Source organism: Chelon labrosus (assembly GCF_963514085.1).
Source record: "Chelon labrosus genome assembly, chromosome: 3".
In the NCBI taxonomy this organism is placed as follows: domain Eukaryota; kingdom Metazoa; phylum Chordata; class Actinopteri; order Mugiliformes; family Mugilidae; genus Chelon; species Chelon labrosus.
In genome coordinates, this window is record NC_140339.1 from 1,229,038 (window position 1) to 1,432,876 (window position 203,839).

The 203,839-nt window shown below is 41.7% G+C and overlaps 13 protein-coding genes across 30 annotated transcripts; 7 read left to right on the top strand and 6 right to left on the bottom strand.

Annotated features, from left to right (window-relative positions):
- Positions 1-6,560: 6,560 nt before the first annotated feature.
- On the top strand, positions 6,561-20,035 carry dis3l (DIS3 like exosome 3'-5' exoribonuclease). Its single transcript, XM_084541290.1, has 18 exons — positions 6,561-6,779; positions 7,562-7,712; positions 10,863-10,991; positions 11,079-11,214; positions 11,371-11,538; positions 12,397-12,475; positions 12,559-12,738; positions 13,363-13,532; positions 13,824-13,985; positions 14,794-15,044; positions 15,117-15,209; positions 15,283-15,571; positions 15,656-15,891; positions 16,402-16,556; positions 16,691-16,869; positions 16,950-17,095; positions 18,155-18,326; positions 19,106-20,035. Exons 1-18 carry the CDS (start codon positions 6,650-6,652, stop codon positions 19,412-19,414), a joined length of 3,135 nt encoding a protein of 1,044 aa, XP_084397416.1. The 5' UTR covers positions 6,561-6,649; the 3' UTR covers positions 19,415-20,035.
- A 37-nt stretch (positions 20,036-20,072) lies between these two features.
- tipin (timeless interacting protein) lies at positions 20,073-23,749 on the bottom strand. The gene is made up of 8 exons (XM_084541291.1): positions 23,717-23,749; positions 22,453-22,562; positions 22,272-22,362; positions 21,997-22,072; positions 21,787-21,909; positions 21,646-21,709; positions 21,344-21,571; positions 20,073-20,809 (listed from the first exon to the last, which is right to left on the bottom strand). Exons 2-8 carry the CDS (start codon positions 22,550-22,552, stop codon positions 20,304-20,306), a joined length of 1,188 nt encoding a protein of 395 aa, XP_084397417.1. The 5' UTR covers positions 22,553-22,562; positions 23,717-23,749; the 3' UTR covers positions 20,073-20,303.
- Positions 23,750-24,362: 613 nt separating this feature from the next.
- lctla (lactase-like a) lies at positions 24,363-31,840 on the bottom strand. The gene is made up of 13 exons (XM_084540734.1): positions 31,405-31,840; positions 30,596-30,756; positions 29,876-29,963; positions 29,325-29,434; positions 29,109-29,237; positions 28,932-29,027; positions 27,768-27,822; positions 27,512-27,673; positions 27,133-27,407; positions 26,546-26,672; positions 25,932-26,131; positions 25,779-25,844; positions 24,363-24,694 (listed from the first exon to the last, which is right to left on the bottom strand). Exons 1-13 carry the CDS (start codon positions 31,538-31,540, stop codon positions 24,527-24,529), a joined length of 1,773 nt encoding a protein of 590 aa, XP_084396860.1. The 5' UTR covers positions 31,541-31,840; the 3' UTR covers positions 24,363-24,526.
- A 1,835-nt stretch (positions 31,841-33,675) lies between these two features.
- On the top strand, positions 33,676-37,105 carry crybgx (crystallin beta gamma X; the record flags this gene model as incomplete). The annotated part of the gene is made up of 6 exons (XM_084541830.1): positions 33,676-33,740; positions 34,033-34,081; positions 34,778-34,899; positions 35,313-35,448; positions 35,739-35,878; positions 36,973-37,105. 6 exons carry the CDS (start codon positions 33,676-33,678, stop codon positions 37,103-37,105), a joined length of 645 nt encoding a protein of 214 aa, XP_084397956.1.
- Positions 37,106-37,550: 445 nt separating this feature from the next.
- On the bottom strand, positions 37,551-59,384 carry LOC311485574 (NLR family CARD domain-containing protein 3-like). 8 transcript variants are annotated; one of them, XM_084541085.1, is made up of 13 exons: positions 58,359-58,407; positions 58,096-58,214; positions 55,936-55,984; positions 55,403-55,650; positions 55,163-55,224; positions 46,205-46,299; positions 46,010-46,117; positions 44,707-44,785; positions 44,335-44,563; positions 42,345-44,130; positions 40,817-40,990; positions 39,660-39,833; positions 37,551-38,852 (listed from the first exon to the last, which is right to left on the bottom strand). In XM_084541085.1, exons 4-13 carry the CDS (start codon positions 55,554-55,556, stop codon positions 38,834-38,836), a joined length of 2,880 nt encoding a protein of 959 aa, XP_084397211.1. In that variant the 5' UTR covers positions 55,557-55,650; positions 55,936-55,984; positions 58,096-58,214; positions 58,359-58,407; the 3' UTR covers positions 37,551-38,833. The 8 variants fall into 8 exon arrangements, with proteins under 8 accessions (XP_084397211.1, XP_084397212.1, XP_084397215.1 ...); XM_084541086.1 differs by lacking the exon at positions 58,096-58,214 and having other exon boundaries at positions 58,359-58,426; XM_084541089.1 differs by lacking the exons at positions 46,010-46,117; positions 58,359-58,407 and having other exon boundaries at positions 58,096-58,345.
- A 9,384-nt stretch (positions 59,385-68,768) lies between these two features.
- On the bottom strand, positions 68,769-85,147 carry LOC311485572 (protein NLRC3-like). Of its 10 annotated transcripts, none has more exons than XM_084541077.1 (10): positions 84,123-84,183; positions 82,862-82,910; positions 82,297-82,391; positions 82,099-82,209; positions 76,818-76,896; positions 76,446-76,674; positions 74,414-76,241; positions 72,868-73,041; positions 71,715-71,888; positions 68,769-70,905 (listed from the first exon to the last, which is right to left on the bottom strand). In XM_084541077.1, exons 3-10 carry the CDS (start codon positions 82,386-82,388, stop codon positions 70,884-70,886), a joined length of 2,709 nt encoding a protein of 902 aa, XP_084397203.1. In that variant the 5' UTR covers positions 82,389-82,391; positions 82,862-82,910; positions 84,123-84,183; the 3' UTR covers positions 68,769-70,883. The 10 variants fall into 10 exon arrangements, 9 of the variants coding, with proteins under 9 accessions (XP_084397203.1, XP_084397206.1, XP_084397205.1 ...); XM_084541080.1 differs by having other exon boundaries at positions 82,297-82,394; positions 84,123-84,156; XM_084541079.1 differs by having other exon boundaries at positions 82,297-82,403; positions 84,123-84,155.
- Positions 85,148-87,091: 1,944 nt separating this feature from the next.
- Positions 87,092-108,288, bottom strand: cars1 (cysteinyl-tRNA synthetase 1). Of its 2 annotated transcripts, XM_084541012.1 has the most exons (23): positions 108,174-108,242; positions 106,608-106,835; positions 103,093-103,184; positions 101,809-101,897; positions 101,622-101,718; positions 95,147-95,245; positions 94,166-94,315; positions 93,457-93,597; positions 92,560-92,648; positions 92,352-92,473; positions 92,159-92,271; positions 91,705-91,833; positions 91,474-91,603; positions 91,172-91,275; positions 90,990-91,087; positions 90,506-90,695; positions 90,334-90,402; positions 90,163-90,244; positions 90,004-90,084; positions 89,434-89,501; positions 89,262-89,321; positions 89,094-89,177; positions 87,092-88,029 (listed from the first exon to the last, which is right to left on the bottom strand). In XM_084541012.1, the coding sequence occupies exons 1-23, from the start codon at positions 108,193-108,195 to the stop codon at positions 87,901-87,903; spliced, it is 2,466 nt and encodes an 821-aa protein (XP_084397138.1). In that variant the 5' UTR covers positions 108,196-108,242; the 3' UTR covers positions 87,092-87,900. The 2 variants fall into 2 exon arrangements, with proteins under 2 accessions (XP_084397138.1, XP_084397139.1); XM_084541013.1 differs by lacking the exon at positions 106,608-106,835 and having other exon boundaries at positions 108,174-108,288.
- Positions 108,289-108,335: 47 nt separating this feature from the next.
- pex16 (peroxisomal biogenesis factor 16) lies at positions 108,336-115,904 on the top strand. Its single transcript, XM_084541015.1, has 11 exons — positions 108,336-108,594; positions 108,732-108,767; positions 109,380-109,456; positions 109,961-110,094; positions 110,306-110,406; positions 110,586-110,666; positions 110,848-110,997; positions 112,117-112,189; positions 113,563-113,682; positions 113,935-113,999; positions 115,395-115,904. The coding sequence occupies exons 1-11, from the start codon at positions 108,462-108,464 to the stop codon at positions 115,451-115,453; spliced, it is 1,029 nt and encodes a 342-aa protein (XP_084397141.1). The 5' UTR covers positions 108,336-108,461; the 3' UTR covers positions 115,454-115,904.
- Positions 115,825-128,033, bottom strand: arfgap2 (ADP-ribosylation factor GTPase activating protein 2). Its single transcript, XM_084541014.1, has 16 exons — positions 127,950-128,033; positions 125,021-125,139; positions 124,746-124,818; positions 123,963-124,094; positions 122,495-122,575; positions 120,944-121,049; positions 120,741-120,797; positions 119,688-119,740; positions 119,195-119,331; positions 118,972-119,103; positions 118,112-118,240; positions 117,869-118,021; positions 117,598-117,724; positions 117,432-117,519; positions 117,035-117,159; positions 115,825-116,939 (listed from the first exon to the last, which is right to left on the bottom strand). Exons 1-16 carry the CDS (start codon positions 128,019-128,021, stop codon positions 116,919-116,921), a joined length of 1,605 nt encoding a protein of 534 aa, XP_084397140.1. The 5' UTR covers positions 128,022-128,033; the 3' UTR covers positions 115,825-116,918.
- Positions 128,034-130,284: 2,251 nt separating this feature from the next.
- Positions 130,285-142,784, top strand: LOC311485382 (uncharacterized protein; the record flags this gene model as incomplete). Its single annotated transcript, XM_084540746.1, has 13 exons — positions 130,285-130,413; positions 130,792-130,994; positions 133,263-133,400; positions 134,663-134,780; positions 136,091-136,277; positions 136,632-136,773; positions 136,862-137,017; positions 137,349-137,404; positions 137,802-137,977; positions 138,077-138,477; positions 138,848-138,944; positions 139,045-139,273; positions 140,199-142,784. The coding sequence occupies 13 exons, from the start codon at positions 130,285-130,287 to the stop codon at positions 140,429-140,431; spliced, it is 2,265 nt and encodes a 754-aa protein (XP_084396872.1). The 3' UTR covers positions 140,432-142,784.
- Positions 142,785-158,290: 15,506 nt separating this feature from the next.
- Positions 158,291-162,507, top strand: LOC311486107 (uncharacterized protein; the record flags this gene model as incomplete). The annotated part of the gene is made up of 5 exons (XM_084541870.1): positions 158,291-158,425; positions 158,629-158,819; positions 161,245-162,045; positions 162,138-162,282; positions 162,366-162,507. 4 exons carry the CDS (start codon positions 158,291-158,293, stop codon positions 162,172-162,174), a joined length of 1,164 nt encoding a protein of 387 aa, XP_084397996.1. The 3' UTR covers positions 162,175-162,282; positions 162,366-162,507.
- A 30-nt stretch (positions 162,508-162,537) lies between these two features.
- On the top strand, positions 162,538-165,411 carry LOC311485862 (CUB and zona pellucida-like domain-containing protein 1). The gene is made up of 4 exons (XM_084541525.1): positions 162,538-162,970; positions 163,063-163,159; positions 163,282-163,461; positions 163,821-165,411. The coding sequence occupies exons 1-4, from the start codon at positions 162,846-162,848 to the stop codon at positions 163,836-163,838; spliced, it is 420 nt and encodes a 139-aa protein (XP_084397651.1). The 5' UTR covers positions 162,538-162,845; the 3' UTR covers positions 163,839-165,411.
- Positions 165,412-191,757: 26,346 nt separating this feature from the next.
- On the top strand, positions 191,758-195,775 carry LOC311486070 (CUB and zona pellucida-like domain-containing protein 1). Its single transcript, XM_084541828.1, has 9 exons — positions 191,758-192,022; positions 192,114-192,258; positions 192,391-192,534; positions 192,637-192,695; positions 192,779-192,966; positions 194,477-194,871; positions 194,964-195,060; positions 195,180-195,360; positions 195,496-195,775. The coding sequence occupies exons 5-9, from the start codon at positions 192,934-192,936 to the stop codon at positions 195,630-195,632; spliced, it is 843 nt and encodes a 280-aa protein (XP_084397954.1). The 5' UTR covers positions 191,758-192,022; positions 192,114-192,258; positions 192,391-192,534; positions 192,637-192,695; positions 192,779-192,933; the 3' UTR covers positions 195,633-195,775.
- Positions 195,776-203,839: the final 8,064 nt, after the last annotated feature.

The following is a 203,839-nucleotide window of genomic DNA, read 5'->3' on the forward strand; positions in this document are numbered from 1 at the left end:
GAGCGCTCGGGAACTAAGACGAAGAGGCTGCTGAGAGCCTCTCTGCTGCGACCGGTGTTTTCTGATGAGTACTCTCCACAAACAAATGCAGCAGTAGAATGAAATCCTTCCATCATCATCATCATCATCATCATCATCATCTGGTTCCACTCGTCTCCACTGAGCAGTCAAGGTCGCTATTTATTACGAGGAACATAACGATTCAGACTGTCCGTCTCTCACACAAACTCAGCTGGCAGTTTGGGGGTTTTTATATTTATTTTATAGCACATGAAGCCAGGAACAACAAATCAGTCAAGCACCACCACAATCCTGAAGCATTGTCTTGGACTGTGTTAGTGGCAGCCGGTCCAGAAGCTGGTTCAGCCCGTCAGGCTCTGAGTTTCATCTCATTATCGTCCATCAGCAGAACCGCTAAAAAAAAAAACAACAACTCACTTATAACTGCAGGAGAAACTCCACCTTTGTTTCTGTTAACGCCGAGTCATAAACATACACAACGACAACTACAGCAGAGGCAATGTGTTAAGATTTATACAACAGTAGGAGACCTCCATGAGGGGCCCCCAGCTACCTAGCCTCACAGCTGATAGTAGCTCCTCCTAGCTTTTTCACAACAGTAACAGCGCTTCATCTTCTTGGGATGCAATAAAAATATCAATAGACTGATCAACCCAACAGTCAAAAGACACTTTTACAGTCTCAAACTAGTTCAACACTGCATCATCCCAGCATCAGAACCTCATCCCTCCATCAAACATGGGGGTGCTAATGTCCTGGTTTGGGCCTGTTCTGCTGCATCTGGACCAGGACGGCTTGTCATCACTGATGGACCAATGAATTCTGAATTCTACCAGTGAACTCTAAAAGAAAATGTCAGGACATCTGTCCATGAGCTGAATGTGAAGAGAAACTGGGTCATGCAGCAAGACGACGAGAACCAAGAACACAAGTGGTTCTACAAAAGAACGGTTAAAGAAGAACAAGATGAATGTTTAGGAACGGCCAAGTCAAAGTCCTGACCTTAATCCAATAGAAATGTTGTGGAAGGACCTGAAGCAAGCAGTTGATGTGAGGAAACCCACCAACATCTCAGAACTGAAGTGGTTCTGTTCTGAGGAATGGGCTAAAATTCCTCCAAGCTGCTGTAGACCACTGATCAGCAGTTACCAGAAACCGGGAAGGCTTCAGTGACTTTAGCACCTCACTGATATGTAATATTGGCTCGTTTTCCTAAATGAACAAACACACACGTATAATTTTTCTGTGTGTGAAGCTCTGCTGATGTTTTGAGTCTTTTTTATGAAGAAATTCACACAAAGAATAAAAATCTTTGATTAAATCACATTTTGTTTCAGTGTGAACGAACCAAACCCTCTGCAGCTGTCTGACCCAGTTTCTCGCCTCAAACATATTCAGATTATTGATTGACATTTTCTAGGACGACTGATTGACTCTGATTAGTTTGACACTAAACCAAACCGGGTAATTAAAAACTAAAACTACCTGCTCAGGACGTGTAAATCATGAAGACAAACACTATCTTCTGACTGAACAAAAAGACGGATTTTAAAAATGTTTTATGACGATTTATCACACTGTAAAATCATTATTTAGAAATAAAACCCGTCACTATACAATCTAATCACATGAGCAGCTGGAACCAGACCCATAGTTTCGTCCTTCCTGCATCAAACCAACACATTTTGTGGAGTCTGTGTCAACCTGCCAGGTCATGAGGAACCTCAGCGACCCGTCCCATCCTCCGTCTGTTTTGTGTATAATGTGTTACTCATGCATCCGCCCCCGGGGCAGAGAGAATTCATGATGTTCTGTAATGGTCAGCTCCATCGGCCTCCCTCCCGTCCACTCCAGGCAGAACCACTTAAAAGTCTTTCATGTTGCTTTCCTTCCCTTTTCTTCCAGCTCGCTCTCCCTTTGTTGCAGGATGAATAAGACGCCGAGAGCCGAGGGGCTGCTGGCCTTAATGGTCTCTACACCCCCCCCCCCCCCACCACTCTTTTTATTTTACTTTTTTTTTTATACCTCCACCTCATGAGCTATTTGAATTTCATGGCTGATGTTGTTTGTGTCGTTGCCTCATCCTGAGAACGAGGCTCCAGAACGTCCTGCTTCAAACATAAAGACTTTCTGATTTGAGCTGATGACGGTTGTAGAGTTTAGAATCAGAATATACGACGCACCTTTAAAAACAAGCAACACAACAATCAGCCACATCATTATGACCACTGACAGGAGACGTGGATAACATTTAAACCATCTTGTGACAGTTCAGTGTTCTGCTGGGAAACTTCTGGACCTGGCATTCATTGGTGTGGATGTTACTTAGACATGTAGCACCCACCTAGACCAGACCAGGCACCCCCACCCCACCTAGACCAGACCAGGCACCCCCACCCCATAGCAATGACACTCCTTGATGGCAGCAGCCATCCCCAGCAGGATGCAGCCTGACACAGACACACACACAAAAACACTTCAGGAACAACTAAAAAAAAACATGAAGAACAGCACAAGGTGTTGACCTGGCCTCCAAATTCACTAGATCCCAAACTGATCAAGTATCTGTGGGATGATCCACAGAGGCCCCTCCCCTCAAAGACCCCCTACTAACAACAGGACACCCTCAGAAGACCCATGTCCATCCTCTGATGAGTCACAATATTAGGTTTCCAGAAACGTTTAGTTGTTATTGTTGCACAGGTCACAGCAGCGTTCACTCTCTTTTACACATCACTGATATGTAATATTGGCATTTTTCCCCAAATAAATAAATGCACAAGTATAATATTTCTATTTTATGTGTTTGATTGAGTTCTTTTTGTCTATTTTATGTGAATATCTTCTGACTATGAGTCATTTTTACGCAGAAATGTAAAAAATTTAAAATCACTACTACGTCTCCTCCAACATCTTCATCCTCAGAACAACAGAGAACCTGTGAGCTGCTGTTAAGAAGAATAAAAATAAAAAAGATCCTCCAGTCATAACCCAGGAACACCCTAAATACAGTTATTTTTTTATCTCAGAAATATTAAATAGTTAAACTAAATCTTTTCGTCAGATTCTGTAAAAACATTTCCTTTCATAATAAACCACACGCTGCCGACCGACCGACCGAGGAGCGCCGCCACCGAGGTGAAGCTCATCGCGGCTATACTTCACATTCTTTCTGTGTGAAATTGAACATTTTATTTTATTTATTTATTTTATTGTTTGGACCCAGAATCATTTATCTTTTTAGAATATTGTCGGCCGCCGTGCTCCGGGCTGCTCGCTGAAAATGAAAAGCCTTTTTTTTTTTTGTGGAGTTGGAAACACGACTGGAAATGAAAAAGTCTTCTTTAATGTGTCGGGGCCGGGGCTGACGAACAAACACAGCTTCTCACGACTCTGATGCACGAGCGTCGTTGAAGTTCAGGGACAAATATGTTTCTATGTGTCCAGCGTCTGTCCTCCTCCAGCTGATCAGCCGGAGGCAGCAGGAGACACATTCAACACTGGACTCAAATGATCTCCACTGTTAAAACACTCAATCACAGAAATCTACAAATAATCAGATTAAATGAATCCGTATGCTGCCAATCAGTCAAACATTTACCACCAGACTCTGTTAATCTGTTGTCACTGCGTTCTGCTCTAAGACTAAAATGACTCCAACTCTAAATGTTCTCTGCAGATTATTTGTTTTTAAATCAATTCGGTTTTAACTGGAACAGAACGAGGGGATGTTTACACGTCACACTCTTCTTCACATCGATCCGTCGCTTCGACTCAAACCCCAGAGAAGCTGCAGCCTCGTTTACTTCCTGCTTCTGAGATAAAATGCACCTTTAGCTTTATTTATTTTGCTCTGTGTCGTTGTTTTAGTTTCATACGCTGCCTCACGTCCCCCCCACTGACTGCATCTGTCTGAACTACAGGTTTAAGCCTAGTTTTTATTAATATATATATTTTGTTCTTTAAACGTTTTCTATTTATCTTATTACAGTGTCGTAGGGAGACAAAGCAGTGCAGTGTTTTCACTGATCTGATGATGATAAACATCCTGAGTTACTTCCAGAGCCAGATCTGCTCCTGGCAACTTTTACTCTGATTCCTCAGCTCAGCTGTTGACCCTCCACCAGCTTCACCTTAAAAAACTAAAACACTTTAATTAGAGTAAGAGCTCGGGAGTCGTCAAAAGCTGCATTACTATTATTGCAAAGGCACATTTGTGACAAACGCCTCGCTGACATATTGCTCGGCAGTAAATGGAGCTGGTTGAGGAGAGCAGGGACTGAGAAGCACCTCCCAGCTCCCGCTCTCCTTTACTTTATTGGGTTTTTATTAATCTACTGCCTTTGAGTTTCACCTGCTCAATGCAAACATCCCACTGATTTAAACTGCTGAGTATAATTCACAATCACACTCGTTCCAGCAGACCTGCTCAGCAGCAGCTGTGTCTGCATGTGCGTTCAGATCAAGACCGCCATCTAGTGCTGAGTTAGTCTGCTGCTGCTGCTGCTGCTGCTGCTGCTGCTGCTGCTGCCTGCGGGGGAATCAATGGGAATACTACAAACAGCAATGATCAGCCTGACCCCGTCTAATTAACATCATCATCATCATCATCAGTGAGGAAGCAGCAGCAGCAGCGTCCAGCTCAACTGTGACACCTGCACAGTTAAATGACTACCATTAAAGAAATAAATCACAGCGACTGGACATTAAGTTACAGGGAAAACTGGAATCTGTTATGAAAATAACTTTTTAGCCTCATGGTTAATTCATGATTCCTGCCTCGTGGAGCTAATTTGAGGGGATTTATTTAATTATTTATTCTTAGAGTTTAACTAATTCCAAACACTGCTTATTCAGCTCAACACAGCATCCAGTTTTAATGCAGCGCAGCATTTAATGCATTTAACGCATTTAATGCATGCGGGTCATTAAAGGAGCAGATCGATCAGTCTTTTCAAAAAAGAAAATTCTAATTAAACATAAAACTGCAATCGTTATTTATGCAGTTAAATAAAACACATACTTCGTGTTTCAGGAGACTTTTCGACCACAGATGTTTGACACGCGTGTAAATGAAGTGAATAAAACAGTGGTTATCAGAGCTCACCTGCAGCAGAACGCGTCCTAAATAAAGTTCCCTGGTGCAGGTGAATGCGGAGTCGCAGCAGGAGCCATGAGAGATGAGTTTTCTACCTGATGTCGAGTCAGAAAACGCGAGCAAAGTCCGTGAGCGTCCGTGTCGGTGCCGCCTCAACTTCAGCCTCAACGCTGCTGCTGCTGCTGCTCTGCCGCAGCTCGGCTCCGTCCGCGGCGCAGCCAAAGAGCAGCGGAGGGAGGGAGGCGGCGAGAGGACGCACCCCCACACCTCACCTCGTCGCCCGCTCCACGCAAAACACACACACACACACACAAAAACACGTTATAGTCTGAAACTAAACACAGACATTCTGAGTATCATCTTTATATTAATATACAAATATAAAATGTTAGTATTGATATCTGGGATTAAACGTAAATACTCGAAAATACTCGTTTAGCTTATGAGGTTAGCACAGCTAGCATGCTAGCGAAAAACCAAAAAAGCTAGCATAACTCAACGGAAATGTTAAAAAAAACAAACAAAAAAACACTTTTTAGTCTTTAACTAAAGTCAGATATTCAGAAATTCACATTTATGCCAATCTACAAGTATAAAATGTTACCCTTGATATTTGCTATTTACGAAAATACTCATTTAGTTTATGAGGTTAGCACAGCTAGCATGCTAGCAATAAGCCGTTAGAGCTACACTTGTTTTCGGCTACCAGTTTAATTAAAAGTCATTATTATTAAAAACATTATTTGAACCGGAAGCTTCTGGAACAGCATGATATTAATGTTAAACTGTATTCCTTTCTACCTGGTATCAGGTGTTAACACGGTTAGCTTGTAATGCTAATAATTAATTTACTAAAATATTTAAATGTTCGACATTTTGCTGAAATACAAGTGTTCAGATTTATTTAAAAGTTTGGTTTCAATTCAGTCAGACTTTTTTTTAAAAAGAAGAAGCTATATTTAAAACACTTACCCTTTTCCTCATATTGTCTGTTGAGTCAAGAAGCTGTAACCATCTCAGTTTTGAAACACCTGAGCATCTTGGGAAACTATTTTTAATTAATAATAATAATAATAATAATAATAATAACAATAATAATAATAATAATAATAATAATAATAGTCCAGATAGTTTTAAGATTATTTGAGAGATAACTTTCTGTGTTTTTTGGAATTTATTGTTTTATTAAATAATAATAATAATAAACAGTGCTATGGATTTATATATGAGTTAGATAAACTTCTACCCATATCTGGACTATAACTTAAAAAAACGAAAGAAGAAATGTATTAAATAAAATAAAAAACCTAATCGCGGCTACATTCGTTTCGCGTTGTAATTCTTTCTGTTCCGATTGCACTTGAACGCAGCAGGGGGGTGGGGGAGAGACGGGTTTAAACGTCATGACGTCATCGTGCTTTTCCCTTTCCTACGTACGTACATCCCGGAACTTGATCTGTTTACAACAAGTGTCCGTTCCCGCGTCCCAGTGGCTGGAGGAAGCAGGCGGATTATGATCGAATCCCGAAGATGATTAAGACGGAGAGGATTCTGCACCTGAGGAGCAGCCGGGGCCGGAAGGTCCGGGTGGTCCGGGAACATTACGTGAGGGAGCGGGTCCCCTGCTACAGCTCCCTGTGTCAGGCGGACTGTGACAACGGTAAAGTCGGACGGTCCCAAACACACCGCAGACATTTGTTTACTGTTACACCTGACAGGTAGTGTTTATGTGTTTACCGGGATAAAGGATGAAGATCAAACCTCACCAGCTCACTAGTTCATTCATTTAACTAGTTAACTACATCCGGGTTGTTTTAAGATTGGTTCTAAGTTACTGGTTAGATACCCCAGTTAGAGCTTCTGGTGTTCAGCTTTAGTTTCTAATAACTAAGAGAAATGTTGATTCAGCTGTTTTCATTCTGTAGAACTGACACGTGTTCCTATTATTTTGACACTGTAGTCAGTGGGCTAGGTTAGGGCTTTCTGACAATATTTCAACTGAACATTATTTACATTAGAATGACTTCACTAGTGTACCTAATGAACTGGACAGGGAGTGTATACATGCAGTATTCAACACTGATTGAATTCAACCAATTCATCCTGCACTAGGGGGCGTGTATTTAAGTGGGCGGAGTCAACTCAGGCCAATAATAAACTTGGAATACACTCATAAAAACAATTTAGTTGTAGATCTGTCACCAGCATGTTATTGATACAAGACAAACAGGAGCAGTTCTAATCACACTAAAGTGTTTCTGTTATTTAGTCTAGCCCACTGACTACAGTGTCAAAATATTAGGAACACACGTCAGTTCAATAGTTCTACAAAATGAAAACAGTCAAATCAACATCTCTCTCAGTTATTAGAAACTAAAGCTGAACACCAGAACCTTCATGAAGTTTAAAACGTTTTAAACTAATAGTTAACTTTCTGGACAGGCAACAAAGTGCTGCCTGGAGATCTGACACACTACGTGATGCCTGATGCGAAGGTGGTGGTCGACTACCTGGAGATCCTGGAGTTCAGAGAGCTGCAGGGCGTCGTGTTCACTCAGACCGCCTGTCAGGCTTTACACAGCAAGGGACGCAGGTACAACAACAGACTGAACATCCTCACAACATAGTCATTAATATAGTTTGATTTGTTACTGTCAAACAACTGACTGACTGACTCAAGGTCCAGTCAGAGTCCATGTGTTCAGAAGTGTCTCCATCAATGTAATGAGACTCAGGTGTGGTTCAGTTCCTGGTTTAGTTTCAATAAATCAGGGATTTGTCTCAGTCTGATCTTCACAACACATGTTTGTGGACAAAGGAGCTTTCTGAGGAGCTCAGAGAAAGAGTTGTTGTTGCTCATCAGGCTGGAAAAGGTTCCAGAACCATCTCTAAAGAGTTTGGAACCCACAAATAATCCACAGTCAGACAGATTGAAGACGACTGTTCCCCTCCACAGGAGTGGTCCACCAACAAAGATCACTCCATAATAGTCTGAGAGGTCCCAGAGGAACCCAGGGGAACTTCTAAGCAGCTAAAGGCCTCTCTCTCATTGGCTGATGTTAATGTTGATGAATCCACTGAACAACCATGGTGTGATGGACAAAGACACTGCTCTCCAAGAAGAACATTTCTAAACATCATGTGGACAAAACAGAAGACTATTGGGACAATGTTTAGTGGACAGATGAGACCAAAGTAGAATAGTTTGGTTTAAATGAGATGAAACAACACTGCATCATTCCAGCATCAGAACCTCATCCCTCCATCAAACATGGGGGTGCTAATGTCCTGGTTTGGACCTGTTCTGCTGCATCTGGACCAGGACGGCTTGTCCTCATTGATGGACCAATGAATTCTACCAGTGAACTCTAAAAGAAAATGTCAGGACATCTGTCCATGAGCTGAATGTGAAGAGAAACTGGGTCATGCAGCAAGACAACGAGAACCAAGAACACAAGTGGTTCTACAAAAGAACGGTTAAAGAAGAACAAGATGAATGTTTAGGAACGGCCAAGTCAAAGTCCTGACCTTAATCCAATAGAAATGTTGTGGAAGGACCTGAAGCAAGCAGTTGATGTGAGGAACTGGAACATGTCTTTGTCTGCTTTAAGGACTTGTGTTCAGATCCTTTTAATGTTTTAAATCATTTTTATTCAGAAATGTAGAAAATTCTGAAGGACACAAGATCTCTAAAGCGGCGCTGTATAAATACTGTTTATTAATTCATTCATTTTTCTCTTTACCGTAGATATTTAGAGAGAGGCCAAGTACAAAAACTGTTCACCTCTTGTCCTTTAATTACAACCTTCAGTTATACAACGAAAATCCTTCAAGGCGATGCTGCAGATCCTGCAGTTTAGATCTTTTTATTCCTGAAGTCCTGTGACGACGACCTACCTGCCACATGGTGGCAGGGGTCAGGCTCATTATATCAAAGCTGTGCTGACGAAGCTAAACGAGACCACGCCGCCGTGCAGGAGTTCTTCTGAAGAACCCGGTGAACCCTGTAAATAAGGAGTCCCACATGACCCCTGGTTTAGGTCCAATCTGTTTCTGATTTCTGCCCACGCAGACATTTTAAAACGTTGCATCATTAATGTGATGAGGCTTCACTTTTGATAATGTTGGGTACACGTGGCCGGTGGAGCTGCTGATGCCACACTGAGTCAGTAATCACTGTTTCCTTTCACCTCAAAACACCGAGTGGAACGAGGACACAACAGGTGTGTCATGACCTTAAAGGTTCATGACAGGTACACTGCGTTCCTCCAAAGGGGATAAAATCCAGTACATTTATTTTTTTATTTCTGTAAATATTAAACAGGTAAGTCATTAAGTGACTGTTGGTCGACTGTACAGGTGCTGCTAAGGAGTTACCCCTCTCTGCTTGGGATGTTGGGTTGGTCTGTTTGGGACGTCCTGATACCACAACCGGCAAATAATCGGCTCGGAGTTGGGCTTCATCCGAGTCTGATCTTTGTAGTTATTTAACCACGTAGAAGAAGATGGAAGATGGAAGAAGAAGGGGGATTGAAGAAGAAGAAGTATGGAACCCTGAATTGATTCAGTAGAAGAAGATGACCAAGACGTTTCCAGAACAAAGAGAAGAAGAAGATGAAGACTACTTCTTCTTCTTCTTCTATTTTAGTGGCAGTTGGCTCGTGTCTAAGCTGTAAAAGAAGACGTTTCCTGTGTAAACGAAGGTCGTCCTCTATTAGTCAGTAACTAGTGTAATGTGGATGTGTGGTGAGGTGGTAGTAGTTGATCATCTAGACAGAATCCATGGAGTCCACTCAGTCAAAGGCTGCACCCAAACAACAACAACAAACACTGAACGTTTAAAAGAAGAGAAAAGTTTCCTGGAGACAGCGTCAAGGAGAAACATCTTCCAGAGAGGGTTAGGGAGTTTATGGCAGCGTTGGATGACCAGAACATTTCTGGAGTAGAGAACACAAGGTACCAGCTACCCTCTCCACACTACATTAACTTTGACAGAAAGATTTATTGGACTGAATCCAGTCCACTCTAGGAGAAGACAAGGAAGACAAGGACAGACTTTAGGAAGCTACAGGAGACCAACTCTAGGAGAAGACAAGGAAGACAAGGACAGACTTTAGGAAGCTACAGGAGACCAACTCTAGGAGAAGACAAGGAGGACAAGGACAGACTTTAGGAAGCTACAGGAGACCACCTCTAGGAGAAGACAAGGAAGACAAGGACAGACTTTAGGAAGACACAGGAGACCAACTCTAGGGGAAGACAAGGAAGACAAGGACAGACTTTAGGAAGACACAGGAGACCAACTCTAGGAGAAGACAAGGAAGACAAGGACAGACTTTAGGAAGCTACAGGAGACCAACTCTAGGAGAAGACAAGGAAGACAAGGACAGACTTTAGGAAGACACAGGAGACCAACTCTAGGAGAAGACAAGGAAGACAAGGACAGACTTTAGGAAGACACAGGAGACCAACTCTAGGAGAAGACAAGGAAGACAAGGACAGACTTTAGGAAGCTACAGGAGACCAACTCTAGGAGAAGACAAGGAAGACAAGGACAGACTTTAGGAAGACACAGGAGACCAACTCTAGGACAGTTAGGATCAGAGAGGGACTCTTGGATTGGACACCCTTACTTTCTCCTAACTTACGTAGCTACAGACTAACTGTCCAGGTCGAGTATTTCCCTACAGTTCTTGAATTTCCCGACCTATACTTACCTCAGTATTTACTTCCATCTGTGCAGGTACTACAACCGTCTACGAAACCTCATCAAAGACCCCCGTCATGACTGTGTGCTGTTTGCTAATGAATTTCAAGAGTATTCCTACTGTCCACGAGAGAAAGGCGAGAGCCAGGAGAAGTGGCAGACCAGGTCAGAGCTCGTTATTAACCGCCTTCGTCCACATTCTCTGGTCGTCCATGTCTTTGTTTTAAAGTTGTCGTGTGAACGTGTGTTCAGGTGTGTGTACTCTGCAGCAGTGTGGTACTATAACCACCTGGCAGGTATGATGGATGTAGTGATGATCACAGAGGACCAGGAAGCCGTGGCCCAGTACAGCAGCCTCCACTCTGGAGTCTACGTCATCTCCGTCCAGGTACGACCCAACGTTTTGAGACTAGAGTTTCATCTTGTAGTGAATTTAGTCGCAGATGTTCAGACTTTATTTCTAAACTAGACCGTGTGATGTGATCAGTCTCATTCTGGTTCTCCTGGAATAGTCTTTGACCAGGTTGTAATTTTTATTCTGCAGGATTATTTGCAGAACTTCTGGTCCGAGGTGCAGGCAGCTCATGAGCTGTACGCCTCCATTTCTCAGGCGCTACAAGAGAAGGAGGGCGAGGACTCGAAGAAGGAGTTCTCTGAACATCTGCCCGCTGAAGTCCTGGAGGTTGGAATCAAGTCTGGACGTTACGTTCAGGTACAGATCTGGTCCAGTTGGTCCAGTCTCTCTTTAGGACGGAGGATATGATGTTTAAATTCAGACCTCACATTAACACCTGGTCTCACCTGTCCATCTACCTCGTCTTAATATTTATGTGTCTCCACATGCGTCCCCAGCCAGCACTTGAGATCTGATCTCAGTTTGTGTGTCTGTAAAACATTAATAACAAGCCTTAAAGACTCTCACACGTTAAGTTCTTATTTATTTCTGACGTTAGTTATTTTAGAGAAGGAAGGAAAGAAGGATGGAAGGGGGAGGAAAGGAAGAACAGAAGGAATGAGGGAAGGAAGGAAAGAGAAGAAGGGAAGGAAGGAAATGGGGGGAAGGATTGAAGGAGGAAAATAAAATATACAAGAAGGAAAAGGAAGGAAGGAAGAAAGGAAAGAGGGAGGAAGGGATGAAGGAGGAAGACAAAATATAGAAGAAGGAAAGAAGAAAGGAAAGGGGGAAGGAAAGGAAGGAGGAGGAAAGGAAGAAAAGAAGGAATGAAAGGGGAAGGAAGATTTGAGGGAAGAAGGAAGGAAAGAGGAAGGAAGGCAGGAAGGAGGAAGACAAAATATAGAAGAAAGAAAGAAGGAAGGCAAGAGGAAAGGAAGGAAAGAAGGAAGGAAAGAGGGATGGCAGGAAAGGGGGAAGGAAGAAGGGAGGAAGGGATTGAAGGAGGAAAACAAAAGATAGAAGGAAAAGGGAGGAAGGAAGGAAGGAAAGAGGGAAGGAGGGAAGGAAGTAGGGAAGGAAGGAAGGAAGGAAGGAGGGAAGGAAGGAGGGAAGGAAGGAAGGAATGTGAATGATTAGTTGAATGAGTGAGTTTCTAATCTTCTTGTTTTACATCAGGGCACTCTGAAAGTCAGTAAGCACCGGGCTCAGGATGAAGCCTTCGTCATGACCGAAGGTTCCTCCAACAAGAACACAGGTACAAAACTAGAACCATGTGAGACGACCTCTGATCCAGACTCTTCACCTCACCACCCTCTCCACCATGTCCTCTGTCCTCAGACCTGAGTCGGGGCGTGTTGTTGTCCGGAGTCAAGAACAGAAACCGAGCCGTTCACGGCGACGTGGTCGTGGTGGAGTTGTTGCCAAAGAGCGAGTGGCGAGGGAAGGTCACGACGCTGACGGAGGGACACGGGGACGAGAAGGAAGGAGAGGACGGCCAGAGTAAACCCATGCCGACGGGTGAGATCGTCCACTCTGGACAAACTGCTAATACTACTCTCCTACTGTTGGTTCAGAACCATGAACAGATGGTTGTTGACTTGGAGACATGATCCAGATTTAGGAACAAGATGGAAAGACTCTCACATGTTAAGATCTGATTTATTTATGATGGTAGTTATTTTAGAGAAGGAAGGAAGGAAGGGAGGAAGGGAGGAAGGAAGGAAGAAACAATGGTGAGAAGGAAAGAAGGGAGAAGGAAAGAGGAAAGGAAGAACCGTCCATGCTGAAGGAACTGATCTTCAAGGGTCATAAGTTCATACATGCAGTATTTAATATTTAAATATAACCAACTCATCCTGCACTAGGGGGCGTGTACTTCAGTGGGCGGAGCCAACTGTAGATTTGTATCAGGCATTTTTCATGAAATGTGACAAACAGGAGAAGCTCCAATCACCTTTATTCAGCAGAAATATACACTCACTGGACAAAACATTAGGTACACTACTGAAGTCATTCTAATGTAAACCCTGTTCTAGCCACTGTAGCCTATGGTGCTGTTAAACTGGACTGAACTGCCAAAACATTAGGAACATGTGGTAGCTGCACAGGTCTCTGTACTGATGTCTGACGTGAAACCCCCAGGTCGTGTTGTGGGGATCCTGCAGAGGAACTGGAGGGACTACGTGGTGACTTTCCCCATCAGAGACGGGACCCAGAACCAGAGCAGGAACTCTCAGAAGATCCTGGCTATTCCCTGGGACCATCGCATCCCCAAAATACGCATCAGTACCCAGCAGGCTGAAGCTCTGCAGGTCAGTGTGACTTCCTCTGAGCTCATTTAATGACAGAGGGAAGGAGATAAGGTCCTCACAAGAACATCAGAAGAAGAACTGTGCTGTGTTTCCATGGACTCTATTGTTCTTCTAATAATCAGACAGTAGAGATGTGAAGGTAACCTTTAATAATAAATCCATCTGCTCCAGGTGGGGTAAACATCAGGTAAGGAGTTTCTAGAAGTTACAGAAACTTCTTCTTCCTCCTTCTTCTTTACTAATCCTTAATAATGTGACATGATGTTGCCTCATGTCCCCGTCCTGTCCCAGGAACACAGGGTGGTGGTGCGCATCGATTCCTGGGAAAGCACGTCGCTCTATCCCAACGGCCACAGCGTTCGGGTTCTGGGCCGAGCCGGAGAGCTGGAGACGGAGGTCCAGACCATCCTCATTGAGAACTGCATCAACGTTCCTCCCTTCTCTGATGCTCAGGTCAGAGAATAAAACGACTGATGACTTCATTTCTCTTTAGAAACACACGACTGCTTCTTCAACCCTAAACAATAAATAAATAAATAAATCATCATCCTGGACATCATCACATTCTACCATTGTGCACATTATACAATCCAGAAGAAGATGGAGATTTCCTCCATGTTGTTCACACATGGAACTCCCCAGGGAAACCAGTCACCAAGGCATGCTACATATCAATGCTAAGCTAACTTTTAGTCAAGATGGCTGCACTCTGTTTATTATCTGTAGTACCACCATTAGACCACTAGATGGAGACAAAGGACCCTGATGAAATTGAGGCACAGGGCTCAGATTCTGTCAGTCAAGTCACCATGTGGTGGATAGTTGATGTAGAATCATGTGGATAGACTCTAAAGGACAGAAGATAATAAAACTATATCAGTTACTTTTGTTGTTTTGGGATTTGATGAAATATTGAGACAGAAGAAGAAATTCTGATATGATGACTGTGAAATTTAACGTTTAGCTGTGTGTTTTCCCTGTTAGCTGAGGCTAGCTGGTTAGCTCCAGCTATAGAAATAGTAGCTTCTCTAGTTTCTAATGACACCCATCATGGCAGAGTGAAGCAGAGAGGATTGTGGGTACTGTTAGATTCCATTTTGACTGTCCCTATATTAAAATGACTAATGAACAAACACTTTTTGAATAAAACACTTTTGTATACCTGGTCTGTTGGAGACATTAGAGGAAAAAATGGTTTCATTATCTTATTAGTTATCATTAAATGTCCATGATATTATCTTTTATGTCTGTACGTCCTCAGCTAAGAGAGATGCCGGTCACCTCCCCTGAGAAGCCGTGGAAGGTAGACCCCGCTCAGGTGGCGAAGCGGCGAGACCTCCGGGAGACTCACCTGGTGTTCAGCATCGACCCGCGGGGCTGCGAGGACGTGGACGACACGATGTCGGTGCGTAGCCTCGCTGGCGGGAAGCTGCTGGAGTTCGGCGTCCACATCGCTGACGTCACTCACTTCGTCAAGGAGGGTTCTCTCACCGACCTGGAGGCTCGGTCCAGGTTAGTTCAGTCTGAAAATCATTTCCACTCAAACTCAGAACCTTCAGTTCAGTAACAAGCCTTCTCCTTCAGGGCCACCACCTACTACCTGGCACACCGGAGGTACGACATGTTGCCCCCTGTCCTCAGTGCAGACCTCTGCTCTCTGCTGGGGGGAGTGGACAGGTGAGTGGGCCGCCCCAGGTATACACTGCAAAAACTAAAACCTAGATGAAAAATAATCTTGTCTCACGTTCAGGTATGCGATGAGCGTTCTGTGGGAGCTGGACGCTCAAACCCTGGCCGTCAACAAGGTGTGGTACGGCCGGACGATCATCAGATCCTCCTACCAGCTGCACTACGAGCTGGCCCAGGCGCTCCTCAACGGAGAGCCGGCCGACGTCCCGGAGCTGAAGGAGCTCAGCCCCGGGGAGAAGGAGGTCAAGCTGAAGGAGCTCAGCCAGGCTCTGGAGACGCTGACACGTGTAGCCAGACACCTCCGAGCACAGAGGGACCGAGGAGGAGCGCTGGAGCTGGAGGGAGTAGAGGTAGGGACTAGTTTCTGCAGCGGATTGATCCACAGGTGGTTCTTCAGTGAGATCAAACCCTCTCTGCTCTCTTTCCCTCCTCAGGTTCGTGCTCAGCTGGACGAGAAGAGGAACATCGAGGCCCTGGTCCCACGTCAGCCACTGGAGGTCCACGAGACCGTGGCCGAGTGCATGATCTACGCCAACCACTGGGTGGCGCGCAAGATCCAGGAGAGTTTCCCCTACCAGGCCCTGCTCAGACGCCACCCGCCGCCACGGCAGGAGCTCTTCAGTGAGCTGGTGGATACCGCCACCGCCAGAGGCTTCAACATCAGCACCAGGTGAGCGAGGACAGAGATCACACATCTGACCAGGTGGAACAGGTCCAGGTGTGAACGCTGATCTGGTCTCTAGAGTCCAGGTTAAACAGGTCCAGGTGTGAACGCTGATCTGGTCTCTAGAGTCCAGGTTAAACAGGTCCAGGTGTGAACGCTGATCTGGTCTCTAGAGTCCAGGTTAAACAGGTCCAGGTGTGAACACTGATCTGGTCTCTAGAGTCCAGGTTAAACTGGTCCAGGTGTGAACACTGATCTGGTCTCTAGAGTCCTTGTTAAACAGGTCCTGGTGTGAATACAGGTTATTTACAGACAGACAAACTGAGATCAGATCTCAAGTGCTGGCTGGGGACGCACGTGGAGACACATTTATATTAAGACCAGGTGGAGACACAGGGACTTAGAGATGGACAGGTGAGACCAGGTGAGATCTGGTGATAATGTGAGGACTGAACAAGTGTTTTGGATTCCAGCCGGTGAACATTTAGAGTTCTAACCTTGGTTCTGTTCCTCCAGGACCAACAAGGACTTGGCAGACTCTCTGGACCAAGCCGTGGACACTCAGGACCCGCTGGTGAACAGGATCCTCAGGATGATGGCGACCCACGCCATGTCTCAGGCCCTGTACTTCTCCACGGGAGCTCAGCCTCTGGACCAGTACTACCATTATGGTAATCCTCAGATGACGACAGTCCAACAAATATTTTATAACGTTTCAAAGATTTTTATTGATTTGTTCCTATTTTTTCTCTAAGTCTGTCTTGTCTGTGATTGGATGACTTTAAATGATCTGTGCTGGTCTCAGGTCTGGCTCTGGATCGCTACACACACTTCACCTCACCCATCCGTCGCTACGCCGACATCGTGGTCCACCGTCTTCTCATGGCAGCCATCGACATGGAGGACGGCGTCGGTCCTGTCAAACCGCTGGCCACCAACAAAGAAGTGGAGGAAATGGCTCATCACATCAACAACAGGAACTGGGTCAGAGCCGCGTAACCGTCGCCGTGGCTACGACTCTGTCCTGAACAAACGAAGCTAACTCTTGTGTTTGTTTTTTCCAGGCCGCCCACCGAGCCCAGACTCTGTCCACCACTCTGTTTCAGTGTCTCTACTTCAAGGACAAAGACCCTGAGACAGACCCGCGCTGTGTGGCCGACGCTGTCATCTACTCCATCAAAGACAACGGCGTCCTGGTGTTTGTCCCAGAGTAAGAAACCTTTTTAAGGTTAAAAGCCTTTCTAAGAAACAAAAATGAAGCTGAAACAACGGGACTGATGACGATTCATCCAAGTCTTCAGTGCAGCTTAAAATAAAATAAAATAAGAGAGAAGCCGCTCAAACACATTAAAAGAGAAATACATTTCTATTTATTCATTTATTCAGGAAAATGAACCAATATTGCATATCTGTGCTAAAGTAAATAAACCTCAAATTAGAGTCTGACTAATGTTAGCTGCTATGTTAGCATAAACACAATCATGTTAGCCACTTAATTAGCCTAAACAAGTTCATGCTAGCTGCTATGTTAGCATACACAAGATAATGTTAGTGATTTATTAACTTAAATATGATAATGTTAGCGGCTAGGTTAGCATAAACAAGATAATGTTAGCCACTTAATTAGCCTAAACAAGTTCATGCTAGCTGCTACGTTAGCATACACAAGATAATGTTAGTGATTTATTAACTTAAATATGATAATGTTAGCGGCTAGGTTAGCATAAACAAGATAATGTTAGCCACTTAATTAGCTTAAACAAGTTAATGCTAGCTGCTATGTTAGCTACACATAATGTTAGTGATTTATTAACTTAAATATGATAATGTTAGCGGCTAGGTTAGCATAAACAAGCTAATGTTAGCCACATAATTAGCTTAAATGAGCTAATGTCAGCCATTTCGTTAGCCCAAACAAGCTAATGTTAGCTGCCGTGATATCATAAACAAAATAACATAAGCAACTATGAAAATATGACGTTAGCTGCTATGTTAGCCTAAATGAGCTAATACTAGCCATTTAAGTAGCCTGAACAAGCTAACAGTCAAGCTAATATAAGTAGTAACAGTAGCCTCATAAACAGAATCACCTCCATGACGCTCTTATGATGTGTACACTGACTCTTCTGTCCACTACATTAAGCCCCGCCCACATGATCTGATTGGCCCAGCTGGAGCGGAATCAGTTCCCAATGGAGAAATATAGCATAACTGTAGGCGGGGGGCGTGGCTTCCAGGGTTCATCACCAGCTTGTTTGTCTTCTTCCAGGTACGGCGTGAAGGCGCCGGTGTACCTGAAGAGCAGGGATCAGCAGGTGGTGGCGGTGGGAGTCGACGGACGCTGTGATTGGCAGAGCGGCTCAGTGCGACGGTACCCGGACCACATCACCACCACCTCTAGCTGTGGCACCTCCACCTTCAGGCTGTTCGACCACATCACCGTGAGCAGATCTGATTTAACGTGACACTGACTGATTCATTATTTAATCAGCTCAGATGCATTAGTCTTCTTTTCTCCACATCGAGCTTCTTCAAAGTTGCTCCGTCAGATCTGAGACTCCTCAGAGCACCAGAGCACCTCCTCAAAGCACCAGAGCACCTCCTCAGAGCACCAGAGCACCTCCTCAAAGCACCAGAGCACCTCCTCAGAGCACCAGAGCACCTCCTCAAAGCACCAGAGCACCTCCTCAGAGCACCAGAGCACCTCCTCAAAGCACCAGAGCACCTCCTCAGAGCACCAGAGCACCTCCTCAGAGCTTTAATATTAATATTTATTTTATCTGTGAGGTAAATTAACTAAAATCATTCAGACATCAGAGAACAATCTGTGACTCTGACCTCAGGACACCGAGGTCCTCATGTCTCCATCCTGATCAGAGACCGTTACCATGGAGACCGAATCAGATGATGTGATCAGATACATGAGTTCACATCTACTAGAGAGGAGGAGGAGGAGAAGTAAGAGGGAGGAAGATGAGAAGGAGGTAGAGAGGGAGGAGAAGAAGGGGAGATGGCGAGGGAGGTAGAGAATTAGGAGGTGAAGAAAGGATGAGGGGAATAGAATGAGGAGACATTGATGGAGGCAGAAAGGAATAAGGGGGAACAAGAAGGAGAAGAAGAAGAGGAGGAGGAGTAGCTCACAGTGTCTGGATTTATTAGAGGAGTATTATTAACGGTTAGCTCCTCCTCCATCAGTCTGACCTGATTCTTTTCTCTCCAGGTCCGTATCTCCGTCCGCTCCTCCACCTCCCACGCCGACTCTCTAAACCTGGAGGTGATCAGTAACCGGCCTCACCTCAGCTCCGCCCCCCAGCAGCCCCCGTCCCGGCTCCGCAGCCAGCTGGTCCAGGAGGTGCGTCAGGCTGAGGAGGCGCAGGCCCAGGAGAAGGCGTCTCGCCTCCCAAAACTCTCCAGGGAGGAGAGGGAGTTCCGCCAGAGCAAAAAACCCAACCTGTACTCCCTGCTGGAGGAGGTGAGGGAGCTGGCTCTGAGAGACCTGGAGGCGCTGTCACTAAACGTCAGCTTATAGATCCTGGTCCTGAACCTGGATCTGGTCCTGGTCCTGATCCTGATCCTGGTCCTGATCCTGATCCTGGTCCTGATCCTGATCCTGATCCTGGTCCTGATCCTGATCCTGCTCCTATTTCTGGACTTTTTACTGAGACAGTTCAATATATTCAGTTTTAAACTCTAGTTTTAATCTAAAGGACTCCATTAAAAACAGCTATTTTAAAATCACAGATGTAACTGAAGTTTTAAAATGTTTCTAGAGACTGAACACGACTGATGTTTTAATAAAACGGAAATAAAGACAATAAACTGTTTTTATAAATGCCAGAAGACGACCCATCATTTAAGTTAAACGCTGTTAATCGTGGAACCAACTTCTGAAATCATCAAATGACGAAGAGGAGCATCACATCTACTGGAAATAGAAGAGGAGGAGGAGGAAGGAGAGGAATAAGGAGGGAATGAGGATGGAAAAGAAATAGTTGGAGGAAAATTAACGGAGGAAAGAGGAAGGTAAAGAAGTAGGAAGAGAAGACTAATAAGGAAGTGGGTCAGGAAAACAGAAAGGAAGGAAAGGCATAAAGAGAATGAGAAGGAAAAATAATTGGGGAAGAGGAAACGAGGAAAAATCAGGAAGGAGACGAATAAATAGATGAAAAGGAAGAGGAAAAAGAACAAGGGAGAGGAAGAATAAGGTGAAAGGTGAAAAGGAGGAAGGAGAGGAAAAAGGAAATATGGAAGGAAAACAAACCAGGAAGAGGAAGAGGAGGCGACCGGCTCAGCTGCTGCTGTTTTTTCTGACGTTTAACTGAATAATTTCACCGACTAGAACTCAACACGTTGAATTAAATGTTTATTAATTAATTATACATTTATACATTTTGGATATAAAACAACAAACAGAAACTTTAAATCGCTGCCGTTTCATCTCCATCATCACTGCTGTCGCTGAGATGAAGCTCCACGCCGGTGTCGCTCTGAGCGTGCTCAGTAGGCTCTGCGTTGGAGACGGTCTGAGCGTGCTCAGTAGGCTCCGCGTCGGAGACGGTCTGAGCGTGCTCAGTAGGCTCCGCGTCCGAGACGGTCTGAGCGTGCTCAGTAGTCTCCGCGTCAGAGACGGTCTGAGCGTGCTCAGTAGGCTCCGCGTCGGAGACGGTCTGAGCGTGCTCGGTCGGCTCCGCGTCGGAGACGGTCTGAGCGTGCTCGGTAGGCTCCGCGTCAGAGACGGTCTGAGCGTGCTCAGTAGGCTCAGCCAGAGGCTCAGACTGTGTGGGAGGAAGCTGGCTGAGCGGCCGTGTGCAGCTGCTGCCACCGTTTGTCTCCAGCGTCTCATCCTGGTCTCTGGAGACGTTGAGGACGTTTGTAGAGGAACTGGATTCGTTCTCTGTCGAGGACGTGAGGACGGTCTGAGAGTCTGAAGGACAGAGATGAGGAACAGTTAATAAAATAAGTAAAATAAAATAAAAATAGTATAAGCACATGTACAGAATTAGCATATGAAGAAATGGACAAGAAATAAAGACGTACAAATATATATTATACAGATATCTGATCATTTTAGGGCAGAAACAAGAGATTCTTTTTTCAGTCATTAACACATGAACTGTTCAGTGAGTAGATTGATCTTATAGCTGCTCTCTGTTCATCACGGTTTGAGTCCTGGGTCGAGACGATAAGAAGCTCACAGCTCCATCTAGTGTTAGAGAACAGTCATCACAATAAAAGCTTCAACCTGCAGAGAACACACTGATGATGGTTCAGTTTGTTTACACCAACGAAGAAGAACAGAGCACGGGTCAAGAGTTTCTAAGAGGAGACAGCACGTCCACTAAAGCTTCAAAATAAAATGTCAAGAACTTTATTTTTTTTACGAAGCTATTTGCAGCAGCAGACCTTCAACTTAGAAGCTTTAAAGTCATCTTTCTAAACCGATCTCCAGACGTCTGACCTGTTTCCTGTTTCTGTCGTGCAAGCCTCCTCTCCAGAGCTCGCTGTCGGTTCAGCTCAATGCGTCGTTGTTGCTCCTCAGTCAGAGAAGGAGCAGCTGGGGAGTGATGAAGAGGAGGAGGAGGAGGAGCTGGAGTTGAGTGGATGGGTCCCTGTAGGTCACTGAACGGGTCTGGATCTCTGAACGTCTCTAACTCCGCCGCCGCCGCCGCCGCCTCGTCCTCGTCACCTACAGCAGGTAAACATTAACACCTACTGCACGTGCTCAGAACAGATGAGTCTGGATCAACGTTGACCTCTTACCGTCTTTAACCGTGAAGTCTTCATGCGTCAGCGGCATGTCCAGTCGGATCCGTTTGAGACACGTCTGTGAATGAAGACAAACCCTGAGCTGTAGAAACCCTGAGAGCTTTAAAGAAACGTTCAGCGGCGTCCTCGTCTCACCTGGACGTCCTTCTTGCCGCCGAGCTTCTCCACCTTACTGATAAAATCTTCAAACTGTAGTTTGGGGTACAACCTGTGAGCCCAGTTCTCCATCTTCTGCATCAACAGCTGCAGATCCTCGGCCTAGAGACAGAGACACGTTCATCACCGCTGCAATTATTTATTATTAAATATGAAATAAAGAAGTCGACGACTAGACGCTGGTCCCACCTCGTGTCCTTTTCCTTTAAAACGGACGTTTTCAAACAGAGTCCGCAGAGCAGGAAGTCCTCGTTCTGACGTCAGCCTGGAGGAAGACAAATGGAGAAGCTAGAATTAAAGGACGGAGAGTCTTTCCATCTTGTTCCAACATCTGGATCATGTCTCCAAGTCAACCAGCAGCTGTTGATGGTTCTGATCCAGCGGTAGGTAGAGATCCATTTATCTCCAAACCCCTTTAACGTGTAATTCTACATGTTAACAGTGAAGTAAAATAACTGTGTAACCTCTGAGAGTCCAGTTTGGGCTGAGGTCTCTTCACTCCTTTCCTTTTCGCTGCAGGGACGTCGGCCAGTTTGGAAACTTCTCCTTCGTCCCCTTCATCAAACACAACGGCGTCACTTTATTAACAGACAAACAACAGAAAGACTCTGAAAGCAGATCTGAACGCAGACATCTACTCCTCACCATCTGCAAAGGGGTCTCCATCGTCCCGTCCTCCCTGACCTGGAGACACAGGAGGAGGGAGAGGAGGGAAATCTTCGTCCTCCATCAGACTGTTGTCCATCTGTTTCACTCTGCAGGAAGTCAAATGAAATCATTAGAAAAAAATCTGTTTATAAGTCAATACTGGTTTTAATCCACATTTGTAAATGCAGAAAATATTTATATAAAAAATAAAAATAGAAAAAAAGATCAAAATGTGCACAGAAGGAAAAAAATAGTCTTTATTAATTTACTGCTAAATTAAAATTCCAGTAGCTGAATTTGTTTTTCTCAACATGAATAAAATAATTTGCAATAAACTAGTTGTAAACAGTTTGATGTATCATGAATAAAGACATGATGCATCTCAGGAAATGCATTCAGCATTTAATTCTGTGAAATAATATTTGTTTTTTCTTGAAGGTAATACATATATCTCAGGTAGTTTTATCCAAAATGTCATTTCTGCACAATATTTATTTCACTAAGACCAATACTCTGTTTGAATTTGTCATTATTAGTCATAATATTCATGATTTATATTCAACCTTGTTATTTATTTAAGCTTTAGCCACTGTAAATATGTCTTCTATCTTCATAAATTTACTTTTATATTATTTTTATTATTCCATTTTTTATCTGACTTTTACTTTTGCAACTATAACATCTATATTAATAAAGTTTTATTTGTTGTGTCTTTTACGAGTTTGTCAATAATCAACATTTGATTGTTATTATTTTATTAGATGAACTAAAAAGACATTTAAGAGGAAATCTTTGCCACTTTTATTATTGCTGTGTAACTCGGCTTTTACTTTGAAATATCAGAAGCCCCGCCCCCTGCCTCCTCTATGGTCGGTATCGGCGCGTGAAAGGTCCGACGCAGCTTCCGCCACAATAAGGCGCTAAACTCAACTAACATGGAGCTGGAATCACGTTCCTAACTCAACGTTCAGTCGCAGTATTTACCGACACCCACAGACTGTTTGACCGGAACAGTATCTGTCTTTATCTGAACAAAAAACAAACTGACTTTAACTCCGAGAAACGTTAACGTCAAGTGGCCGTTGATCAGCTCGCGCAGTAAACACTGCAAGGCTAGCTACGAGCTACTAACATGTACGCTAGCTGCGTCAATGAAAATATGTCTAACAATCAATAAACAAACCTAAATGACAAGCGTCAGACGTGATAACAGCTAATAAATTTAACCCGGTGCAGTTAAAATAAAACTTAATCTTCCTACCGGTTGACGAGCCGCCTGGTGAGCGAACCTACAGAAAACCGGAAGCAGCCAACATAGACTTCCGGTGCTAAATTCTACGCTCTTTTCAAAATAAAATCACACAGAAATTTACGCAAATTACTGTTGTATTTATGGAAAGTGTAGTTTAGACATCATTATAAATGTTCCACTTGGATTCGTTTTTATTTAACAAAAGTTTAAAAATATATTTTTTTCATACATTAAGTAAAAGAAGAGAATTATTTCATCTACAATATATACGTTTGTCTCGTGGGATTTTTAACACCAAATCAAAATACTACAAAGTATTTTGATTAATAAAGAAATATATTTTTAAAACTTTAAATAAATTGTTAGTAAGAACCATCAAATCTGCTGTTAATTCAATAAAATATTCAATTTATTAGGAACACCTGTGCAGTTTAATCTAAGACATAATTTCTACTATAAGAAGGTTTAAAGCGTTTTCATAAACATCAGTGAATAAGAAGGAGGATTTATTATTCAACAATCACTTGACATTGAACTCTTATAAATGTGTTTAATAGAAGTTTAATGATCCACAGAGTACAACACTTTATCTCCATCACTCTTCATTTTACAAACTTGTTGACAGTGAACCAGCTCCTCTCTGCAGTCAGCTGGAGGAAAAGAAACAAAATAAAAAGAATGAAAAGCATCTAAAGTTTGAGTTCCTGCAGAGCGGCGGGACAGTTAAATCTCAACAGGATCAAGGTTTACAGCTTCACTCAGGTGGTGGTTTTGTCTCCGGGGCCCCTGAGGTCTGGTCGGGGTTGAACGGAGGACGATTCAGATTCGTCCTCGCAGCAGGAACATGAGGAAGACGGCGCTGAGGAGGATGCACAGCGTGCAGACGGTGGGAACCACGATCTCCGTCACCATCTCCATGTGACCGATCAGAGGATCTGCAACACATGAACAGAGGAGCAGCTCGTCAGCAGGAGAGCCAGGACGCTGCTGGGGGCCCCCAGGCCAGCAAGGTACAGAAGTCACAGTAGGATACCCCCCTAAGGGGCCCTCGCCTGAAATTTAAACTACAGTACACAAGTTTTCAATGACAGTAGCAGCCCATGAGAGCTGACACCCTTTAAACTAAGGTAGTGGCAATGAGCTAAGTTTTAAACAACAGTAGGAGACCTCTCTAAGGGGCCCCCACCTGACAAGGCACATTTGAAACTACAGCAGTGGCAACAGGCTAAGTTTTCAGTTACAGTAGGATAAACTAAGATTTAAACTATAGTATTGGCAATGTGCTAAGTTTACAATCATAGTAGGGGCTCCCACCTCTTTAAACCAGAGCAGTGGCAATGTGCTAGGTTTTCAATGACAGTAGGGGCTCCCACCTCTTTAAACTAAGGCAGTGGCAATGGGTTATGTTTTAAACATTAGGAGACCTCTCTAAGGGGCCCCCACCTGACAAGACAAATGTTAAACTACAGAAATGGCAATGGGCTAAGCGTTTCAATGACAGTAGGGGCCCCCACCTGACAAGACAAAGCAGTGGCAATGTGCTAAGTGATTTAATGACAGTAGAAGGCCTACAAGTATGCCTTGCAGCTTAATTCAAAGGTAATATTAGCACTATTAGCCTTATCTGTTGTTAGCCTAGCTACGGCAGCTAGTTTGACAATTTCAAAAACCTGTATTGTTGATCTGGCCGACTACAGTTAGGACTGGAGTTATATCTTGATTGTTGAATATTTGACATTTAATAACTTTCAACATTCTCTGGTTGACGGTCGATGCTAAATTGACAATTCAGTTCAGACACGCTACCGCGGCTAAGCTAACAACCGCTAGGGCCAGAGAGTAATATTGTTTACTGACAGAATCATTTCACAGTTTTAATGCGTGTACCTAAACTTCATCATGTATTGGCCAAGCCTTTTGCTGCTGATTTCCTTTCGACTCTCTTCTAGCTGGAGGGGCAAAACAAAGAAAAACCCCGTTAGAAAGCAGAACAACAAGCCTCAGACTGAATTTTCCTTTGCTTGGCCCCCACCGAGCTCCTGACAGTCTGCTGCAGAGCTTCACGGTACTAACCTGCAGCCAGGAGCTGGTTACTGGAGGAGCAAGTCTCCACAGCTTTCCTCTTCCAGCTCTCCACCTGTAAAGGCCGGAAACTCTCTCAGTTAAAACGTCATATTCTCTTCTTGTACCGAGCAGCGTGGTGCTGGTGCTTGCTGGAGTTTACCTCTCTCAGATTGGGAAAACCATTGGAGCTGATGATGCGTTTATAGAACTGCACCGAGGCCTTGGGGTAGCGCGGTTTGTTTTTGTTCCTGAAGTCCACGTAGTAGAGCCCGAACCTCTCAGAGTATCCTTCATCCCACTCAAAGTTGTCGAGCAGAGACCAGGCTGTGTAGCCCTTCACGTTCACGCCATCTTTAATCGCTGCACCAGGGACACAAAGGTTTATTATGTTACACAGACCTCACATTAACACCTGATCCAGGTTAGAGTCCAGGTGTGAACACTGATCTGGTCTCTAGAGTCCAGGTTAAACAGGTCCAGGTGTGAACACTGATCTGGTTCTGGTTGATGGTTCTGATCCAGCGGTAGGTAGAGATCCATTAGAGACAGCAGCTGGTACAATATTCTACTGACCACATGATGGCGCTGCTGATTTACAGACACACACACTGAGATCAGATCTCAAGTGCTGGCTGGGGACGCATGTGGAGACACATTTAGATTAAGACCAGGTGGAGACACATGGACTTAGAGATGGACAGGTGAGACCAGGTGTTGATGTGAGGACTAAACGGGGTCATAAACAGTTTCCAGCTCCTTTCTCCTTTGTTTCACCTTTGAGCATCTCGTTGATGTAGTCTCTGAAGTACTGCATCCTCCAGTCATCACAGAGGTCGGTGCAGAGCATCTTCTCTGAAACGCCGTTCTCTGTCACGTAGATCATCGGGTTCCCGTACTGGCTCTGCTCAGACAAAATATTTCACATTAAAAGAATATCGTTTGCATTTTTATTAAACTCATTCAGTAGGTTTGTGTCCATGCTTCCTCTTATGTAACTGTACATCTGCAGAATTTTGGCCGCCCCCCTAAACGACTAAATAAAATTTCTTGGATCGATATTAAAATATATATTTTCTGCGTTCTTTTATTAGAAATCTCACAAGACTGAACGAGATGAGTCCACATTGTCCAACTCTGAGAGCAAGCAAAGATGGAGAGACTCCAGACCAGGATGGATTCCAGGCTAAAAGCCATCTAGTGGCCACTGAGGGTGTTGCTACCTCAGGTAAACAGTTCAGTCTGCTGTCAGTTAGCCTTAGCCATCACCCCTCCCTGAGAGATTTGACAGAAGCCCCCACAGGTTTCATCTTAAATGTATTATCTGTTTCAGGTCTGGGTGGGTCAGGTTTTGCGCTGCGTACCTTGACAAAGTTCAACAAGCGTCGAAAGCCCCAAGGAACCGAGTAGAGCCATTCTGAACCAGGATCAGGCCACTGCGGGTCGACCAGCTCGGCGAGGTCACGGTCCGCGAAGTAGCTGCCTCCGAGGCCCGACGGGTAATTCTTCTGGGTGATGTAGCGCGTTGTGAAATGTCCGAGGCCCAGGAAGTCACAGGTGCCTTTGATATAACTCTTCTCCTGAGGAGAGAATACCGGCAGCCGAGAAGCTCCCAGGCCCTGCTGGCCACTCTTCCTGCCTGAAGGAGGAAACATCAACGTTAGATGAAGATTACATCTGTAAAACTTCCACGTCAATCTGCAAGCAGAATAATATTCATTGGACAGTTGGACTTTGACGTACCAATGTAGTCTTTCATGACCTGGGGGTAGTCTCCATTGAAGATGGGCGTAGCAAACCAGCCCATGTAGAACTGGATGTATCGCTCTGCTGCTTCGATGTCCCTCTGGTTGGAGATGTCCACCGGCTCCCCCCAGTCGGCGGTGAGGGAGATCCCGACCAGACCTGGTAGACGCATGGACACGTCATTAGAGGGAAATTATCTTTGATTTCAAACGTAAAAAAAAAAAAAAAAGCATATTTAAAAGAAAAACTTCACCTTTCTGTTTGCTTCTCCACTGGATGTCGTATGTGTGCCAGACTTTAGCGTGAGCCTTTTGAAAAGACAGAAACAAAGAGTCACATTAATCTGCAAACCTTCCTTTGAGACCATTGTATTTACCGATGAAACCAAATGAATCATGAGCGACACAACGACACATACCTAGAACAGATCACCTTAATCAAAGACATTTGTTTTAATGTTATTAAACACTTTTGGACTTTAGAACCTTTTTTATATTTCCCATAACTCTAGGTAATAATCAGTCCTCTTATTAGTGTCGTATAGCTCCTACTTCAGGAAAATAACTTTTTTTAGGTGTTTACCAAAACATTATGTCACAAACATTAATATAATATTTAAATGAAAAAAAAAGTTGAGACTCTTGGCTTTAATTGGAAGGTATTCATGATGTATTGGATAGAAACATTGTAGGAATTACAACCACTTTCATTATCAAGTGTTCAGGGCCTCAGGTGTGGTTACCACGGTAACACTCCTCACTAACAATTCAGATTATCTCAAGATGCTTTACAGAGACCAGAGACCGAAACCAGTAGTTCTACATCAGGAGGATTAGCTCGTATCATGCAGGAGTTTAAGCAGAATTATACATCATAGAGAAACATACAGATTAGAAACACAGATTAGAAACACACAGATTAGAAACACACAGATTAGATACATACAGACTAGAAACACACATCTCTACAGATTAGAAACACACATATTAGAAACACACAGATTAGAAACATACAGATCAGAAACATACAGATTAGAAACACACAGATTAGAAACCTAAATCTCTTCAGATTACAAACACACAGATTAGAAACACGCAGATTAGAAACATACAGATTACAAACACACAAATTAGAAACACACAGATTAGAAACACTAAGGGAAGGTTTACAGTCTCTTGATCCAAATATCATCTTTATAAAAATGGAAAGTTTTAACTTTAAATGCAATCTGAACCTAAAAATGTTTCTCAGTTCTGAACAGTTGTATTTAAGGATCTTTATTCTCTCTGAACAATAACAAGTGACTTTTCACAGACATGATTTAAAGCAGATTATAGGAGCTTCATTATGAGGTAAACTATTGAAATGAATCATCCAGTGGAAGCTGGAGTTCTCAGCCTGGAGCGTCCAGTCGTACCTTGATGATGTGGTGAGCAGCTTTATAAGCTCCTGTTCCCCTCAGCTTCAGTCCGGGTGCATGCTCCCCGGTTTCATATCCCTCCACAGCGATGGACTAGAAACAACAAGACACTGACACTCAGGCTCTGACTCAGGGGTCAGGAACTACAGCTGCTTCCTCCTCAGCCTGACATACCCACGGATTGTTGAACGTGATCCAGTACTTGACTTTGTTCCCAAACCTTTCGAAGCACAGGTTGGCGAAGTCGTTGAAGTAGTTGACCATGCTGACGTTCTGCCAGCCGCCGTGTTTCTCCTGCAGCACCTGATTACTCGGAAAAAGAGGAAAAACCGTGAGACTGTTGCGTCCACGCTGCAGCTTCCAGTCGTCAAAAAGACGTTTAAAACAAACCTGAGGTAAGTCCCAGTGGTACAGAGTCACTATGGGCGTGATCTGGTTGTCCAGGAGCAAGTTGATCAGGTCGTCGTAGTATTTGATTCCTTTCTCGTTGATGTGCTCGTCTGCAGTAGAAGCCATTAGAATAATAATAGAATAGAAATGAATGTTCTCTGATATGAAAAATAAAAGTGCTTTATTCAGTAAAATACACCAATATTACATATCAGAGAGGAGCTGCTCTTGGATTAAATCAGAGTCCATGTGTTCAGAAGTGTTTCCATCAATGTAATGAGACTCAGGTTCACTTCCTGGTTTTTGGTTGAAATGTGCAAATAATTTCATAAATGATTTAATTTAACCAGATCCAGAACAAAGGAAAGCAGCAACTATTCCCATTTCACTGGAGCAGAATCAGTTCCCTCCAGACCAACTATCCATCAGAAACCATTTGCATGCAGAGAAATCTGGTTTGGTTTCCAGGGTAACCAGTTCTCTATGTAGTATTTATAATATTTATAAAATAAATTCTGACACGGTACCATGACATTCAGATATCTTCTTACCTTTCAGACCGCTGGGTAAAATCCTCGGCCAGGAGATGGAGAAACGATAGTGGTTCAATTTCATGTCCTTCATCAGGTTAATGTCGTCCTTAAAGAAAATAAAACGTTCTCAAATTAGACTCTAACGCTGAGCTCAGATAAACACGGAGACTCTGTGATCATATTCAAACTAGCTCTGTTACTGACAAACGTCTTCAAACCTACAGATATTTTATGAAATACGTTTACTGGTCTTCTGAAGATATGACCTAAATGAAAAGACTGATACCGCTCTTATGTTTGTGTGCTGGAGGCGAGAGGTTATTAACTTAACTTAGCTTAGCTTAGCTTAGCTTGGCACAAAACCAGGAAACAGCTGCATGGCATAAGTAGTTTTGTTTAGCTAGCCTTTTATGCTAAGCTAAGCTATATGTTGCCTGTCAGTAGTTAAAATAATTAGTTAATTTTCTCTGTAAGAAAAGTGAAATAAAGCATATTTAACTTTTAAATTAAGAAGAATCTAAAACAATGCAGAAGAGTTTAGGAAATTTAAATATTTTATTTTGTGTAAACATTGTACAATCTTTTTTCTTGACCCTAAAGTGACTTAATAGCATTAGAGAATGATGTTTGTGTTTTTTATTAATCTTCTTGTTGCATTGATTTGAAAGATTTGATTGTTTTTATTATTAAATAACGAGGCTCATGTGAGGATCTAGTTTCAGGAATCAGCTTCGTCACCTTGAATTTGTGGTAGCCTTCACATGACGTGTCTCCCGTGTCGTTGGAGAGGATCTTCCCCTTCTTGTGGGCGAACGCGTCCCAGATGCTCATTCCTTTCCCGTCGATGTTCCAGGCTCCTTCGGTCTGATACGCAGAGCTGCCGGCCCCCCAGGAAAAACCTGCAGACCGGAGTCACAGCAGCTTCACTTTCAAACATGATTTAAAATGCCTCATTACAGTTTGAATCTGCAACTGAAACTGTTTGGAGTCATTGAATCTAAGGTTTTTAACCAGTCTACTTCATGTATGAGTCACTTGTAGCTGTAAACTAAGGGAATAATAAAGAAGTTTACTCTTTTCTTTCATCCCTTCTAATCCTTCCTTCCTTGCTTCTTCATCCATTTCTTCTTTCTTCTTATCATCCTTCCCTGTTTCTTCCTTGTTTCCTTCCCTTTTCCCTGCCTTCCTTTTTCCTTTCCTTCCTCCTTCCCTACTTCCTTCTTTACAGACACTTTCCATCTTGTTCCAAAATCTGGATCATGTCCCCAAGTGAACAAACAGCTGTTTATGGTTCTGATCCAGCGGTAGAGATCTAATCAAACAGAAATCGTATATACAGTATATATATATATATAACCCGGTATATTAACACCAGGTGTGAACACAGGGTCGTAGAGACGTGGCCTAGGTGAATATAAACTTGTGACTCAGATAAAAGCTGAATTAAATCTATGACATTATTAAAATAAACCTAATCTAAGACAGAGAACATATTCAACAAGATGCTGTAAAGCTTTTAGTTTATGGAGATGAATCCTGTTTCCTACCGGTTGGGAAGGTGCCGTAGTAGAAAGACGTCCTCTCGTTCTTCGTCCAGTCAAAGTCCTCGTTGGATGAAACACACAGCACCAGTGCAAACACATGGGACAGCCTCAGGACTCCTCTCTGCAGCTGCATTCTCATCTCTGGTCTTCAGTTACACCTGCGCAGTGATTCATTGGTTTTTAACACCGAGCAGTAAACCAGAGACTCACTCTCAGGTGTCAGGTGTCCACAGGTGTTCAGTAAAAGCATCGTATCTCAAGCCTCAAACCTCAAACCTCAGGATCATTTAGTTCAGTCTCCACCTGTCTTCATTTCAGCCAGCTGTAGGACACGCTAACACAGAACGCTATCAGTGACAGGAAGTAAGCCAACTTGTCCAGCACGGTCAGGATGAGAGACATCTCAAGACGCTGGATCGTTTCAGTTGTTTCAAAGATTATAAAGAAAATATGTTTCCTGGAAGTCCTTCTGCGTCGGCCTGAGCTGTCTCCCTCCCTACACCTGTCCCCTCGCTCAGCCTCACCCTCCTCACCCAGAACCACATATAGACGTCTGACCTGACTCATTTGTCTCTGATGGAAGCTGCTCCAAAACACAGGAAACATCCCCGAGCTTCTCCACCTGGTTAATGCTCACCGCCGCCGGCGCCGTTACAAAAACCAAACAGAGTGAAGCGTCCAGGACATTTCCTGCCATTCATGTCACACACACACTGAGCTGAATACCCCGTCCTTTGTGTGGGGGTGAATCTGCTGGGGCAAACAGATCTCTAGGAGAAAGGAGGGATTCTGACGCTGTAAGCAAAGTTAATGTTAGCTGAGTGTGATACGCTGCTACTGGACTTTACACTGAAGAACAATTAATCAGCGTCACATTCATTCTAAGCTGCGTCCTACTTATGTCTGAGTTAAACAGTTAAACTCGTCCTCAACACATTTAATCAGTTTAATGTCTGCTAAATATTCAGTTATTCAGTTAGAGGTTTAATAGAAATATTTTCCTTCTCTCCACTAAAAAATTTAAATAATTAAAAATAATAATTAACAACAATCTACAGTCTGAAGATGAAGAGATGCTGGAGTTATTAAAACAACAAGTAGAAGAAAAGATTAGAATAAAGAGGTTATATATCTGCAGGGAAACTAAAACAAGTTACGATACAATGAGATACAATGTGATACGATACGATACGATACGATACGATACGATACGATACGATACGATACGATACAATGAGATGCGATGCGATACGTTACGAGAGATTAATTAGGTAGCAGTAATAGAAAGTAAGAAAAGAACTCTAGAATGAGAAGAAACAGCCTTTAACGGAAAAAAAATATTTAAATTCCTCCAATGAGTTGTTATTGTCCTCTAGAGATGTTCAGTAACACATCAGGTTAGTTATAGAGATATATTTATAACACCTGTAATGTCCACACATCTTTTCCAGCTTTGTGAAAACCAGCAGATTTTTTTATTTTTTTTTGGGGGGGGGGGGGGCATAGTTTAGATTAACAGATTATTTCTCTCTATAACAAACTAGTTCCACTGATTAGAACCGTTCTCTAACTATGAGTTCATCATGCATCAGACTTTACTGTTTAATCTCATTTTTAACTCTTCCTGGATGAATTAAGACTTTAGGGAGTTTTGTTGCTGGAGCTTTATCTTTAACCGGTGGATTCATCATCTTCCTGTCTGCTCAAGCAGATCTGAAGTTTTCTTTTTATTTCCACTGACTCAGAAAGCTCAGATTCACCCGTTCATCGTGGCGGCCATGTTGATGCACATGTGTTTCTCCAGGTGTTGGTTTCATTCCAGCATCCAGATGTTTATGAATAATGAACTTTATTAATTCAGTCCGGGCAGAGGAAACAATGTGAGCTCTGACCCGTGCAGTCGGGTCCATGTAGGTGAAACACTCGTATGTTTCCACGGCAGCAGCGCCCCCCCACCCCCCATCCCCGTTCAGGTCACGACCTCTGCAGCACAAAGCGTGAATACGGCCTCTCTGTTTACGCTGCATTGTTGTGGAGAAAATGCTGAATTGTTCAAAGTCAAAAGTGTTGGCACTGCACTCTGTGTGCACACGGCCCCACGGCCTCCCCCTGCGTGTTGTGTGTGTGTGTTTGTGTGTCTGCATGTGCGTTTGCATGTTGTTTTTGAGCGTTTCTGTGGAAAGACGTGTGTTTAGCATATCAATGTTGCAGAAACACTCTGAGCGTTCTGGTAGCTGTCCGTTCACCTCCACGCTCCGTATTTAAGGGCCTTTCATGTGGCCTCGCAGAGCTGACATGAACATCTTTACTAAGGTCCCAGGATTAGCCCAACAAACCAGGTATGTTGCTCCAGAGTGAGACCCACCCAGGTGGTGGCAGGGAGGGGGGGCAGCGGCTCCACGGCCCACCTCCTGATGCACACGTTTCCCCCAAAATCACCTGGAGAGTGATGACGGTTGACGGAGAAACACACAAAAACTGAGTGAAACACACTAAACGAGCCTCACCAGGAGATCTCATCTCATCTCCTGACGCGTTTCTGACATTAACACAGTTTTTCAGATTGTTGTGACTTGAATCCATTTGTGTGTTTGGGTTTTAATTCTTCCTTAAAAATGCTTCAATCTGCAGCAAGCTGGGGTCTGTGCTCCAACGTGCCTTCTACGGGTCCAGTGGGAGGGTGAGTCCACCAGAGTCATACTGATACCAGCTGTAGAGGACAGATGTTGTTCAAACGCTCAGACGTCTTCTGTCTGTTTAGATGAATCCAGGCAAATGTGGGAATTTAAAATATACTCATAAATGATCAGCTTTAACTTAAAAAGTAAAATAATTATTAGTCAGAGTACACCTGATTGTAAGTTGGACCCTAATTATTATGTTTATGTCTTAAAAAATAAACTTTGCTGAACTTTTACACAACCAGAAAACTGTGATTTTAGTGTCAGTCGGTTTAATCAGAGTAAAATATTGAAGTTTTGTGAGATAAGACACGATACAACACGATATGACAAGACATGATAAGATAAGAGACGATTAGATGAATATAATAATAATAATAATGGTAATTGATCCCAAGGAGATATTTCAGTGTTGTGGCAGCAAAAAAATCAAGTTAGACAAAAAATAGACTAAGGTAAAAGGTTCAAAACATGTACAGTCACTGAACCAAGCTAAACTAACCAACTAGTTAAAAACAACCAAAGTGAAACCAGTCCTGCAGCCCATCAATATTTAGTGTAGACTGGTGTATTAGAATACATGTGTTCTCATTAGTGTACCTAATAAAGTGGCAAGGACGTGTATAAACACCCCTGTCACATGTTCTGACTATGAAAACGCTGACGTCTGTTCATCTGCTCATGTTTTTTTTCAGGTGACCCTTTTCGAGCAGCGTAACTTCGCTGGCAGACGTCTGGACCTGAGCTCCGACTGCTCCAGGATCAGCGACAAGAACTTCCCAGAGAGATGCAACTCTGTGCAGGTGGAGAGTGGAGCGTAAGTCTACGAACAAACCAAAGAGGAGTCAAAGAAAATATAGAGTCACAGTGATGTGGATGAAAACCGTTCACATCAACATGTGTCCTGGACAAAACTATCACAACCGACCTGGTCTTAATCTAAATGTGTCTCCACATGCGTCCCCAGCCAGCACTTGAGATCTGATCTCAGTTTGTGTGTCTGTAAATCAGCAGCGCCATCATGTGGTCAGTAGAATATTGTACCAGCTGCTGTCTCTAATGGATCTCTACCTACCGCTGGATCAGAACCATCAACAGCTGCTGGTTGACTTGGAGACATGATCCAGATGTTGGAACCAGATGGAAAGACTCTCACATGTTAAGATCTGATTTATTTAAGGAAGGAAGGAAAAAGTAAAATCTCCCTCTCTCTCTCTCCATCCCTTACAGATGGGTCGGCTACGAGCATGACAACTTCAGAGGACGTCAGTATCTGTGGGACATGTCCGACCGTGGAGAGTACAACTGCTACGACAAATGGTGCGCTCAGGTGGACCACGTCTCCTCGGTCCGCTCCGTCAAACAGGTGAGACAATAAAATAAAATAAAATAAAATAAATAAGGACTGGTCTTATGAAGGAAGGAAGGAAGACCTTGAGTACTTCCTGTTTTATTATCTGGATCATCACAGCTCTGAACTCAGGGTTCAACTGTTTTACATAAATATCATTTAAAGTTGTGTTGTTTCCTCATATTTGCCTCCACATCACCTGTACAGGTAGTTTTTGTCAGTAATAATCCAAAGAAGTGGATTCCAGCTGATTTTAAATAAATAAATAGAAATAAACTAAAGGAAACACAAACTGTGATCCTCAGGACAACAATCCTGCCAAAACTCAGCTGTTTGAACGAGCCGGCTTCTCTGGAAAGAAGATGGAGATCCAGGACGACATCCCCAACCTGATGAGCCGCTACAGCCTCAACAGAGTCGCCTCCATCAGGGTCCTCGGAGGAGCGTAAGTCCAACGGTGTTACCTCCAACAGAGACCCCCACCCAGACCCCCACCCTGACCCCCATCTAGACCCCACCCAGACCACATCCTGACCCCAACCAGACCTCACCCTGACCCCATCCAGACCCCATCTAGACCCCATCCTGACCCCATCCAGATGCCATCCAGACCCCATCCAGACCCCATCCAGACCACATCCTGACCCCATCCAGACCCCATCCAGACCCCATCCAGACCACATCCTGACCCCATCCAGATGCCATCCAGACCCCAACCAGACCCCATCCCGACCTCATCCAGACCACATCCAGACCCCATCCAGACCCCATCCAGACCCCAACCAGACCCCATCCCGACCCCATCCAGATCCCATCCAGACCCCATCCTGACCCCATCCAGACCCCATCCAGATCCCATCCAGACCCCATCCTGACCCCATCCAGACCCCAACCAGACCCCACCCGACCTCATCCAGATCCCATCCAGACCACATCCAGACCCCATCCAGACCCCATCCAGACCCCAACCAGACCCCATCCCGACCCCATCCAGATCCCATCCAGACCCCATCCTGACCCCATCCAGACCCCATCCAGACCCCATCCAGATCCCATCCAGACCCCATCCTGACCCCATCCAGACCCCAACCAGACCCCACCCGACCTCATCCAGATCCCATCCAGACCACATCCAGACCCCATCCTGACCCCATCCTGACCCTATCCTGACCACATCCAGACCCCAACCAGACCCCATCCTGACCACATCCAGACCCCATCCTGAGCCCCATCCTGATCACACCTGGTCTCACCTGTCCATCTCTAAGTCAATGTGTTCACACCTGGTATTAAAATGAGGGAAGGATGATAGTCAGGAAGAGAAAGAAAAAAGGGAAGGATAAAGGACAGAAGGAGAAAAGGATGAACAAACGATGGAAGAAAGAAAGAAAGAGGGAATGATTAAAAGGATAAAAGAAAAGAAGAAAGGAAGAGGAAGAAAGATGGAGAGAAAGATGAATGGAAGGAAAGAGGGAAGAATGATAGGAAGGACGTACTGTCTGTGTCTCTAGAGGTGCTGAAGGTCTTCTTTCTGTCCAGGTGGGTGGTCTACCAGGAGCCCAACTACAGAGGACCTCACTACGTCCTGGAGAAAAGAGACTACAACAACTTCTCAGACTGGGGCAGTCAGAACAACACGGTGGGATCCATGAGGAGAGTCCGCTTCAACTGACTGATTAACACCTCCTACTGTCAGCTGGAATAAAAACTAAACACTAACATCCTGGTTTGATCTGTTTCATTCATCTGTTCAGATAAAATATATAAGAGTCATTTACCAAGACTGGAAGGAAGGGAGGAAGGAAGGGAGGAAGGAGGGAAGGAAGGAAGGAAGGGAGGAAGGAGTGAGGGAGGGATTTAAAATACTAAACTAAATCAAAATGTTTTCATTTTATAAGTTTCTCATTCAAGTGAAGAAACTAGCTGAGAAAACTAAGCTAAAATAAACTAAACTATTTTTAATGAACCTAATTCAAGTGAAAAGAATAAATGAAACTAAACCAAATAATAAATATATTTATAAATCGGTCTCTCATTGAAATTAAGAAAAACATCCTTTAAAAAAATAACTAAACCATTAATATCAAGCAAAGAACTTTATTGTAGTCAGAGCTGCATTAAAGCTACGTTATAATAAATGATATTATTGAATGAATAGTTTAAAGCTGATAAAGCACGTTGTCTCAGTGTGATCAGTGAACCAGAGGCTCAGGGGTCATCATAAGTTCAGGGTCATCAATCATCCAGAGTGACAGAGGGTATATCCCTTTATTTTTTTATTGTGTCAAAACATTATGACCACCTCCCTAAGGTCTCCCTTGTAGGTCCCCCTTGTGCTTTCAAGACAGTTGGTCATAATGATGTGGCTGATCGGTGTATGGTACTTTACCTTCATGATGCTATCTGCATTATGTCTGCCACAATACAATGTTCCTAACTGAATTAAAGTGATTTCTTAACAGATTCAAATGTCCCCTTCAAATATGCATTAATTTCTTCCATATCAGTGAAATGTACCATCCTCTCTCAGCATGCTTGGCAGCCAATGCAATAACAAACAGCTGCCCCCCATGCAGACCTTCATCTCCACTTTGATCAGCCCAGAACTTAGCTTTAAGTTTACAGTATTGGAGAAGTGGGAACGGCTTTCCTCTCTTAACATTTCTTTTTACTCTTACTGCTCCTTAAGGTCTATATTCACAAACACTTCACAGTTAAACTTCTTTATTACCAGTCATTTCATTTGCTGCTATGCTTATAATACTACCCCCTTCACTTTGAGCCAGTAGTACTAATATATCTATAAGTATATACTTTATGTACTTTTATACTTTAAACTGCTAATTGTGCTCACTCATGATTTATCTCATATAAAGACACAAAGACACACAAAACATCACTAACCTATGCACACATTTACTTTAACACTGGTGTGACTTTAAGCTACATAAACTGCACAGAGCTTAAACACCTCTGCCATGGTACTAGTGCTTGGTGGTAATTTAAGTTACTTCACTTTAAACTCTTCTACCTGCTGCTCTAATCAAATAAAATAAATGTGTGGATGAAACAGAATTAAAAACAACTGGACTCTACTGTTTCTACAGAGACAAGAGAAGACAGACATTAGAATCTAGTCTGAACAAACATCTACACAACAACAGGAAGGACTGTTGATGCTGGCAGGTTGACATGTGTCTGAATCATTCATGAGGGACTGGACTTGATTTGTTGGAGCTCTGTGAAGAGTTGAAGTGCAGCTCTGTTGATGGTCTTAAATGGAGACCATGTGGATGAAGCTCTCCTCTCCACCTCCCAGTAACATGGTCCAGTCAGAGTCTGCTTCAACCTCTGGATCATCAGGACACAGCTCATCCTCTCACAACACACACCGTCCTGTTTACGGTCGTGACTCCCACCTGTAGAGAGGAGGAGAAAGAAGAGAGGAGGTGAAGGAGTGTTTCCAGAGTCTCCCTTCATCATCACATCCAGTAGAAAGAGCAGCAGGGACTTCAGTCCTGTTCAGAGCAGCAGTGGAGCAGCTGTGGAGCTCAGCCAGCTTCCTTTCAGCTTCATGTTAACGTGTTGGAGTGAACACACACAGACCTGCAGAGACTTTTAGCATCAAGTCTGTTTCCTCTGCAGATTTGACTAATAAACTGCTGAGAGTCCTGAACGCTTCATTACTGCACCAAGACTTTAGTGATGGATTTACTGCTGCTCCATTTAAACAAAGATCAGCTGACTAATAAACATGGAGGCTGTCATTGAAGAGATCTGATCAAACTAATGACACATGTGATGACTCTGCTCATGGTTACTAAATGTAATGCTGGTTCTGTGATGTGCAGGCTTCAGTCAGACTGATCTCAGAGCTGTGATCAGTTGTTGATCAGATCTGATGAATGACCACCACTGTCTCTATACATCTTGGAAGGCTGTCAGCTGGAATCCAGCTTTATTTCCTGGACACATCAACACAACAACAACAGTCGTCTTCACATCAACTCAAACACATGATCACAACATGCTTCTGGCTCATCTGATTGGCTGACTGTTGTCTCTCTCTTTGTCTTTCTGTCCAATCCTGAAGCCTGTCTCCATTCTCCTCTCACAGCTTCACTGAGAAGCTGCAGGTTTACAGGAAACACTGGATCTTTGATACTAACTGTGTTTAGGACAATACTGATGAAAGCAGCATGGACTGACTGGAACCCTCTACTCACATCAGAGTCTCCAGTTTATAGTCTGGACTCTTCACAAGATCAAGAAGCTGCTTCACATCTGAATCCTTCAGCTTGTTGTCACTCAGGTCCAGATGTTTCAGATGGGAGGGGTTGGACTTCAGAGCTGAGACCAGATAATCACAGCCGATCTTTGACAACCAGCAGTCACTCAATCTGAATAAAGAATAAAAGATGAAATGATTGATGATCAATCAGATGTGTTGAGGTCTGAAATGTGTCCTGATCAATGAGCTGTTCTCTAAAATGAGTAGAGTGACTTTGTCCTTGTGTTATTGTGGATCTTCATCATGTCAGCCTTCTACAGACATCATCCAAACGTCAGCACAACATTCAGACAACTATTCATGTCAACACAGATCAATAAGATGCTGCTGACCTCATTACAGGATCAATATCTCCTCCTCACACATGTTGGACTACAAACTGTTGATTAGTTCTTTGATTCCAGGACCTTCTTCTTCCTGGATTTGGTGTCTCAGGAGGTTTGTGTCATTCAAATGTTAAAGGACAAGTTGACAAGTTCAAGTGTGTCTTCCAACAACAGTCACATGTCATATGGACATTACAGAGTTCTTCAGATTCCTGCTGTCCACACTGACTGTGAAGTGGTCTCTTCCTAACACAACTCCACTGTTCAGCTGACACTAATATGAAGCTTCAGCAGTCTGACTGACACTAATCAAAGTTCCTCTTTGAGTTCCTGTCCCTCCACTGCAGCTCAGCAGGAAACACTGTGGAAACACAAAGATACTGACTGGATGTGCTGAAGAACAAGATGAGTTGAAGATCAACTTTACAATCATTCATCCACACAACAACACTGTGGATGTTGTCCTCCATCTTGTCTCATTGGAGTCAGACTATAAGGGGATGTCTCCACAGACAGTATGGACAGAAAGAATGATTAGTGACACCAAGAAGTCTGTTAATGTACATGTGAACACTGGACTTGATCTGGTTTGTGATCAGACCCACCACCGATGACTGAGGAGATACCTGCTGATGTTCAGGAACATGATGCTCCTTCATTTAAACTCTTTGAGCTCCTTTTCTATCTGACAGTCCTGACAAGAGAACTCATCTAAACTGGATCTCCATTCTTCAGAAGCCTGAGAAGAAAATAAATGAAAACTGACCTCAGAGTCTCCAGTTTACAGTTTGGACTCTCCAGTCCAGCAGACAGATGCTTCACTCTTGAATCCTTCAGGTCGTTGAAACTCAGGTCCAGATGTTTCAGATGGGAGGAGTTGGACTTCAGAGCTGAGACCACGACTTCATAGTGACTCTCTGAGAGCCCACAGCTATAAAGTCTGTCATGAGACAAATAAATAAAATCTGTTATAATGGAAGAAGACATTTCTATGAAGGTGATGTGTTTGATGAGTGGACAGTTGGACACATCCTGTTGGACATGTTGTCTCCACATCAGTGGTTCAGCTCATCTTCTCTGACTGTGTTTGACAGGAAACAATCATTCTCATCATCTCTCTCAGACCTTTGTTTAAATCTTACGGGGTGGCCACAGTTTTTGAGGTACACCGATAGAAAATATATAAAAACGTAGGGATTTTTGTTTCCTTTCAGATGGTGTTGGTTTGATTTGTGTGGGACGTACGGTTTGGACTGTAGCTTCCTCCGAGCGAGGAGTGCGCCGACCAGTTTTCGTCCAAAATAAATTTCCCTCCTCGCCTTTCTCAATCGACTGAGGCCACAATTTTCACAGTACGTGCGTGGAAATACACAAAATCGTAGAGGACAAGCGGCTGACGCTCACGATGTGTTGGTTTTCCCGATAGGACTTGTAGTTTTTGATTTCTGAGCATTAGTTGGGACCCCTAATCCTCAGGTCCAGTTGTTTTGGACCTCCCTCTCACTCAGGCAGAGGTGAGAGGCAGAAGGAGACTTCAGCAGCAGCTGGCCCTGGTAGCCATGACAACCGGACCCTAACGAGCTGACACACACTCACACACGCAGCAGAAGAGGAGCACATTCACACAGACACAGAGTGCCAAAACATTATGACCCCTCAACCCATTACACCAGGACCCATCACCATGACCACCAAGCTAACCCATAGCGGGGCTAGCCGCGAGCTAACCCATAGCGGGGCTAGCCGCGAGCTAACCCATAGCGGGGCAAAGCGCTGCAGCCCAACACGGAGGATAACGGGAGCTTGTCACAGTCATCACCACGCACACTTTAAACTGGACGGCAGCATCATCGGCACAGTCAAACTTTCAGCAGGAATTTTCTATTTTATTTTATTATTTATCTTTTATACTCTACACTTTCTGATATTTGATTTATTTATATATTTGTTCTTTCTGCTGCCCTTTTGTATGCTGTTGTAAACTGTAATTTCCCCATAGCGGGACACATAAAGGTTTTCTTCATTTTAATTTTAATTTTAATGAAAAGGCCTCAGAGGCTGCTTCAGCTAAACTAACTTACTGATGGAGAGAATAATAAGACAGAGAAATAGAAAGAACAGAGTCAATAACTAGAAGAACAGCTTTAAACAGCTGGAGAACATCTGGGACTAAATACAACTGACTGTGATGTTTGCAGTCAACAAGTGGAACACTGTTTGAAGAAGAATGAGAACGTCTGAAGAACTAAACTACTAATCTCCACTGATTGATTCTGTTAATGATCAGGACTCACCGAGCCTTTCTGCAGTTCCTCACAGCTGGGATCAGTCTCCGTAGTCCCTCATCTGATGTGTTGTACTGATCCAGGTTCAACTCATCCAGAACCTTCTCTGACATCTGCAGCATGTAGGCCAGAGCTGAGCAGTGGATCTCAGAGAGTTCCTTATATGATCTGGTCTCTGACTTCAGGAACTCTTGGATCTCCTGATGAACTGAGAGGTCGTTCATCTCCATCAGACAGTGGAAGATGTTGATGCTTCTGTCAGGAGAGATTTTATCAGTGTTCATCTTCTTCAGGTTGTTGGTGGTTCTCTGGATGATTTCTGGACTGTTCTCTGTCTGACCCAGCAGACCTCCTAAGAGTCTCTGGTTGGACTCCAGAGAGAGGCCATGAAGGAAGCGAACTAACAGGTCCAGGTGACCATTTTTACTCTCCAGGGATTTAATCATGACTCTGTTCAGAAATTCATCCAGAGGTGAGTTATTGTAGTTATCTTCCAGGAAGTCCTCCAGCACCTCTGTCTTCCTGTTGGTGTAACAGTGGATCATGTAGACTGCAGCCAGAAACTCCTGAACGCTCAGATGGACGAAGCAGAACACCTTGTCCTGGTACAGTCCTCTCTCCTCTTTAAAGATCTGTGTGAACACTCCTGAGTACACTGAGGCTGCTCTGATATCGATACCACACTCTGTCAGGTCTGATTCATAGAAGATCAGGTTTCCTTTCAGCAGCTGATCAAAAGCCAGTTTTCCCAGAGACTCAATCATCTTCCTGCTCTCTGGACTCCAGTGTGGATCTGTCTCAGCTCCTCCATCATACTTGACCTTCTTGACTTTGGTCTGAACCACCAGGAAGTGGATGTACATCTCAGTCAGGGTCTTGGGCAGCTCTCCTCCCTCTCTGGTTTCCAACACATCCTCCAGAACTGTAGCAGTGATCCAGCAGAAGACTGGGATGTGACACATGATGTGGAGGCTTCGTGATGTCTTGATGTGGGAGATGATCCTGCTGGCCTGCTCCTCATCTCTGAATCTCTTCCTGAAGTACTCCTCCTTCTGGGGGTCAGTGAACCCTCTGACCTCTGTCACCATGTCAACACAGTAAGGAGGGATCTGATTGGCTGCTGCAGGTCGTGTGGTTATCCAGAGGCGAGCAGAGGGAAGCAGTTTCCCCCTGATGAGGTTTGTCAGCAGCACATCCACTGAGGTGGACTCCGTAACATCAGTCAGGATCTCAGTGTTGTGGAAGTCCAGAGGAAGTCGACACTCATCCAGACCGTCAAAGATGAACACAACCTGGAACTCTTCAAAGCTGCAGATTCCTGCTTCTTTGGTTTCAGTAAAGAAGTGATGAACAAGTTCCACCAAGCTGAACTTTCTCTCTTTCAACACATTCAGCTCTCTGAAAGTCATTGGAAATATGAAGAGGATGTCCTGGTTGGCTTTGTCTTCAGCCCAGTCCAGAGTCAACTTCTGTGTTAAGACTGTTTTCCCAATGCCAGCCACTCCCTTTGTCATCACTCTTCTGATTGGTCCATGTCTTCCAGGTGAGGCTTTAAAGAGGTCTTCTTGTCTGATGCTTGTTTCTGGTCTGTGTGGTTTCCTGGATGCTGTTTCAATCTGTCTGAACTCATGTTCATGATTGACCTCTGCAGTCCCTCCCTCTGTGATGTAGAGCTCTGTGTAGATCTCATTCAGAAGGGTTGAGTTTCCTGCTTTAGCAATCCCCTCAAACACACACTGGAACTTCTCCTTCAGAGCAGATTTAACTTTACGTCCACAAACTGCAGCTCCAAGTCCTGAATGAACAAATGAGAAAGAAAATATGGAGACAGAAAATCTGAGGGTCTAAACATTACAGTGTGTCTTTAGTTTTTCTTCATCCATCAGTTTGATTCATTAATAAGTAGAGGACTAGATGTTTGCATCATATTAACAGTTAGGAAACATAACCTTCCTCCATTTCCTCTTTCCATCAAGTTAAAGCTGTTAAATCCTCTTACTGCTCTGCAGACGGTCAGTCAGCTCCTCCTGCTTCATTCTCCTCAGGAAGTTCATTGTGATCTTCACAAATAAATCTCTGCTGCTCCTCCTCTGCTCTTCATCCTCACCCTCCAACACCTCCTCATCCTCCCTCTGACTCTCTGAGCATTCTGGGTAATCTGGACTCAGAACCTTCTGGATCTTCTTCAGCTCGTTCTTCACAAAACTGATGATGTTCTCCTCCAGCAGCTGGAACAGAAGGAGAACCTGAACATTTAATTTAAACCTGGAGGAACTCATGATTCATCAGTCAGTCTGAAGGCAGACAGCATGATCTAATGATGATTCAGCCTTTCATCTGTTGTGAGAAGTCAGTTTGTACATGAACAGACCGTAAATATGGAGTCCAGGTCTGGTTGATGTTTCTGTGTAGACTGACCACCAGGAACCTCTGAGCTCTGCTCCAGAACCCTGTGGAGAAAACATCATAGAACATGATTCTGTACATGCCTTATTGAAAGTGATGAGTCAGGTAACTATGTCACCATGTGGGTCTAATTTCAAATCAACGCTGAATTATCTAGTATACCTGGTCATGTTCATACTGATTCAGCACCCTTCAGTAATAAATTCTTACATTAACCAACTTATAAAGGGTAAACACATTCCCAGCATTTATTTTCTGCAGTAGATATTTTTGTCCAGTGGCAGCAGAATTGGTCTATAAAGATGGAGACAGTGTCAGCGCTTGAGATAAAGAGTAGAACAAGGAAGGTGTAGCAAGGTGAAGCAGAAAGGAAGTAAAACTATGTAGAGTATCTCATCTCATCTTAAGTAACAAGTAGTGACTGGTCAAAGGTTGAAGGAGATTTAATGATTGTGAATCCTCTCTTTCTCAGGTGAATGACGGTAGAATATTTGTTCCTGTTTAGGAAATCACAGATGGAGACACCACAGGCCGACAGAGGACTTGTTCCAGAAGAGTGGTGGATGCACAGCTCATGCTGAGGAGGATCTCCTGAGAGATGGAACCCACCATCACATTGTTCAGATAAGAACAGAGATCTCCTTTCTCAACATTCAGAGGAAGAAACATACAACCCAGGTTTATTCATCGTCATTTGATTTTTGTTTTTATTTCTCCTGAACCTGAATGTTGAAAGGCCACTGAGTTTCCTAACTTAAAGGAGCAGTGCAAAAGAAAGAACTGAACTAAAATAACTATTTTAAATTCCTTTGAACTAAAAGGTTCCCTATGAAAAGAGAATTGTTCTGTGTTTAGTGCTACTTCTTTTTGAAAGACAGCTATTTATTCTGAGTAGATTAAGAAGATCATCTGGGGCCTCATGTACAAAGAGTTTGAATCTGAAGAATCTGTTACCAGGTTTGCTTCCACAATATTTTCCTAGTGTTGTAAACCCTAATATGATGCGGTGGGTAGATAGTGGTTACAAAATGGTTGAATTGGTTCTCCTCAAGCCAAAGATTAAAAAGAACAGGGTACTGAGTTTCCTAACTTAAGCACAGATAAACATAAAAACTGAACTGATCTAACAAAGTAGTAAAATATACTTTGAATTCTTTTTTTTACTAAAGTGGTCTCCATGTACATAGGTGCTCTAGTGTTTTCATTCCTCTACAACTCTTTGATAATTGAACTTTCTTCATAGTGTGTTATGGAAGTCATTACAGTACCTTCTATCAGCAGGTTGTTTTCTAAAATCAATCATGCGACCCATAGACTGGTCACTCTTGAAGGAGACACAGCTGTGTTCAGGAGAGTCTGGTCTCTGCTGCTGCATCCTGATACAAACAAATGAGTTGAGAGTAGAAAACAGTGAATAATGAGCTCTGACATAGAGAAGAGTTGGTCAGAGATGGTCCTCTCACCTCAGAGCTTCAGTCTGGATCTCATGTTCTCTACACAGAGTGGTTTTAGAGGGAGGGACTCCTGTCTCCTGTCTGTCCTCAGTCTGATCCATCACCTGCTGAGAGAGCTGCACTCAGTCATGACAACAAACGTTACCTCAACAAACACAGGGTTTACATTCATCTCTTTAACACGTCAGAAATACAGTAGAAAGAAGTGAAGCTGCTGAACGTTCTATCAGACTCTGTCACTGTGCTGCTTTCACTTTAGTCTGGAAGGTGATTGTGTTTCTGATAAATCTGTCATGTTTGATCCAATATGTCTAACCAGTTCTGACACTACTTTCATTGTTTAACCACATGAACACGATGTGAACACAGTGACAATCCAACTGTAGCTGGTTCACTCTGAGATAGTGTTAATTTCGTCAGACGAGACGAGACTAAATATGTTCGTCAACGACCTTTTTTTCCATGACTAAAACGAGACGATGATGAGACTGCACCATTGTCCAAAAACGCTGACTAAGACTAAATTAAATGAACAGTATGTAAGATTGTGGCCAAAACTGGCCAAAACTGGTACTGCAATCACTTTCAAAATACTGTAGAACGGTGTATCCCCTCCAACCCATAGACATATATACATAGACGCCTCATTGAGCGCTGTACCGTACGTCAACGTCGCCGCCATATTGGAAGTGGCAAACTGGAGCTATCACCGGTCGGAAGATGCCTCATTCGTGTGCTGCTTGGAAATGTTTCAATCGAATGACAAGCGAAACCCGATTCCACTGGATTACTTTTCACAAGTAAGACAGAACAATTACTTTTGACTGTATTTTATCATTACAACATCATTTTGAGATCAGAATATGCATACTTTTGTTGATACTACAAGTCCCGCGCATAATACTATGAAGTCCTGCGTTAAAACCAGCCTTCAAACAACCAAGAAGTCAGTCGTATTTAACTAAATTGCCCCGAATTAACTACTCGGAGTGTTCAAAGTTGCTTAGCTAGCAGAGATGGAGCTGTTCCTTCTGTGTTCTGTTCCCCAGCTCATCTCCAAAGGGTGGGTGTATCACTAGGCTGTAAGGATTAGATAAATCAATGCCACACTGACTGAAAATGTTTTAGTCCTGTATGAATGTGAAGGAATCACTGAATCAGAATCAGAATCAGAATATGCACATGCACACACACCACCCAAGGACAATGTGCAATAATTGTCCTTATACTTATATTTGCACAATTGTAATTTTTACTCTATTTATGTTGTGTGTAATACTCGGATGCTGTGCTAGAATTGAATGGTTGTCTGTCTCTGTGTTAGCCCTGCGATAGACTGGTGACCTGTCCAGGGTGTACCCCTGCCTTTCGCCCGATGACAGCTGGGATAGGCTTCAGCAGACCCCAGCGACCCTTAGCAGGAATAATCGGGTGTAGAAGATGAACAAATGAATGAATAAAGCTGTATTGATATAAGTATGTGTTTTTTAATCTGTTTCCTTGCACACACAGGTGTATAAATATAAGTATGTATATATGTTCTTTAATCTGTTTCCTTCTAAAAAAAAATAAAAAAATCAAAGAGTATGGTTTAGACCAGGCAATCGCAGTATTTTATGCCATTATTATTATTTCATTTTACTTTATTATGATTTGCAGACTTTGTTAATTTTGTTAATTTTCTTGTCCCAATGATTGTCAATATTAGTCGTTAAAATATAAAAACGATTAATCAAAATCAGTACCATGTAAATGCTGGTGATGTTTATTAATACAGATGTCTCATTTCCATGTCAGGTGGTTATTATAGACACAGATTCAGTATTTTGACTGTCATGTATCATCACAGTAACAGCTAAACACTCGTGAAAACATTATAAAATACATCGAGTGGTTTGATGCCGATCTGTACACTGAACATATAAAGAATAGTTCACGTTTATAATCATCAGAGACCATTACAGACGTTGTTTTAGGTTCCTAACGGTTTTCTGAATATATACGTCCGTGTGTGAATGTGTAAATGAGAGGAATTAACTTATAGCACTTAGTAGCAGACGCTTAATAAAGTTCACTCCATTGACTCGTATTGGTTCGCGGGGCAGAGCCGCCTCTACCAATATGGCGGCGACGTTGACGTATCGCAGCAGCGGGCCAACCCGCTCAATAGAGAGCCGAAGTCCCGCCCCTCTACTTCCAGGTTATGGGACCTATCTTTCGAAAAAATATGAACGGCAGTCTATGGCGAGATCATAATTATTTTCTGGTCCCGATCGAATTGTGGCATGAATTTCACATATGATGTGTGTGGATTTAAAAGATAATTTTTCACGTCAAGAGATAAATTATTTGACGTAAATAAGCTGAACAACGTTAGGTTTTGTATGAGATCGCTTAGTGAACTACATCTCTCGTCTGAGAACTATGGCTGTCTCCTTGTTGAGCTTTACCGTCTTCTTCCAGGACGAAGGCAGAAGCATCAAACGAGGTGAAAATCATTATAAATCGGGTCATGTCCAGAGCTGTAGTTACACCAAGGGAGTTTTGGTCGGTTCTGTACGCGCCAGCATGCGGGACTTGTAGTTCGTTTAATTACGTATTTTCCATAGCGTTTTACTGAACTATCTTGCGACAAACTGTGACATTCTTGACATGTAAAATCATTTTTTATTCTGAAAAACAACATATGTATAATCCAAGGCACAAGTCGATCGGGACCAGAAAATAATTTATCTTTCGCCATAGACTGCCGTTCATATTTTTTCGAAAGATAGGTCCCATAACCCGGAAGTAGAGGGGGCGGGACTTCGCCTCTCTATGAGGCGTCTATGTATATATGTCTATGCTCCAACCTCCCCCCTGACTCGAGGTTGCCAGGTTACCGAGGTAACGTTAGGCTACTCAATACGTCTCAATTACGTTTCACATTGCCATAATCGACGTGCTAATGTTGTTTTCCTCTGCGTTTCAGCATAATGACAGAGAAACGGGCTCATAATGCATCGCTAATGTTAGCAATGACGACTCGCCGTTTTTATTTCCCAAATAATTCCTTACCTTTTCAATTTGATGACCCACCTCCTCTGTATGCGCTAACGTAACGTAACTTTGCACGAACATGCATAACTTTGTTCGACTGTCGTGAATATTTTAAATGTCCATTTACATTATGTACAAGTAAGTTAGCCAGGAGAAAATTAGCAACGTTGGCGTCTGTCTTCAAATCCTTCTCCGTTTTCAGCCGTCTCCATCTTTCAAAGGCATCTCCTACAACTCCTTGTTTATTTCGGACTTTGTCACGACATAGTTCGGGTTCATAACGAGGTCTTTTAGGTTTAGTAACATTATACATGTTTTATCCGACACGTTCGTAGCTGCAGCTGCGGTAACTAGAGCAGAGCTGGCAACCCGGATGACGAAACTCTACTGACTTCGTGATTAGTAGATAGGTGGAGGGTGGCGCCTCAGACCAAAACACAACATGACAACAATAACATCAGTTGAGGGCTGCAACTCTCACTTTTAAATGACAATATCCTGGCCGGACCACTGTTGTCAGTGATATAAGTATTTGAAATGAACATGATTTCTTCATGTCTAGTGACATATCAGTAGCCTGGTCGTCACCATCCTACGTTTCCACCCGAAATTTGATTTCGGGCTGCACGTTAGTCTGGCCCAATGTAGTAGGAATCTGTCTCCGTAATGGGCGGATGCTTATTTTGAGGTTTAAAATCATTGGAGTTCCCTTAACCAATCAGCAACGTTTGGTAATAACGTATATTGTGCGCCGGAGTTCAGGCTCTTACCAGAGAATGTCTAATAAGGGGAGAAGTTCCACTCTCACTGAACTTCCGGCTTCTGAACTGGTTGCAGTTCCACTCTGGTTCCATATGAGGGCGCTCTCAGGACGAGTGCAGAATGAATGGCGGTCTATGGAGCAGTACCCCTCAAAATCCACTTTTCTCAGGATATAAATTTTTGTGCAGTAATTTGAATATTGTATTTGAAAGGAGATGCAAAGAAATGACACATTGCTTGGTGTTAGATTTTTTAGAGTCACTTATTTGCTTTAAAAAGTATTTTAAAATGTCAATGACGTCATACACATCGTACGACCAGATACTGCTTTACGGCAATCCTTCAGTCACTGCTTTGGCGCTTTCGCGCTCTGCACTTTCTTTTCTCTCGAGGCATGGACAACACAGCTGACACGGGTAAATACACGTGCTAGAAGAGTTTTTGTTTTGTTGTTTTAAAAGACCGGGCCGAAAAAAAAAAACTTGGGCGAAAAAGTCCGCCTTAACATTCTGGTCCCGCTTCGGATGCCACGATGCCGTCAAGCGGGATCTGGTCGTAATCAGTCCTTCAATGACCAATCAGCGTTCATTAGCACAATGCTAGCGTGTTATGGGCAACAACAACTCAACCTGTAAGAAAACTAAAGGACATAAGTTCTCGTTCATTCAACTTTTGAGCTATAACCCATGTTGAACTTGCAAAACCTACAATCAAATCTGAGATTTCTCAACAACAATCGGGTGAAAGAGACACATTTAGCCGTTTAGCTCCATAGAGTCCCATTCATGTTGCACTCATGGCGATCGCCCCCAGTGGAAATCTGGTGGAACTGCAACCAAAATTCGTTACAATGGGACTTAATAGAGAGTGGCAAGGCTCTCCGTAGACGGGCTCTGCTCTTACGCTTACCACTTCCGCTTCCAGTTAAATAAATCAAACTTTTCCCAAAGCCAGTTGGAAGGAGAGCTACGACGTCCTTGCCATTTATAAAATTGACAAGACAAGCCTCTTGTTCTGTTTTTAATTCCGTGATGCTCTCGAGAGTTGAGACAACTTCGCGGATGGCTTCTAGCGTCTCTTCCTCCGTCGCCATTGTTGCTATGCTGTGGAACTTAGGGGTGTGACGCTCGAAGCTGACGTTTCGAAACAGGGTCGAGCTTCCGAAACGCAAGTGTTTCGAAGTGTGGTTCAAAACGCCCATGTCACGTGACCATGGCTAAGTGAGGCTTCGTGGTGTTTCAAACTGGTTTCACCTGGTGGCACACTTGCCGAGCCGAGTAATTAGCCAAGTCCCACAATGCTTAAAAGTCATTCAAACACATCCTATCTTCGTGGGTTTTTTGTGAGGAGAGAGATTTTGAGAGATAACGACATATAGCGACATATAGAGACTCCAAAACAAGAAACAGATTAAATGCCAAGACGGCAGAACAACTGTTATTCTTAAATAAAAATTTATGTTGACATACAAATGTGTTGTTGTTTATTTTTCCCATGTTGAACCTGATTAGTCTAACCTGCTTCATTCATTTATCCTTTATTTCCCTACAACATGTTCCCAAAAAAAAAAGCCTGGGCCATAAGCATACAGTACATTTTAAAACCATTGTAACATTTTTCTTTAGTATATCCCAAAGGATAATATACTATGAAACTGAAATAACAAAACATCTGTAACTGGCAGATATGTATAAAATGCTCAATTTACTCTAGGGATAAACTAGTTCAGACATGTCAAGCATCAGCAGGGAATCGAACCTCGGCCGTTTAGGCCAAGTCCATGTGAGTTAACCACTGAACCACCTGGCGGTTGACGAAACATCGCGTTCCATGTCGGCTATTTATATTCTTTGTCTGAAGCAGTTGTGCTTCATGGTCAAAATGTGATGTTAGCAAAACAGGCCACTAGATGTCACCATGGAGTTACGTGTGTCGGATTGTTTCGAAGCCTCGACACAATTCCGGCGCAATTGCTTCGAACGTTTCGTTGTTTCACAAAGCCTCGTTCTGTCCATCCCTAGTGGAACTACAAGCTTCGCTGGACTACAGAAGCAACTCGGCAGGCGAGTTCCGCGTCATCACTCAACTGTTCGCTGATAGGTCCGATCAAACGCGAAGCTTAGAAGGGCAGTTTGGCCAGACTGAGGTGCAGACTGAAATCAAATTTCGGGCGGAAACGTAGGATGGTGACGACCAGGCTAACATATCAGGGCTATTTTATGATTAATTGAAATGCATTTCTTACATACTGTTCCTTTAACATCCATTATTGTTGACGAAAAAAGACGAGACTAAAATGTTTTGCATAAAATAAAAACTAAGATAAAATCTCTCTTCAGTTTCGTCTACAATTGTCTCTACTTTTTCATCGTGAGATAGAATACCGTAAATTCCGGACTATAAGCCGCTACTTTTGTCACTCGCTTTGGACCCTGCGGCTTATTGAGAGTGAGGAGTTGTCGTCATGGTACAGAGCCCCTCCCCTCGATATCGCGGGATCCTCCCCCTCTCCGCCATGTTGGCAGGATTCCAGTGGCAAAACATGATTGTTTACGTGTGTTGTTAACTCGGTAGTAGAGGAGGTTCTCGCAATTCCCGCACTGTTTTACCATGCCTGGAACTCACTGCTGCGTTAAAAACTGCTCCAGTACCTCACACGATACATATGGAAAACATAGGAACAATGGAATACAGTTTTTTAGGTTACCGAAATGGACACAGCATCAGGGAGAGCAAGTCTCTGACCTGACGAGGAGACGCCGGATTGCTTGGTTGGCTGCAATAAGAAGAAAGGACCTTACTTTCGATCTCACCCCCCAGTCGATGAGAGTGTGTTCTCTGCATTTTCACTCGGGTACCTTCTCTAAAAAATGTCTTTATGTTGGTTGTTAAAGCTACGAAGTGTAGGTTACCTAGCTGTTAATGTTGTTGCAAACCCTGAAGTGCATCTGAAGTTTGCTGCCTAGCTAACTATCTAACAAACTGTTGCCTCTTTGAAAATGCTCAATGGCCAACCATTAATGTTAACTAAAAAATAGTTGAGATTCTGCTCATGACATTATGCTACCTTGTTGGTAGCATAATGTCATAATACATAATAATACAGTTTTCCTGCGCTGTCTCCCTGCGCTACAGTGTGAGAGCAAGTTATTTGGAAGTTTCACCAGACTGACTGTATACTGTCCTGCCAGGTACGGCGAATAAATCAACGAAAACAGTGGTTCGGTCTCTGTTGGTCTTAATAAACACAACGCACGAACACGACCTCACCTTCCGCTGTTTTGCGGTAGGTGTAAGCTTGTCCCTGTAAGGTCCATTTTCTTTCGCCTTAACTTTCTCCGTTGCTTTACTTTCTTACTTTTCTTGTATTCGTAGATCTGTCCCGCCGAAATAATAAACGCGCAAAAATTAAAGAGCTCTGTAATGTTTAGTCGCGCCTCCGTTAAGTTCTGAAGGCGTTGCCCCTGGCAACCGATAGCATCTCCTACCATCATGGCCGACCAGCTCAGACCCCGCCCATATCAACCCAAATCGGCACGTGACTCCTCACTCTCAATACAACGGCGGATGGATTTTTACAGCTAACGGTCACCAGGGGCGCACTATCATGTCATAGACGATGACACGAGGATTAAGAACTGACTTTTCTGGTATAGTAGGCTGGTTATTTTGATACAGTAAACGGCCGTGTTACTGCACCTTTACTGCTGTGTTGGCTGTTTTCGAAAAAGATGCTGGTTATTTTGTTGAGCAGCCGGGTTACTGCACTTTTGCTGCCGTGTTACAGGCAAGCACTTTTAAAAACGAATTAAATTTAGCCATTTAACGTTATTGCCTCGTCAAGCGTTGTAAGCTTTGTTTTTTGTTATACTGCACTACTACGGTACTATGACTGCAGGAAGTGCGCTAGGAGCACACCGTTGTATTATTTGTGCACTGCACGAATGCTGTTTGTAATGTCAAAGATGTGAAAGTTTGATTGATTGATTTTTTGTTTGATTGATCGAAAGATTTATGTTTGTCAAATGTAAATAAATGGGACGCTTTGCGTTTCCAAACAGTCATTTCTGTCCCGACAATCCCCTCCGTGGTAGAAGAAACCCTTACGGTAATTAAACATTAAAACACCAGCGGTTTATAGTCGGGTGCAGCTTATATATGGAACAATCTGTAGTTTCCCCAAAATTTAACTTATATTCAGGTGCGCCTTATAGTCCGGAAAATACGGTATTCAACTGTTAGGCCTTCAAAATATTCCGAACGAGTTCGTGCTGTTGCTGCCAGCCTGTGGCTGCAACATGAAACTACATGGAGCAAGAACACCCATAGATAGACAGTAGCAAACACCAGATTTCTGCCAGAGTGAGTGCAGACGTCGACATGCTAGGTAGAAGGAAGAGGCTCGATATTTGACTGAAATGGTTATCAGAAATAATCTCAGAAATAATTTGTTATATAAAAAAAGACTAAAATGTTTTGACTAAAACTTCACTAAGATATATCGAGTTTTCTTTTGACTAAAACTAGACTAAAAATGGCGAGACTTTTAGTCGACTAAAACTTGACTAAGAAAAAAAGATATGTGAATGACTAAATATGACTAAAACTAACAAGGACATTTGGCACAAGACTAAGGCTAAGACTAAATTAAAAATAGGTGACAAAATTAACACTACTCTGAGAACCACTAACAGTACAACATGCTAATCTTTTTAAACCAATACTTTGAGATAAAACTCTTCTAAAATATCTGAAGGATTCCTCATCTCCACCATTATTGTTTGCAACACAACATCCTTTTCAACAAATAAAAAAAAAGAATGAATAAAATATTAAATATTAAATTTAAAAAAATAAAAAAAAGGGTTGCACTCTGTAATAACATTATAATCAGAACATCAGCATGTCCTTTTCTGCAAAATCAAATATCAAGCAAATCAGTGTTCACAGATATCTAATCCTTAAACATGAACAAAGAATAAAATACATTCTCAACACAAATCTCCCCTTTTTCAAGTCAATACTTCAAGTCAGTTTCATTATTGTAGTGCTGAATCATCTATCATCATCAATTATCTCAGGGCATTTATCATAAAGAGCAGGTCTACACCATACTCTTCATTATATTATATAATATAATAATATTCATTTAATGACCAATCCTACCTGCACACTCTGGACCTGTGGCTCATGGCTGGTGCTTGGTGATGCATCTGGCATCTGAGGTTCTACAAGACAAAGTTTGTGGCCAGTTATGTGGCGTCGCATCATACTATTATTTAAATGATGTAACGTTAGGTTAGACAGGCTATATGTTACAACGCCACGCAATTCATTGACTTGATGCTAATTAATTAACTTGAACAGTGCAGGTAAAGTTGCATTTTGTTCAGCATCTTGTCTTACCTGTTTCATCATCTTCATTGGTCGTTTCAGACCGCGAGCACGTTTTATTGAAAAAGCTGCCGATTTTTGCACATTTAGCTCCATCTGTCTCCAGAGCTTTTCTCTTTTTAATTCTCGCTTTTTCTGCGCCACCCTTGCTCTTTTTATTTTCCATTTTGCAAACACCCTTACACTTCTGGGGCTGGAGCCAGGCTGCAAACACCACTGACAGTGTGCGGTGTGCACGGACGTCTTACGTCAGGCTGCGTCTGCAAAACAAGAAAAAGAAAAGAGCTGCAAGTGGAGACGGCCCAGCGACATCTGGAGACAGCATACATGTGATAACCACTCAGTGCCATGACTGAACACCGGCCCAAAATAAATAAATAAATAAAAATAATAATTGAACACCGGCCCTCTGCTTTGAGATAAAACTCTTCTAAAATATCTGAAGGATTAAATAACGTTGTGAGAGAAAACACAGACGTTACTGTCAAGTCAAACACAATGTGACACAAAGTTCATCAGACAGATTTCTCTGCTGGGATTCTCACCTGCAGAACTTGAGGAACTTTCAGTCACGTTCCACCTTCATGTGTGGAGCTGTTGGAGAAAAGAAGACTTTCTTTCAGTAGTCCTGGAGTCTGTGTTCATTTGATCTGAAGTCACATCCTCATAAGTTCAGACTAAAAACATCAGAGTGACGTCAAAAGCAGTCTGACCTGAAAGCCCACATCACAACATGGAGTTCCATCTGTCCACTAGATGGAGCTAAGTGACCTTCTAAACTCTGGGACAGTATCACAGTCACATGAACACATTCTAGATCCTCCACTGATGCTGCTGTACACTACAAACACTCTTCAACTAGACTTTAATGAGAGAGAGTAGAGGACAGGAGCTCAGTGCATCATGGGAAGTCTCCCAGCAGCCTGGACCTATAGCAGCACAACTAAGGGATGGTTCAGGGTCACCTGTTACAGGAACCTTCATAGTAGAGAGAATGTCTGATTATGTTACAGGCCTCAAGACGACTCACCTGTTCACACAAGATATATACACTCACCGGCCACTTTATTAGGTACACCTGTCCAACTGCTCGTTAACTTTAATTTCTAATCAGCCAATCACATGGCAGCAACTCAATGCATTTAGGCATGTAGACATGGTCAAGACGATCTGCTGCAGTTCAAACCGAGCATCAGAATGGGGAAGAAAGGTGATTTAAGTGACTTTGAACGTGGCATGGTTATTGGTGCCAGACGGGCTGGTCTGAGTATTTCAGAAACTGCTGATCTACTGGGATTTTCACGCACAACCATCTCTAGGGTTTACAGAGAATGGTCCGAAAAAGAGAAAATATCCAGTGAGCGGCAGTTCTGTGGGCGCAAATTCCTTGTTGATGCCAGAGGTCAGAGGAGAATGGCCAGACTGGTTCCAGCTGATAGAAAGGCAACAGTAACTCAAATAACCACTCGTTACAACCGAGGTATGCAGAAGAGCATCTCTGAACGCACAACACGTCGAACCTTGAGGCGGATGGGCTACAGCAGCAGAAGACCACACCGGGTGCCACTCCTGTCAGCTAAGAACAGGAAACTGAGGCTACAATTCGCACAGGCTCACCAAAATTGGACAATAGAAGATTGGAAAAACGTTGCCTGGTCTGATGAGTCTCGATTTCTGCTGCGACATTCGGATGGTAGGGTCAGAATTTGGCGTCAACAACATGAAAGCATGGATCCATCCTGCCTTGTATCAACGGTTCAGGCTGGTGGTGGTGGTGTAATGGTGTGGGGGATATTTTCTTGGCACACTTTGGGCCCATTAGTACCAATTGAGCATCGTGTCAACGCCACAGCCTACCTGAGTATTGTTGCTGACCATGTCCATCCCTTTATGACCACAGTGTACCCATCTTCTGATGGCTACTTCCAGCAGGATAACGCGCCATGTCATAAAGCGCGAATCATCTCAGACTGGTTTCTTGAACATGACAATGAGTTCACTGTACTCAAATGGCCTCCACAGTCACCAGATCTCAATCCAATAGAGCACCTTTGGGATGTGGTGGAACGGGAGATTCGCATCATGGATGTGCAGCTGACAAATCTGCAGCAACTGCGTGATGCTATCATGTCAATATGGACCAAACTCTCTGAGGAATGTTTCCAGTACCTTGTTGAATCTATGCCACGAAGGATTAAAGCAGTTCTGAAGGCAAAAGGGGGTCCAACCCGGTACTAGCAAGGTGTACCTAATAAAGTGGCCGGTGAGTGTATGTGTGTGTTTGAGAGTCAGGAGTCATCAGCTGTGTTCCTCATAGCAGCTTGTTAACTGTCCTTATTAAACAGAACTCACCATTCTTCTTCATGTGATCAGTTTCTCTATTTCTTATGTCATTCTCTTAACATGCTTCATGCTTCACCACAAACTAAATGATAACTGCTCATATATTCCCACAACATCATGAAAACACAAAACATGTTTGAGTCCTTAAAGTCACATTTCTAATCAGCTAAATCCTGTTCTACTCGTGCTTTTAACACCTTTAACTTGTATTGTGTAGCTTCTACTATGCTACTGCCTGTTTGAACTTTTCAACACGTCTTTCATATAGAAACAATAATGTAAAGCACATATCAACATCCCCTTTAACCTGGATGAGTATGAGCATTCACATTCACACATTCACCCACTCTCACCCAACTCACCCAGCTAGACTTCATCCTTAACTTGGTAATCGTTGTCTCTCCCATAAAATGAAATGAAAAGAAATGCCCAGGAGCCACAGAACAAACATGGACAGACCGCCATGTTCTACTGTTGTTCTCTAAGAGAGAAAGTGAAACTTGTTCCATTGTGTCTGTCACAGTTTCCAACCTAGTTCCTCCATCAACAGACTTCACTCATATATCCAAAAGAGTTTGAACAGTCCTTAGACATGATTTGTGCTCATCTGACTCACTTTACTAACCTGTTTACTGGTCATGTGACGAGACGTGTCGAGGCTTTGAAGCGTGTTCTGAACAGGTGGCAACATCCGGGTCTGAAGATTGAAGCCAATGCGGAAGTGTAATAAACTGCAGTTCATGGAGTGACCGCTAGAGGCTCCAACAGGGAGCAGATCCCCATAGACCCCCATGTTAAAATGCCCAACTTTACAGCAATATTAAACATGTTTACAGCCTGGTACAAGAAACGGTTTTAGTCTCAATGTCTTATTTCACTATTCATGACAACTGTACGGGGGTGAAGTTTTTTCTAACACGTTCGTTTATTTTTATTAAGGTTTAAAATTCTGCATAATTAAGGGAATGAATTAGCCTTCAGGTATTTCATTAACTGTGATGTTAACGGGAGCACATTGTTGGTTGTCACAGTTATTAAACCGACTTGTATAGAAATGAATAAGTAATATAGAAGTGTTGATGATACCTTTAAACCTAATGCCTCTGTATGAGGTTGGTAAAAATAGTTCACCTCATAAATGAGCTAACATGCATGTAATGTTAATCTTGAACTTGCTTTTGACAATATAACGAATAGCTTCAAATCATTAGGAAGTGGTGACCTGTGTGCAATATGATTTGTGTAACTTCAAATGATTAATGACACCTGAACAGGCCTTTGTTGCTACAGATGTCATACACAGGTTCTCCAGTGTTGGATCTGTCATATTTCTATTTTTTATCCTTTTTAGTTTCTTATATGTTTGTCCAGTGTTCCTGGCCTGCACCAGACAGACCATGGTATTTCTTTCTGCCACTGTTATTAACCAGTTACCTTTTTCTTCTGTAGGACACTTTGGGAGAGATAAATCTGGAACAAACAACACTAACAACAATAATGAAAACCTTTCTTATTTCACAAGACATATGAATCTGTAATTACTGTTACATCTGTTAACATATTAAAGAACACTAAACAACTTGGTAATGTGTTGTCTATAATATTGATGTTTCCCTGTATGCATTTGATCTTAACTTGTTAAACCACTGCTTGTATAACAGTGATATTTTTGTTATTAAAATAGAAAAGACTAAATATAATTGAAATTAACAGCAAATGTTGGACTTGCTGACATTCATTTTTGTTCCCTTTCTACATAAACTATAATTCTGTATTCTATCTCATGTGTTGAACATCATTGCCTGTTATTTTTTAACTTTCAGATTAACAGTGACATTTGTGAAAGATCTACAGTAAGCATGAAAGACAAAAGGAGTGCAAATACAAACTGGAGGATCTTAATGTAATATTTAAAAATATTTGTTATAGAACAGAAGAGAAACAAAGTGAAGAAGGCCTTTCCACTGCAGTCCACCCAGACAAACCACCAGATGAGGACGTCCTGCAGACTGAGGTTGTTTCCATGGTGATCACAGCTCTCTAGGCCCCACGCTGTCACCAGTTATCATCACTGTATCTGTGGAAGGGAACAAAGTATAAGTTAACTGAACTATTATGTCACATTTGAAGGGTTAAAAAATGAATACCAGTACATAACTTTAAAAGTTTAAATGTGAAGTTATTTGATTCAGGTTCGTTGGTAGAAGCTGTAGACGTGTATTGAGTAAATGTTTTATGACAACGTGACAAAGTTCTGCAACACTCGACAAAATCTACAGCTGTAATTTAACCAAGTTACCACATTTATTTGTTTATTTGTAGAGTATAACTAAGCTTATACCATGGTCTGGGTGAATACTCGATTCTGATTGGCTGAAGGGTGTAGTTTAAAAAGTGATAATGTACACCTAGGAAAGACGTTCCGTCAAATTGCCTGATGACAGTTCTAAATTATTGCGCTGACTAAAACGGAGACTCAACGTTATTTCAGTTTATTCATCGCAACAGCAAGACAGACAAAACATGAGTGATTTTATCATTTCTTTTAAATTATTTGGTGAGTTTGACAACTTTGAAGACTGGAATGCAGCAGAAGAAAAAGAGAGAATAGGCGCGTTCGACTTGTCTGCGCCTGTCTGAGTCTGACTTGCTTACGTCAACGTGATCTTACGCCGACTGTAGGGGTGGAGCATAAAACGGCTGCAGACAAGTCGGACACGGTCAACTTCGTGTAAACAATGGCGGATCTCGCGGTGTTTGCATTCGTTGTTGCCGACGAAATAGAAGCTTTGGAGTTACTGGAATTTATACCCGTGTTACAACAAGCATGCTGCATGCAAAGGATTGTGAATAGCAGCAAATCTACTGAATAAGGATTAAGTAGCATAGTGCTTTGGTCTCCAATCTTGGCCAAAATGAACTGCTGATTAGGCTACTTATTTGAATATTTACTTTTACACCCAAAGTCGTTTAGCACCTGTAACTCAACCATGAAACGAATTCACAGAAAGATATTGAGATGGAGATTAAATGCCATTTGTTTTCATTTTTAGACAGACAGGTGTGAAGAAGAACCCCAAAAATCTACTAACCGTTAACAAGATTTGAACTACGGACGGCCGATCGCCAGACTGACGTGTTACCCACTAAACCAATTTAGGATGATACTGAAGAAGCAGTACTACGATATAAGTAAAGGATAATGGACGACACTTCTACAAATTGAATGCACGCGTTCTAGATGGTAAAACGGCCCAACGCGAAGCCTTAGAATGTAACCTGCGTTGTGTTGAGCTCTGCACACGCCCGGACTCGAACCAGCAGCACCTCGGATCGGGAGGCGAGCGTGCTGACAGTTGAGCCAATAGCCCAGACTGTTTTTGTTTTTTATTATATACTCTAATGGAGTGAAGTCCATTATCCCGCTTATTCTACTGTTACCAACATGTTAAAATGCCTTTTTACTGTTTAATGGAAGAAATGAACTCTGCATTGAACTGCAGTCAGATGTACAACGTTTTCAGTAGGCCAGCCGACCATTGTTGCAGAAATCACTTATAAGAAGGTATCCCTTCCATTTCTGTTCATTTTCGCATATTCCAACATAACGAAGCGAGAAACGTCAAAATCGTCATGAGGAGATTCCTCCCAAACTGCCCAATCACGTCTTTGACCTGACGTCATGAGGGCGGGTTTCCGGTCGTGCAGTAGGCGCGTTCGACTTGATCAGAGCCCGTCTACGGAGAGCCTTCCCACTCTCTATTAAGTCCCATTGTAACGAATTTTGGTTGCCTCGAGAGAAAAGAAAGTGCAGAGCGCGAAAGCACCAAAGCAGTGACTGAAGGATTGCCGTAAAGCAGTATCTGGTCGTACGATGTGTATGACGTCATTGACATTTTAAAATACTTTTTAAAGCAAAATAAGTGACTCTAAAAAATCTAACACCCAGCAGTGTGTAATTTCTTTGCATCTCCTTTCAAATTCAATATTCAAATTACTGCACAAAAAATTATATCCTGAGAAAAGTGGATTTTGAGGGGTACTGCTCCATAGACCGCCATCCATTCTGCACTCGTCCTGAGAGCGCCCTCATATGGAATCAGAGTGGAACTGCAACAGTTCAGAACCCGGAAGTTCAGTGAGAGTGGAACTTCTCCCCATATTAGACGTTCTCTGACTTGATGCAGATCTGTCTGAGTCTGACTTGACGTGATGCATGCTGGGATGGACGCAATGCATGCTGGGATGGACGCAATGCATGCTGGTTAGAAATCCTGTCCGACTTGAGTCAGACGGGGAGGGACTTACCACTACGTCACCATGTCACATGACCTTAAAATATCGCGGGAGTCTTCGCCTGCAGACAGATCTTGCAGTTGCTAGGCGCGTTCGACTTGTCTGCGCCTGTCTGAGTCTGACTTGCTTACGTCAACGTGATCTTACGCCGACTGTAGGGGTGGAGCATAAAACGGCTGCAGACAAGTCGGACACGGCAGAGCCCGTCTACGGAGAGCCTTCCCACTCTCTATTAAGTCCCATTGTAACGAATTGTGGTTGCAGTTCCACCAGATTTCCACTGGGGGCGATCGCCATGAGTGCAACATGAATGGGACTCTATGGAGCTAAACGGCTAAATGTGTCTCTTTCACCCGATTGTCGTTGAGAAATCTCAGATTTGATTGTAGGTTTTGCAAGTTCAACATGGGTTATAGGTCAAAAGTTGAATGAACGAGAACTTATGTCCTTTCGTTTTCTTACAGGTTGAGTTGTTGTTGCCCATAACACGCTAGCATTGTGCTAATGAACGCTGATTGGTCAGTGAAGGACTGATTACGACCAGATCCCGCTTGACGGCATCGTGGCATCCGAAGCGGGACCAGAATGTTAAGACGGACTTTTTCGCCCAAGTTTTTTTTTTTTCGGCCCGGTCTTTTAAAACAACGAAACAGAAACTCTTCTAGCACGATTATTTACCCGTGTCAGCTGTGTTGTCCATGCCTCGAGAGAAAAGAAAGTGCAGAGCGCGAAAGCACCAAAGCAGTGACTGAAGGATTGCCGTAAAGCAGTATCTGGTCGTACGATGTGTATGACGTCATTGACATTTTAAAATACTTTTTAAAGCAAAATAAGTGACTCTAAAAAATCTAACACCCAGCAGTGTGTAATTTCTTTGCATCTCCTTTCAAATTCAATATTCAAATTACTGCACAAAAAATTATATCCTGAGAAAAGTGGATTTTGAGGGGTACTGCTCCATAGACCGCCATTCATTCTGCACTCGTCCTGAGAGCGCCCTCATATGGAATCAGAGTGGAACTGCAACAGTTCAGAACCCGGAAGTTCGGTGAGAGTGGAACTTCTCCCCATATTAGACGTTCTCTGGACACGGTCAACTTCGTGTAAACAATGGCGGATCTCGCGGTGTTTGCATTCGTTGTTGCCGACGAAATAGAAGCTTTGGAGTTACTGGAATTTATACCCGTGTTACAACAAGCATGCTGCATGCAAAGGATTGTGAATAGCAGCAAATCTACTGAATAAGGATTAAGTAGCATAGTGCTTTGGTCTCCAATCTTGGCGAAAATGAACTGCTGATTAGGCTACTTATTTGAATATTTACTTTTACACCCAAAGTCGTTTAGCACCTGTAACTCAACCATGAAACGAATTCACAGAAAGATATTGAGATGGAGATTAAATGCCATTTGTTTTCATTTTTGGACAGACAGGTGTGAAGAAGAACCCCAAAAATCTACTAACCGTTAACAAGATTTGAACTACGGACGGCCGATCGCCAGACTGACGTGTTACCCACTAAACCAATTTAGGATGATACTGAAGAAGCAGTACTACGATATAAGTAAAGGATAATGGACGACACTTCTACAAATTGAATGCACGCGTTCTAGATGGTAAAACGGCCCAACGTGAAGCCTTAGAATGTAACCTGCGTTGTGTTGAGCTCTGCACACGCCCGGACTCGAACCAGCAGCACCTCGGATCGGGAGGCGAGCGTGCTGACAGTTGAGCCAATAGTCCAGACTATTCTTATTTTCAATTTTATAGTCTAATGGAGTGAAGTCCATTATCCCGCTTATTCTACTGTTACCAACATGTTAAAAATGCCTTTTTACTGTTTAATGGAAGAAATGAACTCTGCATTGAACTGCAGTCAGATGTACAACGTTTTCAGTAGGCCAGCCGACCATTGTTGCAGAAATCACATATAAGAAGGTATCCCTTCCATTTCTGTTCATTTTCGCATATTCCAACATAACGAAGCGAGAAACGTCAAAATCGTCATGAGGAGATTCCTCCCAAACTGCCCAATCACGTCTTTGACCTGACGTCATGAGGGCGGGTTTCCGGTCGTGCAGATCGTGGAGAGCAACTGCAAGATCTGACTGCAGGCGAAGACTCCCGCGATATTTTAAGGTCATGTGACATGGTGACGTAGTGGTAAGTCCCTCCCCGTCTGACTCAAGTCGGACAGGATTTCTAACCAGCATGCATTGCGTCCATCCCAGCATGCATTGCGTTCATCCCAGCATGCATCACGTCAAGTCAGACTCAGACAGATCTGCATCAAGTCGAACGCGCCTAATATCAGTCCGCCGCTGCCGTAGCCTAAGCAACAACAGGGAACAAAGTGTAAGCTATTCCAATGCCATGCAAGGTTGGTTTAATTTCTAAAATGATTCTACCAACACTGATATGTACATCGATAGTCCGACGTTATAATACATTTGTCTCGGGTGTTCTGCGGAGCAGTTATAGCTGTTTTTAGTGACAGGCTGGATGTTACCGTTGACGCACGCTAGCTCAACACCAGTTTAGCAACAGTGATTTGTGCAAATATAAGGAATGGATCAAATGTGCTGAAAACGGTCTCCACCGACCTATATCACACCGGCTCAGTTGGAAATGAGGCCCTATGTCCAAAATTAAGGAGTATTCCTTTAAATTCAAAGGAACATTCTGCATCATATTATGAATTCTGAACTCTAACGATTACTTCTGAAACATATTCTGAATAGTAACTTTAAATTTCAAGTCACTCAAATGAACACTTCCCTCATTTCTGGTAATAAACAAATTATTTTATCAACCCTTCTCATTCATCCATCCCATTTTTTCAATCATACATAACATAATGAAACACATTTCTAGGCTACAGGGTAGTGGGTGGACTACCACTCCCTGGTGGAACGGAAAAGGGGATTATTCTGCCCCGTTTGGCTTCCCGTCCAACTAACTAAAGAGTCAGCTTGACAACAGGTTTCACTACACGTCCAGAGCGAGTCACTTTGACTCCTGGTGTGCGTGTCTCAACAGCGGTCTCTGGTTCAAGACCAGCAGGGTCTGGGACATTGCGAGTGATAACACTGCGGTCTGGTGAAGTTGAGCTTGTCACTGGTTGAGTCTCATCAAGTTCTTTGTTGACAATTTGCAATTGCCTGCGGTTCCGTCTGATGGTTTCTCCTCCAGGCATTTTCACAACGAATGAACGTGGTGTTGAACTTCTAGCCTGGACAACCCCAGACTGGCTCCATTCCTTTTCAGTGTCAGTTTTGAGACGTACTCTGTCACCCACGTCAACAGCAGGAAGAGGCGTTGCTGAGTATCTCCTGTTGTATGTTCTTTCATAGGTTCTTTTAGCTTTTGCATCGTTCAGCTTCACAGTCGACAAATCAGGCCAAGCTGGCCTCAACTGGTGATTGAGCTTGGGGACTGTGGTCCGTAGTCGCCTTCCCATAAGGAGTCTGGCTGGACTCTCTTTCGTCGGTTCTGTAGCAGTGTCCCGGTAACTCAGAAGAGCAAGCTGAGGGTCTGGTTGTCTCAAGATGCTTTTGGCTGTTCGTACCGCACGCTCGGCCAACCCATTGGCCTGGGGGTAGTACGGGCTTGAAGTTATATGCTGTATGTCATATTTGGACATAAAATCCTTAAACTGCTGGGAGGCGAACTGAGGGCCGTTATCAGTAATCAGTTCTTCCGGAAGTCCAAATCGTGTGAAAATGCTCATGAGCTTGCTCATGACTGCTTCACTTGTGATCTTTGTAAGGCTCAGTATCTCCAGCCATCTCGAGTAGTAGTCCATAACTACTAGGAAGTTTTTGCCTTTAACCTCACACAAGTCTGCTGCAAGTTTCTGCCAAGGGAGTTCAGGCAGCGGTGTGGTAATGAGTGGTTCACGGTGCTGGCTTGGTTTGTGTTTGTTACAATAAGAACATGACAGCACCTTATCTGTCACTGCTTGGCTGATCTTTGGCCACCAGACGGCATCTCTGTATCTCTGGCGACATTTGGTCACGCCCTGGTGCCCGTGGCGGATCCTTTCCAGCATCTCAGATCTCAGTGTTTGTGGAATCACGATCTGGTTTCCTCTCTTTAACAGTCCGTTTTGTTCACTTAGACTGCCTCTCTCTTTGAAATAGTCCACAGCACACACTGAGACATTTCTTTCATGTTGTGGCCACCCCCTCCTGATGTAGTTTTTAACGAGCTGCAGGGAGTCGTCTTTTTCCGTGTCCTCTCTTATGCGTTCTAACACTGGTTTGTTTCTCTCCTGCTCTTCCACAGCATCCACATATGCTTGGACATCCTCCTCAAGTCCGGTGTCATCCTCATTGGGCTGTGGGTGCCTTGAGAGGGTGTCAGGGATGATCAGGTTCTTGCCTGGAACAAACTCAGCAACAGGGTTAAACTTCATGAGGCGGATAAGAAGTCTTTGACATCTCAGGGGAGCTCTATCTAAGTCTCTGTGGTTGATGAGCGTCACCAGAGGTTTATGATCAGTTAACAGTCTGTACTTTTCCAATCCGCACAAATAAAGGTAGAATTTCTCTGAAGCCCACACCCCAGCGAGACATTCCTTCTCTATCTGAGCATATTTTTTCTCTGCTTCAGTGAGCGTTCGAGAACAGTAAGCTACAGGTTTAAGCGTACCTCCATGATCCTGCAGCAGTACGCTACCGAGTCCGTAGCTTGATGCGTCGGCGCCTACTACTGTGGGCCGCTTTGGGTCGAAGTACTGGAGTACAGGGGCAGAGGATATCAACGTTTTAACTTTCTTGAAAGCTTCCTCCTGCTGAGGGCCCCACATCCATGTCACATTTGTTTTTAACAGTTCATTAAGAGGATGCAGGATGTCTGACAAATGAGGTATGTACCTGCCGACATAGTTTACCATACCCAGTACTCGTTTCAGTTCAGACACATTGTTCGGTGTTTCCAGGGCGGTGATGGCTGTGACTCTCTGTGGGCATGGAGCAATGCCATCCCGGCCAATCACGTGACCCAAGAAGTGGAGTGAGCTCTGTCTCATTTTGCATTTCTGTCGGTTAAGCTTTAAGCCTGACCTGTGGATGGTGTCCATGACTTTCCTCAGGTTACGGTCGTGTTCCTCCATTGAGGCTCCGAACACCAGGATATCGTCCATGTAGACCACTGTTCCATCATGGTCCTGCAAAAGCTCTTGCATTTTTCTTTGGAATATCTCTGGCGCGGAAGTTATTCCAAAGGGGAGCCGCTTAAAACAATAGCGACCTTTTGGAGTTATAAACGTGGTCAGTTTTGAGCTTTCTTCATCCAAGGCAATTTGCCAAAATCCACTGGCTGCATCCAGCGTAGTGTAGACTGAACTTCCAGCTAACTTGTGCAGAATACTGTCGACTGTTGGAAGGACAAACCTTTCTCTTTTTACGTTTTCATTCAGCTTAGTGAGTCCTACACAAATCCTTACTTTTCCATTCGGCTTGAGCACTGGCACCATCAGCGAAACCCATTCTGTTGGCTCAGTCACTCGCTCGATAATGCCATTCTGTTCCATCCGCTTTAACTCCTCCTCGACTTTTGATAGGAGTGGTATGGGTATACGGCGGGGTGCTGCGACACTGTATGGTTTTGCGTTTTCTTTAAGGACTATCTTCACAGGATCACCTTTAAGCAGTCCCAGCTCTCCATACACACCCACTTCTCCAATGTGCTGTATCAAGCCTAGGTAAGCTGCCACTGACCTACTAAGCAAGTTGTCGCATGTTGACTTTGCCACTATCACTCTGAAATGACAGTCTTTTGTTCTACCTCCTTTTGTTACCTTTATTCTAGCCAAAAACTGTCCTTTATTGTCCACTTTTCCACCTGGACTGAGAATTTTTGATGTGACTGGTCTCAGCTTCGGCTCTCCACGGAGTCCGTTATATGTTGCTTCAGTTATTATTGTGGTGTCTGCACCGGAATCAATCTTAAAGTTGACTGCAGTCTTACACATCACTACCGTGGTACGCCATGGTGGCTCTGTGTCGGTGATGACTTCATCTACTGTACTCTGATTAACAGTCTCATTTACAGAGCCTAAGAACAAGCTGTCGAGCTCCTCAGTCACTTCATGAATTTGTTTTGTTCTACATTTGACCGCAAAATGGCCAATTTTGCGGCATTTGTTACATTCTTTATCTCTTGCTGGGCACTGGTCTCTGTTATGAGTGCGTCCGCATCTGCCGTCATTTGTGTTATGCCCGCCAGTAGCCCCTTTGTTTTCCCACTTACTTTTAAATGGCTTTGTCTTCACTTCATCGATGTGTCCTGTCGCACCAGTCTCACTGTTCTGGAGCTTTACTAACTCAGAATGTCTGGCTATTTCCGCAGCTTTTTTCAATGTGAGATCACTGGTCATTTGCAGTTTGAGTGAAAGATCTTTGTCTCTGATTCCTATGACGAGCCTGTCACGTATCTCCTCTTCTTTCTCATGAAAGTCACAGTGAGCAGCGAGATCGTACAGGTGCCGTATGTATTGTTCAATCGACTCGTCTGCCGCTTGGGTCCGCGAGTGGAAACGCGCTCTCTCAAAAATCACGTTTCGCTTCGGCACGAAGTGCTCCTCAAAAAGGCACAATACATAGTCAAAATCTTCATCACCTTCATCCTCCGTCAGGTTAAACGACTTGTACACTTGTTCTGCTTCTGGGCCCATGGAGTATATCAGGCACTCACTTGGATGTCGGCCGACTCATTATCTAGCTTAGTGGCTACTCGATACCTCAGAAACCGTTGCTTCCAGTTCGGCCAGTCCTCCGGCTTGGCAAAATCAAACTGCTCCGGCGCCGGGAATTTCGCCATCACCAGCTGCTAATCCGCAACAAAGTGCTGCAGAGAAAACTTCGTTCACTTCTGACACCATGTGATATGTGGGTTTTGCATTTATCAATGACGGACGGAGGCTCGTCTGCTTAGCATCAACTCAGTACTTTTATTTTATATCGAAGAAGAACTGCATGAGTAACAGTAAACATTCTCGTAGCGCCCTCTACTGGCTACTCTGGGAGCCAGCTCATATAAACACGAGGCTGACTTACGCCACACCATGCTGTCAGTTGAGAGTCAGTTGGCTAGAAAGCTGGACTTCAAAGACCTGATAAGTGATTTTGCACGTGAGAAGGCTCGGCATTGGGCTTTTGGTGAGAAAAGTTGAGCAAGGACCAGTGATTGAAAGGTTGCAAAAGGAAGCTGGACTCAGTCGGCAACGTTATATATTTGCCATTCTTTCATATATGATTTCTCATCATTTAAGTAGAACTTCTACTTAAATGATGAGAAATTATATATGGCCATTTTGTATTTTGATGGTGTTTTTGTTTTTGCTGAGGTTTTTTTCTCTCCACTGATTATAATTGCTATTTTTTTCATGGAAGAGTTTATTTCCAATTTAAGAATCAGTGTTGCAGCAAATAAATGAATCAAAATGAATTCCATTGTATTCAGAGTGCTCAGTTCTTCCCCTACTGTACATGTCAACTGTCATGTTGTTCTTCTTTCACAAATATGGTAATGATAGTCAAAAATACCATTAAAATGCATAACTGTATGTAACATAGCATCAAAACATGTCGCCGCTGTGTTGGGGGGCCCTGTAAAGATTCTTTTCATGGGGCCTAAAATCCCTAGCGGCGCCCCTGCTCCCGGGGTCATCATAAGTTCAGGGTCATCAATCATCCAGAGTGACAGAGGGTATATCCCTTTATTTTTTGATTGTGTCAAAACATTATGACCACCTCCCTAAGGTCTCCCTTGTAGGTCCCCCTTGTGCTTTCATGACAGTTGGTCATAATGATGTGGCTGATCGGTGTATGGTACTTCACCTTCATGATGCTATCTGCATTATGTCTGCCACAATACAATGTTCCTAACTGAATTAAAGTGATTTCTTAACAGATTCAAATGTCCCCTTCAAATATGCATTAATTTCTTCCATATCAGTGAAATGTACCATCCTCTCTCAGCATGCTTGGCAGCCAATGCAATAACAAACAGCTGCCCCCCATGCAGACCTTCATCTCCACTTTGATCAGCCCAGAACTTAGCTTTAAGTTTACAGTATTGGAGAAGTGGGAACGGCTTTCCTCTCTTAACATTTCTTTTTACTCTTACTGCTCCTTAAGGTCTATATTCACAAACACTTCACAGTTAAACTTCTTTATTACCAGTCATTTCATTTGCTGCTATGCATATAATACTACCCCCTTCACTTTGAGCCAGTAGTACTAATATATCTATAAGTATATTCTTTATGTACTTTTATACTTTAAACTGCTAATTGTGCTCACTCATGATTTATCTCATATAAAGACACAAGACACACAAAACATCACTAACCTATGCACACATTTACTTTAACACTGGTGTGACTTTAAGCTACATAAACTGCACAGAGCTTAAACACCTCTGCCATGGTACTAGTGCTTGGTGGTAATTTAAGTTACTTCACTTTAAACTCTTCTACCTGCTGCTCTAATCAAATAAAATAAATGTGTGGATGAAACAGAATTAAAAACAACTGGACTCTACTGTTTCTACAGAGACAAGAGAAGACAGACATTAGAATCTAGTCTGAACAAACATCTACACAACAACAGGAAGGACTGTTGATGCTGGCAGGTTGACATGTGTCTGAATCATTCATGAGGGACTGGACTTGATTTGTTGGAGCTCTGTGAAGAGTTGAAGTGCAGCTCTGTTGATGGTCTTAAATGGAGACCATGTGGATGAAGCTCTCCTCTCCACCTCCCAGTAACATGGTCCAGTCAGAGTCTGCTTCAACCTCTGGATCATCAGGACACAGCTCATCCTCTCACAACACACACCGTCCTGTTTACAACAACATGGTCTTCCACCTGTAGAGAGGAGGAGAAAGAAGAGAGGAGGTGAAGGAGTGTTTCCAGAGTCTCCCTTCATCATCACATCCAGTAGAAAGAGCAGCAGGGACTTCAGTCCTGTTCAGAGCAGCAGTGGAGCAGCTGTGGAGCTCAGCCAGCTTCCTTTCAGCTTCATGTTAACGTGTTGGAGTGAACACACACAGACCTGCAGAGACTTTTAGCATCAAGTCTGTTTCCTCTGCAGATTTGACTAATAAACTGCTGAGAGTCCTGAACGCTTCATTACTGCACCAAGACTTTAGTGATGGATTTACTGCTGCTCCATTTAAACAAAGATCAGCTGACTAATAAACATGGAGGCTGTCATTGAAGAGATCTGATCAAACTAATGACACATGTGATGACTCTGCTCATGGTTACTAAATGTAATGCTGGTTCTGTGATGTGCAGGCTTCTGTCAGACTGATCTCAGAGCTGTGATCAGTTGTTGATCAGATCTGATGAATGACCACCACTGTCTCTATACATCTTGGAAGGCTGTCAGCTGGAATCCAGCTTTATTTCCTGGACACATCAACACAACAACAACAGTCGTCTTCACATCAACTCAAACACATGATCACAACAAGCTTCTGGCTCATCTGATTGGCTGACTGTCGTCTCTCTCTCTCTGTCTTTCTGTCCAATCCTGAAGCCTGTCTCCATTCTCCTCTCACAGCTTCACTGAGAAGCTGCAGGTTTACAGGAAACACTGGATCTTTGATACTAACTGTGTTTAGGACAATACTGATGAAAGCAGCATGGACTGACTGGAACCCTCTACTCACTCCAGAGTCTCCAGTTTATAGTCTGGACTCTTCACAAGATCAAGAAGCTGCTTCACATCTGAATCCTTCAGGTTGTTGAGTCTCAGGTCCAGATGTTTCAGATGGGAGGGGTTGGACTTCAGAGCTGAGACCAGAGAATCACAGCTGATCTTTGACAACATGCAGTTCACCAATCTGAATAAAGAATAAAAGATGAAATGATTGATGATCAATCAGATGTGAGGTCTGAAATGTGTCCTGATCAATGAGCTGTTCTCTAAAATGAGTAGAGTGACTTTGTCCTTGTGTTATTGTGGATCTTCATCATGTCAGCCTTCTACAGACATCATCCAAACGTCAGCACAACATTCAGACAACTATTCATGTCAACACAGATCAATAAGATGCTGCTGACCTCATTACAGGATCAATATCTCCTCCTCACACATGTTGGACTACAAACTGTTGATTAGTTCTTTGATTCCAGGACCTTCTTCTTCCTGGATTTGGTGTCTCAGGAGGTTTGTGTCATTCAAATGTTAAAGGACAAGTTGACATGTTCAAGTGTGTCTTCCAACAACAGTCACATGTCATATGGACATTACAGAGTTCTTCAGATTCCTGCTGTCCACACTGACTGTGAAGTGGTCTCTTCCTAACACAACTCCACTGTTCAGCTGACACTAATATGAAGCTTCAGCAGTCTGACTGACACTAATCAAAGTTCCTCTTTGAGTTCCTGTCCCTCCACTGCAGCTCAGCAGGAAACACTGTGGAAACACAAAGATACTGACTGGATGTGCTGAAGAACAAGATGAGTTGAAGATCAACTTTACAATCATTCATCCACACAACAACACTGTGGACGTTGTCCTCCATCTTGTCTCATGGAGTCAGACTAGAAGGGGATGTCTCCACAGACAGTATGGACAGAAAGAATGATTAGTGACACCAAGAACTCTGTTAATGTACATGTGAACACTGGACTTGATCTGGTTTGTGATCAGACCCACCACCGATGACTGAGGAGATACCTGCTGATGTTCAGGAACATGATGCTCCTTCATTTAAACTCTTTGAGCTCCTTTTCTATCTGACAGTCCTGACAAGAGAACTCATCTAAACTGGATCTCCATTCTTCAGAAGCCTGAGAAGAAAATAAATGAAAACTGACCTCAGAGTCTCCAGTTTACAGTTTGGACTCTCCAGTCCAGCAGACAGATGCTTCACTCCTGAATCCTCCAGGTCGTTGAAACTCAGGTCCAGATGTTTCAAATGGGAGGGGTTGGACTTCAGAGCTGAGACCACGACTTCATAGTGACTCTCTGAGAGCCCACAGCGAACAAGTCTGTCATGAGACAAATAAATAAAATGTGTTATAATGGAAGAAGACATTTCTATGAAGGTGATGTGTTTGATGAGTGGACAGTTGGACACATCCTGTTGGACATGTTGTCTCCACATCAGTGGTTCAGCTCATCTTCTCTGACTGTGTTTGACAGGAAACAATCATTCTCATCATCTCTCTCAGACCTCTCAGACAGTTTTTGAGGTACACCGATAAAAAATATATAAAAACGTAGGGATTTTTGTTTCCTTTCAGATGGTGTTGGTTTGATTCGTGTGGGACGTACGGTTTGGACGGTAGGTTCCTCCAAGCGAGGAGTGCGCCGACCAGTTTTCGAATTTTTCCCCATGTGTGTGTATGTGGAATTTGAGACCCGTTTTTCGTCCAAAATAAATTTCCCTCCTCGCCTTTCTCAATCGACTGAGGCCACAATTTTCACAGTACGTGCGTGGAAATACACAAAATCGTAGAGGACAAGCGGCTGACGCTCACGATGTGTTGGTTTTCCCGATAGGACTTGTAGTTTTTGATTTCTGAGCATTAGTTGGGACCCCTAATCCTAGGGTCCAGTTGTTTTGGACCTCCCTCTCACTCAGGCAGAGGTGAGAGGCAGAAGGAGACTTCAGCAGCAGCTGGCCCTGGTAGCCATGACAACCGGACCCTAACGAGCTGACACACGCAGCAGAAGAGGAGCACATTCACACAGACACAGAGTGCCAAAACATTATGACCCCTCAACCCATTACACCAGGACCCATCACCATGACCACCAAGCTAACCCATAGCGGGGCTAGCCGCGAGCTAACCCATAGCGGGGCTAGCCGCGAGCTAACCCATAGCGGGGCAAAGCGCTGCAGCCCAACACGGAGGATAACGGGAGCTTGTCACAGTCATCACCACGCACACTTTAAACTGGACGGCAGCATCATCGGCACAGTCAAACTTTCAGCAGGAATTTTCTATTTTATTTTATTATTTATCTTTTATTCTCTACACTTTCTGATATTTGATTTATTTATTTATTTGTTCTTTTTGCTGCTCTTTTGTATGCTGTTGTAAACTGCAATTTCCCCATAGCGGGACACATAAAGGTTTTCTTCATTTTAATTTTAATTTGAATGAAAAGGCCTCAGAGGCTGCTTCAGCTAAACTAACTTACTGATGGAGAGAATAATAAGACTGAGAAATAGAAAGAACAGAGTCAATAACTAGAAGAACAGCTTTAAACAGCTGGAGAACATCTGGGACTAAATACAACTGACTGTGATGTTTGCAGTCAACAAGTGGAACACTGTTTGAAGAAGAATGAGAACGTCTGAAGAACTAAACTACTAATCTCCACTGATTGATTCTGTTAATGATCAGGACTCACCGAGCCTTTCTGCAGTTCCTCACAGCTGGGATCAGTCTCCGTCGTCCCTCATCTGATGTGTTGTACTGATCCAGGTCCAACTCATCCAGAACCTCCTCTGACATCTGCAGCATGTAGGCCAGAGCTGAGCAGTGGATCTCAGAGAGTTCCTTCTCTGATCTGTTCTCTGACTTCAGGAACTCTTGGATCTCCTGATGAACTGAGAGCTCGTTCATCTCCATCAGACAGTGGAAGATGTTGATGCTTCTGTCAGGAGAGATTTTACCAGTGTTCATCTTCTTCAGGTTGTTGATGGTTCTCTGGATGATTTCTGGACTGTTCTCTGTCTGACCCAGCAGACCTCTAAAGAGTCTCCAGTAGGACCCTGTCTGACCCAGCAGACCTCTAAAGAGTCTCTGGTTGGACTCCAGAGAGAGGCCATGAAGGAAGCGAACTAACAGGTCCAGGTGACCATTTTTACTCTCCAGGGATTTAATCATGACTCTGTTCAGAAATTCATCCAGAGGTGAGTTATTGTAGTTTCTTCCCAGGAAGTCCTCCAGCACCTCTGTCTTCCTGTTGGTGTAACAGTGGATCATGTAGACTGCAGCCAGAAACTCCTGAACGCTCAGATGGACGAAGCAGAACACCTTGTCCTGGTACAGTCCTCTCTCCTCTTTAAAGATCTGTGTGAACACTCCTGAGTACACTGAGGCTGCTCTGATATGGATGCCACACTCTGTCAGGTCTGATTCATAGAAGATCAGGTTTCCTTTCAGCAGCTGATCAAAAGCCAGTTTTCCCAGAGACTCAATCATCTTCCTGCTCTCTGGACTCCAGTGTGGATCTGTCTCAGCTCCTCCATCATACTTGACCTTCTTGACTTTGGTCTGAACCACCAGGAAGTGGATGTACATCTCAGTCAGGGTCTTGGGCAGCTCTCCTCCCTCTCTGGTTTCCAACACATCCTCCAGAACTGTAGCAGTGATCCAGCAGAAGACTGGGATGTGACACATGATGTGGAGGCTTCGTGATGTCTTGATGTGGGAGATGATCCTGCTGGCCTGCTCCTCATCTCTGAATCTCTTCCTGAAGTACTCCTCCTTCTGGAGGTCTGTGAACCCTCTGACCTCTGTCACCATGTCAACACACTCAGGAGGGATCTGATTGGCTGCTGCAGGTCGTGTGGTTATCCAGAGGTGAGCAGAGGGAAGCAGTTTCCCCCTGATGAGGTTTGTCAGCAGCACATCCACTGAGGTGGACTCTGTAACATCAGTCAGGATCTCAGTCTTGTGGAAGTCCAGAGGAAGTCGACACTCATCCAGACCGTCAAAGATGAACACAACCTGGAACTCTTCAAAGCTGCAGATTCCTGCTTCTTTGGTTTCAGTAAAGAAGTGATGAACAAGTTCCACCAAGCTGAACTTTCTCTCTTTCAACACATTCAGCTCTCTGAAAGTCAATGGAAATATGAAGAGGATGTCCTGGTTGGCTTTGTCTTCAGCCCAGTCCAGAGTGAACTTCTGTGTCAAGACTGTTTTCCCAATGCCAGCCACTCCCTTTGTCATCACTCTTCTGATTGGTCCATGTCTTCCAGGTGAGGCTTTAAAGAGGTCTTCTTGTCTGATGCTTGTTTCTGGTCTGTGTGGTTTCCTGGATGCTGTTTCAATCTGTCTGACCTCATGTTCATCATTGACCTCTGCAGTCCCTCCCTCTGTGATGTAGAGCTCTGTGTAGATCTCATTCAGAAGGCTTGACTTTCCTGCTTTAGCAATCCCCTCAAACACACACTGGAACTTCTCCTTCAGAGCAGATTTAACTTTACGTCCACAAACTGCAGCTTCAAGTCCTGAATGAAGAAATGAGAAAGAAAATATGGAGACAGAAAATCTGAGGATCTAAACATTACAGTGTGTCTTTAGTTTTTCTTCATCCATCAGTTTGATTCATTAATAAGTAGAGGACCAGATGTTTGCATCATATTAACAGTTAGGAAACATAACCTTCCTCCATTTCCTCTTTCCATCAAGTTAAAGCTGTTAAATCCTCTTACTGCTCTGCAGACAGTCAGCCAGCTCCTCCTGCTTCATTCTCCTCAGGAAGTTCATTGTGATCTTCACAAATAAATCTCTGCTGCTCCTCCTCTGCTCTTCATCCTCACCCTCCAACACCTCCTCATCCTCCCTCTGACTCTCTGAGCATTCTGGGTAATCTGGACTCAGAACCTTCTGGATCTTCTTCAGCTCGTTCTTCACAAAACTGATGATGTTCTCCTCCAGCAGCTGGAACAGAAGGAGAACCTGAACATTTAATTTAAACCTGGAGGAACTCATGATTCATCAGTCAGTCTGAAGGCAGACAGCATGATCTAATGATGATTCAGCCTTTCATCTCTTGTGAGAAGTCAGTTTGTACATGAACAGACCGTAAATATGGAGTCCAGGTCTGGTTGATGTTTCTGTGTAGACTGACCACCAGGAACCTCTGAGCTCTGCTCCAGAACCCTGTGGAGAAAACATCATAGAACATGATTCTGATTCCCCTCTAGGCCCTCTTATCATCAGGGCCTAATAAGGGTCGAGATGATGACCTCACTATTGGAAGTATTTTTTTCATATGTTACTGTGTTTGTGTTGTTCCTCGTTAAGAGGCATGTTTTGCTGCCGTTCCATGCAGCTTTTGGGGTGCTGCCTGTGATACATTCAGTGATACAGGTAATGGTGAATATCTGTGTGGGTGCGAGAGGGTTTTCCTTTTTTATTTCTTCTCAATACTGGACACTAAATGCAAGCAATTAAAATAGCAACTTATAATGTGAATGGCCTAGTCAACCCTATTAAAAGAAGTAAGATTTTGACAAAACTAAAAAGAGACAAAGTTGAGGTGGCGTTTTTGCAAGAAACCCATCTTTCAGACACGGAGCACGCTAAATTAAAAAGAATGGGCTTTAAGTATCAGTTCTCATCATCATATGCAAATGGGCATAGGAGAGGGGTGGCAATATTAATTTCCAGTAAAATTTGTTTTGAGTCCCTTTTTGAAAAGAAGGACACAGAAGGAAGATATATATTCTTGAGAGGGAACTTAAATGGCTCATTGATAACCTTACTAAATATATATGCTCCCCCTAATTCTGATTGGAATTTCTTTAGTCAAATATTTGAATTAATTATAGCAGAATCTCAAGGTGTGTTGATTTGTGGGGGGGATCTCAATATTAGATTATGCCCTAAACTTGATTCATCAAAAATTAAGGTAGCTCAGCCCAGTCACCTTAACAAAAGGATCAATTCGGCAATAAAGGATATTGGTTTGGTAGATGTGTGGAGAGAATTAAATCCCTTAAAGAGAGACTATACATATTTTTCCAACCCACACTTGTTGTATTCAAGGATTGACTACTTTTTAACCTTTGGTAAAGATTTACACAGGGTTGGTGATTGCAGCATAGGGATTATGGACCTTTCGGACCATAGCCCCCTGTATTTAAAATTAAATCTCGAACAATCTCAGAGAAACACCTTATGGAGATTAAACATACATATATTGAATCAGATGAAGGACCAAATTAAGAAGGATATTACCGACTTTTTGGAACAGAACGACAATGGCGAGGTTACACCTCCGATATTGTGGGACGCATGTAAAGCAGTGCTCAGGGGTAAGATAATTGGATACAGTTCCCACTTAAAAAAAGATAGGCTAAAAGAGCTGAACCAGCTCCAAACAGAATTGGAACAGTTAGAACAAAAACATAAAGACACAAATGACAAGAAAATTAAAGAAGCACTTAGGAAGAAAAAGAATGAAATAGACGAGATTTATACTAGAGATATACAAAGAAAGTTAATATTTACAAAACAGAAGTATTATGAAGGAGGTGGGAAAGCCAGTAAATTGTTGGCTTATAAATTGAAAAAACAACAGGCAGAGAATTCGATCCATAAAATTAAAAACCCGACGACTAATTTAATACACTATAAATTGGAAGAGATACAGAATAGCTTTGAAACATATTTTCAAAAATTATACTCTCAACCCCATGTTGATAGAGGGAAAATGGAAGAATTTTTTGAGAAAATTAATCTTCCTAAATTGACGGATGAGCAGAGTAACCAACTTGCAGAAGGAATTACAGAGAAAGAAATAAGAGCAGCCATAGCCCATCTCAAATCAGGGAAAACCCCTGGCCCTGACGGGTTTCCCTCAGAGTGGTATAGGGTGATGGGAGACTCATTGATCCCTATGTTGCAGTCCACCTTCAATTGGGTCCTTAAAAGGAATATAATACCCCCCTCATGGAGGGAAGCAGTAATTTCACTTATTCCAAAAGAGGGGAAGGATAGACATGAATGCGGTAATTATAGACCGGTTAGCGTGTTAAATCAGGATTACAAGATCTTTACACATATACTGGCCAAACGTATAGAGGGATTGTTACCACAAATCATTAGCCTTGACCAGACAGGTTTCATTCGCCACAGACAAACCCAAGATAATATCAGACGGACTCTACATGTAATAAGTCATATAATAGAACATGATTTAGAAGCAGTATTAGTAGGACTAGATGCAGAAAAGGCGTTTGATTGTGTAAATTGGTCTTTTTTGTTTAGAGTCCTAGATGAGTTTGGTTTTCACAACTCTTTTATTAAGACAATAGAAGCTCTCTATGATAACCCGAGGGCCAGACTTAAAATTAATGGTGTAGTTTCGAACCCTTTTTCACTGGAACGTGGAACAAGGCAGGGTTGTCCAATTAGCCCCCTTTTATTCGCGCTCTTTATCGAACCCCTGAGTAAATGGATTATTCAAAATAAGAACATTGAAGGAATACATATGAAAGGAGGAGAACAAAAGATTTCATTGTTTGCAGATGACATACTGTTACAGTTATCCAGTCCAGAACAATCTCTAATACATTTGTTTTCACTTTTAGATCAATATGGATCCTTTTCTGGATATAAGTTAAATGTTTCAAAAACACAAATTCTCAGTTTCAATTACAGTCCCTCAGAAAATGTGAAAAAAAGATATAATTTGAGATGGGGAGCTGAATCCATGAGGTATCTGGGGGTGAATATACCAGTAGATTTGTCAAAACTGTTCTCACTGAATGTTCTTCCCCTGAACAACAAAATCAGAGAAGACATCAGAAGATGGGATTTAATACCATTTCTTAATTTTGGTTCCCGTATTGAATCTGTTAAAATGGTTATCCTGCCGAGGTTATTGTATATCTTTCAGTCCCTTCCATTAGACATACCTGATCAACAGTTCCAGGAGTGGGATAAACTCATCTCCAGGTACATTTGGCAAGGGCGCCGACCAAGAATCAAATATCAGAATTTACAGTTAGCAAAAAATAAAGGGGGGGTTGCGCTCCCATGTTTAAAAAATTATTATATTGCAGCTCAGTTGAGACCGTTAGTGTGTTGGTGCAATCCAGAATATACTGCTAGATGGAAGGAGCTAGAGGGGGCCATAACAGCAGAGTTCCCAATTCAAGCGGCAATAGGAGATAAGGGTTTGATGGAAAAGTTAACTGATATAGGAAACCCCTGGATTGCTTTACCACTTAAGCTGTGGAATAAGGTAGTAATTAAAAAGAAGTTGAAAGAGGCGATAAAAATACTGAGATGGTGTGCATTTGATCCAGATTTCATGCCTAAAAATTTGGATGCAAGATTCAAGGCCTGGAAAATTCATGGACTTACAGCATATTGTACCTTTTTGTTTAAGGGGTCAGTGAACAGTTTTCAAAACCTTCAGAGACAATTTGGTCTAAATAATGATGACTTCTTTAGATTCTTACAGCTTCGTCACCATGTTGAACAAATAAGGAAAAAGATTATACAAGAGCAATGGGATAACACTCTACTAAAAGTATTTATGGATGCATATGTTTCAGGCCCAGGCCAAAAAACCATCTCAAGACTCTATAAGGGTTTACAACAAATGAAGGGTAGCTCATTGCATGTAAAACAGAAATGGGAGAGGGAAGGAAATCTAGTCTTAAACGAAGAAGATTGGGAATATTTATGTGAGATACAATGGAAAACTTCAAATTCAACACTATGGAGAGAGTTTTGTTGGAAAACCCTTATTAGATTTTTTATCACTCCAGCTCAAAAAAGACACTATTCCAATTCATCTATATGTTGGAGACAATGTGGATGCCTCGAGGCAAACCATTTTCACATATTTTGGTCTTGTTCAATATTGTTACCTTTCTGGTACGAGGTCTACAACATTTTGCAAAAAGTATTCTGGACAGACATTACTTTTGAGTTTGTATCATTATATTTAGGAGTTTTACCATCAGAGAATGTCTCCTCTAATGACAAATACTTGTTTCAGATTTTAAGTGCCGCTTCTAGGAAAGCCATAACAAGGAGGTGGCTAAAACTAGAGAAACCCACAGTGGACGAGTGGTTTGACATCATTTATAACATTTTTAAAATGGAAAGAATTACTTTTGCTATAAGGCTAAAACAGGATCTATTTTTGAAAAGATGGGAAAGATGGATTAGATATGTCACTCCGATTCGTCCATCGTTTGTCTAGTACCAGGTTTCATATCCATTTCCTTTAGTCATCTATGTTTTTCTGTGTCAACCCATACGCATCAGTATTTTAATTTTTTTTTATTTTATTTTTTTCCCTCTAATATAACAGATGTGCACCCCAGCATTCTTGTTCAAAGCCTAAGGAGTTACGTTCTAAATGTTTGTATTTTGTTATTTTCATCTTTTGTGTGATTGAGGGAGGACCAATCATCCATATCTGTGTATTGTCAATGCAATCGTGGATGTATTACTGAGCTATTCAGATGTAATTTACAGATGAAAGGATGAGATTGGTAATGTGAGATGTAAATGAACATGTGAACCATGAAAATCACAATAAAAAAAGAATTGAAAAAAAAAAAAAAGAACATGATTCTGTACATGCCTTATTGAAAGTGATGAGTCAGGTAACTATGTCACCATGTGGGTCTAATTTCAAATCAACGCTGAATTATCTAGTATACCTGGTCATGTTCATACTGATTCAGCAGCCTTCAGTAATAAATTCTTACATTAACCAACTTATAAAGGGTAAACACATTCCCAGCATTTATTTTCTGCAGTAGATATTTTTGTCCAGTGGCAGCAGAATTGGTCTATAAAGATGGAGACAGTGTCAGCGCTTGAGATAAAGAGTAGAACAAGGAAGGTGTAGCAAGGTGAAGCAGAAAGGAAGTAAAACTATGTAGAGTATCTCATCTCATCTTAAGTAACAAGTAGTGACTGGTCAAAGGTTGAAGAAGATTTAATGATTGTGAATCCTCTCAGGTGAAGATCATCTGGGGCCTCATGTACAAAGAGTTTGAATCTGAAGAATCTGTTACCAGGTTTGCTTCCACAATATTTTCCTAGTGTTGTAAACCCTAATATGATGTGGTGGGTAGATAGTGATTACAAAATGGTTGAATTGGTTCTCCTCAAGCCAAAGATTAAAAAGAACAGGGTACTGAGTTTCCTAACTTAAGCACAGATAAACATAAAAACTGAACTGATCTAACAAAGTAATAAAATATACTTTGAATTCTTTTTTTACTAAGGTGGTCTCCATGTACATAGGTGCTCTAGTGTTTTCATTCCTCTACAACTCTTTGATCATTGAACTTTCTTCATAGTGTGTTATGGAAGTCATTAAAGTACCTTCTATCAGCAGGTTGTTCATCTTTAAAATTAATCATGCTACCCTTAGACCAGTCACTCTTGAAGGAGACACAGCTGTGTTCAGGAGAGTCTGGTCTCTGCTGCTGCATCCTGATACAAACAAATGAGTTGAGAGTAGAAAACAGTGAATAATGAGCTCTGACATAGAGAAGAGTTGGTCAGAGATGGTCCTCTCACCTCAGAGCTTCAGTCTGGATCTCATGTTCTCTACACAGAGTGGTTTTAGAGGGAGGGACTCCTGTCTCCTGTCTGTCCTCAGTCTGATCCATCACCTGCTGAGAGAGCTGCACTCAGTCATGACAACAAACGTTACCTCAACAAACACAGGGTTTACATTCATCTCTTTAACACGTCAGAAATACAGTAGAAAGAAGTGAAGCTGCTGAACGTTCTATCAGACTCTGTCACTGTGCTGCTTTCACTTTAGTCTGGAAGGTGATTGTGTTTCTGATAAATCTGTCATGTTTGATCCAATATGTCCAACCAGTTCTGACACTACTTTCATTGTTTAACCCCATGAACACGATGTGAACACAGTGACAATCCAACTGTAGCTGGTTCACTCTGAGAACCACTAACAGTAAAACATGCTAATCTTTTAAACCAATACTTCGAGATAAAACTCTTCTAAAATATCTGAAGGATTAAATAACGTTGTGAGAGAAAACACAGACGTTACTGTCAAGTCAAACACAATGTGACACAAAGTTCATCAGACAGATTTCTCTGCTGGGATTCTCACCTGCAGAACTTGAGGAACTTTCAGTCACGTTCCACCTTCATGTGTGGAGCTGTTGGAGAAAAGAAGACTTTCTTTCAGTCGTCCTGGAGTCTGTGTTCATTTGATCTGAAGTCACATCCTCATAAGTTCAGACTAAAAACATCAGAGTGACATCAAAAGCAGTCTGACCTGAAAGCCCACATCACAACATGGAGTTCCATCTGTCCACTAGATGGAGCTAACTGACCTTCTAAACTCTGGGACAGTATCACAGTCACATGAACACATTCTAGATCCTCCACTGATGCTGCTGTACACTACAAACACTCTTCAACTAGACTTTAATGAGAGAGACTAGAGGACAGGAGCTCAGTGCATCATGGGAAGTCTCCCAGCAGCCTGGACCTATAGCAGCACAACTAAGGGATGGTTCAGGGTCACCTGTTACAGGAACCTTCATAGTAGAGAGAATGTCTGATTATGTTACAGGCCTCAAGACGACTCACCTGTTCACACAAGATATATATATATATATATATATATATATATATATATATATATATATAGATATATATATATATATATATATATATATATGAGAGGCAGGAGTCATCAGCTGTGTTCCTCATAGCAGCTTGTTAACTGTCCTTATTAAACAGAACTCACCATTCTTCTTCATGTGATCAGTTTCTCTATTTCTTATGTCATTCTCTTAACATGCTTCATGCTTCACCACAAACTAAATGATAACTGCTCATATATTCCCACAACATCATGAAAACACAAAACATGTTTGAGTCCTTAAAGTCACATTTCTAATCAGCTAAATCCTGTTCTACTCGTGCTTTTAACACCTTTAACTTGTATTGTGTAGCTTCTACTATGCTACTGCCTGTTTGAACTTTTCAACACTTCTTTCATATAGAAACAATAATGTAAAGCACATATCAACATCCCCTTTAACCTGGATGAGTATGAGCATTCACATTCACACATTCACCCACTCTCACCCAACTCACCCAGCTAGACTTCATCCTTAACTTGGTAATCGTTGTCTCTCCCATAAAATGAAATGTAAATAAATGCCCAGGAGCCACAGAACAAACATGGACAGACCGCCATGTTCTACTGTTGTTCTCTAAGAGAGAAAGTGAAACTTGTTCCATTGTGTCTGTCACAGTTTCCAACCTAGTTCCTCCATCAACAGACTTCACTCATATATCCAAAAGAGTTTGAACAGTCCTTAGACATGATTTGTGCTCATCTGACTCACTTTACTAACCTGTTTACTGGTCATGTGACGAGACGTGTCGAGGCTTTGAAGCGTGTTCTGAACAGGCGGCAACATCCGGGTCTGAAGATTGAAGCCAATGCGGAAGCGTAATAAACTGCAGTTCATGGAGTGACCGCTAGAGGCTCCAACAGGGAGCAGATCCCCATAGACCCCCATGTTAAAATGCCCAACTTTACAGCAATATTAAACATGTTTACAGCCTGGTACAAGAAACGGTTTTAGTCTCAATGTCTTATTTCACTATTCATGACAACTGTACGGGGGGTGAAGTTTTTTCTAACGCGTTCGTTTATTTTTATTAAGGTTTAAAATTCTGCATAATTAAGGGAATGAATTAGCCTTCAGGTATTTCATTAACTGTGATGTTAACGGGAGCACATTGTTGGTTGTCACAGTTATTAAACCGACTTGTATAGAAATCAATAAGTAATATAGAAGTGTTGATGATACCTTTAAACCTAATGCCTCTGTATGAGGTTGGTAAAAATAGTTCACCTCATAAATTAGCTAACATGCATGTAATGTTAATCTTGAACTTGCTTTTGACAATATAACGAATAGCTTCAAATCATTAAGAAGTGGTGACCTGTGTGCAATATGATTTGTGTAACTTCAAATGATTAATGACACCTGAACAGGCCTTTGTTGCTACAGATGTCATACACAGGTTCTCCAGTGTTGGATCTGTCATATTTCTATTTTTTATCCTTTTTAGTTTCTTATATGTTTGTCCAGTGTTCCTGGCCTGCACCAGACAGACCATGGTATTTCTTTCTGCCACTGTTATTAACCAGTTACCTTTTTCTTCTGTAGGACACTCTGGGAGAGATAAATCTGGAACAAACAACACTAACAACAATAATGAAAACCTTTCTTATTTCACAAGACATATGAATCTGTAATTACTGTTACATCTGTTAACATATTAAAGAACACTAAACAACTTGGTAATGTGTCGTCTATAATATTGATGTTTCCCTGAATGCATTTGATCTTAACTTGTTAAACCACTGCTTGTATCACAGTAATATTTTTGTTATTAAAATAGAAAAGACTAAATATAATTGAAATTAACAGCAAATGTTGGACTTGCTGACATTCATTTTTGTTCCCTTTCTACATAAACTATAATTCTGTATTCTATCTCATGTGTTGAACATCATTGCCTGTTATTTTTTAACTTTCAGATTAACAGTGACATTTGTGAAAGATCTACAGTAAGCATGAAAGACAAAAGGAGTGCAAATACAAACTGGAGGATCTTAATGTAATATTTAAAAATATTTGTTATAGAACAGAAGAGAAACAAAGTGAAGAAGGCCTTTCCACTGCAGTCCACCCAGACAAACCACCAGATGAGGACGTCCTGCAGACTGAGGTTGTTTCCATGGTGATCAAAGCTCTCTAGGCCCCACGCTGTCACCAGTTATCATCACTGTATCTGTGGAAGGGAACAAAGTACAAGTTAACTAAACTATTATGTCACATTTGAAGGGTTAAAAAATGAATACCAGTACATAACTTTAAAAGTTTAAATGTGAAGTTATTTGATTCAGGTTCGTTGGTAGAAGCTGTAGACGTGTATTGAGTAAATGTTTTATGACAACGTGACAAAGTTCTGCAACACTCGACAAAATCTACAGCTGTAATTTAACCAAGTTACCACATTTATTTGTTTATTTGTAGAGTATAACTAAGCTTATACCATGGTCTGGGTGAATACTCGATTCTGATTGGCTGAAGGGTGTAGTTTAAAAAGTGATAATGTACACCTATCAGCTGTTTGTCACACAGGGCCACAGCGGGCAAGGAGGAGGAGACGGCAGTATGCCTCAAAAATCAGGCAGCCACAAAAGAAAAGAAAAGAAATTAAGAGAGGAGAAGGAGTTGAAGGGTCGACAATATGTCACCCAGTATTTAAATAAAAGGTGGGTTTGTTAGTTGTGATGGAAAGTTCTGGAATATTAACTTTGTCCCTGTCTGTGGTCTATAAGCTAGCTCCCTTTTCTCACCATGTTAGCTCAAGAAAACTCTGGATTTTTACATTTTACTGCTATATTAGTTAAATAATCAATCCAGTCAAACATTTATCAAGCTGTTCTTATTCAATAATAGTTGATCTCCCCTCTGTCAGAATGATGCCTCATTCTGCCAGTTACTGTTGCTGGTGGTGAGAGAGCGTTCAGTCAACTAAAAATGATAAAAAACTATTTGAGGTCCACAATGTCTCAGGATAGACTTTGCAGTCTTGCCATGCTGTCAGTTGAGAGTCAGTTGGCTAGAAAGCTGGACTTCAAAGACCTGATAAGTGATTTTGCACGTGAGAAGGCTCGGCATTGGGCTTTTGGTGAGAAAAGTTGAGCAAGGACCAGTGATTGAAAGGTTGCAAAAGGAAGCTGGACTCAGTCGGCAACGTTATATATTTGCCATTCTTTCATATATGATTTCTCATCATTGAAGTAGAATGAGAAATCATATATGGCCATTTTGTATTTTGATGGTGTTTTTGTTTTTGCTGAGGTTTTTTTCTCTCCACTGATTATAATTGCTATTTTTTCATGGAAGAGTTTATTTCCAATTTAAGAATCAGTGTTGCAGCAAATAAATGAATCAAAATGAATTCCATTGTATTCAGAGTGCTCAGTTCTTCCCCTACTGTACATGTCAACTGTCATGTTGTTCTTCTTTCACAAATATGGTAATGATAGTCAAAAATACCATTAAAATGCATAACTGTATGTAACATAGCATCAAAAAATGTCGCCGCTGTGTTGGGGGGCCCTGTAAAGATTCTTTTCATGGGGCCCAAAATCCCTAGCGGCGCCCCTGCTCAGACCTGATCTACTCTGGATCCTGATGAAATAACTCATTAAATAACTGTCTTCATAGAGAATAAATAAACCATCAACAGGTTTTATTACCAGATTTCAGTTCTGAGAGTAAAAACAAACGAATCGTGTCCGTGGAGGATTTATTGAGACACTGAGCAGCAGATACATGAACAGGTCCATGAGGTACAGAATCAGCTGTTTATTCATCTCACTGCCTCCTCTGACCTTTCAGCCACTGCAGTAATAAAAACATGTTGGTTTTATTTCTCTACTGTATCACTCCACAGATGAAAATAGTCCCAACAAACGCAGCCTTCGTAGTAAATGTAGAAAGAGACGTGACAGATCGTTGTTTGTCGACTCTGAGGAAACATCATCAGGTTTATTCTGTGAGACGTTAGAAACCTGACAGAGCTGGAGATGAGGAATGGCTGAAGTTTGATGACCTCCCTCCTCCTTCTCTATTCTAGAAGTAGACGCCACCTAAAACAATGCAGTCCTGATGAGAGCTAGAGCTGCCTTGAAGGAATCCGTTTAATAACCACATGATGTGTAATCAGCCCCTCAGACAGAGACGAGCTTTTTATTTTAAAGCCATTAGAGGAATAATTCTGATCAATCTATTCTGCTTCAGTTACAGGATATGAACAGGTGACGAAGCTGAGACAGAAGCAGCTCGCGTCGCTTTTAATTTGTCAGTCACCTGTGCAGCACCTTTAATTTAGTAAAAAATAATCATTTAATCCTTGAAACCGATCGGCAGTGACGCAACAGAACAGGAAGTCTTCTTCAGTTCTCTCCTATTTCTTCCCCTTCGCTTTGGCGACGAAGGGTCAAAGGGTTTAAACTTCTGAACGATGAACGGGAGACAAACGACGACCCGGCTTCTGCTGAACGTTTATCCTGCAGGTTTGGAAGGAGTTTGTGGAACGGACTCAGTTTCCGTTCTGGTTCATCTGGAGATACTCGTTGTGGAGCTTCTCCTGCGCCTCGAACAGCTTTCGCAGCTTCTTGGCCTGACCTTTGCTGAGCTCCTTCCCTTCAGAGTCGTGAGTCGGGAAACCCTGAAAAAAGAACAAACACAGACATTAGCTAGGAGGCTAGCAGGCTAGGAAGAGCTACTATCAGCTGGGAGACTAGCAGGCTAGGAAGAGCTACTATCAGCTGGGAGGCTAGCAGGCTAGGAAGAGCTACTATCAGCTGGGAGGCTAGCAGGCTAGGAAGAGCTACTATCAGCTGGGAGGCTAGCAGGCTAGGAAGAGCTACTATTAGCTGGGAGGCTAGGAAGAGCTACTATTAGCTTGAGGCTAGGAAGAGCAGCTACTATCAGCTGGGAGGCTAGGAAGAGCTACTATCAGCTGGGAGGCTAGGAAGAGCTACTATCAGCTGGGAGACTAGGAAGAGCTACAATTAGCTAGCAGGGTAGGGAGAGCTACTATTAGCTGGGAGGCTAGGAAGAGCTACTATTAGCTCTGAGACTAGGAAGAGCTAGAATTAGCTGGGAGGCTAGGAAGAGCTACAATTAGCTAGCAGGCTAGGGAGAGCTACTATTAGCTGGGAGGCTAGGAAGAGCTACTATCAGGTCAGAGGCTAGGAATCTAGCACTAGTTACTATTAGCTTGGAGGATAGGACGAGCTAATATTAGCTAGGAAGCTAGGAAAAGCTACTACTAGCTCGAGGCTAGGAAGAGCTACAATCAGCTGCGAGGCTAGGAAGAGCTACAATCAGCTGCGAGGCTAGGAAGAGCTACAATTAGCTAGCAGGCTAGGAAGAGCTACTATCAGCTGGGAGGCTAGGAAGAGCTACTATCAGCTGGGAGGCTAGGAAGAGCTACAATTAGCTAGCAGGCTAGGAAGAGCTACTATTAGCTGGGAGACTAGGAAGAGTTACTATCAGGTCAGAGGTTATGAAGCTAGCACTAGTTACTATTAGCTTGGAGGATAAGACGAGCTAATATTAGCTAGGAAGCTAGGAAAAGCTACTACTAGCTTGAGGCTAGGAAGAGCTACTATTAGCTTGAGGCTAGGAAGAGCTATTATTAGGTCAGAGGCTAGGAAGCTAGCACTAGTTACTACCAGCTGTGAGGCTAGAATAGTTTCATGACACAGGTGTTAAATATTTCTTTACCGTTTCATCAAATTTGGAATATTTGTCCGTTTCAGAGCGAAACATTTCACACGGAGGGATCTTCATCTTGGCGAGTTTAGCCATCTGAAACAGAGAAAGAACGTCGATGAGTCCGTGGACACGGTCGCGACCAAACACACAGAAGAAGAGTTTGACGTCAGACTGAACCTCTTGCTCCTGCTTCTTCCTGGCAGCCTCTTCCTTCTTCCTCTTCTTCTCTTCCTCCATCTGTGAATCAGGAAACCAGAGAAACATGAACGACCGTCGAATATAATCCAGGTAAAAAGAAGTAAAAAGAAATCTGTTCTTGGGAAGAGTTTAGTTTTAAAACCTCCCTTACCTTCTTCTTCTCCTCTCTCTCCTTTAGCAGCGTCTCCTTGTCCACCAGTTTCATCACAGTAGGAAGTCCTGCAACACATCACACTTAGTTTATGAGTCTATTTTATTCAAATGTGTTTGTTACGAGTTCAGATATTTTGGTTAAAAAAATAGATTAAAAAATGAGGGACAGTCAAAATATTTTTTAAAAAACAGTTTTTTATGTCCTTTAGAGTCTAACTACATGATTCTACATCAACTATCCACCACATGGTGACTTGACTGATAGAATCTGAGCTGTGAGTCTCAATTTTATTCATGTTCCTTTGTCTCCATCTAGTGGTCTAATGGTGGTACTACAGATAATAAACACCATATACAGCCATCCAGTAGTGAAAGTTAGCTTAGCATTGATATGTAGCATGCCTTGGTGACTGGTTTCCCTGGGGAGTTACATGTGTGAACATCATGGAGGAAATCTCCATCTTCTTCTGGATTGTATAATGTGCACACTGTAGTCTGATCTATCCATAGAGACCAGGGTCCAATGAGACCAGGGTCCACAGAGACCAGGGTCCACAGGTTTTATTACCTTCATGATCTTCCAGACGGACGCCCAGCTCCGGTAACGTATCGTCTCGGACCACGTCACAGAGCTGCAGCAGCTCCGTCACTAGAAAACAACCAACAACGGTTTTAACTTCATCCTGAACAAAGACTTTTTAAAGTATTTAGATATTTAGATGTTTACCTTTCTGCTCTCGGGCTATTTTCCTGACGCCCTCTCTGAAGTCTGACAGCACACTGAGGTACGGCATCACTGTGCTCTCCAGCTAAAGAGATCAGAGGGAAAACTGTTAAATTTCAATATTACTATAAGAACCAGAGACTCGTGGTAGAAACCAGCAACTCGTTCACTTACATCGATGTTCTGACCTTGTCCTCCGACGGGGAAACCGATGGGATCTGATCCTTCAACTGCACCAAATATCTACCAGACAAAAGATTCACTGAGAGAAAGCTCCTCCTGTCTGATCCTAGTAATAAACTTAATAAAGGTGTTATTACCGTGCTATCGTCTGGAGCAGACTCACCTTGAGCATGTCGGTCAGGTACCTGGCGATGCTTTCCAGCAGCATGCGGTTGGGCCTCAGCTTGGAGCTCTTCCTGCCGGCGATGTAACTGTTGCTGTGGCCGACCAGCGTCCTCATCTCCTCCATGGCGGTGCGAGTGTCCACGTTGTCGCACAGAGCCTCGTGGACGGCGGACTTCCTGTCGTAGAAACTGGACCACACAGGCTCCCAGTGTCAGCGTTTACACCGGCTTAATGCAGATTAATTAAGGAACAAAGGGAGGAAGGGAGGAACAAAGGGAGGAAGAGGTAAGGAAGGGTGGAAGGAAAGGAAGGAAGGAAAGGAAAGAAGGAAGAAAGGAAGGCAGGAAGGAAGGAAGGTAGGAAAGAAGGGAAGCAGGAAGAAATGAAAGAGATAAGAAAGGAGGGAAGGAAGGAAGGAAGGACGGAAAGGAAGGAGGGAGGAAGGAAGGAAGGTGGGGGCTCCTGGGGGGGGGGTCTCTCACCTGTTGTTCAGCTCCACCTCGGCCGCCTCCCACTTCTCAAATCGACCGGTGATATCAGTGGGAGCTCGAAGAATGTCTTTCACATTCAGGAAGAACTCCTGTTCAATAAAACACAATGAACACATTAGATATGAAACCAATAAATCAATAAATAAATAAAAGCTGTCTTTATTGTGACTCACGCTCATGAACTTCTCGTACTGGACGGCTGACTCCATGGTGTTGGAGGAGTAGTCCAGAGTGTCCTTCCAGGAATGCATCAGGAAAGCCAGACGGAGCTGACGAGCTGCAGGAAGAAGAGAGGGAACGTCTGTCAGTCAACACGGTGACACAGGGGTCAGCCACAACATTATGACCAGGACGTGGATGATATATACAGACGTATAGGCTTCTCAAGGATGGAGGAGAACCAGAGAGACAGGAGGAGGAGGAGGAGATGGAGGTGGAGGAGGAGTAAGAGGAGTAAACCAGTCAGATGAGTCACCTGTGTTCTTTGCTAAGGCGTCTTTAATGGTGATGAAGTTCTTCAGAGACTTGGACATCTTGCAGCCAGCGATGGTCAGGTGTCCCGTGTGGAGGAAGTAACGAACCCAGTAGTCGTTCTCAAAGAAAGCCTGGGGGGGAGAGAGGGGGAGAGGGGTGAGGGGTGAGGACGGCTGTGGTCAGAATACGTGGTTTGTCTTCTCCTGGAAATGTTTTTTAAATAAAAGGTCACCTCGGACTGAGCCAGCTCGTTGTCGTGGTGAGGGAATCGGAGGTCAAAGCCTCCACCGTGGATGTCCATCGACTCCCCCAGGATGGAGCCGGCCATGGCTGAACACTCGATGTGCCACCCCGGCCTTCCCTGTCACCCAGAACAAAAACATACTGGTTAGGGGCGTGGACCTCTGGATCATTTATAATAATTAATTTAGAGTTATCGTCACGTCCTGATTAAAACAGTGGTATGGTTTCTCTGGAATCACTGCACCGCTGTGTTTCTGGTCGTGTTCCTTTTTATTTTGTAAACAAGCTACGAGATCTCCTGATCGAGGGCTGACCGGGGAGCATGAACTAAATGAGTATGTAACAGCCTTAAACTCTCTGTCCACGTCTTTCTTGCTCCTAAATATTTGTCGAGCAGAACGTAGGTTTTGTTTCACACCATTAAAAGTATGAACACTCGTCACCTTCCCCCACGGAGAGTCCCACGAAGGCTCCCCGGGCTTTGATGCTTTCCACAAAGCGAAGTCGTTCTGGGACTTTTTCTCACTCAGTCTGTCTGCAGAGATGCTCAGGTCACCTAACGACACAGAGGAACAGTTCAGTTTATCAACCATTAAACATTTGATCAGAATATACGTGAAGAAGGAGAAACTCTACCTTCTCCCTCCTGTAGAGCTTTCTGGTCTCCCACGGCCTCTGGGACCAGTTTGGCGTACGAGTGCTGAGGACAGGAATCAAACTTGGAGGTGTCGAAGTAGACGGAGCCGTTTGACTCGTACCTGAAAGCAGCAGGTCGTTATAAAGATCAGCTGTGACGGATGGTTCTGGATCACACTCTGTACAGACTGAGGGTTTTCATCCTCACCCGTAACCGTTGGAGACGACCTTCCTCACAAACTCCACGATCTCTGGGACGTATTCACTGACTCGAGTGAGGACATCAGGAGGGAGGACCTGGAGTTAAAATAGATTTTAATTTACTATTCCACTAATAATAAATCTGTCTCTATCAGAACAGACTGGACCAATCAGGAGGAGCTTTAATCAGCTGATCTGATCTAATAATAAACACTTGATCTGTTGGTTCTAAAAGATGAAACAAGATGGAGACGTGGAGACATCTGGGTCGTCTTCTAAGACTCCAGACATTCAGGACATGGAGGAGGAGGACATGGAGGAGGAGGACATGGAGGAGGAGGACATGGAGGAGGACATGGAGGAGGAGGACATGGAGGAGGACTTCTGCTTTTCTTCGTCTTCCTGCTCCTCCTGGTTTTCCTCCTCCTTCTTCTTCTCCTTCTTCTTCTCCTCCTCCTCCTTCTTCTCTTGTTCCTATTCCTCCCTTTTTTCTGTCTTCCTCCTATCTTTCCTTCTTTTCATTTCTTTTCCTTCTCCTCCTGCTCCTGCTCCTCCTCCTCCTTTTCCCTTTCCTCCACTTCCTCCTCCTCCTTTTCTCTTTCCTCCTCCTACTCCTTTTCCTCCTCCTTCTTCTTTTCTTCCTCTCCTTCCTTCTTCTTCTTCTTTTCTTCCTCTCCTTCCTTCTTCTTCTTCTTCTCCTCCTCATCCTCCTCCTCCTCTTCTGATCACATCATTTTATTTAGTCTCCATGGAAACAGTTCATTTTTAATTCATAGCTCCTCCTACTCTCTACTCCACATTACATTATAAACCCTAATGTCCTAAAACAATAAACACCAACTAATGTCTGAGCTGTTGGACGGAGACAGGACAGTAGGACAGTAGGACAGTAGGACAGACTCACGTTGAGGGCGTCCATGTCTTTGTGGTACTCCCCCTCCCAGTATTTGGGGAGAATGGAGAAGATTGAATTCTCTGTGACTTGACTTCCAAACTGAGTGTCCAGCCACTCAGCCAGCAGGTCCTTGGAGTTCTCCAGCAGAACCTGGATGGACCAAGAGAAAGAGTTTATATTAGAGCGGCATAAATAAATAAATAAATAAAAACCTGTAAACTGTTTCTATTAACGTCTTCACAGACTCAGAGAGAAGCACTTTATCCTGTAAATGACCCACGACTTGAATTAAACACACGAAAGAGAAGAATGTAATTTATTGTTTTTAATTATTTAGTGAGACATTTGAAAGATATAAAACTAAATAGACATATTTTTATCCTTCTTATGTCTCTAATGCCGCCTCTATATAAAAATAAATAAACTCCAGGAAGCAGAAAATAGTCTGTTAAGTACTTTACTTATTTGTCCTTGTTTATCTAACTTTAAATTCATTTTAGAAGACCACATGATGAAGCTGTTCCTCCTTTCCTCCTGTTCTGTTCTACTGTCCTTTTCTTTCTTCCCTTATTATTACCAAACACATGAATTTAATGATGTTTATCTGAAATAGTTTTAATAATAATAATAATAATATTAATTTATCAGTTACCATGGTTTTCTCCGTTCCTCCAGGTTCTGTGTTACACATGGTTTAATAACTCAAAGGCAGTCTCACCTGAGCCAGATGCTGCACCTCTGCATCAGCTGCTTTGTTCTCCATCGCCGCCTGCAGAGGCTGCAGAGCGGCTGTAACGGCGGCGTCCAACCTCTCCAGCATCTGCTTCTTGTCTGGGTCAGTGGTCGAAGCCAAATGAGTCTGGAAGGGCTGGAAGCAGCAGAACAAACAGAATAAACAGAATAATCAGAATAAACAGAACAAACAGAATAAACAGAATAAATAGGATGAGACTAAATGAAAAGACTAAAGACACTCGGCTCGTCTCAGCGTCTCATTATGGAAAATTAAGATTTGTGATTTCAGACAGAGTCTTAACTTAAACATTAACTTAACTTTCAATCACAAGCTGCAAAATAAATAAATATCATAACGAACAGTGATTTACACCGATCAGCCACAACATTAGGACCTGTGAATAACGTTCATAATCTACCACCACCTGAATATTGTTTTAGATTAAGAACGCCCCCATGACAACGGTAAGGTGTTCCTCAGGTAGAACGTGATCCATCAGACCAGAACCTCCTTCCTCCAGGTCTCCATGGTCCAGTTCTGAGCTTCCATCAGAGGTCAGAGGTCAGCATGGACTCCCTGACTGGTCTGAGATCCACTGAGTGTTCTGACTCACAGGTAAGAACCAATGATCCTTGGTCCAGGACCCTGACTCTGGTTCTCCTCCTTTCTTGAAGCTCCTCTTCCAATTCTTTCTCCTTCTCTTCTTCCTATTCTTCTTCTTTTTCCTCCTATACCTCCTTCTTCTCCTTTGCCTATTCTTCTTTTCCTTCTCTTCTCCTCCTCCTCTCTCTGCTCTTGTCCTTCCTTGCACCACTTTGCCATCCTTCAACTTGAACATTTTTCCTGATTCTAACATCAAACGTTCACTTACTTGTCATAATGTTATGGCGGATCGGTGTACAATGCACCGTTGAACACAAGTTTTTTTTTTTTTTTGATAAGTCAATGAAGTGTCTGTCTCACCCCTTTGGCGCTCAGGACGTCCTGCAGGATCTGAGCAGCTTGCGGCTGCTTCTCCTTGTACTGATCCAGGAGGTAGTTCTGTCGAGCTCGTTTAATGATCTGGAAGAGAAAATAAGATGTTGTTATAAATATAACTTCATACAGGATTCATTTTATTTAATGTATTTAATAGTTTTAATGATTGTTACGTTTCCCCTTTTAACGGAAACAGTAACTCTGGCAATCAACAAGGAAGAACCCAGGGAGTATGGAATGCAATCCAAAAAGTTTTATTTACAAACTTAATTAAATGAAAACTCAAACAATCCATGCAGTTTGGAAACGTGTGGGGGGAGGGTGACTGTGGGGATTGCGCCAAACAAAAGGAGTAAAGTACAAAAAAACAGGGCCTAACTCAACCTGACACAAAAGAAAAAGGAAAACAAAAGGCCTGACTCTCCTCTAAGAAATATCCGAAAGTAATAAAAAATACAATGGTGGCAACATCCCATAACCTAGTGTACTAACAAATGGCAGTCTACGTGAGCGAATGTATAGGGTACCCCAGCCTTACCTCAGCCTGTCCTCCCCACCACAAACAAAATGACAGTATCAGACAGAGAGCAACACAAGTGAGAGGCCTTTTTAAAAAAGGTGTCCACCGTCCTGATTGGCTGGTGGGTGGGCCAACCAACAGCTAATCCAGAGCCCACAGGTGGCAGCCAATCTTCCAATTTCTCACCTGTGGGACAAGGAAGAGAGAGAGACAGACACACACACCTCTACACGTAACACCCCCACCCTTACAAGTCCAACCAAAGGTTTGGACAGTCAACTAATCCTACCTATAAACCTATAACGCACGAGACAATGCATCAGCAAGTACATTTTCGGACCCCTTTTTATGTACAATCTCCAGGTTGAAGTTCTGAACGATTAAGGACCAACGCATTAGGCGGTGGTTGCTATTGTACATCCTGGAGAGGAAGACAAGAGGGTTGTGATCAGTGAAAACCTTTATAGGTTTAACACTGGATGCAAGATAGACCTCAAAATGTTGTAAAGCATACAACAAAGCAAGAGTTTCTTTTTCAATTGTAGAGTACCCGAGTTGGTTCTTGGCAAACTTCCTTGAAAAGTAGGCTACAGGATGGTCGATGCCTTCGAGATCCTCCTGTAGGAGTACAGCCCCAGCTCCAACAGCGCTGGCATCAACCTCTAGTTTAAAGGGCAAGGAGAAGTTTGGTGCAGACAAGACAGGGTTACAAGTCAGAAGGCATTTGAGATCTTCAAACGACTGTTGGCACTCACTAGACCAAGTAAATGGTCTCAAGGGGCTGGTTAGCGCAGTCAGCGGGGCTGCTACAGTAGAGAAGTTTTTGCAGAACCTGCGATAGTACCCAGCCATCCCAAGAAACCGCCGCAATTCTCGCCTGGTGGTTGGCACAGGAAATGCAGCAATTGCTGTGGTCTTCACATCTGCAGGGCGCACCTGGCCTCGACCAACCTGCTGACCAAGATACAAGACAGAACCTCTCCCAAATTCACACTTAGGAAGGTTAAGTGTTAGCGAGGCATCAGCTAGACGTGTGAAAACATCTCTCAAGGTGGCCATGTGAGACTTCCAGTCATCAGAGTACACAACAATGTCATCCAAGTATGCTTTACAGTGTGGAACATTTCCCAAAACTTTGTTTACTAGTCTCTGAAATGTAGCAGGCGCATTGCAGAGACCAAAGGGCATTACCGTATACTGAAGAAAGTTGTCTGGTGTGACAAAAGCCGAGATCTCAGAGGCGCGTGGTGTTAACGGAACCTGCCAGTAACCTTTTAGCATGTCAAGTTTGCTGACATACTCTGCTGGACCAATTTCATCAATGCAGTCATCAATAAGTGGTAATGGATGTGCATCAGGGACAGTCACAGTGTTCACCTTACGAAAGTCCGTACAGAACCTTGGACTGCCGTCGGACTTCTCATCTAGGACACATGGAGAGCTCCATGAACTGGAACTGGGCACAGCGAATCCATGTTCCACTAGGTAGTCCACCTCCTTCCTCAAGCACTCCCTCTTCACAGGATTAACCCGATAGGCACGCTGTTTGATGGGTCTTGGGTTAGTCAAGATAATGTCGTGTTTTATGACAGTAGTTTGAGAGGGAATATCATTAAACAAGCATGGGAAGTCAGAAATGAGATTCTCAACATCACCACGATGATCATCAGGAAGGTGAGCCAAAAAGTGAGACAGATCAGAAAGTAGCTCAGAATTCTTCAGTCTTACCCCCTGTGGTGAGGCACTACACATAACCAGCCCATCCTCTTCAGCAGCTCATTGTTGAGAACACAGATACTGGTGACACAACTTCTTTTACCTCTGGAACTCTAGACATTCCACTTCGATCTCCTGGTGTAAAGTATGGCTTCATCATGTTTACATGACACAATCTGTTTCTGCGTCTGCGGTCAGGAGTTTGAATTATAAAGTTAGTGTCACTGACTTTCTTCTCCACAACATAGGGACCAGAAAATTTCGCAGACAGAGCAGACCCAGAGATAGGAGAAAGAATCAAAACCTTGTCACCAGGTTGAAACGAATGTGTCGTGGCTTTCTGGTCATAGTGTTGCTTCATTTTTACCTGAGAAGAGGAAAGCGAGTCTTTGGCCAAAGAGCAGGCACTCTGAAGACGAGCTCTGAGTTTCATAACATACTCAGGGATGCTATGGACTTTCTTCCCTTCTGGCAAGAGAAGTTGTTCTTTTAGAAGCTTTAAGGGGCCACGAACCTCATGTCCAAACACCAACTCAGCAGGACTAAATCCGAGTGACTCCTGTATAGCTTCACGAGCAGCAAACAAAACGAATGGCACAGCATCATCCCAGTCCTTTCGAGACTCTAAACAGTGTTTCCTGAGCATGGATTTCAAGGTCTGATGAAACCTTTCTAGTGCCCCCTGGCTTTCAGGATGATATGGGCTTGAAGTTACATGCTTAATGCCTAAAGTTTTCAGTACATGGAAAAACACTCGGGATGTAAAATTGGTACCTTGATCAGTCTGAACCACCTTAGGAAGACCAAACATTGTAAAGAATTTCACAAGTGCCTTGCTGACAACTGGAGCTGTGATCTTCCGTAGCGGAACAGCCTCTGGAAACCTAGTGGAAACACACATTATGGTCAGAAGAAACTGGTTGCCAGATTTGGTCTTTGGCAATGGTCCCACGCAGTCTACAATCACTTTTTCAAATGGCTGACCCATCACGGGTATAGGACAGAGTGGGGCAGGAGAAACCACTTGATTTGGTTTGCCAGTTACCTGACACACATGACAGAAGCGGCAATGGCGCACCACATCGGACTTGAGTCCTGGCCAGAAGAAATGTCTCAGGACTCTATTATAAGTCTTTGTGACACCGAGATGTCCAGCCCATGGATTGTCATGAGCCAAAGACAGTACCTGGGGTCGATATGCCATTGGGACCACAATTTGGTAGGTTGAACTCCAGTCTCCACCATCCAAGACATCAGCACTCCAACGGCGAATCAGCAATCCATGGTCCATGAGGTAGGCCACTTTCTTTTTCTTTGCCTCTTCAGTACTAAGAACGGAAGACAAACAGTTTTTTAGTGTCTCATCACTCTGTTGGGCTGCAATAAATTCATCTCTTGTGGCCGGCAGTTCTACTGCCTCTGTACTTGATATACTGGATTGTTCAGGATTGGGTTGAAACAATGACGGATTCTCAGACCCTGGGGTTTCAGTCGGCTGATCTACAAAGAAGAAAGTGTCAGACAGGTCAGATCCATATTTCTTTGTCTGAGCCCTTGTGACTGCACAAGCCGGAAAAATCGGAGGAGATTCTTGGCCGTCACAAGCAGTGTCGGTTGCAACTGGGACGTCTACAATCACGGGAGGTGGACTCACCTTTCCCCCGGCAATATCATTACAAAGGAGGAAATCAACACCAGCAACAGGCAAGTCAGGGAGAACTGCAATGTCAAACCACCCACTAATTAGAGGACACTGAAGATACATTCTGTGTAGTGGCGCAAATACATTAACCATCCCGACCCCCCGGACTTTAACACTAGACTGACAGGAGGTAGATGATGACAAAGGTAAGACCCCATCCTTAATGATTGATTGAGAACCAGCCGAGTCTCTCAATAAGGTGATCACTTTATGGTCTTTTGAGTTGCCAGTCAAGGAGACAAAACCTTTTGAGATGAAAGGCTTGAAACAAGGGTCAGGTTTATCGCGAATGTCCTCAGACTGTTCAGTAACAAGTGGCGGCAATGTTTCAATTAAACACACATCCTTTTGCTGATGAGATGATGGCAATTGCTGTTTCCGTTTCAATGACAGACAGTCAGCAACAACATGGCCTCTTTTGTGACAATAGAAACATTCACGGTTCTCTTGTGTGAGTGACAAGGAACCTTTGGCCTTTTCAGGGACCAAACGGCCAGAATCAGATCTGGTGGAACGTGAGACAGAAGTTCTGTCAAACCGAGTGGAAGACGCAAACACATTCTTATGGGTTAACACAAACTCATCTGCAAGGACAGCAGCCTTGGATAATGAAGATACCTTCTGTTCATTCAAGAACATTACCAACTTCTCTGGTAAAGATCCTTTAAAGTCTTCCAACAGAACAAGCTGACGAAGTGACTCAAAGTTGTTTTTGACATCACTAGCAACGCACCATTTATCAAAGAGAGTGCACTTCTCCCGTGCAAACTCAACAAAAGTCTGTCCATTAGATTTGCAGTGCTTCCTAAATTTTTGCCTATAAGCCTCAGGAACGAGCTCATAAGCACGCAAAATGGCCTCCTTTAATGCATCATAATTCAGACTGTCCTCTAAGGAAAAAGCAGACACTACCTCTTGTGCTTTCCCTATCAGTTTGCATTGGAGGAGGATGGGCCACATGTCTCTTGGCCAGTCGAGTGCTGAGGCTATTCTTTCAAAAATACTAAAATAGGAATCCACTTCGGCCTCCCGAAATGCTGGCACCAGAGAAATATTTTTACTCACATCAAACCCTTGTTTACTGGATACCGTTTGAAAAGGAGTTGCCCTGTCAGACATGTTCAATGAGTGACTGGAGATTTTCAGAGCCTCAACCTCAAGTTGCTTTAGTTTCACTTCCTTCTCTGCTTCAATTTCTAATTTTCGTACCTGTAGGCGGAGATCATACTCTGCTTTACGCACCGACTCTTTTTCCTGGGCTTCCAGCTGAAGGCGAGTTAAGCGAACCTTGAGCTTGGAATCTAGACTGGACACCTGAGAGTGTGGAGGAGAAAAAGGGTCAAAACGAGGTAACGTGGCTGGTGCAGATCTCCCAGAATGATCTGCCAGAGGTGTGAATAGTGCAGCAGGCTCCTCGATGCTCTGTAACGAAACACCTGCTGTAGTAGAAGGATCAACATTAAGTGACACCTCAACCACAGGCTGGGCTGAACTGAGAACATTTAAACTAAACAGTTTTTCTAGAACCTGTTTCTTGATTTCTTTCTTAAGTTCCTGTTTGTGAACAGGAATATCAAAGTGAGCTGCAATACACAATAAGTCATCCTTGCGACACACATCAACCTTTTCAAAAGTGGGATTGTCCACAAAGTCTTGTAAATTGAAACTCATTTTCAGTCATAAGCCAAACCAGACACCATGACCAACTTCCCATTGACTGTCAGAAGAAAAAAAAAAAAAAGATAGGTATATCCCGGACGAGCCCCCAATTGTTACGTTTCCCCTTTTAACGGAAACAGTAACTCTGGCAATCAACAAGGAAGAACCCAGGGAGTATGGAATGCAATCCAAAAAGTTTTATTTACAAACTTAATTAAATGAAAACTCAAACAATCCATGCAGTTTGGAAACGTGTGGGGGGAGGGTGACTGTGGGGATTGCGCCAAACAAAAGGAGTAAAGTACAAAAAAACAGGGCCTAACTCAACCTGACACAAAAGAAAAAGGAAAACAAAAGGCCTGACTCTCCTCTAAGAAATATCCGAAAGTAATAAAAAATACAATGGTGGCAACATCCCATAACCTAGTGTACTAACAAATGGCAGTCTACGTGAGCGAATGTATAGGGTACCCCAGCCTTACCTCAGCCTGTCCTCCCCACCACAAACAAAATGACAGTATCAGACAGAGAGCAACACAAGTGAGAGGCCTTTTTAAAAAAGGTGTCCACCGTCCTGATTGGCTGGTGGGTGGGCCAACCAACAGCTAATCCAGAGCCCACAGGTGGCAGCCAATCTTCCAATTTCTCACCTGTGGGACAAGGAAGAGAGAGAGACAGACACACACACCTCTACACGTAACAATGATCTTGGGATAATGTGTTTTCTTTATTTCATGCTAGTTTTAAAATGTGTTTCTCTGTGAGATGATGTCCTTTTATACATTTATTTACTTCTCTTGAAGGGGTTATTTTAATTTCATGTACATAAAATTAAAACCAACAAGGCTGTTCTTCTTACTGACTTTGTCATCGATGTCTGTGATGTTCATGCAGTACAGGACGTCGTACTTGAAGTAATCCCTCAGTATCCTTCGCAGTATATCAAACGATATGTAGGATCTGGACACAATGCAGATCACACATTAAAACACTTAAGAACAGAAACACAGTCTAACCTGAATGGTTTTTATCTGAGGTTAGAGGTTCTACCTGGCGTGTCCCATGTGGGAGGCGTCGTACACCGTGGGCCCACAGCAGTACCACGTCACCATGTTCCCTTTCTGAGGAACAAACGGCTCCTGAAACACAAACAGGAGGAAGTTTATAGTGAGAACACACAATGAGTCCTGGGTCACATTAAAGACCACCTACTCAACAGGGCTGATCTGAGGAAGAGGAGTTTAACTCCTTCATTCAACCACTAGTAGAAATGATCAATGAATCAGTGATGTCTGTTCATTAGTGATGAGAGCCTTTTAAAAGATTCTGAGAACCAAACTAAACTAGAAACTAAACTAGAAACTAATCTGAACTAGAATCAAATGATTCAATGATGAAACACGTCACTGCTGCTTTGACATGATTCAGTAACGAAGCTTAAAGTAACGTCAGAGCAGAGATCAAGAAATAAAGAAGAACATGTGAGAGACTTCTGGTCTTCCTTCAGTCCATCTTTCCTTCCTTCCTTTCATCCTTCCCTTTCTTTCTTTCCTCCCTCCTTCCTTCCTCCTTCCTTCACCCTTCCTTACGTCTTTCTTTCTTTCATTTCTTTTCCTTTGTCTTCCTACGTTCTTCCCTTCTATTCTCCCTTACGAATATCCTTCTCTCCCTCATTTCTTCCATCCTTCTTCCCTTCACTTTTCTTTGTTCCTTCCCTCTTTCCCTCTTTCCTTCCTTCTTCCCTTCCTTCCTTCCCTCTTTCCCTTCCTCCCTGCCTTCCTTCCCTTCCATTCTCCCTTACGTATATCCTTCTTTCCCTAATTTCTTTCATCCTTCCTTTTTTCTTCCTACCATCCTTCCCTCTTTCTTTCCTCCCTTCCTGCCTTCCTTCCTTCCATACGTATATCCTTCTTTCCCTCATTTCTTTCATCCTTCCTTCCTTCATTTTTTCTTCCAACCATCCTTCCCTCTTTTCTTCCTTTCTCCCTTCCTTTCCTTCCTTCTCTAAATTAACTGCCATCCTAAATAAATCAGATCTTAACATGTGAGAGTCTTTCCATCTTGCTCTAAACTCTGCATCATGTCTCCAAGTCACCAACGATCTGTTGATGGTTCTGATGATACCTCACACAGGAAAGGAAAACGTTCAGTTCAACTTTGTTGTCAGAAACAACCTTGATGCAGACGAATCCTGAACTTTTACCGACTGAACGTGAAAGAAAATACGTAACTTGCATCTTAGTTTGAAAGTTGAATTTATTTCCGTGACGATTTATCAAGACTACGTTCTCTAAATGAGACCAGACATGAGTTTGGTGTCCGTCTCTGACTCACCTTTGCTCTGGTCAGGCTGTTGTAGAGTCTGAGCTGAGGGACATCTGTTCCTGGTGGAGGAGACCAGGGAGGCTGAACCCTCTTTCCTTTCACTGGATAAAAAACAGAAGAAGAAGAAGAAGGAACACCATAAACTGAGGTGTTATTCTGTTATTTCACATTTTAAGAAGAAGTCACTAGTGTTTGGGTGAGGTCTTAAAGTACATCAGCCCTCCTTTACTGATCGGCTCTGGGTGATTAATGATTGATGGAGCTTAACAATACATGTTTTAATCAGATCACGGAGACTGAACGTTTCTAAGGTGGTAGAGCTGCTCTCATCAGATCATTTTATCAATCGATACCGAAAATCTGGATCATGTCTCCAAGTCAACGAGCAGCTGTTGATGGTTCTGGTCCAGCGGTAGGTAGAGATCCATTAGAGACAGCAGCTGGACACTTGTGATCTGATCTCTGACGTTAACACCAGCTCTGAACTGGACCACATTATTCTTTAGATGTTCATGTTTGAGTTTCACCGGACGGTGGTTTGTTCTTTCTGTTTAAACAATGATAAACTCACACTGAGCAGGTGCTTTCATTCCCTCCCTCCTCCCTCCTCCCTCCTCCTCCCTCCTCCCTCCCCTCCTCGCTACCTTCCTTCAATTCAATTAGATTTTTATTTATATAGCGTCAATAACAATACAAATTGTCCCAGAGCAGCATGAAGCGGACGGTGGCAGGAAAAACTCCCTTTTAACAGGAAGAAACATTGAGCAGAACCAGAACCAGCTCATATGGAGGGAGAGGGACACACAGCAGTGATAACATGTTATACAGTAACAGCACAGAATAGTGTGACCAGTAAGAGGTAAGAAATGAGAGGATAGGAGCTCAGTGCAAGAGAGAAGAAAGAAGGAGGACATGTCCTCAGTGCATCGTCCCCCAGCAGCCTAGGCCTATAGCAGCATAACTAAGGGATGGTTTAGTCCAACCCTAACTATAAGCTTGATCAAAAAGGAAAGTCTTAGTCCTGACCTTAAAAATAGAGAGAGTGTCTGCCTCCCGAACCCAAACTGGGAGCTGGTTCCACAGGAGAGGAGCCTGATAGCTGAAAGCTCTACCTCCCATTCTACTTTTAGAACCTCTAGGAACCACAAGTAGGCCTGCACTATAATAAATTACCAGCATTTCACAATAATTAAAAGTATTATTTTACAGTAACATGTTGTAATTAAGTTCCCCTCTAATACCCCAGTTACTACCTGTAAAAACTACAGTTCAGCTTCATATCAAGTCTGGGGCTACGTGGCCTAATCATAAAACACAGTGAAAATAACACGGAGCGACGTCAAACACAAACCTTTAAATCTACTTCATCGTTCGCTTTTTTTAATTGCAGCGGCGTTTCTTTTTATTTACAGCGCTTATTTTAGTTTAGATTAATCACGTTATCTAATACTGTTTGACATGGAATTTGTGCGTGTTACAGTATTACTCCAAGTTGATGCTCCCAAGTTTTTGCCGAACGGTAGCCGATCTAAGCATGGCGAATGACTAGCTAGTCTATGGGGCATACAGCGGATGCCTGCCTCGGCAGAGATGCCCATAGACTAGCTTCTCATAGCCATGCTTAGATCGGCTACCGTTCGGCAAAAACGCTTTTGCTCTCGGGTCAAGTTTCATCTCGGGATAATATTGCAGTACACCCAAAAGTGATGTAACTCCAAAAATGTCCGTTAAGTTTATTTATTTATTTATTTTTTTAACAAACCAGCAAATATGTACAGATTTTATGTTTTTTTTTTAGTTTTTTTGTTTTGTTTTTACAACATACTCATGATCATAATCTGCATTCAAACTGAAATTCGTATTGTTGGTTGCCTTTGTGTAATTTCTCCTTTTTCTTTTCTTTCTAGGTCATCAGAGGGCGAGGCTAGTTGAATCGCAAGTTTCTGCACAACGTCTCTGTATTTTACGATGGCTTTGGAAAGTTTATGACTAGGAAGTTGAATTTCTTGAATTCCTGAATTTCTTGGCATTTATGCTCAAAATTTGTTATTTGTAAATAAATATGCCATTGGGCTAACATTGACTTTGCCTCAGAGTGGTGTGTTGGGGGAGGGGAGGGGGGGTGCAATGATTGTAAATTCACAGTAAATGGAAACTTCATCAGCATTACTTTCACAGTAAATTACTGGCCAAATTTTGCATGACTTCCACAGTATACATTGTAAATTCACGGTAAATTACTGTCAACTTGTGCATTACTTTGACAGTGCACACTGTAAAAGTACAGGACCTTGTTGTAATGATGTACAGCAAAAGGTTGTAATTCCCCAGTAATGTACTGTAATATCACAGTAATTGCTTTGTCATTAAAGCTGTAAAGTTACAGTTTACAGTTGTACTTTTACAACAATTCGTTGTAATATCACAGATGTGAGATTACAGTAAATTGCTGTAATCCTTACTGTGAAAGTCATGCAAAACTTATCCAATTATTTATTGTGAATTCACAGCGAAAAATTTTGCAGTGTGCACTATCAGACGGAAGTGATCTGTTGGGATGATCTGGTACAATGAGGTCTTTAAGATATGATGGAGCTAGGCCTTTAAGGGACTTGGATGGAAGACAGACAGTAATGAATGACAGTAATCCAGCCTGGATGACAACTAGTTTTTCAGCATCACTCTGAGACAGGATGTTCCTGATTCTGACGATATTACGCAGGTGAAAGAAGGCAGTCCTGGTTAACACCAAGGTTTTCCACAGTAGGGTAATGTCATCCAAAGAAACTAAGTGATTAGATAATGAATCTCTGAGATGTTTAGGCCCAAATACAATAATAACTTCTGTTAAAAATTACAGGTCATCCAAGCCTTTATGTCTTTAAAGCTTGGAGTTTAACCAGCTGATTAGTTTCATCTGGTTTCATAGATAAATATATAAACAGTAATGGAGGTTTATGCTGCGTTTCCTAATAATATTTCCTAAGGGAAACATGTATAACGTGAAGAGTATTGGTCCTAGCACAGAACCCTGAGGAACTCCGTAACTTACTTTTGTATAAGTAGAAGAATAATTGTTGACATGGACAAACTGGAATCTGTCAGACAGTCTAATGTGGTTCCTTTAATCTTGATCTCACTTTCAAGTCTCAATATTGTGATCAATGGAGTCAAATGCAGCACTAAGATCTAACACAACAAGGATAGAGACAAGTCCTTCATCCCTCCTCCCTTCCTTCCATCTTCTCTTCCTTCCTTTCCTCTTTCCTTCATTGTATCCTCCCTTCTTTCATCCCTCCTCCCTTCCCTCTCTTCATTCCTTTCCTTCTTCCTCCTTCTCTCCCTCCCTCCTCCCTCCTTTCCTTCCTCTCACTATTTCAAAGTTTATAGCTGCTGCTAGCGTTGTGTTCAATGACCTCTAGCCCGTCTCTACTGTCTCTACTGTCTCTAGTGTCTCTAGTGTCTCTAGCCCGTCTCTACTGTCTGTCCTGGGACCTGTTGATGCCTCCATCTGTTCTACTCACTGCTGCTGTCTGGGTGGAGGTCCAGCTGCAGGGCTGCTATGTGTCTGTACCAGCGCAGAGCGTGGACATGTCTGGGACCGGGGGGCGAGCGGAGGAGGGTAAAGGCTTTCTGGTCGGCCTGGGAGGGGCCGAACCCGGCCAGGTAGCTGCGTGGGGCTAGGTAGTCGTTCAGTGCCGCGGCCAGCGCAGCCTCGTCTTTAATCTGCAGCAAGAAGCCAAACTCAAAGGCTGCAGAGAAGAGAGGTTCGCAGAGAATTACCCACTCAGCAGCAACAAGGGTTCACCTGAACGCTGGACAACCAGAGGGAACACAGGACGCGACTCACAGCAGCTCTAAGAGACGTCCTACTGACCACAAGATAGCGCCGGTTATTTACAGACACACTGAGATCACACCGCCCCTCCCTTACGCCATGAATAAAGATTTTGTGTCGATGCACAGAAGAGAAAACGAAAGCAACTGACTAAAGATCCGTCACTCAGAGTAAAAGTGAAACGGACTGAATGCAAAGAACACAGAGCCATAAATGGAGCGAGAGCAGCAGGAAGAAGGGGATGGACAAAACAAAGAGAGAGGAACGTCTCTGCTCAGGACATCTGAGATGATGCAATAAAAAACAAGTCTTAGATGTGTAAAGGTGTTTAAAGGCGTTTAAAATCCACCGAGGCCGTGCTGCTTGATAAATATATGAGGAGATTAAAAATATAAATGTCACCAGAGTTGGAGATGTGTTATATTCAGGGTTTTAATAATTAGTTAAAAAAAAAAGTTATTTCCCACAAATATTAAATACAGAGTATAAACTGTGCATCGTACGGAGCATTTTAAAATATGTTTATCTGCACAACAACAATAATATATATATAATATATGTTTTATATCATATGTAATAAACAGCAAAATTGTGGATATGTAATTGTTATAATTAAATAATAAATTTAATATAATCAAGAAAATAACACTGCACAACAGTACTTAACCTGAGTTCAGGCATAAATGATCAATATATCAGAATGATTCATAGTCATTTTATTAATAATAAAGTAAAATATTATTATTATTATTTTATTTATATACACACATATACAGTACAATAAAATACTGTCTGCTCTCAAATATTTTAAACCATATTGCATTTCACTTTCATAATCTATCAGAAGCGGCTGAACCAAACTCTACTGAATATTCTACTAAGTATTCTAACCCTTTAAATGTTAGTTTAATAATAAAATGCAGGTGGACTGAACAGAAGTGCTAAAGTGAAGACTGTGCTTTTAGCTCAGAAAAGCTCATGAGTCGTATTTGTTGACCTGCGTGTCTTTATTGTTAAGTTTCGCTTCATTAACCATCAGATTAAACCGGCGGATTTTTAAATGGGCTTCTGCTTGTCATTCACTGACAGACATACCTTTAGCTAAGCGGCTCCGCTTTGGATAATAGCTTGCTAACGAAGCTAGCGTTAGCGTACATGCTACGGCAGTTAGCCTACACACATTAAAAACTGGTATCACGGGTTTTTATTTCTGATTTAACGAGCCGATAAAAGCAAACATGATTTATCGTACCTGGCTCTCCTGAACTCGACATTGCTGCGGCACTGCTGGAGGGTCGGATGCTGATGCAACAATAACGTGTCCGGAAGAAGAACCCGAGCACAAAATGCTAACGGCCGGAACTAAAGCGTCCAAGCCTCCGAGCGAGAGGGGACGCTAATAACGGACGGACCATCAACACGGAAGTTTGTTAAGTCTTAAAGAGCTGCTGCTAGAATTCAGGTTTAAAAACTAAATAAGAGTTGGTGGAATCTGGAGACAGCGGCTAAATGAAGAGTTTATTTTGTAGTTGAAGCTGAAATGTCTCACTTTAAGGAGTACATCGATAAACTGACGCGTGTTTACGAGCGGTACACGGAGTATGTGAGGAGGAACCCAGCTGCGACGGCACAGCTGGAGAGCACAGTGCGGACCCTCTCCTACCTGATCGCAGGTGAGTGACACATTTTATTTTATTTATTATAATAATATAAAACAAATCGATGTAACTGAACTGAACGAGTTTCATTTTAACTTAAATAACCATTAAGTTTTGCCTAATGACGGCGTGCTGTGACTTTTATTTTGCAGGTCGATTTGCAGATTCTCATGAAATATCTGAACTAGGTGAGTAAAGGTCAAAGGTCATCAGAGCCACTGTTTCCAAAGCCATGTGAACACATAAACCAGGGCTTCAGGGGACACGTGTGAGCATATCTTGTTATTTCTGACACTTTGTATGATGATATAATGATAATAGAAAACACTTTCACTTTACAGAACCTAGAACCTAGAACCTAGACGATGGTGGCAGTGCTGTAAGAGATGAGATATGATAAGACGAGACTTTATTGGTGCTGAAGAGTTTAGATGTTACAGCAGCAGGACAAGACAGTACAAAAGAATAAATGTTCAATAAAAAACTAATTGAAATAAAATAAGAGCCCTGTGATAGACTGGAGACCTGTCCAGGGTGGACCCCGCCTCTCGTCCAATGACAGCTGGGATAGGCCACTTGCCACTTTATTAGGTACACTAGTGAAAACAGTCCTGCACTAATTCAGTCAAGTTCAACAGCACCACCAACTCCATCCATGTGAATCAGCTTCTCTCTGACGCTGGTTCTACGTCAACTCAACATTATTTATGTTAGAACAACCTCACTGGTGTACCTAATGTTTTGGCAGGTGAGTGTATTGACACAACATGCCAGTAAAATGCTGTGTGTGTGTTTTTCAGTGTACTCTGCCTCCAACCTCCTGGTCCTCTTCAATGACAGCATTCTGCGCAAAGGCCTGAGATGTTCCATCCCTGTGGTGAGCTCTGCAGAGTCTCAGACGAATCATTCTGATCGATCACTGACGCTGAGGGGAGACGAAGAACGAAGCTAAGACAAAGGCGACTGGACTTGTTTAAGACCAGAAAAAGATGCTTCGCCATAATACCAGAATAAATACGAGTTGTAGACCTGTCACTAGGAGCAACAATCTGAGCAACACACAGAGAGACGTTTTCTACATTTCTGCTTAAAAATGACTCAAAACATCAGCAAATATTCACACAAGTCCTGAACGTAGACAAAGAGAACCCAATCAAACACATGGAACAGAGATATTATGTTTTTGTATGTGTTTATTCAGAAATAAGCCAATACTGCATATCAGAGAGGTGCTCCTCTAGTTTATTTCTGTTAGAGTCCATCTGTTCTGAAGCGACCAGTTCATCTGATCATCTGATGTTTTTTAGTCATTTTTTATGCAGAAATGTAGAAACGTGTGAAGGTCTTCAGGACTAACCTGGACGTTGTCCTGTGTGTCCAGCCTCTGTCTCAGCAGAGACTCCTGACGTGGCTCTCTGTGCTGGAGTACGTGGAGGTTTTCCTGGAGATAGGAGCCTGTAAGCTGTGGGGGGACGTCGGCCGCTGGCTGGTGATCGGACTCATTCAGATTTTTAAGTACGGCTTCTGATGAAACACTGGTTTTCATTGTTCTTATCGTCTTGATTTGCAATGCATGTCCATATATTTTTGACCCTGAATTGAATCTGGGGTAAACCAGAGTTTTTGCAAATATTATTTATTGGTATTTTTTTGTTTTTAGAAGCTTAAAGTTTGATTGAAATGTTAAGTTTCACTGCTTCCTCCTCCTCCTCCTCCTCTTCCTCAGGGCCGTTTTCCGCATCGTGCTTCTTCTGTGGTATAAATCTGGCATCCAGACTTCACCTCCCATCATCCCCCTGGAGAGAAATGCAGAATTTGTCAGCGAAGGTGAGTTGTCTTTAATCTTATTTCCCATGAGGAGAAAAGTTAAAGGTGATCTTTTAAAGGCTGCATGCTAGCACTGTGAGCATGTTAGCAGTTAGCATTTAGCCCAAAGCACTGATGAGTTTACATAGATAGTTTAGATTAAATCCAGCAGCTGAATGAGTCGGTGCTTTCCTCCTCAGATGAATGTAACCGGGAGCAGCAGGACGACGTCTGCTTTGTGGGTCAGAGGTCGGGACGGGTCATCAGGCCTCTGGGCAGCGGTGAGGTTTTCTAAAACATTTGAAATGTTTAAACAGACTGAACCAGATGAGGTCGAGCACAGAACCCCCGTCTAGAACTCACATCAACACCTGATCTCACTGGATGGACATGTTCTAGAGCTTCCTCCTCATAATAACTGACGTTCCCGTTCTTCCTCCTCCGTCCTGGTGGGGGTGCCAGCTCCCTCCCTGCAGACCCGGCTGTGGGGAGCACCGAGTCAGAAGAAGAAGAGCAGCAGCTTGAAGGAGGCGCTCCACAGCAAACCAACGCCGCTAGGTCTTCAAGAGACAATCGCTGAGTCCGTGTTCATCGGACGGCCGCTTCTCCACCGTATCCTTCCTCCACTGTACCACAGGTTAACGCTCAGCTTCACTCAGATGTGAGTGATGAAGGCGTCGTGTTCATCCATCAATCATTATAAACTGAACTCTTCACTAAACGTTGCTTAAAAGTATTTACATCCTTCAGAATGTTCTACATTTCTGCATAAACATGACTCTAAACAAGTCCTGAAAATGGACAAAGAACCCAGTCAGACACATGAGACAGAACTATGAGACTAAAGTGAGCCAATATTACATATCATGTCCTCCTTGTTTCCAGTATCTGCTGTGACCTCCTTGTAACTAAATGTTTTCACTATTCATGTGTTGTGAAGATCAGACTGAGACAAATCCCTGATTTATTGAAACTAAACCAGGAACTGAACCACACCTGAGTCTCATTACATTGATGGAAACACTTCTGAACACATGGACTCTGATTGGATCCTAGAGGAGCTCCTCTCTGATATGTAATATTGGTATATTTATGTTTAGTCTGGTTGGGTTCTCTTTGTCGACTTTCAGGATGTTTTGATCATTTTTATGCAGAAATGTAGAAAAACACTGAAGCAGCTTTCCTCACACAAAGAAACAACTATTAGAGTTTACTAATAGAAATTAAAATCTCCATTTCTTACCAGCTGACCAATGAGAAGACAGAAAAGTTAAAAAAAACACTAAGTTTGCATCTTTTTATACACGCTACAGCTTTTTACAAATGAAATAAGACGGTGGAAAGTTAATAATAAAACCAAGAAATTTCATAAATCAGTGAAAACCTAACAGCAACAAAACACTGAAATTAAAATCTTAAAAAAATCTCTATAATCTCTACAGGGCAGCTGAAGGACTAAATAATAGTTTTCTATGTAATGAACCAGAATATAAAGATGGAGGACAACAGATAACAGCTGAACAGGAGGTTTTTAAAGAAGAAAGGTGTCGTACATTAATGGAACTGGTCTGTAGGTGGCAAACTGCTGCAGAGTGACAGGCGCCTTCATCTGAGCTGGATCTGCAGAGAGAATAAATCTGAGTTAGTCTTTTAAGAAAAGGAAATATTTTATTTTATAAAAGTAGTTTAAACCTACAAACGTTCTCGTCCTTAACTCCTTCCCTTCATCAGTTCTCTGCCTCGGACTCTGTGGAAAACAGTCCTGGAAGCCGTGGCTCGTCTCTGGAGCCCTGGAACTCTCCAGGTAAATAAAAATATATATTAATCAGTGTCGTGGATCTTTGTCACGATATCAAGAAAAATAATATGAAAGGCTGGTCGTCATTTAGCTGCAGGTAAAATCATTTAAAGTATTTTATCATGTGTCTAAACTAAAGAACACCTTCGTTAAGATGGATAATATATTCATCACATCATTAATGATTAATGAAATGTTCAGATTGATGCATTAGAGCTGTTTTGATTTTATCTGGAGGTTCAGACTCTTTTGGTTTTCTGTGAATCCACATCCAGAGTTAAACTTCCATTAACCTGGAAAAAAAAAAAGATTTGAAATTAAAGCTTGAATTTAGATCTTGAACTCTGAAAAGTAAATGTAGGGGAGGTTTATTTCAGTTTAAAGATAACTTGGATTTTGATTTTTAATATATTTCTTGACACATTCAGTATTTTTCTATTTTCTACTAAGATCAGGATCAAAATTTCAGATTCTACATCGTAGTTGTTGATTTAACTGTGAATATCTAATGATTTTTTTACTCTTAATAATCTGTAACCACCAAAATGAAAACAGGATTTTGCAGATTTATTGAAAAAACAATAATTAAAAAGCAGACTCTTAAATCTGTAGTTTGTTGAAGCCTCTTTGATTCTTCTTATTTTATTTAAGACTCGTCCTGAATAAGGCTGTCAGTCGTTGGGGTCGTGGTATAAAGCTAAGACAGGTGGACTCGTTGGGTTTCTAGAAGACGTTTCTTCCTACAGGTGGTTGACTCTGGTCACATCAGTAAACTCCCCACCAGACATTTAGAACTGAACTCTTGGATGAAACGTCTTCAGAAACACAGTGAGTTCTTTGGTTCATCTTGTATTTAGGACATTTTATTTCAGCTCTAAATGTCTGGTGGTGTCCATCAGAAACTGGTAATGATCAGATAGAGGTAGAGGTGGAGTTCTGACCTGAGCTGTCTCTTTTGCTCCTGGATGTTTGGTCTTTTTGCTTTGAGTGATTGTTAAGACCGGTCTGGGAGAGAAACCAGTACACTCTGCTCTGACCGGCCTCCCTGTCCTGACAGCATGATGCTATCACCACCATGCAGCTCCTTTTAAATTCAGATAACTCCAAACATTATTCTCCATTTCTGCAGAGGAGCATTCTTGACCTGTGGCAACTCTCTGAGATTAGCAGTGCTTTCTTTTATTTGAACCCAACCTGTAGCGTCAGAAAAATGCCTCGCCGTTATTTATAGAACAGTCTGCTCTGAAAGGTGTTGACCTGAGTCTAAACCTCTGTCCTGGAGTCATACCCAGATAAGATCGGTTGAGTCTGCTGCCACATTCTGACACCCTGACGTCCTGAAGTCATTATTTCTGGTATTTGTTCGTCCTGTCCTTCAGCTTCGCTCTGCTCAGCGACACCAAATTTCAAAATCAATGGGAGAGAGCTGAGATGAGGAGGAGAGGCTTCCTGCTGCTCTACTACCTTCTACGTTCACCGTTCTACGACAGATACTCCAGGTACGTATCTCGTCTGGGACTAAAGGATCCGTCCAATCAGGAGACGTTACTGAGGGTTACTTTAAAGAGACAAGAAAATGTCCATCACACGTCTCCAGTGTCCAACATATTAAAGTCATGAAGACATGAACCTTTAACCCTTAACGTAGATCAGTTGAAGAGAGTCGATCAGTCGATAAAAGGCTTTGGATGATCATCAGGAGATGTTGGGGTAGAACCGGTTTGGTTTTAACTCTGGTTTCTGTTCCTCAGGGAAAAGATTCTGTTCCTGCTCAGACTACTGGCTGATCACGTTCCAGGAATAGGACTCGTGGCTCGTAAGTAGTCTGTCCCTAAAGTGTTACCATAGAGACCTGGTCCCAGTGTCTTCTGTCTCCTTGTTTAACCCAGACTGACTCCATGATGTTCAGATCAGGACTCTGGTTCTGGACCTGGTCACAGACCTGGTTTAGAACAGTTTTTAGACTGATTTGGGACTCTGCTGATGTAAACTGGTTTCAGATGGTTTTGGACCAGTCCTGGACTGGATTTTAAACCACGTTCATCTACATCCTGGTTGATTAGACTGGTCATGGAGCATCTCTGAGACCTGGTCCCAGTTTCTTCTGACTCTTTATTTAATCCAGACTGACTCTATGACGCTCAGATCAGGGCTCTGGTTTTGAACTTGGTTTTAAACTGGTTGATTTGTTATCAGACTGGTTGTAGACCTTTTAGGAACTAGTCTTGGACTCGACTTTTGATTATTTTCATCTACCTCCTTGTTGGTCTGGTCTTGGTGCATCTTTGATAACTTATCTGAACTTGGATTTAGGTCTGGTTTAGAGTCCATAGTCTTAGACTTGGATTTTGTAGTTGTTATCTGACTGGAATTGGATGGTTTTGGACCAGACTTGGACATCCTTGTTAGTCTGGTTCTGTCTCTTCACTTAATCCAGACTGAGTCCACAGTCTATATTGGGACCAGGACTGTTGTTCCGGACCAGGTTACAGATTTGCTTTAGATCTGGAAAAGTAGTTGACTGATTATTGTTTTTTGGGGCGTTTATGATCTGGTTTTGGACCTGGTTTAGAACCGTTTTGAGACTTGTTTCTTGGGGCTGATGTTTTAACTGTAATCTGACGGGATTATGATGGTTTTAGATTACATTCATCCAGGTCCTGGTTAGACTAGTTTGTGACTCTGGGTTTGGACCTGATTAGAGACTTCAGACCAGGTTTACAAAAGTAGTTTATTTACAATGCTTTTAAATTGGTTTTGGTTGTTCTGGGCTACATTGATCAACATCCTGGTTAGACTGGTTTTGGTATATCTCTGAGAACTTGTCTGAACTTGGATTTAGACCTGATTTAGATCAGATTGTAGGCTGGTACTACGAGGCTAATGTAAACGGGGTTTGAACTTGGTTTTAGACCTTGCTTTAGACTACATCTATCACCTACGTTCTGTTTAGACTCGTTATGAAACATCTTTGAGAACTTGACCCAGTGTCTTAATCCAGACTGACTCCACATTGTCCAGATCAGGTGTTAGATCTGGTTTCAGACTAGATTCATCTACATCTCTTGTGGATTCAGTCTCAGACAGACCTTTGTTCTCATGATTCTGCTGCAGAATCAATCTTGAACAAATAAAAATGCTTTAATTTGGAGATGACAAATTATCTTTATTATGGGAAATCTAAAACATCTGATGTGTCTAAATGATCCAGGTCCTCTGATGGATTACCTCCCCACCTGGCAGAAGATCTACTTCTACAACTGGGGATAAAAAGCCTCAGATCGTTGGAGGCAGATGGAGAGAGGAGCTGTCGGGACGTTTCTACTTCAGGCCCAGAGACAAAAGACACTTCCCCAGAAATCAGGACGGAAACCAACACTATTAGGAACTTTGTTTTCCTCAGAAATCATCAAGAGCTTTTCCTTAAATCGTTTCTAATACTAGTTTAAGAAAATGTTTGGCTCCTGTCAGAGACATTCGTTGAGTTGTGATTTATACACGGTGAGTTTTGGTGTTTCATTCCATCCTTTAAACAAAAGCACAAAATAAGAAACCTAAAGAAAAATGATCAGATTTCCAGCAGCAGACATCAAGAAAGAGAAAGTTTAACACCTTGAAAGAAAAGTCAAAGAGAAACAGCAGAAGTTTCTTCATCTTTATTAACATACTGAATAAGTTTCTTCTTTTTTTTGTAGCCTACAAATAAATAATTTTGAACATTTCATCCTTTTCAGTTCACACGTTTCTTACTGGTTTGTTTGTTGGGGGGGGGGGAGTTATTGATAATGTGACAAACACACGACAGATTACAAACCGCTCTCTAGGACCTCATGATTTGCCAAGAACAAATCAGATAATTAAGATTTACTTGCGTTTGTTCGACACATCGCTGACATTTAGAGAAATGATTGAGTTTGTGGAACCGATCCAGAATAAAAGAGGTTCTGCTGTGAAGTGGAGATGCATAGTCAGAACAGTTATTTCTGTTTCAAGAGCGGGACGTAAAACTTTAAATGATGCCTCATGCTTGTTTGACGCCACCCTCGGGTTTTAGTTTCAACCGATTATTTAAACAACAGCAAAAAAAATAATAGAAAGACGTCGAGTTATAAGACACAGATGAATAATTAACCTCTGAAATTAAAGACAGTGCTTCACGAAAATTAGAACAACTAAAATAAAACCCGTGGATAAACTGTGAGCGAGCAGCAGTCAGTTAAACTCAGTGGATCCTTGTTCAAATTAACACTAAAAAATATATACGGCACCTTTTTTTTTTCTTTTTTTAATATCACGGTAAAACAAAAAAAATATCAGATAATATGAATCAAACAAATCAACACTGAGAATCTGAGAATAAGGAATAAAATATAGAAGAATTAACCGTTGACATCATTTTGAAAATCTAAGACCAAAAATATTTTGGACAGAAAAAAAAAATATTACAAATAAAACTCTCGGTTTAGAAAAAAAAAAAGACTCTACCACTGTCCGTCCTCGTCCCCCCCCAAAGATCTGATGGTTTCATTTATGAAAATAAAAGTCTACTAATGAGGATGAGAGAAGAAAATACTGTCTCACTCCTGGAAAATTGTCTCTTAAGTGGAGGACGAGCGAGAATTTCTTTTCTCCATGCAACCCTCTTCTCTCTCACTGTCCCGTCTCCTCGGTCCACATCAGTCAGGAGTCTGGTTGGCTCAGCGTCGGCGTCGGTCGGCGTCGCTGCCGCGGGACGTCAGTACGAGCCGTAACGGTCCTGAGATAAAAATAAATAAAAGGAAAATATATGTGAGCACAGAGGAGAGAGGAGGTGAATGGGACCTGGCGTCAGACTGATCTCTGAGGTCTCACCTGGATCGTGTTCATGACTCCGTTGGCGAGGACGGCCATCTTGCCGGCGACGGTCTTCACGCCCTGCTTGAACTGTGCGATGTCCGGGCCGGAGGGCAGCACGCCGTCGAAGCCCGACGCCCTCCCTGAGAGGAGGAGGAGGAAAGAGTTAAAAACATTATTTCAGTCCGGTGGTGTTCTTGTTGAGCTCAGTGTGTAAAGAAGGAAATTAAAAACTACAAAAATAAAAGCTTGACTTCAGATCAGAGCTGGACAAAATCAAAGACAGAAGAACGATGAGAAACTAGAGGGAGGAGATGGAGGAGACGCCACAGACCTCTGGAACCAAAGAGGACACTAGTTTTGTGGTTTTTAGTTCTCTCTGCTTCACAACAATAATAAAAATCTTTCTCTTTACCTTTCTGGTCGCTGCCGTCCCCAAACAGGTCGGCTGAACTGATGGAGGAGCTTCCAGACATGCTCTCCAGTCTCGTCTTTGCTTCGTACTGAGAAAGGACGAAGCATAAAGTCATCACGGGTCGTTCGTTTCACAGGATCGTACGTCTCGTCTTCAGGTGTCTTACCTCGGCGCTGCTCTCCCGACCAAAGAACATGTCTGAAGAGATGGCCTTTGCGTTGGCGAACTTCTGCCTGGCCTCGCTGGACTCGGACACCGGCGCCGATGCCTCGGCTTTCCTCCGGCTGGGAAGTCTGAAAATTAAAACCCAAGATTATTAATCAGCTCTGGGACGTGTCCATGAGGAGGGGAGGGGAGGGGAGGGACGGGAGGGGAGGGGAGGGGAGGGGAGGGGAGGGGAGGGACGGGAGGGAGGGGGGTCATCTACATCCAGGTACCTCTCTCCAATCGGCTGAATACTAGAGATGGTGACCTCCTCCTTGGGGTCCTCTTTGTCCAGCGCCCAGGAGGTGGCGAAGGAGGACGTCCCTCCATCAGTGTCCCACCGAGATCCAAAGCTGTCCCCCACTGAGAAGGGGTTGTCCTTGTACCTGAGACACGATGGACAGAGGGTTTAGTAAGTGTCTGTGGGTAGAGGACAGACTCAGAGTGGGTGGGTGGGTTCAGAGGGAAGGACGTACTTGGGGGGTCCGGAGGTGAAGCCGGGCTCGTCAAACAGGTCCAGTTTGGAGCGAGAGGAGGACTTGGCTCCGACAGGTGTCTCCTGCTCGATCACCTGCATCTCTGACATCACTGAGTGAGACACGGCACTGAAACAGGAGACAAGCTCACGTCTTAGAGATTTATTTATTATCAGAGACGTTTGTCAGCAGAGACACTACGCTGAGGACGAGGCGTCCAGGGGTCAATGACTAACGGCAGGACATCATTCCCTCCTTCCCTCTTAACTTCCTTACTTCCCTTTCTCCTTTCCTTTATTACTTTTCTCCCTTCCATTCCTTCCTTCCTCCATTCCCTTCTTTCCTTCCCTCTTCCCTCCCTTCTGTTCCTTCCCTTTCTTTCCTCCCTTCCTACCCTTCTTCCATCTTTCCTATCATTCCTTCCTTCCCTCTTTCCCTTCTGTTCTTCCATCTTTCCTTCCCTCCCATTCCCTTCTTTTGTTCCTTCTTGCCTCTTTCCATTCTCTTCTTCCTTCCTTCCCTCTTCCCTCCCTTCTGTTCCTTTCTTGATTCCTTCCCTTTTTCTTTCCTCCCTTCCTACCCTTCTCCCATCTTTCCTTCCTTCCTTTCATCCTTTCATCCTTTCCGTTCCTTCCTTCCAGCTTTCCTATCTTTCCTTCCTTTGTTCTTTACTCCCTTCTGTTTGTCCATCTTTCCTTCCTTCCTCTATTCCCTTCATCGTTCTATCCTTCCCTCTTTCTTTCCTTTCTTCTCTAAAATAACTTATAAAGCAGATCTTAAGGTGTGACAGTCGTTCCATCTTGTTCTCTAACATAATCCTTGCCAGGTGTGAACACAGGTTGTTCCTGTTGTTTCGTTACCTCCTGTTCCCGAAGCCCATGCCCAGCCTCTCAGCCTGCTCCCTCTTCTTTCCCTCCATGTTCTGAAGCTTCTTCTCCTCCATCTTCCTGTCGATCTCCAGCTCTTTGTAGGCCAGACGCATCGAGGCCACGCTGCAGCAGTCAGAGAGGAACACGTCAGAGGGTGGTTTAAAAGCTTCAATCAAACACCGTGTGTTGTTTTAGGAGTCTACGTTCTCCTTACATGGACTCCTCAGCTTGTTTCTTAGCCTCAGTGACCTGCTCCTCCCTCATCTTCTCAGCCACTTGAGCCTGTTTCTCCACCTCAGAGAAGCTCTTGCTGCTCACCTTCTGAGCGCCGAGACCTTTCTTGGCTCCGAGCTGCATCAGCGAGGGGACAGGTGGTAGACAGAGTTAGATATTAAAGGTTGAGCTGAACCGTTTAGTCACAGCAGATACTGGAAACAAGGCTTCATTGAGTTTAACACCTGTGAAAATCTGTTGATGTTTTGAGTCATTTTATACAGGAACGTAGAAAATACTGAAGGACGCAAAAAACTTTCAAGCTGCACTTTGTAATCTGAGCTGTAGAAGTTATCAGACCGACTCCACGTCATGAGGAGGAGGAGGAGGAGGAGGAGGAGGAGGAGGAGGAGGAGGAGGAGGAGGAGGCGGGACCAGCTTATAAAACTAAATGACGTTTCAACAGTGGCAGCAGGTTTGGCTCAAGGACTCACCCCTTTCTTAGCAGCCATGGGCTTCTTCTTCCCGATGATGGACGGCTTCACATCTGTAACACGAGTCAAGATGAAATAAAACATAAAAACCTATGACATATTTTCATTTAGCACCAAAACACAGCAGCTCTGGAGGAAACAGCACTGAGAGGGTTTTCAATCGTTAATTCTCAAACCGTAATCCATCAACTCGTCTCAGACACGCCATAAAGACGAAGACATGTCGGCCGGTGCAGGAAATAAAAAGCATTTTGACCTCAACAAGAACGTTCAGTAACACAGATGTTAGTCCGCCACGTCACTCTCAGAGGAATTTCAAAATAAGGACAGGAATTAAAATGACAGACGTTTGTTTTCAGACTCTTAAACAACTATTATTAGAATCCTTTGATGCGTTGGGTTCATGAGGAGCCTCTCTCTGAGTTATTCCGCCACAGAGTCAACATGCTGGCGGCAAAATACTCATCGAGCCGCTGAGGCAGCTCCACAAAGCCCGCTGTCTTTGTGCACAATGCAGCTCATCCTTTGGTATTTCTGCAAACATCAGAATCGTTTCCATGACGCGGTGAAGACAGCTGAGGTGTCAATCAAATCAAAGCAGCACAACCATGCGTCTGAGCCATAAAACAAAAAAAAAAAAAACAACAGCCAGCGTTCTTTATCACCTGTGGGCGTCCATCCGTCCTGAGACGACAAACGCATGGAGTCCTCTACGGGACGAAACAAACCCAACACACTTCAGACACATGAGATTAATGTTCCTCTATAAACCTGATACTGACTCATTTATTCACTTCAGCTCACTGGAGATAAAACGATACGAAACAAAAGCTGAAAATACTCTGTTCTCCTCATTTGATGTCTAAAGGAACACGGTGTGCACACACTGTGTTTGTCTTTGTGCACATAATTACTACCTACTAGCTGCAGAGTATTAAACAGATGAGTGTCAGACTGACTGTGAACTAAAGTCGCCTCGAGCCTCTAAAGGCTGCAGATGACAGCTCTGATGACGTGAACGCCTTGAGGCTGAACCGAGGGGCGTTTACTCACCGATGGAGGCTTTGGGCGACGTGCTCAGTCCATCGATGCTGGGTCCGTCCTCCGGTTCTACAGAAAAAACACAGATACATAAATAAACCCAGCCCTGATTGGAGGACTGTCCAGTTGATGCAGAGGTATTTGTTTCTCTTTATTGGCTGAAACCAGATCCAGACTCTAATGAACCAGGACACAGAGACGTCTGTTGTACTAACGGTTTTCATCCGGGCTTTTAGCCGTCGTCTCCGTCATCTGTAGAGTGACAGTGGCTCCGTTCTGCTCCGGTTCAGACGCCGGCGCCATGCTCCAGTCGCTGATGGGCTGCAAATGAAACCAAAGCTCTTTATATTTACATTTAAGTGACAAAACGTTCATGTTCATTTTGACCTGGCAGCTATAAAAATGTAAAGGATCTCCTTTTTCTAGTTTTTTATTCCAGTTTGGATGTAAGTTGTGAAATGAAAGCTGTAGGACCATATTGGGTTATTAATCATTTAAAATTATACCACTATCCAAAAAAATATATGGATCTAACTTTCAAAATTAAAGGAATCTTTTAAATAAGTCATAGTTTTTAAAGAACAACAAAGATAGAACCCAATCAAACACCTGAAACAGAAATATTATACTTGAGCCAATATTACATATCAGAGAGGAGCTCCTCTAGGATCCAGTCAGAGTCCATGTGTTCAGAAGTGTTTCCATCAATGTAATGAGACTCAGGTGTGGTTCAGTTCCTGGTTTAGTTTCAATAAATCAGGGATTTGTCTCAGTCTGATCTTCACAGCACATGTTTGTGGACAAAGGAGCTTTCTGAGGAGCTCAGAGAAAGAGTTGTTGTTGCTCATCAGGCTGGAAAAGGTTCCAGAACCATTTCTAAAGAGTTTGGAACCCACAAATAATCCACAGTCAGACAGATTGAAGACGACTGTTCCCCTCCACAGGAGTGGTCCACCAACAAAGATCACTCCATAATAGTCTGAGAGGTCCCAGAGGAACCCAGGGGAACTTCTAAGCAGCTAAAGGCCTCTCTCTCATTGGCTGATGTTAATGTTGATGAATCCACTGAACAACCATGGTGTGATGGACAAAGACACTGCTCTCCAAGAAGAACATTTCTAAACATCATGTGGACAAGACAGAAGACTATTGGGACAATGTTTAGTGGACAGATGAGACCAAAGTAGAATAGTTTGGTTTAAATGAGATGAAACAACACTGCATCATTCCAGCATCAGAACCTCATCCCTCCATCAAACATGGGGGTGCTAATGTCCTGGTTTGGGCCTGTTCTGCTGCATCTGGACCAGGACGGCTTGTCCTCATTGATGGACCAATGAATTCTGAATTCTACCAGTGAACTCTAAAAGAAAATGTCAGGACATCTGTCCATGAGCTGAATGTGAAGAGAAACTGGGTCATGCAGCAAGACAACGAGAACCAAGAACACAAGTGGTTCTACAAGAGAACGGTTAAAGAAGAACAGGATGAATGTTTAGGAACGGCCAAGTCAAAGTCCTGACCTTAATCCAATAGAAATGTTGTGGAAGGACCTGAAGCAAGCAGTTGATGTGAGGAAACCCACCAACATCTCAGAACTGAAGTGGTTCTGTTCTGAGGAATGGGCTAAAATTCCTCCAAGCTGCTGTAGACCACTGATCAGCAGTTACCAGAAACATTTAGTCTAATATTTCTGTTTCGTGTGACTGATTGGAGTTTTGAGTCATTTTTATTCACACCAACACTTTTAACACTGTGTATTATACCTGTGTATGTTCTGCAAAGAAGTCGGTCTCTTTCTTCTCAGGAGTTGCAGCGCTGCCTCCTGCAGAAGAGTCGATCCACAGCTGTAACGAGGACACGAAGAGGAGGAGGAGGAGGAGTTAGTCATCCCGTGATAACAGACGTCTCCGTTAATGATGTTCACACGGGCGCTTATTGTTATATTGACAGTGATGTGATTTGTTTGTACTGTGAGTCACACACACCCAGTGTACTCTGAACTCGACATGCCAACATGACTCAGACACTGATAAGGCCTTCTGGCGTTGTGTGCAGATGTAATAACATTTGAGTTTATTTGCATATAAGTCGAGGGATGCATTATAATGCCAGTTATGGACACATGTATACTACTTACTACGTACTTAAAACATAAGACATGTTTATTAATCCCACTTAAGGGAAATTTCCAATAACAATTTCACAATAACACGGAATTTGGCAAAATATATAAAGAGAAGACAATGACGACTCCGACAGGGTTAAAAAATAGTTACCAAAAAAACACAATACAAATTTGAAAAATATATACAAAAAATAACAATGCTCTGAAAATGTGCCAACAGTGGAATAAACTCTACAAATAAATAACTGCTTAAACTATGAGATGGTGAGGTGGTGGTAGGTAGTAGTAAAACTGAATAGGATGGATGTTAATGGAAGGTCTGACTGGGACATTTAAAGCTGACAATGTGTTTTATTATAGTTCTAGGAACCTTTTTTTGGTAAAGTTTAAATGTTCTTTGGGGAACCCTCCTATACAAGCCCCTTGAGGGTTTTTTGGGGTTTCCCTGGCATGCATTTATGCTCGTACCTTCTTTAATTACATATTGTCAATATATTTTTCTGTATTGTTGTTTTTTTTTTATTGTATTTTATGTGCCAAATAAAACGAAATGAAATGAAAAAAAACCTCATGTTCATGAGCCGCTTGTTCTCGACATTCTTATTCTGACGAAGCTGCCAAGTTTGACTCGATTGTTTCTGAAACAGGGAGGTTGTTGGTAAGTTGTGTTCGGACTGATCAGGTGGGACGCTAAAGTTGATGTTAGAAAAATGTTCAAGTGGAAGGTTTTGACTTTGAGACAAGGGTCTAACTGTGATGGCTCGACGACCGGGTCAGAACATCAACAGAACTGCATCTCCTGTAAAGATGTAGGTTGCTGAGTCTGACCCATGTGGTTCCGACCTAACGGATGAGCTACTGTAGTTCAAACTGCCGAAAAAGCAAACGCTGGATCTGATAGAGAAGAATCTGTTACTGACGTCTTGGTGCCAGATACCACAGCAGACTTTAAAGGTGTCTGACAGACTGATGGATGCTCCAGGATGACGTACGGGTTCGTTAAATTAGTTTGAGTTTATTCGGTTTTACTGAACTAACTTATAAAACCGTGAGAGTCTGAGATGACTCCCAGGAGTTAAATGCAGTGTTGTGCGACTGATACTCACATCTGTGCCGTATTTGGACAGCGCAGCGTTCGCCTGCTGCCGAATCTTCTCCCGGTACATCTGGGCTGCACGGCTGTTGTACTTGGCGTTGGTGTCGTTCGTGGAGCAGCCATGCTGGCGGAAGAACGCCGTCTTCAGGTGGAAGGAGAAAGAAAGAGAATAAATGTTAAGGGCTGGGTGTCGCTACCGAGTTCTTGATGTGATTCCGATTCACAAGGAAACGACTGGATTTATTTCAGTTTTTAAAAGATTTCACTCCGTTCTGAAAGAGATATTTATAAAACTAACGTCCTCATTGGTTCCAGAGGTTTGTGGCGTCTCCTCCATCTTCTCCCTCTAGTTTCTCATCTTTCATGCGTCTTTGCTTTTGTCCAGCTCTTCTCTGTCGTCATTTTAAATCTTTCAGCCCTTCACATGTGCACTAATCTCAATGCACTGCAACAAGATTTCTAAGGAGAGGCTGCAGGAAATGCTTTCTCTTTATTTTATTAATACAATATTAGCTCTTTAAAACCCCGGCCGTATATATTTTAGAGTCAGATGCAGTTGTTCCAGCTTCTAAAACAAGATCTTTTCTCTTTAGTCACCTATGACGGTAAACTGAACATCCTTTATCGAACTTAACAAGCCAGGAGGATTTATGAAACCTCGTTTTACCATTCAAAATATTTCTGCAGTATTGTAAGGGTTCTGCATAAATACATTTTTTGAAACCCAGCCCAGTTAATTAGGCTTTCATTCATATGTCAGATCTGGTCAGAACTCAGTTTTCCTCAGACTTACCGCGTTGGCGTTGCCTCCAACCTGCATACATCTGAGCTGGAACCAGTTCCAGTTGGAGTCTAACTCGGTGGATCTGAGGGAGAAAGGGAAGCACATGGTGATGGTGGGGGTCAACCCTGTCCAGTACAGCAGCACAGGAAGTGTTAAACGTAAAGTCATCTGTGGTCACGTTCCTCTGACAGCAGCTTTAACACTCAGACTGCTCAGCTCCTCATTAAGGCTGTCAAAGAAGAATGCCCCACGATGACGGCTGAGGTGCAGCGGCTGACGTTTACCTGATGAAGCTGAGGTGCACGCCCAAGGAGCGGTGGATGCCGGAGCAGTCAATGCACAGGAACACGCCGTATGAAATACTGGCCCAGCTCGGGTTCTTGGCAGCACAGTCAAAGCATACCTGCACAAGAAACACAATGTACACTATGTTAGAGACAAACCTGACGCCTTGATGAGCTCGGCAGGAAGACAACGCACAAACCAGGCATTTCATTTTTTGGTTTTTCATGTTCGCTGAAAACTATGAAAACTGGACGAAACAAATCTGTTATCTGATTTTATTTTTAAATCCAAAAACTTTTCTTTTATTCTGCAGTTTAAAACAAAAAAGATAAAGTTAATAATAGTCTTAATAGACTAAATAAACATATTCAAAACAGTTAGAACCGTGCCTTCATCTGACCAAGTCACGTTTACGCTTTTTTTCCTGGTAATTTTAAGTTTGGTTTTAGACTCTAAAATAAAAAAAATATTTTCATTTTAAAAAGCAAAATCCCCAAAAATGCCAAGTGAGCAAATTAACACTTTAATCTATGAAACCAGAAAGAGAAGTAAAGGAGAAACCGGTGGTTATTAGATTTATATAAAAGCAGAAGGTTTTGTAGAAGAAGAAGAAGAAGAAGAAGAAGAAGAAGACGTTTCCATCAGTGATATTAAATCTTTTCTGTCTAAACGGAGCACGGACATGACTCTGGAACAATATTCAGATGTAATTTTAGACTTTCTGACTCAAGGTATCTGGTCATCTGGATTTATCTCTGAATCTGGAGAAGAACCAGGTTTATTTCCCTCAAGAAACATCTCAAAATATGCTGAACCCTGCTGTCGTAATGCTGCATGCCTGTGACGGCAGTGTTATAGGTGCAAACTACTTCCTGTTTCATTTAGGGAGAATACAGCTGTTTGTTTGTTGTTTGTTTTTCCAAAAATTCTATAGTCTATAACGAAAAAGAGAATGTTAATATTAGACTTAATTTTCTTTCTACTAATGTGAAAAATTAAATCACGTGAACTAGTGAACCCGTCGTAATAACATTTGTACCTACTGATTACAGCCTGATCATTTCTGCTCTGATGTAAACACTGGGGACATCTGGTGGTTTGCTCCTGTTCAGTTCTGGCCAGAGAACATTGACGCATGTTACATGTTGTATCTCCTGTCACTACTAAATAAAATCACGTGTTTGAGTCGGGAGGCTTCGCGGTCTAAACAAATACAACTACATCCATTCACACAAGAAAGAGACGACTGATATGAAGACAGTGGATGTCATAGAAACAGATAACTCTTCATATTCTGGGTTTCAACATCATGAACTCATGAAATGATTGAATACGAGTCATTAAAAAATATGTTTAGGTTATGAACATGTGCGCGATCGGTCAGAGAGACTTTACAGCTTGTTCCAAAATATGGATCATCTCACCAAGTCATGACTCATGACTCCCACCCTCACATCTTTCCTTTCTTCCCTGCTTCCATTTTTCTTTCCTTCCTCATTTACATCTTTCTTTCTTTTTCTCCTGTCCTTGCTTATTTCCTTCCTTTCCTTTCATCTTGCCTTCATTCCTTCATCCTTCCTAAAATAACATCAGGGCAGAGATCAAGAAATAAAAAACTTGTGAGAGTCTTTCCATCTGGTTCCAACATCTGGATCATGTCTCCAAGTCAACCAGCAGCTGTTGATGGTTCTGATCCAGCGGTAGGTAGAGATCCATTAGAGACAGCAGCTGGTACAATATTCTACTGACCACATGATGGCGCTGCTGATTTACAGACACACAAACTGAGATCAGATCTCAAGTGCTGGCTGGGGACGCATGTGGAGACACATTTAGATTAAGACCAGGTGGAGACACGGGGACGTAGAGATGGACAGGTGAGACCAGATTGACCTGGTTGGATGTTAAACCAACGTCTGAACAAAGTCTGACACTTTCACTACTTCATTTCTTAAGTTTAAGACTTTGGCTTTATCCAACTTTAAATTATTTTTCCAAGTTATTTACTTGAGCTGTCTTGCCTTTGCTATTGCTCTAAATTTGCCTTTGAGGATCAATAAAGTCTCATTTTTATTATTTTATAGACTTACTAACTGAAACTAATGAATGAGAACCATCATTAGTCGCTGCCTTAGTGCAGATGTGTACCTTTATTAGTAATTAAATTTAACTTTTCCTCATATTTGATGTAGTTTTAAAGTGATGACAGATGTATTGGTGACATTATTGATTTGTGTTAGAGATCAAACTGTAAAACAGGTGCTGTATAAATAAAGTTTGATTGACTGACTGGTCAACCAAAGGTTCCAGCTGAGTCTAATTTAGAAAATAAAAGCTAAATGCTGTATACAGGCCTAGCTTGATGCTAAAACAGTGGATAAAACATTAACACAGGCCTGGTTGGTTAACAGTGTCTCCTCAAACTCTTCCAAATAATAACTGAATGTCAAACTGACCATATGGTTCTGGTAATGAAGCAGAAACCCTGACAAATGTCATGTAGTTAGCATACACAGCTAGCATTAATTAGCAACATATGGATCAATACAGTCACGACTTTGAATTTGTACGTGACAATCTTCAGTAAATAAAACGTTTTATTCCGCGAACATTAACTCTCTAGGTGAGTTAGTCTGGTTTAATTACTGAAGGTAAAGCAGATTAGCATGTTAGCTTTCTCAACGTACACAAATTGTATACGTGGCCTTTATGTTTGACAGCTTTACCTGCCGGCAGGCTAGCAGCCGTTAGCTTCGGTTAGCTTCCCGACCGTGTAGCCGGGGCCTTAGCTAAGTGCTAACAAAACTAGCGAGCTAGGGCAGGTGAAGCTAACCGAGCGAGTGCCAGTTAAGATAGAAAAAAATAAAACTTAACGCGGGAGCGACAAACAAACGAACAGGGACTGGGTAGGTTTTATTTTCGGGTTACCTTGTTTGTCGGAATCGATCTTAATCGTTTGAAGATGGTGAGGATCTCGGTCTTATTTGGTTCCGTAGCCATCTTGACACTCTGACAATTTCCACACGATTACGTCACTACGGTATCCCGTGAGCCCCAAATGAAGAAAAAACGAGTTATTTTCAATAAAGCTCATTGAAAAAAAAAAAAAAAAAAAAAAAAAAATGAAGAAAAAACGTAAAGAAAGCGAAAGCGTTAAAAAATAGTAATAAGATATCACAATATTCGAATTATTATTTGTTTATCATTATATTTTATATAAAAGTAATTTTAACAGTTTTTACATAACATTCAGCTACTATTTTGACCTCAGCTAATTAATTAACCTCTTATATGCCAATTAAAGACTGGGAATACAGCTCTTTTAGGCTAGCTAATTAGCAACCCAGTTATATACTAATTAAGGATGGAGCTCTGGACTCTTTTAAGGGAGTGGGATCTTATGGCTCATTTTTTTTTATATATATATATAATTTTTTCCTATACTGAAATATAGACTTTGTTTTCCAAAATTATTTTCTCAAGTTTCATTTACACAGCATGTCCAATTAATTATTATGATCCAGTCTCATTAGCTGTCCAGTTACATGGCAGTTAAAGATGTGAATTTAGACTCTTTGTAGGAAGTCCATTCTTTTTTAGAACTAGTCATGGTTCTACATGATTCTACATGAAGGTTTTACATGCTGTTGATTCAGTCCTGAGCTAATTAAGCTAAGATGTAGACATCATACAAATATTTTCTTATCTTTTGTGACATATTGAGCATTTTGCGGGCGTCATAGTATCAACCATTAGCCTAGGATGTTGTATTGTTCCCAATCTAAAAACTCTATATTCATGTACTGTACACTAACTGTATGAATAAACATGTGGAATTAGATCTGATTCTGCTTCAGAACGTTAGATGAATTATTCATACTGACGTGTATTTAATTGTGCAACAATGCATGTATGGTTTGTATATTATATTTATACTTATATCGTCCTTTAGTATAAAATGAGGGCACTTCTGAAGGGTTTTTGAGCACCCTCTAGTCAGGATGAGGAGCCATCCACCTCCTCCAGTGGAGTTATATCACTCTCATATTTAGGATAAATTTGAAATGCTTAATTTTAAATGGTTCGTTAGTAAAAAACAATCAGGACTACTTTGTGAAGTGTTGTTTTTGTTTGGTGGGAGTTATGGGGTCAGTATTATCACAGTTTGGTCAGGGCACTAAACAGACCAGCCTCTGTTTCCTCTTTTAAATTATAGACCTTGTTCTCTTAAGAGGTTTTCTCTATAACCCTGATGAATTAGCTGCACAATTATAAGCCAGTTAAGGATATTTTATTTTCTGGATATTTTAATGTGCAGATATTGCAGTAATTATATTCTGGTCTGTGTCTGTGCATGCTCATCAGTCACACAACACGCCATCACTGGTAAATTCATACAAAACATTAAAAAGAACGTCATTCATCAAATCTGAATTGTTGTAAAGAATATACCAGAGGAATATGTCTTATTGATTCATTCTGTTTGTTTGGCCTCTTTTTTTTTTTCATTCCTTCCACGGTTAGAGACGTTTACTGGTTCTGTACGTGCATTTCTTTTGCTGATCATCAATCACTTTGTGTCAGCTGATCTCTTTCCTCTGCTTTGACATTATCTGCAGCAGTCTGCCTCAGGGATGCCACAAATCTCATCAACAAACCTCCTGTCTTCACTCTGATTTATTCTCTAAACCGACTTCTTCCTGAGGACGTTCTTCCTGAAGAAGTCGTCTCCCTCCTGTTTCAATGACTACCGTCCGGTTGCACTCAGTCTCATTCTCATGAAGTGCTCTGACCGGCTGGTCTTGCATCACATCAAGCCTGCCCCCCCATCCTGGACCCTTTCCGGTTTGCGTGTCGGTCCAACATCTGGACCAATGATGCCATCTCCACTACCCTCCACTCATCTCTCTCACATCTGGACACAAAGGACTCTTATGTCATACAATCATCCCCCAACAAATCATCCAAAAAGTCTCATATTTGTACATTTTATGTTTAAGTTGCTGCAACGTTGACTTTGACAAACCAGTGAGTGGGTGCTTGTCGACAGCACATAACTCACAGAGTCCGTTCCCATCCTTTAAAACTTTAAGAGCTCATCAGCCTTTGCCTCCGCTCCAGAAATGCATCGTAAACAGCGTCAGGTCGTCTCAGATCTGGTTCGTCCTGTCGGGTGAATTCCGAGGGAGCCGCCTTCTGTGCTGCATCTGTGAGACTGAAACTGAGAGAGCGAGTTGTTGCGCGACAGATTCTGGGAGACATCATGGAGGCAGGTGCACCTCTGCTGCTGCTGCTGCTCGTGGCCCTGGTGGGGATTAATACGACCCTCGGCTTCTATGGAGACAGCCTCAGTCTGATGCCTCCACAGAAGGAAAGAGATGGGAGCTTTAAGGTAAGACATTTAAATGTACAAACTAAACTTTCAATCACAATCTTACTAAACAGACTTGGAAGGAGGATCGTAACACTGGAGAGAATAAACAACTGTTTATTTTGTGTAGGCAGCTTCTCATATTCTTTAAATGACGGTGTTTTAGGTCAGAACTAGTCGTCGTAGCCACGTAGCAAGTGTTAAAGACACGCACCGTGGCTGATGAAACACTCACATGTTGTTCATACCTCACCACACCTGTTGGATGACTTGTGTCTTCAAACACTTTATTTTGTGAATTATGTCAACCTGCAGAAGGGAACATTAGTTTAAAAAAAACTCCAGATTCCTACGTCAAACATCATGCATGCTGACTTTTCCCCCAACCTGTGTGTGCAGGTGACCTTCTACCACAGACAGAACGGCAGAAGCAGCTGTCAGAGCGAGTCCTCTCTCAGGTGTGAGGGTGGAGTGTGCACAAGCTTCGATACGCTGAGTGTCCTGCAAACGGACAGCGACGACACGGGCCAGGGCCGCTGGTGTCAGTCTGAAGGACACACGACGGCAACTTTCTTCACCAATAAAACCTCCTTTTCTCTGAGGTGAGTCCAGGTCGAAGTAACTCAACTCTTCTGGCGTGTCTTTGTCTAATTGTGCATAATGCACGGTTGGTATTTAGGGTGTAACCTGAACGCAGCTTGACGTCCCTTATACACAGAATTAGAAAATTATGGAGGAGTTAATGAGGATCATTACTGAGCATGGCTGAACTACAAAAAGGAGACGAGTGATTTACTGGCACGGCCTTTTCTTTCTAAGCCGATCAGTTTAGTTTCTAACAGCCGACAACCAGGAACGATTGGGTTTAATTTCTAGAGTGCAAAGCCGCAGCTGCAACATGAAACCTGGAGACATAGAAAAAGGTTTAGAAAAGATTAAAATAACACAACTAAAAGCTCTGTGCTGTTGTGTTTGGGTTAGTTTTTTTTTTTTTTTTGTATTTTTTTTTAAAAATCCCCATAAAGATAAAATATGATGCCGTTACACTGATGCTCATAATGTAAATACTGTGAAGCATCAGTAAATACATCTATAAAAAATAATAGACATTAATAAGTAGTTTATAAATGCAGTTACACATGTTATGCATCTCTATTAAATGGTTAATAATGATATTTACATACTTATCATTTATAAATGAAATATTAAAGCATTCACAAACTAGTTATTAGGAGTTTATACAGATACAGATACAGAAAGGTTTATTAATCCCCAAAGGGCAATTCAGTTTCTACAGTCAACCATTAGCATGCTATAGCCTGGGTCCAAGTACAATTAATAAGTAATAAACATCAGAAGCAGAATAAATAATGATAAAAAGAATACAATTAACCGCTTGTCCTGATAGAGAATAAAGTAAGATAAAAATAAGATAAAAATAGCTGCCCAGAATAAAAGGTAATATGTGCTTTTTAGAAACACATATTAATAACTGATAAATTTAAAATTGCCAAGTTAAACAATGAGTAGAATGAGTTCAGCGTTCATACGATCATTTAGGAAGTGTAAGTAAATGATTAATAAACTATTTAAATGTACATTTATACATGTTTATATTTACATGAGTGTGTTAATAAATGGTTTATCATCATTTTCGTATATTGTACTTCATGTATAAACTGCTTTATAGACAATAAATGAAGTAACAAGACAAATAATGAGGCTGTGTGATGTAGTTATAGACTTGGGTAGGGAAGATGTTGGGGTTGATGGATGGGTTGACAAAACATTGGACTTTAAAATAGAAGACTGCTGTTTAACCCTTAAACGGGGCGAGGAACCATATATTATCACATGTTTTAAATTGCATCCTGGAGTCTCTCAGTGAGGTTTAGAAGCATGTGGTTTTCACTCAGCCAATCAGAGAAGACGAAGGAAACATTGTCAGGTCAAATCAGGGTCAACTGTGGTCTACAAGGTCTGTCACCTCTGTATGAACTGCTTTATTAGGAACCATGAAGAAGAAGTGTCCTGATGTTGTCTAGTGTGATGATGTTGACAAGTGTCTGAATCAGTACTGATGTTCTAACGGTTATAAAACTTTACCACAAGTTTTCTCATGTCCTCCAATAACACTCTGGGGTGGGTTGGATCTTCCAAGTATTTCAATGAGTGCCCCATAAAGGGCTAACAGAGTCTGGTCAGTGGATCAGATAATCACCCCTTGGGTGGAGGAGGTCTATGGAGACCATAATTCATTTTCATGTTGAAAATCTTCACAGCCTGTTCTGATATTTAGCTGCTTTAGTTTCAGGTTCCTGAAAAACACAACAACAGTAAATGTGGTCGTGTTTAACACCACTTCCTCGTTTTTATAGCGATACCAATAAATTATAACCATGGAGATGAGTGTGGATCAGAGGAGAAATAAAACTATTACATATAAACTACTGGTTCACTGTGGATGTACAGTAGTTTTATCTTTTTGGTCAGTTTTGTATTTTTAGAGACAAACGTTCAGGACGTGTTCTTTAGTTTTAGTTGAACCTCTTTTAACTTTTATTATAACATACAGTAGATAAGACCAAGGGTTTTATTTTAAAATATATTTAAATATTTAGTTTTTCTTGGTTTCTACATTCAGAAGAGTAAAACTAAACTTTATTTGTTCTTAAAAATATATATTATTTAATCTGATAATGTAGATTTAAGGCATGTACTTGGTTTGATTATATTTTTTGACATGGAAGGATTATTTTATTCCCCTGGTTCATGTTGTCATTGTGTGGATGAGGGGTTCAGGTAGACGTCTCAGGTGTTTGCAGGTGTTATCGTTGCTGTTTCATCATGTATTTAATGTATTTCTTCAGGGACTCCGGCTGCTGCTGGGCCTCTAATGTGGAGGGAAGAACCAACTGGACGACCCACGCGGAGCTGGACCTGGGAACTCGATCCGACACTCACGCCCTCAACAGCTGCCCCGTCACAACCACAGTGTCTTCTCTGAGGTACACAACATTTGTTATTCTCACTGTTCACATCAACATTTAACAGACAGACACCATCTGACTGTTAAAACCACAGACTGTATATAAATATGGACGAAGCGGTTTCAGTTTGGTTTCCTTTTAGAGGAGCAGTTCATCATCTATCTTTATTCTGTCTGTTAAAACACAGTAAATACACAGAATAGGTGGAAGTTTGACAATAAATGAGTTTATGTTTTCATTTCATTACAAACAGGTGACGTCCACTGGACAGAATAAGATGAAATGAGATGTACGATACGATAATGATGAGATGAGATAATCTTTAATTCATCACACAGTGGAAAAACCTGTTGTGTTGCAGCAGCAGACAGTTTAAAGACACAGGAGATAAACAGAAGTAAACTTATAATACATGTTACTGCACATATACTTGGCTTTAGATATAAATATTACACACATCACCATCCATCTCAGTTCTCTAGAGTTAAGTTTAGGTGTGAATGGACGCTTTAGAAATAATAACAAATCATCTTATTTGTTCTTATCTGAAATATAAAGTTGTGGTAAAATAAACTCCAGATTCTTATTATTTATGACGTCAGTATTTCTCAAATATGTTTTTATTTTTTATTTTAACATCCACACTCTTTGAAATGTTATAAAAGTTGGTTGGAATTTATTGAGCTGCTCTTTTCTTTACTTTTCTTCATATGTCCATGTTTTATTTGCTTCATTAACACGTGCATGTTTTATTTCTTTTACACTTTGCTTTATTCCTGGCACTATTAAGTCAGTATTGTTGTTTATGTTAATGTTATGTGTCTATAATTGTCTTCCTGCAGATTATGTTGTTAACTTTGACTTTAGTCATTTTTAAACTGTGCAAAACTGAGTCTGGTTACACACATTTAATTACCTCTGCATCCACTGGAAAGTCCACCAACCAATCAGAGACATTTATTGGCCTGATTGAACCAGCAGTATCAGTTCTCAACAGAGAGACTCCAGATCAACTTTGCCTCCACTAACGTTAATCAGTGTGTTACTGGTTTAAAAACCAGCGTGGAGTTTGTGATTGAGGCCTCAGACTTGGTTCATGCAGATTATTCAGCGACATAAGATCGACATCGAGCCTCTTTTGCATTCAGCTCCTTTTAAAATAATCACATCTGGCAGATACAAACATTCAGAAGCTTATTTTTAGTTTCTTGTGATCAAATGTGGCTGAAGGGGAGCGTCACACTTCTAAAAAACCCTAATCCTGATGTGTGTTGGTGCAGGGTGCCTCAGAACTGCTTCACACGGGTTCGTCTTCTGGCTCACGACTCAGACAACGATAAAGTGAGATGCCGCTTCGCTGCAGACGCTGTAGTCCCTGCAAACTTCACTCTGGACAAGGTAATCTTTAAAAAAATAACTTTAATATAACCAACTCAACTGTCAATATTTGACAGTGTCTTGTCACGATAGGTTGTGAAAATGAAAGGTTAGCAGCTTATCACAACACGGTTCAGTTAAAGGAGCTTAAAGCGTGAGTCAGGCACCAGCTACCAACAATAGAGAGCAGATTTACTGACACGAACAAAAAAGGAGAAACAATAGGTGAACAAGCGTGAGAATGAAATAAATCTGATTGGAGGACTGAACAACAATGAGCTGGAACGCTCCGCAGACTTTTTGGTATTTGAAGTTTCAGTTTTAGACTGTAAAATAAAAAAGAAAGAAATAAGAGTTTAAACAGAAAAACTTTAACTTAACTTCCGTCCTTTAATACTATTATTATTTGATTCATATAAAAGCAGATGTTTTTGCAGATGTAGAAGAAGACTAAGATTAATTTTCTCTTTTTCAGCTCAGGCTACACAATAAAAGAAAGGAAAAGTAAAAATCAAATTTTTCCAGTTTTCATTTCTGATTTTAAAAGATTTGGGGATTTGTCAGGTTTCGGTTTTTTTTTAATACAAAAACAAAAAGTGCAACAAACAAAAAAATAAAAGAAACCTTTCTTTTATTCTGTTGTCTAGGTATGTACTGAATGTGAACAAACCACCATTGGATGATTACATGCGTTATTTCGGCTGCAGTCTGAGCGGAAACAGTGCGTTGTGAATTCGCAACACTCTACGTCAAGGGGTTTATGTTGTTTCTTCATGGTGACCACTAGTCCAGGTCTCTCTGGTCCAGCAAGTAGTCTCCATGGTGACCACTGGTCCAGGTCTCTCTGGTCCATGGATCATTGTGTTCAGCTCTAAATAAACCTGGTTCTTCTCCAGATTCAGAGAGAAATTCAGATGACCAGATACCTTGAGTCAGACAATCTAAAATTACATCTGAATGTTGTTCCAGAGTCATGTCCGTGCTCCATTTAGATCAAAAAAGATCACTGACGGATGGAAACTACTTCTTCTTCTACAAAACTTTCTGCTTTTATATAAATCAAATAACCACTGGTTTCTCCTTTACTTCTCTTTCTGGTTTCTGGTTTCATAGATTGAAGGACCAGAGGTGAATGTATCTGCTTTTAAAAATGAAAATCAAATAAACTATTATTTTTTTATTTCAGAGTCTAAAACTAAACTTGAAATATCAGAACCCATGCAGACCATGAAGGAGTTTAACTGGTTTAAATACTGAGGAACCAGTGAGTGATGCTGCAGGTGGGAGTGGCTGAGTTAATAAACTTTAATAAACTCTTGGTGTCTCCTCAGACTGCCTGCACAATTAAATCTACCGATGAAGTCCAAACTGGAGTCCACGTGTTTGAGCTGATGCTGGAGGACTACTCCACCAAGAACATCACGGTGACCTACGCCGATGGGACATTGGTTTTCAGGACGCCCTCTGACACGAGCGCAGCGCCACTCTGCAGAGTGAAGCTTCAGTTCTCACTGGAGAGTAAGTGACTCAGACATCAGGACAGGACAGGACAGGACAAGGCTGGACAGGACAAGACAAGATAGGACTTGACTGGGCAGGACAGGACAAGACAAGACGAGACAAGATAGGATAGGACTTGACCAGGCAGGACAGGACAGGACAGGGCAGCTCAGGGCAGGGTAGGACAAGACAAGACAAGAAAAGATAGGACTTGACTGGACAGGACAGGACAAGACAGGACAGGACAGGACAGGATAGGACTTGACCGGGCAGAACAGGACAGGACAAGACAAGTTTTTATTAGATTTAGGTGTTACTATAACTTTAGTGCAGAGAGGGAACTAAAGATTACATCCTGTGTTTGTGTTTTAGTTCTTTCTCCGATACCAAACTGTGAAGCTGGTCACGTCCTGCCCATGTTCCTGTCCAGGACTCCTTCACATGGAGACATTCTTCACGCCACTGTGGGTCAGACGTTCCAGCTCTTCGCTCAAGCTCAAGCTCACCATGCCAGGTATTTCCTGCTCACATGTGTTTAACACAGCAACAGCACATGATTCAAAGAAGATAATAATAACTAAATATTGATTCTTCCCCTCAAGCATCTATGACTTCCAGGTCAGCGGACCTCAGAACATGACCAAAGTGTTCAGGGATGGCGAATCTGGAAAAGCAGAGGTCACTCTGAGCTGGACGCCACAGCACAGCGACCTGTACAGATTCATCCCAGTCTGCTTCACTGCAGAGACGAATGAAGCGTGAGTGTGAATGTTGAATCTGTTCTCTTATTAAAAATATTTAAACTCAAACTACACTAAACGATGTCCCAAGAACTAGAAAACACAGTTGAACTCAGGCTGCTTGATGCTAGATGCTAGCTGTAGCTAAAACTAGTTTATCCAGATTTTCCTGTGAATCAAAATCTAAAAAATGTATTTTCACTTCATGTATTTTGTGGTTAACCTAAAATAAAACAAGACAAAACAACAAGACAAAATTTGTTTGATCATTAAGATTTAGATTGTAATCTTTTAGTAACCATTACAGTCTGGCTTAATTTTGCTCTTTTTGTCTCTTTTGTCATTAAAGCCAATCAGAGATGAGGTGTGTCGTTGTCATGGTGACCCAGGCATCCATCGTCCAAGGTTTGTTGACCACCTGTTCTCGTTAACACTGCACACAAACAGCACTGACCGCCACCACCTACTAGCTCCTGACTGAGTGAAGGGATGTTTAATCTTGTGGGGAATCAGAAAGCCAGAGGACGGTAAATGTTCCAGCAGAGAAACTAGTTTTTCACCAACAAGCCTTTCGAGTAGTTCCCGTGTTAACAAGCCTCCAGCAACACAGATCAGATCAGAAAACCTGCAGGCAGTGATGGTTACACCTGTTGTTTCAGGTATAAAATCCCCATTTACTGGTGGTGGTGGTGCTCGTAAAACACGTTGCTGTCAAAGTGGACTGCATTGCACGAGTTGTTTTATGACACAACAAAGTTTGCACGAGTTTGGAAATATTCTGAAACGATGGCGTTCTTCACAGGCAAGGCCACGGTTCACTGCTCACCCAACAAGATGACGGTGGCCCTGGACAAAGCCTCCATGCCGGGCATTGACGCAAACTTCCTGAAACTGAGGGATCCGTCGTGCTCTCTTACCTCCAACGGCACCCACATCACGGGAACCATGTCGTTCAGCACCTGTGGCACAAAAGTCGAGGTGTGGAAAAACATCTTTAAATCGTCCCACTGTCAAATCTCTTGGTGCGTGCACACACACTAATTGGTTTCCTGCTTCTGTTGTTTGTTTTAACTGCAGGACAAAGGCGACTATATCGTTTTCATGAATGAGATCAACTCCTTCGAGCTTCCCTCCGAGGTTATAGTCAGAAGGAAGATGGTTAAGATTGATTTCTCCTGCCAGTTTCCCAAGACTGTCAGCATCTCCAGTTACTACAACATCCACAAGTCTGACTACATCTTCACCGAGTCCAGCTTCGGCAGCTTCGGCTACACGTTTGAAATTTTCCGCGACAGCAACTTCTCAGATATGGTGGAGCCCAGTGCCTACCCAGTGGAGGTCAAACTGCTGGAGAAGATTTACATGGGCATTCAGGCTAACTCAGAACTGCCGAATGTGACTCTCTTTGTCGAATCGTGCAAAGCCACTCCAGATGACAACCCTGAAAACAGCCTCTCCTACGACCTCATCAAGAACGGGTTAGTACTGAAGCTTCTCAGCCATCCAGGTCACAGCTTACCCCAAAAAATAAAACAACAAGCTGGAATAAGGGCAACTGTGCCTCTTGAGTTTCTGGAAGACGTTTCATCCAGTTCTAAAAGACTTGGTGGGGATACATTTACAGGTAATTATCTGGTCTAGCAGAGCGGTGCAAGTTTCAGGTGGCCAAAAACCAACAGATGTTCCTCTTAGAGCCTAACTCCCCACCAGTCTTTGAGAACTGAAGAAGCTACTTGGATGAACGTCTTCAGGAAACCCTAAAGTCCTTCGTGCTGATGCTTCCTGGAATCACAGTGTTTGTAATAATCATCTATCACAGTGTCTCGTACAACTCTTTTCTTCCTGCAGGTGTCTGGAAGATGAAACAATCACCGTCCACTCATCTGCCCAAACTGAATTCAACTTTGAGGTTCAGGCCTTCAAGTTTACCGGAAACTACGATCAGGTGACTCCTAAATACAACTGAACACAAACCTCAGCGCTCATGGTGAAATCTAAGAACAGTTTCAGTGTTTCTGTAAATCTTACCGGCCGCTTTGCTTCAGATCTACATCACCTGCTCCGTCATCCTGTGCGAGCCCGGCAGTCCATTTTCCAGATGTGCCCAGGGCTGTCTGAAGAACCCATCCCGCAGACGCAGGCGAGAGCTGACCAAGGAGACTGGTGGGCACTACATTACCCAGGGTCCTCTGCAGTTTGTTGGGCCGACTGTTCCTGATGAAGCTGAGTCTGAGGAGGAAATCTTGTTGAAGAACAAAATTATCCCTGCTGAAGGTTAGTATCTGACCTACCGACCTAGCTACCCACACACCTATCCACCGACTCATTTAACGATTTGCTCCTCTAACAATCCACCTATCGACCCACCTGTCTAACCATTCACCCACCTACTGTCCTTACTCACCTACCAACCCAATCACCTATCAACTCAACTACCTATACACTGATCTAACTACCTACCTACTCACCAACCGATCTACTCACCTACCCAGTCTACCAACAGACCTGGCTACCCACTCACCCACTAACCTATCTACTCACCAGTTTATCTACCAGTGTACCTACTCACCCACTTACCTACCAAATAGTCTATTTATCTATGTCTTCAACTACCTACCTACCTACTTACCAATCAATTACCTATCACTCACCTACTGACCTAGCTACCTGTTCACCTACCCACTTATCTACCTACATATCTACTAATCTAACAACTCACCTACCTACTGATCCACCTATCCAACTACTCATCCACTTATCTACCAACTAGTTTACCCATGTCTTCAACTACCTACCGAACTACCAGTCTAGCTGCTTATCGACCTACCTGCATATTTACCATTCTAGTTACCTACCGAACTACCTACCTACCTACCTACCTACCTACCAAGCTTACTGTTCACCTACTTACCTACCTCCAGTCTACTTATGCACATCACCACCTATCATTTACCTATTAACCTATTCATCTTACCTACTGACCTAGCCAGTAGGTGAGCTAAAGACCAGGCTAAAGACTCACCTATCAACCTACTCACCTACCAATCTGCCTGCATAAGTACTGACCTACCTACTGACATAACAACCTGCACCCTTAACAACTTGCACATTACTACTAATCTAACAACTCACCTGCCTACCTACCCATCCACCCATGGTACCCATGCTAAAAGTAAACCATCCCGTTGTTGTCTTTCAGATATCCTCCCAAGTTCTCAGCCTCTGACCACTCAGACTCCACAGCCCAAATCCATAAATCAAGAAGGTTGGGGAGTCGTGGACTTCCTCTGCTCCAACATCACCACTGTGGTCTTTGCCAGCGCCTTCTTTGTGTCGCTGGTGATGCTGGGTTTGCTTTTTCGTCACTACAACAGGAAGAGGAGAGCAGACGACTGCAAAGTTCTCATAGATTCACAGTGGGAACCCAACTAATCGATCGGATTTTGAACCTGATCTTTTTATAGTTTTCTGAAAGTCCCATTCCTTAAAAGTCTGCCTTCAAACAATAGCCATACATACAACGTGCACACTAATTCATCTTTTGAAATCCACAATCCTGCAAAAAATAAATTCTAACGTTTATCTAAATTTTACATGAGGCTTTAAAAGTAAACAGAAAGTTTAATAACTGTTATCATCATTATGCATTTTATTTGTAGGGATATTAATCAGACATTAATAGCAGTCCTTAAAGGGTGAGTTTGGAAATATTTTTTTGAATGCGGTGCAGCCAGAATGATTTTTTTTGCTGAGGGTTTTAGTAGTTGGGGGCAGAAATAGGGAAAGCTCTACTGCCCCTGTGGTCCTGTGCTTGGTGCTGCATGGATGATGGGATCAGAGGCTGGTGTAGTGATGGAGAACACAGGCGAAGAAGCAGAGGGCTGCTTGTAAGAAGGAATTGGATGTGGGCCAGTTTAAAACTTGAATTCCTGACTATTGTTTTGAGAAAGACTTTCAAAACCCGCGAAAAAATTCACCCTTTAGAGATCTTCTATATGGTGGCTGATTAGAGTCTTTGTGATGGTTCCATTAAGGAGTCTCGTAAATCAATGTGACGCCCCGGATTAGTTTTAGCAAGCATTGCATGTCATCACATCTCACCCAACCGGTTTAAAAAACAGGTGCGCAAAAACAAAATTCCATTTGGGCTGGTTTAGCCAGATTCTTCTTCTTGCTGCTGTCATCCTTATATTGTCAACCTTTTTTGAAGAAACAGGTTCCCAGTAATTACCCTCCTTCAAGGTTTATGCCAAAAAGAAACAAGGGCAACTGGATCAGTTGGGTTTTTTGAAGACGTTTCATTCCGTTCTAAATATATATGAACATCTGTGGTTGTGACCCATTTGACATCCACATGACTAGGGTTTGTTAACGACGCCAAAATAAATCATGAATAGATCCAAAACTATCAGGTCCATGTTCATGACCCTGGTCTCTATGGACATGTCCGACTTCAGAGAATGGATTCCCAGTGTTAGTAATATTGCGGCTTTTACTGTGTCTGATTAATTTGTGATAAACTAAAGGAGAAATTTAAAATGTCTTCTAGATTAGATAGTAGAAAACACCCTGATAGCAATTATATCATTCTGAACTCACTCAGCAACGCCTTGACTAGAACTGGACCAAGAGTTTAAAGAAATACCAGAAAGCAAAACACATATTCTACAAAGATTTTAACACAGATATTCTAAAACATTACGCAATTGTGCACATTATAGAATACATAAAAATACAGGTCTTTCTTTCATAGGTATAGCTGTGCACGTATGTAACTCACCAGGGAAATGTGTGTATCAACACATCAAGTCCACATCAAGGTCCTTGTTTTAGCTTTGTTTTTTGGAAATACTTTGACCAGGAACACCGAAAACCATTACCTTTAAGTGTTCTTCCAACTTCTTAACATCCGTCAGTGAAGATTTTGAATTAGAATTAAAATTTTTGCTTTTGGCTTGTTAATGCCCGAGTTTTTGATTATTTAGAAAACATCTGTACTCATATGAAGGATTAGACTAATAGATGCATGCATTATATTTAGATTATTATTATTTTTTCCTATTTAATCTCTGTATCTATAATTATTACTGATATATATCTATTAAAGCAGTTCAGGAGCCATGGCAGCTTTCGAGCTTGTGTTTTGAAAGAAACTTGTATTGAAATATTTTACATTTATAGTTTCCTTAAAGGTGTAATGGTGGAACTAATAGATAATTATCTGTTATGGTGAACTATTAAAGTACATCTACATGGGATTTATCTACAATAAAGGGATGTGTGCATTATATTTACATTATATTTAATCACAATAAACACTATGCTGTGGGTGTGGTGGTGTGTTTTGTTTTGTGTATGCCTCAGTTTTAAATTGTCACTTTCTGTTAGTAAAAACTAATTATTTTTACCATATGTTAAAGACTTTGTAGTAAAGACTGGTGAAGGCTACCAAAATTAAAATGACAGTAGATACGGGGAAATCATTTAAAAATGCGACAATGTGACAAGATTTTGAGTTGTTCTGCCCCCTAGTGGCCAAACATAAAATAAACTAACTACTTTGTGGTTGATTGCCTCGTCAAGTCAGAGTTTCCATGTCTGCTAACAGTGACCTAGAAGTGTTTTTGCAGAAAACAACGATATTAAATAATTTGGGATTGAAAACAAAATCATTTTATCCTATTCGTCATTTGTGAGTCTAAGCTCTGTCGTAATGAACATATGAAATGTTGAGTAATGCCAAAAAATGTGTTTATGTACTAACAAACAAACTTTATGTAACTAACAAACAAATTCATTCATTCATTTTCGAGTCACAGTTTTCGATTTTTTTTTGCAAATTTCAAAAAATTCCGTTGAGATGTTTCTAAGATGCATAGGTCAAATGAAAAAAATTGTACTTACTGCAGCTTTATAGTAAATTTACAGATTATTATTATTATGGAGAAGGAAAGGAAAACACACCTAAGAGGAAAGAACTCTTCATACCAGCAGGTGGCAGTAGTCTGTTATCGTCGTTCAATAGGAAAAACAGGAAGAACTACTATTGGGTAGGATCCTTGGAAGCTAGGTGAGCTACTGTTAGCTGGAAGGCTAGGAAGCTAGGAAGAGCTACTGTTAGCTGGAAAGCTAGGAAGAGCTACTATTAGCTGGGAAGCTAGGAAGAGCTACTATTAGATGGGAAGCTAAGAAGCTTGGAAGCACGGTGGCGCGGTGGCACAGTGGAACAGTGGTTAACGCTGGTGCCTCACAGCAAGAAGGTCCTCGGTTCGAATGTGGAGTTTGCATGTTCGCCCCGTGTTTGCGTGGGTTTCCTCCCACCTAGCTAGGAAGAGTTACCATTAGCTGGAAGGCTAGGATGCTGGGGAAAAGTTACTGCATTGAGATGTAATGATTAATGTTACCACTAGTTGGCACCAGTTGCGTAGCTGAAGGTATGCAAAGAGGAAGTGGCAGTCGGAAGTAAACTTGGATGTTGAACTACACCGTGTGAGTATGTCTCGTCAATACAGTTACTATTAGCTGGGGGCTAGGAAGCTAGGAAGAGCTACTATTAGCTGGGGGCTAGGAAGCTAGGAAGAGCTACTATTAGCTGGGGGCTAGGAAGCTAGGAGGAGCAACTATTAGCTGGGGAGCTAGGAAGCTAGGAGGAGCTACTATTAGCTGGGAGGCTAGGAAGAGCTACTATTAGCCTTCTGTTTGACCTTTGAAGTTTACCCTTTTTTAAACTTTCGTCACTTCCTGTTTCTCTCCTGAGGTGTTTATAATTTCTTGTCTGTTCTTGTGAAACATCATCAGTTCCATGTACCATGTGACCAAGTACAGTCCAGATACCAGGACGTATTCCTGTCCTGTCCATTTTATATAGGACACATGAGAAGTTAACTTAAGTTGAATTGGTACATACAGTCAGGTATCCCAGAATGCATTTAGTGGGCATCATTAAGTACACTGCTGCTCTGTTTCCAGAAATGCAAGAAGGAATTTCTCTGTTGATGCCGAGTCAGGCTTTGTTTAAGTGACATACTGCCAGATAACCTTCAGCTGACCCTGTAATTACAAATCATTTCTGACAGATTTCAAACCTGGTATTTTGATCTCTGACAGGTCATGATGCATGCCACCAGCGTCCCTTGGCACCAGTCATTTCACATGAGGAGGAAATAATTTAGAGCAACACAGCAGTCAGACAAAGGGCAACAGAGCATTTAAAGTAATATCGTGTTACGAGTCTGGACACCTGTCAGAAATGTCAGAATTTCTGGTAATTGACAACAACAGTGAGTCAGTCAAAGGCCATGCACGTTTTATATTCTTATGTCTTAGATTTTATGTTGGATAAAGATTAACTGGGGACATGAAGCAAAGATTCTTCAAATTTCAGGTATGATGTCTGTTAGCTGTTAATGAACTTCATATATAAATAAATCGAACCTAGAATAAACTCAGGAAATGATTGAATATGAGGAGGCTGTGTGTGATTCATCGTGTGGTTAATTACTGATGTGATCAAGTTGATTATTTCCTCAATAACTTCTGGTGTTTCTATTTCACGTCATCATCAGAGATGTTTGTTTCTCAGCAGTGACCTGGTTGGATAGAAGCTTCCAGGGTTCAGGTCTAATCTGAGCTTTGTCTGAAAAATAAATCAGATCTTAACATGTGAGAGTCTTTCCATCTTGTTCCAAAATCTGGATCATGTCTCCAGTGTTTTTATATAAACAAAATGCTTTGGTTTCCCAGAAGTATTTCAGGTATCAGTTTTACTGTCCTAGTTAACATTTTGCACCTGTGCACCTGACTCCGATGTCAACCTCATTAGTTTTGCGGAGATTTTGGTCATAAATCATAAATGTTACTGCTGCAGATAAGTGACGGGAACTCCTCATAAACATCTGATGCATACCAAGTGTTCTTTCAACATACCTACGCCTGTCAAAAACTAATACCACAAAGGCTATCTGTGACAAGGAGAAATATTTAACACTCTCTGTTTGTCTTATCTGTTATGGGAAGTTCCAGTCTTTTAGTCCATTGTTAAAGTCTGACTTTGCTACAAAAGATTTATTTACTTCTTCCTCTGTCGACTCTAAATGAAATACACCTCGTATTTCTTGATCTGATTGGATCCTGTAAATTCAACGGCAGAATTTTTTAATTAAACTTCAGTCAAACAATCGATTCCTAACATCATCCATCACATTTAAAAGCAGCAAATAAAACTAGACAAAATGTTCCAGATAGGAATAAAATGAGTCAACACAAAACAAAATGAACAAACAAGAACAAGGGAGGCCGAGTTACATTTCATCACTGAGATGCCTCTGTCTTCCTCTCGTATTTCCTGTTTAACATCTTACCTCAGACACTTGTACCCGTGCATGGCCTTTCAAAACACTAAGAATGTGGCATAAGATGGTGATAATCTAAAGTTAAGGAGGAGGAATCTAATCGTAACCTGTTCACATCAGTTTACAGAGCCGAGATACTAGGGCCGTCACAGTGGATGCACCCTCAGACACCACAAGCATTGCGCTGGATAAGCAAGAAAAAATTCCACCACTGTCTCTCGGTGTGGGTGTAACACTGGCAGATGTTCAAAATAAATAAGCACGGGATGCGCAAAAGGTCTTTAGGAGTGCAGCTGCATGCGGCAACAATCTGCCGTAATCAAAGACAGCATTTGTCTTACAATTAAAATGTAACCTGATTATAATGTAAGGTGTTTTTATTGAAACAAAATGATTTGCAATGAGAAAAGTTTCTGAGAGCTCTGGCTTTAGGAGTTGTTGACTTTTGCTACTTTTTTTTATATTAATATCCTTAATATCCATCAGTTCTAGTACGACATACACAATTCACTTGCAATTCAATCATGTTCAAGCATTCATTCCGAGCCTGAAAACAGCTCTGTTGTCTGTTGTGCATCTTGCAGCTTGTTTCTGTCTTTGCTGGTGTCGTGAGAATGTGCATCACATGTGTTTGCTTGTGGTTCCTTCATATTGACCTCTGCCTGGTCTGGTTTAAGCTTTTATCAAGGATGAAATATAAAATGTGTTGTTGAATTTTGAATGTTTTGTGTGAGTCTGTTTGGTTTTATTTTTTAATCAGTTTTGTTGTTGGTTTAAGATTTACTTCCTGGGGGTATTCCATCAAGCAGGCTAAAGGCAAAGCCAAGCTTAAATGGCCAAGTCTGGCTAATATGAGTGAGAGTTCGGTTCCATCAAAGAGGCTGAGATTAGCCCCAACTCAGTAACCATGGAAACTATGACTCCGGCTAAGCCAGAACTGTGGCTCAGGTTTCCGTTCCATCAATCTGAGCCTCAACCCTGTTCCACCAAGGTGGCTAATGTGAATGCCAGCCCTGGTCTGTAGCAGGCTAAAAGTGAAGCTTAGCACCATTTATGATCAAAGAATGTCCAATAGACAGAAACAGAGACACACAACTGTCATGGAATGATAAAATAATATGCAAGACATAAAATATATAATAAAATGTATTAAAGAAATTATTTATACTAATAATTATATATTATCTATAAGTCCATTAAAGAACATTATCACGAAAACAAAATGTAATAAAAAATAAATTAGCCAAAAAATATAATAAAAGGAAATTGAGGCACTGAAAATAAAAGATTGAATATGTACACCAAACCACAATTAGATGTAAATGTGTAAAACCACCACCAGCACCAAGGGTCTTCCAGGACAGGACCAACCCGTTGACCCTCACAGATGCGTACCTGTGGGAGAGGTACCGGTTCAGCAGGCAAAGCATTGTGTATTTATGCAGTTTGCTTGAACCACACATTATGAGGGTCACTCGCCGCAGCCAGTCTCTGACCACTGTGCAGTCAGTCTGTATTGCACTGCGGTTCTTTGCCAGTGGTACATTTCTCTACAGTGTTGGTGATGCTGAGAAGTTAAGCAAGGCAACTGTTTGCAGAGAGGTAACAATTATATGTCCTCTATTCATTTGTGATTATTTCCAGCATCGCCACATATTATGCAAAGGAGTTGAGATGATCACATGGGGGTGTCCATGATGTCATATTGTCATAGGCCATGACTAATTGGAAACAGAGACAGATGGCAATGAAGTAATATATTTATTTGAATAAAGGAATTTCCATAGTTATCTTTCATATTTATACATTAAACATGACACAGAGCAAACACATTACAGGTAAGAGCAGTCTACCTGGCCCTGAAGCAGTTCCTTAATATCTACATCACCTTCCCTGGCCATCATGACCCACAGCGGATCAAGGAGACATTCTATGCAATTGCAGGTTTGTGACAGTCATGTAAAATACTTAGATTAAATGTAGCCTATCATTATCAAAAATGTAGGCAAGGCAACTTTCTATAGCACATTTTAGCACAAGGTGATTCAAAGTGCTTTACATAAAATAAAATGAAAATACAACAATTCAACATATAGCATCTGGGACAAAATACAGAAGTAGCACAAATACAGCATGTAAAAATGACAGGCTTAAATGAAAATGATATAACAGAGCAATTGGCCATGCAGGAAATAAATTAAAGCTATCCCATCGATTTGCATAACAATCAGTTGATAAATGTGATGAATATCACTTTCTAACATTACTACTAGGACTGCCAAATGATAAAATATGGAGAATTTCACATAAATTGCAGTAAAACAATAATGCCATTTTAATTATGTTCATATGAATGTTACTTATTATGGCTGTCTTTTTGTTCTTTGGGGATTTTCCTTTTAATTTTAGGGATTTGGTTGCATTAATAGGTCCACATAATTGATTAGTTTAAAACAAAAAACATCAAGAAATCAATTGGTAGATTATTGTCTACATATATTTTGTCCCTATGATGGGGGATTTATATAACATGATGATGCTGAAATACTTAATTTTCTTTGTCACCTACGCATTCAGCCTGTCGGCAATATTCTGCCACGCCACGTCCCTCGCTTTATTGATTGCCGCGGTATTGCCCTTCTTTCGGATTATGTGGCTGTAATCCTCATATACCTCCATGAGGAGGGTTTGCTCCGCTGCAGAGAACATTTCTGCACGCTTTCCCTTGCTTTTCAGCACTCGACTATAATGGGCTTTTTATTTTCCCTGTGGGCGTGCACAAGTTGAGACTTAACAGGTGAGCCAGCTGATTTCACTTGATGGAACGACTTGGAGCTAGATTGGGAAGTGGAGTTTAGTCAAGCTTCAAGCTTACACCTAAGTCTGGCAATTCTTAGCTACGTTGATGGAATACCCCCCCTGTCTCTGTGATTTGTCTCACCTGTCTTGTTTGGTGTCTTTTGTCTGTGCGCTCCTCCCCTCTTTGGTCTCACCTGTCTCTCGTTATTCCATCAGCCCTTCTGTGTGAGTGCATATATAAAAGCCTTTCCCTTTGTCACGTTGTCTGTGATGTTACCCCAAGTGTCTCAATGTTCAGCTCCTCGTAGTGTTAAAGAATAGAATCTAGAATTCCCAAGTTCTTGTTTTGGTTTTGGTCCTTTCCTGCATTTGGATTATCCTACATCCCTGCAGCACGTTAAGTTCTGGTTTTTGAGTCATCTTGTTGTTTGCGCCTGCCTTCCCTCCTTCCCTTGCTACTTCATGTGAAAAAAGGATCCCCCAAGTCAAGTTTATTTAAACTTATTACGACATAACATACAATTATTTTTAATTGATAGATCTAATTTATTTAAGTTTTTATTTGAGCAAAAAAAAGTATTTTACTATTTACTATAGATAAGATGGTATTTAAAGTATCACATTCTTTCTGCCAGCGTCTTTTTAATGATTTAATTGAATTACATCAGAACTGGACCTTGGGGGTGTGGGGTGTGGGGGGGTGTGTGTGTGTGGGGGGGTCTTGGTCTGCAACAACATGCAACCCAGGTATCCCAGAAGTATTTTAGGTATCAGGGGGGTATTCCATCAACGTAGCTAAGAATTGCCAGACTTAGGTGTAAGCTTGAAGCTTGACTAAGCTCCACTTCCCAATCTAGCTCCAAGTCGTTCCATCAAGTGAAATCAGCTAGCTCCACCTGACGCTTAGTCAAGCCTCACCTGTTAAGTCTCAACTTGTGCACGCCCACAGGGAAAAAAAAAAGCCCATTATAGTCGAGTGCCGAACACTGTCAAAAATGCCGAAAAGCAAGGGAAAGCGCGCAGAAATATTCTCTGCAGCGGAGCAAACCCTCCTCATGGAGCTATATGAGGATTACAGCCATGTAATCCGAAAGAAGGGCAATACCGCGGCAAACAATAAAGCGAGGGATGTGGCGTGGCAGAATATTGCCGACAGGCTGAATGCGTAAGTGACAAAGAAAATTAAGTATTTCAGCATCATCATGTTATATAAATCCCCCATCAAAGGGACAAAATATATGTAGACAATAATCTACCAATTGATTTCTTGATGGTTTTTGTTTTAAACTAATCAATTATGTGGACCTATTAATGCAACCAAATCCCTAAAATTAAAAGGAAAATCCCCAAAGAACAAAAAGACAGCCCTAATAAGTAACATTCATATGAACATAATTAAAATAGCATTATTGTTTCACTGCAATTTATGTGAAATTCTCCATATTTTATCATTTGGCAGCCCTAGTAGTAATGTTAGAAAGTGATATTCATCACATGTATCAACTGATTGTTATGCAAATCGATGGGATAGCTTTAATTTATTTCCTGCATGGCCAATTGCTCTGTTTAATTGTACAGAATTTATATCATTTTCATTTAAGCCTGTCATTTTTACATGCTGTATTTGTGCTACTTCTGTATTTTGTCCCAGATGCTATATGTTGAATTGTTGTATTTTCATTTTATTTTATGTAAAGCACTTTGAATCACCTTGTGCTAAAATGTGCTATATAAAGTTGCCTTGCCTACATTTTTGATAATGATAGGCTACATTTAATCAAAGTATTTTACATGACTGTCACAAACCTGCAATTGCATAGAATGTCTCCTTGATCCGCTGTGGGTCATGATGGCCAGGGAAGGTGATGTAGATATTAAGGAACTGCTTCAGGGCCAGGTAGACTGCTCTTACCTGTAACGTGTTTGCTCTGTGTCATGTTTAATGTATAAATATGAAAGATAACTATGGAAATGACTTTATTCAAATAAATATATTACTTCATTGCCATCTGTCTCTGTTTCCAATTAGTCATGGCCTATGACAATATGACATCATGGATGCCCCCATGTGATCATCTCAACTCCTTTGCATAATATGTGGCGATGCTGGAAATAATCACGAATGAATAGAGGACATATAATTGTTACCTCTCTGCAAACAGTTGCCTTGCTTAACTTCTCAGCATCACCAACACTGTAGAGAAATGTACCGCTGGCAAAGAACCGCAGTGCAATACAGACTGACTGCACAGTGGTCAGAGACTGGCTGCGGCGAGTGACCCTCATAATGTCATTTTTTGGCTAATTAGTTTAATTTTTTTAATTAATTTATTTGTGTCTTATTTTTTATTATATTTTATTTTCATGATAATGTTCTTTAATGTACTTATAGATAATATATATATAATTACTAGTATAAATAATTTCTTTAATACATTTTATTATATATTTTATGTTTTACATATTATTTTATCATTCCATGACAGTTGTGTGTCTCTGTTTCTGTCTATTGGACATTCTTTGATCATAGATGGTGCTAAGCTTTACTTTTAGCCTTAGCTTTTAGCTACAGACCAGGGGGGTATTCCAGAAAGCAGGTTTACTGGCTTAACTGGATATGTAAACCCAGAGTTAGCGGTAAACCTGGGATTTCGGTTCCAGAAGGCTCAAATATGATCGGGCTATGTAAGTAACTATGGTAACATAGGCTCTGAACTTAACTGGGTATGTAAACCCAGAGTTAGCGGTAAACCTGGGATTTCGGTTCCAGAACGCTCAAAAATGATCAGGCTATGTAAGTAACTATAGTAACATAGGCTCTGAACTTAACCTGGTAGGGGTAGGTTTTGTTCAGGTTATGTTCGGGTATTTAAGTGCACGTTCAGCCAGACCGCTGTTTCCACACTTGTCACACAATGACGTTTCCTTTTGAGGAAGATCCAGTTGACATTGAAGCACAAATCATTCGGGCTATTCACCGTGAGAGGGTGATAAGACCACGACTTAATATCCTTTCTTTTCCTGATGAGTTTTTGCCAGAGCGCTACTGTTTTTCTGCGGAATCTTTAATATATTTAAACAACATTCTCCATCCCCACATTTCGAACGTTACGCATCGTGGATTCGCTCATCGTAATTGTTGCGCGCGCGCGATACTGATCGCCAACTCCTCCACAGGGGTGAGGGGGGACACCGCTGGCCCAGAACCGGTCTTCCTCTCTTCTGCTTTCTTCCTATTGGCTTTGAAATGAATGTAACTTGTTGCAATATGGCAATTCAAGAATATAATACTGGATAAGTGATGTCTAAGATGATGCACCCAGATATATCTTACCAACTTGGACAATGTTTTTATATTTTGTTTTGACCTGCGGCCACGTTCTCTTGAGGGCGGTCGGGTTACATCTAATTAAAAATAATACAATATATGACAAGGTAGTCTATAGTATAAGAAAGTATCATACAAAGCAGTTAATATGTAGCCTAATATCTACTGAATTATTGTGCTTCTGACACATTAATGTGCTATAGCCTACTAAACTTACGCATTTACGCGGTCGGCAATTCTCTGCCAAGCAAGATCTCGTTCCTTAGCAGACGCGCAAGTATTGCTTTTTTTCGTGATTATCGCTCTTTCCTCCTCGTACGCCTCGAGCAGAACTTGCTGCTCCGCTTCAGAAAAATAGGCTGCTCTGCGCTTTGCCATTTTTACTCATGGTTTCGACTCTCAATAGATGATGCCTTTATAACTTCGCCGTGATCGCGCACAACTCTGGGTTAAACAATCCGGGGTTGATTGAACTGATTGCTAACCGGTGTTTTGGAACCGACAGCTCGGGTTTAGTCGCCTCAGGTTCAGACAACCCAGAGGTTAAGTTTTATCTCAGTGTTTGTTAAACCTGCTTTCTGGAATACCCCCCAGGTTTGCCCGGCAGGATAAGTTACCATGGTTACTTGGCTGGCATTCACATTAGCCACCTTGGTGGAACAGGGTTGAGGCTCAGATTGATGGAACGGAAACCTGAGCCACAGTTCTGGCTTAGCCATGGTTGAGGCTTAGCCGGAGTCATAGTTTCCATGGTTACTGAGTTGGGGCTAATCTCAGCCTCTTTGATGGAACCGAACTCTCACTCATATTAGCCAGACTTGGCCATTTAAGCTTGACTTTGCCTTTAGCCTGCTTGATGGAATACCCCCCAGCTTTACTATCTTAGTTAGCATGCTAACATTTATAAGTGCACCTGAGTCTGATGTCAGCCTCGTTAGTTTTGCTGAGATTTTGTTCAGAAATCATAAATGTTCCCGCTGCAGATAAGTGACAGGTGCTTTACAAGGGTTATTTCAACACACCTACGCTTGTCAGAAAAGAATACCACGAAAGATATCTGTGATAAGGAGAAATATTTAACACTTTCTGTTTGTCTTATCTGTTGTGGAAATTTCCAGTCTTTTTTTTTTATGTCTTTTAATCCATTGTTCACTTATTACCGCATAACATAAAATAGTTTTTGTCATTTTTAATCAATAAACCTAATTTATTTAAAATTTGATTAAACTTGAGCAAAATGTTTGAATTATTTTGACTCTTGACTATTGTTTTAATGAATTCACAAAATTTGTATATTTCTTTACAGAATTTAGAGCAAATAGAACTCATTTTATATGGAAATATATCATAGGGAAAGACACATAAAAGGATGGTGTTTTACACATCTCTAGCTTTGAAAATGCTGCTGTGCATTTAAATACAACACACAATATTCATTGAAAGAAGAGGCTATTTTAGTGGTCATTTTATGAGCAAAGAAAAAAGAAAGGAACCATCTGTTTGACATAAAAACATTTGAAAAAGTGTTGAATTTGACACCGAGGGCAATGGTAAGGTTAAGTTGCAACACCACCACCAACCACAGCTAGCTTGATGAAAAATACATTGTCGAAAACTCTTCCTCAAGGCTACGTCTTGATCATCTTGCTCATAAATTAATGATCTCTGGCACAGGACTTGCTATTTGTTTGTGGTTAACAGCAGGGCTCCACAAATGTGAGCTACCAAATATAAAGGGCTGAGTCATCAGCATATAGTTGAAGATATATTTTTATTAATGCATCCCATAAAGCTCCGAGCATCACTTCTTTTGTTTGCATGTTTGCATTTGAGTGTAAATTTCAAACCCTTAAAGTTTTGTGCACACTTTACCTGCAAGCTCAATGAACGCTACATTGCAGGTCAGTTTAAAATGACCATCAGTGATTATGTAGATGACATTGTGACAAAGGCAGCTGTAGGACAAGAATCCAGTCAGTGTCAAGCATAGAATTTAAAAACAGCCATGACTGTGTTTCGATTAAAAACTCTTTGTCTGAGGATGACAATTATTATCTGGCACAGGACTTGTTTACTTGTGGTTAGTTAAAGGTTCCATGTGTAATGTTCCTTCTGTGTTTCTCACCAAATAGATTTTATCCATCCTGGACGTTTAATAAGCTGTCGTCCTGACATATGTTTTAAATCCTGCAGGGTTTGCTCATGGTTAGTTTTCCGCTTCCCTTTGTTGGGTAATTACAGCAATTACTGTCAATCAGCAGGTTATTATCAAACCATCAAACTGACAGCAGTATGCACATGCAACCACTCTTAGAAAAATGCTACTGGTTATCAAAAACTCCAAAGGGAATATCGGATTACCTCCAGGTTTACCACCCTCATATGAGTGGTATGTTTAGCACATTTCTTCTTGTGTAATTACTGGAAGTTTTCTTGAGAAAAAAGAGTAACACCCTGATTATCTTGAGAGTTTAGCCTTTGCTTGTGGAGATCCAAGGCTAAATACACTGAGCTGGCAATCAACGTTGTTCTCAAGATTTTAGAAAAGAATTACTTTCTTTTTGCACAACCTGCAGCAAAGTAGTTAGGTAGTTGAATTAGAATCAGTCAGCATCTGATTTCATGACTACATGTTAAATATAATCAATAAAAGCAAAACTTGACTGAGATTTTTTTCTCATGTCATGTTCAAGCAATTTATTGTTTGGTGTCATGACACAGACAATAAATGAAAAGGAATTTTTTCCACTCATGTTACTGACATCTGTGAAAAGAAGGAGGAGTAACAACGAATGTTTCCCGTAACCAGGCTCATCTTTAAAGAAAAACACACTCAGGTCACGTCTAACCAGCATGACATGAAAAAATCAGTGTACCAGGACATTCCAGTAGGTCAGAATATTTATTCATCCAGTGACTGATCTGTTTGATAGATTGCCAAAACATATTCAGAGCAACTGCTTGTTTTTTTCTTGTATTTTGTATAGAAACACGAAGTACTGAAGTACTGCAACTCAACTCAACTCAACTTTATTTATAAAGCCCTTTAAAACAGCTGTGGCTGACACAAAGTGCTATACATAAAATACAACCTAAAATATAAGACATCAAACATAAGAGACAATATAAAAGCAATAAAAACAATATAAAAACAATAATAAATGATAAACAGTATTAAAATAATAATAAAACAGAACAGAAAACAGGGTCTCATGCTGTGTTAAAGGCCAAAGAATAAAAATGGGTCTTAAGATGTGTTTTAAAAATGGACAGCGAAGGGGCTTGTCTGATGTGTAGGGGGAGATCGTTCCATAATTTAGGACCGGCAACAGAAAAGGCTCTATCCCCTCTGAGCCTCCGTTTGGCCCTTGGTACCTCCAGGAGCAGCTGATCAGCTGACCTGAGTGACCAGGAGTGTAAGGATGGAGCAGCTCAGAGAGGTAAGGCGGGGCGAGACCATTTAAAGATTTAAAAACAAATAAAAGAATCTTAAAATGGACTCTAAAATGCACAGGCAGCCAATGGAGAGAGGCTAAAATGGGAGTAATGTGCTCCCTCTTACGTGCTCCAGTTAAAAGGCGAGCGGCAGCATTTTGAACCAACTGGAGACGTGCGAGGGAGGATTGGCTGACTCCAAGATAAAGTGCGTTACAGTAATCCAGCCGCGAAGTAATGAAGGCGTGGATTACTGTTTCAAAATGCTTACGTGCAAGGAAAGGCTTCACCTTTGCCAGCTGCCTAAGGTGAAAGAAGCTGGACTTTACTATTTCACCAATTTGCCGATCAAGTTTAAAATCACTATCCATCCTAAAACCCAAGTTTGTGACTATTTGCTTCCTGTAACCCACCAAGGGGCCCAAATCAACAGGAGGTGGTTTGCTGGGGCCAACGGGACTGAACACCATCACTTCAGTTTTATTTTCATTAAATTTTAAAAAGTTCAAGGACATCCAAGCTTTAATGTCCTCGAGACATAAAAGAAGCGATTTCAGGGAGAACGCATCCTTCTTTCTTAGTGGCACATAGATCTGGCTGTCATCAGCGTAACAATGAAAAAAGATCCCATGCTTTCTCAGGATTGAACCCAGGGGCAGCAGGTACAATGAGAAAAGTAGGGGCCCTAAAATTGAACCCTGTGGAACCCCATATGACAGCGGAGCAGAGCGGGACTCAGAACCACCAAGGCGTATGCACATGGTCCTGTTTGCCAGGTAGGACTTAAACCAGTCCAGGGCGGTGCCAGAAATACCTACTAGGTGCTGCAATCGATGCACCAAAATGCTGTGGTCCACGGTATCAAAAGCCGAAGACAAGTCCAGAAGCACAAGAGTCACGTAGTCTCCAGAGTCATTTGCCAGGAGGATGTCATTAAAAACTCTTAATAGAGCTGACTCTGTGCTATGCATTGTTTTAAAACCTGACTGGAAGACCTCCAGGACCTCATGCTCATCCAGAAATGATTTCAATTGAGTAAAAACAACTTTTTCCAGGATTTTTGAAATGAAAGGCAATATTTTGCAGTACGCAACCTGCAAAATATACTGATTGGAATTCCTCAAAACCTTTCAGATGGAAGAAGCAATCAAAGTACATCAACAGTGATGTGCCAATCTGGACACTGAATGTGATAAAACTGCTGATTTTTTTTGGAGGGCCAACATCTGAAAAAACAGACGGGATGTTACAGAAAACAACAAAGGCATTTAGCTTGTGTTTGATCTCATATTAATCACACAGGAATAATCTTATAGATGAATAATTAGTCTAATGAAGAGAGCGTTGGACAGCAGGCCAAATATTTAAGCTACTGAGTATAAAGCGTCGTGTCATCAGCATATGGTCGAATTCCGACCCCTCAATGCTTTCTACACTCTAAAACTGCAAACACAGTGAATTCTGCAATGCACATCAGGTTGACATGACCATCAGTTTGCTGCCATTGTGAAATAAGAGATGCAGCTGTAAGACCGGAAATCCAGTCCATGTCAAATGATAGTAGCTCTTTTAAAAACCCTTTGTCTGAGAATGACAGATATTATCTGTGTAATGTTTCTTCTGTGTTTTTCACCAAACCGATTTTAAATATCCTGGAAGTCAGATAAAGTTTAATAAATTTTATTCCTAACGTGTAAAATCCTGCAGCATTTGCTTATGGTCAGTTTTCAGCGTCACCTCGTTTGTTGGTTAATTACAGCAACTGTGAAACAATCAAACAGCGATCAAACCTTCAGAGTGACAGCAGGATTCACATGCAAGTGTGTATTTTTTGCATGTGCAGGCCACAAACCAGGAACTGCTGTTCAACAATGCTTTGTGTTGCCACAAACTCTAAAGATAATATCAAATTACATCCAAAACTAATCACACTGTCATGAGTGGTATTTCCAGCACATAGTTATCATTCTGCTTGTGTAATTAATGGATGTACTGATCAGTAAAACTTATATGTTTTTTTTGACATAAGAGAATGCTAACCTCATTATCCCCCCCCCCCCCTACACACACACACACACACACACACCTGTCGTTTTGTTTGGGATGGTGTGAACACAGCAATTGCACTTGTACAAATCAACCGTGCTAAGACCATTTAGAGAGGGCATAATGGCCTCAGAGCTAATCCAGCCAAAGCTAATAGTGGCCAGCAGGCTGTCTTACCAAGGACTGACTCTGTGTAAATGGCAAGAAAATACCAGGAACTTCGGAGAAATCGATCTAAATACTTGGACATGGTAAACTACAGACGTCAGAGACTCTGGAAAAGTAGAAACTAAGGCAGGAGTGGTGATCAGAGGCATCAAGAAAATGAGAAAACTGAAAGTTGAAGCTGTGGTGCCTTTTGCTGCCTTGTCTCATGTGGCAAGACATGCTCTACGAGTTCATACTTTCTCATGCCAAGTGGATGGAGAGGCTGGTGAGTGCACAAGCAAGGAAGTGGTTTAGGTTAACAAGTTGTCTCAGAAGTACAGGGTTGTCTTGAAAAGAACACTCTGCCTATATCAAGTCACTGTGCCAAAACAAGACTGAGGATGACACTCAAAAGGTCCAATGACTCTTTCATAAGAGGTCCCTAGCAACAGGAAGACAGTGGGATCGGCAGAAGAAGAAGCAAAGGCAGGACATTGTGGGGCAAGTTTACCATGGCAGAGAGGGCGCTTGGTTGGGAACACCCACATGGCAGAAAGTCACATCACGAAAATTCTAGCATCTTGTGGTAGAGCAGCTGCCCGTCCAGGAAGAAGCAGCCAGATGTGTCAAGTTTCATCGTCAGGGCCACACACCGAGTGATGCGCTGCGTTTCATCTTAAACCAAAGACTCATTTCTTAATACAATTGCAGTCGCCAACCTGCACCCAGACCTGGAAGTTGTAAATGCATCCAGTGGAGGTGGGCTGCTAGGGTTTTGTAGCCAGTTCCACCTAAAGGTTGTCAAAGAGCCTGGGGTTCAGAGGCCAGGCATGGTTGAAGGCAATTAAGGAACTTGCCAGAAACAGGTCAGATTAGCCCGTAGCGTCAAACTGGTGGGAAGGAAGATGCTGTATGTGGCATCATAGGGTCATAACCATGCGGAAAAACCTGACATGAAACAGCACTGCCAGCTATTGTCTTTAAAACAGAGTGTCACCTGTTCTCAAATGTGTGGCATTGAGTTTCAGACTAGAGAACAATAGATATCAGTTAAGGAGCTCAGACAAGGATTTTGATTTAGGACAGTCAAACTAGTGTATGTGTTTGTTATATCTGTGCTTTTATTTCCTTGTAGCAGATTATTTAAGCTGCACCGCTCATGCTGAGGAAGGAGCACTCGTCAGGATGGCTTCTCTCACGCTGCTGCTGCATCTGCTGCTCATGGTCACAGCTGCATCTGCATGGTCTGTCGCCCACAGGTTCTTTGGTGGATCTCTGAGCTTCACGCCAAAAGGAAGGAATTCAGATGGAACCTTTGAGGTAAATTAAACCCTCACGTACATCCTGTTTTATTTTAATAAATTAATCATTTAAATTTTAATTTGACGATTGATTTAGGTCCAACAACCATGCTAAATGTTTCGCTTCTACGTAACGGTGACATGTGATCACTGCTACATGCTGATAAATATAAAAGAATCATCTCCTGACATTTTCTATCTTGTATCTTTTGATTCTTTCAGCTGGAACTTCGTGACAAGCAAACTACGTACTACTGCAGACCGAATTACTACACTTGCCTAAGTGGTAACTGTGGGACCCAGATCCAGACCACCAATCAGATAGTTGCCAGGAACTCCTATGGTCTCTACTGGTGTCAGTATGAGGTGACGACAAAAAGAAAACTCCCTAGCAACCTCCCCTTCGAGATCAGGTGAAGAAGCAAAAAACACCAGAATGAACACAAACTGTATTTACATTAAAATAACTTTTTACTTTCCATTTAACAGACAACTGAAAATAGAGATTCTCATTTTTTTTTCTCCAAACAGATACCCTACTTATTTAAATACCTACTATGGTGATGGTTACTGGATACCAAACATCAGAAGCTCTAGGTCTTCCTGGAGAATGATGGCACATGTGGACCTGGGAATCCGATCTGACACCGGTGAATCAAACAGATCTCCCATCATTACCATGCTGCCCCTCCTCAGGTACTTAGCTCTATATTTAGGAGTCCATGCAACACCGTTACAGGATCCCTGATGTTTTTCTTCCAATTTTTATTATTCTGCGCCTTTGCCTTCGCCTTAATTTTCTGCTTAGCTAAAAGTGTCTGTCCAGGACAAACTGTAAGGGCGAAAGGTATCAAACCTGGTAACTTGGTAGAAGTCCTAGCATGTCACTTTGCCAAGGTGTCAATACACATGCCTGCAGCTAGGTGGCGCTATAATAAGCCAATTTACGTTTTGCCTCACATCTTGAGAACTGTGTGCCCTAGAAACAAAATTCTTTCTCTCTCTGATTCCTTATATAGCCCTGGTTTTAATGGACTAGGCCACGCCCATTTCCGCCCGCCATTTTCCCCGCCATTTTGAAAAAATTGCATTTCAGAGCAAAATCAACTCCTCCTAGCCCGTTCATCCAATTCGCAATAACCTTGGCATGCATTATCTTTATGGACAAAGATAATGAAAAGTTCTCAAAAGAACTTTAACAGGGTTATTGATTACAAAGTTAATGGATAATTAATTTTTATGGCATGCAACAGTATAAGTCCAAAGCTAATATTTTGTGAAGTATATACCCAAACTTAATCAAACTTCATATTATTGATAATAATATGATTCTGTACAAGCACCCCTACTTTTGTGACCCTTGGTCTCCAGGGGGCGCTACAAAAGCAACATCTTAAAAACTGCAATAGCTAACTTCATGAAACACAATTTGTGACATATTGTGTAGATGCCCATCAAGTTCCGTGACATTACATCTATAGGGGGCGCTACACGTGACATGGAAATATTTCATATGACTTTAAGGCCTAGAACTTTTGAAGTATTCACCCAATCCTTATGAAACTTGTCAACCCTCATTATAGTATACTTATGTACAATCATGCCAAGTTTTGTGAAATTCAGCCTGTAAGGGGCGCTACAACCACTACATGTTTATATCTCACAAACCACCACAGTAAACGCATACAAGCCCACCCAATTTCGTTGCTTCCGACCCGCCTGACTCTCATTCACTTGTCAGCCAAAGGACACTTTGCCTCCTTTCAGTCCGTGTCTGACCCGCTTATGCCTCTGCGTCCTGCTCGGGGACAACTTCCCCACGGCATGGTCCCCTTTATGATCGCTAGCGATCCTCTAGTATTTTTTTTTTTTCTTTTTTTCCCAAGGCTGTGCTCATCATTAGATCAAATATACATGCATCTTTTACTGCCTTGATGTGATTGACATTAATGTTGTATTCTGCATTGCCAAAGACATTCATTCCTCTGCTGTAGGGAACATAAAAGTTGTATTCCATGGGTTATTGTTTAAGACACCGATTATTTCTCATTCAGCTGACTCTCATGTTACAGAGTCCCAAGGAACTGCCCTCGATCATTCAATCTGACAGCGTTTGACCCTGATGGTGACCATGTGAGATGCAGAACATCATCCAGCTCAAATCCATATGAGTGTGGTCTGTGTGGTCTCACCAGCGGTTTCTCTATAGACCAGGTAAGAATCTATGAAGCAAATATATTTTCAACATTGAATTAATACAGTCAAGAAAACAATAGTAAATGGTTTCAATCCTGCTCCATCTCATTTTGTAAGTGGTTAAATCATATCAAAGCAGTGTTTGTGTTTTATCAACATGTTTGAGTAACAACTCGCTCATCTACATTAACATGGACGATATTTCTGCAACCCTCAATAAATCACTTCAGCAACAACAATTTAACTACCTGAATTCTAAATGATGTGTTTAAATACCATTGACCAGATTATGTAATGTGATTGAAAATTCATTCTGATTCAGATGGTTATTTGATTTATTTTTATTCAGACTATCTAGTCTGAATAGAATATTAGTGGTAAGGGTAAAAGGTAAAATATGTAAAATGTTCATTTAAAAGTAATACTGTCCAGATCATGAACGACTGCAGTCTTGTAATGTCCAGTACATTGTTTCTTGTCAGACTTCCTGCTCCCTTACATACACCTACAGCGGTCAAACTGGATACCATCCCATTGAGCTTGTGGTGGAGGACTTCCCCAACACACTGATCACTCTGTCTTACTCTGATGGATCCTACACATTCAAGCAACCTCTTTCAGGAGGAAGGCATAAACGTCAAGTTGCACTTCCTACCGCAACTGTTCCAACAACCACCACAATTTCTCCAACAACCACAACTTCACCAACAACAACCACCACAACTGCTCCAGCAACAACCACAACTGCACCAACAACAACCACCACAACTGCTCCAACAACAACCACAACTTCACCAACAACAACCACCACAACTGCTCCAACAACAACCACAACTTCACCAACAACAACCACAATTTCTCCAACAACAACCACAACCTCACCAGCAACAACAACCACCACAACTGCACCAACAACAACCACCACAATTGCTCCAACAACAACCACAATTGCTCCAACAACAACAACCACAACCTCACCAACAACAACCACCACACCTGCTCCAACAACAACCACAACTGTTCCAACAACAACCCCAACAACTTCACCAACAACAACCACCACAATTGCTCCAACAACAACCACAATTGCTCCAACAACAACAACCACAACTTCACCAACAATAACCACCTCAACTGCTCCAACAACAACCACCACAATTGCTCCAACAACAACAACCACAACTTCACCAAAAACAACCACCACAACTGCTCCAACAACAACAACCACAACCTCACCAACAACAACCACCACAACTGCTCCAACAACAACCACAACTGTTCCAACAACAACCACCACGACTGCTCCAACAACAACAACAACTGTTCCAACAACAACAACCACAACTTCTCCAACAACCTCAACTGTTCCAACAACAACCACAGCGTATTTACGAACAACAATTGCTCCACTCAGCAAGATTCCTCTGCAATTTACTGTTCATGGTATGTCACAATATTTTTATTCTAATTCTTATTTAAATATAAATGCTTTATCAGTTTCTCAATATATTTTCCTCTTCTCGTCTGACTTTCAGTGGACTCACACAGCGCCCCTTCATGTCTCGATGGTGATTACTTTCCCATTTTCTTGTCACCAACTCCGGTGAATGGAGTAAATCTTCCAGCATTTGTCAACCAGACCCTCGAAATTAGAGTCAGATCCACAGCACAGTTCACCACGTAAGGAGGTTTTAGACTAAAATGATTGGCTGAGTTTTACTTTTACGTGTTAACATATTGTACAAACATTGCTTCTCTTGCAGGATTTATGACCTGATTGTGACAGGACCAAGGGGCATTTCAAAGCAGAAAGTCTCCACAGGACTATATACAATAAAATGGACGCCAACTGACCAGGAGCTGAACGATGACTGTATCATTTTACATGACCCAATTTCTCTGCTGACGTGTTGCATACACTTCTGTACATAAGTAAAAGTTTTTATCAACATTCTGCTTCATGACACTTTCAGGAGGACGACGACAACATCATCTTTAAGAATGAGATCACATCTGCTGACCCAGATGAAATCATCTCCAGGCAGCACGATGTTGAGATCGCCTTTTCCTGCGTCTATCCAAAGCGAACCAACCTGACCCTGGGGTTCAGACACAAAAACCCATACGCCTTCACAGAGAAGGGCTTTGGTGCTTTCACCTTTCAGTTTGAGTTCTTTGAGAGCCAGCGCTTTAGGAAACAAGTGGACGCCAGCACCTACCCAGTGGAGGTGTACCTGAAGCAGATGATCTTCATGCAGATTGAGGCGACCACCAACATCCCCAACACAGAGCTGTTTGTGGAGTCCTGCAAGGCAACTCCCTACGACAACCCCAACTCCCGCATCAGCTACACAATCATCGAAAATGGGTACTCAGTGAAAAGACTTCTGTGTGGTAGTTGATAGTTATGATAAATGTTGAGTTTTTGTATTTCTAAACCATTTAACTGCTCTGTCACAGGTGTGTGAAGGACAAAACTGTGCAAATCTACCCCAGCTCCAAGTCTCAGTTCAGATTTGGAATGGAGGCTTTTGAGTTCATCGGCGCTCATGAGGAGGTAAACCTTTTACTGTTACTTTTAATCCTCTACTTTTGTAGAATTGAATAATTCATGTGATAATCATCATTCATCCTGTAGATTACCCAAACCACTCTTCACGACTTTCCCTACTTGTGCAGGTCTACATCACATGCTCCGTCATCCTGTGTGAGAGAGGCAACTCTGGAACCCGGTGCTCTAAGGGATGCATTAGATCCAACTCAGGAATGGACCGCCACAAAAGAGAAGCTGTGCTGAGACTAGAAGCCACTCCATTTCCCAGGGACCTTTGCACCTGGTCAAGACTTCTGACAGCCAATGTGAGTCCTACAATCAGTGTTTTCAATCATGGTTCTCACTCACTTAGGTCATAATATATCCAAAAAAAAAAAAACAGAATGAAACAAGGGCAACTATTTTTTGAAGGCCCATGTCCATTCTCTGATGAGTCAAAGACATGTGTATAAATAATATGCATCATTCTAAAAGTATTCCACCATATTTGTACACTGTAGTTTTGATATTTTTATGATTTAAGTTATACATTGTCTTCCACTACCTATTTGGTATCTTACAAATACCGGTTCCACTCGTCAGTAGGTAAAATAAGAATAAGGGTTAGGGTTATTGCAGGATGACAAACTAAAGGTAGATTCTGTTTTTTTACCCACCATTTCAGCATCTGGCTTGCACATGAATCTGAGCATGAACCTCGTCTTCATCATCGGCTGCCTCCTGGTGTGTGTGGTGGTGATCTACCGAGCAAGGAGGTCCAAAGCTAAATACCAGGCCCTGCCCACCTCTGAGGAAGAGTAAAGACCGATACTTAATTCCGACAAACGCCAGGAATTACGTGACTCTGTTTGGTGTTATTGGTGGTTTGAACTATGAAATGTGGTGAATTACCTGTTTTTGATTTTCTTGGTGTGTTGTTGAATGTAACAAACAGTCAGCTATCACTATCATTATTGTGCTAATGAAATATGATCCACTGATACAGTTTGTTCTCAGATGATTATACATCAGTGACTGTAATGATTTTATTTAGTGTCACTGTGAGCTGATCTACACGGTATACAACTATTATCTACAGTGTTGCTTAAAAGTTCTTAAGTCCTTCAGAATTTTCCACATTTCTGCATAAGAAGTCCTGAAACGGTTAGGGTTATGGTTAGGATGACCCAATCAATCACATGAAAGAGAGATATTATACAATTGTGTTAGCATTCCTAGAGATTCACTTTTGCACCTCAGTGATTTGTAATATTGTCTCGTTTTCCTGAATAAATAAACACACAAGTATCATATTTCAGATTCATGTGTTTGAGTGGGTTCTCTTTGTCTAGATTCAGGACATCCACTGATGTTTTGAGTCACTTTTATACAGAAATGTAGAAAAGTCTGAAGGATGCAAATTCTTATATACACTGCATTCGTCAACTTTTTAATTTTGAACTGTGAGAATATTTCCAATAAAATCTTTATCAATAGTTTCTGTACAGACATTCTTCCATGTTCCCCAATCCCACATGAATGTATTTACCAACATATACACTTACTGCACGGATATACTTTGTCCACACACATATCTTGTAATTATAGCAGGGGGACCGTATCTTTTTACAAGACATTGGCTGATCAGAGTCTTGCGTTGGAACAAAACAATTCTCTGCTGCAACTCTACCAAATCTAATGCAACAAAAACTCTGCAGCAATTTCAATCCCAGTTGCACTCGATGGCCTCCAACGAGCACGCCAAGATCAACAATCTTCACAAAATGGCAACAGGTTGTGTTTTAAAACCAGATACAACCAGATCAAAATCAGATCACTCAGTCGAAGCTGAGAACTGAATGTTATGAGGATATTATTCAGTACAAGTAGAAATGTCACTCTGCCTGCTCACCCACAGATACTGACTGCATTTGTAATTTATCTTGATTGTCTCTCATTCATAGAGATTAAGATGGTTTCGATCTCACAGTTTTGCAGCTTTTACTGAAATCAAAAAATTAACACCAACAGGCATGTACAGATATCTGTGAAGACTAAATGCTTGATGAGCTGCAACAAACTCCATTTAAAACCCTTCTGTTTCTATTGCATACAATTAAATGGTAGAAAAAAAGAACAAGACAAACATCCATCATGGTCTGATGACAGTGTGGTATGTTTTGTGATCACAATGCAAGTTCTGCAAGTCACAACTGTCAGTATGAACAATGACACGGATCAGCCACAACATTATGACCACTGCCAAGAGAAGTGAATAACATTGACCATCTTGTGACAGTTCAATGTTCTGCTGGGAAACTTCTGGACCTGGCATTCATTGGTGTGGATGTTACTTAGACATGTAGCACCCACCTAGACCAGACCAGGCACTGTTGTGGAAGTTTTTTCCTCTGCTGCTGGTGAAGAATGAAATAGAGACTTCTGCCGGCTGACAAGGTTTTATTTTCTTTGCAAAGAAAAGGTCAATCAACATGCGAGCGGTCAAAAGTGAAGAAAGACCCCGAATGTGGGGAAACCTAAACATTTATACCAGAGGAACACCCCTTTGCATCCCTTTGTCTGGTGCAGGGGTCGGTCCCTCCAGGAAGTGTTGCCACACCCTTTTGTCTATTGCAGGTATCGACGCCGAATCCCCGTTGGTGTGTTTTACACTTGGGGTATCCTGCAGGATCTTGCATTTAGGTGCAATGCCGAGTCCAGACATCACAATCCACAAAGACAAAAGGGCCCAGTATCTCACGTTAGGAAGGGGGAGGTTGGCCATCTCTAGTGGCGGAGACAAAGAAATTAAATTTACCATTACAGCACCCCCACCCCATAGCAATGACACTCCTTGATGGCAGCAGCCATCCCCAGCAGGATGCAGCCTGATACAGACACACACACAAAAACACTTTAGGAACAACTAAAAAAAAACATGAAGAACAGCACAAGGTGTTGACCTGGCCTCCAAATTCACTAGATCCCAAACTGATCAAGTATCTGTGGGATGATCCACAGAGCCCCCCCCACTAACAACATTCTGTTGACCGGACACCACAGGACACCCTCAGAGGGCCCATGTCCATTCTCTGATGAGTCACCACAAGGGAGACCTGCACGATATTTTGTGTCTTATGTGTGCTTCAATATCTTTGAATATCTGCTGATAAATATAAAAGAATCATCTCCTGTCACTTTCTATGTATCTTGTGATTCTTTTCAGCTGGAACTTCGTGACAAGCAAACTACGTACTACTGCAGACCGAATTACTACACTTGCCTAAGTGGTAACTGTGGGACCCAGATCCAGACCACCAATCAAGTAGTTGCCAGGAACTCCTGTGGTTTGAACTGGTGCCAGTATGAGGTGACGACAAAAAGAAAACTCCCTAGCAACCTCCCCTTCGAGATCAGGTGAAGAAGCAAAAAACACCAGAATGAACACGAACTGTATTTACATTAAAACAACGTTTTACTTTCCATTTAACAGACAACTGAAAATAGAGATTCATGTTTTTTCTCCAAACAGATACCCTACTTCTAGAAGTAGCTACTATGGCTGTGGTTACTGGATATCAAACATCAGAAGCTCTAGGTCTTCCTGGAGAATGATGGCACATGTGCACATGGGAACCCGATCTGACACCTGTGAATCAAACAGATCTCCCATCATTACCATGCTGCCCTTCCTCAGGTACGTCTAAATATTTCTTTTTTTTGTTTTTCCAAAGCTCTGCTCATCATTAGATCAAATATACATGCAGCATTTTCTACTTTGATGTGATTGACGCATCTTAATGTTGTATTCTGCATTGCCAAAGACATTCCTCTGCTGTAGGGAACATAAAAGTTGTATTCCATAGGTTATTGTTTAAGACACCGATTATTTCTCATTCAGCTGACTCTCATGTTACAGAGTCCCAAGGAACTGCCCTCGATCATTCAATCTGACAGCGTTTGACCCTGATGGTGACCATGTGAGATGCAGAACATCATCCACCTCAAATCCATATGAGTGTAGTCTGTGTGGTCTCACCAACGGTTTCTCTATAGACCAGGTAAGAATCTATGAAGCAAATGTATTTTCAACATTTAAATAAACTTTGAAACAGAACGTTTTTGACAAAGAGCTGTAGAACCTCGACTCTGCTGGAAATACAACATATACTAATGATGTTTCCAACTTGGTTCATCTTTTCAAACAACTAGTTTCAACAACTGTCTATCCATGTTTCTGTCTTTTCTGATTGAGGTGTCTACTTTTTACAGTTTTCTACAACCGCTATGACCCGTTGTTCAATACTTTTAACGCTTTTTCAAAACTCTTCACACAGTTACCACAACATCAGCCTGTGTGGGCTATACAATTAACAAAATTCTTATTCTTTTGACACAAAATACACACATTTTACACGTTTAAAATTAGTTTTAACTCCTTTTACACACAAGCTCAATCAAGACCAAAACAGTAGATGTTAACTGGTGAATTTTCAATTGCTTTCACACAGTTTGTAAAAACAGAAAACCTCATGTTCAAAACTAATGGATTGAAGATTACATTGATCACAGCCGACGACTGCCAGGGCTGGATAAGGCATGCAAAAAGATACTTCCCAAGATGCCTGGCCAGAGAAGACATCAGGTGTGATGTCGATGAAAATATGTGGCCCAATGCTGACGACCGAGCAGATTGGCTTTTTTTTCTTCCTCTTTTACAGTGATTTCTTCTGCTCCTTTTTCTTTTTGTGTATTTGACAATACAGTAATGAATGACAGCTAAATGCTGATTTTTTTTTCCTCTTTACTCTACTGTAAGTCATTTTCATTTGCAATACAGTAAAGTGTTTACCTCAAATCCTGTCATTTACTGTCTTCTTCTTTCATAAACATTCTGCAAAGCTGCTCGGACATGGGTCGTTCACTTTTTGTACTGAGTGTTGTACAAAAAAAGGAACAAAATTCATGCCCAACAAATGAAAAATGAAGAACATCATCACAAACATTAATTTACATGTATGATCAATACAATAATCTGTTGATTGTAAAATAAAAAGTAAAAAAGTAGATTTGACACATGCAAAGTGATTCAGTTTGTGTTATTCCATCAGTTGTCAGTGTTTTTTATGACACTGTGCTGTGACTGACTAAATGTTTCTGTTGGAAGACAACGTATGTCAGTGCTTTGGTAGATTTGGTGAACTGTGTTAGTGTATTATTGTATTTTGGAAGTGTGTGTCTGTGTTTAGTTACACTGCGTGATTTTGAGCATGAAATTAGCTGTTTGGGGAGTTTTGTGTTTCAGGTGTGATGTGCGTTAACAGTTTTGAAAAAGTGTTTAAGGTTCTGACAAACGGGTCATAGCGGTTGTAAAAAACTGTATTCTGTTGGTTGAATATCAGTTGAATGCAGCAGCCAACAGAGTAATTGTCTATTTGACTGAATGCTGAACAATTTATCTTTATCCTTACCTTAAAGTTTTCTAGATTTCCAAAATAAGCAAACAAACTTCATTTTACTCCAAGCGGTGTTCATCAAATCGCAAAATCCTGAACTAAATTCCTTAACTCTATTTACAGTTTTTTTCAATCGCTAACAAGCGCTTACTAGGGGTGTAACAAATTACCGATATGAATCGGAAATCGGTTTTGATTTAAAAGATGTGAGTGCATCGATACACAAGCCCCTGGACCGATCTAAATGTACCACGAACCGGTCGATGGCCCGATTACAAAGTTATGAATCGGGTTATTACCGTAATTTCCAGACTACGTATAAGGCGCACCTGAATATAAGCCGCACCAGCTAAATTTTGGGGAAACTACAGATTGTTCCATGAGCCGCACCCGACTATAAGCCGCACCCAAGCCGCTGGTGTTTTAATGTTTAATTACCGTAAGGGTTTCTTCTACCACGGAGGGGATCGTCGGGACAGAAATGACTGTTTGGAAACGCAAAGCGTCCCATTTATTTACATTTGACAAACACAATAAATCTTTCAATCAATCAATCGATCAAACTTTCACATCTTTGACATTACAAACAGCATTCGTGCAGTGCACAAATAATACAACGGTGCGCTCCTAGCGTACTTCCTGCAGTACCGTAGTAGTACACCCACTAAACATTAGACGTCTGATTGACGTGCAGATCAGGTCTATTGCGTCCGTCGGTCCATGACCAATTCTGAACGTCTACACGATGTGCAAACTGGGTCCGCTATTTCGACGTCTAACCATGACCCCATTTAGACGTCAATATGCCGTTCAACATTTGATCGTCAGACTAGATAACTTTTCTGAGGTCATATGGACGTCTAAGACAGGTGCAGGAAATTGACGAATGTATTTTTTTTTTATTTAAGATAAATATCAAACTTGTTGTTATCAACATGATTAATCAATATGAATGATTAATAATTTATATTCATATTCATTGTTGATTTGCGATTAAAAATATTTATTATTATTATTATTATTATTATTTATTGTATACATAATATTTTGTTATTTTACATTTTCGTATTTTTCCTACTGGTTTGTTTAAGGGTCTCTGGACCGTAGTTTGTGCAACCATTCCGGTCTGGCTACATTTAACTGAGTTCTGCGCCACAGTCATATCGGGGGAAATGTGTGCGAATTCGCGACTGTAACTGGCTGAGACATTGTGTCATCACATACACCGTAAGAGCCACTCTGATTGGCCCAGGTGTTCCTCTTCTGTGGAAGCAATGGCCGAGTCTGCACCGTAGGCTACGACCTCTACTACAGCTGTTCTAAATCATCGTTCACTAAATTGCAGGTAAGTTCGGTCAACCCATACTGCCTAGTTAACTTTATGTTCATTCATAGTGTTTGCAGTTTTAGCTTTGTCGTATTCATCTAAACAGTTGTTGCTACAGTTAGCATTGCATCTTTTCCCATCAGCTCGTTAGCTTTTGAACACAACCACCGTGCTAACGTTTACAGACACTTTAACGTGAACAATTGTACACATTAAAGCGTTTATTAGACGTCGAAATGTTTGCAGGGAACACTGCAAACAACAGTTGTTCGGCCGCTATCATTATCAGAGCGATAGTAGTTATTCCTGTGTGAGACTTTGGCTGGCCGCCATTGTTGGGATAACTGTTCTTGTTGTTGTTGTTTTCCGGCAATACAGACCCATTTTAAAAAAGCTGGCGGTGTTAAATGCCGTTTCGATCGCTAATCATTTGTCTTTTTCTACTTGTGCAGATGGAGTCATCCTGTTTCATAATCGGGCAACTGAGGACTTCATAAGGGCTTTGTAGGCTATTGTTACATTTTTATTCACAGACCGAAGGTAATTTTATTTATTGTATTTTACCACTTTTTCACAAATTGTACTGCCTAAGACTGACGTTTGCAATAAAGATTTGGGAAAAAACTGTCGGGATTGGATTGTGATTTATTGTAGATCAGACTGTAGTCTAAAATGAGTTTAAGTTTAACGTAGAAACGACGTCTAGAAGACCACATTCGGACTACAACTGGCTCCTATACAGAGGTCCTGTGGACGTCAGTAACGGACGTTCACTCGACGTCGGGAAAACACGTCGTCTGCTGTAACAGTCTGCACCTTCAGAGGACCAAACTTCGACGTTCAAAAACGACGTTGAAAAGACGTTATTTGAACGTGTCTTTGCGCAGTGGGCAGTATAACAAAAAACAAAGCTTACAAAGCTTGATGAGGCAATAACGTTAAATGGCTAAATTTAATTCGTTTTGGCAGCAAAAGTGCAGTAACCCGACTGCTCAACAAAATAACCAGCATCTTTTTCGAAAACAGCCAACACAGCAGTAAAGGTGCAGTAACACGGCCGTTTACTGTATCAAAATAACCAGCCTACTATACCAGAAAAGTCAGCCAGATCGATCGCCTTTAACTTAAGCCGAAATTATGCTTCCGTGTTGACACAGCGCGTCCGTGCGTACGGACCTATTACGGACCTATTGCGTCCTTGCGGACCCCCATGCGTCCTATGCAAGGGCCAGACGCGCACCTCCCAAAAATCCTCGACGCGCGTCGAGGCGACGCAACAGCAACGCAGCAGCAACGCAGCAGCAACGCAGCAGCAACGCAGCAGCAACGCAGCGGCATTGGCTGTGATTGGTCCGCTAACTACATCCGCTGGAGACCGCTTTTCCGGTTTCCACTCATAAACATAATTGCCTCCTTTGTCGTGCCCTAATTTGCAATAGAAGTATTTCTTCCTCTGCTTGAATAATTTGGAGCTCCAACGCCAGTCTCTCTGTCTCGGTGTCCATCGTTCACTGTGACTACGGCAAAAGCCGGAAGGTAAATAACGAGGCGAGATAGTCACAAGAGTCTCGGTCGGTCGGTCACAAAAAACCATAGCGCCCTCTACCGGTGTGGCATGCATTTCGACACGTAAACCCCACGCAGAACCATCACGGTCTCACGACTGCGTCCGAGCAACTGCGTGGCCATTGCGTGACCATTGCGTGATCACTACACGGAAGCATAATCTAACCTTTAAAAGCAGCTCTCCTACTGCATTTGGACTCACTTGGTTTGTTTTGCTCTCGTTACCTGGCGCAAACTGTCTGTCTCGCTCCTGCGCTTCCATGATAGTGCGCCCCTGGTGACCGTTAGCTGTAAAAATCCATAATAAACCGCAGGGTCCAAAGCAAGTGACAAAAGTAGCGGCTTATAGTCCGGAATTTACGGTATATCAGCAATACAGCTGGAAGCCCCGCTTGCTTATTCTCTTTCTCTCTCTCTTTCCCGCAAAAATCTCGCGAGACTCTATTAAAGGTAAACAATATCACATTTTTAGGATTGATTTAGGAACATTCATAATGTAAAATGTCTACTTTAAACAAGGAACTATATCGGATTACTCTCTAGGCAATTGAATCAGGTCAACTGGACTTGGTTTTTGTCTGTGTCTGCGGGCTAGTCAGACTTGCCTGCTAGTCTCTCGAACTGATGAAGCCACTTGGATAAGGAGCGAAACGTCTTCACAGACAAAAACCAAGTCCAGTTGACCTGATTCAATTGCCTAGAGATGCCTTTGACCTGGACAAATGAGAATTTGCACAGACTCATCGGATTACATCATATTGCACTGAATCGTACCAAATCGTACCGAATCGGATCGGATCGGATCGGATCAAATCCTACCGAATCGAATCGGTTGTTTTTAAAATGTATCCTTCCTGAATCGTTTCGTACCCCATGTATCTAGATACGTATCGAATCGTCTTATATTGGAGAGATGCACACCCCTAGCGCTTACCCATACTAAAGATATTTTTTCTAAACTCTTAACACAAATTCATGCCTACAAAACACAATTGGCCAAATGGATAATTTTCTTGTCAAAAAGACATTTTGTTAAATATATACTAACTCTTCATTTCAAAATAGAACACATCTTTCTCTGCACACACCAACTTTATACTAAAACACTGGAAATATGACTCAAAATGAAATTATTCTGTCAAAGAATAACACTTGTTTTCACTTCACAAGGTACATGCAGTGAATCAAAGTACACCAGGTTTCAAAATACTGGCTATTGTTGACATTACAAAAACTGCATAGACTTTTATGCTTCAGTTTTACAGGTATTTGCATGCAAAACATGCAATCCGCTGTTTTTTACACTAAATTTCTTGGTTGGGAACTGTATGTCCACATGTAATGTTCACATTCAAAAGCATTCCAGTAAAAAGCAAATCATTTTTTTCCTTTACTGTTTACTACAGGAGGCACAGTAGAAATACTGTTTACAGTATGATAGAACAGAAAAAGTTTTACAGTATTGCTTACAGTACAGCAACAAAATATCCATGAAACACACAAGAGCATTCTGAACAAAAAATACAACAGGAAAAATCTAATCTTTGCGATCTTCACGGTTAGGCCATATGTTTTCATCAACATCGCATCTGATATTATCCAAGGTGATGCACCTGGGATAAAACCGCTTGGTTTGTCGGATCCACCCTTGGCAATCATCAACTGTGATGTCCCTGTAGCCAGCATCCATGGCTTCAAGGAGGGACATCTGGTCATGTGGCTGACGGTCATAAACCTTCCACCTCCATGCGGAAAACAACTCCTCTATGGGGTTGAGGAACGGTGAATAGGGTGGAAGGAAGAGACGTACCAGTCTTGGGTGGTGAAGAAGTAAACTTTGAATGGACATTGAAATTGACACGTCTGGGGCAATTCCAGCCATATGTTGATCTCTCCTGCCTCTGCTCCCCTGATGATCAGAGTTTCCTGATCATACTACCTGAGTGTCACTCCTTTGTCCTTTTGTCCTTTTGTCCTTTTGTTCTGACCACGTCTGGGAGCCACCTCTACCCCTCTACTGAGTTTACCCTCCGGTGTAAAGTTGCCCTTGACTGACCAATATGCAACCACATATGGGGACAGGGTATGTCTGTGCTCTGGCCCTACATTCAGGGTCAGTCTCCGGTCTCAGACCCACTCTGTGTACGTAGGCTCACCATGACCTGGAATTCCAATAAACTTGCACCACTTCAGCAAACTTGGAACTAGACTTGGATTGTTTTTTTTCTTCAACAGTGGACTTCAAACCATGTTGTTAGCAATTGAAAAAAACTGTATTATCAGCTGAGATATGTTGTTTTTGAACTGATATCATTGCAGAAGAAGAGGTTTTTATACTGTATCTAAGGTTTGGAATATTGTTGTTGCTATTGTTGGATGTTGTGTGTTAACATTTGTAAATAATACAAAAACAATCCATAATTTCGTTGACAGGTACAGCTGGTCTGTTAAGAAAATGTAAGCATTGTGAAAATGTGTTCATTGACTGCATATTGTGTGAAAACGACATGTAAAGTGTGAATGGTATGGCCACAAAAGTCCGATGCTGTGCTAATTGTGTTTAGAGTTTTGAAAATGTGACCACTGATTGGACAAACGCTTGTTAGCGACTGAAAAAAACTGTAAGACTTTAATAATTCATGAGTAATATTCATACACTGTGCAGAATAAGGAAATGGTTATTTATGAGTTCATGTGCAGGTCTACATCACATGCTCCGTCATCCTGTGTGAGAGTGGCAACTCTGGAACCCGGTGCTCTAAGGGATGCATCAGATCCAACTCAGGGATGCATCGCAGCAAAAGAGAAGCTGCAGCTGAGACTGGCAGACACTCCATTTCCCAGGGACCTTTGCACCTGGTCAAGACTTCTGACAGCCAATGTGAGTCCTTCAATCAATTCTTCCTCCTTCATGTAAAAAAACGACTGTCAGTTAAAAGCAGCACAGTTCAGTTGCACAACAAACTGCAGCCTGGATCTTCTCTACAGACACAGATTATTTAAACAAACACATAATATCTATTACAGATTACTAAATCAGTGTATAGAGTAATTTAAATTAGCTTCACCTTCACTTCACCTGCTACAAATGAAGTGAGTACTACATTAATCCATCAGTAAATAAGATGTTTGTTGTCATATGCACAGTAAAGACAGTACTTTAGACCACAGAATGAAATTCTTACTTTGCAAGTTCCCTTTACTAACAACAATAAATAAATAAAAAGAAAGAAATATAAAACTGAAATAATTAGAGTACTTTCCAAATGTAGTTTTGGGACAATTTTCTTTTTCTTCCTCTTTCAGTATCTGGCCTGAGCATGAATTTGGGTATGAACATCATCTTCATCATCGGCTCCCTCCTGGTATGTGCAGTGGTGATCTACCGAGCAAGGAGGTCCAAAGCTAAATACCAGGCCCTGCCCACCTCTGAGGACGACTGAAGACCAACAAGCTTCTTTAATTCCCTCGAATTCTTTTTGATGAGAAAGAGGCTTTGTCTGTTTTGTATCTTGTTGGTGGTTTGAAATGTTATGTTATGTGTTGGGGAAGATATTGTATTAACTCATAACATCATTATTGCGCTAAGCTAATAAAGTAAGATCCAAATTTCTGTCCTCTCACTGATAATGTTTGTATACTGTATGATGTGCAATATACACTCATATACTCAAACACTCTTAAAACTCATAAATATAAATCGTGTGACATAAAATGTTCTGTTTCTCAAAATGGCAGCAGTTTGTGTTTCAAATACCAGATACCATATGCCAGCTGATTATTAACCCTTTAGGCGCCGGGTTTTATTTTTAAAAATACTAGATTTTGACATCTAAATTTCAGAAGGCTCTGGCTTGAAAGTGGTTTGAGATAGAGACAAAGTGTAAATGAGACAAATATTGAGAATGACCTAATGTTTATGTAGGGAGTAAATTTTCCCATCTAATTTGCATATTATGACGTCATATGGTGGCGGCCATATTGGATTATGTAATTTCCATGAAATACCTGATATTTTGCAAGAGAGGTGAACTTATTTCATCAGATTCATCCCCTCCATCCATTTGTTATGTTGTCCACACATCAAGTGAACAGGGAAAAAGTAAATTGTAAGCCAACAGTCATAAACTAGAACTATTACTACACCAGAAAACTCATGTAAACAGTATGCGTTTTGTTTTTTGTTTTTTGTTTTTTTTTGTTTTTTTTTTTACCCACCACCACAGGGCACTTTTTCTTTTTCTTTTCTTTTTTCCTTCTCTTTTTCTTGTTTTCTCCTCTTCTTTATTATTATTATTATTATTATTATTATTATTATTATTAGACAGCGTCTTTTAGATGCAGAGGCCTTATCTGTGCCCATCTATCCAGATAAAAGTTTGTAGTATTTGTGTATGAGTGTAAATAAGAACAAGAACAGTAAGAACAAGAACAGTAAGAACAATATTACCCCCCGGTAAACTAGAACTATTACTACACCAATAAAACTCATGTAAACAGTAGGCGTTTTTTATGATTTTTTTGGGGGTAATTTGCCTACAGAGGCCTAATGTACGCCTATCTATCCAGATGACACTGTTTGTAGTTTTTCAGAGTGTGGAACCTCTCATTACATGGCACAGCACACAGGCCTACCCCACACTGATTGCACCTGTATTGCGTCTGATGACGACCTTTATGACGGGTACGATCGGAGCAAACTATACAGTCCGGACGATCGCCAGCATCATGCAGCCAGTGGCGTTCTGTAAGCCTCTGTGGCATTTCTCCCCCCTCTGCTGAACGCCTTCCCCGTATTTTGTTTTCTCTCTTGGAGAAGCCCTCAAGCAAGGAAGTGATAACGTCCTGCACAAAGGCCTTCAGTTTCTTGTGCGGACCGGCAGTCATGCTGCAGTAAATGATGTGGGCATTGACCATGCTTATGCTTAGAATGGCATTCACTATTCGATTATACCATTTCTTTGACCGATGTGGGAAGAGGTAGGTTTTCATCCTCTGATCAGCAGTGTCTACTCCCCCCATGAATGAATTATACCTATCCACACACACAGGTCTGTTTATGTCCCTAAACCCACTGTCTGTATGTTTGGACCTGATCCGTTTCCGGACACACGAGTTCCCATGAAGAGTAGACAACAAATGGAAACGTTTTACGTCATGCCACGCACACGCCAACATTTTGCCATGCCTCATGAACACTGGGTCATCACCTCTGGCCAAGGGCAACTCGGTCTTTCGCAGGGCCTTTGGCATTCCTCGCCTTTGGCTACTGACTGTCCCACACACACCAGTTTCATCATTTGCCAACTCATTTGCTACAGCTGGTGACGTATAGTAGCTATCCATATACAACTCATGCCCTTTCCCTATGTACTGGGCCATCAGCTGCCGAACTAGAACATGGGTGGCACCTAAATCAGTGACCTCATCACCATGCTGTCCAGTGTACGAAGACCACTGCAGAACGTATCCTGACTTGGCCTCACTCAAAACAAAAGCCTTATAACCATATTTGTCTGGTTTGTTCGGATTGTACATTTTCAATGTGGACTTTCCCTTGAAAGCTATTGTCATTTCATCCAGTGACAGTTCTTTGCGTGGGCCAAAGACAGCTGAGAAGCGTGGAATGATCATGTCCATTATTGGGCGCACCTTGAACAGTCTATCATGACCTGGCTGGCCCCTCTCAACGTACAAGATGATTTCAAGTCTGTTCCTAGACATCACTTTCCCAAATCCCGGTGTAGATGTTGGCCAAAATTCTGCCCAGTAATTCTCAATCTCTGATTTATGTACCAGGCCCATGCTCAAATGGAGTGACAGGAACGCTTTCATTTCAGGGACAGTTACATCATACCATTCATGAAACCGTGAACTTGGCATTAGTTCATGTGAGGCTAAATACTGATGAGCATACCTATTTGTCTCCACTGTTATGAGATTCCAGAAATCGTCAGTCAGAAAGAGGGACAAAAAATCTATAGACCTTCGATCATTGCTAAGGTCTCTGTCACCAAGATATCCAATTTGCTCATCAAAGGGCTTTATCCATTCCTGATATACTTCCTCATCTCTCAAGAAAGCCCAGCCACCATTACCATCATCATTTCCAGCCCTGTTCTGCCTCCCCCTGTTGCCTCTACCATGTCCACCTCTCCTACGGACACAGCGACCTCGTGTGCCCCTCGCCCCCCCTCTTCCATTTCGCGAAGGGTTGAAAGACTCATCATTACTACTTTCAGCCCTATTCAGACCACCCATGCTGCCCCTACGACACCCATCAGACCTTCTATGAACACTTCGCCCACGTCTCCCCCTGCTATCCCCACTAGTGTTGGGAGAAGAGTGTGTGTTTTGTGCTTCGTGAACACTGCTGCGTCGCGTAGCTACACCGCTGCCGCGGATGGCGGCTACGTGACCGCGGTAGAATGAGTGAACACTAATGCTGGTCCCAGCGCTGTTCTCACCAGCCCCACTACTTCTACCACATCCACTCGCTCCCCTACTGATACTACGAGTTCGTAGATCATTTCCACTCCCACCTATGTTGGGCAAAGGGTCGTGTGTTGGTGCTTGTGCGGCCTCCTCGCTCTGCGCAGCAGCGCCATTGCTCTGCGAAGACGCACCACGACTAGCAAGCTCACTATTCGGCCGATCGTCATCTCCCAAAGTTAGATTTTCCCCTTCAGAATCAGAATCAGCGAATAGGAGCTCAAGCACATCCCTACGTGTTAATTTTTTGCTCGCCATTGATTTTTATTTTGTCTCAGTAACTCCTAAATCCAGCAACACCGCTTCAGCAAAGTAGCTTCGTGGCGTACCGTCTCCTCTCTCTCACCGACCAGTTTGAATGGGACTTCTTCGAAATTTTTGTATTGAAGCATGACGTTTTTCTAAACTAAGGTCTTAGTACAGGATGTCTGCCAACTAGTGGTGGGGAGTATGAACAACATGTAACACTCTATTCAGAGAAAACAGCCGTTTTGTTCAGTGCCGTGGGGTGTCGCAAATTTGCGACTCTGGCGCCTAAAGGGTTAATTGGCTCATTGTTATCAGAATGTTATACTTTTAATTTTAATTCAACATTTGTAAATGTATTCACAGCACAGACAAAGCACAATGCAATGCAAGTGGAATGTGCGATGTGCAACGAATATGCAAAGTTTGCTTTGTTTAATTGTCAGACTTAACACAGAAGGTCATATGAGCACCAGGGAGCTTAAATTATTAATTCTCCAGCCCTGCAGCTAGTTTGGACATACAAGAATAATAAGAATATACATTATATGGTTTAGTGAGGATCGTATACAATGGTCTTGTGCCATAGCACCATCTACTGTATGTCACATGTTGTCTCAAGGGGGTCCAAATTGTGTGTGTGTGTGTACGTGTGTGTGGGTGTGCGTGCATGCATATAGTGCCCTATTGTTGATCTAATATCTATTAGATCGCCCACTTTTGACACATGGTCTTTACCATGTGTCCGTTTTACATAGTGAGGAAACAAATACTTACCCAAGCACATATGCAGCTGGTTGCGGGGGGTCTATCCCATCATGTTCTTGTAACAGTACTGATGTCATATGGCCATTTTTCTTGTGTAAATGTTTTTGTCTTCTCATTAATCTGGATAGTGAAACTGTCGTTGGGTCAACCAAAGCCTTCCCTGATTATGCAGTCCTTGTCACCTTTAAATGACGCATCATAAACAGAGTCAGACAGTGATGTTTCAATTTCTGCTGTATGCAGCATGAGGTCATAGCTAAAACAGAAAATGTAACCTGTTTTTTTATATTTATATTTAGTTTTTGTGAAAGGCTCTAGAATGTTTTGCATGGCAGCTATGAGTTCTGGTAACAGTGATTTGCCCTCTGCTGTGACAAAATAGCTCCAAAAGTCACCTGCTTTTTGCCCCACTGTAGTGTCTTTCACTAGTCTGTGGATATCATGAAGCAGAGTGGACTGGTCTGTTAATATAATATTTTCTCCAACTAAATTAGAACACCTCTTGGAAAACCAAGGCGTGTCGATTTCAAGTAGTTAGGGAACATGCACATAGCTGCACTAAATTTCTTCTTTTTTAAGGGTGTTTTATATTTTATTTTATTTTTTATTTTTATTTATATGTGTGCCTCTTAAGCCGTGAGTCTCTGCAAAATTTTGTTATGTTCTCACAGTCACAATAAAGGCTCTTGATTCTTGATCCATCTTGATTCTTGAACATACATTTACTTTGGCATCTAGACTGCTGACCGTGGTGGGACTATCCCATCATGTTCTTGTAACGGTGCTGATGTCATATGGACATTTTTCATTTGCATCTGTATCCATGTCCATGCTTGAATACCCACTTTTGACACGTGGTCTCTACCGTGTGTCAAAAGCCTTTTTTTGTTTTTGTTGTACTTGTCACTGCAGACAGTGGTAATTTGCTGATATTAGCTTTTTTAACATTCTCTGCATGTTTCCCAACCCCACAGTAACTGAGCATTTTGCAAACTCTAGAAGAGTGTTAGTGTGTTACCATCGGTCTAGGAGACAGCATAGTGGGTGTCATTCTAGTACAAGTGTAGTTATGACTTTGTGATCATAATTGGTGTCTGTTTCCAGGGAGACATGACAAAACAGCAACGCTAATTCATGTAGAGTAACTTATCATCTCATCTATTACTTAAGATGTGTGTCAAATGAACTCTGTTGTGTTATTGGTTTGGTTGCATGAGTCCACCAAAAAGTGATTTTTATGCCATAAATGTTAAGCGTAATGTGTAGGATTTCTTTATAAGTCAAATTGAAACATTTGCTCTATAAAATTATTCAGCTTTGATTCTGTCCATTAAATTGTCATGGCAGATATCTCTGAATATTACATCATCAGATAGAAGAGAATGTGTTTACATGCCCCAAAAACAACTAATCACAATAGAACTTGAGGTTCTGGGAGAATCAAATCTGTTGGAAATATAAGAGAAGAAGAAGTTGTTTCAACTTTGTATTTATTCAATAGTGGCAAATGACCAAGATGGATTTCAAATCTGACAACTAGATTAAAAACACTTTTATTGTCACAATAGTCATTTTTAAGAGGTAATTTGTGTCAAATGAAAGAAAACTGGATGGAAGGAGATAAACCTTGAACACCTGTGTTTGTTGTACCCTCAATAAGTGTGAACTGCTCATACTCACATTTTGTCAAGCATTGGCACATGAATGCAAGCTGGAGTAGGCGTCAGGTCACTGTTTTGTTTATCCAGGCACATAACTCACATAACTAGGCAAAGAAGGAGGAACAACACTGAATGTTTCCCGTAACAAGGCTCAGCTTAAAGAAAAATAAGGTCAAAGTAATTCAGCCTCACGTGTATGTTCTTGGCACAAGATCCACTTCTGAGATAAGTTGCAAAGTCAGCTTTAGTTTACTCATTTTTTATCACCTTTTCCTTTTGACCACTTCCCACTGCTGCACTTTAGGATGGCTAGCAGTGATACTCATTCAAGCTCTTCTTATTCTTGTCTTTGTATGGAGCTCTACAGGACAGAAATGCGCAAGTGTTTTTTTGTTGTTTTATTTATTTACTTTTTGTTACAGGTGATTCTTTTTCATCCTATGTTGGGGGGGGGGGGGGGGGGGGGGGTGATGTTCAGTGGCTGTACATCAATCATTGAATGAAATTAAAATAAAAATTTGATCAAAAAAATAATAATAATAATAAAATTAAGTCCAGGGCCAGAGACACTCAGAAGAAGATGGAGAATGAAGTAGTAACTGCAGTAGTAACAGAAAAGACATTAGATAAGCAATTAGAGGACAGGAGCTGTGTGCTCATGTTTTCTGTTTGGTGCCAACATTTTCACATACACATGATTAGATGGAGCCTGACGAGGAGTGTCCACTGTGGTCTTTAATACTACAAGCTGGTAAAACTTGTTTTTCTTTAAGAGATTATTGTTCCAGTAATTGAGATAGGTGATGTTTTTGTTTCCTTGTAGCAGATTATTTAAGCTGCACCGCTCATGCTGAGGATGGAGCACTCGTCAGGATGGCTTCTCTCACGCTGCTGCTGCATCTGCTGCTCATGGTCACAGCTGCATCTGCTAGGTCCAACATCTACAGGTTCTTTGGTGGATCTCTGTACTTCACACCGAAAGGACGAAATTCAGACGGAACGTATGAGGTAAATTAAACCCTCTCCTACATCCTGTTTTATTTTAATAAATTAATCATTTTATTTTTAATTTGATGATTAATTTTAGTCCTACAGCCATGCTAAATGTTCCGCTTCTACCTAATGGTGACATCTGATCACTGCTACATGCTGATAAATATAAAAGAATCATCTCCTGTCATTTTCTTCAGAGTTTATCTTTTGATTCTTTGCAGCTGGAACTTCGTACAAAGCAAACTTCATCCTACTGCAGACAAAATGCCTACACTTGCCTAAGTGGTAACTGTGGGACCCAGATCCAGACCACCAATGAGATCGTTGCCAAGAACTCCTATGGTTTGACCTGGTGCCAGAGTGAGGTGACGACAACAAGTAAACTCCCTAGCAACCTCCCCTTCGAGATCAGGTGAAGAAGCAAAATCCACCAAAATTTAAAAAAAAAATAACATTACTTATTTAATAGACAACTGAAAATAAATCTGCTTATTTTTTCTCCAAACAGATACCCTACTTATTTCTATTTCTACTTAGGGGATGGTTACTGGATATCAAACATCAGAGGCTCTAGGTCTCTCTGGAGAATGATGGCACATGTGGACCTGGGAACCCGATCTGACACCGGTGAATCAAACAGATCTCCCATCATTACCATGTTGCCCCTCCTCAGGTATCTCTAAATAGTTTAATTTTTTATTTTTCCAAAGTTCTGCTTCTCATTAGATCAAATATGCATGCAGCAGTTCCTACTTTGATGTGATTGACGCATCTTAATGTTGTATTCTGCATTGCCAAAGACATTCCTCTGCTGTAGGGAACATTAAAGTTGTATTTCATGGGTTATTGTTTAAGACACCGATTATTTCTGATTCAGCTGACTCTCATGTTACAGAGTCCCAAGGAACTGCCCTCGATCATTCAATCTGACAGCGTTTGACCCTGATGGTGACCATGTGAGATGCAGAACACCATCCAGCTCAAACCCATATGAGTGTGGTCTGTGTGGCCTCACCAGCGGTTTCTCTATAGACCAGGTAAGAATCCATGAAGGAAATGTATTTTCAACATTTAAATAATACAGTGAAGAAAACGATAGTAAATGGTCTCAATCCTGCTCCATGTCATTTTGTAAGTGGTTAAATCATATCAAAGTAGTGTTTGTGTTATAACCTACTCATAAACCCAGGTAATCCAACAGATCCCAAGTAACAGATCTGTTACTCAACAAACAACCAGTCTGTAGAGGTATGAAGTTAATCTGTCGCATCCCGGTTCAATTAGCATGTGATGTAACACGGGTGAACGTGGTGTAAGATCGTGCATAACTTAACTGCACTTGCTTTTCACTGTCTACATTAACATGGACGATATTTCTGCAACCCAGAATAAATCAGAAACAACAATTTAACTATTTACCTGAATTCTAAATGATGTGTTTAAATACCATTGACCAGATTATGTAATGTTATTGAAAATTCATTCTGATTCAGATGGTTATTTGAGTTATTTTTCTTCAGACTATCTAGTCTGAATAGAATATTAGTGGTAAGGGTAAAAGGTAAAAGATGTAAAACGTTCATTTAAAAGTAATAATGTCCAGATCATGAACGACTGCAGTCTTGTAATGTCCAGTACATTGTTTCTTGTCAGACTTCCTGCTCCCTTACATACACCTACAGCAGTCAAACTGGATACCATCCCATTGAGCTTGTGGTGGAGGACTTCCCCAACAGACCGATCACTCTGTCTTACTCTGATGGATCCTACACATTCAAGCAACCTCTTTCAGGAGGAAGCATAAACGTCAAGTTGCATTTACCATCACAAGTGAACCAACAGCAACCACAACTGTTCCAACAACAACCACCACAACTGTTCCAACAACAACCACCACAATTTCTCCAACAACAACAACCACGACTGTTCCAACAACAACCACCACGACTGTTCCAACAACCACCATGACTGTTCCAACAACCACCATGACTGTTCCAACAACAACCACCACGACTGTTCCAACAACCACCACGACTGTTCCAACAACAACAACCACTGTCCAACAACAACAACCACGACTGTTCCAACAACAACAACCACGGACTGTTCCAACAACAACCACGACTGTTCCAACAACAACAACCACGACTGTTCCAACAACAACCACGACTGTTCCAACAACAACCACCACGACTGTTCCAACGACAACCACGACTGTTCCAACAACAACAACCACGACTGTTCCAACAACAACCACAAACAACTGCTCCAACAACCACGACTGTTCTAACAACCACGACTGTTCCAACGACAACCACCACAACTGTTCCAACAACATCCACAGCATTACGAGCAACAATTGCTCCACTCAGCAAGATTCCTCTGCAATTACTGTTAATGGTATGTCAACAATTTTTATTCTAATTCTTATTTAAATATTAATGCTTTATCAGTTTCTCAGGTATCTTTTTCTCTTCTCGTCTGACTTCCAGTGGACTCACACAATGCCCCTTCATGTCTCGATGGTGATTACTTTCCCATTTTCTTGTCACCAACTCCGGCGCATGGAGTAAATCTTCCAGCATTTGTCAACCAGACCCTCGAAATTAGAGTCAGATCCACAGCACAGTTCACCACGTAAGGAGGTTTTAGACTAAAATGATTGTCTTTATTGTGTTAATATACTGTACACACATTGTCCTCCTTTTGGGCCTTATTTTTGCAATAACAACATTAATTGTCAGTATTGCAAACATTGCTTCTCTTGTAGGATTTATGACCTGATTATGACAGGACCAAGGGGCATTTCAAAGGAGAAAGTCTCCACAGATGTATATACAATAAAATGGACGCCAACTGACCAGGAGCTGAACGATCACTTTCCAATTTGTTTTGTGTCTGAAGCAACAGACGGGTGAGTTGTAATGATTGTAATGAACTATACTTTAAAAACTTTTTTTTATTACATTTCTGGTACAATTGTTCTTCTCATCCTTGTCTTTGTCAAGATACAACCGAGTCTATCAGTCAGAGCTGCGCTGTGTGACCGCTGATGTTGGACACCATGGTTAGTTGAGGCAAAATTTCGTGTTTTAACATTTCTGATTCATCACAGTATCAAATCACTTTTACATGTCTTCCACTGTTTAGACAGCACTGTAACGTGTAATGAAACAACGATAACCGTGGAAGTGGAGAAGTCCTACGTCATCAGACGCAACTTGGAGAAACTGCATCTGAACGACTTAACAGATCCTTCATGCAACCTGACAATTCACTCCAATGAGACCCACCTGGTGGCTGTCATGTCACTGAACACCTGTGGGACTCATGTTGAGGTACAGTTCAGATCACAGTAGTAGTTCCAGGCCTTTGATCACTGCCCACATTGGCACATTGGCACTTTGACACAAATGTTTCCCAAAAGATCCCACGTTTCTTCTCAAACATGTCAGTCTGAGAAGCAAATAAATACACCTAGTGGTTAGCAACAATATTATTAGTATTATTATTATTATTATTTTTGCCAGCTGACTTTTTCTTTTTGGAAAGTTGACAAAAAATCTACTTCTAAGATTGTTCAACATGCAGCAAAACTTATAATTAGGAATGAACTGCATTCCTGAAACAGTGAAGTTCCACCATTCCACAAATGTCCACTATCATCTTGGAAGTATCTGGCTCTAGACCATTTGCTAAACGGCTCAGCTCTGACATTCGTTTCTGGAATGTACTTGGTCTTCATCCACGGGTGTCTTGGGTGCTTCTTTGTGTTCCATGTGCAGCTAATGGTAGCTAGCTGCTTAGCTACTCTCTAGTTGATTTGGTTTCGTCTGTTGTAGTTGTTACATGTGGATTTACTGCACATTTGCATTAACACATTGTGTCCAGTGTGGTCACAATGTGGTGCCTGACATTTTCCTGAGGTGGTTTGGCCATTTCGTGCACAATTTGCTTACATTCTGGTCACCCAAAACACATTTTAGCACCACAACATTAGACAGGTTGTTTTCTGTCTTAATGTTGTCTTCAAATGGGGTCTTGTATAAACAGTGCCCTGTTGTGGTATTACCACTCTCACAAGGGGAAATTTGCAATAACATCGGAGCTCAGAAGCTAATATTTGCTGACATTCAGAATGGTGTATTTAAATGCTAAATTAATATATTGTAATCACTGGAATTTTATATTTTTTCTTAAATATAAGAAAGACATGTTTGTAAATGTAGCGACTGTTATACATGTCCCAATTTCCCTGATGACTTGTTGCATACACTTCTGCACATAAGTAAAAGTTTTTATCAACATTCCGCTTCATGACACTTTCAGGAGGACAACGACAACATCATCTTTAAGAATGAGATCACATCTGCTGACCCAGATGAAATCATCTCCAGGCAGCATGACGTTGAGATCGCCTTTTCCTGCGTCTATCCAAAGCGAGCCAACCTGACCCTGGGGTTCAGACACAAAAACCCATACGTCTTCACGGAGGAAGGCTTTGGTGCTTTCACTTTTCAGTTTGAGTTCTTTGAGAGCCAGCGCTTTAGGAAACAAGTGGACGCCAGCACCTACCCAGTGGAGGTGTACCTGAAGCAGATGATCTTCATGCAGATTGAGGGGACCAACAGTAACAACACAGAGCTGTTTGTGGAGTCCTGCAAGGCGACTCCCTACGACGACCCCAACTCCCGCATCAGCTACACAATCATCGAAAATGGGTACTCAATGAAAAGGCTTCTGTGTGGTAGTTGATAGTTATGATAAATGTTGAGTTTTTGTATTTCTAAACCATTTAACTGCTCTGTCACAGGTGTGTGAAGGACAAAACTGTGCAAATCTACCCCAGCTCCAAGTCTCAGTTCAGATTTGGAATGGAGGCTTTTGAGTTCATCGGCGCTCATGAGGAGGTAAACCTTTTACTGTTACTTTTAATTCTCTACTTTTGTAGAAATGAATAATTCACAAGATAAACTCATTCATCTTGTAGATCCAAACCACTCTTCATGACTTTCCCTACTTGTGCAGGTCTACATCACATGCTCCGTCATCCTGTGTGAGAGGGGCGACTCTAGAACCCGGTGCTCTAAGGGATGCATCAGATCCAACTCAGGGATGCATCGCGGCAAAAGGGAAGCTGCAGCTGAGACCAGAAGCCACTCCATTTCCCAGGGACCTTTGCACCTGGTTAAGACTTCTGACAGCCAATGTGAGTCCTTCAATCAGACTAGATTAATTAAAAAACATAGTGCAACTTTGATTTTATTTTTTCACAGGTTTTTTTGGGTTTTTTTACTTTCTTAAATGTCGTCTTCCACCACTTGCTTAGTTTATCTAATAAACTGACTCATATACACATGCAGGACAGAGCGGTTCCTTCATTTTGTAGAACAGTGTTTCATCTGTGTGCCGTTTGAGCAGCAGAGGGATGATCCTGTTTGTCTTTTTTCCTTCATTTCAGCATCTGGCCTGAGCATGAATCTGGGCATGAACCTCGTCTTTATTGTCGGCTGCCTCCTGGTATGTGCAGGGGTGATCTACCGAGCAAAGAGGCCCAGAGCTAAATACCAGGCCCTGCCCACCTCTGAGGAGGACTAAAAGTCAAATTAGTTTAAAGACGACGAAGAGAGGTTTTGTCTGTTTTGTATCTGAACGGGTGTTTTAAACTAAAATGTTTTGAGGTCATTTTTCTTGGTGTGTTGTCTGAAAATGAGAAGGTATGAATATAAGAATTTAGAGACTTTAAACTGTTACTTGCAGAGATGTTAAGGAAACATTGCAGACTTTATATATATAGAAAGAACAGAACCTGAAGTGGTTCTGAGGTGATGGTGTAAAGGAGGTCACAGCAGATACTGAAAACAAGGGTTCACTTACTTTTTTACATTATTGGGTTCTCTTTGTCTTCTTTTAGGATTTGTATGAAAATCTGTTGGTGTTTTGAGTCATTTTTATGCAGAAACTTTTGAATTTTGCTTTTTGTTTTGTACCATAAACTGATCAGTACAGATGGTGATGGTGTAAATGGACAAAGGGCAAATATGTCTGTCCAATAAAATACCTCATTGTGCATTGCTGTGTTGTGTGAGTTGTTTAAATCTAAGGAATTAGTGGTTGGTTGGTTTATATTGGCCTGCATGTTTACATGCCTTTAAATGTTATGTGTGTGGCCTCCCTTTTTGTTGCCAGTTTTGAGCCTCGCGGTAACACCCCAAAATAAGTAATCACAACAGAACTTGTGGTTCTGCCCAATGTGGAGAATCAAATCTGTTGGAAATATAAGAGAAGAAGAAGTTGTTTCAACTTTGTAATTATTCAATAGTGGCAAATGACCAAGATGGATTTCAGATCTGACAACTATATTAAAAACACTTTTAATGTCACAATAGTCATTTTTAAGAGGTAATTTGTGTTAAATGAAAGAAAAACTGGATGGAAGGACTGGACTGGATTGAACACATGTGTTTGTTGTTTTGTTTATCCAAGCACATAACTCACATAACAATCTGCTTAGATGGAGGAACAACACTGAATGTTTCCCGTAACAAGGCTCAGCTGAAAGAAAAATAAGGTCAAACTAATTAAGCATCACGTGTATGTTCTTGGCACAAGATCCACTTAGTTGTTCTGAGACAAGTTGCAAAGTCAGAAAACAAAACCAAATAATTTAATAAGCTGATTTGTTTGTGCTTTGTTTTTTTATTCATTAATGAACAAAACAATGTGATGCTCAGACAAGTCACACTAACCTCAGCCCTAACAATAAATTATTGCTGTGATGTGTTTCAGTAAACCCACGGTTGAACAGAAGAATTGGTTCATGTTAAAAGAGCAAGAGGATTATTATGGTTTGGCTGCACTCCAATGTAACTGGGTACACTTCCTTGTACATGTATTTGTTTTTATTTTTATGCCAAGGAGAAGATTGCAGAATTTGCCAGTGATGGGATCATGACTAAGCCTAAGGCCAAGTGACAGATTTCAATCAGCCACACCTATCTGCATGAAAATCTTTGGTGCTTTCATTTAGACCCCGATTTCAAAAGCTAGTTTTCTCATTTTTTATCACCTTTTCCTTTTGACCACTTCCCACTGCTGCACTTTAGGATAGCTAGCAGTGATACTCATTCAAGCTCTTCTCATTCTTGTCTTTGTATGGAGCTCTACAGGACAAAACACACAATTCCAGGCCAGAGACACTAATAATGGAGACATGGACACACAGCAGTTGACATGCTATAGCAGCACACAACTGCAGTCGTAATAGAAAAGAAATTAGATAAGCAATTAGAGGACAGGAGCTGTGTGCTCATGTTTTCTGTTTTGTGCCAACATTTTCACATACAAATACAATTTACAGCATAAAAAATGAGTTTTGATACCCATTATATTGTGATTTTTTTTTGTTTTCAAGTGGTCATAGAGTGACATTACTCACTTGCTTCACTGAAATTGTCTTATTTTTTTGATTGAATGAATGCATCTAATTTTATTGTCAACAATATCTTCTATCTAACTGACAACTTATTTTATGGACATTTATAGAAGATGTGGTGGTAGCTGCGTGAAGCTCAGTAAATGTTTAGTGAAAGTGAAAGCATTCAAAGCTGTCACTACTTCATTGCAGGCCATTGTCTTCAAACAATAGTTGCACTTGTTCTTAGAAGTTGACATGAAGCTTCATACCTAGAACAACAGAGATCACATACTTGAATGGAGCTTGAAGAGTGAGGAGTGTCCACTGTGGTCTTTAATATTACAAGCCAGTAAAACTCGTTTTTCTTTATGAGATTATTGTTCCAGTAATTGAGGTAGGTGACGTTTTTATTTCCTTGTAGCAGATTATTTAAGATGCACCGCTCATGCTGAGGATGGAGCACTCGTCAGGATGGCTTCTCTCACGCTGCTGCTGCATCTGCTGCTCATGGTCACAGCTGCATCTGCATGGTCCATTGCCTACAGGTTCTTTGGTGGATCTGTGAACTTCACACCGAAAGGAAGAAATTCAGACGGAACCTATGAGGTAAATTAAACCCTCTCCTACATCCTGTTTTATTTTAATAAATTAATAATTTTATTTTTAATTTGACGATTGAGTTTAGTTCAACAACCATGCTAAATGTTCCGCTTCTACCTAACGGTGACATCTGATCACTGCTACATGCTGATAAATATAAAAGAATCATCACCTGTCACTTTCTTCAGAGTTTATCTTTTGATTCTTTTCAGCTGGAACTTCGTGACAAGCAAACTACGTACTACTGCAGACCGAATTACTACACTTGCCTAAGTGGTAACTGTGGGACCCAGATCCAGACAACCAATGAGGTCGTTGCCAGGAACTCCTATGGTTTGAACTGGTGCCAGTATGAGGTGACGACAAAAAGAAAACTCCCTAGCAACCTCCCCTTCGAGATCAGGTGAAGAAGCAAAAAACACCAGAATGAACACAAACTGTATTTACATTAAAATAACTTTTTACTTTCCATTTAACATACAATTGAAAATAGAGCTGCTTATTTTTTCTCCAAACAGATACCCTACTTATTTAAATCTCAACTTAGGAGATGGTTACTGGATATCAAACATCAGAAGCTCTAGGTCTTCCTGGAGAATGATGGCACATGTGGACCTGGGAACCCGATCTGACACCGGTGAATCAAACAGATCTCCCATCATTACCATGCTGCCCCTCCTCAGGTAATTAACTCTATATTTCTTTTTATTATTATTATTATTTTTCCAAAGCTCTGCTTCTTATTAGATCAAATAAACATGCATCTTTTTCTACCTTGATGTGATTGACGCATCTTAATGTTGTATTCTGCATTGCCAAAGACATTCCTCTGCTGTAGGGAACATAAAAGTTGTATTCCATGGGTTATTGTTTAAGACACTGATTAGTTCTGATTCAGCTGACTCTCATGTTACAGAGTCCCAAGGAACTGCCCTCGATCATACAATCTGACAGCGTTTGACCCTGATGGTGACCATGTGAGATGCAGAACATCATCCAGCTCAAATCCATATGAGTGTGGTCTGTGTGGCCCCACCAGCGGTTTCTCTATAGACCAGGTAAGAATCCATGAAGCAAATGTATTTTCAACATTGAATTAATACAGTGAAGAAAACAATAGTAAATGGTCTTAATCATGCTCCATGTCATTTTGTAAGTGGTTAAATCATATCAAAGCAGTGTTTGTGTTATAACCTACTCATAAACCCAGGTAATCCAACAGATCCCAAGTAACAGATCTGTTACTCAACAAACAACCAGTTTGTAGAGGTGTGAAGTTAATCTGTAGCATCCCGGTTCATTAGCATGCGATGTAACAGGGGTGAACGTGGTGTAAGATCATACATAACTTCACTGCACTTGCTTTTCACTGTCTACATTAACATGGACGATATTTCTGCAACCCAGAATAAATCACTGAGTTGATCAGAGACTACATTGTTTCTTGTCAGACTTCCTGCTCCCTTACATACACCTTCGGCGGTCGATATGGATACCATCCCATTGAGCTTGTGGTGGAGGACTTCCCCAACAGACCGATCACTCTGTCTTACTCTGATGGATCCTACACGTTCAAACAACCCCTTTCAGGAGGAAGGCATAAACGTCAAGTTGTATTTCCCACCACAACAGCTCCAACAACAACAACCACGACTGCTCCAACAACAACAACAACAACTGCTCCAACAACAACAACCACAACAGCTCCAACAACAACAACCACAACAGCTCCAACAACAACAACCACAACTGCTCCAACAACAACAACCACAACAGCTCCAACAACAACAACCACGACTGCTCCAACAACAACAACCACAACAATCACTACGACTACTCCAACAACAACAACAACAACTGCTCCAACAACAACAACCACAACTGCTCCAACAACAACCACCACGACTACTCCAACAACAACAACTGCTCCAACAACAACAACCACAACTGCCCCAACAACAACCACGACTTCTCCAACAACAACAACCACAACTGCTCCAACAACCACCACAACTACTCCAACAACAACAACCACAACTGCTCCAACAACAACCACCACGACTGCTCCAACAACAACAACCACAACTTCTCCAACAACAACAACCACAACCACAACTGCTCCAACAACAACAACCACGACTGCTCCAACAACAACAACCACAACTGCTCCAACAACAACAACCACGACTGCTCCAACAACAACCACCACGACTGCTCCAACAACAATAACCACGACTGCTCCAACAACAACAACCACAATTTCTCCAACAACAACCACCACGACTGCTCCAACAACAACCACAGCATTACGAACAACAATTGCTCCACTCAGCAAGATTCCTCTGCAATTTACTGTTCATGGTATGTCAACAATTTTATTCTAATTCTTATTTAAGTATTAATGCTTTATCAGTTTCTCAAGTATATTTTTCTCTTCTCGTCTGACTTTTAGTGGACTACCACAGCGCCCCTTCATGTCTCGATGGTGATTACTTTCCCATTTTCTTGTCACCAACTCCGGCGAATGGAGTAAATCTTCCAGCATTTGTCAACCAGACCCTCGAAATTAGAGTCAGATCCACAGCACAGTTCACCACGTAAGGAGGTTTTAGACTAAAATGATTGTCTTTATTGTGTTAATATACTGTACACACATTGTCCTCCTTTTGGGCCTTATTTTGCAATAACAACGTTAATTGTCAACAATGCAAATATTGCTTCTCTTGTAGGATTTATGACCTGATTGTGACAGGACCAAGGGGCATTTCAAAGGAGAAAGTCTCCACAGATGTATATACAATAAAATGGACGCCAACTGACCAGGAGCTGAACGATCACTTTCCAATTTGTTTCGTGTCTGAAGCAAGAGACAGGTGAGTTGTAATGACTGTAATGAACTATACTTTAAAAACTTAAAATCCATATTTTATTACCTTCCTGGTAAAATTGTTCTTCTCATCCTTGTCTTTGTCAAGATACAACCGAGTCTATCAGTCAGAGCTGCGCTGTGTGACCGCTGATGTTGGACACCACGGTTAGTTGGGTCAAAATTTCGTGTTTTAACATTTCTGATTCATCACAGTATCAAATCACTTTTACATGTCTTCCACCGTTTAGACAGCACTGTAACGTGTAATGAAACAACGATAACCGTGGAAGTGGAGAAGTCCTACGTCATCAGACGCAACTTGGAGAACCTGCATCTGAATGACTTCAAAGATCCTTCCTGCAACCTGTCAACTCACTCCAATGAGACCCACCTGGTGGCTGTCATGTCACTGAACACCTGTGGGACTCGTGTTGAGGTACAGTTCAGATCACAGTAGTAGTTCCAGGCCTTTGATCACTGCCCACATTTAAGAAATAAAACTGCTGTCATATCATCACCTGAAAATTGTCATGATTTGGTGATTAGTTTTTACTTGGTGTTCTGTTTCCTCTTGTATTTTGTTAAGTTCTTGATTTCCTGTCTTGTGTTACTCCCTGTGTTTTCCCTTTGATTTGTTCATTGATTTCTCGTTGTGTGCACCGCCTTGACTTGTTTCACCTGTGTCTCGTCACCCCTCTGTCCCTTATGTGTATATATAGCCCTGTCGTTCCCTTTGTTCTCTGTCATGTCGTACTAGTCACTTGTCTCGTCGTTTGTCTCATAGTTTTGTTTTGTCACGTTTTAGTTCTCAAGTCTTGGTTCTTATAACTCATCATAGATTTGTCTTGTCATGTTCATGGGTTGTGTTTCATAGAAGATTTTGTTTTGCCAAGTTTGGATTACCTGCTGTGTCAGCAGCGCCTTAAGTTTCGTCTATTTTTGTTCACTAAATATCTTTTACCTACTCCTTTGCTTCTCTGTTCTGCATTTAGGTCCTACCCCCATTATCTCGCACCACCCTTAACAAAAATTTTATGAAACAAGATAACAAACAAATGTTTCCCAAAAGATCCCACATTTCTTGCCAAACATTTCAGTTTGAGAAGCGAATAAATGCATGTAGTGGTAAGCAACAATTTATTTATTTATTTTGCCGCCCTCTTTTTGTTTTTGGAAAACTGGCAAAAATAATCTACTCCTAAGATTGTTCAACATGCAGCAAAACTTATAATTAGGAATGAACTGCATTCCAGAAACAGTGAAGTCCCACAATTCCACAAATTTCCACTGTCATCTTGAAGTATCTGGTTCTCCAACATTTGCTGATGCATGAACTGATGCATCATAAAAGGATCAGTTGTGATATTAGTACTTGGTCTTCACCAGCTAATGGTAGCTAGCTGTTTAGCTACTCTCTGGTTGATTTGGTTAAGTCACACACAATTGCGTATTTCGGTTGTTGTAGTTGTTATATGTAGATTTACTGCACAGATGCATTAGCACTTGTGTCCAGAGTGGTCACAATGCGTCCCTGACATTTTCCTCCGGTGGTTTGGCCATTTCGTGCACAATTTGTTTGCATTCTGGTCACCCAAATTTTAGCACCACAACATTAGACAGTCTGTTTTCTGTCTTAATGTTGTCTTCAAATGGGGTCTTGTATAAACATTGCCCTGTTGTGGTATTACCGCTCTCACAAAGGGAAGTTTGTAAAAACATCGGAGCTCAGAAGTTAATATTTGCTGACATTCAGAATGGTGTATTTGAATGCTAAGTTAATATATTGTAATTACTGGAATTTTATATTGTTTCTTAAATATACGAAAGACATGTTTGTAAATGTAACGACTGTTAAACATGTCCCAATTTCTCTGCTAACTTGTTGCATACACTCCTGCACATAAGTAAAAGTTTTTTATCAACTTTCTGCTTCATGACACTTTCAGGAGGACGACGACAACATCATCTTTAAGAATGAGATCACATCTGCTGACCCAGATGAAATCATCTCCAGGCAACATGATGTTGAGATCGCCTTTTCCTGCGTCTATCCAAAGCGAGCCAACCTAACCCTGGGGTTCAGACACAAAAACCCATACGCCTTCACAGAGAAGGGCTTTGGTGCTTTCACCTTTCAGTTTGAGTTCTTTGAGAGCCAGCTCTTTAGGAAACAAGTGGACGCCAGCACCTACCCAGTGGAGGTGTACCTGAAGCAGATGATCTTCATGCAGATTGAGGCGACCACCAACATCCCCAACACAGAGCTGTTTGTGGACTCCTGCAAGGCGACTCCCTACGACGACCCCAACTCCCGCATCAGCTACACCATCATTGAAAATGGGTACTCAATGAAAAGGCTTCTGTGTGGTAGTTGATAGTTATGATAAATGTTGAGTTTTTGTATTTCTAAACCATTTAACTGCTCTATCACAGGTGTGTGAAGGACAAAACTGTGCAAATCTACCCCAGCTCCAAGTCTCAGTTCAGATTTGGAATGGAGGCTTTTGAGTTCATCGGCGCTCATGAGGAGGTAAACCTTTTACTGTTACTTTTAATCCTCTATTTTTGTAGAAATTAATAATTCGCGAGATAAACTCATTCATCCTGTAGATTATCCAAACCACTCTTCATGACTTTCCCTACTTGCAGGTCTACATCACATGCTCCGTTCTCCTGTGTGAGATTGGCAACTCTGGAACCCGGTGCTCTAAGGGATGCATCAGATCCAACTCAGGGATGCATCGCGGCAAAAGAGAAGCTGCAGCTGAGACCAGAAGCCACTCCATTTCCCAGGGACCTTTGCACCTGGTTAAGACTTCTGACAGCCAATGTGAGTCCTTCAATCAGACTAGATTAATTAAAAAACACAGTGCAACTTTCTTAAATGTCGTCTTCCACCACTTCATCTGTGTGCCGTTTAAGCAGCAGAGGGATGATCCTGTTTGTCTTTTTTCCTTCATTTCAGCATCTGGCCTGAGCATGAATCTGGGCGTGAACCTCGTCTTTATTGTCGGCTGCCTCCTGGTATGTGCAGGAGTGATCTACCGAGCAAAGAGGCCCAGAGCTAAATACCAGGCCTTGCCCACCTCTGAGGAGGACTAAAAGTCAAATTAGTTTAAAGACGACGAAGAGAGGTTTTGTCTGTTTTGTATCTGAATGGTGTTTTAAACTAAAATGTTTTGAGGTCATTTTTCTTGGTGTGTTGTCTGAAAATGAGAAGGTATGAATATAAGAATTTAGAGACTTTAAACTGTTACTTGCAGAGATGTTAAGGAAACATTGCAGACTTTATATATATATATATATATATATATATATATAGAAAGAACAGAACCAGAAGTGGTTCTGAGGTGATGGTGTAAAGGAGGTCACAGCAGATAGTAAAAACAAGGGTTCACTTACTTTTTTACATTATTGGGTTCTCTTTGTCTTCTTTTAGGATTTGTATGAAAATCAGTTGATGTTTTGAATCATTTTTTATGCAAAAAATTTTGAAGGACACAATCAGACTGCGCTAAAATTGTGGATTATTTGAAAGGTGTCAAAAGGTAAATTAAAAGAATTACTGCACTTTATTTTGAGTGACATCCAAAAGCTTTGTGGACTGGGTACATTTCCTGTTGAGCAGATAGATAGGGTTTACTGTTACAGTATAAGAAAGTCCTGCTTACAACAGCAGGTAAAATGTTCATGATCCTCTGGCTTAAAATCCCAAAATAGTGCAATGTGGAGAAAGTTTAAAAGATGTTTATAGAAAGAGATAAAGTTGTTAAAACATACAATAACTAGTTTTAAATTAAGTTTCAAATAAATTTAATAGGGTTTTTGTTTGGTTTTTATTGTCTTTTTGTTTTGTACCTTAAACTGATCAGTACAGATGGTGATGGTGTAAATGGACAAAGGGCAAATATGTCTGTCCAATAAAATACCTCATTGTGCATTGCTGTGTTGTGTGAGTTGTTTAAATCTAAGGAATTAGTGGTTGGTTGGTTTATATTGCCCTGCAAAGTGACACCCTTTGTTGTAGTCTGATGTGATAAGTGTTACCCTTCAGGCTCAAGTGCCATGTGTCATCAGTTTATACAGCGATGTGAGGCTGACGGTAAATGTTGCAGGAAATCACTTAGTTATTTTTAGCTGTAGACAAACAAATCTCTGTCATTCATTTTCTCTGTAGTTTGACTGTGATTCATTTTAGGTAACAACTTAATCAGCTTCACAACAATTGTTCAAAATTTAATTTCAGACGTAATGTTCATCATCAGAAATGCATCAGAAATCCGCTGATAAAATGAGACAAAATGTTGACCAATGCAAAACAAAATAAAAACGATTTGGTGCATGGGAGAAATGTGGGAGGACATTGTCTCTATCTGCAGGATGCAAAAACAAAAATGTGAATCCTGCCTCATCTTTGTGGAAATATTCTCTGGAAGTAAATTCACAAGAGTAAGTTCTCATACAGTACTTTAAAGGAAAACTAATAAAACTAATATTAGAAAAAAGAAAGTCAATGAACCGGAGTGTTAAATAATCTCAAGCCCAAATGAGATCTTTGCAATCTGTCCTCACATGTCCATCTCTAAGTCCCTGTGTCTCCACCTGGTCTTAATATAAATGTGTCTCCACATGCGTCCCCAGCCAGCACTTGAGATCTGATCTCAGTTTGTGTGTCTGTAAATCAGCAGCGCCATCATGTGGTCAGTAGAATATTGTAGCAGCTGCTGTCTCTAATGGATCTCTACCTACCGCTGGATCAGAACCATCAACAGCTACAAAAAAACCCTTAAGTTTACAAAGTAAGCTCCAGTAATAGAGGGAAATAAACACACTAGTGTTTACTGAGGAAATACACAACTACGCAGGACTATTCATCAACATGATCACATTCATAATTAAATGCTTAAATGTGATTTAATGATGGAATCAAACTCATCCTCGTCATATATAGAACCATTTCCTGAGTTGATTCTAGTTCAGATTAGTTTCTAGTTCAGTTTGGTTCTCAGCTCCAAGACCAGAATCTTTTAAAAGGCTCTCATCACTAATGAACAGACATCACTGATTCATGTGATCATTTCTACTAGTGGTTGAATGAATGAGTTAAACTCCTCTTCCTCAGATCAGCCCTGTTGAGTAGGTGGTCTTTAATGTGACCCAGGACTCATTGTGTGTTCACACTACCAAAGGAAGGAGGTCACATGTGTCCCAGACCACCTCCACATGTGGACTGACACCAGATCAGTGTTCACACCTGGACCTGTTTAACCTGGACCCTAGAGACAGGATTAGTGTTCACACCTGGACCTGTTTAACCTGGACACTAGAGACCAGATCAGTGTTCACACCTGGTGATAGGATTGCACAGGACTGAGTTAAATGTAAAGGTCTGAACAGGGCATGAGTTTGTTTATAATGATCCTATCAGTTTATTGGGTTGCACAATTTGATCCGTCCCCAGAGCAGGATGGTTATTGAGAAAGATTTAAATGTCCACAGTCACATCTCTTGTGGACTTGGCTCACCGTCCAGTCCTCCACGGTCTCGCCTCATCGTGGAGAACTCGACCAAAACAAACAAAACCTGCCCAGAGCATTGCACCAGCACACAGGATGCTCTCATAGTTTATGGTGTCTCTTTTATATCAGGTTATATGAATACACTTCATTCAAATAACGTTTTAACTCCGTCCCAAATTACCAACCATGGAAATGGTCCAATTTAAGAAAATATCAACATAACCTGAAAACAATATATGTTCATTCACCGTCATACATCTTTGCCACAATACGGGAATTTTACTATATGACTTACAGACGTATTCTGTCCCAATATATCTCTACAGGACTAAAAGATGAAGGAAGAGCAGAAAAAGATGGCGTAGAAATGTCTTGCAGCCTTTGTCGACCTATAAAGTCGATGTTCTTTTCAAAGAGTTTACATTCATGTCTTTATCGCAGAAGGTTTTTTCCATCAGTCTGACCTGTTTTCTGCTGAGAGAAAAAGAAACTGAAAGCTAAAAATTTCCATCAGTCTTAATTAAAAATGTGAATAGCATAGTTGCAGCTATAAGACAATGAAGTTACTGAACAGGTTCCACATGTTCAACAACTCCACTGACACGACAACAATTCTGCAGCCATTTTATTTTTTAAAGTAACGCCTGACGACGGCCTCCACCGATCGCAGCCTCCATCTTCTGGAAAGCTTCTAAAAAACTGCATCAGGTTGTGTTTTAACACCAGATGTCATCAGTCCAGTTGTATCCGGATGATTTTCACTCTCACAAATTTCCAGTTTTGATCCATTATATCTCTAATTTCTCTCAATTTTCTCGGATTCATTGAGATTAAAGTTATTGATTTTCGTCTCACAGTTTTGCAGCAGATCACACTAAATCTCAGCTGTGTATGAAATGTAACGTTGGTACTGGGACTTTTAACCACTGCATTTGGACTTATATAGATGACTATTAGGGACATATAGTGAATAGACTAGATCTAGTAAATATTCAGTCTAGAGGTTTTAGAGACATTTGTGTCTCCTCATATCCTGTGCAAGAAAAAATATATATGTTTGAATGTTAGTTTGTGTAGTTTTTACTCCATCAGGTCCTTGTCCATTTATTTTTATTTATTTTTTCTTTCCTCCAACAAGGATGTACTGTAAAAACACCCCCTCCCCAAGTCAAATTTGTGGCATGGTCATTTTTTTTTTTTTGTCTATATTAAAATTTAATAAAGACATTGTTCAAGAAAACAGACAAAAAGAGAAAAGAGCTGTCAACCGCCAGTAAAATACACATTTAGTTCATTTTGGAAGTGAAAAAAAAGTAAATATAATGCCTGTTTTGTAAAGTAGAGAATTAAAATGTTTTATGAACAATTTTTACATCTTAATGTTATAATGTATTATTGCATCTCACTGATATGTAATATTGGCTCATTTTCCTGCCTAAACAAAAACACAAGTGTAATATATTTCCATTCCATGTGCTTGATTATGTTTTTTTGTCTACTTTCAAGTAAAAATCTGTTGTTATTTTGAGTCATTCTTATTCAGAAATTCTTGAAGAGAAATTTCTTTTCTTATTAGATGTTCACTTGAACAATAAACTGGACTGGACTGCAGTGCGTATGTCTCAGGTGTATTTCTCTTACTCGTCATTTCTGTGCGATATTTGTTTTCTTAAGAGTAATACTTATACTTATTTTTTTCTGTATATGGAGAAACAAACATGGTGACGATATGACACCGAGCCAAGTTTGTGGCATGAACATTTTTATGTGTTTTTATGTCTATTTAAAAAAAATGTATAAAGATATTGTTAAAAAAACATTGTACTGAAGATAAAGATTAATAAAGATTACATTTGTTAAACTGCTAATACTAGTCTTATATTAATCATTAGTAGTTTGAGTACACACTTAGTTAATTTCAAGAGGTAAATACAACACCTGTAGCAAACCTGCACAATTTATGTTTTGTAAGAATTAAAATGTTTTATGACCAAATTTTACATCCTAATAAAGTTAAGCAGATGACGTAAAAGTAATCGTGATAAAGTTTAGACCTTTGTGTTTTAAGAAAAATACTTGTGCCTCTTCCATTTGTTTTATTTGTTCAGTCGTGACTGCAGGTTGAAGCTCATATCTATGTGTTTATATGTGTTTAGTACATGCAGACGTAGTGTGTGAGGATCTGAGAGGAAATGCTGATGCTGCATGTTAATCTTCACAGAAGTCGACGCCCACTGATAGAGTGGAAACCAAACTGGTCTGATGAGAGGACGTTGCCTGTGATCTCAGTACTGGAAATTAAAAGTATTACAAACATGTTTACTTCATCAGCTGTTGACAGCAACCGCCTGAAGCCGTTCTCATTGCTGTAATAAGAACATTCCCGTCTGTGATGACTGCTCATATTTACAGTTTACAAGTTTATCTTTGGAGATCATAAAGAAACAGATATACAACATTAACTGCTGTTACAAATAAGGTAAAGATCTTCTGAGAACACTGAACAACTGTGGTGTGATGGACACTGCTTTTCAAAAAGAGCATTTCTAAACATCATGTGGACAAGACAGAAGACTATTGTAGTAGAATAGCATTATTGTAGTATTGTAGTAGAGTATAAGTAGAATAGTTTGGTGGACCAGGACGGCTTGTCATCACTGATGGATCAATGAATTCTGAATTCTACCAGTGAACTCTAAAAGAAAATGTCAGGACATCTGTCCATGAGCTGAATGTGAAGAGAAACTGGGTCATGCAGCAAGACAACGAGAACCAAGAACACAAGTGGTTCTACAAAAGAACGGTTAAAGAAGAACAAGATGAATGTTTAGGAACGGCCAAGTCAAAGTCCTGACCTTAATCCAATAGAAATGTTGTGGAAGGACCTGAAGCAAGCAGTTGATGTGAGGAAACCCACCAACATCTCAGAACTGAAGTGGTTCTGTTCTGAGGAATGGGCTAAAATTCCTCCAAGCTGCTGTAGACCACTGATCAGCAGCACAGCAGATACTGGAGACAAGGAGGTGATGATATGAACAAATACACACAAGTATAATATTTGTTTTATTTGTTTGATTAAATTCTCCTTGTGTACTTTTAGAAATTGTGAAGCGGTTCCGTATACTTTCTGTTTTATTTTATTTTACCTTGGCAGCCTTGGTGAGTTGAACTCCTTCCAAAAAAAATATTCAATAAAACATTTTTCAAATGCATTATTTTATATTTGATTAGCCAGGAGGCCAAGATGTGAGACGTGTGTTCGTGACATTAAAAATGAAAGTTCAAGAGAGTGTTGGTTGTTGTGAGCAAAATAATAAACCGAAAGAAAGAAAAACAATAGATGCAAAACATGTGAGCTGCTTTGTTTCAAGTCTCATCCGTCAGTCTCACGCAGTTCTGTTGATTGACAGCTAATCTGTATCTTAATCAACAAAGGCAACAAAGGCAACAAAGGGAACAAAGAACAACAAGAATGCAAGAGGCCAAACAGAAATACTATCCAAGATGTCCCCGTGCAGTGACCTTGATTTCTGTAACCAGACACACCTGAGGCTCTGCTTTGTGTTGTTGCTGTAATTCAAATTATTTCTGTCATTTAAATGAACAGAGAAGCTGCTTTAACACAGAGTAGAGCTGATCATAACCGATCATAAATAATCTTACACAAAAATCACTGAGCTACACTATCAACATCTGCTGATGTCTCTTCCAGATCTTCCTATCTGCATCTGTTTTTTTTTCTTTATCTTTGCTCCACTTGAGCTCCCACATCAACAAAGATAAAGAAACTACTGATCTTTAGAGCTTAAGACGCTATTTCCCACCAACCAAAGCCTCTGACATTCAGGTGAAGTGGACCGTGAGCCAGCATTACCCCGCCTCCCGCTTCCAATTAATCACAAGCGTTCAGGGTTCTCACAGGTTTCGTTGCATGCAGATGGACATTTGATCGCTGCTAAGCCGATTGAATTCAGGGTATGTGTGCCTGTACTTTCATGTAGATTTGTAGATAAACCCCACGTTGATTGATTGAGGTTTGGTCAGGGTCAGGGTTAGGGTTAGGGTTAGGTCGAGGGTCAGGGCTAGGGTTAGGGTTAGCACAGCCTGCACAAGGTTACATAAACAGAACCTAAGGATGTGGTAAAAGAGATTAAAATAAACAAACAACCAAAAAACCCTCTGAGTGAGGAGCTGATTGAACCTGAGCAGGAATGAAAAATAGCAGCTGGTGACTAAATCTCACATCTCTGAACAGAGGTCACGCTGAGAGTCAAAGGATTCTTTGTTTCATTACAGAGCACTACACACCTTAGACAAATACATTAATCTCTGCTCATTTTTCTCACGTCTATCCCAGTAAAAGTTTATTATCTTAAAAAAAAATGTTTACTGTTGACTGAGAGTCAGTGGCTGTGTTCACATGGACGCCCTACTAATGACAACAATCAGACTGACGGGTGAGGAGCAGAGGTTGTGGTGGTAACCTTTACTAATGATCTCCTAATAAATCAGCATCAGGTGAGACACAAACATGAAGGTAGACAAGTGTTTGAAACGATGAACCAAGATGGAATCCACGTGGACAGAGACGTGGAGACATCTTGGTTCATCTTCTAAGACTCTAGACATTCAGGATTGGAGGAGGACATGGAGGAGGACTTCTACTCCTACTCTCCCTGCTCCTCCTCTCCCTCTTTTCTTCTTCTTCTCCTCGTTCTCCAACACTGAACCAATTCATTGTTTGAGATAAAGTTCTTCTTCTTCTTCTTCTTGTTCTATTTCCAGTAGATTCAATGTAAACACATACACTGATCAGCCGTTTTGACTTTCTGAGTTTCTGAGAACCCAGTGTTTCAGCTTGTTTTTAAATGTTTACCATGACCTGAATTACAGAGAACCATCCCACACTCTGAGATAACTTAGCTCCTGTCATTAAACAGACACTCGTTTTTTATCTGTAAACAAAGGCAAAAATAAAAGTGTCTGCTGCATTTTTCGTTGTGTAGCTACATTTCTTACTTTGTTTTACTTTTTGTTTGTTTTGTTTTACTCAGGCCACTGGAAGTAGGAGGAGTGGAGGTGGAGAGGGTGCCCAGTTTTAAATTTCTGGGGGTCGACATCTGCGAGGACCTTAAATGGACTCTACTGCTGCCATCAGTAGAGTAGCTCAGCAGAGACTTTACTTTCTCAGGACACTGAACTACTGTCTGCTTTGGAAACTGTTCAGCAGCTGCCCAGGGCGTCATTGGTGTCCCACTGCCACCTCTGGAGGACATTTACCAGTCCAGATGCAGCAGCAGCAGGGCCTGTCGCTTTATAAAAGACATCACACATCTTCTCCATCACCTGTTCACTCTGCTACCCTCTGGAAGACGGTCCAGGTCACTGAAGACACACACAGCCAGACTCAAGAACAGTTTCTATACTCTGGTTCCCCTCTACCCATCCCCTCTGCAAAATCAGCTTCAATGTCACTTCAGTGTGACTCAGATGTCATATTTAATGAGTGAGTGGGTGTGTGCACAGGTGAGGCAGGGAGTGTAAGGGTTTATAGTCTTGGTAAAGGTGGGTGGGGTGTAATTTATATTATTGTTACTGTTTGTTGTGTCGTTGAAGGAGCGCCATCGTATTTTCGTTGTTTGTTGACATGCACTGTTCACCTGAGTTGAGTCTTTTCAGGTTGTTGTGAGGAGGCCCACAAAAAAAATAAAAATAAACTATATATAAAGAACAATGTACTGCATTCATTCCGATCCGCACAAAGTTCCCGACAAGTGCATGAATATAAAC

Coding starts and splice junctions, on each gene's coding strand:
- dis3l (XM_084541290.1), top strand. CDS start 6,650: ATGATTAAGACGGAGAGGATTCTGCACCTGAGGAGCAGCCGGGGCCGG. Junction 16,557..16,690: donor GGACCAGTACTACCATTATG/GTAATCCTCAGA, acceptor TGCTGGTCTCAG/GTCTGGCTCTGGATCGCTAC. Junction 16,870..16,949: donor ACATCAACAACAGGAACTGG/GTCAGAGCCGCG, acceptor TGTTTTTTCCAG/GCCGCCCACCGAGCCCAGAC.
- tipin (XM_084541291.1), bottom strand. CDS start 22,552: ATGGACAACAGTCTGATGGAGGACGAAGATTTCCCTCCTCTCCCTCCT. Junction 21,910..21,996: donor TTAAAGGAAAAGGACACGAG/GTGGGACCAGCG, acceptor CTCTGTCTCTAG/GCCGAGGATCTGCAGCTGTT. Junction 20,810..21,343: donor ACGACAGAAACAGGAAACAG/GTCAGACGTCTG, acceptor TCTGTCCTTCAG/ACTCTCAGACCGTCCTCACG.
- lctla (XM_084540734.1), bottom strand. CDS start 31,540: ATGAGAATGCAGCTGCAGAGAGGAGTCCTGAGGCTGTCCCATGTGTTT. Junction 27,674..27,767: donor GTGGAGAAGCAAACAGAAAG/GTGAAGTTTTTC, acceptor TGCGTCTACCAG/GTCTGGTCGGGATCTCCCTC. Junction 25,845..25,931: donor GTTTTCCCAATCTGAGAGAG/GTAAACTCCAGC, acceptor CGGCCTTTACAG/GTGGAGAGCTGGAAGAGGAA.
- LOC311485574 (XM_084541086.1), bottom strand. CDS start 55,556: ATGGAAAATAAAAAGAGCAAGGGTGGCGCAGAAAAAGCGAGAATTAAA. Junction 55,225..55,402: donor CAATGAAGATGATGAAACAG/GTAAGACAAGAT, acceptor TTTGTCTTGTAG/AACCTCAGATGCCAGATGCA. Junction 46,118..46,204: donor ATCCAGACTGAAGCTCTGAG/GTGAGAGGACCA, acceptor TGTTTGTATCAG/GATGCAGCAGCAGAGACCAG.
- LOC311485572 (XM_084541075.1), bottom strand. CDS start 84,290: ATGGGGGTCTATGGGGATCTGCTCCCTGTTGGAGCCTCTAGCGGTCAC. Junction 82,210..82,296: donor ATCCAGACTGAAGCTCTGAG/GTGAGAGGACCA, acceptor TGTTTGTATCAG/GATGCAGCAGCAGAGACCAG. Junction 70,906..71,714: donor TATAAACTGGAGACTCTGGA/GTGAGTAGAGGG, acceptor TCCTCTCTACAG/GTGGAAGACCATGTTGTTGT.
- cars1 (XM_084541012.1), bottom strand. CDS start 108,195: ATGTCGAGTTCAGGAGAGCCAG. Junction 94,316..95,146: donor ACGTCCTGAGCGCCAAAGGG/GTGAGACAGACA, acceptor TGCTGCTTCCAG/CCCTTCCAGACTCATTTGGC. Junction 88,030..89,093: donor ATTCCAAATTTGATGAAACG/GTAAAGAAATAT, acceptor TTCTTTTTTCAG/GGTTTCCCGACTCACGACTC.
- pex16 (XM_084541015.1), top strand. CDS start 108,462: ATGTCTCACTTTAAGGAGTACATCGATAAACTGACGCGTGTTTACGAG. Junction 108,768..109,379: donor TCATGAAATATCTGAACTAG/GTGAGTAAAGGT, acceptor TGTGTTTTTCAG/TGTACTCTGCCTCCAACCTC. Junction 110,998..112,116: donor CGGACGGCCGCTTCTCCACC/GTATCCTTCCTC, acceptor TCCCTTCATCAG/TTCTCTGCCTCGGACTCTGT.
- arfgap2 (XM_084541014.1), bottom strand. CDS start 128,021: ATGGCTACGGAACCAAATAAGACCGAGATCCTCACCATCTTCAAACGA. Junction 118,241..118,971: donor ATGGGCTTCGGGAACAGGAG/GTAACGAAACAA, acceptor CTCCTGTTTCAG/TGCCGTGTCTCACTCAGTGA. Junction 118,022..118,111: donor TTCACCTCCGGACCCCCCAA/GTACGTCCTTCC, acceptor ATCGTGTCTCAG/GTACAAGGACAACCCCTTCT.
- LOC311485862 (XM_084541525.1), top strand. CDS start 162,846: ATGATCTTCATGCAGATTGAGGCGACCACCAACATCCCCAACACAGAG. Junction 162,971..163,062: donor TACACAATCATCGAAAATGG/GTACTCAGTGAA, acceptor GCTCTGTCACAG/GTGTGTGAAGGACAAAACTG. Junction 163,160..163,281: donor TCATCGGCGCTCATGAGGAG/GTAAACCTTTTA, acceptor CTACTTGTGCAG/GTCTACATCACATGCTCCGT.
- LOC311486070 (XM_084541828.1), top strand. CDS start 192,934: ATGTCACTGAACACCTGTGGGACTCGTGTTGAG. Junction 194,872..194,963: donor TACACCATCATTGAAAATGG/GTACTCAATGAA, acceptor GCTCTATCACAG/GTGTGTGAAGGACAAAACTG. Junction 195,061..195,179: donor TCATCGGCGCTCATGAGGAG/GTAAACCTTTTA, acceptor CCCTACTTGCAG/GTCTACATCACATGCTCCGT.